The 288,358-nt window shown below is 37.6% G+C and overlaps 2 protein-coding genes across 3 annotated transcripts; one reads left to right on the top strand and one right to left on the bottom strand.

Moving 5' to 3' along the window:
* Positions 1 to 135,778: 135,778 nt before the first annotated feature.
* On the bottom strand, positions 135,779 to 234,119 carry STS (steroid sulfatase). 2 transcript variants are annotated; one of them, XM_063305067.1, is made up of 10 exons: positions 233,842 to 234,119; positions 192,626 to 192,806; positions 189,465 to 189,586; positions 186,960 to 187,082; positions 185,674 to 186,097; positions 181,778 to 181,914; positions 167,452 to 167,589; positions 160,722 to 160,881; positions 157,879 to 158,000; positions 135,779 to 136,591 (listed from the first exon to the last, which is right to left on the bottom strand). In XM_063305067.1, exons 2-10 carry the CDS (start codon positions 192,769 to 192,771, stop codon positions 136,239 to 136,241), a joined length of 1,725 nt encoding a protein of 574 aa, XP_063161137.1. In that variant the 5' UTR covers positions 192,772 to 192,806; positions 233,842 to 234,119; the 3' UTR covers positions 135,779 to 136,238. The 2 variants fall into 2 exon arrangements, with proteins under 2 accessions (XP_063161137.1, XP_063161138.1); XM_063305068.1 differs by having other exon boundaries at positions 192,609 to 192,806; positions 233,842 to 234,117.
* Positions 233,712 to 285,296, top strand: PUDP (pseudouridine 5'-phosphatase). Its single transcript, XM_063305069.1, has 4 exons — positions 233,712 to 233,872; positions 258,872 to 259,090; positions 264,437 to 264,666; positions 284,579 to 285,296. Exons 1-4 carry the CDS (start codon positions 233,794 to 233,796, stop codon positions 284,753 to 284,755), a joined length of 705 nt encoding a protein of 234 aa, XP_063161139.1. The 5' UTR covers positions 233,712 to 233,793; the 3' UTR covers positions 284,756 to 285,296.
* The last annotated feature ends 3,062 nt before the right edge of the window (positions 285,297 to 288,358 follow it).

The raw sequence follows: 288,358 nt of genomic DNA, 5'->3' as shown, positions 1-288,358 counted from the left end.
TAGAAACAAATATGGCTATTAAAACTGTGTCTGAAGAATAAGGATTGCAAACAGCTGCTACAGTTGCATCCCTGCTCAGTCCAAAGTATTTTTTTCCTGTACCACTCCACAACCTTAATGTTTATTTCATGAAGTACCAAAGTATGACTGCTCCTTAGAAATAATCTTGAGAACCATGGAGGGAGGTACTTGGTTCTGTTGAATATTCTAAATAACAAGGAGCAAGTACAAAGGTTTCAGGAGACATTAAAAAAAACCCTCAGGAGATGAAAAGTTAAAAAGAGTCACTAGGGAGGCAGGAGAAACAATTTGGGATAATACTGAAAAGACATATCCAACAGTTTATCATGCAAAAAAAAGTTACACAGCTGAAGCTATAGCCCTATGCATGTTTTCCTGAGGGGAGGGGAATTGAATATACTGACTGAGCTCACACATCACATTAAACTATGATTTATTCAACCATGGTTAGCTATTAGCCTTACTGGGTTACAGAACATGCTAAGCTATAAATCATGGTTTACAAACCACTTAGGTTCTGATCACATAGCTTGCTAAGTTATAAGTTACTTCTCTTAGTTTAGCCGCAGTATATTGCAGGAACAAGGCCCAGGGCTTTTATTTCTGAATAAAGTATAGACTGACACTTGATAAATACTCTCTTAGTTTAACATTCACCTTTTAACTCAGACTGGGACTTTTTGAAAAATATTCCTCTTCAGAGTTACATTTCAAAAATACATTGCAAATGTTTCATTTACAACAAGCAGATTCAATCTGATTGTTTAATTGTTATTGTCAGATTTCAGCTGTGAGTGGGAAATGAATTTGCTTAAACACTTTAAATATTATTAAAAAGTATGTGTCTGCTTGAAGCATATGCAGACACGCTTATGTAAAAAGAAGTAATGCTATGTTGATCTGGGGGAACAGCTCCTCTGCAATAGCTGAGCAATAGCTTTATTCAGACAAATTAAAATTTCACCCCAATGTGTGAATTCACCCCAATGTGTGCAAACTTTGGAGTTCTCCATAACTTTTCATCAGACGAGAGGTCAGGAAAGAAAACAGAGTATGGGGAAGTTGCAAGAAAATAAACAGAAAACAAAAGAGATATTTCACCAGAATTACTGTATCTACTGTAGACTGAATGAATTAAATAGTAGTAGAGGTGATCAATGGCTATTTATCTCTAGTATTCAGAGATGACAATAACTTTTCCAACTACCAAGAAGTGTGAGTGTCTATATATGTGTGTGGTGTTATAAAGTAAAATAAAATATAAAAGCCAGAAACAGTATAGGAGCACCTGCTGCTGGTTGGAGAATTGTTGAAGTTAAGTAAGTGTTGCTTTTGTTATGTCTCAGCGCTAGACCATTGGGAAGTCTCCATAAAAGCTGTTCAAAGTTGACTTAATGAAGAGGGAAACAAATATAATCAAAACACATTATTGACATTGGATTTCAAATGTGATAGACTCTTTATAAAGAGGCTAATATAACATGTCCTTTTTTAAAGCCCTATTTGTAACCTCTGAAACTATTGGGGATCTCTGGGAGTGACAATATACATGTGTAGGGGTGTCTGTGGGGAAAGTATAAAAAAAGTCAAGATGATTACCATGATCACATGATCAAAGTCCTCCTTCCTGGTGGACATCCCTCCTCATGCAATCTTCAGTTATTAAAGGTCTACTCCCAGGATATTTTGTTTGATGTAATTAAGGATTTCAAAGCAGAAGTAAATTAAACATTAGAAAACCTGGACTTCACTCATCCCAGAAAATGCAGTAAGTCTGTGTGTGTGTGTATGTGTGTGCAGCAAAAGACAGCTGCTTAGAAGTGACTAGACCCTTTCAATAATTCTTTAAAATTGCTTACAAGATGGGCGGTACAGAAATGTGAGAAATAAATTCTTGAAAATGCCTGTCTAGATTGAAATTGCAGGTAAAGGCAAAAGTGTCTCCCTGGAATACATAAAAGACTCAAAGGTTGTCATTCCTACTGTGGCAAAATACTGGCATATGAACTTTGATTATTAGAAGTGGTTGAACCTTTTTTCTATCTAGTTTGAAAGACTAAACATGAAGGATGAAACATGAAGGTGATTTCAACGTAGTCTGCGATTGTCTGATCATTTTCTATATATCTGGCAAGTCATGAAGCCAGTCTTAAAAGAATTACAGATTAGACACCTTGGCAGTTCCATCAAATCCTTTAGCAGAGGTACTTGTGATTCAAGCACTCCTTTTAACCAAAGATGCTTCAGGGTGCTTTGTTCATTTTGATGTAGTCAGCTCCCTTTTCTCCAGAGTTAAGGTCATTCCTTTCCATTCTGTTTCAGTTTCAGTTGGTAGTTTTTCAAAGAAAAGCATGCATACTCATAAGTATTTTCATATATTTTTATTCTAAATTATACAATTTTATATGCATGCTTTCCAAACATATGCATTTTTTGTGCACACGCTGTATATTTAATTTGTCAGATTTTACCCCTCTGCAATGTAACAGACTCTTGGCAGTTTAAAAATACAATATAAACCCAATACCAAAAGTCAAAATATAAAAATACCGAAAAAGACTAAAAGCCATAAAGTATGCAATGCCAAACAAAGGGCATCACAACCCAAATGCCCACTGGAAAAATTTGGTCTTCAACATCTTCTGGAGGTGGTCAAGGTATATCATATCAAGTAGGAGGCTATTTTAAAGGGCTGGTGCCACCACTGAAAAAGAATGCTTCTGAATGTCAGCCCCCTTGACTTCCCCAAAGTTGGGGATAATCAGCTGCTTCTCCCAACATGATCATAATGATTGGGCTGACTTCAGTAAGGAGATGTTGGTAGCCTGGCACCAAGCCATAAAAGGCTGACAGTCTTTTAAAGCTAATATGGAACTGATACATGGCTCACAATACAGGTTTCACATGCTTCTAGTGATAACTGCTTATGAGTCCTGGTGTTCTGATTAAGCAAGAACCACGCCGAGACGAGGAAGAAGTCTCTAGTGCTTTATTATTGCTATAGTAGACAGAAAATCCTACCAAACTGAAGAGGCGTGGGGAAACCCAGACAGATAAACCCCCAAAAGTCAAGGTGGGTCTGTTCTGTGTCTCATTGAATGACATCTCAAAATCTCTAAACTACGCATTCGTTTTTGCCCCTGGATAGCGGCCCCCTCCTGCTCACCATCAGAACTCATGACACCTGGGCTGTGCATTTTGCACTGACGGATGCTTTTTTTTAAAGGCACCTTCATGTAGAGTGCATTACAGTAGTCTAGATGGGTGCTGATGTAGGATGAATCACTGTTGCAAGGTCCTTTCTTCCTGGGAAAGGGTGCAATTGATGCACAAGCTGAAGCTAGACAAAGGCCTGCATGGCCACTGCCTTCATCTGCTGCTTTAGCAGGAGCCTTGAATCTAATAGGACCCACCCAAGTTGTGGACCTGCTTCTTCAGAGGAAGTGCCTCTCCATCCAGAGTAGTAATAGAAGAAAACTCTGATTTACAACAGATTCATCTTGTTAGGGTTCAGTTTCAACCTGTTTTCTTCCATCCAGACCCTCATAATACCCAGACACTCAGACAGGACTTTAGCAGCATCCAATGGCCTAGAGTCATGATGTTAAATTAAATTTATATATTAAATTGCAGTGGGGAGACAACTGACCCTTGTGGTAAGGGATCAATCACTAAGACAATCTCTCATCCCCTACCACCACTGACTAGAATTGTCTACTAAGGAAGGAGTGGATCCATGACAAAACAGTGGCCCCAAATCTGCAAAGCCCACAGATAGCCCAGGAAGATACCATGGTCAATAGTATCAAATGCTAATAAAGAGCCCAATGAGACCAGGACAGGACAATACCTCCATCTAAATCATGTCATACACCCGAGCAACCAAATCTATCTCAGTCCCATGTCACGGACTGAACCCTGATGGATACAGGTCCAGATAATCCATTTCCTTTAGTGTGCTCTGTCACTGGTCCTGAGACATTGACTCAGCAAACTTTGCTAAAAATTGAAGGTTGGATACCAGGCAGTACTTGTCTAACACAGGTAAATTCAGGGAGGGCCTTTTAAGGAGGGGATGCCCAACATCCCTTTCTCATCCCTGGCCCCCAGCAAAGGGTTAGTAACCTCTCGGACCCAGGGAACTACCCTCCCTGACTACTCAAAAAAGGCAGGAAAAGCAAGGATGAAGCTTACAGGTAGCTGAGGACACCCTAGAGAGCACCCTATCCACTTCTTTGGAGGTAACAGGCCAAAAAATATCCCAGATAAAACAGCCACACCCTGATCACCACACTGTTCTTTGCCCATATAGAGTCCAGACTGAGTTGAATTTAAGCAACTTTATGGTGAAATGTTGAGCTCATAGCAGCCAAATGGAATCTTTCAGATTTTCTATAATAAACTGTGGCACTGCCTTTTTCCTACAATATAAATATTTGTGTATAATTTCTAAGCTGCAAATTGTAGCCAGAATTTGGAAATACAGATTTTCCTCCTTTATGTGAATTCACTTTATGCAAATTTGCTGTTATGTGATTGATCATTTTTGTCCAAGAATTCACTTTATGTGTAAAAAAAAATGCTATTATGCGATTTGTGCCAAAGGTCTGGAAACATGTCAAGACTTCTTCTTGCCAAAACAGCTTGAACATTTTCCCACCAAAACCCCTTTCTCCCCTTACTCATGCATTTAGTACTGTGAACTGGTTCTAATCGTGCATCCTGTCTCCCAGTAATAGCTACTACTGTTCCTATGGCATTGCAATGGCCATCAACACCTTGTCCAAATCTCTTAACCAAAAGGACAATTATCTCTCTAACACTAGAAACAAAGTTGGACATATTACCTCATGCCAAAGCTGGTGAAGAATCCTAAGCCTTAAAATGTGCTTTTAACCTGGGAAATCCATTGTGTGCAACATAATGAAGAATGCTAATAGCATTTATAGTATTGTGATGTGTTTTGCCTCTTTGTAATCATACATATTAGAAATCCAGAAGTAGAAAGGATAGAGAAAATGCTTTAACTGTACATAGGGCATGAGACAGGGAAGAAAAATAATATCTGAGTAATGTAGCACTTAAGGACAAGGCTCTAAACATTTATGAGCACATTTTTCTATACATTTGGGTTAGAAAATTTGACACCATACTTCACAACTCCTTTTTTCTCACCTTAATTCAGCATCTCACCTTATGCAGATGTGCTTTATTCTAGGTTTCTGGGGAATGTAGCCCTAGCATGAAGTGAAGCAAAGCCTTTATGTGACTATCTGTTTCCATGTGGGTTCAGGAACTGCAAGTTGTGTATATTTCCATTGCAATCAAATTAATAATATCTTTGTCATTTTTACATTATAGTCATTTGGATTGCATTCTGGTACTCAGGCTGTCAAATCAACATCTCCTATGGAAAGTGGGAGAAGGGGCTCATCATGAATTATTTCTTATTTTTATGCTACTTCAAGAAAAAAAAATCCATGCCATTCCTTATAATTCTTCATACAAGAGAAATAATTGAGTAATTTGCGGCCATTCCTGAATGGAGTTTCTTTCTTTTTTCTTTTTGTAGGAATTGTTAGGTTAATAGTGATTTCTGCCTTTAGCTCAGAGAAAGGAGCCCTTTCGGTAGAATGATCCCACAATTTGGTAGCAATTCATGCAGTGACGGAAGTGTAACTGAAATAAAATAGTGAAAATATCTCATTGGAAAAAGGGTCAATAATAGTAAATCTTGGTGCTAGGACCATAAAAGAAGTAATGGCTTGAAGTCCTTGCTTTGAGTGAATTAACAAGTCAGATGAACATCGTGCAAGTTAGTAAATGAGTAAATAAATAATTAAATAGCAATGTTTCACAATTGACCTAAGTGCTTTGGGATGAAAAAATCCCTGTGAGAGGCCCATTTTTTTCAGTCTGTCTCTGCTAGAATCAAAACTCTGTCCTGGTTCTATTTTTGTGTAATCTTACCATCTGCTGTATCTTGCTTAAGAGATGACTTGAACCAGATTGGTGAAAACTGAACAAATATTTATTTACTAACAAAGATAGAGATACCACTGTCACTAAACAAATATGACAGCTCTAACAAGCTTTATCTCCAGGATAAGTATCCTTATTAGTTCTATAATAAGGATACTTATATAAGTGGCTGAGTTATTATTATTTATTATTACGTGTTTGATTTATATAGCCACCCATCTCACTTTTACATGACTCTGGGCAGCTTACAATAAAACAGATAAAAAACACAAAATATGAAACAAAAAAACCCAAACAAAAATAAAAAATGAACGGAGTAAGGACATCAACGGCTGGGGCCACAGTGTTAAACAGGCAGGCATACAGTCTCCAGTGTGTTTTCCATACACAGAGGTTCCCATCATGTTCACTCCCATTCCATTCTGTCTCTCTCATACATATTGTGTAAGTTTTAGATGGTCTCTGTCTCTTCACCTCTTAACTTCCTCACAGTGTTGTTTTGTGGGTGAAATTTCAGGAGGGAGTACCAGTGTATGGTCCCAGGTTCCTTGAGGAAAAGCAAGATATAAAACTACTAAGGAAATAAATTCCAATTCCAAGCCTATTTTAAAACAGTCTTGTTTTGGCTGTGGCAGAAACTTCAACAATTGATTTCCAAGGAGGTTTATTGGAGGTTTATCATAGAACAGCTATAAAGCCATTATAAAAGAATTCCAGCAACTGCTTTGTATCAAATGTGATTTCTATTTATATAGAGATTCTTTCACTTCTTTCTCTGACCCATATGATACAAACAGCTAGAAACCATTCGCCTCTGGATAGGAGAGAAAATTCCCACTAGATTCTTGTTTTGGTAACAGATAGTTGAAGTTGCAGGTTTTTTATTTTAGCTATGTGAAAACTGGCTCTTACCCAGCAGCTTTGCAGTCAGCATTTGAACTGTGCTATGTAAGATTGTTGTCTTTATTAAAATCTGTAGTAATAGCTTATTGAATAAGGCTCCAGAACATTTCAAGTATCTTATGGGTAACAGCATATAACAGAATTTATTTTTATTTTATTTTATTTACCTTTGCTGGTCAGTGACAGGAATGAAAGACTTGATTTGAATAATGTATCCCTTATTAGATAGAACTCCACGTCTGCTTATTGGAGATCTTGGAGAGGGATAACTTTTACAACTGATGAACCTTCTCTTTTTTTACAAGGGTGCCCCATCCACCAAAGAATAACAGATACAATGGGCTACAGCATAGAGTACTTCCCTTGAATACTCTAGGCCAGTGTTTCTCAACCCTTGACAACTTTAAGATGTGTGGACTTCAACTTCCAGAATTCCTCAGCCAATCTTAAAGTTACCAAGGGTCGAGAAACACTGCTCTAGGCTCTAGGCTGTCTACCAGTTTAGATAATTTTGAAGTTCTGTTAAAAAGAAGATACAAAATACTGAGATACTGAAATACTCAATTTATGAAATGCAACTTTCCCAAGAAAGTAACATGCAACTTGGCAGCCATCCTTTGTGCTCATTAGTAAGGTATGAGTGAGATATTCCCCCTTTAAAACAATAACATTCCAACTGCAGCAACCAGTCTGTCAAAAACTTTGTTCTTTATGGATATTGGAAACAAAACATAAGATTTTGCTTATTCAGATTTCTGGTGTAGTTGCACCTAGTGCAGGAATAGGCTATTAACAGACTGCATGAAGGCTCCGTTCCCATTTTTGCAGTTTCTGAGGATATTCCAGCCCCAACCCCATCAAGACTGACATTTAAATTTGGCAACAAGATACTAATTTTTGCAGAGCAATTATAGGCATAAGTAGTTATCACATATCCTGTTATGGATTCTGAATGCTTTCAAAAGGCCCTGCATTTCTGACAGGAACTACTTAGTCTAGGAATGTGAGAATACTGCCTAGGGAGTGAGTGATAAACATCAAATTCAAGCCCTATATTATTTCCAAAGTATTACTGAAATGAAGATATTCCTGATTAATTTAAAGTTGAAATTTATGACTTAGATCTAGACCAAATTGGATTCCACTCAATGACAAATGTCCCAATGACTTCAGTTGGAATGAGTTGCAACTGATGTAATATACATCCAGTTATATACCTTTATCTGCTATTCATATGACTATAACAGCAGACATGTAATTCTATCAAATATCAAACCATTCTAAAGTGAGCCCTTAAATTTATGCATTTTCAAAACAGTAGGTTTTCCCAGAGCTGTAGATGTTTAATAAAGGATAAATTATTTACTATTGCTTCATTGTGGTTTCAGGCCCATACTTTCAACATTATTTTTGATATGTTATTATAACATGGTATTGTTAACAGGATTACCTTGTTTATTTAAATAATTCCCCAAAAGTTAAGGAAAAGAAAAAACATCGAGGACGCATAAGAAGCCTAAGAAAGTGGAAACTTTTAATTTTATTCCCTTAAATATCTTGGGAAAATTTCAGCAAAAACATTTATTTGGTTCTTTGTCAGAGCCAACATGTGATGTGTCTTTTGGATTCACTTTTCTTTTAAATCAATGATTTGAAGGAGACATGAGCTTGTTGCTTATGAAGCCCGCAGCTGACATAGATCACCATCAATTTATTCCAGTTTACCAAGTTTATCTATTTATTTGGGCAGAAGTCTGACACACATCAATCAGGTTCTTTCTATCAGTTTTCTTCATGTACCGTAGTTGGGGACCCATAAGGCCTTACCTAGCTACACACTTAGGTTTAGTCTTTAAAACTTCCTTTCCATACTATATAAGGAAAAAATGGAACAGTGCTGCAAAATGTCCTGTTCAGCCATTAGGAACATTATTGTCACCACACTGGCATATTTATAGAAGGTATCAATCCAATAACAATCTGGAAAAGGTCCTACAGAGCAACTGTCTGCAACTCTTTAAAGAAGTCCCAAGCTTTTTAATTGTCTGTGCAAAATAAATGCCTGAAGAAAATTTCACTCCCTGGGATCATTTTGTTCCCTTAATTAAGGAATATTAATGCTATGTTGCTGAATTTTGCTTACTAGTGACAATAAGCTAGCCAAAATGACAAAATATGTGCTATGACATCATGACACAAGATATTTTCATTGCAACATCACTTTAGTACATAAGGGATGGAGCATGCAGCACAGCACATGTCTCACTGTTTGCTCCCTCCCTCCTTATCTTCATACACAGTTGCTCATGGACTTATGTGTAAACTGGGTGATGCTGGGTTGGGGGACTGGTGAAACATGAATTGTGAGGTCCCAGCACAAATCCTGTGACTTATGTACTTCTGTCCCTCTCTGGGAGGCAAAGATAAAACTTCAGGTTTGCACTGTCATAAGGTGTGTTTTGTCATTTTTTCATCATCAAGATAAGTATGTTTATACCTAGGAACTACATTTCCCAACAGACATGTTGCGACATGTATGTCTGGCATGGAAGAAAGAATGTTCTTGATAGTGAGAATAGAACATGAGCAAGGAGGAGAGAATATAGAAAATCAGACAGTGAAAGAGGAATTTCAGTCTGGGTCTGTAGAGGTCTCTGAGGGTTGGAATGAAAAGTCTTGAATAAATTGGAAACAGTGATATATGTGGAATTATTTGAAGAAAGGGTAGAGAGCCTAGTTCCGCATTTGCTCAGCTTATTGTGGAGCAGGCAGTTATAAAAGCCTGGCTAAAGTCTTGATTTGTCTATTTCTAGGCACATGGCTATATGAGGGCTTAACTTACCCCCCAGGATTAGTTGTAGAGTTTGATGTATGTTCGGCATGTGTTTTCAGTCCTAACTGCAGAAGCATACAACATGTTTATCTTCTGATTGCCTTATTGCTGAAAGACCCATCAAGAGGTAACAAGAAGATAAGATGAAAATTATCTGGGGACTTGTCCCTGTTAGAGGGTTAAACAAAACCATTTTCAGCTGTTAAAACAAATACCCTCTGGGCATAAACCATGAAAGGGTTCAGGTGGGTTGAAACATCCCCACGGTTGACATAATTTCAATCCCTTTCTACCTATGGTGAGCAGGACTTGTAAATCAGATTTTAGCCAGAATAGTTCCTTTTGGAACTATGGGCATTGTAGGAGTTGAAATCTCATATTAATGGAGGCAGAAGTTTGAGAAAGATGGTTGTACAGAGAAAAATACCTTATTATTATTCTGAGTTCAGTGTTAAACTTTTCCCTTCGGTAGGACCTGGCACTCTGTCCAGCTGCCAGGATCCCAGGATCCTGGCCAAACCCACAGCTGATGCCTGGTCTGCAGTACTAGCCCCTATTTTTTTCTGCCTTATCAGTCTGGGCAATAGCATACTGAGTGACCATTTTAATTTCTCATGGTACATTATATCTGACTTACTGTAGCTATGGGACAGTATAGGGGATTTTAAAAATGGCTAAGCCCAAATGCCTATACTGTCATTGCTTTATATCAGGGCCACCTAGCTGCAAGGTTTCCATTATAATAATTGAAGTTCCAAGAGGTCTTTCTTATTTTGCAAGACAAATGTTTCCTGAATTTCACAAATGTTTCCTGAAGATTAATAAAAGTTTCATCTAAAGTCCAAGCAAACTGAAGATAGTCTCTCAAGTTTGCTTAACAAAATGTTTTTGGCATAATTATTTATACCCTGGGCACTAAATCTGAAAGGCTAGAAAAAATGTATATATTATATATATATAATATTATATATTATAGAGACTTCTTCAGGACACTGAATTAAAACATCGTATTTCACAAGGTGGCTGGTAGAAAAAATTTACCCTAAACACTTTTACACATAGCTGAACACTTTTACACATAGCAGATTTGGTGGCATGTACCTTGTCCTTATTCTTTTTGTGGCAATAAGCTCTTTGGCTCCTGCAGGGAAAAACCTATTAGCCTAAATCTTACAGAGCAGATTCCTGTCTCAATTACATTTTCTGGCCAGATGTGTGAGTGGCTCAGGCATCTGGGGGAGCTGTGTATTTCTGACAAACACACATTGGGTTTGAGGGAAACAGTCAGAAAATACCTTCAGAATATCTGAAACCATTCCCAAGAATATCTAAAACCGTTCTCATCATAATGTTTAAAAGTTAGAAGGTAATTCATTTTTCTCCCATCTATTGGGGAGGCATCTTCCTTATCTTTTTATTACTGAGAAAATTAAGCATTTTATATTTTGATTAAATGTATTCATCCTTATTAATAGCATTCTTTTATGCAACAGTCCAATACAGATTAGCACAGTTTTCCCCAACTTGGACTGCCCTCCAGAGCAGTGTTTCTCAATCTTGGTGAGTTTAAGATGGGTGGACTTCAACTCCCAGAATTCCCCAGCCAGCTCAGAGAAAGTCCACCCACCTTAGACTCACCAAGGTTGAGAAACACTGCTCTAGAGTCTGTAGACCCTTCAGCACTGTAGACCCTTCAGACAAGATGCTCAGAGACTCTGCCCCAAAATCCTTCAATTCTTTAAATATCAAGCCAGCATGAACTTTGCTGAGGATTCCAGGAAGTGATTTCCACAATCTGGAGGATGCCAAATGTGGAGAAGGCTGCGATAGCACAATGAATTGAAATTAATTGTTGTGGAGGTGCATGATCTACAAGAACCAGATAATCTTATCTATACAGCTGAGGGCTAGGAAAGAATGGAGGTGTAACCTTGTGACTAAAGGTAAGATGATATGCTATCTTCTGACAAGCATCTTTGCAATTTGAAGTGCCAGAATGAGTCTGAGCAATAATGGGATAACCACCACACCTGCAATGCTTTAAGGAGGTGTAAGCAATTTTTTGGTGTCTAGAGTCATATTTTGTCTTTTTTTTTTTTAATCAGCAAAACCACATTATAAAATGAGCAGGCTCAGGGAGAAAAAAAAATAACCCTCCAATTCTCACTATCCAGGAAGTAGCTTTCTACCAGTTAAGCAATTTGCCTAAACTATTCTGCAGATTTTCAATGGAACACAGTGCCTGCAAATTTCAGAAGCTTTTTGTTCCCCTCTGTTTTAACGAGCAGAGCGAGTGAGGGCTGGTGAGACATGTAACTATAAGAAAGGCAGTTGAATAGGATTTGAGTTTGTGATTAGAAGATGTCCAGTGATGAAGGAAGACAACCAAACGGAGGACCAAGGATTGGAGCGAGTTATGATAATTTACCAGGACATACAGTTCACAGAAGCAAAGGACTATAAAAGAAGGTGACAGGGATTCACGAGGTGGAGGAAATAAGCCCCAAAGAAATCAGTATAGGTTTGGAAGGTGTGAGTCCAAACCACTATATAGAATGTATTGAGAAAACACGGAAGAGTGCTTGTGTTTGGGAATGGGAAGCCCCTCAGAATTCACTGAGAGGATAATTTGCTATTCAAAGCTACATTATAACTCACATCACTCTCTCTCACTTCACTGCTGCTCCTTTTCACCTACCTCTAATAGATACCCATAGATTATTAAAGGAACTTGAGTCACATCCATTCAGATGATTGTCTGTTGCCTAAAATACTTATACTGTCTGTGGAGGGAATATTTTTTCCTATAACAAAACAAGAATGATGTCATATACTCAGTGACATAATCATTTTGTCATTTTGATGTTATTGTGATGGAGACAGATGAAGATGGGTAAATATAGTTTTTAAAATGTCCCAGAGTCCTCAACAGTATGCCTACTTGTGTTAGGTATTGATTTTATAAGGCTATAGTGATGAACTTTTATCCATAATGATGATTACAATCCATGATTACAATCCATCAAGTCCCCTGATGGGAGGAGATGGGCGGGGACAAATTTAATAAATAAATAAATAAATAAATAAATAAATAAATAAATGTTGCTCAAATTCTGAAGTGAATTGACTTGATCCTCACATTTTTGATTTTACAAGTTGGAATATCGTTATCCAAAGGGTTTTGGATACCTTAGTTTTTAACTGAGCTATAAAATAATGCAAAATAAATTTTAAAAAACATATTTGAATGTTGAATATAGAATTTTATTCTACATTTAAAATTGAATTTGAGATGCAGAATTTGAAATTCTACATTTAAAAGTTCCATTTTTTGAAAAAAATAATAATTTTATTATTTTTTTCAGCTCTCACTAACCTAAGCTTAGTAATTCAACAAACAAAACTCAAATGCATCATAGAGGGTTGCCAAAGAATAGATAGGATGTCAAAGTCATTTCACTGAATTAATCCAAGCCACACCCCTTAAAAATGGTAAAGAATAAATCAATCCCTATTTGCAATTATCCAGTTGCAAGAAGACTTTATTTGCCATTGATAAACCATGACAAAATTAGTCCTGATTAATAGATTAATCCTGACTTCTTTAATTTGTCAAGACTATAACCCTTGGGGCTGAAGACTTTCAGTATTTGGGAGTAATCCTCATGCTGCAGCTGCAGGTGAGTGTCTGTCTAATAATCTATCCTTTCCCAAGTACCCTGAAAAATGGGTGATTATCACATGGGAGAAGACAGTACTTAATTGCTTCTCTTTACACAACAAAGGACTCTTATACCTTCTTCAGGTGTTGTAATGGACAGGACACTGGGACACATTATTTTAGATTATACCTCATCAGTCATTACAGAAAGTGGTGAAATGCAGACCAGGTATTATCTGTGGAGGATTTTTTCCATAATTTAGCCCTTAGAAAAAAAAAATATTTTTATTTACACACACACACATATACACACACACATAAAAAATAAGATTTTTTAAAATATATATTCATACAGAAAGTCAGTTTGGAGAGTTTCTAGACCCGCCTTAGGCACAAAGCCTGCTGGATGACCTTGGGCCAGTTACTCTCAGATGTAAGAAGGCAATGGCAAGCCACTTGCAAAATCTTGCCAAGAAAACTGCAGGGACAAGTCCAGGCAGTCACTAGGAGTCAAGACTGACTTGAAGGCACCAAAAAGAAAAAAAAAAAAGCTCATACAACATAGAGACTATAATGATTCTTCAAGTCCAGTACATTGCTTTATGGATTCTTATTGAATTATTATGGATTCTGAATGTGCAAGCCTCAACCTGCATATTCACAGGGATTACAGTTCCCAGCTACCATCCTGGAGAGTTCTACAAAGAAAATGAGACCATATACATTCATTGGCAGTTGCTTATTGACTATGAAAATCTGCTCTGCTGAATCACAATCCAAATATTGAAACATGAAAGTATTACATCTGTTCTCTGTTGTTGCTAAGGATTCCTGAAAGGCACTGGCTTGATGGAGCTTACTGGGTGAAGTATGAAGGGTGACAAAAAGTTAAATGAAATGTTACTTTGCTAAGGCTGCAGGCAAGTGAAGACATTGGGAGTTAAGATCTAAATCAGCAGGCATCTGATGTGAGATATAAAAGTCATAGGAAGAAGAAAAAATGAATTAATTGGCTTACTGCATAACCAGCTACAGTAGTGCATCAGTAATATAAACAGTCTTGTCACAGAGGAAAAGGGGTAAAGTGATCCCCTGAATGTAGAATTACTCTACTATTTGGAGCTTGAGCTTATAGTGTCAAAGGTAATTGACACTTGATGGTGCTATAGCTCTATGCACTCTTTAATCTACCCCTTCCTAAATTACCATATTTAGAAGCAAGTTAATAAATCTCCGACAAACAAATCTTCAGAGCTCAGGCCATTGCATCAACATTCTGGGCCTTTGACTGAATCAGCAGCAAAAGGATAAATATTTATGACAACAAGTGGTCCACATACTGAAGACTTGAATTTGAAGAAGGAGCTTTTTGATCCAGTTTTGTTAGAAGCTAGTCTTAAAGCATAAATTTCTGGAGGTTCAGGAAACAGAATCAAAGATTCATTGATATATGAGCTTATGCAGTTTAATTAAGCAAGGCTTTTTCAGTCTTCAGTATTGGCTTAAAATCAGAAACTATTTCAAAGGTATTTCACAAATGATGGATCAGCAGAGCAAAGCAATTCTACACGTGGTGGATCAGATTTTTAATTTTTATTTACCCTGCTATTAGATATAGTGATTAGACCTCAACACATGCAGGGACAATAGGATCAGGTCATATGTATGACAGTCTCCACAATCAGTAGATTGATGAATTGTCTAATCATGTTCATCTGCCATGATGAGTCAACGTGTGTCCAGCACCAAAAGGGAGGGGGACTACCAAGGAGTGTGAAAATATTCTGTTTGGGTTAAGGAGGGAAAGTCAAGGTCGTACTGGCAGACACATCAGTGCTTGGCATGGCTGACTGTTGGAGTTAGATGAGAAGAGGCGCAAGGGGGGAACAGGATGTTGGGCAAGTTATAATTAGGTAGTTAGGCAGGAAACTTCAATCGCAGCTTTTCTCTTGATCTGTATAGTATTCTCAATAAATCTGAATTCTGCATATTCCAATTGTGCATGAGTCAGGTCATGACTGGGACTCAAGGTGTCAGTTCTTATAAGTCTGTCCTTACGCAAATGTAAATGCCCTGTTTAGATTAAACACCTGAACTGAATTTAATTATTTTCCTTTTCCTGGTAGAAAAGTTCCAAAAATCTGCCATCTCAGAAAGTGGTGGGGACTGGGCAGGGATATCACTGGAGGAGCATTAGGTCTAAACTTCTTCAAGCATCTAGCAGCCATACACCCAAACCAGTTGATTTCCATTGTTTCCAGTGGTATTTTGGGAGCAGGAAGGAACAACAGCAAGAATATTGAAAATATATTTTAACAATTTTGGAAAGCCAGCAAAATATTGCTTATTCCTCCTTCCAAAAAGTTTTAGTGCAATTTCTATATTTTTGCTCCATTTTGGCAGTACTTTAGAACTCTACTCAATTTAATTGCAAGTACTGTGGGGCCTCCAGGTTGTGGGAAGCTCAGCATCTGACCTGGAGAGTTGTTGTGGGATTGGCAATCTATCTATCTATCTATCTATCTATCTATCTATCTATCTATCTATCTATCTATCTATCTATCTATCTATCTATCTATCTATCATCATAAATAGTTCTAGGATAGATACCTCCCCCATCAAGCTAAATGCTGTCCCTCCCCCCCAAACTTCTCATGATTCAGAGAAGCAGAGATATATAACAGTGTTGTTAAATTGATTGTCTACTTGAATATGAAGAAGGTTCACATTCATGATTAACTGCACTGCTTAAACTGAAATATTTTCTGAAATGTTTATTTTAAGAATTAAAATGGTAAGAGAACTTGTATAAATGGAAACCAAATAAAGCCCAAAGACAGTCCATTATAACTTTAGCACTTAATGCATTCTGTTGACCCAATAACAATATTTCGCATTAAGTCTCTTTTATAACAAAAAGATACTGTCTCCAAGAATTGCATTGATGTGCTAACACATAAATACATAAATTTCCAAATGAAAGGAGGCGATTATGATAGAAGACACATTGTTATAAATATACAGTGCCTCTAGAACTACTCTCTTTACAGTATTTCATTTTATTACAAACTAGGCACCTAGGTCCAGACATTGCAAAATTATATGGGCCACTAATTCTTAACACAACTTACTAACATACTCAGTATAATATTTTTGTATTTGATTAAGCACACATTGGCAGAATTCCAGGACCTCATCTAAAACCAGAGTGCAGCTTCTAAAAGATCAATGGTGTTTTGCTTATTATAATTTTTTTTGGATAAACATATTTATAAAAATAACAGTGCTGCATTGTAATATTTCTGGTTTGGCCATTAAGGAATGCAAATGATTATTGTGAGAACAGCTGCTAAGCACACATTCAGTTTTAAAAGTTTAATGCAAAATAGATTTTATTGTGAGGTATATATGTGTCCTGATGGCCTTTCAGTATAATGCATGTTTCTCTGAGTTGGTAGAATGCATAGAGACAGGGCATTCATAATCTCTAGATTAAAGATTGCAGCCTGCTTGAAATATCAAGAGCATATTTTGGGTAAAACTGAGTTTTTATGGCACTTGTGGCAAACTGACCAAAATGGGCCAAAGTTGACTAGAACTCCCTGTTACTTTATATTCACAGTATATTGACAAACTAATGACAACAGACCCAGCTACCACTCTTAGAAATGACAGTGAAGATATTAAAGTGGCTGATAGGTTCTGTCTTTTAGCATTGACTTTCAACAGTTAAGGAAACAGCAGTCAAGAACTATGGCTCAGGCTAACACTTGGTATGGTGGCAAGGAAGGCTTTGGAAAAGATATGCAGATGCCATGAGATATTTATATCTACACATATTAGAATCATGGAGACAATATTTTTCCCTGTTACACTCTATGGAAGTGTAAGCTAGACTTTGAAGAAGCAGGACAGAAAGAGTATTGATGCTTTTGAACTCTGGTGTTGGAGAAGAGTCCTGTCCTAACAGTCAGAAATCACGCTGAGACGAGGAGTAGGTCTCTAGTGTTTATTACTGCTACATTAACAGAATCCTAACAAACTGAAGAAGCGTGGGAAAAACCCAGACATATAAACCCCAAAGGGTAAGGCGGGTCTGATCTGTTTCTCTTTGAATGGCTGCTTAATTCCTCAGTACTATGTATGCGTTTTCCACCCTGGATCGAGGCCCCCTCCTGCTTGCCATCATTACTCATGACAAGTCCTGAGAATATCATGGATAGCCTACGAATAAATCCCTGAACAAATCAATCCAGATTTCTCACAAATTGTAATTTGACTAGACTCAAATTATTGTATTTTGGACACATTATGTGAAGACCTGTATCTCTTGAGAAGTCTTTAATGCTGGGAATGTGGAAGGAAAGAGAACAAGAAGAAACCATCAGCAAGGTAGATGGACGATGAGCACTTCACTGGAAGATTTGAAGGGTCAGGTTGAGGATAGATTGTCCAGGAGGAAGTATCTATGTGTTTGTTAAGAGTTGAGATTGACTTGTTGGTACATAATCAATAGATCTGATCTTGCAGAATTGTTCTCCCTCGTCTTCGTAGAACGGTATGCTGTCCACCGCACTCTCGGCCACCGCTGCTTTCATCTTCCTCGGTAGGGAAGGAGACTTCGCCGTCGACTTCCCCTGTCGTTCTTCACCCTTCGCCCTTGGGCACGCCGCTGCACGATGGCCCTCTTTACCGCATCGCAGGCACTGTCCCTTCGCATACCGCCTCTCCTTCTTCTCTTCCCAGGATCTTTGACCAGTTCTTCCCCCGGTGCCCAGCGGGTGACTAGGTTTCCCATCTCGCCCTGATTTCATGGTCCTCCTTTTGGCGAACACCTCATGTGCGTGTTCAGCCCTCCCCGCGAGCTGGATCCACTTGTACAAACTGTACAGGTCATCTCGTCCTAGGGACCATCGTAGCACTTCTGTGTTCAGGCCATCCTTGAACAGCTCAATGATGGTTGCTTGGGACCAGTCATCCACCTTCCCCACCAGCGCCTCCAGCGCATAATCAGCCACCGACCTCGATCCCTGCTTGAGTTCTTTCAGGGCACGCTTCGCCTGCTCCTTCGCTAAGGGATCCTCGAAATGCTGCTGTAGAGCCCAAAGGAACTTGTTGAATTTTTCCAGTTTGGGCGCTTCTGACTGGCACATCTGTACATACCAGTCTGCCGCCCTTCCTTTAAGTTTCGTGGCAATGGTGATAATTTTCGCTTTTTCCGAGCGAAAGAGCGACCCCCACTCCTCCATGTATGCCTTGGCATTTGTTAAGAAGAATGAGAGTTTTGTCAGGTCCCCATCGAATTTGACAGGGAAGTCCCTCATCCTGCCCGCCGATGGGCTGCGCCCCCCCACTGACGGTTCGGGGGGGGCGACCTCTCTTGCCTGCCGCCGTTCAGGGACTGGCAGCGACCTTACGGGCGGCGACGCTAATTCCACTTGGACAGCCTGGTCCCCTTCTCTTGGACGTACCAACCTTCTCCGCTCAGGGGACTGTCCATGGGACGAAGGGGTCGAATGCCGCTGGCTTGACCCCTCCCGTGTCTCCTTTAGCGAGCTCAGGTCCAGACTCATCTGTTTCAGGATTAGTTCCAACGAATCCATTTTTGACTCGGATACGGTCCGGAGTGGGAGAGTCCCCTTTGGGGGGCACTTGGACTACTGTAGGGGATAGCGGGTACCTCTGCTTCCATGACAGGCCCCCCACCACTGAGACGTCCCCCCGGGTTTCATCCCAGGTGACCAATTCGCCCGGTGTGGTTACGGTGGTCTCCGGCGCGGTCTTCATGCCCGCTGCTTCGCCCTCCGACCCAGAACTCGCCTCTTCTCGAATGGCTGAGAGCTCACCCAGCTGGGGAGGCCGGTCGGGGCGCATCACAGTCGAGTCCGGTTCCCCGTCACTCGACTCCTCACTTTCCAGTAGCAGGATGTCAGGTTCGGTCATCGCTAGCACTCTCCCTCACAGGGTCGGACAAACTTGTCTTCTCCTGGAAAGGGGCCAGCGGAATTTCGAGTTTTAAGATTCTCAGCTTTATGTAATGGTTGCCTAGTCCAAATACTCAGACTCACAAGAGGTTGCTAAATGAAATCTGATTTATTAGGAAACTTATGGCAAGTACAGAGAAAGCTGAGAATGACAGAAAGCGCGCGAAATACAAACTAAGACCCCTCGCTGCAAACGTAACCCCGCCCCTCTACCAGCTGATCCACCCGTCCCAGGTGCTGGCAACGGTCAGCTCTTCTAGCCTGGGAAAGCAACCTTGAACACATGAGATAACCCAAATACATTCCGAGCTGAGAGCCAAAAGATAAACATACTCCGAACAGGAATCGTCCTCCCTGCAAAGATGAAACACGCAACCAGCTAATGACATGTGAAACGTTACGATGTACTAAGCACATTGAAACGGCGAACATGACAAGAATGAAATTTAAGACTACATTGAAGGAAAGTGTTGGTTTAATTATGAATGAAAGAGTTAAAAACTATGAACTGGCATTTGTTTGTTTGTTTGTTTGTTTGTTGGATTTGGAGGCTGCCAAACTCCAAAATGTTGCTGGGCAGCTTACAATTAAAACAGAAAAACAACAAAAAAGAAGTGAAGTGTCTTATCAGCAATATCCCATATAAACAGGACTTTACAGCCACTCTACCAAAAGGCCTGGGAGAACAACTATATATTTAAAAAACTTCCAGAAAATCATTAGTGTGGGAGCCTAATGACGTAGGTTATCTAGGTTGTATGGGTTGGTATGCAGGATGGAATCGATAGGTCAATGTTAGTGACTGTTACTTTTCAGTGAATGGCAATAACATAAGAACCAGACATGAGTATTAGGGGGGGAAAGATTCTGAATGTATACAACCCACATGAAAAAAATAAAACCCTGTAAAGTGAAAATAAATGGAAAATGTATTAGACATGGAAATGCTGGTAGAAAGGTAACTAGTAGTATGTTTGTAATGTTTGTCAAAAGAAGTGAAAATGAAAATGGATCTGTATAAGATAATGCTTTTGCCCATGTTGTTATATTAAGTTCTAACTGGGTATGTTAGAGGAACATAAAAGTTAGTTGGATGTAGTAGGAATGCAGTAGTTAACAGTACATATAGAAAAACAAAACAAGATAGGATAAAAAATGAATGGGTAATGAATGAATGTGGATTGAATACAACAGTGAGCAACCTGTAATACAGAAGAATACTGAAGTGATTGATAGCAAATATGAATGAGGACTGAATTGTAAAATAAATATATGGAGGAGTGAATGAGTTGAAAAGAATGAGAAGTCTGAGATAGTTGTAATTAGAGTTTGTATGATCCTCAGAAGACAGAGAAGTTTTTTTACACATATTTTTGATGTGACTTTTTCTTTTTATCATTAACCCCCTTCCCATAGTTAAACATCACATCAGGAGTGACTCTTAAATTTGTAGCTATTATATATATGTTTTTTAAAAAATCTTTTTTAATATAATTAAAACTGTAAATGTAGTTTTAGTTCAGCATCTGCCCTTCTGGATTGGAAATGTTTCTGAGTGTGTATGGATTGCAACTACTATTCTAGTCATGTAGATTAGTCAGCATTTTGAAGATGCATCAATCAAAATCAAAATGTACACTAAAATGTGTATTAGAAATTAAACATGTATGAAAATTGTGTTTTAGGATGTAATGCCAAGTATGATGTGCAGGGGAAAACACGCAAATATGCAACTTCCTTGCAGGTATTTCCAGAACCTGGATGATAGAGAATGTGATACATTGTGATTATAAACAAAATAAGCATTTATTAACACATGCTGGACTTTAACAGAAATAACTAGTTGACAAGTTTGTTTGTTTGTTTTTTAATTTATATAGCTGCCCATATCACTTGCATGTTGCCATGAACATCCAGGGCATAAAGTGGGTCCTTCCCTGATATCTGTGATGGAAGAAAATGGTCAACCCACTGGAGGTGCTGCATTTGAATCAAAATTAAAGTTAGATTTCCACAAGTCAGTCTTACATGAAAAAATGATATGACTTGAATTTAGAGAAACAGCTCTTCTCATCCTGTTCCTCCCTAGACACTGTCAGTTTGATGAATCATGATTTTTGTGTCATGCCTGGTTATGTTAGCAGAATAGCAAGATGTCCATCTCTCTCTCTCTCTCTGTGTGTGTGTGTGTGTGTGTAGGCAGGATGGAGTATCTGTTACATGACTGCTCACTGAAGTTAAGCAGTAAGACCTCAAGCCCACAAAACATGTGTCATAAACTGAGGAGCCTGCTGGAATAAACAAATTTAGCTACTAAATCTTTTGAAGGAACAGAACAAAAGGTCAATGTAATGTTGTGGGAATGACAAGTGTTTTATTTTTATTTATAAACTTAACTAACAGGAGGTGTAAGGAACACTTTGTACACATTTTTCCCCCTTTCTCACTTTGAATCATTCCTGGGCTTAATCATATTGCTGGTACTGCTGCACAATGTGCATACTTGATAATGGGCTAAACACACACAGACACACACACACAACTTTAGAGAAGCCAGCTCTTCATTAAAATTTGCTTGCTTCAATGGAAAGTTATATTCTCAGCGTATACTTATTAGAATTAGTGATGACACCAAAACTTGGAATTAGTTTGTTAGCTGAATCCAGGAAGTTAATATGTTTTAGCTATACTGAAACCTAACTTCAAGCCAACTACGTTTAATAATTCTGCTTATAAAGTCATTTTTTTAAAAAAAAATCTGGCCAATATTCAGTTCAAATGTTTAAAAGCATTTGTATGCACATGTTTCATAAAGGAGTTGTTTTAATTTTCTTAGAAAGTAAGGGATTACTTTGTGGTAAACATGGACTTATTTTTTTTAACTATTTAACTAAAATCATGAATCAGTTCAGCTTCTGTAGTGGTAAAAAAGCTGGTCAGGTTTAAATTGATCATTTCAGTGGTGGCCCCATACTATGGCTCAACCTGTCTTCTGTGTTGCAGATAGATTCCACTTTGCTTGCTTTTCACAAAGCAGTCAAGCCTTGGTGTAAAGGGTGAACCTGGACTCTTACTGTAACATTATGACAGCTCAGCTATGCTCAGTCATTTTTTGTTTTTTCCTTACATGAGTTGGGATAGGTAACATTGCGGTTAGAAATATCCTGGTTCAGATAGGACAATGGCTTGGACTTAATATAACTCTGCGTAGGAAGATTACAAAATTTATATACTAATCCTGAGAATTAAGGGGATAAAAGACAAAGAAATCTACTTGTTGGTTAATCTTAAAATTAACTTCACTTGCCAATTTAATTTATATTTCCTCCAGACAAAGCTAGCTACTGTAATAATTCTTAAGAACAAGGAATCAAGATCAGGACAAAAAAGATACTAGGAACTGCACTTTGTCTCATTTTACCAGATTTTTTTTTAATTTGTATTTTTTAATGTAGCAATCAGATTTCAGCAGTACACAGGAGAAGTATAATGAAATATTCGCTTTCTTCCAAGTGCCCAATTTAAATGCAGTTTAGAGTTTAATTAAAGATTCATAAGTTAGGAAGCATATGCTAATTAAAAATATTTACAAACTGAATAAAATAACTTGAGCATGATTTTATGATAAAGGACAAAGTGTGTGCACATATGTGTGTGATTTTAGATGTAATTGCCCATGTAAGGGGTATGTGTCTTGTTCATACTGATGTTTTGCAGTTGTTGATTTCCTTGTCTTTGATTTCCTGCTTACTTTTGATATCAGCCGACTCCATTGCAAGAGAAGGGTGCCTTGTGAACAATGATCAAAGTGTAAATTTTATGCAAATGCAATGCGTCACCTTAATTACCATGCTAGCGCTTGTCAGCAGCCTTTTCCATGGTTTGGCTGATTAGCAAGCTATCACAAATAATTATTATTTCATCTGCAATTATAATTATGCTGCAAACTGGCTTGTTGCCAAGTCCCTGTATTGCAGCCTACCCTTCTCTTGGCTCCTCTAGAGTTATGTCACATTGCACATCATAAATTAGCACTCTGATTTCATTCCATCATTTTCCATAAATCCCTGAACTTTATTATCCTGTAAGGCAGGTACACTTTCTCACTGTCTAGAGATATGATTACTATATAAAAATGTTAAATATGGAAACACGAGGAGAACCATTTTGTTTTCTGCATTTCATTCCTACAGTTTACCAGAACACAGTTTTTCTTCTACTGCTGCAAGATGCTATTTGATTATTAAAATGTGCATATTCTTGCTTGAATTATAGACCACAGTGGCTATTGTTTGCAATACATTTGTAATGTAGCACTTGAATAGGATGAAAGGTTGAACATGGCTTTATCGAGAGCAAGATCAGACAATATGTTGATCTCGCATGATTTGGACTACATATCCCAGTCAAATGGCCAGTGGTCAGGGATTGTAGGAGTTATAATCCAATACATATGGAGACCACCAAATTGTTTCTTTAGAACCAGGCAGATGGTTTAAATCCCAATAAAAGCAATTCTCATGACTCTGCATATTGTTTATTGCATGCTTAAATATCAAGAGAATGCCTGTACACTTTATCCTGTTTTTTGTCCCTTTCCCCCCAAAATGCTTGAACTATATAAAAAGCTGGGTGAGAGAACTCCTTTGTATCTCAAGCCAATCTGATTTGGAATGCAGCTAGTCCAAGTTCTTCTCAAGTCCCAGAATGATCAATATGAATGGATTATAGGAGTTGTGGTCTAAAATGTTTGATAGGCTTAGGATGAAGTATTTCTGAATGGTGAATGTTGGCTTCCATAGATCTTTACTCTGTTCTAGTTTGTTTATTTATTTGATTTAAATCCCATTTTGAACAGGAGCTCAAGGAAGCATATGTGCTGCTCCCTTCTCCCATTTTTCCCTGCAACAATAACCCTGTGGCCTGAAAGAGAGTGCCTGGCTCAAAATCACCCAGGGAGCTTTTGAGGATGAAGGTGGACTAGAATCTGGGTCTCCATTTTCCTAGTTCAACACCTTACCCTTAACTACTGTACCACATTGGCACTGTTAGGTTGGGCTGTTCTTGTTCTTAGAAGTAGAAAAGGGGCCAATGGCCCACAGGATTGTTTGCTCCAACCTTTTCCTTCCTTACATTGTCAAAGTTAACAACTTTATGTCATATGCAACTTGGGAAATTCAATAGGATGCAATTGATTTCATTATGATGCTTAAAAATTTGATAGTAAAATGTCAGGCCTTTCATTAGAAATCTTGTAGCTAAATATATTTGTATGTCAATTAGCTAGATCAGCAAAGGCAAGTTGATTGTGCATAAATTAGGGCTTGCCAGCAGAACAGCAATCATTAAAATATAAGGCATCTGCAGAGAATGTTTGTCAATAGAAGAAACCATTAAAGGACTGCCTCAGTGGTTTAACGTTTTGAAGTAATAATGAACAGCACATTACAGGCTAGTAAATTTTGAAAACAGTATGCCAACCTCAGACATAAAAATATTGTTAATATCAGCAACTCTGAAATACTGCAGTGTAAAACAGATTTAAAAACTTAATTTAGAAGAAAGGATAAATGTAGATATAACATGAAAGCAAAAGTAGATGGTAACTGTAGCTTAATTCGTTTTTAAGTGATCTGTTCCTACAATAAAGATTAATAAAAGTACCAAAAAGGCTATAATATCTCAGTACCAATGGTCATTAGGTCTAAATGTTTTTTCTTATTGCTGCCAATTTTAGAAAGAATATTAGGATTCATGTGTTCCATTTTAAGAAAGCCAACCTATTCATTCTGAGAAATATTGAATCTGGTAAATCACCTTTCTAATAAATATAGTCTAGATAAATTTAAACATCTTTATGTACACAAAAAATTGCCACTAGAGACAGGTGGGATCAGCCTTTGATCAGTATATGCCAAATGTGCTACTAATTTACCTGCATTAATTATTAATTTCTTGTGTATTAATATCAGTATCATAGTAATTTGGTGCATCATCTTGAACCTTCTTGTTGGTTGACAAATGATTGCTTTAGATATGTAAAGAGAATATAGCTCATAAAGAAAACAACATCCACCTAGCAACTGGACGTGAGTCCAAATTCCTATAAGATGATCTATAATAGCCCTTGGTACTATTACTATTACTTATTAAATTTATATAGCCACCCATTTCACTCGCATGTGACTCTGGGTGGCATACAAAACACATGTAAAATCATAATCTTCTACCATTAAAAACAATTAAAAAATTAAAAGCTACATTTATTATTGGATGTAGGAGCAGAAAAAAAGAAGTTACTCATTTTGTAAATCCAGGGAGCTATGATAAAATGAAAATGTAAGTTACATTAGTTCATGAATATGGATGATTTCTCATTTTCATTCTACTTACTTTATAGACTCTTGGGCATAGAATAGAAACCAGAACCCAGCTGGCTGTTTCATGATTGAACCCAGCTGATAAATCCAAGGTAGGTTGTATCCACAATTTTAATTCCCATTGCCACTGAAGAGATCAAATGTCTGCTTTGGACCAAGAAATCTTACTAGATGGCAAGAAACAAATACTTTAAATGTGTAGCTGAGTGAACTGCATTGCTGGACAAAAATATTGACACAAAACTCAGTAGATAACTTAGGGATTGCACTTCAACCTTCAAGTTAAAACTGCTTGAGGAATGTGCTTTTGCAAAGAGGTACAAGACAGTGCTTCACTTTTGAGAATGACAGTGTCAAATATTAAAGATGTGCAGAAAAAAATGCTGATGATTAAATACTATAGGTAATTGTATCAGTAAAAACTGGAAGATATTTTTTATATGGAGTTTGTTCCTTGTACAGGTCTAGCTCACAGTCTGCATCAGACTAAAGGTAGACAGCAGTTGATATGTTGGAAGCCACAATTCAGTTCCTCAATCTTCTGGAAGGCTTCAGGAGGCCACTCAATAATCTGCTGAAATTACATGAGTACAGTTTTTCAGACTCTCTTTTCCCTTTCTTGGTTTTGCAGGAGTGGGAGGTTTTAGAGGAAAGGTATTCCCTTCCCACCTTGAAAACCTTTCTACACCCTGAAAATGGCTGAAATTTCCATTTTTCTGTCTGATTCAGCTGTTTGAGGGAGGATGAGGAAATAAAAGTAAGTCATTTTCCTACTCCTGTTACCCTGATTAAACCTACCACAAACTGACAAGACTAAAATGACAATTTGGGCATTTGGGGGAGATTCAGAATGGGAAAGGTAATAAGAAGTTCCCTGTTTCTATTTTGATCTTTAATTTTTTTAAGGGAGTTGCGGGAGATACTGCTTTGTTACCCAAACAGTGCTATCTCAGATGCTGGAATCTCCATGTAGGCTTTAGGCCACAAATTTTCCACTCTTGCACAAAACTGGAGTGTTTTTTTGTTTTGTTTTGGGCTTTCTATAAATTGTGAACCTATCTCAAGAAAGAAACCATCATTGTTTTTGTTTTCAAAACAAATCACAATTTGAGACTATAATTTGTTTTTATTTTATAAATCCTAACTTGTACCATCCATAGGTTTTAATAATGTCTAAAACTAGAACCCTTGCTTATTCATACTTAGTTTTATATTTAACCTATTCCTTCTGGGTATGGAGGGAGAAAATGAAAATAGGAACTGCCTAAACAATCCATGATTGCTTTATTTCTCAGCAAGAATATTTCTGGCAAGTTTCTGACTTGATCAATAAACTCTGATTGCAGCAAATCCTGGCTTAGTGTTAGGTGTCTTTTTCCATTCTGAATATTGTGAAAAATACATAACAAAACCCAAATACTGAAATAAGACTCAATTATTTTTCACTATGTAGTATAGTTAAATCTTATGCTATGTTGCCTAGGAAATCTAAGAGTTACAACACCAAATGGAGAGTACTAGGTTGGGGAGGGTGATGCAAAGGATTATATTTTAAAATAAAATTTATTCTATAGAAGTTCTGGTAACAAAAATTAATGGCAAGCCTAAAGCAGCTGAGAATGTAAATATTTTTGGCATACTTAATGCTGCTTGAGAAACTGCATAGTTTTCCTTCTAACTTGGCACTTGAGAACATTTTAATGGGAACATGTATTATAATAGTTTTATGAATGTTCAACATCTCAAGTTCTGCTGCCTTATTAGTACACAGAAATAACAATATATATGAATTGCAATAGTTCAGTATTTCTTACATAACACACGAGCTTCCTATCTCGCTACTCTTTCATTATTATTATTGCTAAACAAATGCAATTGTTTTTGTTAATAATAAAACCAGTAATAGCTTTGTTAAAGAAAAAGTTTTTTTTCTTTTATATAACACATGCTTTAATACTATGCTACTAATTTCGTCTGCATTTCTCAACAATTCTCATTCAGTTTGATAGAGATGGAATTGCTTTCCCCCAAGGAAAATAACATTTTAGAGGGATTGCAGAGTGGGTAGGAGGAGCAAAGGGAGTCCTGTTTTTAGGCAATTATCTCTCTGGCAATCTCCCTTTCAGTTAAATCCCAAGAGGAAATTCTTCCATGGGCCTTTTTCAGACTGAGAAACAGAAGGACTACAGAGCAATAGAAAGATGTGCCATGGTCAAAAGCAACATCGGACCAAGCTGATGCAGGACCACTATGTGACACAATTAATATAAGAATATTATATAAGAATAATAACCTTCTATCAACATTCCTACTGTCTGCACTGATAAAGTTGATTTTCATCCACAAGAGAAAGGGAAACGTTGCTAAATCTTTCAAAGATATTTTCTCCTAATAGGTCCTGAAATGGAAAATAATCACTCTAGTGTGACAGAGGTAGTAGATAGGAAAAGATTCAGAACCAGTTCTCCAGTCTGCCCTCCCTCCCCCTCCCAACTATTCAATCTTCCATCTATAGTACAACTAACTACATTATACTGTGCTCCTTTTAAGCGCTACATTATTTCCATGTAACAATGTAAGAGAGAGCCAGTTTGGTGTAGTGGTTTAAGGCATCAGGCTAGAAACCAGGAGACCATAAGTTCTAGTCCTGAGGCATGAAGCCAGCTGGGTGACCTTGGGCCAGTCACATTCTCTCTCAGCCCTAGGAATCAGGAAATGGCAAACCAGTTCAAAAATCTTGCCAAGAAAACTGCAGGGACTTCTCCAGGCAGTCACCAGGAGTCAACACTGATCTGAAGGCACAAAACAACAACATAACAGCAATGTAACTATGATAATATAATTACATATTATTTAGTTATATCTTCCAGATTTTTTAAAATGCAATTTAACTAGGTTAAATAAATGTTTGGAAACAAAACATATATTTGTTATCTCTCAAACTATCAGAAATAAATCAGTTGTAACCTCCTGAGGGCTTGCCCAAATGTGCCATTGTATGGCTAGTTTAATATTACATTAAACCTGAATAAGAATGGTTTTAACTTACAGTATTCTGCAAACCATGGTTAATAGATAGTGTAAATCAGAAAACTATAATTTATTTAATTAATAAACCATTATTAAGCAAATTGTAACTTGGCTTGGTATGTAGACCTGGCCTTCAACTTGTTAATGTCAACAGCAAAGACCATTGTACCACAGAATTTCCCAGTAATGTTTTCTCATGAAATTAAGGTGACATCAGTATCTAAAACAAGCATAGGAATTGCAGTGCATGACACCAGACAGATCTAAAGGATGCAAGAGGTAATAATAAGGAAAATGTGGGAGTGCGGTGAGTGTAGCTTTATGCCAGGTGAAGGTTGTGAGACATCTGCTGAGCTGTTTAATGTATCTATGCATAGATGTATGAAGAATGGTTTTGGTGATCGTAGAGGTGTATTGGTTGGGACATCTTTATGTGCAGATGATACTATGATGTGGCTAAGAACATTAACAATTTGCAGAGGATGTTTGGCAAATTATTTAATACAACAAGAACTTTAGAACTTTATGGGATACTTAAAAAGTGTGGGTTTTTTTATGGGGTACTTAAATATGCTAAACAACAAAAGGTAGGATCAAGAATGAATGAGTGACTGATGAATGTCAACTGAATATCACATTGAATAGCTGGTATCAAAGAAGTATACTGAGGTGATTTGGCCATAGAGAGAGAATGAAAGAGGTTTAAATTACAACTTATGAAAAAAACAAAGTGAATGTGTTGAAAGGAAAGGGATGACCAAAAAAGATATTGTGAGGGGGAACTTATACGATCCTCAGAAAGAATGAGGTGAGAAATTTAAAGAATAGAAGCCACTTATAAAGCATTGCATGGATGCGGTAGAAGCAAGGATGCTTTGCAAGGATAGAAAGATATGGAGAAGTATAATGGTATAAACTAGATTTACCTACATTTCCTTTCTTTTTCTTATCTCATACTTTTAAGGAGGCAGTGGTGTGTCTCCTCAATAGGCCTATGCTGGACATGACTATCCTGTATAATTTTCATTCCATTTCCAAACCTTAAGGAAAGTTATTGAAAAGGTGTTTGGGCTGTGATTATAAAGTGCCCTAGAGGAGACTTATTATTTCACTGACCCCTTTCATTGAGGTTTCAGTCCTGGGGATGCTTGCTGATGACATCTAGGAAGCTGGGATTGGAGTAGTGTGACTGTCTTGGTTTTCACTGATCGCTTGGTGGCTTTCAATACTATTGACCATGGTATCCTCCTTGCCTACCCGCTGGGATTAGGAGGGGGCATGGTGTTGCAGTGGCTTTCCTTTCTCTCTAGTCAGGTCTGTTTGGTGTTGAGAGGAGGGAAATGCAAATCTGAAGATGTAACACAAGTCTAAGACCTTCAGTACACTCTTACCCCTTCTATTTAAATCTACATGCCACTGGGTGAGATCATCAGTTAGTCTGGTGTCAGGTATCATCAGTATGTAGATGATATCTAACTGTACCTATTGACCTCTAAGTGACCACTTAATGCTATCAAAGTCTTGCCCAAAAGGCTGGAGGATACAGGAGCCTGGATAGGGAGGAACAGGTTCAAGTTCAGCCTGAACAGGACTGAGTGGCTATGGGTGTTTGGACCTTCATCCCCAGGGTTAGTGAAATTCCATCTTTAGCTCTGAATGAGTTTGTTATATCCCCTTTGGGACTGATGTGCAATTTGCATTTTTCTTGGACTTGCAGCTCCTGGTCAAGGAACAAGTGGCAGTTGTGACTAAGAAGGCTTTTGCACAAATCCAACTTGTGTACCAATTATGTTCCTATCTGGACCAAGAAGCCCTTCAGATAGTCACCTTACACATGGACTATTGCAATGTGCTCTACGTGGGACTGCTCTTGAAAACCACTCAGAAATTGCAATGGCATGGACAATTATGGGCATGTCATGTCATGCACTGCTTCAAGTTCACTTAAATTGAAGGGGAAAATTTCCCATTATCCAATTTATGAGTGGAGACCACATGATCTGCTTGAGCCAAATGTATTTGAATGGCTCTGGGGACAGAATATAAGGTTTTGCCCATTTAAGAAGGGTACAGACAATGTTTATATAGTTGTATAATAAATGCTGACCAGCAATGATGTCAAGTGCCAATCATCTTATTTTTGATAACATGGGTTAGATTTTCTGCTTATATTGAGATAATGAGATAAGCAGAATAATAAAACAGAGATCAGTACAAGTCAATTTTTGTGGTGATTACTTCCTAGTTCCCATTTAGAAATACAAGTGCTGATATCAGATACCTTGCAAGTCAGCATCTGCAAATGCCTAAGCAAGCTATTAAGGAGGCTTACTTGAGTTCAGGGGCCTTGGTATTTTGAAGACCTTGGTTCAAGTATTTGATTTACTCCTTCAATATTATCCATGTAGTTGCAAGAAGCTGAGCTTGACTTATGGGCATCTTTATTTACCTCTTAGCTAATTTCAGGAGAAAACAGATTTAGGGTTTTAAGAGTTCTAGAAACTGGATGAACCTTAAGTTCCAATAATAGGACTGGCGTTACACGTTAAGGGAAATTTAGCAGATGGCTATGGAAGTCTAAAAGAATACTGGTGTTTGGATATATACTAATTCTTAGAACCAATAAGGAGATTGGTCCCAAGGAAGCAAGTTGGAAGTAAAAAAAAAAGCTCTCCAAATACAATTGGAATATTATATGCTTGAAAGAATGATATTCCTTCATGAATATCCTAGTAGAAAGCAAACCATAGACTTATAAAACCACTTACTTTATAATGGACACAAGCCTTTAGGCCAAACATGCTTTAGTCCAAGCAGGCTTCAACATACAACAACTCAGCAGAGCTGAACAAAACCTGTAAGGAGATGCATCACAATATGAAGGAGTGCATATGAACACCCCTTTCCAAATTGGCTTTGACTGGAAGTTGCTCCCAGCTAACTCCACATGTCTATACAATGGAAAAAGCAGAGGAACAGTGTATGCACGTGCAGATGGTGACAGCTAACAGCAGCTTCTGAAGCAGCTACATGCATCTACCGAGAGAGAGAGAGAGAGAGAGAGGGAGAGGGAGAGGGAGGGGGAGGGAGGGAGAGAGAGGGAGAGAGATTGAGATTATATTTACCCAATTTACGTAAAAGGAATCTCCTTCTGTATGTCACAGCAGGTGGGAGTACCTAGCCAACCCTGGCTAATCTACAAAAATGTGTGTATGGTTGGATCTTTTAATATCTGAATAGGAGATTGCCAAAACATTCTAAAGCTCTAGACCAGGCTGGGGAAGTAAAACAACAATCAGGAAGAAGCTAAACTACATCTATAATGTTGCCAAGAAAACAACATGGATGTGACCCTGAAGTTACCAGCAGTAGAGCTTAAAGTGAGGTTTTACTTCTTTAAGAAAATTCACACAACCACTTTTATGCTTACATAAAAGTAACCAGTAACTGTATGATCTGTTCTTTCATTATAAGTTATTAATATTTTAAGAAGCTTGCCAGTTATGCATTGCGTCTTGTAAGAAGCTCCTTAGCTTGGGACTATAAAAATACAGGTCGCCTAGCATCCCACTGGCTATATAATATTACTTATGGGCATAATGGCAACTTTGTTGAGTCACACCAGTTGTGTTTTCTGGCTGAAGCTGCAACTGAGTAGCAAAAACTCCATTGAAAAGGATCTGTTTATATTTCACATTATACATTTTGCCTTTAATTAAATCTCTTATTTTTCCTTAGATTGGTATTCTAATTAGCAATGGAGGTTTCACAGAATTTGCAAAGCATGGCCACACCATAACATATTTCATAACTGTATTTTTAAAAATAATGTCATAAACATTGATATGAAAAAAATATAATGAAAGAACAAGGGAAGAAGGATAAAGCTGTGAACAATTTAAATCTCCGTTAAAAATGCTTTGTGATGAGCCATCTATGAACATCACCAAGGACAATGGCTATGTTAATTTATCTGTGCCAGAAAATGGAGTTATTTATGGCCTTGGGCTACTGGTTTATACTCCTGTTGTTGCTTTTGAGATTGCTTGAATGAGACAATTAAACAACTTCATAGTGCTGATAACAAGATGATTTACACTACTGAAGTATAGCCATCATGAAAAAAAAATGCTTCTGTTGTTTTGCTATGGAAGACATAAGAAATAATAAAAAGTGGGGAATACTGACATTTGGATTGAAACTGGCTTCCTTAGTTAAGAATAAAAATAAATCATAATAATGGGGCTGCCCTGGAAGAATATCCAGGAGCTGGGGCAGAATATGGGGGCCTGAGCAGTGATAGTTGTGTCTCAATATACTTGGGTGACCCTGCCGATTTGCTAGCTACATTGGTTACCAGTCAGTTTTTCAGTGCCGTGCAAGGTGCTAGTTTCCACTCTAAGGCCCTGTGGCTTTAAGGCTCTATGGCTCCAGTCCTTGTTATCTGGGGGACCATCTTCCCCTGTATTCATCTGCTAAACAGATCGAATAGGGTCAACTTCCTCTAGGCCCTGTTCCTATAGGACTGCACCTGACAGGGCCCTGGAGGTAGCCACCCTCGCTCTTTGGAACTACCCCACAGTGGGAATTCAGTCAGCCCTGTTCTTCCTAGGCTTCAAGAAAGCTTTGGAGAACCACCTGTCCCATCTTGCAGAAAAGGAAAGTGCTCTTTGCCTGGAAGCTGGGGTTGCTGGTCATGGTATTTGTATTTGTTGCTGGGTTTGTTTTGATATTTTCATTTTTATGCTTATATGGATATAGAGGTCTATTTATTTATTTATTTATATTTCCTATCCCACCTTTAGCAACAAACACCTGTTATACTGCATGCAAGAAATCATTCAACCTAGTTTTTAAACAAATCATTAAGCCCTGACCACATGAATCAATATTCATCAATCTCTCCATTACATGATAGAGAGCCAGCTGATAAATAGAACATGAACACATATCTATAACAGAAGACTGTAAATCTGGGGTTTCACTGGTTTTGCAATATTGAAGAATGATCTTTTTTGTTGCCCCCTGTTCTTAATAAATCCATAATGTTTCATTTAATGATACATTCCATGATTTTGCTATATAATTCAAAAGTATACACACAACTTTAAACTGATTTGATCTTTGTTACTCCATAGTAACAAATTTGAATATCAAATTAACAACAATAAGAAACCACTAAACAAATTTATCCAGACATACCCAATGATCCTGAATTGATTAGAGAGGCAGAGCCATACCAATGTGGGTTTTTCATTCTTTCTTTGCTTCATTACAGCCAAGAGGATATTTGGTTATAAAACCACATACATTTACCTCAGGGTTTATAAAGAATGGAGAGGGGCATTCTGGAAGTGATAACCTGAGGTGAGAAGAAAAATATCTTCAGGTGCAGCAATTCTACATTCCCTTAATCATTGTTTTTTTTTTTCCCTTCAGGGATCCCCACTTACTGTCCTAGTAGCAGCATGGCTAGGTCAGAAGCATTAAAGATTACAGGTTCTACTTCCTACCCCAGAAGGCCACTGGGACTACCTATCCTGACTTTGCTTCCTGCCCTGTTATAGCCACTACTTCTTTTCCAGGGACCTCCTAACCTCATATCTTCCCCCACCTAACTTCAGTCTGTGAGATAGCTAGGGATCCCATAACCTGTACAGGCAACCTTCATTCCTGCAGCATAAAGGCTTGAAAATAGAGGTTCAGCCCTTCCCTCCTTCTTTGGGAGACAATCTCACAAGAGATAAACAAAATCAAACATAAAAGAAACCTTAAAAGATATATATCGTCCCAAATTTGTAAAACTACATATAATGTTCTTGTCAGAACACAAGATGGTACTGGTCTGTTTTAATTAATGATTTCATGGCAAAAAAAAAAAAGCTTTCAGGTTAGATAACAGTTTCCAAGAAATCAATGTACTTGGTCTGCAATTACGTAGAATATCCTACTTAAACAGAAAAATTGGTATAAGCCAGAATAAGGCCTCTGAGATACATAGACAAAAGAAATTAAAACATCATGCAGAGTCAGATTAGAATAATCACCTATTCCACAGAGACAACAGTCCCAAAGCAAAGTACTCTGCATCTTTATTCAAGGACCTCCCCAGTTTCTTGGGGAATTCCAGCCATTCATCGGAACTGGTTTTCTAGTTCAGGCACAAAACATTATTGCTATATCCCAAGGGTGGCTGGGGCCTCTGCTTTTGCTTTACATGACAAAAGTTATGCTTCCCACTAAGTTGACTCTGCTTGACATGAAGTAATGTATATTCCCAATCTGATCCTGTCTAGTATGAAACCTGCCTTTTACAACAGTCCTCATTTTGATTCTAAATATTAAAGTAAGTGTAATAACTTAGGGGAAATATAGAACCAATGTTTCTGGTATGCAAAAATCAGTGTAATCATGAGATAGCTGCAGGGAGCTAGATTTTTTTTTTTAATAGCTCTTTACTACTATCCAGTGGCCATCCAGATTTTTGCAGTCCATATATAAAGACCAGGAAAACACAACTGATATAGAAGAGGATTGTTATAATTCTGTACAAAATTATGGATTCTATAAAGAAATGAAAATGAAAAATAAATCAGATATCTCCAGGAGAGAAACAGAGATGTCTTCTTTCCATTCAGATGAAATTATGAAAAGTTTTCTCTGTTAGGAATAGATAGAGATGAAAATATATAGCTTTACATTAGATGAGGATAAGATTGGGCTAGAAATGGCTTTCAGTTCCTTAAGATTTTCCCCTCTCTCTGCACCACAGTGGCAAACTTTACAATAAATGCTGGTAGGAAGGAGAATTCTTCATCTTTTTTTTCCCCCATCTAGAAGTCATTTAGGAATTATGCTCCTAGGAAAGAAAAATCAAGTCTGACAGTCAGCAGCTCAGGAAGAGCTTTTCTCTTTCACTGTATTTTTGTCCCTCTAGAAAAAAAGGAAAAAAAAATGATCTGATCTCTCAATCTAATTTTGCTATTATGGGTAAGGTAGAAAAACTGGAAGGCTCACCTGCTCTGACATTCATTATTCTTCCTGGTGCTTTCTTCTCTGTCTCTAGAGCAATCTGAGAAAGGCTAGAAATGGAGCTCAGAAAAAGAATAGCAAAGTTCAATCCTGCTTTCTCCACTTCATTACTTAACAAGTAGAAGAGACTTCTCCAAAGAGATAAGGTCAGGACATGATCTACGTATTATCCCATCTAAACAGCTAACAATTGGTTTAGGGGCTGATAAAGGTCTGTATCTCCAAACCAATCACAGGTGTAAGTATAGCAGTATGTAAAAATATTCTATATCAACTTTTGCTAACTTGATATATTAGGCCTGAAACACACAAAATTATCATGGAATTCTAGAAATTGTAGCCCCAGAGCATCTGCAGGATACCAGCTTATGGAAGCCTACCTTGCATGAAGACCAGAAATTAAAAACAAATGCAACTAGATTATTTTCATGCAGTGCTTTATAAATGAATGGAATTAAATATCAAATGCTGAGAGAAAACAGCTAACAATTAACAATTGTTTTAAATGATAAGGTGTTTATATAAAGAATGGATCACTATTCACAATTACAGCCCAAGATTTGAAAATTTTCTTTGCTGAGTCAGTCCACTGGCTCTTCTAGCATCTAACTGACTTCCCATGAGCCCTTAGAGCTAAAAGCCCATCCCTGAACAAGGCAATTTATCATAAGGTAGTTTATTAGTATGAATTAAAAATAATATATAGTAACTGAATATTTATTCAGACTCAACATTGGATTTATTCTTTACTTATGACTGAAATAATATTTTGGAATAAATTGCATGAATGAATGAGCCATCACAACAAACTATTAGAGAGTGACATTTCTTGTTATTGGAATAATCACAGAGATAATACTATAAAACTGATGTCTCACACAGTTATTTCTGATTAAAAATTGATGGATTGTCAGCCCCCTAGGTAGACCAGACCAGGACCTCAATTGCACATGAAAGCTAAAACTATTTTTATTGAGATTGGCTATAATAACAGATTATTGCAAGTCTAATTATGTTATACTTCCCCCTGCTATTTATAGTTCAGTGAATTAGGGAGGTGTCTGTCTGATCCACTTCCAAATATTATCTGTCTGTTGTGGGCTTAAAATATCTTTCGCCCCTTGTCTTAGCAACAGATCTTGCATATCTCTATCAAGGTCACCTTCCTTACTCGCTATATAACTTGAGTAAGTTGTATATGTCTTTCTATAACCAGAAGTTATGTATGCCATTCAATAACAATGCTGATCAGCAAACAACTTCATCTTGTTAGCAGATTGCTAGGAAAGCCTTTGGCCCAAGAGAGATCAGAAAAGTCACACACCAGGCATTTCTATAAAAATAATTTTTTTTACAGAAAACAAACATATTTAAAGGCTGTTTGCTGAGAGGAGAGATTTCTCTCAGCTGCATGTTCTCTGCAAGCCTATGCAGAAGGGAAACTGAAACTAAAACAAGTTCAGGCAAGTTCCTCCCTTAGGCAATGCAACCATTAACACGTGAAAAGGGGACAAAAAAATTCAACCTCTTCACCTGACCAAAATGATTAGTTACCATAGTAACCTTAATCTGTAGTAGAAAACATATTAACACTCCCCTTTTTATACTACAGAATAAGATGCAAACCAATTTTCTTTGACAACTCTGTATGTCTTTCCATTCACAATATTTGAACATTATTTCCCCTTTGGTTTAACAGAAAGCTACCATCCTTCTCCCTGTGTATTTCCAAACCTAGGTAATTTGTTACAGTTCCAAGGCCTTTTAACGTGAAATGGCTTTTCATGCAGGCTTCAAAATCAAGCCTTTGTTTTTCTGTTGATGTGAACAGCAGCAAATCATCAACATAAATGCACAGATACATACAGCCTTGTTTGTCTTTCTTCATATATACACATGGATCTGCTTTTCCTTTTTCAAAACCAAAATTCTGCAGTTTTTCATATAATTTTTGGTTCCAGGATCTAGCAGCTTGTTTTAACCCATAGACTGACTTCTGCAGTTCACAGACTAGATTCTCCCCTTTTTCATAGCTGCATGTATAATTTGTGGTCTAAATCACCATAGAGAAATGCACTTTGAATGTCATAGTAGTGAACTGACATTCCTTTGAGTGCAGCAATTTTTAACAGTAATCTAATTGATTCACCTTTAATAACTGGTGCAAAAGTCTTGTCAAGGTCTAACTCTTTCCTTTGAATGAACCCTTTTGCAACTAACCTTGCTTTATATTTTTGGATTTTGCCATCAGCATGCCATCAGTTTGAAAACCCACCTGCAACCTATACAGCATTCATTGGGAGGTAGATTTACCAGTTTCCATGTTTTATTTTCTTTCAAGGATGCTAACTCCTGTTGCATGGCAGAATGCCAATTTTGTGCAATCTCAGGTGATAAAGCATTCACTTGTTCTAAAGACTCAGGTTCTGTGAGTATGTGAAATGCCTTTACTGTTTCAGCCTGAAAATGTGATGGAGAAATGCCTTTATTACTTCTCTGAGATCTGAGAGGTAATACAGGGCTTAAATTTTGACTCCTATCACTTTCCTGAGAAGCATCTGTCTCATCAGACAGATCTTCAGTTTGCTTTTCTGGTTTTTAATGTCCCCATCAGGCAAAAGATCACCATCAGCAAGTCCTTGCTGTTCTCTTGTGGTGGTCAGATCAACTGGAGAGCTAGAATTTAATCTCCCCCAGTTTTGTTCAGCAAAAGAAGCACTTTTGCTAATTATCAATTTCTCTCCCATTATGAACCTGTAGCTCCTTTGGCTTTGTTCATAGTCAACAAAGATGGCTTTCTTTGTTGTGGGGCCTCCTTTCCTTCTCTGTTGTTTTTGAATATGAACCCATGAAGTGCTACCAAACACTCTAAGATGGTTTACCTTTGGTTTCACACCATAAAACAAATAGAATGGAGTGTCCTGAATCACAGAGTTATACAATCTGTTTTGTACATAAGAGGCAGTAGATATGGCCTCTCCCCAATACTTAAAAGATAAATGTGAATCTTTAAGCATGCATTCCATCGCATTTTGCAAGGTTCTGCCCTTTCTTTCAGCAACACCATTTTGCGGAGGGGTGTAAGGGTTAGAAAGAATTTGTTCTATCCGCTTTTCCACTAGGAACCTTTTGAATTTGTGAGAAAGGTACTGTCCTCCTCTATCACATTGGAGTGCAGATACAGGCCTAGCAAATTTTCCATTTGCCCATGTCACAAAACCTTTAAATTTCTCAAATGCCTCATCTTTGTGTTTTAAGATGTAGATAAATGTGTATCTTGAGAAATCATCAGTGATAATCATTGCATACCTTGCTTGTCCAAGACTTGGAGCAAAAGGACCAATAACGTCAGAGTGTACAATTTCCAAAAGTCTAGTTGTAACTCTGTCACTGTGCTTACTCACAGGAGCTTTTAGTGTTTTGCATTCTTTGCAAACTACACAGTCTAAGTATTTGTCACAGGGTTTTATCTTTAGGTCAGCACACAGCTGTGGCATTTGTGTTATATACTTGAAATTAGCATGACCAAATCTCCTGTGCATCAGGTGTACACATTGGTCATGATATGGTGTGTTGCCAACTGCAGCCTTGCAGCTTGGCTTCCTTGCATTTTGCACAATGTACAAGGACTCTTTTAACATGCCAGTAGCACACAATTTCCCATTTTTACGTATCTCACAACCATTTTTCTTAAATGTTATGATATGCCCTGTTGCAGCCAATTGTGCCACAGATAAAAGGTTTGATTGTAAATCTGGCACGTACAACACACCTTTTACAGTTTCTCCCAAGCAGGATAAATACAAGTCACCTTGTCCCATAATTTTGGTCACAGACCCATCAGCCAAAGATACACTTTGTCTTTCAGTTTTAGACAGTGACACAAAAGAGCTTTTACAATTACATAAATGACAATTGGCCCCAGAATCTAACACCCATACATCAGAATTACCCTTCTCAGCAACCTGTGCAATTTGGCTTGTCTGAAGAGCCTTCTTCTGTGTTGCCCTTGTGTTCTTCTTCTCTGTCTTTCTACTCTTGGGTCTTAAGGCACAGTCTTTCTGCAAATGTCCAGCTGAACCACAAGTGAAGCATCGCTGGCTGGCTAGCGCTGTGGCCTCAGCTTCCTTTCCCTTCTTTTCCCTTGTTTTCTGGTACTGCAGCTTTCCAGAAGAGATGGGAGGGGATCTTTCCTCTCTCTTCTCCCATTCAGCGAGTAAGCGCTGTGTAACATATGATGGGGTGAGGTCTGCTTCAGGCATATTCTCCAGGGTACAAATCAGCGTGTCCCACATTTCATTCAGTGAGGACAGGAGGATATAGGATTTTGTAAGAGGTGTAAATTCCATTCCTCTCTCCTGCAACTCAACAAACAGCTGCTGAATATAATGCAGGTGCTCAGGAAGGCTCTCTCCTTCTGCAAGGTAGGCTTTGTACAGTTTTTTTGTCAGGGTAACTTTACTCCCCGCTGTTGCCTTTATGTACAAGTCTCTCAAAGCGTCCCAAAGTTGCTTTGTAGACGGCATACCTCGCACATGGACTAGCTGATTGTCCTCAACTCCCAGGATAATGGTGGCTCTAGCCCACTTATCCTGTCTAAGCCATTCAGCACTGGGATTTTGCGGGGTTTGCTCACCAGTTGGCAGCCAAATGTTCTCTCTGTGAAGATACATCTCCATCTTCAGGGCCCAATTCAAATAGTTGGTCTCTGATAGGCACTCCAGAGGCATTGCTGAGGGCTGGGAGGTAGCCATGGCTTCTTCCTTCTTTTGCAAGTCTCCTCAGCTGGCTTCTTTGTCCTGTAGACCAGCAGTTGCTGGAAAATCTCCAGGCAGCTCCAAAGAAAATCTTCACAGGTCTTTGCTACCTGCCTTTAAATTGTGCATGAGGTGTGGAGCTGATCTCTCTATTCTCTCTGGGGTTTTACTGGGCTTCTTAGTGGGTTTATTGGGCTGCTTACTGGACCCATAACCTGTTAGCAGTTTGCTAGGAAAGCCTTTGGCCCAGGAGAGATCAGAAAAGTCACACACCAGGCACTTCTATAAAAATAACTTTATTTACAGAAAACAAACATATTTAAAGACTGTTTGCTGAGAGGAGAGATTTCTCTCAGCTGCATATTCTCTGCAAGCCTACACAGAAGGGAAACTGAAACTAAAACAAGTTCAGGCAAGTTCCTCCCTTAGGCAATGCAACCATTAACATGTGAAAAGGGAAAAAAATTCAACCTCTTCACCTGGCCAAAATGATTAGTTACCATAGTAACCTTAATCTGTAGTAGAAAACATATTAACACATCTGTCTAACTTTCATCAGATAGATTGAGATACATGATGCTAACTTATATCTACTAGCAACAGCAAATACACAAGGAAATGTCCCCTAGCCATGTTACCTGATGGGAAAGCAACTGATGACTAAGACAAGAATTATATGCTCAGTGTTTTTGGTCATAAGGAAAAACTTATTTCTTCCATGATTATTCTGAATGCACAGCTGCCATGCATCATGGCCAAACATATATTGGTATCAAGGACTTGGCATGGGATCAGCTGCTGTCCAAGTTCAGAATGTTGATTTTTCCAGTTACATGTCATTGGTGGCTATTGCACATAAATTGTTGTCATCAGTTGTTTAATAGCTTCTGACCCAATAGACATATTTCCTCAGGATTGTCTATCAATAGCTATTTCTTTGAGTCCTTATAAGTTTTTAGTCTATATCATCTGAGGTAGTATCTAGCCACCTTGTCTCCTGCTGCCTCTTTTTCAATTGCCTTCAATTTTTCCAAGAATCAGCATTTTTCCCAGTGAAATATTATGTATTCAAAATCTTTAAGCTTTAGCTTTACAAACAATGCTTCCAGTGAGCAACTTGGTTTTATTTCATCTAGTACTGAAAGATTTGTTCTTCATATGATATTCTCAACAAATATATCCACAACTGAAAATCATCTATTTTCCTTCTGCTTTTCTTATGGTCCATCTTTCACACCCATATGTTACAAATGGGAAAGCCATGGCCTTGATAAGATGTATCTTTGTTTTCAGTGTGAATGTTTTGTCTAGATCTGTCATAGACTTTTCCCCCAAAGAGCAAGACCTCTATTTAATGGATACAGTTACTGTCCTTGTGAATTTTAGAACCTAGGAAGATAAAGGGTGCTTCGAGTTTTCTTTTCTCTGCCAATTTGCATTATGTTGGCATCACTTGTTGACATATTCTTTTTTTTTAAACAAAAACATTGAGCAGCAGACAGGCTTTTGACCCATTTCTTTTACCTTCAGGAGCAGATTCTTTATGTTTTACTTACTTCCAGACATCAAAGTGGTATCATCAGCATATCTGAGGTAGTTGGTATTTCTCCCAGCAATTTTAAATCCTAGTCCAGTACCTCTCTTGTATATAATTTATATACAAAATATTTATATATTTTGTATATAAATTAAATAAATAATCATGCAACCCTGTCATGCCCATTTCCAAATTTTGAATCATTCAGTTGTTCAAACTGTTGCTTCTCCATCATCATACATCTTCAATAGGTAGATAAGGTGGCACAGGTCACCCATGTTTTTAAAGGCTTTCTACAGTTGGTTACAGTCTATACAGTCAACAGCTTTTGAATAATCAATAAAATAGAGTTCTTTTTAGAAGTCCTGTGCCTTTTCCATTATCCATCAGATGTTAGCAATGGGATCTTGGGCACCCCTGACTCTTGTCAGTTTCACTGACATCTGGTAGTTATCATTCCATGTATTGTTGATGCTTGAGTTGCAAAACCTTAAGCTTTATCTTATAAGCATATAAGTAAATGCAGTTGTTCAGTAGTTTGCACATTCTTTACACTGCCCTTTTTGGTACTGGAATATACTGTACATTTATCTTTTCCAGCCTGTTGGCCACTGCTGTGTTTTCCATACCAGCTTACAAACTGCACAAAGCACTTCAACTGCACAAGCTTGTATAATTTTAAATAGTTCTGCTGGTACATCACTAACTACTGAACCTTTGTAGATTTCTGGCTTTAGTTCAGTGATCAAACTTTCATACATATCAGTTTTGGTACTGATGCATGGAAACAACACTCTGAGAAATATTTGGTTATGATTAATCTCCAGATTCATTCCTAGTGCACTAAAGAACGTTTCCATGCCCCATGGCCTTGCATCACTGCACTTTAGATGGGCTGCATAAATCAAGTAACTCAAAGCTATACCCAGGCAAATATTTAGGATAACTGAAACAACTTGCCCTGATTCTCTTCACTTATATATAGTTGCTTGCAAGATAGTTCTTAAAAGCTCTTAAGTCATAGCCATGAGACTAGCTCTCCCATTCTACCCCCTATTCCACTAGGTCAAAGGCAGACAGGCTTTTATCAGGCTACAGTGAGGAGAGAGAGATGGGGAACAGCCATTTTTATCTGGCTCGCTGGAAGATCAGCTTATTAGATTCCTTCTCTCCCCAGAGCGTAGATAGTTTCTCATTATTTAAAGGACTGTATGAGGGAGCTGCAGTTCAGATCAGTGAGGCCCTTTGAAGTAACACCCTCCACTGTCATTTCTAATAGCAAGAAGAGGCTTCTGTAGAAACACACAGCATGCAGAAACAAGTCTCTTGCACAAACTACAAGCATTGGAAAAGACATGGCTAACGTAAGATGCGGCATCTTTGAAGGGATGTTCTGCTTAGACCAGAGTGAAACAAAGCCTCTTATTGAAGCTTAGTTGCCAGCCATTTTGTTTAAGAACTGTAATTCATTTAAGAATTAATACATGAGCTTCAGGATTTGGGGGGGAGAGGGTGTCTTTTTTTCTTAGTTTGTATATAACACTTCCTGGCTGAGAAGTGACAATCTTTATTTAAGTAACTTACATAAAGTAACTTAGGTTAGCTAAACATTTAAGTGACTTAAATAAACAAATACACAATTAGCATTCCAGTTATGCATATTTGCATCAGATTAAGCCTATAGCTGTATGAATACGCCATCCATATAAACTTTGACATGATTTGAATGTATATCCAAATGCTAGTCTAACTAAACCTCTGTGACTGGTGCATTGAGACAGAAAGCATGAATGCATGTACATTTGATTCTTCTTTCAGCAATCACATGCCAGCTAAAGATCTAAATGTGGAAGCTGTATCTAAAAAGATACAGCTTCCACATATAGAGCCATACAAATACTGCTTAATGTTCTCAACAGTACTATATTTTTTTCCCCATAGAATTCTAGTTTCTTTTCATTTGGATCTGAGGAAACGTTGATGTAATTTTGGTATATGCAAGGAATACGTGGTATCTGGAAGTCTGTCTTATGCATTTTTAATTTTTAGTATTCCATCAGGACAGCTTGCAAGTATACCTTACAACTGCTCATAAAACTCATCTCTTATTTTTCAAGATTAATATTAATGAAAGGTCAGTGGAAGACATTCTAGCCCCTACCACTAAGATGCATATATAGCCAATTATCTCTTGGGAAAAATACCAACTAGTTTTCAACCGTAAATAAAGTAATTCAGCAGAAAATAGTGCTTAGATAAAACAAATCTGAGGGATCTTTTTGGCCTTACTATATTAGATTAGACAGCTGCTATAGTAGTACAGTGTAAATATCCCTAATGTGACTTTATAGATAAACAAAGAAGTAAAATTGAATCAATGTTCTCCCAGTTTGCTTTTCACCACAAATGTTGTGAATCAGTGAAAGGAAGCCCACAGCACCTTTATCCTATCTTAAGGCTATTACAATTGTTTGCAGCCATTGTTTCTTCCTCCTTCCTTTCTTTCAGGTAAGTTTTCTCTATCTCATTCTATTTGGATTTTCTCTATCTCATTCTGTTTGGAATGATCACAGGTAATCCGGGTTCATGCATTAAACATGATGATCTCACAATGATACATCAATTCTCAGTTTTCAAAGCTATTTTTGTTACTAAATTAAAAAAGAATTCCATTTATAGCATGGGTTGGAAGTGTGTGGCTTGCCCAGTGTCATTCATTCCTGGCTAGGACAGCAGAAGTTGATGGAAGGTACAATTCTGCCAAATCTGAAGGGGCACAGGTGTCTTTAGGAAGGGCAAATAGGGAATGACAGCATTTTCAATTTTTGTGGATACCTCTTCACAAGCCTCTCCCACAACCCTGATTTATAATGAAATTTTCTTTTCTTCCATTAGTCATTTGTAACGTTCTAGCTTCTCAGGGATCATTTGAAAAAAATCAAATAATTTCACAGCCATCTCCCAAAGACTTTTGCAGAAAAGACATCCATTCCTCATTTTGACTTAGCATGAAGTAAAACTTTGTTCACAATTACAGTTGAGAAATGCAAACTATTTTCTGAAGTAATATTCAGATGATATTATTTCTTACTCAAATATTAGGTTTAAAGCATAAACTGTTTTAAAATTTTATTATCCTGTGGAATAGATAAGAATAGTCATATCTTGCTATGTCATCTGGCCTGGGGATCCCAGGGGACCAGTGACATTCTAAGTTGACTTCATCACTGTAGTTAACATTCTCTCTCTCCTGTGCATTTGGTTTTTTATATTTTAATAACGATTGTTTTATATTTTTAATAATGACTGTTTTTATATATTTATTGTTTTACCTAATTGTTGTATACTGCCCAGAGTCATTTTTTTGTGAAATGGGTGGCCTTATAAATCCAATGAATGAATGAATGAATCTAAGGATGAGTATGCAAATCATCTCACTTTCCTTACTCACTAATTGAAAAACTCCATTGTCTCTTAAGGAAATTTATTAACAATTGATTAAAAACATTAAAAGAATATTAATACTGCAGCCTAAGAACATGCATATTATTAGTTCCAAAACAGATAAATTTGTAGTTTTGACCAGTTTGGTGTAATCCTTAAAGTGCTAGATTAGATACTGGGAAACTGTGAGCTCTACTAGTCTCTTAGGCCTAAAGCCATCTGGGTGACTTTGAGCCAGTTATTCTCTCTCAGCCCAACCCACCTCACAGGTTGTTTTTGTGTGCACAATAGGAGGATGAAGCATTATGGATTCACTGCTTTGAGTTGTAAAAAATAAAGGCAAGGTATAAATCAGATCAAATCAAATCAATAAATCAAATTCTCTTCAATGTTTTTACACTGCTGATTAAAGGTCATAATCTTTTAGGATTCATTTGGTCCTAAATTCAGGAAAAAAATGTTCCTTTTTATCTACTAATAATTGGTAAACGTAGGAGTACCAAATGTAGCAAGGAAAAAGGTGTGGTTGCCAAAGAGAGTTTTTTTTTAAAGGTTTTTCCATCTTTGGCAATAGAAGATGATAAGATGATGGAGAAAAAGAGGGTTATTGTACTAACTCCATATTAGAAACATTCTACTATCCATGGGTGCAGGAAACAGCTCAGTGAAAATAAGCAGACAATCCCATTGTTGATGAAGATCAGGAAGGACTTCTTCATGGCCTCTGTGAAATGGGGTATTTCTCTGGTAGAGGGACATTTGGAGAGAGCAAAGAGAAAAGGGGAATTATACAGTACACAGCACATAATAGAAAGTTGGAAGACAACTGGTCTAAAAGTAGTAAAATTGTTAAAGCAACATACCTGGAATTTGCTATCAGATAGCTCAGCAGTGGTGCTATTAACATTCTAAAAATAAGTTCATCTGAGTTCCCAGAATGGAAGATGAAACAATATATTTCTATATAGTCTAGATTTAATAAGTTTAAGGACTGAATTAACTTTATATCAGCACCATAGGTGTTGATCAACTATATGGATCCCACCCTCTCTTTGTTAATTAGCCCTTTGTTATCTTTTTTGTTGTTTTGTTGTGTTTATTTAATTTATATAAATAAATAAATAAATAAATTGTTGTGTTTTGTTGTATTTATTTTATTTTAATTATAATAATATATCTAGGGTTTTTTCACTATGTAACCATAATTTATCTCCCCCCTTTCTTGATATTGTTGTTCTGGTATTTTACTATTAAAAACTTTTAAAAAGGAAGAAGAAGAGGGTAATATGGGAATAAGTCTTTGGAACCAAAATGCATGTTCTAGTTTGCTAAATGACTCAAATAGGATGGGCATTTAACAAATGAAGTAGTATGGTTGTCCTATTTTAAGTGGATTGAAAAGGATATAAATGCAGTAAAAGTGTGAGAATTCTGCACAATTCAGATAATCTTCTCATAGGTTTTTTAAGACAGTGGCATTTGGGGAATTCACTGGCATAATCAATCTTCCACCATCCCACTCAGCTGGAAGATCTTGAATACAGAATTATAACCTTCTTTTTTATAATATCCTACCTTGAGGGGGACAAAGTGAGAACATTTGGTTTTATGAAGTGATGAAACTTTTAAATTCACAACCATTTTTCTGCAGGCATTTTTTTTCTCTGCACTGAAATAGTTCAGTGCTTCTCTGCTCAACCATGTTTGACTTATGCAACATAAATTTTCAATTTAAAGAATATATTTTTCTAACCCACACTTTACAGAAAAAAAGGCCTAAAATTATTTTGCTCCCTGTCTATGCCTATGTCATTGAAAGGAAAACATACCCAACTGCCTGATTGCCAAACCTTCATGCTGGTAGCAGATAACCATTAACCCTAGCTTGTGCAATGACATCACTTGTGTGATGTTGTGTCATTCCATGAATCTCCCATGAATTCCATCACCTTCACAGCAGCAGCTGATACTGTCTTGAATATGCTCCTGTGGACTGCAGTTTTTCAAGCTCTGGTAGCTAATGTGACTCCATTTAGAGAATACTGTTATTGGAAAGGATAGAAAAGCTGTTACGTATACCTTGCTGAGTTCCCACTCAGTGAAAAAACATAGACTCAGAGCTGGAATTCTGAACAAAACACCCAGGAAATGAGAACTATAGGACAGAATAGTGAATCTAGAGTCAATCTAAGTTTCTTTTTGTATTATATTATATCAAAAGAGTAAAGCTGTTTAACTTAATTTCAACTGCTGCTTGGTAAGTAGAATGGCATGTATTTTGCCAATATCATTAGTATTAGAGCATTATTCAATAGTCACTGGTAAAACCCAACACTGGTTGTAAGAAGCAGTGACCTCCAGGAGATGTATACAGTACAATTGGCTTACAGACAATTATCTTCATGAATCCATATAACAGGTTAACTGTCAAGAGGCAGCCGCAACAGTCTCTTTAGCTGGTTATATAGTCAATAGCATCCTTCACTTTATGCCGAAGATGCTATTTTTATTTCAAACCATTCCAATATTTATAACTGATAACATTTTTAAATTATGGCAAAAAGATCTTTCGAAATTTATTTGGCAAGGAAAAAGACCAAGAATTAAATTCAAATTACTACAAGAGGATAAGGAAAGAGGCTTGGGTCTTCCCGATTTCAGGTTATATTATGAGGCATGTGGTCTATTATGGTTAAAAGAATGGATTACCCTACAAGATTATAAATTACTAAATTTAGAAGGACATGATTTAAAATTTGGATGGCACGGCTTCTTATGGTATAACAAATTGAAAGTAAATAAAACATTTAATAATCATTGTATTAGACGGTCCATTCTTAAAATTTGGGAAAAATATAAATCTATTTTAACATTGACAATATCACTATGGATTTCCCCACAAGAAGCTTTTGTAAGGCAAGAAACAATAGGAAACCATAAGTGACTAAAATATTCGGATTTAATAAAATTTGAAGGGACCAAATTTACAATGAAGACAAGAGAAGAGCTGGAAAATGAAGGATATTCATGTCAATGGTTTACATATATTCAGTTAAAAGAACAATTTACAATAGATGCCAAAAGTTACAAATTTACAAAAAAACTATCTTGGTGGGATGAACAAATATATGCTAATAATGACCACATGATCTCTTAAACATATAAAATGCTATTACAAATTAGAATATTAAATGTACAAATTAAGCAATGTATGAACAAATGGGAGAAAAATTTTGGATACAATATTGAATATGATATTTGGGAAAGAATGTGGACTAAGGGATTAAAATTTACATTAAATTATAATTTAAAAGAATTTTTTTATAAAATGATGTACCTGTGGTATATTACTCCTGAAAAATTATTGAAAATGTTTCAAAATACATCAAATGTCTGTTGGAAATGTAAAAAAGAAATTGGAACTTTATACCATATATGGTGGACCTGTAAAAAAGTGAAAAAAAAAATTGGTCATCTATACATAATATAATTTGTAAAATATTGGCAGTAAACATTGATAAATCACCAGAATTCTACTTATTGGGCTTTATTAACAAAGATTTGGAAAAAAAAAAAACTATGGAAAACTTCTACTGTATTTGATTACTTCAGCCCGAATTACTTATGCCGCAAAGTGGAAAGAAGAATTAATCCCATCTGTGGAAGAATGGATACTTAAATCCCTAAACTTGGCACAAATGGCAAAACTAATGGACCAACTAAACGATAAAAATATGGAAGACTTTCAAAAGGACTGGACCCCTTTTTTAAATATGTGAAATGGACTCTAAAAGTTAATATGAACGTATAGTATGTAAATAGCAAATTATTTTAATTATATAATCTCTTATTAGAATTAATGAAGGCAATTTAGAGAATTAAGAAAAAAAATAATACGCTAGGATATTAAGCTGTACCATCTAGAAAGCTGGAAACCCAAATCTATCTTTATTTATATATATATATATATCATTTTCTCTCTTTCCTTTTTCTCCTCCTCCCTTTTTTTTTCTTTTTTTCTCTCTCTTCTTCTCTTTTTTGTATTGTAAGATATTATTGTTTGTATGTAATTTTATGTTTATTTAAATAAATTAATAAAGATTCATTTTAAAAAAAAATAGCATCCTTCACATTAGAACCAGTAGAGTTCTCAACTGGCAGTTACTTGCTATACCACTGGAATTATTGCATGGCAATCATCTGTTTTCCCCAACCTCTATACACAAGACAGACTGGGAATGAAACTCCTAGAATGTCCATTTCTGTTGGTTATGGTTGCTGTAAAGTCTGGAAGAGTCGGGCTCAGAGAAGGCTGTGTTATGCCATTAATAACATCTTAATAACTCTGGTTGGGATACCATGTATTCAATGAACATCTATTGGATGGTATGGGTGGGTGGGGATGCCATCTTAGATATTTAAGTCTATGTGTGGCCTATATATGTGCTGTCTAATGTGTGACATTTACCCTCTAAATAAGCTAGAAATGTACATTGAGAATGCTTATAGAATGGGAAAGCTAGTTCTTCCATTGTCGTATCAGCCCATGTTCATTCATTGAATATATGGAGACCTAGTGACTCTTCAGAACGTTGCTTGTATCTATAATCCTTCCATAAAGTAGTCAGATAAAAAATGCAGTTGTGCCACTGGAGAGTATTATATAGTTGTCAAGCCCTTTACTCTGAATTTCAAGAAAAAATGGCCCATTTTGGGGCAATACAGGGCACAAAGAGTGATTTTATCTTTTAAGTCATATCATTTGCAGATGTTTCAGTCAAATGAGTGAGCAGCTCTTAAGTTAATTTCTTTCTATTTTTTTCCAAATATCAGATTCTAAACTTTATCTATGAATCATAGCAACAAATTCTGGCAGTTACCTTTGAAGAAAAGACTCTGATAACAGTATAAGTTCATAAAGTAACCCATAGGGCAAGAAGGGCTCCTTGCCAAAATATGCTAGTAACAATCTTCATGTGGCCCAATTGGCACTTGGTATTCCTGACAATGAGCTACTGAAAGAATTGAAGGGGCCTTAAGCTTTACTGAATTATTAATGAGGGCATCTGCCAATCCCACCAGATCAGATAGGGTGGTCACGCTCCAGGTCCCTCTATTAAAAAACGCCTCTATTAAATGCCTCTATTAAATGTTGTCATTTGACCCTATAGCCAACTGTGTACTTGGCATGGGAATGCTGTGGCACCTTAGTTGGTTTGTCATGATTTTAATTCTGTGTGTGTTTGGGGGGGGGGGTGTTTTACTTTAAATATGTTTATAGTGGTTGATTGTTGTTAGACACTCAGGATTATATTGTATAAAATAGGAAAAGGGAAGGAGGCAGGGAGGGCTCAGTATGTTTAATGGACCTGGAATACTGACTGAGTATTGTGTAGGAGATGGAATGGAATAACAGGGACACAAGGAAGGAACCTGCTGGAAAAGGGGTTGCTGGACAGGTAGAATTCTTGTTTTGTAGGAAAGCCTTTGGGTCTACTAAACTATGTCTATAGCTGTTATTTCACTGCATTTGAGGAATCAAAGATAAGGTTAAAGATCAAAGTGTACTAATTGACATTCCAGGCCATATGCAGGTCCCCAAAGCCTTTGGTAGGATCCCCAGACCCCACCCCACCCCCTTCAGAATATGCTGCCATGTTGTAAATGTAAATATGACCAAATGAGGAATGTATTAAGTGCATGAAGAAATCATATTATCTTTAATTATTTTAATTCAATTTTTAATCATGTAAACCTGAGCTTAAAACAAAGTTAAATTTAGTGGTGGTCTTCACCCAGACACATTTTTGAAAAAGTCCATGACATACACTACTCAAAGCCAAGACTGGTTCTGAGGATGAAGTAGTGTTCTCCTGTTATAGATGATAAATGTAACATTAAAAAAAAAAACTATTGATACTAAACATAATAATTATATACCACCATCAAATATGAAATTCCACAATAATCTACAAGAATAGTCTTTAGAGGAAGAGGTCCCTCTCTTTTCAAAGAAAGCTGGATATTTATGTGTGACTTTAGCCACTAAAATCTGGCCTTTGGATTGTTAGCCCTATTTATATATTCCACCCTTCAACCTTTTTATGAGAATACATTTCTGTATACATGAATAGCTTCCCACTGAAGAGGTCAGAGGGGATATTGTTATTTGCTACCAAGGTGTAGCTGAAAGACAGATGTAATTTGGAAACTGTGTTCTTTGGGTGTCCTGTTAAAAGGCTTTACGGTGACCTATTATATAATGTGGTTCTTTTGTTAGAATGCTGACAATCAAAACCGTTCAATTTATCTTACATCTTTGATAAAGGGTAAGGGGACCACAACTATCTTAGCATGGTCCTAGAACAGAAGGCAGTTTGGAAATAGAAAAGAGCTAAGAAATGACTTAATTCTTATAATAGGAAAAGAAATCTGTGTGAGGGAGGAACCCAGAAGCAATGGATAATTGTGACTGGGTGCTCCACCCTCACACATCATTAGGAATGAATGAAAGATGAGAAACAAAGGAGGGACAAGGGGCAAGAAGGAAACAGAGAACAATGATCCCACTCACAACTGAGGGACTAAGAAGCCATCATCAGGCGAACTGTCAACATGGAGAAAGGCCACCAAGAACACTAAGAGGAAGGGGTGGGACAAAGGAAAGGCGGGAAGCTTAAAGAGAGATGCAGGAGGAAGTAGAACCCATTTGTGGCTTTAGGAGAGTGAGATACAGATCTAATAAAGAACTACACATATCCATCGTGGCTTGTGTCATAGGTTACTGGATCTAGATCTTAAGATCAAAATCCTCACAGTCTGATTATTTCTCTGAGTTTTGCCAGCACTTTGGGTTGCTTTATTTTTCTCTTTAATAACTTCTTAGTCTGTGATATACAAACTAAGGATGTGCAAGGCTCCAGTAAGGTCCTTAAAAGAAGGCAGGGATGTAACATGCCCCCTGTCTGTGGATGCTCTCTGCAGGTACTATGTGAAAAGACATAGCTGCTTTAAAGATTTGCAGAGAGGTGCTATGTTTGGGTCACTGTGATCTGAAGCACTTTTTATTTGGAATTCAAAGCGGCTCTAATTGTGGCCATCACAAGAAATATTCAAAGAAAACCTTGCATAGCAACTTTCTTTGGGAAAGAAAGTGATATATGAGAAAAGAAAATATCAGGAGGAAAAAAGGCTTCTGAGAAATTTTAGGCAAAGTTACAGTCTGAGCTGGTTTCACCCACAGCATCATAATGTAGGCTGTTTGGTTTTGCTTTAGTATGATATATAAACCATTATTGTTTGCAAACCATGTTTTCTTGTTTGTGTGAACAAAGCCTATATATTTTACTGCAGAACCCATGGCTAAGCAAAAGATAGCTTAATGCATTGTGCAAATCCAGTCTCGTGAACTAGGGGAGGTAAGCATGTACAAAAGAAGAAATACGGAATTGTTCCTTTAATAGTTGTGTGGATGCATTTTCTTTTTATACCCAGGTATTAAAGATGGAGGTGTCTTGTCCTCTGGAATTGGCTACCTGACACAGTGTATCCTGAATGTTTTATGAATTCAAGGTTTCACCTTATTGCAATTCTTTTCAGTTGGATAATAGCTGTAGAGAAAAGACATGGCATTACCAAGGCAACAAAGCCTAGTAATAGTTGGAAATGATAGAGGCTACTCCTTCGTTTTGTTTCATTTGAAAGAGGCAACGCTACCAGCTGTGATGGATGACCTCCTAAAAGAGGTGTGAAAGATTTTGCCTGTGTGTGTGCACAAAGAGAAATAACAATATAATAAGGCCATGGAGGAATGCAAAGGGGAGTTCTTTTACTGGCCTGTTAAAAGACCTCCTATTCTTATTCTGAGCAGGTTGACTTAGTAGTAAAATTCATGTATTTCAGTGAAACATACTAACCAAGTCTTTGGTTTAAACACTAAGAAATAATACAAAGATGTCAGCCATTGCAAACAAAAGGCAACTTTAAGAAATTACTAATCTTCTAAAAATAAATCCAACACTTGAGAAACAGAATGGGCCAATAGTTTAATAAAGAGAAACTATTATGTAGTATTAATTTTTAAAATTGCATTTTAAAAATAGAGGAATCAAAGGTATCCGTAGGCGTCTTATAATGTTACTGTAGAAAGAGACAGGTAATTTAATAAATAGCATGCATTGAGATATTTAAGGAAGCATTTGCAGGGTTCATAGGCCAAAATATAACACTACAGCAGATAATAAATCAGAGGGGGGTGGAGAGGGAATCACCAATATCTTCACATCACCTTAAAGTCCAGTATAGGTTAAAAATCCCACATCGCCTTTCCTATTCTTTGGAAGGGAAAAGATGGCAAAGACAATGACTAATAGAAAAAGGATGGATTTCTCATCCTTCCTTTACATTATCTTCCATAAATTGAATATGGGGGATTATGGGAAGATATTTGGTTCAAGCTCTCATTCATTTGTTTTATATTTGTGCAAAGTGACACTTTTGAACAAAGTTAGAACAGATTCAAAGGAGGGTGACAAAGAAGATACAGGAGCATGAAACCATTTCCTATGAGAAAGGCTCAAGGAATTTGGATGTTAAGTCTGTAAAAAAGACTTTGGGAGACATCGTATCAGTGTTCAGATATATAAGGAGGAAGAAAAGAGAGTTAGGAACTATTTCCGTTGCCACAGGAGAAACGAGAGCCAGAAGTAGTGTGCATAGCTTAAAGTTACCTAGATTTTGTTTAACTATAAGGGGAAAATTTCTAATAGTAACATCTCTACAAGAGTGGAATACTGTTTATGCCTACAAAAGTTGTACGTTCTCCATCTCTGGAGGTTTTTAAGAAGAGACTGCCCTTTCTCAAGAATGGTTAAATTTCTTTCCCCTCACATCAAGATTGAACTAGAAAATTCATGTGGTCCTTTCCAAGTCCATAATTCTGTGATTATATGATTCCCTGAGAATCTAATGCATCTTTTCACATTCTTGCTGGCGAGCTTGCTAATAACATAACGGGGTAGGGAGAATTCCAGTTATCTTTGTATAGTGATTTTTCTCTGCAGTCTAAGAAAAGGGTAGACTCTTGAATTTCTGCCACTATTGCTGTTAAGGAAAAAAGTTGGAGAAAATAGAATGTAGGACCCAGCTGAACTGCTTCTGTATTGGTAAGGTAAAGCAAGAATTGTCTTCCATGAATTTTGAACAATTCAGAAAAAAAAAATATATTGTTGGAATGCCAGCTGTCCAATTTGGTTCATTTTATGTAAATCCGTATATGTTTTGACTCCAAACCTGGGAATCTGGCAACATCCCATATGCCTGGCTGGGCCATGAGTGAATAAGGACTAAGTATAAATTCCAAACTATTCACTAATTGTTAAAAGTCATCAAACCAATGTTTTTCAAAAGACTATTTAAAAGTAGTAAACTTTCATTTTATTTAAGGTAATCCTGAAGATGCAAAGAGAGGAATCAAAGTCTGATTAAATATATTGAGGAACGGATCTTCACATCCTATACAAAAAACAGACCAAGCCAGTAATAAGCAGGCATGATGGTAAACCTCTAGTCTTCTGTTTATATAAAAAAAAAGTGTTTTCAGCTTATTACCATTCAGCTCTTATTCAAGTGCTGAGCCCATGACTAGCTAGGAAGGTGATAATTACCTCCCCATGCAGGCAGAAGCTGATTTACGTATCTATCCAAGGGGAAACAAAATGGCTGTTAAGGTATAAGAGAAACACTCCTGTACTTAGAATCTACTGTGCATTTTTAAGGTGGCAAAATGAAAACAGAGACTGGTTCATAAGTAATTATTTTATATTTGTGCATTCTTACACCATAGCTATAAATATTGTGCTCTATGCAGGCTTGATATAGTGAAGCCCCCTTAATTGCATTACATTTCCAAATTTCTTGCTTGCTTTTGATATAACAAAAACGAAAATTCTCATTTTGGACTAGTTTGGCTCACATATTCTGTATTGCGTATATTTGAGTGGGATGGTGGGAAGAATACCTAACAACCAGAAGGAGAACAATCAAGGCAGTGGTTTCTTTATTCTCCTTGAGCTTCTCGTTATTATGACCATTACAATGAATCCTGAAAACTATAAGCTGAATCCTTTGGATTTGCTGTAGCCAATTTTACCTTTAAAATCAAAGCTGTCTTTACTTATCTCAAGTGAGCACTCTAATGGTCATTGAGACTTTCTCCTCAATACACATGCATAATCAGAAAGGGAAAAAAAGTAGATTGCCCTGTATATGTTATTCTGGGAATAAATCTTCAAATGCATGTTTGATGTACTCATTTTGCATAAATTTACTGTAATTTTTCTTATCAGCCAGATCTTGGAATGTCAGTGAAAATAATTTAATTGTTTGTAGCTTTACAATTATACAAAATCATGATATGTTTCAAAACAAAAATATCTGGATAGGGCAGACCATTTTAAATGGTTACACAATTCAGTGTTACAATTGGGCTTCTTTTTTTCCCCTTCCAATGGCATTTTTTTCAGCAAGATATGTGATGAAAAAAGAGAAGAATTGAACGTGCATGCAGATATAAAATTGTTAATAATGTAATAATAATGAGAAGTGTTGTGCACTGGCGTGCATGTGAATTGATAAATGCTTTTGCACTGAAATGGTAATGTGCTGTTATTAATTTCTGAAAGTGCTTAAGGAAAGGTTTGCTGCTATTAGATAAAAGGAATAAAATATAATAATGTGATCATATTTCTCCTGATCATAGAAAAAAATATTTAGAAATGTTTAATATGCTGCACATGTTTCTCTATGGAATAATAGGGAAGGAGATTTGTCACACTCTATAAATACTGAGGCTGAAGTTTAGTGATGTCAAATCTGCAAACAACTAATGCCTGAACATACATAATGAAGTTTTGTTAGCTAGCTTCCTATGCTGCTGCATTCTCAATATTTGAGGTATATTCTATTACATATATTATAAAGATAAACCTCATTTTTACTAGTTGGTTATCTATGCACAGATCAATCTATGTTGCAATACCTAAGGTTATAATGGAAGCCCTTCCATATCTTCTAGCCCAACAAATGAACAGTTTGAGACAATTCCACATTGGAAAAAGGGTACACCTAGTTATTGCCCAGGTTGTCACAAAAGATAGGGCACTCTAATCAGGCTGTTTGTGTGCCAAAATATTTTATTATTCAAAACATGGAATAAAGTCCTTCAAAGTACTTTCTCCACAGGGAAATCTAGAAAGTCTAATACAATGCTAAATGATTGAATGGTGAAATCCACAAATGAATCCTATGTTTTAAGTATCTTAACTGCTTCATTTTCATTTCATTTTAGACAGTCTCATCTTTGATATTATTAAAGAATATTAATTCTTCCCATTCAATCATCCTCCATGGGTAGAAGGTAACTGGCTGCAGAGGCGAGCCTGATTTATTGGCAAAAGTGTCCTCATTATCTAAAACAGAGCTGGCACAACCTGTTGCTCCCAGAGCAATTTTGTAATGTTTAATGTAACAAAAGCAGAAATACTAATAATATGGAGAGTATCCATATTAATAGACAGCACCGATTCTGTGCTGCAATAATCTGGTGCATAGAAAGGGAGAAAGTATATATATTCTTCTCTGTACGTAGAGCTTACATGCTTTTATAATAGTAATCAATCTGCCATATGCTTCAAACAACAGCTAAGGACTGAATGAATCATAGCCCAACGAAGATCGTAGTAGCCCAATGTTGGGCTACTAGATAGAAAGTAAAATGTTACCATTGCCCATAATTTGAATTACAGGTTTGGCCCAGGAATTAAACATTAATGGAAGTTATTACTGGATTAGTAATTGGAACTTTGTCATAACTTTAGGTTAGTTGAAATCTGCTTATTATGGCTTTGTGAAGATTCAATTCACAGATGTCATTCAAAGGCAGTTCAGTCAATTTGTCAGATCAGGTTTTAAATCTCCAAATTGATTCCAAGTATTTGGTGCTTCTCATGTTTCCAATAATGTAACAGATTTTTCCCCATATATGGACATAGCTCAGGAGATGTGGGGAGGGGTTGAATAATGAATATGGTCTCTGAAAGTGAAATGGCTAGCTGGCCAATGAGTTTCCTCACTTCCTTCTGCTTAACAGGGCCCTTTGGGGTGGATATATTTTTGCTTCTCTTTTTGCACTAGGTTTTCTCTTTCATTCCCAGCTACAACCTGTGAAGGAGAAAATGAGAAACCATTTATTGTCCTACTTTTTTCCAAAGCTGTGTATTATTAATATTGCTATTACTTAAATCCTCTGCTGCCCTTTCATTCCTTTTTACTTCTCCCATCTTTCTTCAATATTTTAGAAAAGCAAGAGGAAACGTCTTCCATGAATAGGTTTGAAATCATGCGTTTCAGATTAGATTATTGTTTCCCAGTCTTGACAGCTTCCACATGTGTGAACTTTCGCTCCCAGAACTCTTGCTGACAATTCTGGAAGTTTAAGTCCAAACATCTGAAGTTTCCAGGATATAGAATAGGCAGGATATTCTTTCATCCCAGAAGTGTGCATGCAGATGTTTATTTGTGTTTTGTTATTTGCAACTACTACAAGCATAGGATCAATTGCAGTAATGATGAGAAACATCTGGCAGCAACTTCAGAGTTTTTATGTTTAACGAGGGAGTAACTTGTTGATATGGCCCCTCCCAGACAGACAGCAGCACAAATAACACAAAGAAGTTTCTCCAACTACTGCAAATCACTCATTCCTGGGCAAGCAAGGGAGGTGAGGCAGGTAGAAGATTACTAAAGCACATAGAATGACAGAGGATATGGAAGATGCCAGCGTTAGATGACCAGCTCTTCAGTCTGTTGGAACATTGGAGCTAGTGGCTCCAGAGTACACCATCTGAAGAATCAGCGGAATGCTGGTTCCCTCCCTCCCTGTGTACTACATGCATCTGTAGTCAGTAGGGCCAAACACAATCCTGGACTTTGTCTCTGAGATTTAGATGCATAGCTTTCCTCACAAGGTATTACTGGAAGAATATTGACATTCAGGACACAGACCTTGGATACTTCTGTATGCAGAAGTGATGAAGACTCCTGTGTGAGCTCATATATGTTCTTAATCAACTGGTGGATGATTGGCTTTTGGGAAAGAAAAAAAAATAACTTTGGGTTTGTTTTTATGTTTTTTTTCAAGGACAGAGAATGGCACCAACATGGTCAAAAAGGTAAGAGATAGGTGGTTGGAGGAAAGACTACCAGCTAACCAGCCAATACCAGCAATATAAATCACCTCATCAAATTGCGTGGCAAAATGGTGGAGTACTTCCATTGGTTAGTGAAAAATAGCAACTCATTGTATAACAATGGTCATGTCACCCAGAGCAGAGCCACCACTGAGAGTTTAGAAAGATTTCCAGAAGCTATCTGCTTCAAGCTTTCCTCACCTGGTTTCAAATGTGAATTATTTTAAGATTAGAGCATAAACTTGTGTGAATGTGTTGCTGTGTTAATCCTTCGCTTTCCTTCAAAATGAGGGACAGGGCTGGGACCTGAGTGCTTTTAGGAAGCAAGCTCTGCTGCATATTTGGGAGGCAGAATCCCAAATGGTTTCCACCACTGTGTTTGCTGTCCTGCAACAATTCAGCTTGTTCTAAGCAGCAGTGGTTGAAAGAATGTGGGAAAACATCTACTCTGCTGCCTGCCAGCTACTGTCTGTCAAAACCTGCCTTATGTTCTAGCTGCCATTCATCTTGCCTGCCCCCCAAAGTTTGCCTATCTTCACCTGATGCTTGTCTGACCACTGTTCCATCTGACGTAGTTTCTCATCTTTGCACAATGGCAATTTCTCCCTCTGGAATAACCTCCCCCTCTCTGTCTGCTTGTTGTGCCATGCTTTCTTGCAGTGAACAAATAAATAAGTGCACGTTTCACTTCCTGCTCTTCTGTTGTCAGCCTCCTGGCTCTGCTAGCCCACTCAACCTACTCACTTGCATGGCTTCCTGCTGTATCCTGGTTAGTTTCTCAACTCTAAACAGATAGCAGTCTATATGCCAGCTTGCTCCTATCTTTCTAAGCTCATCAGCAAATCTAGTACTTATCTGCAATAAAGTTAGTGAGGATGAAGTCCTCTCAGAAAGGCAATCCTTCCAATCACTAGTATAGAGTATTACCAGCAAGCAACAATTATGGGAGCTTGCATCACACTGAGACATATCTCTGGGCTTCTTCTGTATCATTCCTATAATGTGGAATGTTTGCTAAGCTTAAAGTATACCAAATCTGCCAGTCAAGATATAAAGTCATCAGAGTGTGGGAGGCACAACTTATACCTTTAAAATCTTGCTTTATAAATCTTGGGACTAGCATTTTCCTAAGTAGTCATGCTAAGCTACTGCTCATATTAGCTCCTGATCTCTGGATGGCAACCCAGAATCTTTCATTCTAGCATTCTTGCCAGCCATGCTAAGCTGCCTGCCTACAGAAAGCACAGAGGTCCAGTGCCTCTATAAGATTTCTAAACATTTAAAAAATGAAGGAAAAAAAAGCTATGCTTCATTAATATATGCTGTCAGCAAGCTGCCATGCTAACACAACCTGACACCACACAGAAACTGGTGGTGTGTGAGGATTGTGCGGTCAGATATCTCAATAGCAAGAAATCTCACTGCAAGCCATTCAGGTCTCAGGAAAGAATTTCTTTATTAAGATGCAGTCCCTGTCCATTCAAAGACTCAAGTAAATCAAATTCCCTGGATCCCTCCTCTTTAGCTTATCCTATTTCCCAACTTTCATTTGAAATTGAAGATTGATAACTGCTTTCAGTTACAACTTCATTCCCAGCTGCATTCCTCAGGTTGGTGTCAGTTTTTAGTCAGAGCGATAGCCAAAACAATGGAGTCTCATCTCAGCCATGTTGGTTGGTGCTGTCTCTGTTCTCATCAGCAATCAATCCCTCCCCTCCTCCTGTACAATTCATGACAGAGGAGAAGAACCAGAAACATTTTATGGTTTCTGGGACAAGCCTCTGACATGATGAGAGGGCCCTTCTCAGAAGTATGCCAACCAGCTTTGCCAGCTTCTCTGGCACTTCACAAAACCCAATGATTAGAGAATGGCAAAGTACACCACCACACATGGGTAAGTCAGAAGTCATTGTTCCATGTCATGTCAAGCCTGCCAGCCCAGACTAGTTAGTGGAAAAGACTACTTGTGCATTAGTTGAATCTCAAATGTCCCATTTGAATCGGATCCAGACTGATTGACGTAAGCTTCTTCTTGAGGACTGAGCACACCAAGTGAATGTTTAAGAAGGCTGCCATGTCTGTATCCAAGCTGCTAAAGTGTAATCTTGTGAGGAAACTGCCATAAAGCTAATAAGCCTAGCTGGTAATGATGTATTTTTGTAGTAGAGTTGCTTTAAATGATAACTAAGACTTAGTGTTCTGTGATTTCCTGTAGACGTGAAATCCTTATATTTATTCAAAGTCTGACTCCCTGATTGACATATCCCAGTGTCTGAAATATCAGGATCCTTATTAGAGACAACTGATTTTTTTCCAAGTAATATCCATTGGATCAGAAACTTTCTAGTAAAAACGTACCTTTTAGCAAGAAAGGACAAGCATTTAGAGCATAGCTTCTGAAATTCTTCTGAACCCTTTTTCCTGAAGGAGATGTGAGAGACACTTGTCTTTTCTTATGTGTAATGAAATAACATGTTTCGTCTATCCATGGGTGTTTCTAGTCTCATGTTGTGTTGTGTGTACATGAGCAATGGAAGAGGCTGCATAGGTCCTGCTCTGGGTCTAGTGACCTGAAGAGATGAAAGAGAAAGGCTTAGGGTGGAACAATCAGTAAAAAATTGAGTCACCTCCAATGGCTTCTTTCAAAGGGGTATATTGGCATTTTTTCCCTCAGATTTTCCCCTCGTATTTGGTCTTTCTTTTGTTAGCTTCTTCCACCACACCAAATTTGATCCTGTTCTCTTTCATTTTTTGACAGTTAACCTGGTGACTGGAGAGACAGAGACCCAAGGATATTTAAATAATCTGTTTCTAGCATTCCAACAGTTGGAAAGAATAGAAAAAGAAGAGACTTAATGGCGTTATCCAATTCATGAAGTGAAAATATATAAAAAGTTAATAATTGTAAGACTGAAATAAAGATTCCTCCAAATAAATGTATTATTCATTGAGCAATTAGCTCTTGTCACGAAGAAATAAAGGAAAATAATCTATGATAATCCATGTCCTCAAATAATTTTATTATCTTTATGGATATAACACAGATTGCACACTTACAAAAGCATTGTTGAAAAGGCTCAGTATTGTTGCAAAACAAAGGTTTCAAATGGTTTTATCATGGCAGCTTTACTACTAAAAATATCTTGTGATTTCTCAGATAAGTTTTTTTTTCCTATTACTTTGTGATTAGCTGATACAAATGTTTAAAGCTGTGTAACAATAGCAGAATAAATTTTACTGAAAGTAGTTTAAGTGTAAAAGCACTACTTGTACAACTCAGATGTTATTCTGTCCATCTGAAACAAAATCATTATTAATTCAAATGTACACTTTCTTCCAATTCTCATAAGTATGTACTTTGATGTACCCATGTACTGTAGAAAATGATGCCCCATATTGATTCTGATGCTGCTCTCTTGGATCGTTGTCAGAATATGGTATAGCAAACCAACAAACTGTGACTATTTTCATTTGGAGCTATCCAGTAAACACACTATATTTATCCAAAAATAAGATATACCTGAATTGAAATGATCCTTCCAATAAAAGATGATATGATGGAACAGAGTTTATAAATACATATTAAAAATTTTCTAGCTGTGTAGCTTCCACATCAGGGAAAGGATGCCAACTCTCACTCAAACCAATATTGGACATCCCCCACCAACTCAAGTAAATAAGTTGATGTGATATGATGTGACATGTGAGTGTGTATGTATCCATGCCCTAGTCAGAGATCACACTACAAAAATTAATTATATAAATTTAAATTAATACTACACTAATAATTAAAATTACTTGGATGTAAAATAAGGTACAGAAGGGGCAAAATTAATTGACCTCTCATTTCTACATACCCACCCAAATCATTCTTTCACACACAAACTAGTCTTTCACACACACATAGGCAAAGGAGTGTGCACATGAACACACACAGAGAAAAATCCAGGTTGAGAAAATATAAATATGTGTATACTTGGTTTGTACTAAATCCCATTATGTTTGACAGTTTTTAGTCCTAGGTAAGTATGCAGAGACTGATGACAAGATGGGGGTGGATTTGTTTAGTTCACGTAAGCTGGAATGAAAAATGGAGAGGATATCCTTGAGGTATTGAGCTGGTTTTTCTTTATAGTTTAACTAGGAAATAAGTTGATAGATACTTTTGTGTTGAGTTGCAAACAGGAAAAAGATAGAAAATCGTATCAGGTTTAATGTCCTTACTGCCAGCTAAGTTTTCTTAGGACTTTAGTCTGGTTCAGTCATTGTAATACACCCTCTCCCTCTCTTCCTCTCTCCCTCCTTCCTTCCTTCCTTCCTTCCTTCCTTCCTTCCTTCCTACCTACCTACCTACCTACCTATATTCATAGGTACTATAACCCTATCTATTAAGACTCTGTGTGGATTGAGTGTCCTGATTTCCCAGAATCCTCTTTTAGTGAAAAGCCTCCATTGATAGCAGCCTCCATACTAGCAGGGCTAATACCATTCTTCCAGTGATGGCCACATCTTTTTCCCTCTTAGCTTTCTTTTCAGCTGCTTACCACCTCCTGCCCATTTACTCACTTTCAGGAGTATCTTCTTCCATTATTGTAATCTCAGCAAATATAAACATAACCTTTCCTCCAATTTGCAGGCATTTATTTTGTGGAAAAAGTATCTTCCTTTTGTATAGATTCAATAGTTTAATTCATCAGTAGTAATTATGTCCAGGTGCCCATTCTGAAGATAACTGTGAAGTCAAACTTCTAATTATTTCTCTGTTTGCTTATTTCCTTTTGCATGATTGGTTGCTCATGAACATAGAATTTGGGGACACAGTTCCAACATATCTTATTTTCTATATTAGTCCTTTTTTCTTGAAGAAAGTATTGTTTTGTAAGATGAGCAAATGTTGTTCAAAAGTCTCATATGCTGATCTGCTCATTCTGTTTCTCTGCCTTTTCTCTACAATCTGCACATTTTTTTTCTTTTTAAAATCATATCAGTGGTAAGTTTGCTCCAGATCACCTGTCCATCTACCTACAGCATGTGAACTCCTTTATACTATGTCTTAAGCTCCTAATGCTGGTAGCTGTAAACGATAAGCCACTGGATTTATCTGCTGTACCACAGTGAAAGGGCCCACAAACTTAGAGTCCAACTTCTGGAAGGCCTGGTAGAGGTCAAAAACTTGGTACAGAGCCACACTTTGTCTCCTACCGCAATCGCTGGCCCCTCTTGTCTGTGAGCATCTGCAGCTCTCTTGTAAGCACTCTTTGCCCTGTTCAACTGCTCCTTTAAGAACTCCTGTGCGGCTTGTTGCTCTTTAAGAAAATCAGCCGTGGCTGGAACAGTTCCCTGCTGGGAGAAGGTGGGCAACACCTGAGGGTTAACCCCATAGAGTGCTTGGAAAGGAGACATCTTGGTAGAGAATTGCACAGAGTTGTTATAAGTAAATTCTGCCATGGGGAGCAGGGCTGGCCAATTGTCTTGCCGATAAGTGGTGTAACACCTGAGATACTGTTGCAACCATTGGTTAATTTTCTCAGCTTGTCCATTACTAGCAGGATGATGTGATGATGATAGGTAGATCTGAACCCTAATGACTGGAAAAGGGCCCTCCAGAACCTGGAAGTGAACTGAGGGCCTCTGTCACTCACCAAGTGATTTACCATGCCTCTATACTGAAAAACATGGTCCATGAACAACTGCACTGTGGCTTGCGCAGATGGGAGGCCCTTGCAAGGAATAAAATGCACCATTTTAGTGAAAAGGTCCACCACCACTAGTATGGAAGTCAGCCCCTGGACCGGGGGTAAATCAGTGATGAAATCCATGGAAATTGTATCCCAAGGCCCACTGGGGGTGGATAGGGGTTGCAAGAGTCCTGTGGGCTTCCCTGGGAGAGGCTTGGCTCGTCTACAGATATGACAAGAAGCAACGTAACCCTTTATGTCTGCAGTCATCTTAGGCCACCAGTAGTCTCTCAGAGCTCTATGGAGAGTTTTGGAAACACCTCCGTGGCCTGCTGTTTGATGGTCATGGCAAAGTCTCAGTACTTCTTCCCTCAATGAGGGGGGAATGTATAATTGCCCACTATGCCAGAGAATTCCTGCTTCCACATTAAATGGGGATGTGGTGTCTTGCAGGCCCCTCTGGAGGTCCTCCATCCTGGCCCTGGCATACGGGCCCTGTTGTTGCTGAGCTCTGACTCTTGTGAATAGGTCGTCTGCTTGTCTGCCTGCTGCTAAAATCTCTGTTTGGTTCCCCCTCATAGACTGATCAAAGTTGTGAGGTTGTAACATGGTAGCCTGGACCTCCTGGTGAGTAGCAGGGGTTGCCTGAATGGATCAAGACAAGGCATCTGCCAAACATTTCTGCACCCCGGGAACATAAGAAATAACATTGAAACAGGAGAAAAACTGGCTCCATCTGATTTGGAGTGGGGTGAGGGATCTGGTGTTTTGTAGAAGTTGTAAATTCTTGTGATCAGCGCAAACTTTCACAGGAAAGGTTGCACCTTGTAGCCAGTGCCTCCAATCTTGAAATGCTGCTTTAATTGCCAGCAACTCCTTCTTAAAAACATCATAGTTTCTCTCTGCTGGTGAGAGTATGCATGAAAAAAAGGCACAAGGAAGCAATGTCTTCCCTGCTTTATCAGTATATTGCAATAAAACAGCAGCGATAGCAAAATCTGAAGCTTCTGAATGCATTATGAATTACTTCGTGGGATCAGGATACTTTAAAGGCAGCTGGGATGCAAAGAGTTGCTTAAATTCTTGGAAGGCTGCTTGCTCCCTCTCCAAAGGAATTTGGATCCTTTCTTCAAAAGCTGTGTGAGGGGTTTGGCCCTGTCACTAAATTTATTTATAAATTTTGTATAAAAATTGGCGAATCCTAGGAATTTTTGTACATCTTTCAGATTGCGGGGGGGTTGCCAAGAGAGAATTGCCTGGACCTTAGAAGGATCCATGGATATGCCTTCTGTTGATACCTTATAGCCCAGGAAATGTAATTCAGTTAAATCGAAGGCACACTTCTCTGGCTTGGCAAACAGCTTGTTCTCTCTCAGTCTTTGTAAGACATTACATACATGGGTTACATGAGTTGTAGCATCCTCAGAGAATATTAATATGTCATCTAGATAAATGACCAGATACTTATCTAGTAAATCAGAGAAAATTTGATTCATAAATCGGGAAAATATGGCTCCTGCATTAGACAAGCCAAAGGGCAAAACAAGGTACACAAAGTTCCCAAACCTGGTATTGAAGGCAGTCAGATATTCATGCCCCTCTTTCATCCGGATCAGACTGTATGCATTCCTGAGGTCCAACCTTGTAAAAATGCATGCTTTCTGTAAGCGATCCAGCAGATTAGCTACTAAGGGGAGTGGGTAATTTCCTTTGACCGTGACCTTATTGAGGGGGCTGAAATCATGCACCACTCTCATGGGTGACTCCTGGGCTGCCGGTGCCAATGGGTCAGGCTTCTTTGGTACGAAGAATGTAGGAGCAGATGCTAGGGAAGTAGATGGTCGGATGAAACCCTTTTGGAGATTAGAATCCAAGTAATCTTTTAAGGTGGCTAGTTCCTTGGGGGACATGGGATATTGTTTCCTTGCTGGAATCTTGGCTCCTGGTATCAACTCAATAGTGCAATCACAGTCCCTATGGGGGGATACTGCTGTGGCCTCTTGTTCGCTGAAAATGTCTGCGAAATCTGCATACTTGGCTGGCAACTGGACCCCCCCTGCTTCAGTGACTGCGTTGGTTGCTGGAGAGAGAAGAGCAGCTTGAATCTTGTGGTGCTGGCATTCTTTAGCTGGGAATGAGACTGCTCCCATAGTCCAGTCCAACAATGGGTTGTGGAGCTTCAACGAAGATGTGCCCAGGATTATAGGTACATTAAGTGATGCATTAAGTGATGCAGGAGTATGGCAGGGCTGTATACTCTCACCCTACCTATTCAACTTGTACGCAGGACACATCATGCAACATGCTGGGCTTGAGGAATCCAAGGCTGGAGTTAAAATCACTGGAAGAAACATTAACAATCTCAGATATGCAGATGATACCACTTTGATGGCTGAAAGCGAAGAGGAACTGAGGAGCCTTATGAGGAAGGTGAAAGAAGAAAGTGCAAAAGCTGACTTGCAGCTAAACCTCAAAAAAACCAAGATTATGGCAACCAGCTTGATTAATAACTGGCAAATAGAGGGAGAAAACGTAGGAGCAGTGAAAGACTTTGTATTTCTGGGTGCGAAGATTACTGCAGATGCTGACTGCAGTCAGGAAATCAAAAGATGCTTAATCCTTGGGAGAAGAGCAATGACCAATCTCGATAAAATAGTTAAGAGCAGAGACATCACACTGACAACAAAGGCCCACATAGTTAAAGCAATGGTGTTCCCCATAGTAACATATGGCTGTGTGAGCTGGACCATAAGGAAGGCTGAGCGAAGGAAGATAGATGTTTTTGAACTGTGGTGTTGGAGGAAAATTCTGAGAGTGCCTTGGACTGCAAGAAGATCAAACCAGTCCATCCTCCAGAAAATAAAGCCAGACTGCTCACTTGAGGGAATGATATTCAAGGCAAAACTGAAATACTGTCATGAGTAAGGATGGCGAGCAGGGGGCTCCCATCCAGACTGTTAAGCACATGCGTAGCACTGAGGAATTGGGCAGCCATTCAAAGAGACACAGATCAGGACCACCTTAACCTTTGGGGTTTATATGTCTGGGTTTTTCCCACGCTTCTTCAGTTTGTTAGGATTCCTGTTATGTACTAGCAATAAAGCATTAGAGACCAGTTCCTTGTCTCAGCGTGTTTCCTGGTTGTTAGGACGAATACTTTGGCCACATAATGAGAAGACAGGACACCCTGGAGAAGATGCTGATGCTAGGGAGAGTGGAGGGCAAAAGGAAGAGGGGCTGACCTAGGGCAAGTTGGATGGATGATATTCTAGAGGTGACGGACTCATCCCTGGGGGAGCTTGGGGTGTTGACGACTGACAGGAAGCTCTGGCATGGGCTGGTCCATGAAGTCATGAAGAGTTGGAAGCGACTAAACGAATAAACAAAAAAGTGATGCAGTAACATAAGGTTAGATCCACTCAGTGTGGTCTCCCATTATTAGTTGCAAAGGTTCTGTGAAACTTCAAATTGGTCCTGCCTTGAGGGGCTGGCCACAATGGTCTCAACTTCTATGGGACATGGAAATTCCATGGTCGGGATGTTCAGGTCTTGTACAATCTGTACATCAATAAAATTGGTGGAAGCTCCAGAATCCACGAGAGCCTCTAGCTTGACCTGGTGCTCTGGGTTTATCTGCATTATGACTGGTAAGTAGTAAAAGGGTTGCCTGGAATCCTCGGAATGAGCCCTTCTTAATTGGTTGATGGTCTCCCTGCTGAGCTCTGTGGAGGGAGACCGACGGAGTTTCCTGGTTGGAAGTAGAGGCGGAGGTGGCTCTTGGCTCTGCTGCTTACCCTGGGGCCCTTATGGAATTTGCTTGGCTTCTCGCTGGGCAAGCTCTCACCATATACCCCGGGACTCTGCAGTAGAAGCAGAGGGCTCTCTCTCTCCTCTGTCTCTTAGCCTCGGAAGTAAGCCTCCTGCTCACCCCGATCTGCATCAGCTCCTCTGGTCCTGAGTAGAGAGATGCTGCAGAGAGAGCTGGAAATCCTGGAAGAGCTCTGAAGCCCCTGCCTCTCCCCGGCTGCATCTGTCTGAGCTCTTCTAGCCTGGCATCTATGACCACAGACAGCTGATAAAAGTAGCTGGTGTTCCCTGGCACACCAATTCATTTTTTATTTCCTCATCTAGCCCCTGTTTGAATTGGTCTTTCAAAGCACTCTCATTCCAGTCCAGATCTCCTGTTAACAGCTTGAAATCAGCAATGTAAATTCCCACCCTCTTGTTGCCTTGCTTGAGCTTCCGAATTTCCTGGCTGTCAGTGACCTCTCTGATCGGGTTGTCAAAGTGTGCTCGGAACCCTGCCAGAAAATTCTGGTAGTCATTGAGAATTGGGTCATTGTTCTCCACCATGGGAATTACCCATTTGGCTGCTGGGCCCTTTAGCAGACTTAAAATAAGGTGACTCTGGTCCAGTTTGTTGGGAACTCTGCCAGTCTGCTGTTGAAAAACATTGTGCACTGTGTGAGAAAGGTTCTCAACTGTCCTGCTTCTCCTCGAAACTTCTCTGGTAGACTGCCCTGGGATCTCAAGACTAATGGCGGAGCTGCTGCTGCTGCTGCTGGCACCGGTTGTGGGTTAATCAAGCTGGTTGTTGTAACTGCTGTAGCATGGCAGCTTGTAATGTGTTGATCTGGAGATCTACTTGCTGCTGGTGTTGTTGCAATGCTGCTGCCAGTTGTTGGATGGCCTGCCGAATTTCCTGGTTTTCCGAAGACATTTTTCCAAATGTCTCTTCCCTTTTTTTTTGTTCCTCCCTCTTTCAATGGTAGTAGTGAGCTTGTTAGGATTGATGTCCGAACAGCCAGGAACCACGCTGAGACAAGGAATAGGTCTCTAGTACTTTATTACTGCTACATTAGACAGAAAATCCTAACAAATTGAAGAAGCGTGGGAAAACCCAGACAGATAAACCCCAAAAGTCAAGGCGGGTCTGTTCTGTGTCTCTTTGAATGGCTGCTTAACTCCTCACTACTACGCATGCGTTTTCCTCCCTGGATAGGGGCACCCTCCTGCTCATCATCAGTGCTCATGACAGAAATACAGTTCTATTACCAGAACTATAATTTCCCAAATCTCTTCATGTTGGCTGAAACTCTAAGATCTTCAGAGCTCCAACTTGGCTACTGTTATTACAGATCAGGGCATTTGCTTAATCTCCAAGGCTGTATATTTCCTCAACCAAATAGTTGTAGATTTCATCCAGTATGTGAAAAACTACTTGACATGTGAAGAATCCGGACAGTGTTTTATTTTTGTTTTTACAAAAGATATTAAGTTAAGAAATGTGCTTATGCTGCATGGTCAAGAAGTTCAAAACATCCAACCGATCTGCCTGTCAGCATGATGGAAATAAGGCCATTGGGAAGGTATAGATGTTTTGCAAAATCAACATGGAAATTGATTGGCCAAGGTACAGAATTTGGTCACCCTTAGGATGACAATGAAAAGGCTAATGAGATTTTAAGTGCTTATTAAATTGAATTATTCCCAACCACCTTGAACAGTATTTTCAGAAACGTTATTCATCTCATCAGACAATTAATTCATACTAGGGCATTGGAACATCAGAAAAATGTTGGAAACCTGGGACTAGTTCAGTCTCAGAATTACTAGCAAAAGTGTTTATATGGGTTTTTAAAAATAAATAAATAATAAAAAAATCCTATTATTTTCAGAAAGAAGACTTGAGTCATAATAGTGCTGTATTCATTAATATTAGGCATTATGAGATATATTATCTATTTAGATTTTAAAGTTATAGCTTGATTTTGCCTAGAACAACATTGTCCAAATAGTCACATTTTTATTATTTTTGATTCTTTTTCTCATTTCTTAATAGGCACATGAATGGACTCACAATCAAGGATCATGAGGTGCTATCATGGGCATCAGTAAATAAAACTACATATCACGTAGTCTAGCCATGTCATCAGAGGTATATGAAAGCAATAAAAGTGAGGATGTGAAAACAATTTGAATTTATGTGAGTATTTCTATGCATCTAGTACTGCAAACAGTTGAAAAAACTGTTTATTTTGTTTTTGCATTCCTACATTCAGAGAGACATATACTGGTGAATACTTTTAGCCAGCTTATTGCTCAATTGCTATAAAAAGAGATACAAATGAAATAGCATTTTATATTGCACGAAATTGATTGACAATATAATCCCAAACAATTCTGTTGGCTATTTGATATTTTTGTCATAGTTCCAGTGTATGAATTACAAGCTCCAAATGATTTATTATTATTTTAAGCCTACTCTTCTAGTCCCAGCTATTGTATCTGTAAAAATACTGAGACCTCCATTGTGTTAAGAAGAAACTGCTGTTTGCTTTGAATAAGATGCTGTTGTAAACATTGTATATTGATTGTGACTAGGACACTACTCTGGCCTGTTTTTCTGCTTGTTAGAAATGCCTGAGGAGGTATATTAACATCAAGGACCTTACTATTAGAGTACCAGATGTTTCTTCTCTACTGGGAACACTCCAGAAATAGCATCTCAGAGCCAACAAATGAGATGTGTTGCCTGAGGTACAGTACACACAATCTTTAGTTTACTTGATTGAATGTTCTTATTAAACTTGGTTTGATTTTTAAGAATAATCATGTCATATGTTCAGGACACCTTTCTGAAAAACAGTGATCTTTATTTTTTTTCTTAGTGTCTCCGACATAGTGTTATGCCAGATACATAACAATATTTGAACAAATACATTCATTTCTGCTTTGACTAAATATGTCTGAATTTATTTAACACTTTATTCTCTTTCCTTTTTTCTTTACTGGGTAATTGCATTTCAAAAATGTTAAGGAAAGTTATTTTGGGGTTTGCTTTGAAGTAACAAACACTTTAAAGTAAGCAAGTTCCAATTTAGGAGAAATATTTGAGATATATTTAACACTGAGATAAAGCTAGTGAAATCTCTATGAGAATAGTGTATCCCCTAAGGTGTTTCTGGAGTTTACATAACACAACATACAGAGCAAATAAGGGGGAATCTCATTTGGGAGAGAGAGAATTATACTCACTTGTGGTATCCAAGGACAAACACCATAACTGGCACTACGAATTCCCCATGTGTATTCCAAATCTTATCTAGAAGCTTATGAGGTACACTGGAGATGATTTAAAGAACATCCAGGCAATGCACAAAGGAAGACAGCAAAGGGAAGCCCTCATGTAATGATGGATATAGCCAGAAAAGCAAAACCAGGACCACTGAATCATATGGAGACTCTCCTCCATAGTGGTGGGTGTAGGCATGTGCATAATCTAAATTAAAATGTGTACTGTATTAAGTCAAACAGATCGTCCATGAAATGACTGTTAGTGAATCAGTGATCAGTTCACATAACTTCCTAAGTCATACAGTGCCTTCCTACGGTTTGGCTTGGCACAATGTTTCTGGCTTTGCTGACCAGTGTTTGGCAGTGACTTCTTGTCTTTATGTACACAGCTAAACTCATTTTCTAAGCCAGGATTTGGCAGAAATTCTACAGATGCTGCAAGACAAGAAAGAAGCCATACAAAACAGTTAATTGCCAATGTCGGTGTAAGGGTACAAGTGGCTTTTACACCAAGCATGGTTGAAACCTGTAGCTTTTTCTTCCTACCCTTCCAACAAATCAACAGATTCTTTGTGCAGTTCTTGGTGGCATTGAACCTGAATGCTTGGTGAATGTTTATACAACTGCCAAATCTGGGTTGAGAACCCCTGGCTCTCGTTTTATTTCTCATGCAATGTAGGAACCAGCCTTTGGGATTCATCTACTATGGGTTTATGGCTTAGTATCAGGGATATGAAAAAATGTCAAGTGTGAACAGCTAGCTGATTTAGTTGCTCCATGCCAGAAGCAAAACATGCTAGTTTTAGGTAAGCACAGAACCAGACAGAGCTGTTTTGTTCCAGGCAGAAGTGGTTTGAGGATGGCTGGGGGAAAAAGCCAAAGATAATGGCAGTTGAGGGAAAGGAAGAGGCTGGAAAGGTTGGGAAGTGGTTGGGCTGATGGAATATGTTACACTGGCAGCTGTGGAGGAGAGAAAGGGGGTGAGGCATAGCAACCTTGCCCTATTGTGCCATCCAGATTTTGTTTCATCCTAAATCTGGAACAACCAAAGCATTCTAGATTTCAGTTCTGCTGAACCATGGTTCTGGAATATGATGCTTCAGGCTCAGAACAAAACATTTAACCTACCTTGTGTATACAGTATCCATTATGTGATGTGTGAACTGGCTGCTATGGGTGGTCAACAAACCATGGTTTGAAAAGACATCTAATGTATGAAGGCAGCTATTGTTTCTCAAGCTAAAGTACCTTTCAAGGTTGTCCTGAGGCTAAATTGCCAATCAGAGCCTTAAATAAAGGATGTGATGCAAATAAAATGAATATGCAGAGGACCAGCCCCTGTTTCGTAATATAGGAAGTGAGGCATATAAGAAAGAGTATGAGTTTTGTGATATGAGGGATCTCAGACTGTAGCAATTGAATGTTCCATGGATAATGTCATTCTCAAGATGAATCATCAAATGGGCCAATATTTTACCTATTGTGTTGATTGTTCTTTGCAAATCTTGCTTGAAGTTGAAAAGGGAGGGTCATTTATTTCTTGCAGTGTTACATTGAAATGTGGCTTGCAACTGAAGTAAACAAGCAAGGAGACTGATAACCATATTACACTTTCTTTCCATGGTATCTATTTGTCACTCATCTGATATATCCATTTTCTTAACTTCTCATATGCGCCCCTGTGAAACTATTGTACTTATTAAATTGAAAGGATTAATGAGAGCTGAGATAAAATTACTCAGCAGCCTTAGGCTGATAGACTGTTTCCATTTTCAACGTATATCACGTAGCCATAAAAATACATTTATGCTGCCTTTCAGCAAACAGTCATTTAGTAATTTATTTTCTTGTTCTAGTCTACCTCCAAGTAACATTTGGGGTAAATTCTTTGCAGTTATCATTTATACATGAAGGTTGAACTGAAAAAGAGATCCAGTACAGATAAAGTGCTTAATCTCACCTAGCATTTATCATGGTTTATTCAGTTAGCTAAGATTATAACATACAGTGTAGTGAAATCATGATTTAGCATGCTGACCCAAAGCAAGTAAAAATGAAGATGTTTTCTTGCTTTGTTTTGTCTATGATAAAAATAAACCATAGCTTACAAATTTGCTTCTATCTATGACTTCACTATCTGATTTTGGTCTAGTCTTTATTTCTAGTTTAGGTCAGGAGTAGGGAATATTGATCTCCAGAAGTGAAACACTTACTACATCTGCTCAGCAAGATGAGTTGCTACAGCTTCATCCAGAGATTCTGATAGAACCCTTGGGCCATTCGGAGAAAATATCCCAGAACTCAATGCAAAGCTTTCATGCATACCTTTATTATCATATGGCTCCATACTAACCATGAAGCTTCCCCAGAATGCCTTGGTCCTGGCATGCATTTGGATTAGTCTTCTGGTCTAGGTATACGGATAATATCTTGCATGTGGGGGGATACTGAAATTTTAACACGTACAAACGTTACCTGGCATTTTAAAGACATATGGTCACCTTCACTGGTTAAGAGTAGACAGGAAATGGGAATCCTCTGGACAGCATCTTTCAGTCTGAAAAAAAGATGTAGCTATTTTAAAGAAGTGATGCACTTCTCCTTCCATATTTTCTGAAGCACTTTTCTGAATATTTTTCAGAATTCAGTCAATTCTACTTTCAGTCATTCTTTAGACCTTACCACTCAGTTCAGAAAAGATCTCAGTGAAGCTAATAACTGGATCACTCACTGTTTAAGCAGGGGAAACAACTTGTTTTGGGCTCAGGGCTGCACCTGTGTTTGTGTGATTTCAAAAATTAGAGCAGCCATTATTTCAGTTCCACTTAATTTTTTTACATAAAGAAGAGGAGAACTATTTGTCTCTCATTTCACGCTGCAAATCTTTTTCCATCCTTTCTTCCTTCCTTAGCTATCTATATGTTGATAAATAAATTATTTTCCTTCATTAATCAAATTTAGTTTTTAAAAAGTGTAGCATGGTATTTGCTTGCAGTAACCATTGCATTTTAGAATTATTTTTATGTCAGTTCTTGATGATTCAACAAAAAGGGATTTGAATGGAATTTTGCACCATACGAAGCTTCAAGGTAGTTCATCAGGTTCAGGTTTCAAACCTCTTCCATATTTAAGACTGTTACCACTTTTTAAACAATTTTTAGCCCTTATTTTGGCTTATTCTTAGAATTCAAAAAATACATGTTCAGAGGAATGTATAGCACAATATGTACTTAAAATGAGCATCATTTTCTGCAATATCATGAGCAATATATTCTACATATTCATTAAAATATTTTTTTGTTTATATTTTTTCTATCAGGTCCTATTAATGCAATTATAACCTTTGATTTAAAAAGAAGGGTGGATTTCTAAAAACTATTTCTAAAAAAACTAATAAATGTGACATTTTCAATGTAGTTTTTTAAATAAATGTGATTTTAAAAAAAACTTTTGTTGTTCTGAATCTATTCTAAATTATTGATTATCTTGGTTACATCCTTCAAGCAATATAACCTCAAATCACAATACAGATAATTCCATATATATGCAGCTGCTTAATGGTATATGAATTTGTTTGGCTTGTAGAAAGTTAATAGGTAATTAGTAGAACAGTAGGTAAATATATTCAGAACTAATTCCTACCAATGCTATAGAATTCATAATTCTAACAAAGCTCATGGTAGCAATCTTGTGCTTGATTTATTAATCATGTGGAACAGAAGATGTAGTAGAAAATCTGGTTTGATTATAATAATGAATTGGATATTTTTCTCTCCCCTTAGCTCTTAGATGTTGGTGGTTTATCTGCAATGGTATTATTACACATTTTCAAATGAAAAAGCTTGAAGCTGGTGAGAGTCACTGATTCTCAGCCAAACAGGGCCATTTAGTAAAGAAAGAACAGATAGCAGAATTCTTCAAGGGTGAGAGAAGAGTAGCCAAATGTCCATTAACTTGAAAAGGCTGAAAAGGCCAAGGATCTGCACTGATTTGCACTGATACACGTATAGGACAGGTTTCCCATGTACAGAACTTTTTTATATGTAGAGTAAGTTTGCACTGCTTGTACAGGTAGTCCTCATTGAATGACCACTAATTCAGTGACCATTCAAAGTCACGACAACACTGAACAAGGGGGATGTATGACCAGTTACTGTAGTCGTGGCTGTCACAGCATCCCCATGATCGCATAATCATGATTTGGGTACTGGCTCACAATTATGACATCACAGTGTCCCACAGTCATGTGACCACCATTTGCACCTTCACTGCCAGCTTCCAACAAGCAAAGTCAAAGGGGAATCCGGCAGGAGGTTGCAAATGGAGATCACACGACCGTGGGACACTGCAACTGGGCAGGATTTGCCTAACAATGGCAACTGGGACTGCAGCAACTACTGTTTTAAGTTGGCATGGTCATGTGACATCACGTTTTATGACCACATTGCTTAGCGATGGAGTTGCCAGTCCCAATTACCATTGTTAAGTGAGGACTACCTGTAGAGGAGGAAGGGCCACACTGATAAAATTAAAAATAATGATGGGCAGCAAACCTGTTGCACCAATGAGCTGTTCAGTGGCTAGCAGAGTGGCGGCAGTGCTAGAGTTGGCAGCAGCAGTGAGGCCTAGAGGCATTGGAGGTGCTTGGCAGCATGTCATTTGGAGCAACAGTGGCAGGAGCAAATGTATTGACTTAAAAAATAAAAAAAACACCAGTGGGCTGCAGAAGGCTGCTTGGCCAGCCTCATGCAGGCCACAGTCTGTAAGTTGTTCAGTCCTGATGTAGGGCTTCATAATTCTCTGAAGTAAAGCTATTTCTTGGGAATATAGAGAGCTGAGAAAGATTTTTGGAGCTGTACCTCTTATAGAAGCTCCACAGTAATAATAGGTAAAGTATTATTTGAATTAAGCTTAATTTATGGTGACTTCATGCACACATCCATGTAGTTTTCTTGGCAACAGTATAGAAGTCATTTCTCATTACCTTCATTTAGGATGCTTTTGTCTTCTCAAGCTAACCCATTGCTCCAGAATTTTCTGGTTTTCCATCCCAGTATTAATAAGGTCTTATTCTGCTTAGCTTTCCAAAATCAGCTGCCTTACATAAAATCATATACACTGTATTTGTCTGAGTGTGATTATAATTCCATGCATAGTTATTTGGAAATAAGCTCCATTAAACTCGGTGGTGGATTCTTCTGACTACATAGGATGAAGCTGTAAAATACATTGCTCATAAACAAATGTCCTTCACTCTACTGAAATGCAGCATTTAGCTTTTATAAAGTTAATCTTGTAAAAAAGTATTACTGCTGGAGTAAAGTAGAGAACCCCATGAGAAGAAAGAAAAGAAAATCCAGCTTCTGGTTAATTATTTTTCTCATCCTCTGCTAATTTATAATAGGCAAACAGTTTGAAAGCCTCATCAATATCACCTCAGTTAGGTACCAGAAAAAGAAAGGTTGTCTACTCCCTTGGTACTTTGTCAGATTACTTTGAAAAAAGTCCTAAAGACATATTTCCACTCCATGCCACTGGTTGTTATACCAGAATATCTCCATTGTTTTTGAAGAACCATTCCATCTTTTCAAATGTCATATGAATTGTGTCATGTATAAAGAGATCTTTATAACAGCTTTAGTGTTACTTGTTGTTATTATAAACCCAGAAACTCAGGACACACAAAAACAAAGTAGATTTAGAGCTTGTATTGTCCTCTTCCTTGCAAAAAGCTTTTCTTTTTCACACACATACTATGCCCATATATCTACCTGACTCCAATCCAGCTGACTAGGCTAGATTTGAGGTACAGAAGAAACAAGCCAGAAAGCTCATCACAGCAAGCAGCTCCCTGCAAGAGTCCCAAAGTACTACAGTTCCCATCTTCTGTTGTAACTTCTGATAAAGTCTACCCAGTTCCAGCTTGGTGTTCTTCTCATACCTCTGGTACTTTTCCATTTGAGGACTATTGTCTTATCCAGGTGATCTGGAAGCCATTTACTAGGCTGAGAATCACTTTGCATTTTGAGAACTATATCTTGCTGAATCTTGATTTTGTCTTCTGTATCCCATTAGCTGAGATCTCCCAGAACAAACCATCTGCCCCTGCAGCCTGCCTTGAGTGGATTCCATGCACTTTGAACTCCACAGGTGAACTCACATCCCCACACCAGCATATGACATGAATCTAAAGATCCAAAATATTAACTACAGAGTAATGCTCTGTAATAGATAAGTATGGGATATGGGGTATGGGGTATAGGATCTGGTAGCTGTCGTAAGAAGTTTAAGGATTTGGATTTGGATTTAGACTGAGATTGAGATTGAGATTGAGAGATTCCGATACCGATACCAATACTGATACCGATATAGATTGAGTGAGAAAGAACCACTGCAGTTGTTATCATCTACCCAAAGTAAGTTTCAATACTTAATAAATTTCATCATCCAAGTTAAATATTTCTCCCTCCCTCTCCCTCTCTCTCACACACACATGGAGATTTGATAACAGCAAAAGTTCTCCTGAAAAGAAAGAGAATTTACATGATAGTGTTCTTCTTATTCTCCTCTTACCTAGTTCTTCAAGTACTACTATGTTTACTCAGATAGAAATATTTTTTGTACTTTATAAGCACAGAGAAGCTCAGCCCCTCCTTTCTACCACATATGCAATATGTTGATGGTGGTCTATAAAGGTTGACAGAGATGTATCCACCAATCTTTTACATAATTCACATGCTTCTTTATGGGCCACCTCATCTGCATGACACATATTAGTATACACTAAATGAGGAATGCAACAACATGAATGGATTCAAATATCTCAATTCAGAAGAAGCTACTTGATGCTCATCATCGAAGAGGTCTCTGTCTCTAGTTCCTTTTTCAGATGTCTTTTACTTTTATGTACTTTTCCCTCTAAGTGATTGTTCTTTGTGTACAGCTGTTAAAGCTATTTTTAGATACAGGGAGAGATTGCCTGCAGCACTGAGTAAATGAATCTGTCACATTGAAAATCAGCAGTGGCAGACATATAATAGAGTGAATTCTAGGGCATTTTAAGGTTTGTCTTTACCAGTTCATTTTTGTGTGATTTGTGAAACCTAGTGTCAGAACCTGATACAATCTGCCGTTTAATGTCCCTTATAACTAATTGTCCTTACATTGTGTTTTACATCTTCATTTATTTTTATGAAATGTTAGCTTTCCTATGCCTAGAAATGGGCTAAGCTGTCAGGGGTGGTTTTGCTCACTTCTAACCTTTTTTCACTGTTAAATTCATTCTATTTCTTTTCTCTCTCTCTGTTTTAAGAATTCTGATGAAAAAGTGTGTGTGTGTGTGTGTGTGTGTATTTGTTCACAAAATAGATGCATGGTTAGACACAGCTTTTGTTACCTACTTTGAATGCAGAAAATTGGCAGATTTACATGTGTGGTCCAAGTTCATCAAATTGAGTGTATAGACTTTTGAAGTCTCCAGATTTCTTCATTAAGCAATATCTTCAAAACCAAACAGTGGACAAAGAAGTCTATAAACTAGGCCAGCTCTTTAGCTATGAGGTCATCAGTTTAAATTTGATATTAAGATGACGACTGGGGACTAAATGCAGACTTGGGCTTTGGATATAATCTGATATCTTATTTATTATTTTATTTTATTTTATTTATTAAAGAAATTTATAAGGCCACCTAACTCATACATGGTGACCCTGGGCAGCTTACAGAATTAAAAACCATAAAAACACAATACACACCCCGTGGTGGCAGCAAACATATTCATATTAGCCACTTGATTGGCTCTGAAACAACCTGCAGTCCCCAGGCCCACTGACCAAGCCCCATCTTCAGGGCCTTCCAGAAAAGGAGCAAGGAGTGAGCCAATATTATCTCCAGGGGAATGATGTTCCAAAGGGAGGGGGCTCCATGGAGAAGGCCCTTTTCCTTGGCCCCACTAGATGTATTTCCCTAACTGAAGGGACCTGCAACATACCCTGCCTCACCGCTTTGGTGGGCCAGGTGGATGTGACTGGGGAAAGGTGGTCCTGCAAATAATCTGCCCCCAAGCTATGTAGGGCTTTAAAGGTGATAACCAGCACCTTGAATTGGACCTGGATGCAAATCAGCAACCAGTGCAGCTCCTGCAAAAGAGGTGACACATGTAGAAATCTAGGCTTGTGCAAAACTATGCAGGCCACTGCATTTTGAACCAACTGAAGCTTCTGGATACTCTTCAAGGGCAGCCCCATGTAGAGCACATTACAATAGTCCAAACAGGAGGTGACTAGGGTGTGGGTGACTCTGATTACACCCAGTGATAGAGGAAAAGAAAATGGTTGTTTCCTTCAGTTCTAAAAACACAAAGACCCTTAGTCCACAATCTATCTTTGGTAACATAAATACACTGGAAAGATTTTATATCAATAAAACTAGAGAGAATTTTGTTGTTGTTGCTATCTAGCTATAAAGTCAACTAAGTCAAATTGTTTATTAGTATTTGTTTGGAAGGTATTGTATCCTCAAAATCTATAACACCTGTTCAGACTATGGAACTGCACTCATGATATATGCATTTAAAGTCAGTCCGTTGTTGATATAAAGGATCAAGCTGGGTCAATAAAACAAACTAAGACTAAGTGTAAAAGAAGTGGCTAGGCTTAGAACAGAAATACTGCTAACAGTCTTAGAACTGGGCTTATTCCATCAACAAACAATGTCAAACTAAAAACAAAGAATATCAATCAATTCATAGAGCATATGCTAGCAAAATAAAAGCCTAGGGTATTCCTATCCTGTGCTCATGCCAGTTTGATTCTGTGTTGGGTTTTTTAAAAATCATGTCTGAATTGAGACACTCTGGTAACAGTTTGCAAGGCCTGTACTCCATCATCCTCTGTGTGTATGTATTAAATTGAAATCATATATGAAGAATTAAAGCATCAAAATGTAAAATGTAAAGTTAAGGAAATTTGGCAGAAATAGATCTATAATCTATAATCTATTTATCAAGAGATCTTCCCAGGCTTTTTTCTTTTTTCTTAGTAAGTCCAAGTGTTTACCATTTTAACATGTTTCATGCATTCAGCTCTCAGGGAAATCTAGCTTCTTAAGAAAAAAGAAAAGAAAACTTACATTTAAAAACAAAACAAAATATATTTCTGCCACGTTTTGAACCAGAAAATTGTTGAGTATCTAACTAGCCTGCTATTTCCACAGATGTACAAAAGATAGATTTTTTTAAATTTTATTTTTATCCCGCCTTTATTATATTTTTTTATATAAATAACTCAAGGCGGTGAACATAGATAGATAGATAGATAGATAGATAGATAGATAGATAGATAGATAGATAGATACTGTGATCATCCACAATAAGCACTGACACAATTGAAGGAGTACTCTGTGTAGGAGCCAATGAATTGCTAAGGTTGGCCTGCAACTAACTGTAGATCTCTATCCCAAATGAACAGGAGCACTTGAGTTGTCATAATAGGAAAGAGTGTACTATGGAAGGAGAGCAGAGAGGTGCACCATAAGATCACTTTGAAGTTGGGTGGGGATTAGTAGAGAATGGAATTGTCTGTTTCTGCCCTCCAGAAACACTGTCCATTCTGGTGGCAGGGCAGGGGTATAAGTTTTTTATTGCTTTGAGCTGCTGAAATATCTAGCGGAAAGAAAATTTTGCTCTATGAATACTCAGAAATGCTTCTAAACCAATTATATTGATGGCATGGAATAGCTTCTCACTGGAAACAATGACCAAGGCTTGTACTAGTCAAAATGTTTAATCTCAATTTCTTGTTGGGAAATTGCCACTGGAATGTCACAGATGATCAATTGATTTTTATTTGGCAAAGGGCTATATTTGGAATATGGCTACATGAATACTGAATTTCTAATATTCCTGTTTTATGACAGTTATTTTGACTTTCAATAAAACTGTGATATTGTTCAGTATTGTAATGTGGATAATTTAATACTGCATTAGTTATTTACACATTAAATTCAGAGCACTGCAATGTCATTATAATAGGAGACAATTGACAGAGTGCTCCCATCGTAGAGTATAGATGGTTAGTCGTTTAGTTTCAGCTTTATTTTATCTTAAATTTAAGAAGGCATGAATTTATATTTCTATCACTGTAGTGTGAAGAATAACTAAATTTCTCTGAAACACTGAGCTGGGAAGTTTAGTTTTCTACCTCCAAGATTAATTTGTTGGAGTAGCAGTGGCATCATATCGAGGGATTATAGCAAGGAACAAACCAAGGATTACTTTCTTTAAAATGTACTACCAGCTGGAAATTCAGAGTGTAAAGCTGATTAAATAGCTCTGTATTCACACTGCTTAGCAACTAGATGGATTTTACTGTTATTTTACTGATAGTGAGAACTGTTTCAATACCTTTCAATTTATTCAGCTTTTCTAGTTTTGAATTAACTAACAGTTTCCAGCTTCATAACTCATTGGATTTAGTCTGCTTATTCAGATGCTCTGCTAATATAATATTGTAATCATGAAATATAAATGAAAAATAATGAAAACCTTGATGTACTTGAGAATGAGTTTTACATCTGGAAAAATAAGCAAAAGACTGGAACATGTCCTAACAAGCAGGTACCACGCCGAGATAAGGAATAGGTCTCTAGTGTTTTATTACTGCTACATTAGACAGAAAATCCTAACAAACTGAAGAAGCGTGAGAAAACTCATACAGATAAACCCCAAAAGTCAAGGCAGGTCTATTCTGTGTCTCTTTGAATGGCTGCTCAACTCCTCACTACTATGCATGCGTTTCCCCCCCTGGATAGGGGCCCCCTCCTGCTCACCATCAGTGCTCATGACATCACCCTCCCCTCCAGATTCACATTTCATTTCAGCCCCCTCCTCTCCAGAGTTTCCTCCTTCCTCCAAAGTCTCATGAGAGTCCATCTCCCCCTCCAAGCTCCCATGGGAACTGGGCAATGATGGAAATTCTTCAAAGGAAAACTCCTCCAAGGACAAATCACTGCTTCTCTCCAGTTCTGATAACACTTCTGGCCCAGGCGGCTGCTTCTGGAAAATAACTAGATAATTAGAAGATTCTTCCCCCCTCCCCCTTGGAAAATGCAAGCCCGAGGTGGAGGGCTGTGGCTCCCCCTTCTCCTCTCGCTCTGGCCTCAGAGCCTCTGGCAGGGGTGGAGGTTGCCAACTTACGAACTCCTCTGCTTGGGATTCCTCTGCTTGCTCAGCCAAGTGAGGAATCTCTGGTAGAGTGCAAGGCTTGGGTTTATGAGGGAAAAGCTGATGGAATCATTGAACCAGTGCTGGTATGTGCACATCTCTGGCATTTTCTCATGTGCGCTCTTCCTCAGTGTACCCTTTCCAGTGTATTGAATATTGGATGCCCCTTCGCCTCCTCCTAGAGTCCAGAATTTCCTTGACTTTGTATTCCTCCTCCCCATCCACAATTACTGGAGTGGGGGTGGCATTTGCGATCTTAAGGCACTTGGTGGAGGGTCTTTGGCTAGCAATGATCTGTGAAACACAGGATGGACTTTCATGGATACTGGCAGCTGTAAACGATAAGCCACTGGATTTATCTGCTGCACCAGAGTGAAAGGGCCCACAAACGTAGAGTCCAACTTCTTGGAAGGTCTGGTAGAAGTCAAAAACTTGGTAGAGAGCCACACTTTGTCTCCTACCACAATTACTGGCCCCTCTTGTCTGTGAGCATCTGCACCTCTCTTGTAAGCATTTTTTGCCCTGTTCAGCTGCTCCTTTAAGAACTCCTGTGCGGCTTGTTGCTCTTTAAGAAAATCAGCCACAGCTGGAACAGTTCCCTGATTGGAGGAGGTGGGCAATACCTGAGAGCTAACTGTCCTAACAGCCAGGAACCACACTGAGACAAGGAACAGGTCTCTAGTGTTTTATTGCTGCTACATAACAGGAAAATCCTAACAAACAGAAGAAGCATGGGAAAAACCCAGACATCTAAACCCCAAAGGTTAAGGCAGGCCCGATCTGTGTCTCTTGGAATGGCTACCTAATTGCTCAGTGCTACGCATGCGCTTTACAGCCTGCATGGGAGCCCCCTGCTCACCATCCTTACTCATGACACTAACCCTGTAGAGTGCTTGGAAAGGAAACATCTTGGTAGAGGACTGCACAGAGTTATTATAAGTAAATTTTGCCACGGGGAGCAGGGCTGGCCAATTGTCTTGCCGATAAGTGGTGTAACACCTGAGATACTGCTGTAACCATTGGTTAATTTTCTCAGCTTGCCCATTACTAGCAGGATGATGAGACGATGATAGGTGGATCTGGACCCCTAATGACTGGAAAAGCACCCTCCAGAACCTGGAAGTGAACTGAGGGCCTCTGTCACCACCAAGTGATTTATCATACCTCTATATATAAAAACATGGACTATAAAGAACTGCACTGTGGCTTGCGCAGATGGGAGGCCCTTGCAAGGAATAAAATGCGCCATTTTAGTGAAAAGGTCCACCACCACTAGTATGGAAGTCAGCCCTTGGACCGGGGGTAAATCTGTGATGAAATCCATGGAAATTGTATCCCAAGGCCCACTGGGGGTGGGAAGGGGTTGCAATAGTCCTGCAGGCTTCCCTGGGAGAGGCTTGGCTCATATACAGGTATGACAAGAAGCAGCATAACCCTTTATGTCTGCAGTCATCTTAGGCCACCAGTAGTCTCTCAGAGCTCTATGGAGAGTTCTGAAAACACCTCCGTGGCCTGCCATTTGATGGTCATGGCAAAGTCTCAGTACTTCTTCCCTCAATGAGGGGGGAATGTATAATTGCCCACTATGCCAGAGGATTCCTGCTTCCACATTGAATGGGTATGCGGTGTCTTGTAGACCCCTCTGAAGGTAATCCATCCTGGCCCTGGCATACGGGTCCTGTTACTGGTGACTTTTGACCCTTGCAAATAGGTCCTCTGCTTGTCTGCCTGCTGCTAAAATCTCTGTCTGGTTCCCCCTCATAGACTGCTGAAAGTTGTGAGGTTGTAATATAGTAGCCTGGACCTCCTGGTGAGTAGTGGGGGTTGCCTGAATGGATCAAGTCAAGGCATCTGCCAAACAGTTCTGTGCCCCGGGAACATAAGAAATAACAAAATTGAAACGGGAGAAAAACTGGCTCTATCTGATTTGGAGTGGGGTGAGGGATCTGGTGTTTTGTAGAAGCTGTAAATTCTTGTGATCAGTGCAAACCTTCACAGGAAAGCTCGCACCCTCTAGCCGATGCCTCCTTTATGCTGCTTTAATTGCCAGCAACTCCTTCTTAAAAACATCATAGTTTCTCTCTGCTGGCGAGAGCGTGCAAGAGAAAAAGGCACAAGGAAGCAATGTCTTCCCTACTTTGTCCGTATATTGCAATAAAACAGCAGCAATAGCAAAATCTGAAGCATCTGAATGCATTATGAATTGCTTCGTGGTATCAGGATGCTTTAAAAGTAGCTGGGATGCAAAAAGTTGCTTAAATTCTTGGAAGGCTGCTTGCTCCCTCTCCCCCCAAAGGAATTTGGATCCTTTCTTCAAAAGCTGTGTGAGGGGCCTGCCACTAAATTTATGTATAAATCTTCTATAGAAATTGGTGAATTCTAGGAATTTTTGTACCTCTTTCACATTGTGGGGCAATTGCCAAGAGAGAATTGCCTGGACCTTAGAAGGATCCATGGATATGCCTTCTGTTGATACCTTATAGCCCAGGAAATGTAATTCCATTAAATCAAAGGGATACTTCTCTAGCTTGGGAAACAGCTTGTTCTCTCTCAGTCTTTCTAAGACATTACGTACATGGGTTACATGAGTTGAAGCATCCTCAGAAAATATTAATTAGTCATCTAGGTAAATGACCAGATACTTATCTAGTAAATCAGAGAAAATTTAATTAATAAAATGGGAAAATATGGCTGCTGCATTCGCTAACCCAAAAGGGACCACAAGGTACTCAAATTTTCCATACCTGGTATCGAAGGCAGTGTCATGTTCACTGTTTCAATATGCACTGTACATAGTAACATTTCAGATGCCATGGTGCTGACGCGCGTTTCTGTTGGGAGGGAGCTGCTGTGAAACCTTGTGCCAAGCTCTGAATCTATGTTCATTTCAATGGAATGTGTTTGGGTTATGTGCTCTGCTCAAGGACTTTTCCCATGGACCCTCAGAAGCCATTAGGAGCACCTGGGATTGTGAGCCTGGGAAGATTCTATAGGGGGAGGGATCTCCTTTGTACCGAGGGTTTTTTAGTTTGCATTTGGCGTGCTTTTTCCATTCTCAGCTTTCTTTGTGAACCTGCATACTATTCTTTAATAAATCAGATATCTTTGTGATCCTGCTTATGAGTCTGATGGTGTTTAGAATAGGCAATCATTACATAAAGCTGAAAATCACCAAAGTTGTACCATTAGCTCCTACCAAGATTAGTTTCTTGTGAGGGAAAACAGTTAACAATGGCCGAATCCAAACTCACGACCGGGAGACTTGAGGAGCCGACTGGCTTGATGCCCGAATCAACGGTCAGGAGTGGAGAACTGAGCCTCACCCCAGAACTTTCAGGTTTATGGCAGGATTTGAGTTCCAGCCCTGAGGGAGAGGAATCTGAAGATGGGAGAGCGCCAGAGCAACTGGCACCCAGCGAATTGCCTGCAGAGTTGATCACCTGGGATGAAATGGGAGCACCCCAGCCAGGGACATCCCAGGCATCCTGGAAGTATCAGTTCCCGCTGACCCCAAATGTAGAATCTACCACGGTATCAGCAGGGAGACAGCCTAACGTTCCAGGGAGGGGGGGATCTCAACCCCCTGAAAAGCTAAGAGTAGCAGAGGCCAAATTAGAATCAATGGAGTACATGCTAAAAGCCCTGTCTCTGTCATGGAGGGGGGGGGGCAGCCGAGGCGCGAAAGAAATTCCAGCTCCACGCAATCATCCTCCATCTCCTCACCCGGACTGCCGGAGGAGCGGGGCAGGAGACAGTGCCGGGATGAATCTCCACCCTGCAGAGTTCGTCCATCAGTGTCCCCACCCCAAGGAGGGAGAACTACTGTAACCTGGGGCCCAACCACTCAAGCAGCCGCTAATTCAGCTCCAACAGGAGTGGGGGTGAAAGACTTTTCTGTCAAGTTTGATGGGAATCCAACTAAGTTGTCTTTCTTTCTCACTAATGCTAAAAGTTATATGAAGCAGTTTGGACCATACTTCCCTTCAGAAGAGGCTAAAATAACTGCCATTGCCACCAAGCTGAAGAGACAAGTGGCTGACTGGTATGTTCAATTAAGTGAGGTTGACTCCCCTGAGCTTGAGGATTTTGAGGAATTCATGTGGGCACTAAAGCTGCATTTTGAGGATCCCTAGCCAAGGCAAGGGCTAAAAAGGCACTGAAGGATCTTACCCAGGGCCAACTGTCTGCAGCTGATTATGCCCTGGAGTTTAAGGCTTTAGCTGGGAAAATCCCTGACTGGTCTCAGTCAACCTTAATAGAACGGTTTAAAGAGGGACTCAACAGGGATGTCCTGCAGTGGGCATTGTGTAGAGATGACCCAGAGACATTGTACAAATGGATCTGTCTGGCCGGCAAAGCTGAGCATGCCCAGCATACCTACATGCAAACCAAATGACCTGAAAAACGCCAGCCACCTGCCATGAAAAGCACCTGCGGGCAGGTGGAGGAGGATGGACGTGAGGATGCTATGGTGAGTGCTGACTGTCCCACTCTTGCAGTGAAAGTGAAATTGGACTCCTGCACAAAGACTACAGAGGTCTGGGCTTTAGTTGACTCTGGGTGTTCCAGGTGTCTGATTCACCCTGATCTGGTTGCTGCTTTGGACCTGCCTAGCTTTCCCCTCCAGCAGCCTTTGATCTTCACACAGTTGGATGGTTCAATGGCAGGGGGGGCGGCGGTGACCCATTTTACTGGAACTGTCACAATGAAAATGGGCAGTCACCTTGAGACTTTAAAAATTATAGTAGCACCTGTTGGCAACCCCTTAGTAATTCTGGGAATTCCCTGGTTGACCTATCGAAGCTGCCATATAAATTGGGAACATAGAACTCTGACTTTTAAGGATGGGTTTTACCAAGCCCCTACCGCAGAGACGGCTTCAAGTGCAGGTTTTGGAAGGGCTGCAATTGCCACTCGGTGCCCTAGTTTGGCACATTTAGAAGGCTTGCCCGATCGATACCAAGATTTTGCAGACATTTTTGGAGAAATGGAAGCAGATCAGCTACCCCCCCCATTGGAAAACTGATTGTGCCATAGGGTTGGTTCCTAACGCTCAATTGCCCAAGCCAAAAATTTATCCAATGACTCAGAAGGAGCTTGGGGCATTATGGGACTTCATTGACAAAAATCTGTCAAGGGGGTTTATTGAACCTGCAAATTCTCCAGTTGGGGCCCCTGTGCTATTCCGAGAAAAGAAAGATGGCACACTTAGACTCTGTACGGACTATCGGGGGTTAAATTCCATCTCAATCTGCAACAAATACCCTCTACCACTAATGAAAGACATGTTAGCCCATTTGTCAAAGGGCAAGATTTTCTCCAAGCTCGATCTTTGTGAAGCCTATTTTCGCATTCGCATATGAGCTGGAGATGAGTGGAAAACTGCTTTTAATTGTCCACTGGGGTCATTTCAGTACAAAGTCCTCCCTTTTGGGTTAGCAGGGGCGCCCAGAGTCTCCATGCAATTGATTAATGAAGTATTACATGATCATTTGTTTAAAGGGGTCCTGGTTTATTTGGACGATGTACTCATTTACACTGAATCTGAGGAGGAACATGAACGCCTTCTCAAACAAGTGTTAAGTAAGCTTAGAGATGCCAAGCTTTATGCCAAGCTTTCCAAATGTGAATTTCACAAAACCCAACTTGACTACCTAGGCTATAGGGTATCTGACAAGGGCATTGAGATGGACCCTGAAAAAATTCAGGTGATTTTAAGTTGGGAACGCCCCCGCACCCGGAGGCAATTACAAAGTTTCCTAGGGTTCAGTAATTATTATCGGCAGTTTATCCAGGGGTTTGCTGAGATTGCTTTGCCCCTTACTGACTTGCTACATACCAAGGATTTGGGAGAGACACGCAATGTAAAAAACCCTGGGGCAGTGCTGAATTGGAGGCCTGAATGCCAGGCAGCATTTGAAAAGTTAAAAACTCTCTTCACTGCTGAGCCTATTTTACAGCACCCCGATCCTGAATGCCCCTTTGTGGTCCAAGTTGATGCTTCTGACTCCTCAGTTGGGGCTATATTGTTACAGAGAGATTCTGAAAATCACTTGAAACCCTGCGCTTATTTGTCCAGAAAATTTTCTGAAACTGAGCGCCAGTGGCATGTTTGGGAAAAAAGAGGCTTTTGCGGTAAAAGCCGCTTTGGAAGCATGGCGTCACCTCCTGGAAGACGCTAAATTCCCTTTTGAGGTTTGGACGGATCACAGGAATTTGGAAGCCCTCCGCACCCCCCGGCATCTCAGTCCTAAACAAATTTGCTGGGCTCAATTTTTCAGTCGCTTTAACTTCCAGTTAAAATTTATTCCGGGAAAGAAAAACTTTCTGGCCGATGCTTTGTCACATTTACATCAGGACTCTGACCACGTGGCAGATATAGTTGGGACTGTTCTCACTGAACCACAACTGGGCTTGGTTGCCGTTACTCAGAGCCAGACCCGTGTGCAGGCAACCCCACCCCCAGCCCTGTCTGGGAAGCGGAAAATGCAAGTTCCTTGTCAGTTACTGAAGGACTTTCTCCAGGTGCTGAAATCTGACACTTGGTTGCTAGCTAATAGAGACAATGTTTCTTTTGAAAACGGTCTGGCATGGGTGGGACACCGCCTTTATGTGCCTGAAACTTTAAGGGCTGATGTTTTGCAGCATTCCCATGATGACAAACTTGCTGGACACTTTGGTTTTGTCAAAACCTTGTATTTGGTTCGCTGTCAATTTTGCTGGCCAACCTTAAGGTGTGATGTAAAAGACTATGTTGCTTCCTGTCCTGTTTGTGCCATGTTAAAGCGTAAAGGAGGTAAACCACAGGGGCTTCTGCAGCCAGTGGCCAGCCCATCCCATCCCTGGGATGAGATTTCTATGGATTTGATTGTGGACTTACCCCCCAGTAAGAAGAAAACTGTCATTTGGGTTGTAAAATATTTTTTTCTCCAAACAAGCCCATTTCATTCCATGTGTGTCCATCCCGTCAGCTTTGCAATTGGCCCGCCTATTTCTCATCCACATCTACTGTCTCCACGGTAGCCCCTCCCAATTGGTCAGCGACCGTGGGACACAGTTCACTTCCCAGTTTTGGAAATCATTCTTAAAATTGATTGGCACCAAACAGGCGCTGTCCACATCGTCGCATCCTGAGACTGACGGATCTATGGAGGTTTTGAACTCTGCCCTTGAACAATTCCTTAGAGCATACATAAATTACCATCAGGACAATTGGGTGGACTTGCTGCCTTTTGCTGAAGTGGCTTACAACAATGCTGTCCATCAAAGTACCGGGCAAACCCTTTTTCGTGTGGTTTCTGGTCACGACTTTGTTCCCATCCCTGAGCTGCCACAAATCCCTCCCCAGTCCTGTTCTGCCTCTGACTGGGCTGTTAAGCTGGCTGATTCCTGGCTGGTGATTCAACAGGCTTTGGCTGATGCCCAGGCTGCTTACAAGTTTCAAGCCAATAATGTCATGAGTGAGGATGACGAGCAGGGGGCTCCCATCCAGGCTGTAAAGCGCATGCATAGTACTGAGGAATTAGGTGGCCATTCAAAGAGACACAGATCGGGCCCACCTTAGTCTTTGGGGTTTATATGTCTGGGTTTTTCCCACGCTTCTTCAGTTTGTTAGGATTTTCTGTTATGTAGCAGTAATAAAACACTAGAGACGTATTCCTTGTCTCAGCATGGTTCCTGGCTGTTAGGACAGATAAACGTCATTCTTTGCAACACGATTTCAAAATTGGGGATCAGGTATATCTTTCTACCAAATTCATCAAGTCCCCACAGCCCTCAAAAAAGCTTGCTCCCAAGTTCATTGGTCCTTTCCCTATTGGTCTTATCAATCCAGTTACTGTTAAGTTGGACCTGCCTCACAATTTGAAACACTTGCACCCTGTCTTCCATTGCAGCCTGCTCAAGCCTGTCCACCACTCTTCCCGCTGGCATCCCCAACCTCCTCCTCTGCTACGATCATGATTGATGGCCAACAGCACTTTGAAGTCAAGGAGGTCATTGATTTTTGCATGCTTCGAGGCACCCTCCAGTACCTGATCCACTGGAAACACTTTCCTCATCCTGAATGGGTGCCTGCTCGCCACGTTAATGCTCCTAATTTAGTTAACCATTTCCACTTGGCTTACCCATTGAAACCTTCCGCTTAATGCTTTCTTTCTTTTGGGGGGCAGTATGTCATGTTCACTGTTTCAATGTGCACTGTACATCATAATATTTCACATGTCGTGGTGCAGACGTGCGTTCTATTGGGAGGGAGCTGCTGTGAAACCTTGTGCCAAGCTCTGTATCTATGTTCATTTAAATGGAATGTATTTGGGTTATGTGCTCTGCTCAAGGACTTTTCCCACGGACCATCAGAAGCCGTTAGGAGCACCTGGGATTGTGAGCCTGGGAAGATTCTACGGGGGGAGGGATCTCATTTGTACCGAGGGTTTTTTAGTTTGCATTTGGCGTGCTTTTTCCATTCTCAGCTTTCTTTGTGAACCCGCATACTATTCTTTAATAAATCAGATATCTTTGTGATCCTGCTTATGAGTCTGATGGTGTTTAGAATAGGCAATCATTACAGGCAGTCAGATATTCATGCCCCTCTTTCATCTGGATCAGATTGTTCCTGAGGTCAAACCTAGTAAAAATGTGTACTTCCTGTAAGCGATCCAGCAGATTAGCTATTAAGGGGAGTGGGTAATTTTCTTTGACCATGACCTTATTGAGGGATATGAAATCATGAACAACTCTCAAGGGTGCCTCCTGAGCTGCCGGTGCCAACGGGTCACGCTTCTTTGGTACGAAGAATGTAGGAGCAGATGCTGGGGAAGTAGATGGTCAGATGAAACCCTTTTGAAGATTAGAATCCAAGTAATCCTTTAAGGTGGCTAGTTCTTTGGGGGACATGGGATATTGTTTCCTTGCTGGAATCTTAGCTCCTGGTATCAACTCAATAGTGCAATCACAGTCCCTATGGGGGGGTAGTGCTGTAGCCTCTTGTTCACTGAAAATGTCTGCGAAATCTGCATACTTGGCTGGAAACTGGACCCCCCCTGCTTCGGTGACTGTGTTGGTTGCTGGAGAGAGAAGGGCGACTTGAATCTTGTGCTGGCATTCCTTAGCTAGGAAGGAGACTGCTCCCGTAGTCCAGTCCAACAATGGGTTGTGGAGCTTCAGCCAAGGTGTGCCCTGGACTACAGGCACATTAAGTGATGCAGTAACATAAAGTTAGATCCACTCAGTGTGGTCTCCCATTGTTAGTTGCACCGGTTCTGTGAACCTTCTAATCGGCCCTGCCTTGAGGGTCTGGCTGTGAATGGTCTCAACTTCTATGGGACATGGCAATTCCATGGTTGGGATATTCAGGTCTTGTACTTTCTGTACATCAATAAAATTGGTGAAAGCTCTGGAATCCATGAGAGCCTCTAACTTGACCTGGTGCTCTGGGTTTACGTGCGTTATGACTGGTAAGTAGAAAAAAGATTGCCTGGAATCCTCGGAATGAGCCCTTCTTAATTGATTGATGGTCTCCCTGCTGAGCTTTGTGGAGGGAGACTAACGGAGTTTCCCTGGTTGGAAGTAGAGGCGGAGGTGGTTCTTGGTTCTGCTGCTTGCCCTGGGGCTCTTACAGAATTTGCTTGGCTTCTCGCTGGTCAAGCTCTCACCATATGCCCCGGGACTCCGCAGTAGAAGCAGAGGGATCTCTCTCTCCTCTGTCTCTCAGCCTCGGAAGTAAGCCTCCTGCTTGCCCCAATCTGCATCGGCTCCTCTGGTCCTAAGTAGAGAGATGCTGCAGAGAGAGCTGGAAATCCTGGAAGTGCTCTGAAGCCCCTGCCTCTCCCTGGCTGCATCTGTCTGAGCTCTTCTATCCTGGTGTCTATGACCACAGACAGCTGATTTAAACCTTCTAGGGTAGCTGGTGTTTCCTGGTGCACTAATTCATTTTTAATTTCTTCATCCAGCCCCTGTTTGAATTGGTCTTTCAAGGCACTCTCATTCCAGTCCAGATCTCCTGCTAACAGTTTGAAATCAGCAATGTAGTTTCCCACTCTCTTGTTGCCTTGCTTGAGCTTCCGAATTTCCCAGCTGGCAGTGACCTCTCTGATTGGATCATCAAAGTGTGCTCGGAACCCTGCCAGAAAATTCTGGTAGTTATCGAGAATTGGGTCATTGTTCTCTACCATGGGAATAGTCCATTTGGCTGCTGGACCCTATAGCAGACTTAAAATAAAGGTGGCTCTGGTTCAGTCTGTTGGGAACTCTGCCGGTCTGCTGTCGAAAAACATTGTGCACTGTGTAAGAAAGGTTGTCAACTCTCCTGCTTCTCCTCAAAACTTCTCTGGTAAACTGCCCTGGGATCTTAAGACTACTGGCAGAGCTGCTGCTGCTGCTGCTGGCACCAGTTGTGAGATGATCAGAGCTGGTTGTTGTAACTGCTGTAGCATAGCCGCTTGTAATGTGTTGATCTGGAGATCCTCTTTGCTGCTGGTGTTGTTGCAAGGCTGCTGCCAGTTGAATGGCTTGCCAAATTTCCTGGTTTTCCGAAGACATTTCCCCCTCCCCATTTTTTTTTCTTTTCTTTCCTCCCTCTTTCAGTGGGAATAGGAGTTTGTTAGGACTGATGTCCTAACAAGCAGGAACCATGACGAGATTAGGAATAGGTCTCTAGTGTTTTATTACTGCTACATTAGTCAGAAAATCCTACCAAACTGAAGAAGCGTGAGAAAACCCATAGAGATAAACCCCAAAAGTCAAGGTGGGTCTGTTCTGTGTCTCTTTGAATGACAGCTCAAATTCTCTCTACTACGCATGCGTTTTCCCCCCAGATAGGGGCCCCCTCCTGCTCACTATCAGCGCTCATGACAGAACATAACATAAACTTCAGAAAAGCTTATCCAATATTCTTTAAACAAGTATTTAGGTTCAATTTGAAATCTACTTTTGAGTAAGAGGGTAGCCATATCTCCAGCGCCCTGTCATGCCATGTGAGCAACTAAGTCTGAAGCTCGATACTACTGCATACGACTGACATTTTCTGAAGGTAAACACCTTTGTGTAATTAATGAATCAGAGCAAAGCATTTTCTTTATTCTGGGCAAATAGTTCTCAGATAAGCCACTTTCAATATAGTAAAATACTAGATACCTAAAGCTAATACTCTTTTTAACTTCCTAGAGCTCTCAAGAACAAAATTAGATTGTGGTATTGTGGGAAATTAAATACATGGATATATCCAGCTGTCAAGAGCTATTCAGAAAGAAAAAAAAGTGGGCTAGGACCAGCAAATCATTCATGGAAATTAGCCACTGCTCACTGATTCAGTATCCAGTTTGACCAGGTTTCATAAATAAAAAAAATATCTGCATATTTTTCTGCCAGACAGAATAAAGCAGACATACATGCTCTCTTTTGTCCTTTCTCTAGTTAGAATGATAGATCTATTATGACAGTCCTTCCCTATAGATTAATGGGCCAGATGGATTGAAGAATTTCACTAGGTCACATTAGTTATAATACAAACATGTTATGCTTTGAATTAGAAGGTGGTCTGAATATATCAATGCCATTGTTTCCAAACATCCTCTTTGTACATTCCAAACATTCCCTTATGGGAATACAGATCAGCCTGATCTGTCTGTCTGTGTTCATCTGAAATCATTTTATAGCATCTTTCTTTTTAGAATGCCAGGGCAACATAAAAATGCAGTAATAAAATATATAATGAAACATTAAAATTGCTGCATGAATTACAAAAATAGATGGTGTGAAAATTAATGTATAAATAATCAGTTTGAAGAAGGACTCAGATAAAGTGAAAGATTTAGGCAGACTGCCCTAACTAGACTCCTTGATTCATATGGAAATGCCAGTTTCTTTTAAAAAGTAATAGTGGCATTCAAGTCCTTTTTTTTTAGTTGTAGTCATATTTGATTTCAATAGTATACACTATTGCTGAGATGGGAGGCTATAGAAATCAAATAAACAAACAAACAAACACATTATTTGTTACAGTTTAGAAATGGGTAAATCTGAATCTTCTTCAGTGAATACTGATACTATTCAATTAATTAGGGACAGAGGCTATATTCAGGTGAGATGTTTAACAGGGAATACCCAATTTCTTATACATTCAACTGTCCTTATCTGAAACTTAAAGTTTATCTTTTTAGCTCAGTTGGTAGGAAGGTTCTGATTTGTGTCTCTAAAGGGGTTTGGATTATCTCATGAATGAACTGAAGCAGTCATGGGTGGGTTATATGGGTCTCAAATAATATTGTGTCTTCTATTATCTTTATAAAATTAATTCAACAAAATGGTCTTGTTCATACCTACTGGACATCTGGAGACCATTTTCAAAGAATTGTTTATCAGTCCCATTATGTTTGAAGTGTAACATCAATGAAGGGACACATATTTAAAAGGAGTTGTCCTGTTATTACCATGTTTGGTCTGATTTTTTTTTAAAAAAAATTTATCCCGCCTTTATTGTTTTTTATAAATAACTCAAGGGGGCAAACATACTGGGACTTCCGGTGGGACATGGCAGACTGAACAGCTGTCTGTGAGCTCTGTGAACAGAACTGACAGTGGAGGCATTTTTGGGGGCTTGGGCAGGCTTTTTCCCTGAAGCCCAAGAGTGCTTTCATGATAAATAAAATGCTGCTTTCCTGCTCTCCAAAATGCTGTCTTGCAGCCAGAGAATCACAAACATTTGTGATGATCCGGTAAGAGATGATGGATGGCGGGGACACCACCAATTCCACTCTGTGCTGTAGCCTTAAAGGGACATTAGGTTGAACAACCCCTTTAGATCAAGCCGCCCCATTTCTAAATCACTCAATTTAAATATTTTTTTAAGTTTATGTACCCCAAGAGAGACTTTCTACAGTAAGAAGAAGTGGACTCTCTTGGTGCTTATAGTTATTTCTGGATTAAATTTTTAAAATCTTTTTAAGTTTTGGCTTGTTTTCCCATTTTCAGATTAAGGAGATTATATTTATTAATTTTAGATTAATAAATACTTGCATCCCTGTTATTATTTTTGTACTGAATTTGGATTTAATATTTTCCTACACATTGAATTTGCTGTTTTGAATCTCCAGCCTTCTGTTCACTTTCCCTGAGAGCTGCTTGTTCTTTTTAAATATATATATATATTGCTTTAATATACAAAAATGAAAACGGGAAAAGAGGGAAAAAGAGGGGAAAAAAACAAAACCAAACACAAAGCAGAAGAAAAGGAAACAACCGAAACACATTATATTATATATAATAGGTGAACTTTTTCAATTGGATTTATGGTTTTGATTAGTCTGTACTTTTGGGATCCCTATAGTTTTTGAAGACTGGGACAATTCCTCCAGCCACCTGGCCATTCATCCATTTTCAGCATTTCTCAGAGATAATACAGGAAGGTTCAGCAAGAGCAGTGTTTCTCAACCTCATCAACTTTAAGACATGTGGACTTCAACTCCCAGAATTCCTCAAGCTAGCATGCATTGAAAAAGGTAAAAATGAAGGTTGTCCTTGGAAATCACTGGGTAACCTAAATCAGGAAAAGGTAACCAATTTGCCCTCTGATTGAGGTATGTTTCTGGTAGGCATGGCAGCCATTTTGCTTTGAAAACTTGCAAGTAAACCCACTGGGTAAATGACTACTACTTCAGTTTAATGAATTAGATAAGCTGGGAAAAAATGTAAGTGTGGTTTAAAGTATACTTCTCATTATTATTGCTTATTGTATGTATCTTCACTTGGTATATACTCTAGTGTACCAAGTTTAGCTTGTCATGTGCAAAGGAGCAGGCACATCTGTATATCCCTGACAATCCATGCCCAAACCAAGTGTACTATCATGCCATGGACCAGTTTACTCCCATAATCATGCTATGTCTCAGTTTTATATTAACATTCCCTTGAACAATTAAATCTCCTATTCCCTTGAAATTACAGTACCATAATTAGTTTGGTATTTTTATACTTAATTGAAAATTAAACATGGTATCATAAGGATAAATGCTGGAGCTGAAGGATAGCAAAGATCTCTTGGCTGAAATTTGTATGATCTAATCATTAAAGTCTCTTTGGGGGGGGGAAATCATCAACTGCAACTTACAGTCCATTGCACACATTAGGAATGGCTAGTTATTAATCTTATAACCTTTTCCAATTAACAGAGTAAACTCTGAAATGAATACAAATTGAATATGTCCTAGGAAAAAATAAATCTAGCTTCTTTAAAATGCAGTTTCATGTTTGGCAAAAATTATTGCACGGATCCATTCAGAAAATACCAACTAGCCTGGATGTCTAGAAGGACCAGGATTTAAATCTTTAGTTACTTTATGCTAAAGACATTTTGGTCTAACATGATATTTTAGCCAATATCCTTCTAAAGTATGCTCTATGGCTTATTATTAGGTGTGAATCGGAGTTTTATAATGTGTTTGACCAATCTGATTAATAAAACATAGCTTAGTGCAGGGGTAAGCACCACTGGCATCTGCATGACCCATTTTTTCAGTAGACCTTATTATTATATTTTTTGTACAACCTTTTAATTGAATTATAGCAATAACTTGGAAATGACTTGCTGCAAATCCACATCCTCCATTATAATCTTCTTTCCCCAGAATGCCTATAGATCCCACACAGATCTCAAAGGCATATATGTCTGTGATGATAGCCATTTTGGGTCCACTTAATCAAGTAAAATAGGGAAACCAAAGCTAGGTGGGAATAGACAGTAACATGACAATATAGAGAAGTGGCAGGGAACATTCTCAACAGGTCTATTTCTGGCAATTCCCATGATGTGGTCTCAAATTTCAAAATCTGCCCTCATCCCAAAAGTTTGCATTCCCCTGATTTACTATGATATGCAATCCCTGTGCATTGAACTATAGCAGAAACTATATATGCCCTTTCTATCACAGGATGTGGTGATCCCATACTAGGGATTCTGCATGAAATACCAGTTTATTTTCCAATCAGAAATGTGGGCAATGAAGCATGTTTTGGAATGTATGTATATTATTTTTCTTGGTGCAGGGCACATTTATGGTTGACTGAAGATAGTAGTTTTGCAATTGATAAATACTTTGGCTGATGCCCTTGTTACATGCAAAATATTATGTCATCCCTAATTGATTAAAGAAAATTATTGTCCATTTGGGAAAGAAGGTCACAGCTGATTCATCAGTGCATGGCTTTGGAAAACACAAGCTATCAGTATAAGTCAGGCACAGGCAGTAGTTTAAATATAATTATCTGCTTTATATACTTTCAGCTATAAAGGCTTATAATGAAAATGACATGGTCAGAAGACAGTCATACTAAACATGAAGTACAAGACTTTCTGAAGTAGTTTCTTACTCGCTAACCTCTTTCTTCACTGAAGGCCAAGCAGATTTTGCAGAGCAGGTACATTTCTTTTAAACATAAGTCCAAAAAGCAGTGAGAAGCATAGAACGGAAGGGAACTTGGGTAATCATCTCCTGTGACACCCTACCCAAAGAATCTACTGTTGCAGTGTCCCTGACAGATGGCCATCCAGTCTCTGCTCAGACACAAAGGAGATTCTACCAACTCCCAAGACATTACTGAAAAGCAATTCCCTTGGGAAGTATTTTCTTGATGGCCAAATGAAATCCACTACTTTTAAATTATTCTCATTATTTCTTGTCTTGTCTTATGAAACGACTGAATAATTCTGCCTATCAAGTTTTAGTAATGGCTACTAAATCTTTTTCCCCTTCCTGCATTAAGACATCCTATACTTCCTGTTTATTCCCTATCCTTTGTTCACTTGTGTAAAGACACTAAATCCTTGGGTCTGTATGATGACATATTCCTTATGTATTTATATACTGTACATAGCCTTCCCAGGCATGTTGCATTCAGCATCATAATATAATATGTTCCCACTCTGTTCTCCCTCCTACACAGGAATCCACTGGATCAGGTCTGAAAGGTGCTTTCCAGATACATGGTACTCTCCAAATCCTCCTTGCAGATTTCATGATATGCAGCATATCTATTGCCAGGAATCCCTAATCCCAGAAATGCATCCTATTACTGAAGCATCCAAACCCTCTTCTTTGTCACTCTGGGAATAGACTAAGTTTCACTGATCTATTGAACCAAAACTAGAAAACAAACACGTGGCTCTTTAAAGCTCACAGAAAAAATAACCGAATACCATTGGTTGTCACTTATAACTCACCACATAAAACAGTCAATGCATAATAATACTCTGATGTTTTTTGATTATAGTTTTTAACATTTGGATTTTATGATTGTTTTTACTGTAAGCCACCTAGAGTCACTTTATTGTGAGATGGGCAGCTATATATATGTGAGAAATAAATAAATAAAATTATTAATAAGCTACTGCCCAAAATGACGCTGCACTTTCTTGGGCTCTGGGCAGGAAACCCATGTTTGCATGCAGACGTTCGACCAACTTGAAGTAGATTCTTACAAGCAACAAGAACAACAGAACAATTATTTTAGTATGGGAACAAGCCCCTGCAACAAACCCAGATATTACTTTGCCTCCACATCTATACCAACAGCACCATCACAGGCCCAACACCTACATGCGCAAGATTAGAGGCACCTTCATATGTTCTTCCTCTAATGTGATATTGATAGGTGCCATTACCTGCCAGTAATATTCCTCTGGATTCTACTGTACTTTGCATAAAAGAATTAATGGATATAAATTTGACATCAAGTTGCAGAACAGGCAGTGGTATCAGAGCACTTCAACTTCCGAGAAAGTTGAAGTCTCCATGGCAGATCTCAGAGAGACTGTTTTGGAAAAGTGGAGCTTTAACAGCTCCGTTGAGTGAGATATTGTTGAACTCAAAACTGTTCATGCAAACCCAAAAGGTTTCAACAAACAGACTAGGTTTTTAACACTATATATTAATGCCTTCAAGTTAGTTTGACTCCTAATGAACATTTTCTTGACACCATTTTCAGAAGTGGTTTGCCCCTGCCTTCTTCCTAGGGTGAGACAGAGTAATGGACCAGAGTCAACCAGCTGGTTTCATGCTTAAGGCAGGACTAGAACTCATAGTCTTCTGAGTTCTAGTTTATATCCCAGCACCTTTAACCAGTACACCAAACTGGCTCTTGTTTAACACATTACAATTTTAATTGATATTTGTAACCTGCCTCTCATGTAATCTGTATCTGCCTACACGCCCCCCCCACACCTCACACCAATTTAAATCCTACATCTGTCTAGGCAATCTATGCATCTGATGAAGTAAGCTGTTTATGCCTTTTAATAAAATGTGTTTGTGAGAATCGCTGTACTCAGATCCCAAATATTGTAGCCTCACACATTTCCATGTAGAAAAAGGAAGCTCTTTATCTGAAGATTGAAGTAAGCATTCCAAGAGAAAGCTGCAACTGTTAAAATTGGCGTGCAAATCCTAATTAAGACATTCCCTTCTCAGTGAGCTCATGTTCCCCTCTGACTCCTGACTCAAGCTGTTACGATGACCTTGGCTCCCAGCACTTCGGCTCCTGTTGGGATTCCTCGCTCCTTCCATCTAGCACAAACATTCTTGATATGCATCGAGGCTTCAAGGGTTGATGGGCATTGACAGGAACCAGTAATCAAATGCACTGAATTTGTTTGATTGTATGATCCTGACAGTGTTAGTCAGAAAAGGTGCTACCAGACTCCTTTTGATGTTTTGCCATGATAAACTAACAAAGCTTTCTTCCTACAATGTCTGAAGCTCACATGGTATCTCCACATAGGAGTCTTCCTCCAACTGGTAAATTACAGATCTGTTGGACTTCAAGTCCAAACACAGCTAAGAATTCTGGGAGCTGAAAGCAATACATCTACAAGGCCACCATAAAAGTTATTCAAAGATGACAAGAACTTCTCAAACTCTCATAAAATGATTTATGAGAGTTAGTGTATTTCAATGCATTTCTCCCAGAAATACATTTCTCCCTTATGTAATGTTCTTATGAGGAAATATGCACTTTTTAAAAAGATATTTAAATGAACATATGGCTATTATTACATCATCATCATCTTTCAAAAGCATGAGATCTAAGGCTGTTTCCAGTTCCTTTATCATAAGGAATGGATAATGTATGCACGTAACTATCTATCTACCTATCCATCCATCCCCATTCTCAACTTATTGCACAATAATTGCAAGATGAGTGGACAGAACTCAGCATTCATGACAGATGATACTTGTAGTGTGTTTCTGTTCCTACCCAAGAATAAGCTGGGAAATATTTGCAAGAATGCAAATTTATAACGATCCTTGAATTAAAATTCAAATGACTGGTCATCCTTCAACTGATAAGAGACATGAAAAAATTTGACAGAACAAACTAAGGAGCTCCTATTGCAGGAACTGACAGGAAAAGAATTCTTCATAGGAAAGAGAATCAAATAAAGGAACAAATGTACACCAAAATTATATAAACTCCAAAATTCAATAATGGAACAAACCTAGAAAATATTTTGTATCCCTGGAGTTCAGAAAAAGCTTTCCATCCTTACAGGAGGTATGGTCTCTCAGTCTTCATTTGTAGAAAAAGAAACTCTGTGGAATCAGAGACTGGATAGTAAATAAGAACAGAGGGAATGTAGCTGAGTTAAAATAGTTGAGACTTAGTACATGAGAAATCAAAACAACTCTCTGTTTACTCAACCCATTAGCTTGTGGTGTGTGTTGTCCTCCAAAAGCAAAGATCAGAGTTATGACAAAACAACTTCCAAGACTTATCAAGTCCCCAGATAATCATGCCTCCTGTTATAAGGGATAAATAATACTTGCAAAAAATAGCTACTACTATATTAACCTCACCTTTAAAGATTTAGGAAGGAAAATTAATGTCCACAGGGGAAACAAAGAGAAGGCAAATTATGACACACATATCAACACTGTGTCTGCAGATGGCTGGCCAGTGGCCCTGTTTCAGGTGGCTGGGGCCCTCCTGGGTAAGAGGGGGATAGGTAAGGTCTTTCAGGGACACTGTGAGGACTATTCTAGGCACCTGTCAGATTAAAAAAAAAAAACTTTATCTGTTGCTTGACTTGGTTTGGAGTTGGACTCTGGCTGGGCAGATCCAGTGGAAGTGACTGATAGCTTGGTTATCTGGAAGAGTTTGAGCTGGTCAATCCTAAGGAAGTGGACAGAGTCCTTATCGCTGTGAGCTCTGCCACCTGTAGTCTGGACCTATGCCCCTCCTGGCTGGTTAAGGCCTCCTGGGAGGTGTCATGTGATTCAGTCCAAGTGGTGGTAAATGCCTTCTTGAGGGAGTGGGTGGTTCCGCTGGCCTTGAAAGAGGCAGTGGTTTACCCCCTCCTCATGAGGCCATCCTTGGACCCTATGGTTTTGGATAACTTCCATTCAGTCTCTAACCTTTTCTTTTTAGGGAAGGTTGTTGAGAGGGTGGTGAGCTCCTGGCTACAGAGGGCCTTGGATAAAGTGGATTATCTAGACCCTTTTCAGTTAGGATTCAGGCTGGGCTATAGTACTGAAAGAGCATTGGTTGCACTTGTGGATGACCTTTGGAGGGTTCAGAATGGGGGTGGTGTGTCCATCCTGATCCTTCTGGATCTCTCAGTGGCTTTTGATACTATCGACCATGGCATCTTGCTGGACCATCTATGGGGACTGGGAGTGGGGGGCACTGTCTTGCATTGGTTCTCCTCCTCTCTCATTGGCTGTTACTAGTCAGTGCTAGTGGAGGACAAGTGTTCCAGCCCTAGGGCCCTACTATGTGGGGTGCCTCAAGGCTCAGGTCTCTTTACCCTCCTATTTAACATCTATATAAAGCCACTGGGAGAGGTCATCCACCAGCATGGGGTTTGGGATCATAAGTATGCTGATGATATCCAATTATACGTTTCTACCCCATGTGGAGAAGGTGATGCTATCTAGGTGCTGGCTAAGTGCCTGGAGCCTGTAAGGGTCTGGATGGGGAGAAACCAGCTGTGACTTAACCCTAGCAAGATGGAGTGGTTGTGGGTTTTTGGCCTCTGGAGTCAGGAGAGTTGACAGCTTTGAGTCTGGATGGAGAAACACTCCCCTCCACAGATATGGTGTGCTATTTAGAGGTCCTCTTGGCTCATGTGGCAAGACCAGGTGGCAGCTGTGGCCAGGAGGGCCTTTGCAAAAATCCATCTTGTGTGCCAGTTGTGCTCATTCATGGACCAGGAACCCTTGCTCACAGTCACCTATGCCTTAGTCACCTCCTGTTTGGATTACTGCAATGTACTCTACATGGAGTTTGGATTACTGCAATGTACTCTACATGAAGACCATCTGAAAGCTGCATCTGGTCCAGAATGCAGCAGAACATAAAGTTTTGGGTGCCCCATGGTTCACCTGAGTAACACCACTGCTGTGTGAGCTGCACTGGCTTCCAGTTATTTTCCAGGTACAATTCAAGATGCTGGTTACCACCTTTAAAGCCTTACATGGTACAGGGCCAGGTTATTTGCAGGACTGCCTCTCTCTTAGGATATCTGCCTGTGCAATTAGGTTAGATAGGATGTGCACACTCCAGGTCCCCTCCCTTAAATGTTGTTAACTGTTGGGACCTCAGAGGCACACCTATTCAGTGCCTACCCTTAGCCCTTTGGAACAGCCTTCCACCTGAGACCCAAGCGATCCCTACCCTTTTAGCCTTCTGAAGGACTGTGAAGACCTGAATCTTCCCCCAAGCATTGGGCTAGGATAGGGATGAGCTGTGAGGATGATTTGTCTAGCATCTGGGGGGAAGGGTACTTTTGTTTTTAACTGTTTTTTATGGATTGCTGTGAGCTGCCTAGAGTCATCATATGAGATAGGTGGTGATATAAGTCCTGTAAAATAAATAAATAAAACTTATGACCTTTCATGACACATCATGGCTTCATTGCATAATAATGCCATTTGCACAATGACATGATACATGTATCATTACTTTGAAGTCATTGTTGCTTGCTATGGATGCTGGGTACTCACATAAGCTTCTCATCTATTCTTCTAGTATCATGGAAAAATTTTAGAAAAAGACAAATACTGCAAGTGAAACTGGTTAAGATTTCATTTCTGTATCCGTGGTTTGAGTTATAGATGATGGATTGCTGGCATGAGATAGGTTGTGCCTTACAAAGACTATCAAAAATATGTTCAGCCAGGAATGGTGTCTTTAATCAGGAAGGCTATAAATTGAATCCTGTGTGGGTTTGAGATAAATATCCTGAAATAAGGACTTCATATAAGAACCTCTGCATTATGGAAGAAAATAGCAATGTTGATGTAATAGGGTCTTTTAAATCACTCAGGTATCAGGAAGAAAACTGGCTCAAAGTTCATGGCCTTCATGGTCTATACACTGATGCTTCAAGTACAGGAAATAAATAAGATAAGCCTGAACTCTAAATACAGGAAAGCAAATTTGATTTTATAAGTATAATACAAATATGGTGAAATGATCCCCATATAGCAAGTGAAGGATAGAATTTATATAAAATTTTTATATATAAAATTCATAGACAAAGACAGCAGCTGAAATAATTTTGACTGAATTTGTTCAAAAGGAACAGAAACAACAGAAATGGGATAGGAGTTGCACTCTGTGTTAAACATATCCATTCATGCTCAAAAATTCAGTAAGTGAACTTGGCCATATTATAGGGAATATCTGGTTAGTGGACAGAAAGTAAAACCGTATTTTTTACTTCCATCGAACCAAGAAGGTATTCAGGAAGATGCCTTCTATAAGCCAACTGCAAATATTTTAAAATGTCATAATTAAAGTCATAATTATGGGAATTTTAATTACCCCAATATCTATTGGCAGACAAACTCTGCTAAGCCCTGCCCTTCCAGAAAATGCTTGACTTATCTTGCTGATTACTTTCTGAAGGTAGAGGAATCAACTATTCTTGGTATGTTACTATTCAACAGGGAAAACCTAAATGAAGAAGAAACAGGAACATGGGGGAAAGTTGATCATGTAGTATTGAAATTCTTGATTTGCCATAAGTATTAAAACTGTTATTAAATAATTATTAAAAACTATGGTTCACCAGCAGGTACTGTTCTCTAGAGATATGATAATTACATTACTGATAATGGCAATGATTTTCTCTATTTCTTAGAAGAGCCTAGTGAGCTCTAGTAAATGAGAATGTAATAGATTCACTATTTACATTATTATTTAAAAGGGCATTTTTGAGATCAAGTAAACAAATCAAATAAAACAAGGATGCTTTATTTTTTTAAAAAAATACTGTATCTGGGGGAACTTTATGGACATGGAAATCTCTGGAAGGTATGCAGCTAGTATGATGTCCTTGGGATAGGACAATTGTTGGCTTGCCCATCAAGAAAAGTATGCAAAACAATGTTGTTTGGGATGTTATGTGTCTCCTGAAAGATAAAACTAGTTTCACAGTGTACGATGAAAGATGAGGTGGACCTTCATAGAGGCTGGCAGTTGCGAACAAAAAGCTACTGGGTTTACCTGTCTCACAACAGTGAACGGGCCCACGAACTTATTGTCTGGAAAGATTGATGTCAGGCCCATCCCAAGAACATCAGAGAATCAATCCAGCCAAACTTCAGGTCTTTATTTGCTTACACTATAAAGACAGAATCTTGCCAGACTAAAGCAACTCTACCCAATCTACTGTAAGGGGAAATAATCTAGGAAGGCTCTAGGGTGGGGCTATCTCTTAGTTTTCTTACATTCCATTTCTGGACTGTGTCTCCTTTTATCTTGTTCTCCTCCTTGGGATGTGCTCCCTCCTTCCTGAGAACCAGCAGCATTACTTGAAATCCACCACACATTGTAACAACAAATCCATCTTTCCCAAAGTTTCATTATATTGTTTTAATTGTCCATTTGTGTTCATTTTGGTGTTTGGATTTTTAGGGGAGATGTATAGATTAAGATTACACTAAAGGGAGGTGTGATGGCAAAAAAATTAGGAACCCCTGCTATAAGTGAACTGGAAATACATTAGCTTAGCTGCTAAAAAACAGGGAAAATGTCAAATCACAGGACCATGAAATATCCTGGAAGGGGGTAATATATTGTTGGGAAATACTCATATTAGAGACATATAAAATTGTTTCATATTATTACAATATATACTTTTATCATTATACTATTGTCTGTTTAGTTCAGTACTGACTATAGTTTTCTGATAATAGCCATCAAGCATTTCAAGGAAATATCTTCAACAGTCTTTCCTGAAAATGCCAGGAATCACTTCTGGGAACTTTTGCCCACAACATATGTGCTCTATCATTGAACTCAGTGCCCTTTGCCAGCCAAAGGTGATACTCATTTAATAATCCAGTTAATCCACTTTTCCTCATATATTTATGAATAGCAACTGCTTGTCAGATAAATTTTGCAGCAACTCTATCATTCCTAGATGTACAACTTGAATATTCATACCAACAAGAAAAAAGTGCTGTTGTTCTCAAGAAAAGAAACACACAATCAAGAATGATCATGCTAAAAAGAAGAAAAAACTCATCTTTAAAAGGTGCAAAAACCTGTTTTTATAAAAGAATAGAAGAATGTGACAAAGAAATTCCAACCTGAAATCTCTCCAGATGGATAGCAGCAGTAATACAATGACATTGTTCTTAGCTTTTTAACCACCCCTGAGTGTCTTTTGATCTCTACAACTCTGTATTTTAGTTGTCCAAATCAATTGAAAAGTCTTTGCCAGTACAGTTGTAAATCTTACTTCCCAATATTAATCACTTTTGCTTGCTTGATTGATGATATCGTGTGGTAAAACTGCTTCTGATCTATACTAGCCAGTACTGTAGGCATCTGAGTGTCCAATATCTGAATATTTTGGAGCACATATATCAGAGATCAAGCTGGCTCTCTCAGAGATGTAGTTAAGTACTGCAGGGAGTTTCTTCTAAATGTAAAATAGGGAGACAATCATTCTTTCCCTTCTAAAATCATCTAAACTTGCAGAAAGGCAATGTCAAGATGGCTGGAAGTAAATACAAGATGGGCTGTGTATATTTCCTGAATTGAAATTATTATTCAGAGGCATTGAAAAGACTTGCTGTGAAGCAGGTCTTCCACTATTGTTGGGGAAACTTTAATGAAGTCTAAATATCTGGGTCTTCAGTAGCCTGTAACTGTTGCAAGAGTTTAGCTCCATAATGTTTGTATGCTCTTCCTTCCAGATTACAGGTAGTCCTCACTTAATGACCACAATTGGGATTGGAATTTTGGTTGCTAAGAGAAGCAGTCATTAAGCAAATCCAACCTGATTTTACAACCTTTTTTGCTGTGCTTGTTAAGCAAATTAGCATGGGCCTTAAGCAAACCATGTGCTGGTTAAGTGAATCATGTGGTTCCCCATTGATTTTGCTTGCCAGAAGCCAGCTGGGAAGGTAAAAAATGGCATCACCACAGGACGCAGTGACACTCATAAATGCAAACTGGTTGCCAAGTGCCCAAATCATGATCATGTGACCGTGGGGATGCTGTAATGGTCATAAGTGTGAGGACCAGTCATAAGTTGTTTTTTTCAGCACCATCGTAAGTCTGACTGTCACTAAACGAATGGTTGTTAAGTGATGACTACCTGTATGAGGTGCATTCAGTGACAAAGTTGAGTGTTGTTTTCCCTGTTAAAACCCAATATTTTCAGTTCTTGACCTTTATAATAAATAGCTCAAGATTATACTCTACCAAGAAGCATTGCAACAATACATAATTAGTCACCATTATTTCCACCACGGGGGGTGGGGGGGGGAGAAAGAGAGAGAGACAGAAGCACTGTTCCAGGAAAAAAAAAATTAATACAGAAATAATGAAATAATGAAGGTGTTTGTTTTGTACATAAATAAATCCCACATTTCTAGAATACCAGGAAAAATTATGCTATGCCTACCACCTATCCTTTTGTTAGAAAAACCTGCTTTGAGAAACATTAATTCTGCAACTTTCCTGTTCTATCAAACTGACAGAGACAAAGAGAACCCTTCATTTCAACCATGCAAAGTCAGATCAATCATCTTCAACTTTTTCATGGTTCTTTAAGAATTTGAATCCTGCCGACATATGCACAAAAGCTACAGTATTTCTAGGGCATTCTTACAGAGAACTCCGTGTTTTTGACATGCTGAGCACAAAGTTGAGAGAATAAATCCTCTTCAAATACTTGCTGAATCTTTGCAATCCATATGCACTTAAAGACATTGAACGATTTATTGATGGCTACATCAATGTTGATGGTTTCCAGCAACAGTTCCAAACATATAAGAAAAAGCTGCTTGAAAAAGCTGTGTAGAAGAAAGATGGATAAAAGAAATAATAAACAGTGGTCTGACTGAAGACTTCTACAGTGCAAGATTGTTTAAATGACAAAGGGCTACAATGCTACTTCATTATTACAGTTGTAGGACATGACACCCTTTCCGTTGCACCTCACTAAGATTTTTGTAAGCGGTTTAGAACCATAGGCTGCTTTCAGATGAAAACTTTCTTCTGGTTTCAGGAGTAACTTCATTTGGTAATAGAAAGGGTGTCTGCAAGGGAGGTTAAAAAAAAAATCAAGATGGCAGCTACAACCACACAATTGAAGCTCTACCCTTTTAACATATGTGACACATGTGCAATGCACATAAAAAGCAGTGAGGCCTATTACAGTGATGTAATAATCATCTTGACATCTTTGACACCCTGTTTGGACACCCCTGAGTAAGAATATCCCCATGCTGGAGAGACAACTGTGGACACCCTTGACTGGTTTCACATATAATGTCCAGATATAATTGTTTAATTAGGTTTCCTTGAATGAGCCATAATTCTCTGGGTTTACGATAACCCAGAAGCTGAACCACAATGACTTGGTTTTCACAACGCATATATCAAAACGGAGAAATTTACATCATGGCTTAGTGTAATATGTGCCTATTAGCTAAAACTTCCAATGGTATAAGACCCTCCTTGCATATCAGAATGGAGATTTATAGGATGAAAAGTGTTCTTTCCTCCTTGTTCCACAGGATGGGCAAACTGTTAACATTTCTGCCTAAACTGCTAAAACTGCCTTCCATTCTAGCCCAGCCCTATTATGGGATGATTCTACTTTATCAGAGTGGGCTACAGTTGAAAATCATAGTAATTACCTAAATAAAATACCCAAGATTGTGTCAGTGGAATAGGAAAAGCTTCAGAGGATCTCTAGAAGGGATTGTTATAGGTCCTCTTGTAGCTATTGACTTAATTTGTGAGCCACTGATGAAGATGTCTGGGAGCAGTATGAATGGGGGTGGGGAAAACCTAACAGAAAGAGCAAAAAGTGCCCCAGCCACTTTTATGTGTGTCCCTGTTCACTGCTTTCATAAGCCCCGCCCATATTGACATGCAACTCTCAACAAATTACTTCTGTGGAAATTAGACCCCTAAGTGTGTGTGTGTGTTTGTGTGTGTGTGTGTGTGATGTCCACTTCCCCCCCCAGACTACAAAGAAGTGATAATGTTGTTTAATATTTGCCAATAGACTAACAATCTTTAAGGAAATAATTTTTTTTTTCATCCCATTCAAAAAGCAGTTAATCTAATTCATTTTTGGAAACCACTGGACTGAGACACCATCTCTACGTCATTCCTTCTCTTTCTGAGATGGTGGGAAATTTAGCTTATTTTCAGATGTGGCTTTTACTTATCAGTTGTTAGTGATAATCTCTAATAATAGAAAGTGAATGTGATGAAGTTTCATCTCCTGTTAAAAATGAAGGAGATGAAACTATATATATGCATGGCAGCATACATACATCTGTACTGCTGATCTCAGGGCATTAGTTTAAGAGTCTGACACATTTATTACAATTAACTTCAGTTAGGAACAACAAATGTAAATGAATGTTGAAATACAGTCAACTTATCCATGCCTTATATCTCTCACCATTAGAAATGATTTTAATTCAAGGCAATTAGCAGAACTTGTAGATAGTGAATTATCTTTGGGAAACAATCAGTGACACTGGGTAAGCTTCATGGTTTGACAATTGTTAAATAAGTTAATACACTGCTGAACTTTCAAATGAATCCTGACATGTACATGTTACTTTTGTTAAGATAAGTAATAATGCATCAGAAATAATGCAGCTTCACCATCTTTGTCCCCATGTTCTTCACTGCTACATCCGTAAAAAACAACTGCAGATCTGTTCCTCAAGGTAGACTGAAACTCATTCCAGAACATCCTGAAAGTTGAAGTAACAATTTTGTCCTGTTTCGATTCAGTTGCTGTTTATTTTTCACACTGAGCCCAATGCACGATGTCTCTAGAGAAGTCCTATCCTGAGCTCCCAAGACAAAACAATTGTTTCAGCATTAAGAGCACACTGATGAGAATTAGCTCCAAAGTTGTCAATGATCTCTGCAATTTCTCAGGGCAATTCCACACTGGAAGCTAAGCTGCTTCTTTCTTATACTGCTCCCAGCTGCTTCTTGCCCAGCTTCAGAAATTCCAGTCTGGACAGCAGTAGTTTGGCAACAGGGCTGGGTTGGTGCTCAGTCTGGAGTATGATCACTGCAAGACTTGATTTGTCATTCTCCTGCTTCCTGTCCTTCCCATCTGAGCAAGGAAGGCAAGCCTCACTGGCTGGCTCCTCTGTGGACCAATCTACCAATGTCTGTCTTTTTCTTTTACAGATTATTGCTCTCTCATTAGTTTCCATGCCTTTCCTTTCATTCTCCTTGCACACCCCTTTCCCACGTTATCTCCACTGGTATTAAAGCAGACCCTTTCTTTTTCCCCTTATTCCAGCATTAGGCTCTGATGATCAAAGCAATTGAGAAGCTGCTGGTCCTTTGGTTCCTGTAAGTCCATGGAAATTTTGTAACAAGGAAGAACTGATAGTTCAGCTTCATAGGAACAAAGCAGCAACATTTCTGTATTACAACTTAAACATGTTTTTTTTAAAAAAAAAATTGGGGGGAGAGAAGCTTTGCAGTAGGAGATGAGAAAGCAACAGAGCATGCTTCACCCAACCTCGGCACAAACCAAAGGGTGCCCACTGGCATATGTAATGGTTAAATGGGACATACATTGAGGATAGTTCATTGACTTCATGGGCCATTGTTGGATCAACTGCAAGATGATGATGATGATGATGATGATGATGATGATGATGATGATGAAGATGAAGATGACGATGATGATGATGATGATGGTTTAAATGCAGGAAACATACCAGTCCAGTAGATCAGAATCAAAGGGCTGTCAGGGCAGCAACCAGCTGCTGGAGGACACATACCAGGCACTATAGAAAATCAACGATGGGCCTGCTGCTAGAATGGAATGAAACATTGGACACCATCCACTGAGAGGCTTAAGTTGGCTTAGGTCAGAAAAATGCATTTTGAATGTAAGTGGGAAAACATGGGCACAGAGTACATTTGTAACACTTAGCAGACAGTGAGTATCTCTACTGGCAGTGGTCCAAACAGAGAGTATGGATCTGCCCATAAAGATCTTAAGTAGCATCTTACTATCTTCTATTATGAAAATAACACAGCCAATGAAAATTTATGAAATGTGATCTTTGTCACCAGCACTCTTCTACTTCACTTATACATGTATTAAATATGACTTAAAATAGATTACATTTTGAGATAATGAACAGTATTATATAAATACAGTAGAATTTCATTGACGTTTTATATATTAATATATTATGCATAAAGGGGAGAAGAAGTGAAGAAAATCCTATAATTAGACAATTGACATTCCATTCCAATATAAAAAAAAAGATGTTGAAAGCATATAAGTAATCAATGAAATTATACCCAGCTTTTTATTCCTGTATAGTAGTATTTGAAACTATTTGTGTATAAATATACAAAACATCCAAAATCAGCAGAGGGGAACATCAGTATGGGATGAATGAGTAGTGGGGAATACAGACCATTCTGAGGGCTTATTTTTGGCCCCACAAATCATGGTAAACATATGTTCTTAGCTAATGTGGCTTGAAATATATGTACTGTATGTATGCATGTATGTATGTTGTTTGTTTGTTTTTGTTTCTTTTCTTTTGTTTTTGTCCCTGATAATTTTTTTTGGATTTATGAAATTTGCTCTGGACATGACTTGATCTTTTATTTACACTTTCCATATTTACATATGGAAAATTTTGGACTACTGATAGAATTTCTTAAATGGATAGTTATGATTATTGTTATGATTATTGTTACAGAAATCCATAGGTACACACTTATTAAGGGAACCCTAGTTTATAGGGTTTATAGTGAAGCTTATAGTGGATGATATATTGGAAATCAATCAGTAAAGAGAAATTCCATAATATCCTCAGTGTCACACTGATTTGATGAAGCTTCTGAGAACTCTTTCTGGAATAAAAAATACCTATTACTAGAATCAAGTTAATATCCTTTCCAATTCAACTGATAACTTTTATTTAGAAAAATTGTACCGTGCCCACTTCCTAAACAGCTCTGGGTGGTATATAATAACATCCATAAAAAAGCAGCACTAAAACCTAACAGGTATAAATCACAAATGCTGAACCAGTAGCATTAAAAAAGCTTTGGAAGATAAGTATGTTTTGATCCCCCTCTAACTGTAACATGGAGGAGGTTCACCAAAGTGACAATTTATTCTCTAGTATGGGTCCTACTGAACAAAATTAAACATTAGATCTCTGATAGAACCCTCAAGCAATGGCTATCAGGAGCATGAGAGACCAGGATCATTTTCAAAGAGTCAAACAGAAATCCCACAATAACTCTGTCTTAGAGTGTTTAGAAATAGCCACTGCCTTCATACATTAGTGCCCAGAATCTATGGGCTGCAAAGCCTTTAATGTTAATGATGTTGTCAGGACTGTTGTACATCATGTTTGACCACACTCTGTATTCCAAACAAAAGCAAGTTGCTTTGGATCAAATCTTTGGCTTATTCAAGTGAAACAGAATCCCCCAAAGCAACCACTTTTGAATCAGGAAATTTCACATTCAGTGTTTTGAGTTATACAAAAATGTTCACTTTGCTTACACTCTTTGTTATACAGCAGGGTAAGGAGCAAGCTCAGAAAGGAGCTATCAGGATGGTAAGGGATCAGGAAACCAAGTCCTATGAGGAACACTTAATGGAAACATATATGCCTAGCTTGCTGAAGAGATGACAGAGGGGAGATAAGATAGCATCTTCAAATATTGGAGGGATTTCCAAATAAAAGAGTTACTTTCTATTGCCCCAAAGGACAGTACCAGAACCAGTGGATTAAAACTATAAGGAACTTAGTTCAAGCCATATGTCAAGAATTTTCTTCCTGAATTTACAAGCTGTCAGCCAGTGCTACTGTAATGATTGCCTATCCTGATATACTCAGACTCACAAGCAGGTACTTAATGATATCTGATTTATTAAAAGAATAGTATGCAAATACAGAGAAAGCTGAGAATGAATAAAAGCACGCCAAATACAAACTAAAAACCCTCGGCTTGAAACGTAATCCCTCCCCTCGCCCAACTGCAGCAGCCACCCCCCTCCCAGGTGCTGGTAACCGTTTTCCACTGATCCTGGGAAAGCAACCTTGAACAGATGAGATAGCCCAAACACATTCCAAACCAGCAGCCAACAGATAACAACTCCCTGAAGTGGAATCCTCCTCCCTCCTGAGATTACACACGTATCAGGGAAATGACATGCGAAACATTACGATGTACCAGGAACATTGAAATGGTGAACATGACAGCTACAGACTGCCACATGAAGGCTGGGGGCCTTCAAACAGAAGATAGATGATCATTTCTTAGAGACGCTGTAGTGGAACCTGCAATGACCAGGGATTTGAATAAGGTAACCTCTAAAGTCACTTCTAACCTTTGATCTAAATAAAGAAGTGGAGGAATTTGTGATTCTTATCTCACGGAACTGATTTTCTACAGATAGTCAGTTGGTGTGTTTCATTTCTCTCCAATACATGGTTTCTCTTCAACACTAAATGGAAAGGCAGAAGAGAAGGAAAGAACTGGAAGATTCTACAAATAAATGAAAAACCTAATCACCAGCCATAGGGGTTTTTAGTTTTTTGTGTTTGTTTGTTTTAGTTTTCTATAGTTAATGGTAAGTTTGTCCAGTGGTGCAAGAGCCTGTAAAGATCAACTCATACTTAGTTGGGAAGTAGAAAGGATGGTGGCCATATTGCATAAGGAAGGACAGAAACTGTTTTGGGGTGCCACTATTTAATTCTCTAACATTTAGCTGAAAAGTAGCCCGTGTGTCCAAATTCTACATGGTATTTATAGATTTTAAGGCAGCATTTGATTCAGTCCCAAGAAGATGACTTGGGAGCAGTTGGCTGCCTCGGTGGTTGATCAGCATCTTTTCCAATTAATCTAAATTAGAGGCAAATATAACTGATAACAAGACTTGGAGAAGTTAGAATGAAATGTGCAAATAATGAAGAATTGTAAATAAAGAGATGATAGGAATTGAGAAGAGATGCATCTTTACTACCCTCCCCCTTATTTTCTGGTTTGTTTTTTAACATAATCAACTTCATTTTCTACATATAAACATGTATCTTACCCTGTTTAGCCTTTAGTCTAACAGTTCTCATTTGCTTCCCTCTCTCTTTTCTTTATTTAGATCTTTGGTCATTCCACAACCCTCAACTGAAAGCGTCTTTTTCTCTTTGCAATATTGATGTAAAAGTTGAGGCTTTTATCTATTCAGTGTAGTCAAATATGTTTTATTTTTGTGGAACAATGATTTATTTGGATGCTGGCAAACATTCATCATAGCAGGTTCCTAACAGTGTGTATATACAAGAGTCTTTTCATTTTTTAATGCTACCTTTTCCCTCTCTTGTGTGATTTGTTTAGATGAGTCAGTGTTCTCTTTTGTAGTTCTCATTTTGCAGGTATATATTTTATAAAAGGGAGAAGGGTTGACCACCACTGCTACTTGCTAGGTTATATTAATTCATTCAGTCATTCATTGTGGCACTTTTAACATTTCAATTGTTGTCATTCTTTGTTTCAAAAATTCAGTTTCCTAAAAATAATGTTATACTGTATGGAGTGAACTCCAGCCTAAATCAGTGATCTATTATTAGTAGTGTGTGTGTGTGTCTATGTGCATGTGTGTGCATATAAAATATAACTTGCTGTAGCCCTGAGTAGCAGTAGGATAACTGAATAGCAATTGTGGACAAATATAGTAGATGCATGTAATACATGCTCAATACTATATGCAACTGATCAGAAAGAGGTTTATTTATTGATTTATATTTCAAATTTCTATCACTGCCCATCTCTCCTGAAAAGGGGACTCTGGGCGGGTTACAGTCAGAATTAAAACACATAAAGTACAATATAAATAACTCTATAAAAATAAAATAGATATAAAATATAAAATATAAAATCCAGCAGCGTAGATCTTGTTTGTTGGGGAGAGATCTATAATAGCCACCCCAAATATGAACTAGTGCCCTTCCCACCCCAGGCAAGGCAGCAGAACCATATACATTTATATTAGTTATTTAGTGCATTTGGTATATTATATTTCTTCAAGATAAATAAATAAATGAGATTTCCAACTATCTCAGCCCTAGGAAGAAGGCAATGGCAAACCACTTCTGGAAAATCTTGCCAAGAAAATTTCAGGGACTTGTCCAGGCAGGCATCAAGAGTCAATACTGACTTAAAGGCACACACACACAAAAGTCATTAGTCAGAAGTTAGCCCCACTTAACTCTAGTAAGACTGGTTAGCGGTTTGAATCCGTGTGATGGGGTGAGTTCCCATTGGTAGTCCCAGCTCCTGCCAACCTAGCAGTTCGAAAACATGCAAATGTGAGTAGATTAATAGGTACCGCTTCAGCGGGCAGGTAATGCTGGCCACATGACCACGGAAGTGTCTATGGACAAACGCCGGCTCTTCAGCTTTGAAACGGAGATGAGCACCGCCCCCTAGAGTCGAACACGATTGGACTTAATGTCAAGGGAAACCTTTACCTTTACTATGCAAGTTGTTATAAATCAAATGTTTGTGTCTCTTCATGCATGCAAATTTGTGTGGTATGGATTTGGAGAGGATTTTGATTATAGAGTTTCCAAAATAGCAAGGATATATTCATAAATCACCTAACCAAAGAAAAATAAAGGCTATAGTAAAGTATAGTGGCAAAGAATAAGAATCATAGCATTGGAATATATTTAACCAAAAAGCTTATATGTAAAAACATTTATCAGCCCCAATCAACCCTTGCAGGTTATGGACCATAATCTATACGCTGATCCAGCGCATGGTAAGTAGATGTTTCTTAGCTTTCCAGTTTTATGGCTGAGGGCAAGTGGTTGGCCCAAAGTCCTGCAGCCATCTTAAATGTGTAAGGGAAGACTAAATTTTGGGTTTTCCAACCCCTAATCCGGCACTTTAACCACTATACCACACTGGTTCTCATTCATAAGTATGTGCATGGAGAGGAAAAGAAAGAGTTGGGGTGGGGCGATACATTATGTAACAACAATGTATAATGTTTGCAAATCAAATATCACATCTTCATTTAAAAACCAAAAAGGTACAAGTAATCAGAGCAAATCTGATTGAGACCAACAATAGCCAAGGAAGAGATCCCATTCTCTTGACATTTAATTCAAACTCCATTTGCCCTATAGTTGTATGTTTTGTCCAACAGTTAGCAAGAAATGGCATTAATCATGTATGCTATCTTGTATAAATACTGAAGACATCACAATCACAGGGTGGGTTTGCCAGGTGATCCTAAAGCTGCTGCAATTTATTTGTAGTCAAGTGAACATAATTTATGAGTAAAATAATACACATAAATAGTTTAACTCACAACAGATTATTGCTATTTTAGAAAAATGCATGGCAAGGATTTTAAAAGCTCAATGCATAATGTCCCTTCTCTTATAAATAGATATAAATGTTGTTCATAATTAACAAAAGTGCTTTTGATCCTTAGTTCCTCTCATCATGGAAGAAGGGGCAGTTCTAAGCTTATTCAGGAAGTGGCATGTCATGGTGTCTTCTCCTGCCTGTCATTTTTTACCCTCTTTTTTCACAAGGTAGTTGGGCTGTACTAGATAAACAGCTGGGCTAGCTGAGTCACCTAAGCAAGTATTGTAGGAGGAGAGCTGGGTAGGTCTGTGATTGCAAAACATCAGAAGCACCCTGGTAGCACCTTTTCTGGATAACACTTTTTATTAAAAGGCATAAGCTGATGAAGTGATCATAAACAAGTATGTAACCATGTCTGTCTCCTTCCTTGACCTTGAAGGAAATCACAGTTCCTCCAGCTAAGAGCACTTTTACACAATCATCACTTTTACTCTCCAAATCCTCAGAAGCAGTTTGAAGGCAGTAATTGTTGTCAGTTCACCTTGAAATACTAAGAACAAGGAAAGGAAATTTCTGCTCCATTCTGAGTTGCTGCCACAAGAAAAATCCTATCATCCTCACTCTGTACAAATGAATGATAATAAAAGGAGAAGGAAATAATCTGGTGCTGAAAATCACTGACTGTCCCAGCCTGGGCTGACAAATTCCTGGTCAATTTCACCTTTTCTGGTTCTGCCTGGACTACTGTGGAGAAGTTTGTCTTCTTCTTAGTGGCCTGAAGGAAAGGATTACAGATGATACCCAACTTCCCTCCAATGGGGTAATATGGATGGATGGATGGATGGATGGATGGATGGATGGATGGCAGGCAGGCCGGCTGGCAGGCAGGCAGGCAGGCAGGCAGGCAGGCAGGCAGGCAGGCTTCACTGCACTGCCCTGCACAGCAGAGATGGAGATAAATCAGGTCAATCTCCAATCCTGCCAAGGTTCTGAAACTTCTTTCAATCAGGAACAGGACATGGAAATGTCTTCCCAAATTTCAAATAATTCTGAATTACCCAGCTGACCTTCACTGACCTGCATGATATTACAGGAATATTTTTAAAAGGAACTAAGAGTAAAAGTTTGTTTAAGGGAATGTTTCATAGCATCATCACCACAAAAGTGTTACAAGGTGGTATGTGATCACAAAATGACCACAGAAATAAGTTTTTACCTTAAGTGACAATGACAAAGGCAGTTAGTTTCTTCATTTTTAATTTCAGCTGTCTTATGAAGGTAACTGGGAAATTTCTGAGCTAGGTTATCTGGGAGGAGTTTGAACTGGAAGTGGTCCTTGGGATTATTAGCTCCTTGGGACATGTACCCCTCTTGGCTGGTAAAGGCCTTTTAGCTTTTACTGGCCCCTCTTGGCTGGTAAAGGAGGTGGAACATGGTTGGGTCCAGGTCGTGATTAATACCTCACTGTAGGAGGGAGTGGTGCTGCTTGTCCTGAAGGAGGTGGTATGTCCCCTTCTCAAGAGGTCATCTCATGATCTAACTGTTTAGGATGACTTTTTGTCATGAGTAATGATGGCGAGCAGGAGGGGGCCTCGATCCACAGTGGAAAACGCATACGTAGTACTGAGGAATTAAGCAGCCATTCAAAGAGACACAGATCAGACCCGCCTTACCCTTTGAGGTTTATATGTCTGGGTTTTTCCCACCCTTCTTCAGTTTGTTAGGATTCTGTTAATGTAGCAGTAATACACATTAGAGACCTACTCCTCGTCTCAGCGTGATTTCTGACTGTTAGGACATCAATCCTAACAAACTCCTACTCCCATTGAAAGAGGGAGGAACAAAGAAAATAAAGGAGAGACATTTGGAAAATGTCTTCGGAAAACCAGGAAATTCGGCAAGCCATCCAACAATTGGCAGCAGCCCTGCAACAACACCAACAACAAGTAGATCTCCAGATCAACACATTACAAGCTGCCATGCTACAGCAGTTACAACAACCAGCTCCGATTAACCCACAACCAGTGCCAGCAGCAGCAGCAGCAGGTCCGCCAGTAGTCTTGAGATCCCAGGGCAGTCTACCAGAGAAGTTTGGAGGAGAAGCAGGACAGTCGAGAACCTTTCTCACACAGTGCACAATGTTTTTCGACAGCAGACCGGCAGAGTTTCCAACAGACAGAACCAGAGTCACCTTCATTCTAAGTCTGCTAAAGGGCCCAGCAGCCAAATGGGCTATTCCCATGGTGGAGAACAATGACCCAGTTCTCAACGACTACCAGAATTTTCTGGCAGGGTTCCGAGCACACTTTGACGACCCGATCAGAGAGGTCACTGCCAGCCAGGAAATTCGGAAACTCAAGCAAGGCAACAAGAGAGTGGGAATCTACATTGCTGATTTCAAGCTGTTAGCAGGAGATCTGGACTGGAATGAGAGTGCCTTGAAAGACCAATTCAAACAGGGGCTGGATGAAGAAATTAAGAATGAATTAGTGTGCCAGGGAACACCAGCTAACCTAGAAGCCTTATATCAGTTGTCTGTGGTCATAGACGCCAGACTCGAAGAGCTTAGACAGATGCAGCCAGGGAGAGGCAGGGGCCTCAGGATGCTCCCAGGATTTCCAGCCCTCTCCACAGCATTTCCTTACTCAGGACCAGAGGAGCCAATGCAGATCGGGGCAAGCAGGAGGCTTACTTCTGAGGCTGAGAGACAGAGAAAGAGAGAGATAGCCCTCTGTTTCTACTGTGGGGTCCAGGGGCACATGGTGAGAGCTTGCCCAGTGAGAAGCCAAGCAAATTCCGTAAGAGCCCCAGGGCAAGCAGCTGAAACAAGAGCCACCTCCGCCTCTACTTCCAACCAGGGAAACTCCATCAGTCTCCCTCCACAGAGCTCAGCAGGGAGACCATCAATCAATTAAAAAGGGCTCATTCCAAGGATTCCAGGCACTCCTTTTACTACTTACCAGTAATAATGCATGTAAAACCAGAGCACCAGGTCAAGCTAGAGGCCCTCGTGGATTCTGGAGCTTCAACCAATTTTATTGATCTACAGACCGTACAAGACTTCAACATCCTCACCATAGAATTGCCATGTCCCATAGAAGTGGAGACCATTGACAGACAGCCCCTCAAGGCAGGGCCGATTAGAAGGTTCACAGAACCGGTGCAACTAACAATGGGAGACCACACTGAGTGGATCCAACTTCATGTTACGGCATCACTTAATGTGCCTGTAGTCCTGGGCACACCTTGGCTGAAGCTCCACAACCCATTGTTGGACTGGACTACGGGAGCAATCTCCTTCCCAGCTAAGGAATGCCAGCACCACAAGATTCAAGCCACTCTCCTCTCTTCAGCAACCAATGCAGTCACGGAAGCAGGGGGGGTCCAGTTGCCAGCCAAGTATGCAGATTCCGCAGACGTTTTCAGCGAACAAGAGGCCACACCATTACCCCCCCATAGGGACTGTGATTGCACCATTGAGTTGATACCAGGAGCCAGGATTCCAGCAAGGAAACAATATCCCATGTCTCCCAAAGAACTAGCCACCTTAAAGGATTACTTGGATTCTAATCTCCAAAAGGGGTTCATCTGACCATCTGCTTCCCCAGCGTCTGCTCCTACTTTCTTCGTACCAAAGAAGCCTGACCCGTTGGCACCTGCAAACCAGGAGACACCCATGAGAGTGGTCCACGATTTCAGTTTTTTAAATAAACTCACCAAAAAAGAAACTTATCCACTGCCCCTAATATCTGATCTTCCGGATCACTTACAGAAAGCATGCATTTTTACCAGGTTGGACCTCAGGAATGCGTGCAATCTGATCCGGATGAAAGAGGGGCACAAATATCTGACTGCTTTTGACACCAGGTTTGGTAAATTTGAGTACCTTGTTTTGCCCTTTGGCTTGTCTAATGCAGGAGCCATATTTTCCCAATCTATGAATCAATTTTTCTCTGATTTACTAGATAAGTATCTGGTCATTTATCTGGATGACATATTAATATTCTCTGAGGATGCTACAACTCATGTAACCCATGTACATAATGTCTTACAAAGACTGAGAGAGAACAAGCTGTTTGCCAAGCCAGAGAAGTGTGCCTTTGATTTAACTGAATTACATTTCCTGGGCTATAAGGTATCAACAGAAGGCATATCCATGGATCCTTCTAAGGTCCAGGCAATTCTCTCTTGGCAACCCCCCCCCCCCCAAATGTTAAAGATATACAAAGGTTCCTAGGGTTCTGCAATATCTACAGGCGGTTCATAAAAAACTTTAGTGACAGGGCTAGACCCCTCACACAGCTTTTGAAGAAAGGATCAAAATTCATTTGGGGGGAGAGAGAGCAAGCAGCCTTCCGAGAATTCAAGCAACTCTTTACATCCCAGCCGCTGTTAAAACACCCTGATCCCACGAAGCAATTCATAATGCATTCAGATGCTTCCGATATTGCCACTGGGGTGGTGTTATTGCAATATACAAACAAAACCGAGAATACATTACTTCCTTGTGCCTTTTTCTCCCACATGCTCTCACCAGCAGAGAGAAACTATGATGTTTTTAACAAGGAGTTGCTGGCAATTAAAGCAGCATTCCAAGAGTGGAGGCACTGGCTAGAAGGTGCAGCCTTTCCTGTGAGATGTTTTCACCGATCACAAGAATTTACAGGTTCTACAAAACACCAGATCCCTCACCCCACGCCAAATCAGATGGAGCCAGTTTTTCTCCCGTTTCAATTTTGTTATTTCTTATGTGCCCGGGGCGCAAAACTGCTTGGCAGATGCCCTGTCTCAATCCTTTCAGACAACCCCCACCACTCACCAGGAGGTACAGGCTACTATATTACAAGCTCACAACTTTGATCAGTCTATGAGGGGGAACCAAACAGAGATTTTAGCAGCAGGTAGACAAGCAGAGGACCTATTTACAAGAGTCAGAGCTCAGCAGCAACAGGACGCGTATGCCAGGGCCAGGATGGATGACCTCCAGAGGGGCCCGCAAGACACTGACCTGGAGAGCAGCACTGATTCGTCCTTGGAGGAGTTTTCCTTTGAAGACTTTCCATCGTTGCCCAGTTCCCATGGGAGCTTAGAAGCAGACATGGGCTCTTATCAAACGTCTGGAAGGGAGGGGGCTGAAATGGAATGTGAATCTGGAGGGGAGGGTGATGTCATGAGTAATGATGGCAAGCAGGAGGGGGCCTCAATCCAGGGTGGAAAACGCATGCGTAGTACTGAGGAATTAAGCAGCCATTCAAAGAAACACAGATCAGACCCGCCTTAGCCTTTGGGGTTTATATGTCTGGGTTTTTCCCACCCTTCTTCAGTTTGTTAGGATTCTGTTAATGTAGCAGTAATAAACATTAGAGACCTACTCCACGTCTCAGCATGATTTCTGACTGTTAGGACACTTTTGTCCAGTTTGTTGAGAAGAAAATAGATGCTCAGCTTCAGAAATCCCTGGATGAAGTGGATTATCTGGACTCTTTCCAGTCAGGGCTCAGGCTGGATTACAACATTGTGAAGCATTGGTTGCATTTGTGGATGAATCTGGAGGGTTCAGGGTGGGGGTGGTGCATCCTTGCTCTCCTGTACCTCTTGGTGGCTTTCAATATCATTGACCACAGTATTCTTCAAGACTGGCTTCAGGGATTGGAATGGGGCCCCTTATTTTGAAATAGTTCTTCCTCTATGGCCAGTTCTAGTTGGTGTTGATGGGGGAGAAAGGTTGAACCTCACTCCCCTCTAATGTGGAGACCCTCATGTCTTGGGTCTCTCTCCATTCCTCTTTAACATCTACATGCAAGGGAGGTTCTCTGACAGCATGGGGTGTGGTTTCATCAGTATGCAGTATACATTTGCATACCTGGCTGGCCAGGTGATGCTGTTCAGGTATTGACCCAACGCCTGGAAGCTATAAAAAACCAACTCTGACTTAACCTTGGCAAGATGGAATGGCTTTGGGTTTTTGGTCTCCTTGTATCTGGTGTGGAGATCTTTGCCTCTTCTCATGGTTGAACAGAGTTTGTGTGCAATTTGGGGGTCCTCATGGACTTGCAGCTCCTGCTCAAGGAGCAGATGGCAGCTAGGGTTGGGGAACTTTGAACAGGTTCAGCTTGTTCACCCATTCCGAATTGAGCCCATTCCTTAACTGGGAGGCATTGCTCACAATCACTCAAACCATTGTCACTTCCCAGATGTATTTCTGCAGTGTGCTCTACTGTATACAGAACTTCCCTTGAAAACCATTCAAAGGTTTCAGCTGGTTCAGAATGCAATGGGGCATGCAGTTCTGGGCACTCCATGGCTTGCCATATTACAGTGCTGCTGTGTGTGCTGCAGTGGCTTCCAATTTCTTTCTGGATGCAATTCAAAGTGCTGGTTGAAGCCCTTAGAGCCCTGAATGGCGTAGGTCCAAGCTATTTGTGTATTGTGATATCTCTATCATCTCTCTATCCTATCCTATCCTATCCTATCCCTCTATCTGACAGACAGACAGACAGACAGACAGATAGATAGGATAGAAATAGAGAAATGATAGACAGAGAAATGATAGAGAGAGAGAGAGAGGGAGAGATGGAGATGATAGAGATAAGGATAAAATTTTCCCAGCCTTGACTCTTTATTGTATTTCTATGACAGTTCAAAATATTGAGAAACTATGATCCATTTTCATAAGAGAAAATATTTTGTCAAGGCAGACCAGTAACAATTCCATTACACCCCTAACCTTCCAATTACTTGATAGCCAGAACCATAAATCTTTGTTTCTGTGATAAGTATAACAAATTTAAATAGACAGCTAACAAGCAAAATGCCAGGATGAATGGATGGATGGCATCTATCGGAAGAAAAAAAAGTGTGACAGGTCTTCTTCCATAACTCCTGTTTGTAATTAATGTTAACAGCTAATATAAATTTTAGAAGATCTTAATTTACTACTGGCCAAACTCTATGCTGTTTAAAATAACTTATCTTAGTGCCCCAATTAAAATGTTGGCATACAGAATGATGAGAATGACCTTAAAAACAAATTGCTTGACCTACATAATTGAAGGCCTTTTTCAAAATTCTGTCAATAATATATTCCATAATTATTTCAGGAGCATGAAAGTTATTATAATTTCTTAGAACTGTAAGCTACAATTCACAGTAAATTTACTTTAGATCAGTGCTATTTACACCAATGTCACTATTTTAGACTGTGTGGATTGTAAATGGAGTTTTTTGGTTCTACTCTGTCATTATTTGCCTACTTCTTAAAGGGCAGCCTTTAGCTCACTTTCTCCATCTACATGAAGTGGAGGATGGCAAAAGAATTCTATTGGTAAAGATAAAAGCCACCTAGGGCAGTGCACACAGACACATAATCAGAGGAACTTAAAAACCTATAAAAAGTTTCTTTAATTTTGTGATTGGTATAGCAAGGATGGAGACAACATCAGTCAATTAAAAAACAGAATTCAAACAAAGATTTATTGTTCCCTGGTATGTTCCAATGCTAGTTTATTTAAAACGCAAAGAGAGGAAATTGAATATAATCTTCTTGCACACTCCCATCCTTATAGTTGTTTAAGTTTGGGGAAAACACTTTTGTCATTGTCATGAATTTCCAGAAAAGGCAGAATGCCATCTTGCTTCTGGGGATGCCAACTCATGACAGTTTCTCATTGGAAGATAATCAGAGAGGTTACGTTGTTCCACTGCATAAATCTCATTGCTTCTAAAAGGAACAGCATGCATTTTTAGCAATCATTTGAATGAAGATGGCTGGAACACCAAGATGGTCCTTCAGCCAAGTAATATGTTTCTTAAAAGCATGATGAATGATGAGGCGACAATACTTTTCATACATGGTGGATGGAGAGGTTCTAGGCCTGATTTCCTATTCCTAACAATCTCTCTAGAGCTTAAAGCTTACACAGACAAGGACTTAATCAAATGTTGCCAATCTATTATCTATGATTGACTCTTGCAAAGTCACTGTCAAATGGCAATAGTTGCTGTGTTAGTTTTCTTAACCTCTATTACAATACTTTAAAAAGTTCTGAAAATAGTGAGACTACTAAATACTTACTGTATGTATAGAAAATAGCTTTGCAATGTTTTTTTATTATCATGAAACCAAAGCAATTATTTGTATAGTAAAGGTAAAGGTTAATAAATATTTTCTAGAATGCTCAAAGATGGATTTAATATATATATATATATTTTCCTACTAAACCCTGTTAAATATATCCTTACAGGACAAGTAATTACTTGATTGTAAAGTGGTGGATACCAACTCACTGATCTTCTGCTTGTATTCATTTTAATACTATAACATTTTGGTTTATGATGAAAGGGTAGAAAAGTCTAAATTATTTTAGAACAAATTATATAAATCAAACAACAGGTACTGTGCATTGAACTGTCTAAATGTGCTGTATTAGAAATATTTTATAATGCCTTCTAAATCCATAAATAACTAAACCTCATGGGCTTTTTAAATAATAATGCAAGCAGGACTTAGATTATTTATGAACATTATTTAGCTATGTATACCTTCTCAGCTCTTAAAGTTTAGCAAAAATCATTATCAAGGCAAAAGAGAAAGATATGCAGAATATTTAGAGAAAACCCCAGAATTTGCAGAAGCAAATCATAAATGATGAGGGAACCAAAAACAGCCCATGAAATCTGAGCATGCTCAAGGGCTACCACATGACACCAAAGTGGATAGGGGGGGCCTTTTATTTTGTGCACCTGAATGGGGGCACCCCATGGCTATATTCTTCTGATTGCATTGCATGAATAATTTGCTTTTCCATGCTCTTTTAAAAACAAGCTAATGTCACTTTCTTCTCAGCTTTGTTAGCTCACTGGGAAATTCTTGCTCTCCAAATTAGGAGAATAGAAAGCCACAGACTATATCCAGACGAACGAGCACTTTTATAACATGCTGAGCCCATCAGTCTATCTTAACAAGGAGCAAATGCCTTTTGCACCCAATGGTAATCATGCAGAACCTTGTTCTGATACTTTGTTGATGGAATGTTTTAGGGAGGGTGGATAGAAAAAGCTGGCAGCAGAATGGTTAAAGTCACATCTGCTGCTAATTATTTATGATAGGGCAGCCTGGAAAAACTCCTCTACCCCTTTACACCTAAACTGGAAGTCCCTTTCCAAAAGTGATAGGTAAACCAGACATTAGATCAACTACAGCCCATCTGGCAGAGCATTTTCCTGCCTGCCATTGATCCAGATTGGAGGGTTCCTCCCATTCTGTTCCTCCCAATTCTGGCAGTGCTCATATAAGGAAGTTATGGAGACCAGGGGTTTTCATGGCTGAAATCTACAGCATGAAGTTGTACAGCTGCTGTAGAGACTTTGAAACAACAAAGTAAACTAAATAAATAAATTTGTTTAAATAAACCACCAATACAAGAATGCCTTATTCATATGCCACACACTCAAGCACACAGAGAAGTGGAAACTTTTTTTAAAATCTTCATGTTCTATTAAGTTATCTATTTTCCAACAGGGAATAATATAAAGGTGAAGAAATTCCATAATTTGCCTCATTGCTGTCTTCAACAAGTGGCAGCAAGGTTTTCAAAGCAGAACGAACTTTTTCAAGGAAATGCTTTTTGTTTATTCTTGTTAGACATAAAGGTAACAAGCCATGGTACAGAAGACCACAAAGCAGTTTTAAATGTCTACTGCATCTATTCACTACTAACAGCAGGAAAGCACTTACAATTCTAGGAAGAAGAGTAAACAAACATCTTGGCCAAATATATTCAGTATACCCTATGATTGAATAAAGCAAGGAAAGGAAGCTGAATGACCACCCTATGTTACATCGGCAATATAAAGTCTACCATCTCTGTTATAGGCAACTGCTTTATAATATCAAAACTTTGTGATATCAAATGTCTTTGTGTGAATTCTTTTTATAGCACAAACTGTATGGTATGCATAGAGTAACAACAGAAAAAAGAACAACAGAAGAGAGGTATACTTAAAAGTACACTAAAAAAGAGAAAAGGAAAAGAAAATTTGTTGGACTTTTGAGAAGAAAAATGGCCCCTGTGTTTGATGTCTAGCATTAGATGCAACACTTTTACATTATTCCTGGGCACATGCAGATCTCTTCTCTGGCCATTTTCCACTTTGGATTATGCTCTAAAGACAGCATAAATCCTAAGCTTCATAAAGAAAGAAAAATCCAGCACATATAGAGACCCCATAAAGGAGGCTGATATAAATACTGAATATGGGACAATATGGGGATAACCAAGGGATCTTCTTTTGCCTGGAACATGAAACTTTCAGTGCCACCATCAAATCTTCTACAATGGTTTTGGTGCTCCTGTCCTGTCCTGTCCTGTCCTGTCCTGTCCTGTCCTGTCCTGTCCTGTCCTGTCCTGTCCTGTCCTTGAACACTGACTTGCAGGAATAAGATTGTCAACTCTTGCAACATCTTGTGATCTTCGATCAAGATCTCATGTGAGAACACAGGAATCTTACAAGATGTTATGATCTCATAAGATTTTCCCCACTTTTAAAAATTTCATACTGTTTAATTTAGGATGCTCTGCAAATATCATTTGGATGTCAAGGCTGATATAGTATCTACAATAACATATATTGTTGACTTTTCTCCTAAGTTCATTTTTCATCTTCTGAATCCTGACCAGCCTCCTTTTCACAGAGACTTGTTTAAGTGATTTATAAGGTCTTTACCATTTTTCTCCAATCTTTTCTATTTACCTGTATATTGGCTCAAACCAGCTCAGCAATTGGTGTTCGTCTTTCAAGATAGGCCAAGTCAGAAACAGACACCATAAGGGCTATTAGAACTCTATTGTTGTAGGGGCATAATAACAGAATCTTGAAAGCTGGACACATTTTCCATCTTCCCCCTCTTATATTAAAGAGAATAAAGGTGAGGCTACTTTCTTTTTCACCTTCTCTTTGTTCCCAGAGTTAAGTTGATGTTTACTTAACCATTCTTGCATTTCTTCTACAAGATTAGCTCCGTACTTCTTTACAATCAGAAAACTATTTGCTCTTCCTGGGAATGCTCACACAATCAGAGGCTTCCCTGTTGCCATAGGTAATCCAACATATTCCAATGTATAAGATATTGACATTCTTCAATTTTAATAAATGTTCACTGATATACATAGTCTTATTTAATATTTTATATTTTTTCATACTTTGTTATATTATACTTTATCAATGATATAGATATAGTTCTGTAAATTACATGAATCCTTTTTTAAATTCAGACTAAGCGTACTAAGATTGCATGAAAGTACTCTAAGAATTTAATATGAAAGACTACAAATATGACCCACATTTTTAAATGTTCTACATTTGACAGGTAATCAGTCTGCAAATAATTAGGTTTTTGGGGATAATGTACAAGCTAATACTTAATACTTTAGCATGTCTTATGCTATAGCATGAAGAGCTTCAATATTGTAATATTGTTAAATTAATTAGCAATAATACTATGAGCCACTTGGCCAATAAATCAACTGATCTAATAGAATACATTAATCATAATCCTATATTGATACTTCACCTACTTTTTCAAACTATGAAAACAACAGAAGAGAGTCACTTTAGTCAGAATGCAAGTGAAGTGCTTGGGTGAGGAATACTGGTGAAGTGGCAGCTATAATTTCTTTACATTCAGTACTTGAGTTTGGAGCATTCTGTCCTTCATTTTGGATAGCAAATTATCTTGCCCAAGTACTTGTAAATCTTTAAAACATTACTGGACAAGGAAGAAGTTAGTGAAAATAATATAGTAGGAACAACAATTTTCATCAGTTTAAGGACCATGCAAAACTTTCTGTAGCATATGAAGAGCCATCTCTTCTGAGTGGGGATAGGAACTATTTTCTGAGTATACTTTAGATGGGTTAAAGAGTGTGGATGCCATAGACCTATCGGTCACCCATTTATCATTTTATCATTTGAACCGCACCTAAATGTCCAACAAAATGAAAAACAGTTAAATTTAGCTTTGGGATCTAGGGGAAATGGAACAGGTCTGAAGGGCTAGGCCTGAACTTTTTGCACCTCTGTAATGTAGCATGGATTTGATGGGATTGGACTCTAGGTAGCTACATTTTTATATTACGTCTAATAACTGATGATAATATTATCCATTATGGTGGACTCATCATTAAAGATGCATTTGTTAAATCTATCAGTCAGATGATATCAGTGAAGGGAATGAATATGTGGTGAAAAATGGATCTTCTCTTTGAATAGCAATGCTGATGTAGAACACTTTGTGGTAAACCTGTCCATTGGATAATGAAACCTGTGAAGCAGAACTTCCAAATGTGCTTTGAAGGAAAGCATTCAGGACTCTTCCACCTATGTAGGGGACCTCTTCTTGTAGCTTCATCTTAACAAGGTAGACATGTGAACCTTGGAGTTCACATTCACATCAGTGTGAAGGGTCCTTAGGCGATTCCATCTGCACAAGGTCCATTCCTGCTAATATTTAGAGGAGGCTAAAATATCAAAACTTTGGAGCATGGTTTTATTCTCATCGATTAATATAAAAAGTCTCTGGCTTTCTAAATGTCATTAGACTACATCTCTCTTCCTATTCACTGCCTGTGCTGGCTGAGCTCACATGCATTTCGAGAACTACAGTTTCCCCAGTCCCCCAATTAATACATAATGGATTGGTAATTTGAACTCTGTAGTATGCATCCAGAAATTATATTACAGTACACTAAAAGAGGCAGGAAGAGTTTGCAGCATATGCTTAAACAAAAGTAACTGTATCTATGAACTCCATTTAGCATTCAAATGATATACAGGGTTGCTGTCATGTTCTCATTCCAATGTCTCATTAACATTGTAACGTTTCACATGTCTTTTTCTGTTCCGTGTTTTTCACCCGGGGTTTTTCCATTCCTTCGCCCTCCATTGTTTTGAGGGCTTGGAATGCATGTTTGGGTTTGCGCTCCTGTTCAAGGTTACTTTCCCAGGCGCGTCTAACGGATTCTAGCACCTGGGAGGGAGAGCGTCCTGCCGGGCGATGGGGCGGGACTTGTGTACAAGCAAGGCTTTTAAGTTTGTATTTGGCGCGCTTTTGCTCATTCTCAGCTTTCTCTGTATTTGCATACTATTCCCTTTAATAAATCAGTTATCTTTAAGCCCGAGCTTGTGAGACTGAGTATTTGGGATTAGGCAATCATTACATAAAGCTGAGAATCATTTTATCCATTTTCCGCTAGCCCCATCCAATCCTTGGATAAGAGGGAACGCTAGCGATGACAGAACCTCAACTTCGCGCAAGTGAGGGAAGCGAAGAGGAGCGGGAGGCGGCCAAAAGCCGGCCAGCGCTAACATCGAGAGCGCAAAGAGCAGCACGTCGGGAGTTGCGAGATATCCAATTGGACGAGCTGCTGATATCCATGCAGGAGAGTCTCAGGAGTGAACATAGAACCGTTATGGAAAGAGCACCGGGGAGGGGGTCTCCGCAATTGTCCTGGGAGCACGAAGTCCCCTTGTCACCGAGGGTGGTGGTAACCACCCCCCCCCCCCCGGAGGAACAGGTCACTCCGGCCCGTATGAGGGCATTGGAAGATAAAATGGATTTAATAGTGACGATCCTCAAGGATCTACCCAGAGAGGCAGAGCCCACCCCGGAGGATTGGGAGGAAGAGCCGTCACAGTACCCCAGGCACAGTACCATGTCGACCCGGGGGAGAAGCAAGACTCGATCAGCCCGTCAAGGGGGGGAGCGAGAGGCAAGACCTCCTAGGGATCGACCACCCATGGGGGCTCGGCGTACGCTGACATTCGCGGCACCGCCACAGCCAGCTGAGCCGGCAAGAACCTTCCCACCATTTGGAGTGAAGTTCGACGGAGATCCCACAACGCTCTCCTTCTTTATTACTAATGCCAAGCATTATATAGAAGATTGGGGTCGGAACTTTCGGTCGGAACATGGCAAGATCAATTTCATCGCCAACAAGCTGAGAGGAAGGGCAGCGGATTGGTATGTGCAACTATGCCAAGCTGAGGCAACTGAGTTAGAGGACTTCGATGACTTTTTGTGGGCACTTAAAGAGCATTTCGAAGACCCCCTAGCTCAAGAAACGGCCAAAAATGACCTGCGGAAACTCTACCAAGGGTCCCTCTCAGTCGCCAAATATGCGTTGGAATTTAAAGCTTTGGCAGGAAAAGTGGAAGACTGGTCTGAGCCCACAATCATCGAATTGTTCAAGCAGGGGCTAGAACCCGAAATCCTTCGATGGGCACTAGGCAGAGATGATCCCAAAACGTTATATGGGTGGATTCAGTTGGCGGGAAGCGCAGAAAATGCCCTACAAACCTATGCCCATACCAAAGAGCTTAGACAAACACGTCTTGCTAGAGGAGCGCGCACATCTGGGTTTGCCAGCCGCCCCAAACCGAAAACCTGGGAAGAGGAGAGGGAGCGACGGTTCTCCAAGGGTCAGTGCCTCAGATGTGGGAAAGAAGGGCATCGAGCCACGTCGTGCCCGAGACGCCGTCCGGAGGAACGACAGACGAAACCCACGGTAAAGTCGCCTGCTCTTGCTCCACCGCGAAAACTGAAGGCAGCCCTCGCGGAACTGGACCCCCCAGACCTACCCTTCGGAGAAGAGGAGGAAGAGTTGCAATTCGAGCAGCCGGCGGGAAAAGCCTACCACCTGCCCTGAAGGGCGCCCTAGGGCAGGTGGAAGAAACCGGGCGTAACCATGATTCGGTGAGTGGAAACTTCCCCACACTGACTGTTAAAGTTAAACTGAGCTCAAAAACCAAAACGGTGGACGTGTGGGCCATGCTAGACTCGGGTTGCTCCCGTTCCCTAATGCACCCTGATGTCGTAGCGGCTCTGGAACTGCCCACGTTCCCTTTGCCAAGACCCATGATTTTCACCCAATTGGATGGAACTATGGCGGGAGGGAAAGCAGTCAATCTTTCCACGGGACTGGTCGCCTTGCATATGGGCTCCCATCGGGAAAAGCTGCCATTTGTGGTAGCTCCAGTGGGGGGTCCTCTGGTAATCTTGGGGATGCCTTGGTTTGTACAACAAAACCCTTTTATCAACTGGCTGCATAGAACTGTGACGTTTGCAGATGGATTTTACAAAGTACCCGAAAAGGACCTATTGGAAGACCTGGAGGGTGGAGGGGTAGCGTATACTACTGTGCAAACGCTTCAACCTCTTGAGGGACTACCCAATCAGTATCAGGATTTTGCTGAAGTATTTGGGGAAAAGGAAGCAGATCGCTTGCCACCCCACCGAAAAACGGACTGTGCCATTGAGTTTTTACCAAATGTAAAATTGCCTCACCCAAAAATATACCCCATGTCTCCCAAAGAGCTTACCACGCTAAGGGAGTTCATTGACAAAAACCTGGCTAGGGGTTTCATTGAGCCGGCAAATTCCCCGGTAGGAGCTCCTGTCCTATTCCGGCCAAAAAAGGATGGGTCATTAAGGCTTTGTACCGATTTCCGCGGGCTCAATGCGGTCTCAATATTAAATAAATATCCTTTGCCCCTGATCAAAGATATGTTATCACATCTGGCCAGAGGCAAAATTTTCTCAAAACTGGATTTGAGAGAAGCTTACTTTCGCATTCGCATAAGGAAAGGGGATGAGTGGAAAACAGCGTTTAACTGTCCTCTTGGGGCTTTCCAATATAAAGTCTTACCATTCGGTTTGTCTGGGGCACCTGGAGTTTTTATGCAACTAATCAATGAGGTCTTGCATGACCACCTATTTAAGGGGGTACTGGTATATTTGGATGATGTATTGATTTATACTGAAACCATGTCAGAACATATCCACTTGGTGCGTCAGGTACTGGCTAAGTTGAAAAAAGCAGAGTTGTACGCAAAATTGTCAAAATGTGCATTTCATCAGTCGCAGATTGATTACCTAGGCTACCGAATTTCAGCGCAGGGCATTGAAATGGACCCTGCAAAAGTAGAAGCTATTGTGGCATGGGAGCCTCCCCGTACCAGGAGACAATTACAAAGTTTCCTTGGATTCTCTAATTTCTATCGGGCATTCGCCCAAAATTTTGCAGAACTCGCCCTCCCCCTTACTGAACTGTTAAAAACTAAAGGACAGGGGGATACGCGACGTTCAAAGAACCCAGGCGCGCTCCTTAAATGGACCCCTGCCTGTCAGCAAGCGTTCGAAGCGCTCAAACAAATCTTTACCACAGAACCAATTTTACAGCATCCAAACCCCTCTAAACCCTTCGTTGTACAAGTCGACGCTTCTGATTTTTCCATAGGAGCAATTCTGTTACAAGCTGACCAATCTGGCGCTTTAAAACCCTGTGCCTACCTCTCTCGCAAATTCACTGAAATAGAGAGAAGATGGCACGTTTGGGAGAAAGAGGCTTTTGCTGTAAAAACAGCTTTAGAAACATGGCGACACCTATTGGAAGGCACTTCAAACCCTTTTGAAGTCTGGACTGACCATAAAAACCTGGAAGCTCTAAGCACCAGTCGAAAACTCAGTCCCAAACAGCTCCGCTGGGCTGAGTTTTTCAGCCGCTTCGACTTCACCCTTAAATTTATACCAGGCAAGAAAAACTTTTTAGCTGATGCACTCTCGCGCAGACCCCAAGATGCTGGCCCAGGGCCAACGGTCCAAGGTACCGTCTGGACCGACAAACAATTAAGTTTGGCAGCAGTGACTCGCAGCCAGACCCGAGCGCAATCAACTCAGCCTCCAGCCGCGCTGCCTTCCAGCCGCTCGCCGCACTTGTCAATTCCTTCCGATTTGCAACAACAGTTGCTTTCTCACCTAAAAACAGATACTTGGTTTCAAACCAATAAACACATTTTAACTTGCACCGATGATTTTGCCTGGCGCAACGATCGTCTCTATGTCCCCGAGGCAATGCGAAAAACCATACTCCAGCGCTGCCACGATGACAAGCTAGCTGGACACTTTGGCTACGTAAAAACTTTGCACCTCGTTCGCCGCCAATTCTGGTGGCCAACTTTACTCAAAGACTTGAAAGAGTATGTCACTGCGTGCCCTGTATGTGCGGCGATAAAGCGCAAACCAGGCAAACCCCAGGGTCTCCTTCAACCTGTTGCCACTCCATCTGTCCCTTGGCAGGACATCTCCATGGACTTTATCGTTGATCTACCCCCTAGTCAACGCAAAACTGTCATTTGGGTCGTCAAAGACTTTTTTTCCAAACAAGCCCACTTTATCCCATGCGCTTCTATCCCCACCGCCCAACAGCTGGCACGCCTCTTCCTCATCCACGTGTACCGCCTCCACGGTATCCCCGCCCGTTTGGTGAGTGACAGAGGCACACAATTTACGTCACAATTTTGGCGGGCATTTTTAAAACTTTTAGGTACAAAACAGTCGCTTTCCACCGCCTGGCATCCGGAAACGGACGGATCTACGGAGGCGGTTAATTCTACATTGGAACAATACCTCAGAGCTTTTGTTAACTACCAACAAGACAACTGGGTCGATTTACTCCCATTTGCTGAGGTCGCTTACAACAATTCCGTTCATCAAACCACTGGTCAAGTTCCCTTTAAAACAGTTTTTGGACGTGACTTTGTTCCTATTCCTGAACTTCCTCATCCTCAACCGCTACCAGCCACCCTTACTGACTGGGCAAACTCTCTCAAAGACTCATGGTCTAATATTCTACTGGCTCTCCACCATGCCCAGGCTACCTATAAACGCCATGCTGATGCCAAGCGTTCCCCAGAACCATCCTTTATGGTCGGTGATAAAGTCTACTTATCGACTAAGTTTATCAAGTCCCCACAACCCTCTAAGAAACTTGGCCCTAAATTTGTCGGACCTTTTCCAATTGTTGCTCAGCTCAACCCTGTTACGTTTAAACTTGATTTGCCTCACAACCTTAAACGTTTACATCCTGTTTTCCATTGTAGTTTACTCAAACCCTGCCTGTCGTCGGACCGTTGGCATCCACAACCCATTCCTCCTCCTCCCCTCATGATTGACAACCAGCAACACTTCGAGGTGGCATCCATCCTCGACTCCAGACGCCTGCACTCCGCTTTACAGTACCTCGTCCGCTGGAAACATTTCCCTCATCCTGAATGGGTTGCTGCTCCTGACGTCCATTCCCCTCGTCTCGTAACCCAATTCCACTCTGCCTATCCTGACAAACCGGCTCCGTAATTTCTTTTGGGGGGGCAATATGTCATGTTCTCATTCCAATGTCTCGTTAACATTGTAACGTTTCACATGTCTTTTTCTGTTCCGTGTTTTTCACCCGGGGTTTTTCCATTCCTTCGCCCTCCATTGTTTTGAGGGCTTGGAATGCATGTTTGGGTTTGCGCTCCTGTTCAAGGTTACTTTCCCAGGCGCGTCTAACGGATTCTAGCACCTGGGAGGGAGAGCGTCCTGCCGGGCGATGGGGCGGGACTTGTGTACAAGCAAGGCTTTTAAGTTTGTATTTGGCGCGCTTTTGCTCATTCTCAGCTTTCTCTGTATTTGCATACTATTCCCTTTAATAAATCAGTTATCTTTAAGCCCGAGCTTGTGAGACTGAGTATTTGGGATTAGGCAATCATTACAGTTGCACCTAGTGGACCCCCAGTGGGTGTACTGGATAGAGTAATAGGCGAGACCAGGACAAAATCTAAATCTGATGACACCTTAATTACTTTTAAATTTAATCTAAATTAAGGAAAGTTAATATTAATTAATTTATTAAATTGATATGCCACCTGACTCCCAGCAGCATATAAATTTATATTTATTGTATATATAATATATAAATATTGTAATATGATTCTCATAATATAATTCCCATCTACTCATTTTATTTAATTACTTACCCTTTCTTACATATTAAAATTGCAATTTAATGCTCTCCAAAATTTTTGGGGCCCACATGTAGCCTTCAGACCTTAGGTTGGGCACTATCGAAGTACAGTTTCAGATTTATGACCCAGTTAAATTATAGTGCACAGAAAGACTCTGAGTGCTTTCAAAATGAAGTTTTGCATTCCTTTCAGAGAATGGAGATGGGAAGAAATTGCCATGCTTTCTACTTCTTTTGAAAGAAATGCATTCATGTTCAGGTTAAAAGAAGCTTAAGTTGGAGACATTTATATGTTTACTTTGTTTTAATAATGGGCCTACATGAGCCACCATATTCTCCCACAATGCTACATTGGAAAATGTCATAATGCATTATCATTGTCATAATCCATATGCATTGTGGGGTACAGGAGGCAGCCTGAATGCATTAAAGAAAAAGACTGCCCTCCTGTTTCCAGAAATGTCTATTTTACTCAGAAAAATTACATCTTTTGTAGATGTTAGCAAAACTGTAGTCTCACCATCATCCCCTTCTCCTGGGGCTGCAAGAATGAGTGAACCCTCTAACACAATTCTAGTAACCCCTACATTGTTACTGAGCACAACTGCTATAAGTATTAAGGAAATACAATTGCCACATGCCCTTATCAAAAATTGACATTATTTTCCTACTCTTTTGTTTATTCCTAAAGCACGTGAAGAATTGCTCACTGGTAATGTCAGGCTTCAGACAAAGTTTTGTTTTCTTATGACTCATGGTTGCAGTTACACAGCTGGAGTAAGGAAGAACAGCAAGGCTGAAGCCAGGGCTTCCACAGGATATGTCCCAGTGAAAACTGGTTGGGAACAGCAAGTATTGACTTGGTGTGGTGGTCCACTGCATGGCGAACAGCTTGAAGGATTTCATGGAAGTGGCTCTCAGTTTCTGGTGTCAGTGGATTGTTTTCTTCTGGGTCCTTGGAGAGATCAAAAAGTAGTGGTGGATCATGGTATGTGACAAACTGTCCATGACAAAAGCACACATGATAATCGTAGCAGCCATTAGATTCTTTGGGACTGAAATTTGGAGTGAAGTAAAATACCTTCCAAACAGAGTTACCTATAAATACGGAGGGGGAAAAAGGATGAAGATATGTTGTGAAGATGTTCCGTAACTGTTGAGAATCAAATTCAAAGCACACTTATCTCTCAAGAGTACATACTCACTGTTTCTTTACAACAGTCTAGGTGTGATATATTTAAAATTCTTCATTCAAAAGACAAATTCCAGATATTTAAAATATAATTTAGGAACACATTAGTATTGTTAAACCTTAGCTTTCTCAAGGATGTGATTCAACATTATAAAACACCTAACTAAAAAGGAATTACCAGTCGACATCACCATAGCACATGTGCTAATGTTCCCTCTAGTCCTAAGGCACAATTAGAACTCTCAGTCTCCTGGTTTCTAGCCTGGTGCCTTAACTATTACAGCAAACTGGCTCTCATCTTGGTAACACAATCTGATATATTTATTTCTACTGAACAACTCTTTTTCTATGAATAATGATCCCCCTGTGTTTAATAGAACCTTGACCATAAACGAAGCCTTTTTTTTTTACACACATCTATAGCTGCTTTTATTGATTGGCATTATATTAGATTTACTATAATTAATTGTGTATATTTATGTAACAGTTTGACAAATCTAGGTAAAATACTTTATTATCATTATGCAAACCATTATCTTCATCTTCGTATATCATCTTCATATAACAACATATTGTTTGTTGTTTCTGCTCCATGAGTTCTTCAGAATCACTAGATAGTCTTATTAATTGTAAAATTAAATATTAAAGGAATTAAAATGAGCCTTGATGCATTGCACTTCTCAATTTGATCACAAAGGATATTATCCCACTGGTAATTACCCCAGCAGCAGAATTAAAATAGTAAATATTATGTAAGAAATTTCTTCATGAAATAAGTTTTCTTCATAACATAGTCTGAAAACTCCACATGAAAAGCTTTTTTCTGCATCTAATGATGCCAAAACATCTGTTTCATTTTTTTATTGGCATACAACGCAAATATATCTACAAAAAGTCTTATATTATTGAAGGGTTGACACCTTTTTTAAAAAGCAGACTATGCTGGATAAATTATTGAAAGCAAGACCTTCTGTAGCCTTCACGTCAAAGTGGCATTACAATCAGCGTCAGCATTTTGACAAAGATATGAGACAGTAACTCACACAGTCCATAAGGACTTTTCCTGCTCTCAGAATAATATAAGTCAAATAAGGTGGCAACACCTTTTCAAAATATTTCTTGTGTACTTCTAACAAAATAGGAGCCAAGCTCTCCTTAGAATTTTTATATCACTCTACATCTGGCTCAGGGTCTGCCAGGTGTCATTGTTTCAATAGTATCAAATATGTATTTTAAAATTAAAGGTGTAGATAAATCCTTTGAATGGACAACTGAAATTTTGGGGGATTTATTCTATTTAAAAAGGCATTGATCTGTTCAGTGGTATATCTGTGTTCACCAAATATTAAAACTCCATAAATTCGGAATTAGTGTCATTATAGTTCCTATGAATTATCTCAAAGACTTTCCTAGAGTAGATATTATCTTTCTAATGTTTCATTCAAGAATCCAGTGATTTACCAGATTTTCTTCCCTGTTCTCAATAATTTTGTTTAATACACTTGAATCAATATTTAGTAATCAAAGCATGTAATTGATCAAGCTCCAATTTAAGCAACCTGAAAGTGTAATATACATCCAGAATATGATTTCTGATGTCCTTTTACCTTCTTTGCTAACTTTAGACAATGTCATTCCCCTTTTTCACCCCAGAGACACAGGCTGTGATCTTTCCTCCTATACATCTTTCAGATGGATCCCAGACATTTTCCATGTTAGTAAATTCTCTATTTATTTTGGGGAAAAAACATACATATATCTTTCCTTCATAGTTCAACAAACTGAGGATTTTCTGAGGGTTTTTTTTTTTTAATGAAATATTAAAATAGCATCTTCCACCAACTGGATTTTTTCCCTCCAGGACCAATGACATTAACAATGGTGCACAATCAGAAATTGAAACTGAACCAATGTTACTTTTATCTAAGTTAAACACAGATTGGGATATTAAAAACATAATCTTCTAGAACGTGTTTCATATTGGATAGTGTGAAAAGTATACTTTTGTTTATTTGGATTTAACTCTTTCTATATGTCTAATACAATAAATTCCTAAATATTTACATGAAGATCAATCTGACTTTGGCAATAACTTCTCCCCTTAATATCTTGCTCCAATCCAACAAAAGACGCAAAATAAAATTAGAATCCCCAGCTAATATTATTTTGTATACCTGTGAACCAAAATATGCATACATGCAACAAAAATATGCAACAAAAAGAGAGAGAGAGAGAGAGAGAGAGAGACTCGCCCCACCAAACCATATTAACATTACAGTATAACAAATACAAAATACAAAATATAAAATGCAAAACAACCAAAAGGGGTCTCCACTCAACTGGCCCCGAATGCTTGGAGCAAAAGCCAGGTCTTAACAGCTTTCCTAAAGGTGAGCAGAGTTGGGGCTTGTTGTATATCAGGAAGGAAATTGTTCCAGAGAACAGGAGCAACCCCAGAAAAGGCACACTTCTTAGGTCCTATAAGGTGATAAGATTTAAAATAAGGAACTTCCCTGTGGGAGCATGTGGGAGGGCAGATGTTCTTGGGAGAAGGCAGCTCCATAAGTAACCTGATCCTATGCTAAGTAGGACTTTAAAGGTGATAACCAGCACCTTGAATCACATCCAGAAACCTAATGGAAGTCAGTGCAGCTTGGGGAGTAACAGTGTTACATGGGCATAATGAGATGTGCCCATAACTACCCACAGCACTGCATTCTGGATCAACTGCAGCTTCTGGATGGTCCTCAGTGGCAGCCCCATATAATAATCTAAAATTAAGAGCTGTTGAAAACATTTCTCCATAACACAAACAACAAAAAACAATAGCAGCAGCAACAATACTAATAGTAATAGTAATATTTCTTCTGCACGCTTGACCCTAAATCTTTTAATCCACATATAATGCAACCAAAGCTCTTTTATCTTTTTTAAAAAATCATTATAATTTTCCCCCGTATTTCTACTTTATCTGCATCTTCAATTAATTCTCATAGCAATATCAGAAACTCAGATGAATATGAGGAGTTAAAATCTTTCTCTGCACATCTCCCATTTGACTGGGATTTCAGGCAAAGTCCCCACCTGATGAGGAACAGTACCTAAATTCTTTCTTAAAGCCACACTGCCCAGTTCCTCCACAGCTTTTTCAGAAACTGAAGCTCAGGGTGGTAGGGTGGCTTTTCAGAAGTTGGCTGATGCATGAGGGAAGAAGAAGGCTGATGCTTCTTTTATGAGGTATATTATCCTCTCAAAATTGGCATGAATAATATAATTAGTACCTGATTACCAGACCTCTTTACTAACAGTCCAAAGTACTATTTTCACATCTCCTAGAAGGAGGGGAAGACATATCACAGAAGATCACATTTTTACTGGAAGTCTTGGTAGCTCTACTCTACCCCTTTTCTCTACCCCTTTAATGAAACACATTCTGTTACACATGATAAAAGATTTGGAAAGCTGTTTAGTAAAAGGCAAACAATTGGTTTTAGAACTTTTTAAATTGGGTGCCTTAACATACAATGATTTTTGAAGTCTTGTAGCTGAACTTGCTACAGAATAAGGAACAAGACACAACTTCTTATACCAGTGAAGATATAGAGGATCTCTGAAACTAAAATCCCTGGTCTGACAGTGAAGCACATTTTGAAGTTCTAAGGGACCATTAACTTTAATTAGAGTTATCAGTATTTAAAGGCCTTGTGTGCTGCTATACCAGAAAGGCCATTGCCAACATTCTTTATTGTTTTACCATTCTGAAAGAGTTTCCCAGGCTGTTGAGCACAACAATTAGCTGTATGAAAAGCTAAGTGTGCTGTATATAAAAGGTTTGCTAGAAAAATAGCAGGGTCAGGTAACAAAGTTGATGCTGTGGTGAAGGGAAAACCTGGGAGCCACTGGATGTTAAACTTTCTTGGCCTCTATATAATTGGCCTCTATAAATCTCTAGCTGGCAGTGTTGGAAATCATATTGTTCACTAACATCCCAAGGGCAACATCTCAAGTCTGACTAGTATCTTATCAATAACTGAACTGTATAATTTAATCCATAAAGTCATATACCACCCAGCCCTGGGTTATTTTAGAAACTAACTCCTCCAAATTGTTTCTCCTCAATTTGTGTAATTATTAGTGGAGGGGATGCTTAGGGTCCTAGCCCCATGAGAAGAAGGAGAACATGGACCCAAAGGCAGAACGTGGACCCCAGTGCAGAACATGGACCCAACATTTAGAACACTCTAAATGCACTTGGCCCCTTTGCTTCTGCTTTTAACAAGGCAGTTAAAACAGTCTTTTTAGTGGTGCTATTGAGATGCCATTCTTGTTTAGGAGCCATTGCTCACCATTTTCTCCTGAATGCACAAATAAATTCTATCAAAGAACCACATGAGGTATCAGATTGCACTTATGGATCCATCCAGTAAAGAAAGCAAGGTGGGATATCCAAGCTATCTTCCAATTAGATGGTTTAAAATTCCATTATATCCCACTTCTCTATTACTTTCCTTCCCATCCTGATTTGGTCTGCTCTTTTTTTAAAGAGTCAAGTTATCCAGCACCTCCCCACCAAACCGCTCTAGAAAGAAATCAATTTGGAGATGCTGAGGAACCCTTTACTGTAGCATACCTCATGTACTGTATTTTCTAAACTGTTTTAACAACTATACAGCTGAATATTAAGAAAGATATTGAGATAGCATTGGAAGGTACTGGCTTATCATATGGGTGGTGAAAACTGCTTTTGTGATTATTCCTACCTTTGATATTGAATTAGAAACTGTCTCCACAAGCCATATTACGATATGGAAAAGTTCTTTATTCAATACAAGCAGTCAGAACCAATTTAAAGAGCAGACTAAGCAGTTTCATGCGCAAACACATTTTAAAACATGCCAGATTCCCAAACACTCCTCCTCCACCCCTCCCTAACAGCTTACTTCTCAACCTTTACACTGCCAGCCTGTGATGTTCCCAGATGGATGGCCTTGGAGCCTGGTTCCTCTCTTCTCCCAGTCTAACACCTGTGTGCCATTCTTATCTCTAATAGCTCCACTACTGTCTGGTAAACACTCTAGCTAATACTACCACCTCATGCTGACTAGTTACTACAAATCCCATCTATCTAATACAGAATGGCAGGATGGCATCCTGGCAGCTTTCTTGAACTTCTGAACTTTTTCCTCCTTAAGACTTCATTCTCAGAATTTAGACAATTATGAAGAAGATGTTTTTAAGGACAGTAAAAAGAAAAATGTGGAGTCTCTAATATTTTATCTGGGAACAACACGCTGAGATTAATAGGAATAGGTTTGAGAGGGGAAAAACAGGATTTGGTAGCTTGGTTGTGTCACAATTCTTCATTGTGTTATTGCAAGCTACTGCAGCAAAGCTTGACAACAGCACAGAACCATAATAGCTGCATTTCTAATCATTGCAGAAAAGCAAAATGCATTAGTGGAATGACCAATATAATATGCTGTCAGACACAAAGAGGTGTCAGAGTTGTAATCTGTAAATTTGATGAACTGTTATAAGGCTGGTCATTAAAGTGGAGACTGCTCTCTGTAGATATCCCAACTGGTATATAATCTCATTGTTTAAGAAGATCATTGTAAGGATTGAATTAATCTTCCAGCAATTAATAATCCTTTTGTTCTGGTAAATTCCTGTAAGAGTGAAGCTTCATTAGATACTGGAACAGTTAAATGCCATTCGTTAATGAAATCTGCAGCCATCAAGGAAGAGTAAGGTCATTTTAATAGTCTTTGCAATACGCTGTTCTGCAATACAATTTTTTTTTTGAAAAAGACAAAAGATGCCCAAATATATTCAGTAATGGCCCTAAAGGCAGCCATGGGGTCAAAGTCCAGTCCTTGCTGTCCAAGAGCCACCAAATGACCCCTTCCTACAGAGTGGCTGTTCTATTAAAAAGTGTTGTGCTGGCAGGTAGAAGTGGTGATTTATATGCAGGTGGACAATGAGGAAGCAGTCTCTGGCTTTTCCAGCTATTAGTGCCTAGTGGGAAGGGGCACTGGGGTGGATAGCAACTTGTAGGTTAGCAAGTAGAGGTTAGCTGACAGCAAAGAAGATAAGGACACTGAATGGACATTTCTATGAGTTTCCTGAACAATTGTATGATGTCTCTTCTGTCAGTACAAAACAAATCGGGGTTTGATTGTTCCCAGTCAAACTCAAGGACATAATGAAGTTGCAAAGGGCAGCAATCCAACAGCTATATCAATAATCCAACAAACAGTTGCTCATATTATGCTTGAAGTAACAGGCGTGTAAGATCAGCCAGGCCTTATTGGCTTCCTGGATGAACTAGCTGACTTGCGATGATCAGCTGTAGAACATCTAACCAGTACTACATTATGAACAACTAAATAAATCAGCACTACATCTTCCAAGCTTTCTCTGAGACAAGGTTTGTGTGTGTGTGTGTGTTTGTGTGTGAGTGTGTATGTGTGTATTATGCCACTTTCCTAGGATAGATGGAGGATCACCAGCCATCAGATGAGGCCAGGATGTGTCAAGATGTAAATCATTCTTTTTCAGGGCTTAACAAATACCATGCTTCTGATAACATTGAGTAGAATCAATAAGCTATTGCCTGACTGTTTTTCATGCCTGTCAAGAGAAACACTCTTCTGCAGAAAATAGAGTAGAAGTGTACATCAGTTGATTAACAGACATTTTTCTTAGACTCTAGTTAATAGTGTGACAATATCTGCCTAAATTAGAAGTACGCTTCTCCCCTTTGACAGTTATGTAATTTCACACTTAACAAATAAAACTCTCAAAGTGTGCCATACCAAGTATCTTCCTGACTACTCTACAATGGCCTTTAAAATGACAAATTAAAATACATAATGAGGGATGGAGCTCAGCTCCCGTGCTGTGTAGATTGATTCTTCTAGCTCTTTGGACAAAGAACAAAATGCTGGAGGACCAGCCCAGAGGCTTACATGATTCATTGCTGCCTCTAGCTTCTGTTGTTGCTAAAGTGCAGAGACAGAGAGAGAGAACACTCATCCAGGATGAGGAACACTTTTAATTGGTAGAATCGTTTTCTAAGTAGTGAACAAACATGTTGTCAGGCTCTGCCTGCTACCCAGTAAAAACACAGACGCTAGTGTAGGCTTAGGTTCTGGTTTTATTTGAGTAACAGTATGCGTGCCCTTTAAGAAAGCTGAGAGTGAGGGCAGCGTGCCAGAATGGGATTTAAATAGCCCGCGCCGGTCAGCGCTCCACCCCTTCTTACTTCAGGTGCGCCCCGAGCCCCGTCGGTTCCGTTGCCGGTAGGTGAGGGGTCGTGGAGCCCCTCCTGGGCTCCGGGCGTTTCCTTGATTGCTTCCCTGGCCGGTGATGGTTCATTGCCGGGTGATCAGGTTCGTAATCTCTTTGACAGCTCGGGCGCGCCTCGTGGTCTGGTCTTGTCAATTACCTTCTTTGCAACATTGTATCTCTCTCTTCCGTGCCTCCGGCTAGAGTTGATACTTTGTTGCCAGCACCTGTTGCTCTCTTTTGTTAGCTAGTTGCCTTTTCCCTTAATCCGCCCGGGACCCATTTCCCTGCATTGTCATGCGAGCCATTGCGATGTCACAAGCATCGCAACAGTGATCATGACACATGTCCATGAGAGTGTAACAAAATACTGTGGCAGTCATTTATCTCAAATTAGCCTAGGGATATATTAGAATTTCAGAAACAGTAAACTTATGTTTGCATAAAAATCACATTGTGCGCATGAAAATCCATGTCAGTGACAAAATCAACAGACAAAAAGCACTTGCAAGTGAAGCAGGCCATAGTGCCACCACATAAATCTGTGCCAATAATTTACAGCTCTACGGTTAAAAAGAAGAAACATGGCCTTTATAGACTCACTGAATCCAGGCACTTGGAGGGAAAAGCAAATACTCATATGCATATAGGTACTTTTTTACTTCTTTCATGGTAAGGAATTAAACTAGTTGCTCTTTAGTTATTCTGTGCACTCTATGCCAGAAATCTGAAATGTTTTACATGGACATTAAAAGAGTCAGTATGCTATAGTGCATGGTTTCTCAACCAGGCTTCCATGGAACCCTTGGTTTACACAAGAGGTCACTAAGGGTTCTCTGGAGATCATGATTTATTTAAAAAAAATATTTCAAATTTGGGCAACTTCACATTAAAGAGGTAAGTTTCATTATTTTTAGTTTAAGAACACTGTTAATGCCTACACAGACATACACATGAAACAAATATAATCATTTTGTAACTTCTGGCCTATATTTGAGCCTGACTGTGCAGGGGTTCCCTGAGGCCTGAAAAATATTTCAAGGGTTTCTCCAGGGTCAAAAGGTTGAGAAAGTCTGGTATAGTGGTTAAGGTTTGGACTATGATCAGGAAGACCATGTTCAAGCTTATCCTCAGCCATGGGAGTATTTCATGGACTACTTATTATGGGAATAAACTTAGTCCTGTACCCTTCACTGCTAAGACAAAACGCATAATATTGATGGAATAAAACTGAAAGTTTGAAAATAAACCAAATTAATTAAATTAAAAGAGTCTGGTAGCCACAGCCTTTGAGTCACAAGCCACACCACTGCAGTAGTCTTATAATATCAGATTGATCATATGAAAACTTGCTTGTCTTGAATCAGATGCTTGGTCTACCCAGACCAGAATGGGGATTTTTTTACAAACAAAATGCATTTTCATGATTTACAATCACTGGCAATATTGTCTGCGGATGATGAAAACTGGTGTCAGTACATCTGCTGATCCACAGATTGCCAGTGCCCCCTCAAATGCAAATTCCTTATGATATATATTTTTTTCCACTGTCCTTTCTGCAGTTTTTTTCTCTGCCTTCCCTATTCCCTGTGCTCAAAATATATAATGAATAAAAAAAAACAATGTAATGTACAATACATAAAACCATAAAATCGGAACAAAGTATTATTCTCTTGGTTAGTCTACTTGCACTCTTACAATGCATTTCCTAGCATTCAGTCTTGATGAATAAGGGTTTCTAATAAAGCTCAAGTTATTATATTTCATTTGCTTTTATGGTGGAAGATAAAGTAGTGGTGCTTGCATTGTATTGACAAGAGTTTTCATTTCATTTTAATCTCATAAATGCTTGAAAGAAACTTCCTTCTATCTCCATGAATTCCTTCAGCAGTTTTAGAAGAAAAAAAGAACCTACTCAGGCAATACAGTATATTGGCTAAAAGCTAGTCATTAATGCATATCAAATCCTATACATGTCTGTTCAGAATTCTCACTAAGAAAAAGCTAAGTGGCTTTAGGACTGCTGTTTCTATATATTCTGAGAGTGCATACAGGGGAGCAGTGAAATTTTGACCAAAATATGCACTTTCACATAAAGATATCAACTATAGACATGTAGTAAAAATTCTTGGAAATGTCTCAACTTTAATTATATTCCTTTGAAATAAATACATTTGAGTTCAGATTAATGTAAAGTCCCAGAACATAACATGCTTATGAGTTTGTCTAATGAGAGATAGATACTCATACACACCTACACCTACACATACACGCACATACAGTACACATAATTTCTAGATTCCTCACTGGCAGGACAACGTTGTCCCTGATCAGGTCAAAGCCTCCTTACACAGTACCATAACCATTACCAGAAACTGTTCCTGGGGGCTGCAGGAGATCTTTTGGAACTGTGCAGACATGTCATGGAGGGCTATAATATGTGAAGATGGTTGGTTAAAACTGAATGACTTATTTTTCCTGAGTAGATACATGAAATATGATATTACAACAGTTTTGAGGCACTTTTTTCTTGTTTGCTTTAAAAATACAGTGCAAAGCAATCTTAACTTTCTAATCAATCTTTTAATGCAGAAAGTGCTGAGCCTCTGTGGAATTCAAACTCCTGCCACTTAGAATTTAGGTAGTGACTTAAAAAAAACAAAACATTACAATTTATACAGCCACTGCAATTGTTGTTGTTGAGAGCTGGCATAATTTTCCCATTATGTGAGTGTGTCAGAGGTATAGAAAAGTTCTGGATTCTACCAATGCATTACCTATCAAGCACACCAAGGGAGGGGTCTCCATACCATCACCCTTTTTGCATCTCCAAAAATTGGAATTGCAACACATGTAAGTCAAGCATTATAGAAGTTTCTGCAGGAACCAAATGGGAGTACTTGGTTTTGGAACATCCTCTCTTTCTGCTCTTAGACTGGGAGATCCCCAGAATCCTGGGACCTCTGGGATTCTTTCCAGAAAACACTGAATTTCAGCCTAAATAATACAATACTAAAATATGTATTTTATACACATACTTATATCTCCCATTATACATTCCTAGTTTCATACAAACAACAATCTACATAACACCAATTCATTCATACAGTAATTAAAACTACATCTTTACTTCCCTGCATGCATTCATCAATTTCACTCCACAAAATCAGGCCACCTTTATTCAGATGTAGTATATTATTCACTTTTCTCTTAGTTTTGCAGGCATATATTCATTCATTCATTCATTCATTCATTCATTCATTCATTCATGTTCTTTACCATTTACTCTTCTTACTTTCCAAGACATAATCTTCCATATAGCATTGTTTCAAGAGCAGGCAGTAGCTGTGGACAGAAAGGCCTTTGCACAACTCCCATCTTTTGTGCCAATTGTACCTTTTCTCAATTGGGAGTCCTTGTTCACAGTCACTCATGTCTCCCAGTTGGATTTCTGCAATGTATCATATGTGGGTATACCTTTAAGAGCACCCAGCTGAAACTTGATACACCCATATGACATCACTATTTCATGGGCTAGGTCCTAGTAGACTTCCAAAGGAAATTCAAGGTGCTGTTTATTACTTATAAAGCCCTACATGGCACAGAGCTGGGTTATCTGTGGGACTGCCTATCTCCTGTACTTCTGCCTGTCCCATGAGCTCACAGAAGGTAAGCATATTCTAGGTTCCTTCTTTGAAGCAGTGTCATCTAACAGGACTTGGGATATGTGCCTTCTTGCTCCAGCCTATTATCCTCTTGTAGACTCATTAAGACCTGTTTTTTTTTTCTCATGCTTTGGACTAAGATGGTAGATAAGCCCATTCTGTTGTGAGAATGAACATTTGCTATACCCAGTGTCAGCACCTGATCATTCAAGCATTCACACATACACAGTCAAGAGGCTAGATGTCTTTAAACTGTTTTAATGAAATGTAATGAACGGTACAGAAGGCAAGCTGCGAGTAAAGATTTCCCACTCAAACCTAATTTAAAACTACATCCCCTTAGTTAGTCCCCTTTCCCATGAAGCATGTCACTCCCCCTCCCATCCAGATGGTATTCCTGGCATATCTCAACCCCGCGTCCTTGATGTGCTCCATAGCCATAATAAACCACTTTACACTCCAACTTCACACCCCCTCCCATCTGGCAACATGAGAGAATGAAATGATGGGAGATGCCCTGATAAGGGTTTATGTGAAACCTTTGATCGGGGGATCTGACACCCAGCCTCAGCTATGTGTTGACTGTGTTTTGTTATATTGGTTTTGTATTGTATTACAATACAAAGATAGAGAAGGTATAGGCTAGGCTAAAAGAAGTAGGTGCACCTGCATCACATTAAGCATTCCTTGGTAAGAATAAAGACAGTATGGTTCATTTTGGAGACATTCTGCCACCAGTACACCAAATCCTAGTTTTACCCTAAGTATCTTTAAACTATTCTACATGGCTAGGATCTCTAATCTAGAGAAGCCAACACACTGTTGCCTGAATCCCACCAACTAGGAGGTACTGTACTGACCCACACTCAGAAAATACATACACATGTTATTTAATTGTTAATTATTTTCCTATACTTGCTGCTTTCTAAATGGTGTCCAATGAAGATGTGTGGCTGAATTACTTGAGAACGGGATATTGAATTCTACAGCCCTTTTTTAACAAATGTATTTTACAACGTGACAGCAAATGCTGGTTTTTAAATAAAAGTGAATTAGCCTCTTTAAAACATCTGTGTTGATATATTATAATTCAGAGCTATCAACATTTTGCTCTCCTTACAGACATTCCGAATTTAGTTCAGGATGGCTTTAATTCAAACAGATGCTAGAAGCAGTTTTTACATATGAAGAAAGAAGAAAAACACTTCCCAGCTGTGCTAAACTTTTAATCACAAAAAATATGCTGTTTTAATCTGGAATGGATTCAGAGCTAAACTTAAAATCAGCAACAGATGAATTTAAAAACATCACTGCTGAATAGGTTCTTAGCAGAGGTGGGAAATATTATCTTCCATAAAATCTGCTTCATTCTACTCTTCCTGTACTAAAGATCTTTATCCTTGGATTACATGTTCAGTTGTGCTGTTTGTTTTCCTTACTATTGCACAGGAATAGTAAGACGTTATGGGCCATCCCAAAAGCATCCTACTGATAATTCAAACAGCATCCAGGAGTTCCATTCTTGGCCACCTTGTTTAGAAAGGGCAAGGTAGGGACACTGTGGCACCTTTTGTTGCTATGCTACAATTCCAAGCAGCTACAACTAGTATGAACAAAGTGAAATAAACTTAATTCAGCCACTTTTCTGGAATATCCACAATATCAGTTTTCATGAACTCCGTATTACCTGGACACACAAGATATGCCCAAATAATTAAGCGTATATATGAGTGCCACCATCTAGCCCATTATTATGGCAAAGGTGGGACTACTTTGGGTGGTGGAAGGTGGAGTACACCATCATAAATGAAACATTATTCATTATTATTCATTATTCACTATTCACATTATTCATTATTCAAATGAAACATTTATAAACACTGCTCATTTCCTGCATTTCCAGAAAGAACACAGTCAGCTAACAACTGGATATGTCCCAACATAAGATAACACTGCAAAAGTTACACCCATTCCTATAAGGTTTATCTGCCATAAAATTAAAAATTCCAAGAGATTTGCTGCTGTGCAAGGGCAAGTCTCTTGGTTGGAATAATTTTTCTGCATTCTTACCTTCACCTATTAACTTTCCACTGGCCTCAGTGCATACTTTGTTTGCTATTCTCCCTTTGTATGTATACTGTATGAAATCATTTCATTTCACGTTATCCCCAATTTCTCATTGCTACTGTGCCATAAGAGGTTAGGTTATAAATGCAAATTGATTCAGGGGATAGGCAGGGGGAAAGAAGTCCTTTTCCTGAAAATAAATTAATAAAAACCAAAACAGAAGAAAATCTGCTTCAGCTATATTGTATAGTAACGTAAGCATAACAAATACAGTTGACATTTTACATATGAACGTATCATAGCATTCATTTACCAGATTACAGTAAGCGCAACTCATACACTTAGATAAATTATATATGTGTAATGCCACTTTTTAAAATGAAAATCAAGTGAGCTTCCTCCTTCTTTTTTTAAAACAGAAAATCAAGCAGTTGATAACAAGTTACGGAAGGTGCAGTTCTAAGCAATTCCCACATGAAGGAGAAATGGGAAATCTCTAAAGATGCCAGCATGGATACATGGAATTATCTCTAAAATGCCAAAGGAAAAAAAAAAGGCCATGCAAAGGAAATTGAATAAGAGAAACAACCTAAGAATAAAGATAGTCTTGAAAAACTGATGGAATTTTCTTAGAAAGGCCACAGCTCAGAATTAGCTGAGGCTTCCAAAAGATACCAGAACAGCAATTGGGGGAGGGAGGGGAGATATGGTAGCAATATTCAAACACCTGAAGAATTGTCACATAGTAGAGGGAGTGGATTTATTCTCTATTGTCCCATAGGCAAGACCAGAACCAATGGGCTAAAGCTACTAGTTTTGCACTTTTTAAGTTTTCTTTTTTCTTGCAGTATTCTTTGTTTCATTCTTTGTAGTTTTTATGTACGTGTTGAAAAAAAATTAATAAAGAAAAACATTTAGGTAAAAAAAAACCTACAAGGAAAGTTTCAGACTAGACATCAGGAGGAACTTCCTGATGGTCAGTCACTAGCACATGCTTTTGCATGATTTGATGAGGTCTAGAGGTCTTCAAACAGAAGCTGGATGGTCATTTACCAGAGATACTATATTAGATCCTATACTAAGCAGGGGATTCTACTAGACGATTTCTGAGTTTTTTTAAGCAGTGGGCCTTGTATTCAGACTATTGATAATGATACAGCAAGCAGAAATATTACTAAACGTAATTTCAGCATCATTATAGAAAGGAAGTATCAGTACCAGCAGCATCCTTGTTTCCGAGAATTCCTTTAGAATGAGACTTGGGTCTCATTCCTATAATGGGCTGCAATCTAGTACTTGCCATGGGAGTCAAACATCCCAAGACCAGATCTGACAATTACCAAAACAAAAAACAGGAAGAAACTGTCACTGTCCTCTAAAAGACAGTAGCTTCTATCCTATTACATAGAGAGGTCAGACAGAGTGCAAGAATTGAACACTGATTGCAGTCTTTGGAATTCTTTCATAATACTTTCTTGGTTTTCCTACAGTAAATCAGAAGTTCCTATCTACTTGTGTGCATGTTGATCTCTTCCAATCCAGCTGTTTGGAAATGTGTCTGTCCTGCCCAAAGAAAGGGCAAAGTTAACCAGAGATAGAAAAGAACATTTTGTGCAGGGATAATTAGAGGGGAACTGACAGGTAACATTTTGATAAATCTATACTTTGATGGATTATCTCAAAATGGCAGCCATTCTGGGAATCAGCAAGTCACCAACAGGTAGCCTTTCCGTAAGATACCCCCCAATATGTCCCAAAATTGCGAATGTGTCCAGGAGCCCTAAAGCTCAGATTCATTACATGACAAAGATGAAATAGGTAGGGGGAATATAGCTATATGGCCTAGAGGCTAAATTCTTTATAATGTGCTTACGCCTGATACTTAAATTATTCCCTTGTCCTCTCAAGAAGCTATTTTGTGACCAGTGCTACGTTATCTGTAAATGTAGATGTAACCAGTCACATAGGCTGTGCATATGATAACAAATTATTCAAGATGGCAAACCCTGAGCATCCTATGATAAATACTAAAATTTCAAATTAGATAAATAGTTGGTGAAATAACAAATAGATTTTAGTGTAAGCAGGAATACATAAAGTGATGCACATAGGACAAAAGTCGCAACTTCTTAGGAAGATAACAGAAATGTGAACTGATGGTGACACTGAGAAACGATAAGAATAATCTAAATAAAAATCTAAATAGCTCAATAAAAACGAACTTACTGTGTAGTGCTGGACAAAAAAAATAGTCAGAATTCATGACAATATTTTGTATATAAATTTATGGTGTGACCATATTTGGCTGTACTATTTCAAAAAACTATCATATATTTGTGGAGAAGAAAAAAATAGCTGTTAAAATAATCAAGAGCTGTTGTAGCAATTTCTCTGTTAAAAGACTAATATTTTAATTTAGTTCATTTTAGGAAAATAAAACAACAACAACAACAGTAAAGTTGGGTGGACGGAATCACAATCTCAGTTTATATAACAGGAATCATATAGAGTAAGTAGAAACATTTTTATTCTTCATAAGATGCAGGGTCATCAATGAAACAAAATAAAGCAATAATTCACAAAAAATCATATTAAACTGATAGTACTTGGCCAAAGATCAGTAATAACATAAATAGGTTTGCAAGGGTGTCATACAAATTCTTGGGGGACTGAATTCCCCCTTTTCAAATATTAGGTTTTAGGATAAATGGAAAGCTAATCATTGGACAAACGATGGATTAAAGTTGTCACCTTTGTGCTTTTCCAGAATCTTGTAGTCTGAACATTGCTGAAAACAAGAGGTAGAACTCAATTAGAGGTGAGCAACTTCTGTATTACAAGACCTACATTTTATCAGAGATAATCTGGGAGCCAGATGCCACTGGTGGATGGGATAGAAACAAGGGTTGGTCAAAAATGAGCAGCACAATCCATGTTCTCTCTTTTTTACACCTTTTTATTTTTTTCTTCCAAGCTGCAGAGTTCCTAATCTCAACAAACTCCTGATACATCAGGCCTTTTTTTAATAATAGGATTTTATTGATGTAAATGTAATGCACATACCTTTTACCCATTTTGAGCAATGTTTGCTAATTATACTATGTAGAAGGAGGAGAAAAAGTTTATTCAAAAAAGTCAATTTTGATATGTTGCATATCAATAATGAATGCATCTGATATGTCATATTTAAAATACTAGGGCCATTTGGTCCTAAATATAGTTACTTGAAAGCAGCAGAATTATAGGAAAGAGATTTCAAAGGAAGCTCACAATTCAGAAAATCCAGATAGTCTTGGTGGGTTGAAACTACTGCTGCCAGTCAATGACTAAGGGAAAAGTACAACAGCAAATACTTGTTCATGGATAAGAATAGCAACTTGGCCTATCTGACAAGAGTGAACAGATGAAACTCTTTGCTTTGCTTAACTGAATTCTCCATAAAGATTGAGCAAAATCTGAGTTGCAGGAAGAAGTATTGCAGGGATTTTTGGATATGTGTTCTCTTGACTTGGGACCTCATTCCACAGCCTTCACGGTTGAGCAGATAAAGCTGATGATGGGTGGTTAAGATAAAGCAAGAATTCTACTGGAATGCTCTGTCTTGCTGTCCTTCAACCTTCCTGAGCTGGTGAATCTTTGGACAGACATTGGAGTCCCAGTTGTTTGTTTTAACACGGAAACAATGCTAATCCTGTGAAGACTGACTGGGAACTTTACAGTCTCTATCTATTTGGAGAACAGGTTAAACTAAGATAATGTAGGTCAGTGGAATTCTATGTTTCAGAATACCAGGAGAAATATTACATCCTTTTGGCAGTATTGTAATATGCTCCATGTCAGGCTGTAGATAAACAGTAGTTGGAGCACCTGGGCAGAATACTCCTGCCAGACTATTAACCAGTGCTAGTTACTGGGAACATTTTCCTTCTTATAACAGCTTCACAGGCTGTTGGTAGAGTTTAGTCACAATTCAAAGTACAGGTTTGTTAGATGAGCACACAGTATGTGACTAGATTATATGAAAGACCGTATGATTTGCTGGTTTATAAGAGCCTCTGGAGAGAAAGTTGTCTTTGTCCTATGGCTAGTCAAGGCATATTTGGCAAGAACATGAGAAAGGTCTTCAAAGGCACTTCTCCCAGGCAAATTCCATGTTTTGTCTCTGCCCTGTTAGGTAAGGATATTTTTCTTCTAAATTGACTTGCAGCTGAAGTGGATTTTAATCTTTTAAGCATTTTCATAGCTCAGTTATTGATTATTTTTAAACTTTTTTTCTCTTTTTATTGCCTCTGTCTCTGAGTTATTCTTTGTGTCTCCACTAATTTTGTTATTTTATCAGAAGTTTCTTGGTAGATGCTGGAACACCACTTTTAGTAGAATATTCCAAATGATATAAATATATAGTATTTGATTAGGTATAAAATCAAAGTGAGGTTTACTTTAATGTTCATCTGTTTAGGTCTAAATCAGACTTTTGCAATCACTGCCTTCTAAACATCAATGCCAGTAATTCCCCAGCAACCATTAAATGTGTGTCTGCTAATAAAACAAAACAACTGAACAAAAAAAGAACAGCAGCTGAATATCTCATACCTTCTCCATTGTGGCTAATAGAACGTTTCTGTTCACTGATGAACCATATCATAATGCAGAGTTATTTGGAGCAGAGATGATCAAACAAAGAACAAATTAATGTAAGGACCTGGCTCAATTTTTAGAAAAAATGAGGACTCAGCACAATTTCCGTTTTGATAGCAGCTGTACGTTTAGTGTCATATCAAAGCAATTATCACTTCGAGCTGTTAAGTGATTTATATCCAATATCTTTGCAGAGATGCCTTGCTTGCAAATAGCCCTGATTAAGAAAATAATAATTTACCAATGGCATTTTACATCTTCAGATGGGTATATTATAGAAGAATGAGAAAAAAAAAAAAACCTGGAAAGGCAGATGACAACAGAACTGTCACTGAGACACTGCCTGAAATGCCCATACCATGCCGATAACATCACCCACATATCAGAAGGAAGGAGCTAAATAAGTACTTAGACATTTTCTTTATGCACTGTAATGTGCAAGAGAGAGATAAGCTACATAAGGAACCTTTGGGTACTTTGAGAATATTCTTTATGAATGTTCTTCTATTGTGCCAAGACCGAAAAGGTATTTATGAAGATCAGGACTGGTCAAGAGACCAGTCAATCAAGCTGTCCCTGGAGGCAAGCCACATGAAAGAGACAAGAACAATGTTTGACTCCTTGCCTAGGCTTCTGAACAAAATAGCATAAAAAGATCAAGGATAGGATCTGGCCAACAAATACTAGCTGCACAATGTAAAAAAAAAAAAAAAAGCCCAATGGGCAACCACAGAAAAATACATTCAACTTTTTGTATGAGAACAGGCCATAGAAAGTCTGCAGCAGTGTTGTTGACCCCCACTTGCAAAAGACTGCAAGATGCCTAAGAAAGATAACTTCGCCACTATGGCTAACTAAAGAAAGAACATTATGTTCTTCCAATAAATGTATCACTAAATTCAACAGGATACATGAAAAACACTGTAATTCAATTCAATTCAATTTCAAACAACTCTAATTTTACATACGTGTGTTGCAGGGTATGCACTTTCTTCCCATGGACCAATCAAGGAGGGTTCATATGTATTGACTATGTGTGTATCTGTCTGCCCTCATATGTGTGTATGTGTTTGCCCCAACTCCTTCTCCCACATGGTTTTCATAAAAAGGAGAGGAGGAGGAGGAGGAAAAAGGGATGCCATATATATTATAAACAAAAAAGAATGCAAGAGATAAACAGTAAGTGATGGCCCAGTCATTGATTCATAGAATTTAAAGGTTGGAAGGGATGTGGAACAATCCTGTTCAATTCACTTCCCAGCAAAGGAATCCCTGACTTCTCAGTCTTCTTCAAGTTGAACATACCCAAAGTCCCCAACCAATGCCTCCCAGACTTTTTATCATCCTAGTTATATCCCTTTGGAAACACCTCAGTTTGTCAGTATCCATTGGTCATTCCTGAGGAAATGCATGCTTTCTCAGCATGAAAATGATAGCTCATTTTGTGGAACCTGTGACCCTCCAGGTATTGTTCAACTGAAGCCTCATGCAGCACAGCTAATGATGAAGGATACCAGTTCCTTCATAAGCCTTCATTAAGGTCTGCTTAGAGGGCCTTTAGATGTAATGCTTACTGACAATCCTCTCTACTGTACATTTATATTTATTTATTTATTTATTTATTTATTTATTTATCAATCATATTTTTATTACCGCCCATCTCCCCCACACATTACAGCATCCACCTGTGTAGTTCTCTGGACACAAGCTACTTTCTATTTTGTTAGTTTCTAGTTGACAGCCAAAAACAACTTTGTTTCCTGACTGTTAAGTGTTGTTATTACATATGTTGTCTTCTGCATTTATTGTTTTAATTGTTTTTTTACTATTTGCATAACTCTTACTATAGCCTCTTTCTTTTATGGCTACTGCTTTGCTGTTTAATTTTCAACTTACCATACCACCATGCTTTTTTTAAAAAAGGAAATTATAGGTAAATACTTTGCTACTCTTACTTATTTATTGGAAACCTCTAGAGTAAAAGGTGGCATGTTATATCTCATTGAAAATGCAGATGTTCATCCAAAACCATTGTGCAGTCTTGTAGACAATGTTCTGTATGTTTATGTGTGTGTGTGTATAGATAGAGATGATACATGTATAGGTATAGGTATAGGTATAGGTATAGGTATAGATATGGTTTCTAGTGTTTTAGAAGTTTCTTCTTGTATCTCACAGTTTCTTCTTCCCCATCTTGGATACCTCCAGTCCTTTTGGACTATAACCATTCAATAATTCCTTATAATCGACCGTGATCAATGAATTGATAGGAGTTACAGTCCCAAACATGTAGATATTCCGATGTTAAAAAATGTTCCTTAAGCATCATGTGTGCTTTAAGAGATCTAGTGGACAGGACAACAATGCTGCAATTTTTAGTTTCCTTGCACACTTCAATAAATGGCAGCAAAATCAAGGTGATGGGTAGAGTTATCATTCTTATGTAAGAGTAGAAGCAGCATTAAAATGATGAAAATACAATTGATCAGAATAGAGCTTACTTTGTAATAAAGCTGTAAATTATTGCCCATTTTCTGGGACAGCGATAAAGGTTAATCAGCAGCTTTTCCTTCATTGTATGTGTCATTGTATAGTTAAATGTATCCCATTTAACTATCTGCCTGTAGTTGAGAATGTCTTCCACACTGTGATCAGTGAGAATGATGCATGGCCAAGTCTTCATGGATACTAGGCAATGCAGCAAAATGAAATGATAGAACAATACAGCAATAAGATAAATTTATTTCATCAAATAACAATGAGAAGGAGCCGTACTTCAACTCTGAAATGCCAATTCCAATTAATGCTATTTGTAGGTGATTTGATCTTCAGTGTTAATGTTTCACATAGTCAACAATAACTAAGAAAAGTGGCCTACTCTGTCATCATCTTGAAAAATCATGATTATTGATGGAATTGGACTAGCAGAACACTGGCTGAAGAGAGAAAAGCTTGTTTTACTGATTAGGAAAAAAAAATAAGGAAAGTTTACTAATTGTTAGAAAAGTTTTAATTCTTTAATTTTTATTCATTCATTCATTCATATATTTAAACTAGAAAGTTTTTGTGTCTGCCAATTTGTAAAATCAGCTGGTTCCTTTCCATTTGATTTTTCTATTGCACATAGTGCTCTCATTGAAAAAAAATGCCATATCATACAGTAAAACAAAACAAACATTCAAGAGCAGAAAACACTTGGACAGCTACAAGATAGCAACAGGAGATATGGAGTATCTGGTGGTTGTCCATATATTTGCATTTGGGAACATATATCTAATAATATGAGGGACTAAAGTTTTAACATGTATTCTAATTCCAAAAGTTTTAGTACTGTGATAACATAAACCTTTGCTGTCTTGCATCAGACTGTATAATATTGAATGGTTTCTTTGCTTTTTCCTCCTCCCAAGTTAAAGAGTTACATACTTCAAACAATTATCTGTGACCAGAGTCCAAAGCTCTTTCCCCAATTATTTCAAACTGCAATAAAAATTACATAAAATATTTAAATTTGAACAGGCAATTTTACTTACTGTTTCTTGGATGCCACCGAACTGCATTTAAATATGCATTACAGTAATGGAAGAGAAATTCATGCTCAGATTGGAGTGCACTGCCTTGGAGCAAGGGCATTAGATCATGTCCATCAATAATTCTGAAAAAGACAATATATCAGAAGCAGTAGAAACCCTACATAGTGTCCCTGAGGAAAAAAAAAGTGACTTATGCATTTCCATTTGTTGATAAATGCAACACTAGCACCATATATAACTATCAGGAATTTCATTCCATATATTACATGGCCACCCAACCTCTCCCCCCTCCCCTCCCCTTCCCCTCTCCCTCCCTCCATTTGACATTGCTGGACAATTCTACTAATTCTGCAGCTCTTTTTTTTAGACACGGCCATCACCCCAACAAATACATGGATCAATTAATTTAAGCCCACAAACAAATCACAACAAAGTTGATTATGAACTTACATTTTACGTAATAGATCTCAAATTTTAAGAGATCTCTAAAAGCTTCTAAGTCCAAATAGTTTTCCTTCTTTTCCACCTTACTTCCTGACTTCGTATGCTAAATGAAATCTGGTAAATATATATGGTAAATATGGTAAATTAATGTACTGTAGTTTTACCTTCCCTGCTATAACTAAATAAGAAAATACATGTCAGTTCACTGACAGACTCCTCGCTTTGACCACATTATTGCCAGTGGAGCTGCAGGGTAATATCACTTAATAATATCACATTTTATCCCTATCTTTGTGTAATCAATTTGTTTCTGTCTTTGCCTCCAGCTCCAGCTCCAGCTCCATGACTCTAAACTGTAGTCCATGTAATCACCAGGAGTTTAAACCAAAGGAGATTTTTACCTTTTAAAACTGCCCTGAAATTATGATGATGATTACAATCTACCAGGACCTGCAAGAGGCTGGGATGTAAGCCAGTATGCTGGGAGGAAGTTCTAGATATGCCAACAAATGCTACTTTGTGGGGAGACACAGTCCTTTCTAATAACTTATCTATCCTACAAACAATGGCTAAAGCAGCCAAGGACTGATTGGAATGGCAATCAGATTACTAAGAGAGATAAGTAGAGCAATAAGATTCTGAGAGAAATAGGTGGTTGTAAAGAATGATAGGCGTGATCAAGTGAGAGTAGTTTTCAGACGTGACACATGACACGCAACAGGGAAGAATTAAACAGTCTCAATTACTTCCAGTGTTCCTGTCCCAAGCTGCTGAGTTTGATACTGACTTAAAAGATATACATATTTGTATGTAGCATTGGTCTTGTCTTTAGGAAGAGTGAAGCAGCCACCACAGGCAATAATGTCAGTAAGCAACATCAGTAAACCTACTCCAGTGTTGCAGGGGTAAGACCCTTTCTTGCAAATACCAAAGCAAGTGTACTGTATGATGAAGAATTAATGTCATCACCAGTGCTGAAGTAAGATTGAGGTACTTGTCTATAGAATTAAGGATGGAATTAAGGAGTCATTTGTTGAGATGGGCGGTGCAGTAACGTGATAAATAAATAAATAAAATCCATCCTTTTCTTTTTCTCAGACAGTAAAATGGCTTGGGCAGGCCCTGAGTGAGTTCCATGAAATATTGTGCAATATGCAGTTTCAGCCTTCAGGGATCCATAACAGGATTAAAATACAGAGGCTGTATTTCCAGCATTAAGTTCAGTGTAAGCAAAGGGAATTAAAATCATAGAATCAAATACTGGAAGGGCCACTTGGGTCACTGAGTCCAATCCCTTGCTTAGAACAGTAATCTAAATTAATACATCCCTGACAATGGCTGTCTAGCTTTACTTGAACACATCCAGTGAGGGGAAACCTGCCATCTCTCTGGGTAATTGGTTCCACTGTTGAACTGCTGTTATTGTCAGGACGTTTTTGCTAACATTCAATTGGAATTTGTCTTCCATAACTCAGGCACAAACTATTGTTTGCCTTATGGAGAAAGTTTGTGTGTGTGTATATGTGTGTGTGTGTGTCTGTGTGTATGTATGTATGTTAAGAAACATGCCCTCTTATATAGACAGAGATCATTATTCAGATGATTATTTATCATCTGAAAATGCTTAGCGTCATCTTATTTTTTCTGCCAAAACTCTGTATCACACTTCATTCTGCTGCTAGGGTGGCCTCTACTAATGAATTGTTTAATTGCTGCCCTGATGACACCGAAATCTTAATTCAAAGTTATTCCTTCATGCATTAAGAAAACCTTTTCAAATTGCTACATTTCCATGAAATCTGCACACATTAAACTGAAGGGACAATGAAAGAACAAAAAGTTACTATTTGTAACTTTCACATCCTTTCCCCCTTCTGCCCTCTCTTTTTCTGCAACTACAAGGAATCCACAGTTACAACTGGAATAATAATTTGACTGCAATACAGTACAAATATTAATGTGGAAACTAAAATGGGTATGTGCTACACTTTTTAGTGGTCAATGTGCAGACAGTTCTTTTACATGACAGCTGAACCAATTCATGAATAAAAAATATTCATTTTTTATATATGTTTGTTTCTTTCATGGGACTTGTCAGCTTCTGTGAGGAGTCAGAAATAAGAGACAGGAGACTCATTTAGGGTCACATGGGATAAAATGTGGGTTGTGGTACTTTGTCAGTGGGAAGGCTGTTCAGAATTATGGAGAAGTCTGAGAAACAGTATACAAGCCACTTGGGAGCAACTGTAATTTAGTCATTACTTGAAGAACTGATATAATAAATAGCACTCATTATATTACACCATAAATAATATTGACTACACTTATGATTCCTCCATGGCTAGAGTCATGTGTTTTTAAGTTACTTCTTCTATGACAAAGGAAATTATGTTCCATACTGGTCATTGGGCAGTGATGCTCCAGCAAGTTTAATTATGGTGGGGAATATATCCATATTACTTGTTGGCTCATCAATATGTTTTCCAGGTTCGAGAAGACCAGGCCAGTAGAGAAGGCCAGGCACTCGAATCCCTCCTTCCCAATTTGTAGACTTTCCACCTGAAAGGAAAAGACCCATTTAACTTCAAGTTATTATTCATTTGAGTGGAACACAACAGTCATTTACTGCAGAATTTAAATGAGTAGATTAATTGAGTACCTTAACCATTAAATAAATTAAAGTACAGATTAATTACAATTGCATGTTGATTGGGCAGATTTTTTAAAAAATAAAGACAAAAAATTTAAATGAAGACAAACATTGGTTTTAATATAAGTACTGTTTAAAAATAATCAAGACCTGTGCTAAAAGAAACATTTCCCCCTCTTTCTCTCTCATAAGAAGGAATGTCTAATCTTGAAAAGAAAAAAAGAAAATGTAATTCTTATTGGAAAAATAACCAAGTGCAAAATGTGAAAGTTGTTTATAACCATCACCAGTGTTTTGAGAATAAATAAAGAAATTAGTCCTTCCCCCTAGCACTCAAATACTTTTCAAAAGAGAACTCAGTAATTATCGACATGAGGTTTGTCCATGATTACTTAGTCACAGTTTATTCCAGAATAAAGTACTGGCATCAAACATAGGGAGTGGCCACTTATGTCACTTATAAACTGATGCAGCTGAAGTCAGAATCAAACTGATGGACTTTGAGGCTGATTCAAAGCCTCAAAGCAGTTCTTAAATCCAAGACACTGAATTCTTTATTTCAAAGATACTATCAAATCCATTTCATGTGCCTAAACATGATTTAACTCACATCTCAACAGCAGTTTCTCCTTTTATGTCATTAACAGCCAGATGTGGCTGATCCTATCACCAAATTCTAGGGAGCAGCAATGAGAACTGCATGCTCTTAAATTAGCCTACTACTGTCACTTCAAAGCCAGTGTTAACAAAAGTCATCAAAGAACAAAAGTCCATTCCTTCCTATACCTGAAATAGGAAGAGTACACTTTTGGTTTTGCCTTGGGCAACAAGATGATGAAGATATTAATAATAATAACAATAACAACAATAATCATAATATGCCTCCTGACTCCCAACGACTGGGGCAGTTGTCTTAGCCCAGGCCTTCAGCCAATATCTCAGAGTTCATAGAGAATGTTGTCTTTACTGTCAATATCTTCTGAGGTGTGAATATAGCAAATATTCACTTTTAAACAACAAGCATTATAACAGTGTCATACAGTACATATCTCAAATTTATATTATCTTGAGTAGAAAACATTTTAATAGTTTGGGATTTGTTAGTCTGAAAAATCCCAATCATACATACAAGGAAATGTTAGAAACATCTATTATTTCTAGAAATGAAAGGATTGTATTCCTTTTTATGAAAGTGATGGCTTTTGTTGTTTCTTCATTCAGTCACTTCTGACTCTTCGTGACTTCATAGACCAGCCCACGCCAGAGCTTCCTGTTGGTTGTCGCCACCCCCAGCTCCCCCAAGGATGAGTCTGTCACCTCTAGAATATCATCCATCCATCTTGCCTTTGGTTGGCCCCTCATCCTTTTGCCTTCCACTTCCCTAGCATCAGCATCTTCTCCAGGGTGTCCTGTATTCTCATTATGTGGCCAAAGTACTTCAGTTGAAAGTGATGGTAATAACAAAAATTATCAAGAAAATATAATAGATACTACATGTCTATTAGCATAATAGACATTACATTTAGAATCAGTGTGGTAATAGCCTGTTTCTTTGCTGACTGGATGTGAGGTTGGCATGAGATGAATGTGTTGTGGGCTGCATGAAACAGCTGTAGTGCCAGGTCTTTTTTTGTTTCTTTTGATTTCACTGTCAATATTCAGTATTATTGTGGCTATAAGAGGAGATTAAAATTATTTCATAAATAGATATATTCAGTTTGAAATGAATCTGGCATGTGTGTTTATTTTTGTGAAAGGGAAATAACCCAACCCAAGGTCCTTGGCTGTATGTGGTCCTTGGAGGTTTTTTTACATTCACATAATCTGTTAGTTTAGTCTGAAGGCCAGGTGTGGTCCTTGGCCTGAAAATATATATATATATATATATATATATATATGGATGGATGGATGGATGGATGGATCAATCACTGGATTATAGATTGCAAGGGCTGCTCTATAATTTTACCCACACATTAATCTGAAATCACTGCTGCAGTGAACTCATATTATTTTGATACTGCTAAGCATCTAGGTTTGAGAAAGAGCAACTGGCTCAAAGTCACCCTGCTGGCTTTGTGCCTAAGCCAGGACTAGACCTCATGGTCTCCTGGTTTCTAGCCTGTTGCCTTCACTACTAGACCAAATTGGCTCTCTAAGCCAGCCACTAAGTCTCTGAAATTCTTATATCTTATTATCTGACTATATCATAATATAAACAACCAAGTACCAATTGTGAAGATATGATGATAGCTTTTAAACTAGACTAGTGAAATTACTGTTAAGTAGATTTCAGCTTTTCAGATTAGGAGGTTAATTGGATGGATTCATAATCACATGTTCACATGCAGAAGATACATTCTGGAAAGAGCCCTCATCACAAATGCTACCATGATTGAAAATTGCACTCTAATTTCTGTTTATATAAACTGATAATCATTGGCTGAAGCTTCAGTCTCTGTAGATATAGAAATATAATATTTCATTTTTATTTGTGTTTCTTTTCTGTAGCTTGAACAGAACACATTTGATGTTGAGTACTTGCCTCCCTATTCTACTTTTCAGTCTGAAGATACTGTGAAAAGAAAAGAAAAGAAAAGAAAAGAAAAGAATAATAAGCTTCTGCTTTATAGAGACAGGAACAGACTTCCTTCTCCATGATTAGGATCTGTTTTAAGACTACAGACATTTTGTAGCTTGAAGCAAAGCAGCAAATGACTTCTCACCTCCACTTCAAATCCTTTTGGCACTGGAAGCAGAAAGGAGCACTATTGTCACCTCTGTGATGGTAAAATATTTTTCCATAATCATGGAAATTTATTATTATAAACATTATTAAAAACAATACCAGACTGATGCAATTTTGTATATGTAAAAATCTTGTTGTTTGATAGAAATTTCAAGTTAACTCACTGTATATCCAACTTTTTGGTAGCATCTATTAAAGTAAGGGTGTAACGTGTAAGTAGAAAGGTAACTATTACTGTTCTGGTATATTTAATTACAGTTTATACTGGCCTAGAAACCGAAGACTGTGAGTACTAAGGCTCCCTTGGATAGGAAAGCCAGCTGGGTGACTTTGGGCCAGTCACTCTCTCTCAGCCCAATCTACCTCATGGGGGTGTTGTTGGGGGGAAAATAGAGGAGGAAGGAGTATTAGGTATGTTTACTAGATAGATAGATAGATAGATAGATAGATAGATAGATAGATAGATAGATAGATACTAATACTAATAATACTGCTTGATGTAATTAGGCTTAAGGTACTTTATAATTTGCTTTGTTTTACATTTGGGCCAGTTGACTATAACATTTCAATAATAAGACATTAAATAACTCACACTTTGCACTCCATTTCATCAGGGTTTAATCCTTTTTATTAGCTCTTTAAAATGAATGGTTAGGGTTGCTATATATAATAAAGTCCAGCACTTCTGCACCCTCTCTACCTCATATACTTGGTGACTTACTATTTATTTAGAGCAAAGTCACCGTTGGATGCAAGTACTGTAAGTAACCGAGTGTAAAACACACAACGTTTGCCTTATATTGTGATAAACATAACCCCAAGTTCTCCCACTGCTTATGCCCTATTTATCCTTCACTCACACAGGAAAACCATGAGAGTTGCTACCATAATATTCCAAATTCTATAATATTGTTTCTGTAGGACTGAGGGATACCTTAATATAGAAAGAAAACAGCTCAATGTGTTTCTTCTTTATACACCTAGCTCAGATCATATGTGATGGCATAAACAACAGGGACAGGACCCATAGTCACAGAAACCATACATCCTTTATTATAAAGGACAGTCCTTTATTTCAGAAAGCTGTCCTTTAGATTTGTTTTATTTAATTATTTAGTTTCTTGGTTTTGCTCTTGAATTTTCCTTTGTAAAGAAAAGTTATAAACAATTATTTTTTTATCCTTATGAACCTCTTTCAGATTTGCCCCTTTTTCAGGTTTGTCCTTTCCTTTGCCAAGAAAATATGGCCACTGTATGCATGGCCCAAGATCTTACTGAAATATAAGTTCTAATTTTCCTTTCCATTAATGTAAAATGGGTAGGCTTTTTTTTTTTAATGCCAGGGGTATATTTCTCCAGGGATAATTGATTTTGGGCCATATGCCAGTTGTGTAACAGGATGAAAACAGTGATGGCTGAAGCCAGAATGAAAAGTGGATGGGTTCACCAACTCTGGCATATAGTCATAGAGCAATAGCATCTGTGATCCAAACAAATGGCCTCTTTTCTGCCCTATTTCTTCTTTTGTTTATTTTTAAACTAAATAAAAAAGTTTTCCCCTTTTCACTTTTAATAAGGTAGAATTACACATTTGGTCACTAGTTTAATTCCACCCCCCACCCTTAAATTAAATCTTCACATACTCCATAAGGAGGCAATCGGAATTTTAATATGACTGTCTTCTTGTCTCTTGAGCCCAGGAAGCTCATTAAACAAATTAGAAACTTAATTTCAGAAGCTGATATTGCTCTTCTTTCTCTGATATGAAAACTTAAGCCTTACAGTAATTTGTGAATTAGAAAGTGTGAGATGTTATATTTAAAAATGTTAAATGTGAAGATAGAAATTATACAACTGTCATCTTAAAAGAGGTAGGGGGAAGCACTTGATCATTACAGACAGCAAAACTTTGGAGCATTTTTGAAACGGAGAAGAGCAGAGAAGAAAAGAGTTAATTGTCCCAAGCAAATTCTTTTTTCTTTTCCTGAAGATAAGAAGCTGCCTTGATACTAACAAGGCAGATACTAACTGTAAACAAATAGCAAGGCAATTAGTGAATTTGCCTTGCTATTTGTTTACAGCAGTGTCTTCCAGCTCACCACTCACCAGACCTACTGGGATTATACTGTAACTCCCTGAATGTATAAGCAAAAAGGCTTTCAGCTATGCTAGTTGGCTCTTTTAACTGTAATCACATCACATCTGGAGGATGCTAAATTGGGTGAAGCTGGTCCATGCTGAATGGGAACAGCTTTTCTTGGTTTCAAATGGGTTTTCCAATCCCTGCCTAGAGATGCTGGGAATGGAGGTAACATGTTGGAACAGGAAAGTAAAAAAGTATCCAGGGGTATGGTTTTCACTTTGCAGGTGTCAGCAAGGCAACTATAACATGTTATGGGACCCCTTCTGAATGTTTTGATTAGGTCATCTTCTGTGAGACTTTTAATGGATTCATAAACCTTCTAAGATAAAATGAGGAAGCTTTAGACCTTCTATCTGAAATGAAGGTTTCTTGTTACAGTAACTTTATTACTGGATCTTATTAACATTCATTTCTGGCTACTATTTAGGACTGAGAATTCCACTGTCCTTCACTTCTGTTTATTTCAACTTACCCAGCTTTATGTGATTGTTAAATCTGAACCAAGATAGTTTTCTATTGCTGGGATTTTCTGCAGTTAACTTGTTTTAATTTTTTAATATTCTATCTACATGTGGATTGCATCAGTAGGCAAGTGGTCTTATCCCTGGATAGAGTTCTATATAACATAGAAAACACATTGCTACTTATGGTTTCAAACATGATACAGCATATAGATAAATAACATGATGTGTGCTTAAAGGGTAATAAAGTCAGCAAATGTAATGAGTGTTGCTATGCAGACATAAGCTGAATTTAAGTTTTAGAAATGCTAGATAAAATTTGGTGTCAAATTTGGTGTAGTGGTTAAGGTTAAGACTAGAAACCAGGAGACTGTGAGTTCTAGTCCCACCTTAGACACAAAGCCAGCTGGGTGACCTTGGGTCAGTCACTCTCTCTCAGCCCTAGGAAGAACGAAACGACTTCCAAAAACCTTGTCAAGAAATCTGCAGGGACTTATCCAAGCAGTTGCCAGGAGTCAAAAAGTGACCTGAAAGCATGTGCATGCGCGCGCACACACACACACACGAGATGTCATGAACAACATGATAGAAAATTATTGTATAAACCTATGCATTAGGAGTTTTAAAACTGCTGCATACGTGCAAGGAAAATCTAAGGCATTCTGCTGTGTGGGGCAAAGGACATGAGCCACAAAGGAACAAGAAACAAAAATGGGCTGCATGCAGTGAAGGGAGGTGTCAAAAAAAGAAAATGGTGAATGTGGTGGCGTGATGCAAGCCCCACCTCTTTTGTGCATGTGTGTGACGTGAATTCATGTACAAAAGTGCTTGTATCACAACACCAAATGTGATACATTGTTATTTTTAGTCCGTCCCCAACCTATGGACACCACTAGTTGCATATCAGAGGTAATGACATGTTTCATCACATCACTGCTTCTTGCTGTTCCCCATCATCTGTCTAATGACAGGCCTGGCCCTGCTGATATGACTAAAATGTTCCAACAAAAGAACTGAATTAATAGCTGTCTCCTAAATCTATATTCACTTTTTAAAAATGTAGGTTACTCCAACTATAAGGACAATTGTACAGAATTTGTGAAACACAATAGTAAAAGCTGGCTCCTACCCTTAAATATTCCATTATAACCACCATGAACTTCTCCATTGTCTGATATTTCTTCGACATGTGCTCCTTGATCTGACGTGAAGTATACAAGAGTCCGCCTACTTAAGTTCCATTGATCTAATACATGAAGAATCTGTCCTATAAAGTATGTGATGAAAAGAATAATAATGTTTTCATTCAAAATTTTGAAAAGGAAGGTTACATTTAAAGTATCACCATATATAAGCAGATACTCTATAGAAAGATTCCTATGAGACTTTCAGGCAAAATAAGGCCTCAGCATGCAGCTGGTTTGACTAACCTGGGATTTTTTTCTGAAACATAAAATAGAATTTATTTATCATAAGAAAAATGATTCTGAATTGAAGCCATCTCTTAGGATGCATGGATTTTTAATAAATCAGTGTCACTGAAAAAGCCACAGTAAGGCCAGAAGAAGAAAAGCAGTAATTGAAACAAGTTTAACTCGCAGAGCCACATCCTGCATGTGGACACTGCAATAAGGAAAGGAACTGCCATTTCCTCAATTCAAATCTCCCTTAGCCAAAGTAAGCAGATCCAGTTTTCTACCTTAGGAAAAATAGGTATTATCAACAGAAACTAAACTTATTTAGCATTGCTATTGCCTTTGCTGTTTGGTACCTGGGGCTTGAAAGTTCCCTTCCCCTATTATCATCCAGTCAACATGGTACAGTTCACTGGGAAAGTCCTACTTATGGTTCCACTGGTGGGTTCAACTCACACTATGGTGGTTGGGAATAGACAGCACACCAAGGATGGAACTCTGTCTTACGGGAAACATGGCCTGCTCCCACACTGCCTTGTTTTAAAGGACAACTGAAGACATGCCTTACCTAGAAGCAATATAAATGTCTAGTTAACAGCAACATCTTGCCTTTTAGACTATGTTTTAAAAATGAAGTTTTTAAAGTTTTATTTTGGTCTGTTTAAAAATTGTCATTTAGAATCAGTGACTTCCATTGGCACTGTTTTATTGACAATTGTTGTTTGCTCACCTGGGGGGGGGGGTTCTTTCTGGAAACTAATGAGTATAACACACATCATTTACGTGATGTTATGCCTCTGGACCCCTGATGGAGCGATATTCTCAAGCACAGCTCCAGTGGGGCTGCTGAGTCAATGAAGGAATGAAAGGTGTAGATTCCAGTATTAGCACTAGACATGCTAATCCCCCATCCCCACCCTGTAGGTGCTATGCTGACATCAAGTTACTTCAAGAAATACTTTATGCAAACATTTTCACATTCCTAATACAAGTGTGATCTAATCAATAGGACAACGTGGCAATTATTTGAGGGCTAAATATACTGTATGCTTTTGCTTGTCTTTGGGTGGTGAAGTAAAGAAATACAGATATTCAGTTGGCCATTCAGCAGTTTAATGTGAAACAGATAATTCTGTTATATTAAACACCTATTTAACAGGTGGAATAAAACATGCTACAGTATTATTTTTTAGTCCAGTGAGTGGTAAATGGAAAATATGGAGAAAGAAAATAAAGCAGCTTTACAAGTAATATCAGGCCATTAACTGATAGATAATATTGGCAATAATCAGGCACCCTGCCTGGAATTCTCTGAAGAATGAGACACATCAACAGGGCCTGCCAATCCCTAAAAAATCACCATTACAGGATTATATGACGTAGAGTTTTCTCAGAGGCAGAGCTGCAGAGGCAAATGTGCTTAAATAGTTTTGTTATGAGACCTACCAAATAGCACTCTACAGGGCAGAACAACAAACTTTGCCAAAGTGAAAGCCTGGCAACATTTCAGAACAGTTATGTGTACAGTATAAGAAGCTGGCACAGAGCTGTTTTTAAAATCCTCATGATTCAAGTGTCTGGGAGCTAAACTTGAGACTGGCTTGGCAATCATGGTCCTGGATATATTGTCTGATAAATCTTTTAGTGCTGTCAAAGCCTAAAGGAGGAATGTATGTGAGGAGAAACTCAAATAACTGAGCTTCTCCATCATGTTTTTAGCCAACTTAATTTAAATGCTCTAAAACAATCAGTGAGGTAAGACCTGCTGGGAAAACAATAATGTAAAATATGACTTTGATTTCTAAGTAGGAAAGCAGTGATAATTGCCAAAGGGCTGTGTGAAGACAAAAAACAGAGGCCGGCTGTCTTTACTTGAAAGCAAACATTGTTACCCCAATGCACCACAACACTGGAGGACGAAAGAATGCTTGAGTGACGTCTGATCTATTCTAGATCTCATAATTTTACCAAATGTAGTAAAAGTTATGTTTCGTAATAAACAAAGATTTTCCTTTTTTCTCCCAGAAAAAAATAACAAAAGTCAAAACAGCATGGTTTTTTAAGATGCAGTCATGAATTTGACACCTAACTACATGTAGAACTGCTCACTGAGTTGCTTTTTGGAAACAGATGTTACAAGAAGCATATGGACCATGCAACTCTGTAAGTCAGTGTAAGTGTTATAATAAGTGAAGATAAATGTAGAAGCAAGAATGTGTGTGCTTATTCTAAGATCAATTAACATTGCACTTAAAATGATTCTAGACAGACAGTGAAGGAACTCTTGTCCATGCATAGCCACCTGTGAGTTATAAATAGCCACTACTTTTATTACATTTTGCTATGGCTATGGTTTTCTCTCCCCATCCTGGAGCAATCCAAACAGCCTTGGATAGCCACTCACTCCAGCAATTAGTTGAAGTTGAGGGTCCATCTTTAAGATCTATTTACTCTAAAATAGGTATCCACAAAACCAGGAGACTTTTATAAAGAGTTGTATAGGTCCTCCAACAATTGGTCTTCTACTCATGACACTGACTTGGTTAAGAAGCCAGATAACCTACCAAACTTAATTCTGAGAGTGTGAGTTCCAATTTAGCCAGATATCTACCAGCCATACCTACAGTATTACAGAATAACGTTAGTGGGCTTGGGGGAAAAGATAGAAGAAATATAAAAGCAATAACATAGTAATGTTGCCAACTATGGGAACACATAGTATGTAAGAAACCTTGGCTTTAGTTCATTGCAGCTTGCTGAATCCAGAGGTGTCAACAGGATCCAAAGATTTCATCAAAATGATAAAAGCAATGTCATGCCATTGCAACACAAGCTCTGTACTTTTATATAGCTGTGTGAAATGAAACAATGTACATTCAAAAGGGGTGGAGATTGCACCCCTACACTATTTTCATTGCCTGCCCCTAATCTCCCCCGTGACACTTCTGGCCGTGGGCAATCATAGAAGTGGTAAGTGACAGAACATGCATTGTGCCATCATAATACAAATTGTGCCTCATATGTACTTGTGTGGAACATCAGAATGCAAATATGAAAGAATGGAGCTTGCATGATGGCGACATGATGCATATTTCATCATTTTGGCTAGATGGATATACCTCTGACGTTAGTTTGAGCTTTTGGAAGAAAACTAACATATTAATACAATTAAATAGACACTTCCCATTAGGGTTGTTTTTATTTTTGTTTTGTTTTTCCTTAATGGGAATGAAGGAAACATATAGCAGAAAACAACCACAAGTAGTAGCACCCTCTGACACCTACAACAATGAGCTATGCTGAAAAATACTACCAAGAGAAATTCAAAATAAAAGTCAAGCACCTAGAGAATAGAAGAAAAACAGAAAAACCTTTGTTGAGAGGAAGAACATTTCTGAGAAACTGGAAGGCAAATTTCAGCCATTAGATAAGGCATACTTAACCTAAAACTAAATGAAGGTCTGAATGAAGTGGATACATATATATGAAAAAAATCACTTGCAAAATGACCTTGACCTTAAAACACCTAAGCTTTGCTATTCATCTATTAAGCACAACCCTAGCAGCAGCTAGAACATGAAGGTGCAAGTGTCTTGTGTTTATACTTAACACAAATTAAGCATATTCTGTGGATCTTATAACTGACCAGGTTTTAATTTACTTATACTAGTTTTCCATGAATCAGTTTTTGTTCTCTAAGGGTAGTTCTGTAATAACTTACTTATATGAGATTGGCCTCAATCTAACCTTACACAGGTAATTGCATAGAGTAACTCTTAGTGGGTCTCTCAGAGCAGCTTCAGAGAACTTAGAACTGGCTCTACCTGTGTATTGCTTTCTGTGATTTTTTTTTTCCTGTGTAAGGCAGGTTAGTCCTGTAACTTGTGCATACACTTTTTGGTGGCCACATTTCAAAAATGTGAGGCAGGGACAGGGAGAAGAGAAGGGAAGAGAAGAGAATGAATTCTAGTTCCTGATAAAAATTAAACTGCATATAAAATAAGGTACCCTCACACAGAGACCACTCTTATGGAAATGCACAAGTACAAAAGCAAAGACATATTCACATATTTCCTTTCTGCAGAAAGAAAGGTGGAGGATAACTGACTTAAGAAAAGGGAGAGCTGCATTGCAAAAGGAATGAAAGAGAAAGGGAAAACAATACTTAATGGAAATGTGGTGAGTGAACAGGTAACCATACAAGGAAGGAAAGAAGATAGAGAAACCCTATTAGATGTTACAAGGATTAAATTAAACATTACATTAAAATTAAAATTATTAAAATTTCCTGTTCTAGTAGCCCCTCCCTTGAGGCTAATCTTCAAAGGCTCCATGTTTTTCAGCAACAAGTTTGCATTTCCTGTCCATGTCTGGTTTTTTTTTTTTAAAAAAACACCTCTTATTTTGTGTTTTTTGACAAAGGCAAAATTACCCATTCAATTCAGGTAATTATTTGGAGAAAATTACTATAGCAACACTTCCTTAGATAAATAGACTGGAATGCATATATACTTTCAATGAGAGCAGCACTGAGATTTGTGGAAATAAAAAGGCATGTTAGTTTCTAAATATTGATGACACTCACTCCAAACAAGGTAAAGAGAAAAGGCAAGCTTCCCCACTCTTTTTTTTTTAATTGTCTTCCTGTGCTCTTAATACTTTGTCTCAAGTGGTACTCCGTAGTTACAGTCAGCATCACAATCTGGCTCATATTACCTTCATCATTTGTTTTGTAAAAACCACCAATTGTCTTCACTCTTTAATACTAAACAAAAAACATTCCCAAGAAGGTCTGGTTAGTTTGTTTATTTTAATTCCAATTTATTCAAAAGCACATTCATCAGAAAATAATCTTTCAAAATAACTGTCCCCTTTATCTGTTTTAAACTTTCTTACATCCACTCCTTGTTAAGCTTTTTGCCAAAAGTATTTAAATCTTTAAAACCTTTTTTTCCCCCTCTGTTATCCAGAAAGAATGATAACTCACCAAGTGGCATTTTTATCCTGCCACTCAGAAAATCTCTCTTTAGCAGTAACTTACAGTAGTTACATCCAAAAGTGTTTAAGAAATGAGGCTCACGCAAACCTTATTTTCAAATAGGGTGCATTATGGCTGTGAGCTTGGCTGAAATCCCTTGACTTCCAGCTGCTCAGCTAATGATCCAACCACAAAAACCTCCATTCCTGCAGTCTACTCATGAGAAGCAGCTGTCTGGCATGGAGATGGGTGATCCCATGATCTCTCCTCTTTCCAGAGAGATTGTGCCAGCCAGAATTAAACTGTCTGGCTGCTGATATCCACTGCAATGCTGTCCCTGCTCCTTCAGGGACATCTAGTTCACCATGGATCCTCACTGGAAGCTCTGCCATTAAGGTTTTATGGATGTGAAGGCCTGAAGCATCTTCATTCTTGGTTAGGGCAGACTCAAACTTCCCTACCAACCTTTTCAGAAAGGCATAGCCAAGTCTGCTTTAGCCCGGCTTAGCCAAGGAGAAAGAAGGCAGGAGCTGCAGCTGCTGACATTACCTAGTGTCATCTTCATGGGCATGGTTGGAGAGAGCAGAGAACATTTGAATCCCAATTCTGGTGGTACAGTCACCTTAAATTTCCTTGCAACCCTCTGGGGTTGTGATACAAAGTTTGAGAAGACTTAAGTGGTTTATCTTAAGTGCTAATGGATTTTATTGTCTTGGTAATGGTGATACTTCCAACAGTTAGTAGATAAGAATCTAGAGAGGCAGCAAACCACCACCACCTCTCTCTCTGTATGTGTGTATGTCTCAGTGTATCTCTCTCTCTGTGTGTCTGTGTCCTTACTGGGTTCTTTCCTCTTTATTTCACAAAACTATGTTTCTCCAGGAAGGAAGGAGACAAATAGAGATAAGTGCCTAATAAGGATACTAACGCATGGTTGTAATTCACTTATTCATGTACCTGCAGGAGTCACTTCACAAGATCCAGTTGTTTCATATTGCTTTTAGCTAACCTCCACGCTACATTTTCTGGTGGTTTATTCTGCAATAATCTTCCTTGTGTTTTAAATAAATGAAAGTTAACTTGACTGAAATATTTGACTGGCTGCTTGTTGGTGCATGGACATACATACATTTACACAGGTGTATAGTAAAGGTAAGAGGCATTCATCCTTCTGACTAATTTAGAAATGTAACTTCTATAGATCTGGGGGATCTGGAAGTGAAGAATGACAATGCTAATGATTCACACTAGCAACATTTGAATGAGACAACAATTAGAATAGTATTAAGACTAGGAAACAACAATTAGAATAGTATTAAGACTAGGAATTAGGCCAAGTACTAAAATATTAAAAAGTTGGAGTTGTGGGGGGCATTTCTTTTTCTGGAATGTTTTGATTTTTACTTTGCTGCTCAGAATTTCTTATATAGATGGGCAGACATATAAATGAAGAACAGTTAAAAAAAACTAGTATGCTCTTCCTGCATAAGGGAAAAAAACCTGCCAGTTCTCTTCAAACACTTGGGCCATCAAGTTCAGAAGTGAAAAATGTTTACTGATACTAATGAGAATATGATGGGACCTATTGGGTTTGAGTTACAGGATGGTACATTTATTGAACATTAGGAGAAACATCTTAACATTTCTGACAATGGAAGTGACTACCTATATAAGTAATGGGCTTTCTGTTCCTGGAGGCCTTCAAGCAGAGGCTGATCGGCCATCTATGTAGGCAGCTCTATCTCTTTATTTCAGTTGGTTAAGGAAGCCTATAAGGTAACTTTATTTCTTCTTTGAAAAGTCTTGGGGCACCTTATGTTGGAAGTTTTGGCAAATCCAGCATGCCTCATTAACATGTAAATTAAGTTGCCCAAAATGCAACTCTGAGGAAGCTGTTTGTTGTCACTCCCACTTCCTGTTTCTCTCTTTCCCCCTTCTCCACCCAGGGGGAGGCAGCGTGGATGCTGCTCTCTTCATCAGGGCCATGTGCTTGGGCCTTGATGAGGGATTCTGCCCCTTTCTTTCACACACCTCTTGGCAGCTGTAGGGCTGGCAGTTTAGGGCAAAGTATGTAATTAGAAAGGAAGAACAAAGGAACTTCATCTTTTCCCACCAAGATGGATGTAACAGAAGCAACAAAGAATAAAGTCAGTAAGCTTCTTTTTATTTCTTAACCTAATGTGTCTAAGCATGTGATTCTTTATGTTTGGGAGGGCTGAATGTGTAAGAGCAATAACCTGTGTTTCTCTGGCATGCTCATTGAAGCTATCTAAGATAGCTAATTTTCTTTTTCTGTGCCAGCTTCTAAGCTGTGTTAAGCTCTGCTCCATTTCAGTGGTTCTAGCAGGCCGCTGAATTTGGCTTCACCTTAAATGATATCTTTTCCACAGAAATAACTAGGAACTAGAGGCTTATTCATTTGATATATTAAACTGTAGTCTACAAAAGCTTATACTACAATGAATAAGACAAGTCCCTTTAGGATCCTTTGTTATGCTCATAGAAGCTTAAAGAATTTATGTGCTCTTTTTGTGAACTTTTCTCTTCTGTATTTTTTTCTTTATTAAGAAGGACAAGAATATAGATTCCTTTGCATAAATAGCCAATGCATCTGTTTGTCAGCTAAAACAGACACACCAGAGCAGAAACATGGAGGCATTGCTATAGAATTCAAAAGTATCATGGGGATTTTAGAAAGTGACTAAAGAAAGGTTTTGCCCAGAAAACCTGATAAAAGCACAGGACAGTCCATCAAGGAATTTTATCAGACTTGAACAAAACAAAACATTAAGTGGCAAGGAAGAGGATGTTTGCTTGTTTAACACAGAAGGACATCAGCATCTCTACATACATTCTAATCATTAAAAAGTAGTAAAAGGTAAAGGTTTCCCTTGACATTAAGTCCAGTCATGTCTGACTCTAGGGGGCGGTGCTCATCTCCGTTTCAAAGCCGAAGAGCCGGCGTTTGTCCGTAGACACTTCCGTGGTCATGTGGCTGGCATGACTGAACGGAACGCCGTTACCTGCCTGCCGAAGCGGTACCTATTAATCTACTCACATTTGCATGTTTTCGAACTGCTAGGTTGGCAGGAGCTGGGACTTGCAACGGGAGCTCACCCCGTCACGTGGATTTGAACCGCCAACCTTCCGATTGGCAAGCTCAGCAGCTCAGCAGTTTAACCCGCAGCGCCACCGCGTCCCTCTCATTAAAAAGTAGAGATGTGCAAATCCTCCCCAATTTGAAACATTCAGTCTGAAATTACTGAAACTGAGAATATTCTGAAACCTGTGTTTTGAGAGTTATGTCCTAACTTCAGAATAAAGCATGTATCTTCTGAGTACTAGACAAAATGGGCATGTTTTAAAAGGCTTGTTTTCAGTATTCCAAAACTCCTGAATTCTGTAAGTGGTTTGTTGGTTTGTCAGTATTCTTTAAAGAAAAACAAATCTTTTCATCAAAGCCAATAAAGCAGGACAGACAAGTCCTTACCTCTACTGGCTGAGACATGGGGAGACACATGGGAGAAAGCAGCAGCTGCAGAGGTGATTTTCAGCTGCTTGGTTGCTTGCCAAATAACTGTACTTAAGAAACAACCACCACCACCAAAAACCTGTGCTGAAGGAAAATTAGACTTCAGGAGCACTGCTTTGTATGTGCTGCCATATGCTGTTTTGTGTTGTCTTGGCACTAAGTAATTGCAAAGGTCTGTGCAATGTTATTGTATGCGCTGTACGCATACTTGTATTGATGTTGAGTTTTCAGGCTGCATGCTAAATAAAGACTATGCTGCTTTGATTGGATAGAATGTTATTGGATTGTTACAAAATGCATAGGTGTACACTGTTCTTATTCACTAATAAAACAGAAAACTGACAAGCCAATAGAAAACAATAACTGTTCTTGCTCTTTTGGTCCATGGATTGTACTGAAATGAATCAAGTTGCTCTTTGCTGGACTTCTGTTGCCATTTATGTTGATGAGCTGGGAGAAAAGTGTGCTTAAGTGATTTCCTATGAGAATTTAAACCATATTTTCATTTAAAAAGTAACCATTTTTTTTCCTGTAGGACAAGTGGTAGGTACCAGACAGCATGGAGGAACACCCCACCTACACTTGTGGCAAAGGACTTGTTCCCTGATGTTCCCTGTAGTAGAAAATTAAAAATGTTCTGTTCTATTCAGAAAAAAACCTTTTGCGACATTGCGAATTTTGTTTTGGGAGAACGTAGTCTAAAATGGTTTGTTTACCAAAGTTTGAAATAAAACTCCTTTTCTATTTTGTGCTCATGCCTACAACATATCTAGGTTTCCGACATGGCTAAGTAAACACATAATGTTGATTCCCTGTTAAACGTACACAGCTTTTAGAGTGACATTTACCTCTTTTCATTCTCTGATAAACACTTTGCTAATTCAATGGGATAGGATTTCAGCACAGATGGATGTAAGGCATGGGAACTCCACACATATCCATACTGTGCTGCAATTTCAGTGGCACATCAGTGTAAAGTACATGAAGTTAAGGCTGTTTCTCACTTCCCAGAAGATGGATAACTGCTCTGGCTGCACCTCATAATTAACGGGATCTATTAAGATTCAGTGAGAAGTCAGTGACTGAAAAATCTGGAGCTTGATGTGTATTGTCCATTAATGCCAAATAACTTACCATCAGTTTAGCGGCAATAGCTTGGCTACTTAAAGGAGAGTCTCTTACGTTCTTTCATCATCTTTGTCTTTTTCTGGATTCTATCACCATCAAAAATTAGACTGTTGGTTATTAGTTGTAGGAAACCAAATATTACTTTCATTTAATTGTCAGGCAATATCTTTTTTTTTTATTTTCTAAAATTTTTATTGTCTGAGTCAAGCTCCAGGCCTTTCTTTGGGATCATCAATTTTACTGACTGCTGTCCTATTGAATTTTGTTTTATTAAAAATAAAAATAAAACAAGATTCCCTAAGGCAGCAGTCAATGACAGAGGTTTAAAAATTTCATGGTTTTAAATTTTTGTACAGGTTTGTTAACTTTAGTCACTTTAGCTGTCAATCACTTAAAAAGCACATAAGTGTTCTAAGTAAATAAACAGACATTTTGTTTTCCTGGATTTGTCACTTCCATTTATGATATTTAAGAGAAATACTCATATCTCCCAGCTTTCCATTTTTTGCACAGATCAATAAATAGGCACATTAACTCCAATTGGCCTATTATAAAGTTTGGGGCATTGATGTTAATTATATATTAATTTATAGTTAATTCTTCTTATTTAACATATTAATGAATTCTTAGATTGTGAGTAATTTTTTGTTTGTTAATATTTTTGTTTTGCATTATTTGCTATGCACCAGCCAGAGTTACAGTATATGATTGGGTTAGTACATAAACATGTAAAACAAACAAACAAATGATGTTGTTTATTCCTTTTGTTTATCTCATGGAATTTAAGTGCAAGCTTATATATGTTCTAGTCAGAAGAATATCCCACTGAATTCAGTGGATCTTTCTTCTTGGAAAGCATGTATAAGATTTCAGCCAAAGAAGATGCAAACATTATGGATGCTATTCTATGATGCACAATATGTTCAGGATACAGCCAGAGAAATAACATTTTCAAAGTCATAAATATGAAGCAAGTGAAATTCCTAAAAAGCAATGCAATTAAATTTTTTAAAAAATCCCAGCATGGTAAAACAGCTATTCTCAAGCTACCTTTTAATAATTATATAAAAGTCAGACTGGGGTCTTAGTTTTAAAACTGTTCCACCAAAAAAATTATGAATACCCTAGCATTGGCAAGAGGAATATTTATCATAGATTTGATTTGTTAAAATCATTCAAAGCTATGTATTGTTCATTCCATCATTCACTGGCTGTTTTCAATAGCATCAAAGCCCACGTATGCCTTTTCAGTTGAGAAATGATGATAATGCAAACCACAAAATACTTTCTTGTTTTTTGAATAATGTAACATTTTGTTTGAGTCATCTGAAAATAATTTTCATTGTAAGTCTTTTGGTGATTTATTCAATTTACTTCTATTTTTTCACTCAAATCACAGGAGAAAAAAATTAAAAAATCAGCAAACCTAAATGTTTGGCTATGGCTTTACTACACAAAAATATCAGATTAGATTCTGTACACTTGTATAAACATTTAGGTATTAAAAAGAATGCCATGAATTGGTACAGACCTATTAATGACTAACTTTGGGGGTCTCGGTTAAGTGTGACTAAGGTTAAATTTAGCCCTCCATATTAATGTGGGGTACATACTGTATATCTATTTATTTTAAGTAGTATTATTTAATATTAGTGTATTTTGCATGTTCTGGCAATCTATCCAGAAATTAAAAGCCCCACAATGCTTTTGAATGTCATATAAATATGGTAAACAACAGTATATTCTGCTGTAGTATTCACAATTCATAATTAGGTAATAAAATAAAGAATCAAAGGAAATTAATGATAATGCCTGAAGATAACCTTCTAGGAATATGTACTTGAGACTAATTAATTAATATTGGGGGGGAGGGCATTGCAGTCTGTGTTTTTCCCTACCTGTCTGTTTAGAAATAAAAGTATAAAGATTCAAAGTCAAAGGACAGGGAAAAAAAGTCATCTTATTGAACTGATAATAGAAATATAGATGTTGTATTACAGTCTGAAATTCCCCTGTTCTTTTCCATTAGATGAAAAACTTTGGAATGTGCAGGATGGAAAGTTTTTAAAGGTACATAGGAAGCTATTTGGACTTGGGCTGGCACACAGTTCACATGTTCAAGTAGGAAGACAATATCATTCAATCAGCTAAAGGTGGGGCATGGTCAAGGTTCTGCCCCAGTAGAAGTTGTGCTAAAAATGGTAATGTAGCTATCCAGTTCATGTTCTGGTGCCTCATGCTAATAAACTTTGTCCCATTTTATACCAAAATGCAATCTTATTTCATAGATAACATAGGTGTTACGTTGTTTATTATGTTGTCTCTTTGCATAGGCTTCTTGGCTGAAAGAATCATTTCTGCAAGTCAGCAAGGTGAGCTTGTCAGGAATTTCATGAATTGTCACAAGACTGACAATGATTTTCCATTTCTAAAACACATACTATAGAATATTTTTGAAGATTAAGCTAGTTCCTATGAAGATGGTTATATTTCTTAAATAATCTCTCTTGCCTTGAGCCTGTTGCTCTTGAAATTCATAAGCGAAATTTCAGTGCTAAATTTGTACAAGGAAACTGAATGAAATTGAACTTTCTGTGTCTGCAAACAAAGCATTCCCTTTCAATTATAAATCATGCTTCTGCTGCAGAGGTGAAAATCAGTTTTCAATAGTTTAATGCATATATTATTTACTGAACATAATTTTGTACTTTATAGAAATCAGAAATATATTGGAAGTTAATATGCAGAAGGAATGAAAGGGGAATATTATCTTATGGCACTATGGCATTTCAGCTTGATTGTTTCAAGTGCAAACTTGTTTTCACAGATGATTACCTCTAGAAATGAAGAGTCATTCCAATATTCCCTCCAATAATGTGCTATTCTGCAAAACCTGATAAATTAGCACACTTTAAGAGGATGCACTTTGTGAGGCTCTCTGTGCAATGCAATTTCTTTCTCAGTTTTATTTGCCTTAAACTATTAATAATTGCCATTAATTAATGGGAACAATCAAAAATAAAGTATAACACACCTAATTCCCATTAGGTTATATTGTTATCAGAAGTTGGCAGTGAATTTAAATGCTGAAGATACAAGCAAATGTGATGAATTTTTACCATGGTTGTTCTTAGGTTCACACATATACACAAATACTGTCTTTCTGTTATTAGCTGAGTATCTGACACTGACAAAATTAATTCAGGTTCTGGACTAATCCCATTGCCCTAGGGTTTTGTGTTTTTTTTAAAGCAGGTAGAGAGTTAACTAGGGCTCTCTCAATCCTATGGAGGGATTTAGGGGATGCCCCCATTTATGATCTGACAGGATCCTAAGACAAGCCACAGAATGGCTGGGAGCTGTTTCTTTTAACTCCATCTGAGGTCCAGTACAAAAGAAATACATGGGGAAAGGAATCCTGGTTTAAATTTAAGCCTTATAAACATTGTTTATACTTACAGCTTAGAACATTTCTTTGTGCCACCACAGAATAACCAGCTCAAATTCCATAAATATCATCTAACTTCCTTGTCCCCCTCTCCCTATATTAAAATAGATCCAACAGTTTTCCCTTTCTGTCACTTGGTTATACATTAATATGATGTTAGTCCAGCCAATTTCAAAAGTGTTCAATGATTCTATTCATATCTGCTCATATCCCATGATCACAGCAGATCTTGAAGAAGAAAAACTTGTTCCATATTCACTCAAATCCTTTTTTTTTCCTTCTTTGTATGCATAAGTTGCCACATGAAATGCACTAGAGTGTTTCTTACACATTCTTCCTATCACCCCCAGATTCAACCATGTATGTCTTATTCAAGGCTATGAATCCTATAGCACCACTTCCCAAAACAGAAAAGAGGGAAATGCCCTTGAGCTATGCTATGTATTTCCCTGATACTATACTGACACAAGATTGTGTGAGGAGGAGTGGAAAATCATTTTGTCAAGGGTTTTTTTTTGGCAGAGTCATGATATAAATTTTTAAGATGCATGGCCTACCCTGATGACCTCTTCCTCCTTATGGTTATGTTTAACTGTATCCTTAGTCCAAATGTTGTTTTTTTTTCTGTTACCATAATATAAATCCTTATCATCTTCTAAAACAGTTTTACCAAATAATTCATTTTGACAGTTCAGAAAAGGAAGAAACAAACTTGCTTTTAACAATCATTTTCCAATTATCTAAGATTGCACCAAAGATTAACTTTTCAGCAAAAACTACAGAGAGAAACATTCTAATCTCATCTGACTTACTCCTGAAAGAATGATTTGGGACAATAACCTTTATGTTCATGTGTCAAAGTAAATTCTGTACAAGGTATTTACAAGGCTCAAGTTCTAAAATGTCATAATTTCTGGAGAGGTAACACTTTTGAGTGGTACACAACCTGCATACCTACACTCCTGTCCATTTCTTCCACAGCATCCCCATATAAGCCATGTTTGCTCTTTCCTCTAAAAGCTGGTGATGCATAAAGGGCTGTATGGACTTGAGGGTATGACAGGAACAGAAGAAATGGTTTATCAATATTGCTGAAATAGAAAATAAAAATCAGAAGGAATGCATAATACATTACCACTTTCATACAAATTCTTTCTTGGTCACATGATTTCTTCAGTAATAATTCCTTCAAATATTTTGTAAGTATCTTCCATGTTTTCACCCAATCTAACATTCAGGAATTATAGCAGACAAAGTCTTTGAGGTTGCCAGGTTGAGACAAATCTTGGTAACCAACCAAATGGAAGTCAGGATGGCAATTTAGGTAAGTTTGGGCTCAGTTCTTAGAATGGTATGTCCATTTAGTTCTTTGCAATAATGCAGGGAAGCTGTACCTAAAAAACCTATCATCCAACATTTTCCAGTGAAATTTAATGTGAAAAGGATGCATTAGGACACTTTTATTTTCACACTGAAGGCCAGTATCTGATTCTTACCCTATAATAGTGTAATAATAAAGAGTATAATGGATTAATAAGCTACTACAATAATAATTCTTTGTGTTTTAAAATAGTATGCACCAGTATATTCACCTTTCCTGTATATATCATCTAGGAAAGTTTCTGTCACTTTAGTTCTCCCGGAAGCTGTGTCTGGCAATGGAAATGCTTAATTCTGTCAAGTACCAGATAGTAGTGAATCAAAGATAGATCTTGATTCCAGCCTAAAATTGAACACAGCAATTCCATTGCTATGTAGCTGAACAAAATAACTAAGGCAGATTGATTTAAAAGAGTACCACAGGGGAAATGTATATTTCTTGCAAGGGTATTTGATGGGAACATAGGACTACAGTGATAAATATAGAACAGGTAGAAGTCACCACTTCTATTACAAATGCCTATTTTCAGGAGATGACAGTCCCTGGGGCAATAGCAAGGATTCCATTGCAACACAAGAGTTCTCAGTCCAAGAACAGATATCTAATAAAAAGTTCATACACACGGGCATAATGTCATTTGAGGGTTTGCTTTTTAAGTCCACCAACCCTGATTGACAGCAAGCTCTAGACAAAGAATCTCACCTATTAATATCCTTAAGAGTATAAAATCACAGATGACTATTTTTCTTTCATCAAATTCTCTTATAGATTTGGGGGAGGATTGGAAAATGACTGACTCCTGTGACCTTGAAAATGGAATGGCAGATCAGCTTCTAAGAGGGAGGAAGATTTGACAATAACAGTTAAGGTCCTGTTTTATTAACTGAAGCATTCCTCTGAAAATTTACTACCATTCCATTCTATATAATTTATCCAAGACAGACTTTCCTTTCTCAACACAGTTCAGATGTGTTCACTGAAAGAGCAATAAAGCAAACTTTGTGTTTGCATAAAGCAGATATTTATACTGTATATCAGTCTTGTAAGCCTCTTTGGAATATTAGAATTGATTACATGGCATTGCCATTACATGGCAATGAAACATACACATCCTTCTCTTTGATGATGGTCAACTACTTACTTTATTCCTCTAAAATCCTTCTTTGTATTTAAAAGGTATTTAAATACAAAGGCTATGACTCACTTTAAGCTAAATTATAAGTATCTTACTTAAGAGAAATGAAAAATCTCTAATAAGTCATAATTCAGAATGAGGAATGTTCTTTCTTCTAATGCTTGGGGCCCCAAAAGCAGAGCCCTTTAGGACCCGTTGCCTTAAGTCTTAGTCACTTAAAATAAATGTACCTTTACAGGTACAGACAGTCGATCAATCCTAATATTCCAAAGAGGCTTACAAGACTGACATACATAAGGCAGCCAAATATGCAAGATCCCTGTAAGATCTCTTCCTTCTTTTCTGTGCCTTTGTCTTTTCTTTTGCCTCTGAACTGCATTAGCAACTTCCTTCAAATGAAGAAGTGTGAACATGCTGCTACTTCTTGCTGTTCTTTAGTGCTTACTGACATTTTTAAAAATTGACTATGAACAGTAGCCATACACATCATGATTCCAGAATCCTTCATATAAAGCAGAAAGCTTTAGGACGGAGTCCTAAAGTAAAATTGAAGCCCCCAGAGGACACAATGGTTCAGGACTCTGAGGACACAGAAGGCTTTGAACTAGAGAGCCTTATGCCTGGAGCAGAAATTACATCTCCCAGACAAAGCCTTCCTTCAGCATCGGACCAGCACACTTATTCCCAAGATGTCTACAATCTATGGAGTCAATGTGGTAATGCAAGAAGCCAGCTGGGCATAAAATCTTAGGCACAAGGATGGAACAACAATAAGAGTACAAGGAAGAGGAAAAATGGCTCAGTAGCTCATTCTGATTATCGCAATCACAACTCTGACATGTACAGTAGCTTGTGACAAAGAGACCCATGGAACTGGCAGTGGAACTCTTATTATGTAAGTAGGAGAGGAGCTATTGCTGATATGCGATAAAGTGTAGGTACAAATGACTCTTTATAATTTGATATATCATATTAAAATGCTAAGATATGGATAATTTTTTAAATGACTATACACAAAGAACAAGGTAAATTTTATTTCTCATTTAAAATAAGAACTTGGCTGTCATTTAAAGGTGCACATATATAATTGTATGTTTCAGATTGCTATGCAAAATCATTGCTTCATACCTTCAAATATTCCCTTTCCTGAATCCTGAGCTGTAAGATCCTGGCTTCATTGTCTCTTATATCAAAAAACATTAGATGATGGCAAATATTTTTGCCTGAGACCGTGGAGATTTGCTATTAGTCAGTATTTGGTTTCATGGCTTAGTAAATTGATCTGATACAATACAGTTTGTCTGTGTCCTTCAGAACTTTCTTAACAATGATTCAACAAGGAAAAATACTCTCCATATGTTGCATTCTGTTAGCACTTGGCAAACTTTGTTTTGGAGGTGCTAGTTAGTAAAAGATAAGTCTCTGGTATGATTCCATATATGGATGGTTGATTCTATTTTGCCTGATTCTAACAGGTTATGTGGTTATCTTGTCTAAGAAGACTCAGAGTGGGACCTTAAAAGAAGGGCTGAACCTGAAGTTTATCCTGTTTTATTCAGAGTTGGGTTGAAAAACAGAGCAGGAATCCAGGAAACGAACTTAGCACAGCAACTCCAGCAGCTCCATGGGGTTCTGAGCAGAATTTGCCCCATCAGTCATGGAAAGTTAACTTAAAGCTACTAAAGGCTACATGTTACACCTAGCTTCTACCTCTGTCATCAAGGAAACCCACCCAGTTATACAGGCATTTAAGTCTATAGACTTGGTGTAATGGCATAAACTACAAAATGAAACACCAACAATCTAAGTAAAATAACAATGTGGTTATAGATGTGATAACAGAATGAGTTCTTAGAAATTCATGGCATAGAGGTTTCAAGTATGCATGTCTCTATATGGTCTGGCGTCTATGGTTTTATTCTTCTTTCTCAACCTGGCTTTTCCTCAAAGATTTCCACTTCACATTGATGCTGAATATTGGCCAAACTTTGCAAAACATTGTGAATGTATTTTATTGACCAATGATTTTTAGGTGCAGTTTACAAACTCTCTTCCTGAAATTGTACTCGCGTTTTGCATAAATATTTGTAACGTTTATTCATATCTATCAAGAATTGAAGCTATATCGGAACAGGACCTTAAATCGTTCTAAGTTCTAGATCCAAAGCATCATCATCATCATGTATCAAAAACAAGAGCAGAACTTCTAAATCCCAGTTCTAAAAATGAGTATGTTTTCATTTTTCCACAGATGCCAAGTTCATCCTCTATGTCACCAGTATCTCTGAAAGTAAGTTATTAGAGTAAGATCGCAATGACTTAAGCTGTACCTACCTTCTTATAAAATATTTGGCATCTTCTGTAAATTTCTGAGTTAGGTTTTCATAAGTCCATGGTTGCTGGATAATACTGTAATTCCTCATCAAGAAGCAGTTTAGATGCCGAAAGTTGTTAAAGAAGAAGAGCACGATTGCCACTAATGCAACAACGAATACAAAAAAGTAGCCTACCACTCTGTGTGGAATTCTGAGAAGGCCAATATACTGCATAACTTCCAAAGTTATTAGAGCTATTCCCGTGATCTGAAGGACTGAGGGAATATACATTTTAATTCCTTTGATAAAGACACTTCCATGCCCCGGTCTGCAGTCTCTAATATTGTTCACAGGAATTCCATAGAAATGATCAAATCCGTGATTTAAGGGATGGTGGCAGAAATCATGACTGCTGTTACAATTTATACCAAGATGCCATTTGCCTAGATAAAAAGAAGTACATACATTCAGGTGATATTTTAGCCTTCACGAAACACTGTAGAAATACATACACCGATTTACATTTTAATATGTGCAGGATTCGTATTTCCAAAATCTATACAGGGACATTAAAAAAACGTGAAAAAATCAGCAGTTTCCTACTTTTTGCAATACATTGTATTCAAAAACAAGTATATCAGGAGAAAGTGCTCATCCATATTATAAACTGTACATAAATGAATTATTTTGCACAATTTGTAAAGAAAAATATTTCAAACAGAGGAGGGAGAAGGATGCAGAAGTTTTAAAGTCTAGAAAAAGATGGGACCTGAGCAAAAATAAATATATGACAAATGTACCCAGTTGTATTCCATTACCTAAACAAACAAATGAATAAAAAGGAGAAATTCAACCCTTAATATTAAACCTTGACAAGTGAACCATATGAATAATCTTGAAATAGTCAACTAAAGAGTCTTATCTAAGAATATAAGAATCCTTTTCACTTGATTTCCAAATTATTTTTCATTGTACTTTTTCTGAAAAAATGTGCATCCAAATAGAAGCACTATACACATCTATTTGGATGCACATTTTGGGCATGTGTGAATAAGCATTCTCTTTGTAAAATTAGGAAGTTCTGTCTAGCTTGATTATGAATCTGGAGTTGCTTTTTTCTCAATTTTTCTGATGATAAGCAAATCTTACTTAATAGTAACTAATAGAGTGCTGGGTGTGTGTATGTATGTTACCAATATTCTAATGTTAATTTGCAAACCACTTTGAAAACCAATTTAAAGAGGAAAACACATATCTAAAACCACAAACACAATGAAAAGCTGCACCTACATTGATCACTCTTACCTATAAGACCTGTAGAATAACCTTCCTGCTGAAGAAGCTTTGCAAATGTTATTTCTTCAGCAGGCAGTCCTCCTGAAGAGGCTGCAAATAAGAAGACTCCAACTCGATTCAGACTAGCCATTCCTAATAAAATTAAAAATTTGAATATAAAGTAAGTCATATTTCATTAACAGGATTTATATGTAAATGAAGCAACAGTGTACTGTAAGAACATTTTGTTAGATTATTTATGAAAAATAGGTGGCATATTGATTTGTCTGTAATAGTTGAGCCTGGCCACTTTTGTTAAGTTGAGAGCAAAAAGAGGTTCATCCATATTCAAGTATTCTTGTAAAGAATGAATGAGCATCTTTTTATGACTGAGAACCAGATTCTGTCTTCCATAGCATCATGAGCTCTATTTGAAAAAGAGGATATGGGCAGGAAGAAGGTCATTAAAGACTTATAGGACCAGACAATAGGCTATCCTATATACTTTTGCCATCATTATATCATCATCATCATCATCATCATCAAGTTTTTGAAAAAGCAAACACGTGTGTCTCCTTTTGTTATCAGTGGGACATCTGAAAAGAAGAAAAATAGCTAGCAAGGTAGAAAAAACCTGCAAAGCATGGATTTTAGAATACTTTCAACCCATTCACTGAATATTTCTAAGTACAGTAACATTTTCTCTGGGAAAATGTATGTGTGTGTGTTTGTACTGTATATATAGTGATTGGCCTATGGGCCCTGACCTTTAATACATCCTGCATATATACTATTCTAAATGCCTTCATTGGTTGGTTAGTTTTTGTTCTAATTCTCAGCATTTCTCATTATATCAAAGCCTCATGTGGGGAAGGTTGCCTTCCCCTGTACAAATGGGAATGTTGTATGGAAGCGACTGTGTTATGAATCAGGTTTAAGTGCTGGTGTTGCTGATTGAAATCTTTTTGTCTGTCTCTGAGAACCACCAGATTAGTGGACCAATACAATAAGGCATCTTAAGTGGTGGCCGTACATTTGGGGACCTCTTTGTCACCGAGATGTGACAGGCTAGTCTTGCCAGCCCTTCAGAAAAGCCCTGGAGATGCATTTGTTCTCACTAGTTTTCTGTTAAGGTTCTTGTGGGTACTCCTTGATTAATATTGTTTTTGCATTTCTGTCTTGGGTTGCTTGTGTTATTCAGTATATACATTATGCTCCTACTCAAGTGAGTAGTCAAGATTGCTAAGTCCTGTCGTTTTATAACTTGTATTAATCAATTGTTTATGATAAACTATAAGATAAGGCTTTAGATTTAATGGATGTTTAGCTCTGTTCATCTAGGGATTCAGTGAAAAATACAAAATGGCCAGGGGTGGGAGGGGTTGACTTTGGAGTCCTTGGTGCTCTCTGAGCCTTGTTGTTTTCTTGCAGATGTTTCATTGCCAGACTAGGCAACATCTTCAGCGTGAACCATCTTCAATTTGCACTGAAAATATTGCCTAGTTTCCTAGTCTGGCAATGAAACGTCTGCAAGAAAACAACAAGGCTCAGAGAGCACCAAGGACTCCACAGTTCAACCCTGAGCTACAAATATTTGCTTCAGGGTTGACTTTTGCATGCAACTGCAGATACAATGAAATCATCATTATCTGAAAGAAAAGAGATGTGACTTTACCTAACCAGATATTTCTTTTCTTGCTCTATCTCATAGGACAGAGCAAAACATTCAAAAGAGGTGTTTTGTAAAGAGCATTAGTGCAAATATAGCACTTGTCTCTGAAGTGTTTGGAAGGAAAGAGAAGAAGAGGGCAACCAGCAGCAAGGTGGATGGATTCAGTGACTGTCGAGATGAATGCACCGTTGTGTCATGTTCACCATTACACGTTGGGAGACCTGAAATAACAGGTTAGGGATAGATTGTCATGGAGAAAATCTTTCTATGTCAGTGTTTCTCAACCTTGGCCACTTTAAGATGTGTGGACAGCATATTCTAGCTGGGGAATTCTGGGAATTGAAATGCCTTAACAGCGGCCAAGGTTGAGAAACACTGATCTTTGTGGTTGTTAGGAGTTGAAAATGACTTGAGGGCACATCCCTATAATCAATCCCTGTAGGGTTAAAACAGTCCTGCCCTTTGCCCAGCTCTTTCTGAATGAGGTCCTGCAAAAGTATTGCATTTCCTAGTGGAAGTATTACATGTATATTCATACAGTGACAAAGACAAATGTTGAGTCTTGCAAACAACTTGGCTGCTTTAACACATCAAAAAGAAAAAAGAAAAGAAAAGAAAAAAGTGCCTGTTTCACACTAACACTCCCTGTGATCCACCTCTTTCAGATGCAGAGCACAGCACCGCTCCCATGTAGTAATTATTCACTGGAGCCAGCAATTCCACTAAATAAGTGATGAATATAATAAACACTGTATTTCCTTTGGGGAGGCCACATTCACACAGGAACTGTAAATTAAAACAATACAGTACAATCTTTATTTTTATCTTTAAAAGTAAATACATAAACAACATTATTTATTTACCTGATCTGACAGGGTATCGGCCCGTCAAGAAAGCTGCCCTGCTTGGTGTGCATAATGGGGAAGCTGCTATATGTTGAGTCAGTTTTACACCTCCTTTAGCTAAATTGTCAATATTGGGAGTTCTGGAAGGAAAACAACAACAACAACTTCTGTATTGACAGTACAAAAAGCTGGAATGCAGGCTACTTAAAGAACATCCCAAGATTAATGTTGTTTCTTTCTCTAACTCTGCTATTACCCTATCAAATACAAACTGGAGAGAGAAATACATATATGCAGAGAGCTTAATAGAGCATGCATGAAGTATTTTTCCCTTACATTATTTATGGGAATGACATTACACATCAAAGCAGTTTATTTATTTATTTCAAAATGGTCAAGCACATTGATAACAAATGGATCATATTTCCAGCCTTATTCATGAAAGCATTCTCTTTTAATATTTAACCAAAATGAAGTGTGGATAGAAAGGCATGCAAATGCAACAGCAATGTATAGCAAAGTTAAATGAATATATATATATATTTAAAAAGCTAGTAATAGTCTAGTTATTCTAACATGCACGCCGTGTGTGATTTTTTAAAAAATAAGAGTAAAAAGTCAGTCCTTTCTGGAGCAGAGCCATGTGATTTTATCTTTTCTAATCTTGCATTCTTTAAAGTCTTTAGTTCCTTTATAGACAAACCATTATTCAGCAAAGAAAAAAAGCAATTTGTCAACTTAATCAAATGCTAAATAAAACATTGCAAAGCAAGGAATGACAATATAACATCTGTTAGTGCAAAATTCGTTCAAAACAGTCATACAGCCCAAAAGGTAACTATATTACATTGTAGCATTAATTTTTCATGAGAAAAATCATTTTTAAATGAATTATTTGAGATCAAAGATATATAGGCTGGATAAGTTGTATCAGAATTAGGCATTACCTGATATAAAATGCATAGCCTAAGGTTGCCTATGAAGTTTTTAAATTTAGCCTAGCATGGAAACCTTAGAGATATTTTAATTAGCAAATTAAAACTCTGTGAATTTATATTAAAGCCCAGTAGGTTAATGGGTGTGCTTATAGGTGTGCATCTTTGTATATGTGTATATTATCATCATCATCATCATCATCATCCAGGTTAGATTATATGGAGATGACTTTGAAAACCGGAAAAGCAGAATATGTTAAAAATACAGCTGGAAGACTCTGTTGTTGGGACTGACTGAATCCATGAAACATTTTTCCTGGGACATTGTTTTTAATAAATTAGGTTTCAAATCATCCTTGTAAATATAGTGATCTCTACGTGTTGGATTTCAATTATCATAATTCTCGACCAGTATGATGAGAAGGAAATTATGAGAGTTGAAATCCAAGACCATCTAAGAATACTGCATTTGAAAAGAGTTCTGAATCACAGATCCCAATTCAGAGAGCATTCAAGTAGGGGATATTTAATAAACAAACAAACAAACATATTGTGTCACATATGATTACTAACTTTTGATTTCTACACAGGAAGCCAACTTTTAGTTTCTACATTTATAAAAATAGCTATCCATATTTTTCTTCTTAATCAATAGCCAAAACATATGTGTTATTCACTGCATACCGAGTGCTTCTATACAATCACAGAAGATGGCTTAAGGTGCAATGCATATGTTCCCCTAAGAAATATGCATGTCACATATTTCAAAAGTTGTTTTTAAACTCTGGTTATCTCTACTCCTGAAGAATCAGACCTTCTAAGTAGTTATCTAGATCTTTGTTATCTCATCATAATATAGTTTACTTAACAGTTTCCCTTCAAGCAGTTTTGAGGGTTACAGTCATGTCTGTCCAACCAATACTGTACTAACTGTTCTTTTTGTCTTTAGTTATGTGAATCACATTTATTTATGGATGAGGAACTGACTTCTGAGATTTATTTTATAAATTGGCTTAGTTTAGCTTTGCTGAATTTATTATAAATATAATCCCTGTTGCTTGAAAATGTCACCATAAGACCCACCGAAAAGATCATCTCTCTCTCTCTCTCTCTTGCAAGGATCTCAGAAATACTATAATGAAGTTAACAGATTCCTTTTTCCATTTCTACCACTATGAATTTATTTCTAATACATTTAATATATCTCTAATACATTTCATATATAGTTCACAAACCAAATTCTAATAAATTTGGTTTGTGATAGGTAGGTAGGTAGGTAGGTAGGTAGGTAGAAGTAGATCCTCTGGCAAGGATCTCAAAACTGTTTTCAGCTTTGAGGGACGGAGAATGTGTTAATTGGTAAGCCCAACATCTGTCAATGGGCTTGGTGGATTTACCTGTCTGCTGTGTCAGTGCATCAAGTTGGATGAGGAATGAGGCCAACAGGAATCTGGCCAAATTGTTAATAATACACAGCAGTTCAGAGTTAGGTCATGTAAGGGTAGTTGGTTTAGAATGGACTTTTTTTAGTTGTTCAGTTTCCTCCCCACTTCGAGATTTTTTTTTTAAGTTTCCATAAATTTCTATGTGAATGTTTCCTAATATACAAATTTGGGTATGTAGTTTTGTATAGGATGATTTTTTAAAATGTGATTTTTCTTAAAATAAATAAGTTGTTTATATTATTTTCAGGAAAATGTGTTTTCTGATGTCCCTTGAAATTTTTACAAATTTTAATCAAATTCAGCACAATGTTTGAAGAATAATTATGTTTTAATTTCCATATTTATTCGAAGTTGTGATTTTAGATAAATATTACATGTGAATATGTAGGGTTCCTTCTGTATTTCTAGGTTATAAACCTTTGGGAAAATTAGAATTATTATATCCAGCAGCTGTCAGTGTTTGAAATGCATGGCCATTATTGCTTTTGCTACTTATTGTATATAACAAAGTATGTGTATGTGTGTGCGTGTGGGTGCATATGTATGAATGTACAGTGTGTGTGTCTATGTGTCTATCTGTCTGTCTGTCTATCAAATATTAAAAGAAAAAAAGAAAAAGCAACTACACTTTGGTTATGCTACTGTGATTTTTGACTTTGCACAGTTTTAAGCATAGCAATTTCATTATGCAGTAGAGATATTTGTGGGCATGTGTGTGCATCAAAGAAAATAACCAGAGTGTTATAGATTATAAATTTAAATAAACAATACAGATAAATAACCAAGAATGATAGAAAACCTTAGAGTTGTATTTCCATAGCATCCCAAGTCTCCAATGCCAAGGTCATCAACCATGAACAAGATGATGTTGGGCTTTGAAAGTCTTTCTTCTAAAGCACTGCTGGTTGGCCACAGATAAAGCATCAAACTGAGAAGGATCATCATTCTTCTGTTTTAAGGAGGAATTGCTTCAGTGACACCTGTTTCATAAAGGAATGTTACTTTGTTGATGAGTATAATAAATTGGCTTAGCAGACAGAGTGAGAACAAAGCCAAAAAAAAAATAGTGAGCTTTGTGGATTTAGCATGTTATATATAGAGATAAAACTAAATGTTAATAAATAATAAAAGCACACCTTTCATATAATTGTTTACATTCAGAGAATATGTACCACAATTTCATTCTCAGATAAAGCACAGATACAAAGAATCAAGTGAATTGCAGTCTAAAAGAAATCTGTATTAAGATTCATGCCATCTGGTGTGAACATTTCCATCTGGTGAAGGTATTGAGAGATGAAGGTAGGGAACTTGATATTTATAAATAACAATTTATTGACTAGCTCTGTAGACTGTGAACAGATGAACCTTATTCCAGATCTTTCTATATATACATATACATATACATCACTATCAACCGGAAATCTAGAGACTATATATGATGACATTTCAGTGGTTTCAGTTATAATACAAACATAACCTTGCTTAAATTCTTAATGCATGCTCTGCCAAACATTATGAAGCCATTTAATTTTCTTCAATCCACTCTAAAGTTTTGTAAGGGAATTATTTCACCCTGCTCTTTGTTCAAACTGTGTTGAGTACAGCTGGGCAATTCCATTCACTGTGATGTGGAATAACCCTATAATAGTATGATGCTGTGATTGATGCAGCCTCATCATAAGAAAAAGGCATCATGAACTTGCTGAAAAATACACTCTTCCACAAGGCCAGTCCTCAGTAGGATGTGATGACCTTGGATACTCCATAATGATGCCACAAAACACAAAATGAAACTGCATTTTGAAATGCGCTTTTATTCTCTGCAGGTACTTACAAACATGAATTTAGATTTTCAATTTTTCCTATATCCGCTTCTGGGAGATTTTCTTGCCAAGAAAACTGCAGGAACTAGTCCATGCAATCCCCAGGAGTCAACACTGATTCAACAGCAACCCCCTCCCGCTCAAAAGATTCCTATCTAGAATTGTGAAATGAGGCTAGTTACCCGTGCACAGCTTACTTCCATGAAGTGCTCACACCTGTATGTACACTGATATAGAAGAAAAGTTTAAAACATGTATTTGTTTATCTTTCAGTAATTTGGGGGGGGGGAGTTCAAAGTGCTGGTATTAGCCTTTTAAAACTAATATAATTTGGGGGCCATTTATCTAAAGGATGTATTTGATCCTGTGCATGCATTAAGAATTGCAATACCATAGAGATCCTATTCACATGGCCTAGCTTATCACCTACTGTGTTTTTCAAGGAATGATTCCCTGTTTAGAACTGCAGTGTAGTGTCTCTTTTCAAGTCAATAATACATTTTGGTTCTTTGCCTTGAGAGAGATGCCCTAATGCAAAAAACCCCTTTTCTTCAAACTTCTATCAGTATACATTGTCTGACATTTTACTGTTATCCAGCTCTGCTGCTTTCCTTTCAATAACAAATAAAAATTGTTATTATTTGCTGTGGGATAACATTTAGACTAAATTCTTAATGAAAAACAACACAAATCAATGAGATAATCAATCAAAATGGCTAAATTAACTAACTTGAAATTAATGGAAATTATAACAACCTTAATCCCTACTGAAGGTAACTCATGAATTCTAGAGACCATTTGCTGAGATAGTATATAAATGTATTAATTAATTACAGTATATTTAATAACATATTGCTCATTTTCTGATGTATGAAATATGTCATTTGAATAATCTCTTATAATGTCATGCTTCTTTTGGAATTTTTCAAGAAGCATGCATATCACCAGCAAGACCTATCACATAGCTTAGAGCTTCTGGTTGGTGGACCTTCAGAAATAGGATTCCCTTCTGAATGAATTGTACTTGTTGGCTACAGTTCAGACTTTCAAAATTAAAATGAGAACCTTCTATTTCCTATTAAATGAGGATAGAAATAAGTGTTAATGATTCAAAACTGCTTCCAAACGCTAGGAGCCACAAATCTGGTTTGTCGAATGTATATGCTAACATATTACTGGGTGCGATGCATAGAAATGTGTTAGAAATAGGAATATCCATAAGGCAGGGTAGAAGAAGACAAGATGACAGCTGTGATGGTGCAATTGAAGCTCTACCTGTTTTATAAAAGTGTTGCATATAAAAAACGTGTGGAGCTTCAATCACACCACCCAAGATCAGGAGAGAAGTAGCAGCAGATGTTGAGAGAACAAAACAAGAGAGGGATCCCTGGCACCCTCTATATGGGTATATGAGACTCATACTTGTCAATTAAAATCTAGGAAGAGTTTCATGGCAAGCACAAACACTCTTGAGGGCACACAAGAGCAAAACCGAATTGGAAGATGGAGGAGATAAATCACTGGCCAAGGAATAGTCCCAGAGAAGAATATGGCTGAGGGATTCAACCTCCCTTACATTATTTGGAGGATTCTGAATAGGTTGAGGGTTGGAGTGCCTAAGTATAAAACTAATATGCTCAAGTGGGGATTGCTGATGGATAACAACATGTTGTGTGAATGTGGAGCAATACAGAATTCAACCCACATTCTGACCTGCCGATTATTACCAATAGTATGCACTGAAAATGACTTGTTTTTGGCCAATGACAAAGCTAAGGTGGTGGTGTCATATTGGCAGCTTAAGGTTTGATCTGGATATGAAAGAAGGAGAAGGAGAAATCTTGACTTCTTTTTTTACCATACCCTGCAGACACCACTGGCTGGAAATCAAACAATACAAAACATTCACCACCTAAACACTACATAAAGAAAAAAGATTTTTAATTGCCAATTTATAAATACATCATATTTATTTCCTAAAAAATGATTTTTTAAATAGTTTCTATCTTTCCATTTCCCTCAGATATTTAACAATACATTGACACTTCTTAAGTACTTGAAGTCGTGCATGCATACTTTTTCAGAGTGTAAGCCCAGTTTTCTCACCTATTACTTTCCTGTCATCACTTGATCATTCCAGAAGCACGTAACAGATGCAGCCCAGTTTGTTCTGTTGAACCTTCCCATTTATTTTTATCCTCAACACACTGTGGTAGTTGCCACATTTTATTTTGTTAGTTTCATTCAACATACTATGGAAATGTTCTAGAAAACATTTTAAAATGTCCATACTCCCCATCTGCACATAAAAAGTGTGCAGATGGGGAGTATGGACATTTTTGTTACTAACAAAATAATTAGCAGGCACATGTAAACAAACATTGTCTCAAGGAATTATCACTATCAAAAGCAAGTATAAAATAGATCAGCTATTCAGAGTAAATATTTCATGATCTACATTTGCCTAAAGGTAAAGGTTTCCCTTGACGTAAAGTCCAGTCGAATCCGACTCTAGGGGGCGGTGCTCATCTCCGTTTCTAAGCCTTGGAGCCGGCGTTGTCATAGACACTTCCGGGTCATGTGGCCAGCATGACGACTCGGAACGCCGTTACCTTCCCGCCGAAGCGGTACCTATTGATCTACTCACATTTGCATGTTTTCGAACTGCTAGGTGAGCAGGAGCTGGGACGAGCAACGGGAGCTCACCCCGCCGTGCGGTTTCGAACCGCCGACCTTCCGATCGACAGCTCAGCGGTTTAACCCGCAGCGCCACCGCGTCCCATTTGCCTACACTGTACCTAAATCTCCAAGTAAGAGCTTGTAGAAGTTTTACAATTACCTTTTAGAGGGATTGCCAGCAATCGTATTTCTCCAAAGAGGTTGAATGGTATATTTTTTAACAGCCACCTTCACTGCTTGCTTTCCTGCTGTTGTTAACTCCAAGTGTGTTAACTCCAAAATTAAATACTTGCAGGTGTGGTGGCGTACTTCATCTGTACGGCATTCTGGTTTTTTTTGTTTTTTTTAATCTCTGCTGAGAATTCATAATGATATGCTGTATAAAATAAATTGAGAATGTACCTTTGTCCACTTCACAGGAATATACAAATATGTAAGAGTATATAAATTCATTCAATCATGTCCAATTCTCAGAAACTGCCTGGACAAGTCCCTGCAGTTGTCTTGGCAAGGTTTTTCAGTCATGGTTTGCCATTGCCTCCTTCCTAGGATTGAGAGAGAGGGACTGGCCCAAGGTCACCCAGCTGGTTTTGTGCCTAAGGTGAGACTAGAACTCACAGTTTCCCAGTTTCTAGCCTGATGCCTTAACTACTACACCAAACTGATTCTCGCACATCCTGTAGGTATATACACACAGGTATATACAGATTTAGGTGTGTATATGTATATATATGTGTCTATATGTATGGATGTGTGTGAACATATATGGATGTGTGTATATGTATGACATATATATACAGTGAATGAGCTATTTAAACTGATTTAAAACACTGTCCATTCATTCAAAACAAGCAATGCTGTTAAGAATGTTGTAGGCCATGAGAAGAGAATTATCCCTGTTTTTATATATATTTGAAAATAATGATGAAATATTACAGAACTGTATAAATAATTCTAAAGAACAAATATCTTTATCATGGCAAAATATGTCAATGGTTACAGCTGGAAGACTGGTGAACATTGAAACCAGCCTGTTTTATATATTTTTAGTCTGGCACATGAAAAATTAGAAAATGTTCTAATAGTCCCTGCATGGTAAACTGATACATATATAGACCTTTCATCTTTAAAAAAGTTATTATGCATGAGAAATAATTTTAACAATCCAACCTTCCAACCTGGATCTAAATAATTATATATAGCTGAAGTGATTTCTTTTCTAACAAGAACCCTATCAGCAAAGGATAACAAACTTTTCTACCTGATGAATTTTAATTATTGAATTCAGTCTCCCTATGCCTGTTAGTTATATGACTGATTTAGCTATACATTTTATTATCCAAATCCTTGCCTGGATTCCTATAATAGGCCCACAGCAGAATTTCTCTTTAAAGTCGGAATACAAAATAGGAAAGATAGCCAGCACCCATAGGACTAACAGCTCTGGAGAATTTAGGATACTTCCTTCCTAAAACTAATTGAGCCAGGCTTGGGAGGGTCAAGGGTTACAGGTAGTCCTCACTTAATGAGCACAATATGGACCAGAAAACTTGGTCCCTATTAACTTAACAACTCAACAGGATGTTAAGCAGTGTGGTTGTTAGGTGAGTCACCACATGACCAGACCCAATTTCATGACCATTTTTATTAGGGTCGTTAAACAAATCCAACTTCCCTAATGGACGTTTTTTGCCGGAAACTGGCCAAAAAGGTCGCAAATCGTGATCATGTGACCACGGGATGCTGCAACTGGTTATAAATGTGAGCTGGTTTCCAAGTGCTCAAATTGCGACCATGTGACTGCGGGGGTGGTACAATGTTTTGCAACAGTCGTAAGTGTGAGTACAGGTCGTAAAGGACTTTTTCTGAAGCTGCCATAACTTTGGACCCTTGTTAAATAAGCAATCATTAAGTGAGGACTATCTGTATAAAAACTTTGATTAATTGAAAATTAAATTAGTATTCTGTGTTTATTTATTCTTTTCCTGAATTGGTTCCAGGAGTTCAATGCAGCATATATATCACCCTGTTCTCCAATTTTTCTTCACAACAACAACCCCGTGAGGTAGCTTGGGTTGTAGAAGAATGACTGGTACAATATTAACTAAAGAAATTGATCTGAGGATTGATCTAAAACTGGATTTCCATGGTTAGTCTAACACCTTAATGAACTCTCCACAAAAGCTAAGTAATTAAAGTTAATTTAATTAATTTTAATTAAATAATTGCACTAGTTAATACAATTAATGAAATAAAAATATATGTTACATACTCTGCTTTTCTGCTTTTTAATATTTTTCACTTTATTAATTGAAAAGAGAGGGGGGGAAACAAAATATATGAGGACTACACACACACACACACACACACACACACACACAAGGTTTCATAAAATAGTTTCAATAAAGTATGACCTTATTTTATTATAAACATCCATACATAACCTACACCTGTAATCAACTTTTTCATAAATCACAAATAACATCTGGTCTTCAAACCACTGAGTAATTGGGGTCATAAATTTATCTAACGTGGAAGAACAAGTCTCAGCAATAGAATGGCACAGAGAATCTATTTCCCTTGTCTATGTAATAGATACGTAGTTTTTTTTAAAAATATATGGATGTCCAAGTAATAAATCCTTCTCAAAGTCAAAATAATATATATAATTACTTCTTTCCAGAACGTAACTTGAGGACTTTGCAAAAATGTGTTTTAATGAAGCCTCATCCTCACTGCATTTTCAGCTAAATAATGATTTACTAGTTTATTTTCTCAACAAATGGAATGGAGTCCACTCAGTCCAAAATATTATTTTTTGTTGCATATGCCACAGTCTAATATCAAATAAAATTTTGATATAAGCATATGAAACCAGGAGACTGAGAGTTCTAGTCCCTCCTTAGGCATGAAAGCTGGCTGGGTGACCTTGGGCCAGTCACTCTCCCTCAGCCCAGCCCACCTCACAGGGTTGTTGTTGTGGGTAAAATAGGAGGAGGGAGTATAAGCTATATTCGCCGCCTTGAGTTATTTATAAAAATAATAAAGGCAGGATAAAAATAAAAATAAATAAATCACGACATTTTCCCCTTGTTTAAACATTCAGTCCTTAAAATGTACATGTTGATTTACTGATAACAAGTATTCATAAAGTCTAATTTCGACCTTTTTTTCCTCATAAGATTTAGTGATCACTTCTAATAATTTAGGTGTCCCTGAAGTTGCATTTATTTCTGACATTCCTATCTGCCTTTTTATTGTTTAGGATAAAATAATTTCTTTTGTTACATTCAAAATTATTATTTGGTGGCAACTTTAGGACTTCCAGGAACTGGCTGCAGCCTGGGACATCAGATTATGCAGCCATTCTAGGACTACACAGTTTCTTGTTATCCTAAACAATAAAAAGGCAGATAGGAATGTCAGAAATAAATGCATTGTTGAATCAAGCAGGGTTATTATGGAAGTAAATAGGCAACAGTGTATTTGAATCAGTTATGCATACAGTACGATAACCCAAATAGGTATTATTTCTGTTATTCTGATTTCCTGAAAAAGTTAACAAGTTAAATTATTGACTATAGCTATATAAAAGTTAAGTCAAAGCAATAGTAATTATTTGTTAGAAGAATTCTACAACAAGGATAATTATATTTAGCTGCAATATATTAATAGAAATCTATTTCTGATTTCTGACTGATACTTCATTAATATGGTCACAAGTAGCATATTTTGGTGGCATACCACTTTAAAGCAAAACATAAGCTAAATTCTCTTGGCAGAAATAAAATCATTGCTATGGTGTGAACAGCAAACACAAAACAGAAAATGTGGTTTGTTTTGAGCTCAAAATTCTGAACTCCAGAAAATCCATAGCAATGTTTTGGAATGGCATGGAAAGTCAAAACTTTTCATGATCAATATATGCATGATATTGAAGGAAAATCAGATCACATTTAACTTGAATTTAAAAACAGACAAACTGAAAAAAACAATTGTGGCAGTACAAGAACATACTGTGCAAACAAACATCAAAATCAAAACAATATATTTCAAGTGATAGCAAATGCTGAGTGTGCATGATCAAAAATGAAACTTTGATCCATGTTACAGTAGCTGTAGTAAAACTGCCCAAATTGAGTATAAGCAACACCACAATAAAGTTGCAAAAAATGTGCACTGGAATTTATGTACAAAGTTTGTCTTTTTTTTTTTTTAACAAAAAGTACTAGCACACTTGAAAGAGTCTTAGAAAATGAGGAGGTCAAGGTCTTGTGGGATTTTAAAATACAGACCAAGAGACATTTGAAACACAACATACACACATTACTATTATTGAAAAGAAAAAAGTGTGGTTCGGCAATATCAGGATACATAGTTGAGTTGATGAAACACAAACTCAAAAAGTAGCAAAATAATGGGATTTCCACACTGAAGTTGAAAAACTTTGGAAGAAAAAGTCAACTGTCATACCAATAGTAACTAGACCTCTTGAAGCAACATGAAAGGGATTCATCAAATATTTGGAAGTTTTAAATTTACCAGACTTGAAGCTACTAACTTCACAAAAAATCCACCTTGCTTGGAACTTCCTACCTGCTTTGGTGATATCTCTATGATTCTTATGCTCTTGGTTAGAACCTGAATCATCTGAAAAATCCACTCTAAAGACTGTGATATTCAATGGATGAAATAATAATAATAATAATAAATGTATGTAACTCAGCAGATATTCAGTATAAATTTAAATATAGTTTAAAAAATTAAAAGGCTGTCTAGTATTATCTGTTTGCCAAACATACTCATTTGTACTCATAATTCCTGGCTAATATTTTTTTGTCATGTCATGCATTGCAAAAGGAAGCAATTTAGCAGGTTATTGAGGGATTGTAATTCATCAACAGCATTTACAAATCAGCATGTTTTGACATTCTTGAGATCAGCATGTTTTGACATTCTTGAGAGTATTGGGAAAATAAAGTATTATATGTTTCTGTATAAGGAGGACTTGCTAGCTTTCTCAACTCTCCCAGTTCTACAAGGACATAATTGTTCCGTATTTGGGATCTTCTTATATCTTGCCTCCATAATAGCAGAGGGAAAGCATTTAGTTGCATCAAAGCCTTTTGAGACTTCTAGGTACAGCTCAGATATACTGTTGGCCCTAATCCCAGAGATCAATAAATTAGGCACCTTATCTAGATTGCATTCCCACTCAGTTTTCAGAATTCATTGCTTCAACACAACACAACCCTTTTTATACTCCAAAAGGTGCCTAAACTATAGGTTAGCTGGAGAAAATCCTAGAAGTGTTAATTTCAGCATGAATGAGTTCTTTCATGTAGGCTGGAAACCACAGTCAAAAGTTGAGAGGACCAGCTGCACAGAAAAATAGGACAGCTTTAGCCAGTTTTTAAGAAGAACTCTTCATGAAAAAGCCTCTAATTTCACCATGCAAGGTTGCCTGAGGCACATATTGCAGGATCTGAAGTGCTGATCTTAAATATTTAGCCTGAATGCCTTCTAGTGGCCTCAAGTCAAGAAAGGACCTGAACTTCATAAAACATATTCACTAAAAGGGGGCTGGTTGTAACTATCACCTTTAGATCTTAGGAATTTAAAGCTGTAAACTGCATTTCCCTGGGCAGTTTGAGCAAATAATATTGTATGTGCCTTTCTGCTACCAAAAAAAAAAAAATGGAATGCCACTAAAATGTGTCTTAGGTCATCTAGTAAAATCCATAATTTTACATTTTTATAATTAATATCCCACTTCTTTGCTATGTAAGATCCTCAGGGCTCTTCCAAATCCAGCAGGGGCCCTGGAAAAAAATGACTGCTTCATCCAGATACAATAAGATACTAACAAAACTTCCTTTGATCTTAGGAGGGTGAAAATTGAAAGCATTTAAATGGTTAGTCAAATTATTAAATGTAACAGTTATATAGTACATACCCAGAATAACTCACTTTTGGGTATTGACAGCAGTTATTTAATATACCTGAAGGCTGCATCTAACTTTAGTGATGTATTTTCATATAAAGTTTATATTAAAAATAGCAGGCAGTCAATTATAAAGCTTCCTCTTTTCCCACAGCTTACTGCCATGAATAGAACTGTATGCTGCTTTAAAAATCAATAAAAGGTATATGCATTAAACTAATGGAACAGGTAGAATATATCTCTGTTGCGTGTTGTAAGACCAAACACTATCTATAATGGAATGTCCCTTCTTAAAACCTGTCTGTTCCTCTACTAGAATATTTTCCTCTTCACCTCAGTCACTCCTATTTCCATATATACCCCTAGGATAGAATTTGCTCATTATATTGAGTAGGCCTCTACTTAGCAGGGCCATCCTTCTTTTGTGTTTTTAAAGATGGCAACAATGATTCTAAGCTCCCAACCTTTAGGGTTATTTATCAATAAAAGAGTGCAGCCAAGACAGGGTCCTACCATTCTACAGTTTTTGTGGCAGGATTAAATTATCTCCCCTTCCTTGTGTGTGTGTGCGTGCATGCCTTTGAATCAGTGCTGACTGTAACCACACAGAGAAGTCCCTGCAGTTTTCTTGGCATGGTTTTTCAGAAGTGGTTTGCCATTGCCTCCTTCCTAGAGCTGAGAGAAAATAACTGGCCCAAGGTCACCCAGCCTTTGTGCCTAAGGCAGGATTAGAAGTCATGGTCTCTCAGTTTCTAGCCCGGAAGGCCTTCCTTAAGCTGAGTTGGCCCCTTAAATTCTCAACATCTACTGTTGTTACTGGGGCCAATCCAAGAGAACTTTGTTAAACAGTTGGGACATAGGTTGTCCTGTGATTGTACCTGTATATACAATTCTTCATAAACTATGCAGACTTGATGGTTAGCTACCCATATAAGACCAGGAATTTTTAGAATGTTCTACTCTAGTGTTCAAAAACATGCAGAATTTTAATTTCTTACTCCTTGAATCAAGTTTATTTCATAGTGGCTTACTTTTCGTACTTCAGTAATTTCTTTTGATTGGAAAGCTCCTGTAATCACATGAGATTCTCGTTAATTTTATGCATTTTATAATATGCAGTAAGTGCTTTTTTAGCTCTTAACACAATCTAAGTTAAATCATGGCTCTAACTAGTGGTGGGAAGTTATATCAATCATTATTCATATCTGATTATAATTTTTGTAATTACTACACTAACATATCATAGTTGTCAAGGATTAAACTAATGGATTCTGCAGTATAAGGCAGGAACACATTCACTGGAATGTGTTCTCTGAAGCTGCTTGCTCCTTTGTCCCTTCCCTAATTGAAAGGCCATTTAGCATGACAAGTTCTTCTATGATTGGAAGCCTGGAGCTGATAATGCATTGGATGTCTAATACAGAGACATTAAAGACATAACAAACTTGGGAAATTGTAGTTTATGAATTGGGAAATAATTTTAGTAACCTCATAGCAGAGCAGATTATCCATGCCAAAGATGAAATAATGTTCCTTTTAGAGCCAGCCTAGTAGGTGAATTCCTTCTGGATGGTCATTTAACATTGAGAAGTTAAACACACTGACTGTCTGGATTAGGCAGAAATGCACAGAGTTTGATTGCATATACTTTGACCATGTGATCTGTCTCAGAGGCAGGAGGACAGCTCTGAAATCTGGCATATAGTGAGTCATCATCAGGTCTTATTCAAGTATTAAAATCTCTAGCCATCACTATAAATGAACAGGAGATCTAATAAATAGGTCTCCAAATCATCATGAACTGTGAAGATTGTCCCACTGGAGGAGTGTATAAATCACACAGGATATAATAGATAAAATAGAGAGCAACCATCATGCATATTGCTTCAAGATAGAAGAGCTAATAAACCTCACAATCAATGTGGTAGAAACAGACCACAGTCACTCTACCTTCCCTCCTCAGTTTCAGCTTCAAGACTGAGCTGAAACCATGTACCATGATCTCATTGCTAGATAAGGTTTCCTGGATCCATAATATATCACCATGAGATACAAAGTTGAGAAAGGAGTCTTCCCTGCATCTGGAATGCCATTCTGCAACATTCCAGTTCAAGAGGGAAATCTTACACTCCTCTTTTTCTCCTCAGTTGGTGATTGTATTCTTGCCAGGTAGTTTCTTCATGCTGCATTCTGCAGTGGGTAATTCAGATCCAAGGCCAGATGAAAAGAACCATTGTAGTATATTAATATATTCTGATGCTGCTAACTCCATTAAGTCCTCTGTGGTAGAATTAAGGGTTAGCTGCTATTGCAATTCTATCCAGGCTTCCTTTAATGCATTCAGTTCTGAAATGAAAGCATATTCTTTCTCTTCTGGGATACAACTTTTATCTAGCTTCAAAAAGTTCTTATATTTCTAGGCCTATGCTCTTCTCCTGATAATGATCTAGAAGATCCACTCCACACTACAATTAAGCGTAGCCCTAGTATACCAAATGGGTTGCCAGACCAATTGCACGATTCTCTTCAGGGGCTCTTCTGTTTGCCATTTGCTTTTACTTTGAAAGTCAACTTAGTTTCATCTGTTTTCATCTCTCTATTAGCCTCATCTGTTAAGCCTATACGCAGTGCAAATTCTCCCCTTCTGAGAAAGTTTGTACCATCAATGCCTGCTGCCCATTACTGGAGCTCCTAATGAAGTGCTAAGCATATCATTATCTCTTTCTTTATCATCCTAAGTTACACAATTCTGACTTCTCTTTTTATAGGCTGGGGGCCTTAATTTATTCTCTCACTGAGCCAGAGTTATATATTTTTCATCTGCCATCATTTGTTTGACTCTTCACAATTTATGGGAATTAATGTTTTCAGAGGTAACAGCAGTTGTTGCAAATGAGCTCTTTAGTACTTCCAACATATGCATGATTTCTTTTGGCTCAGGTAGAGCAAAGGTTTATAAAAGGTGGATCAGGTTTTATTTTTTCCCTTTTTCAGGTTCTTTCATTTTTTGTTTCCTCCAGCTGCCTGTCCCTTTCTTACTTTTCTAAGCAATCATGCTTAGTTAGGTTTCACCTTGAGCCTGGCTGAGCACAGTCCCTTATTGGGAAGCAATATTAGTAATCGGGGCTCTTTTCCAAGCACCATCTTCTCTCTTTGGCCCAGATGGAGGTCTGTCTTTTAGCAGAAGGAGAGTGTCAACGTCTTTTTAAAAAGATACAATAGGAGTTTGCAACTTAAAAAAAAACCCTTTATTTTTGTAATAATTGCAGGTAGAAAGGGACATTTAAATATTAAATTCTTTTATGTCAAGGACAGCTGGTTGTGCCATACCTTCCCTGCCAGGTCACTTTGGTAAATCTGACTTTGAAGGAGCTGGGTGAGAGAAGGTATAATTACTTGCCTGCTATGCCATCTGGCCCCATTCACCTCATTTGTGGTCATTTCTATCATTATTCTCTTATGCCAGAATTGTTCTACTTGCAGAAGTATGAACACCTTACTCAGTTAATAGGGGTGCCATTATTATCCTAAGGCCTCTGGCATTACTTACTCTGCACTCTGTCTCATCTCTATAGTTTCTATATTTTCAGCTTCTTCTCCTTGGACTGTTTACTCACCTCATACATTGATACTTCCTCCTTCATGAGACTTTCTTGTGATCCAATCACACACTTTCTCAAAGAGGAACTTGAATTCATCTATCTTATTTTTAGCTGCCAGTAGCTTATTGTCAATGGAAACAACTGCTTGTGCAGTTAATAAACAGTTTTGGGTCATTAGGTCCAATTCAGTATCAATATGGGGGCAAGGGGTTTCAATTTGCACATCTTCCCCATCCCCTAATTCACTTCACTTTCCTAATCACACCACAAAATTATTAAGGAAAGTCATTGTGCATGTAGATTGCATGCCAGGCTACAGACTTGGACAGCAATGCACATTTCCACAAGCAGGTATGGTTCTGATGTACAAAATTGGCATGATTTTGTATGCATGTATGCATGATTTCTTTTGGCTCAGTACAGCAAGGATTCATAAAGAGTGGATCAGGGTTGTTGTTTTTTTCTCCTTTCATCTTGGGTTCTTTTATTCCTTCACTCATGAAGGAAGAAGTATCAATGTATGATGTGAGTAAACAACATCTTTCCTTCTTTTTAATTAAAATGCCCCTCTCTCTGCTGCAAAAAGAAAAATAAGATGCAAAGTTCAAAAGTTATGAACTGAAGCTAGGGAAAGCACAGGATTAATATTGTTTAATTCCAGGCACTGAATAAAGTTGGGAACTTTCAAGAAGCCAGGAAGCCTAGGTGATGGAAGCAGAGGAAACATCTATTTTAAGAGTAACAAATAGCCAACAAACAAGTAACAAGTGTAATGAAGAAGTTGTGATAGAATTTTTATTTTGTCTCACTGTATGGTGCTAAGTCTAATTTTATGTATTTTCCCTATTTTTCAAGGTTGGGAATTGTTTTTATTCATACTTCCAAAAAATCCACTTTCCTCTGTGAAATCATCTTATAATGTCCTTCTTTTCTTATACAGCAAACAAGCAGCATGGAGGGGTATGCCTAGAGCAGTGTTTTTCAAACTTGGCAACTTTAAGATGTGCGGACTTCAACTCCCAGAATTCTCTGGCCAGCAAGAGAATTTTCACACTTGCAAAGTTTGAAAAACACTAGCCTACAGCATTATATATATACAGTATATTTTATAAATGGCTGGTCATCACCTGACCAGCACTGTAATTTATCTTTTACAACAATGAACATTTGGATTTTTTAAAAAAGAGGGTTATATTGAGTTATATTTTATCTTTCCTTCTTTTTAATTAAAAAAAAAATATTTTATATATGTCTTGTGACATTAGTCTATCTCTGAAGTAGGAATGGAAGGAAATGTTAATCCTATAGTCACATGTCTGTATGTTATATGGCCAAGTGTTGGTAGTACAGAAATTATTTCAACTTTTGTTGAAATAGGTGGCAAAAGTTATGATAGTCCTGTCCCTCTCTCATGCTATATGGTGGGTGGATGGATACCAGATGAGGTACTCTATGGAGATAGATGGTGGCAATAGAAACTGCAAAGTGATTGCCCCAAACAAGGAGGTGGGGCCAGAGTATGAAAACCCAGGATAGAGGCAGGGAAGTATGAGAACTTCAGCCTTACAACGTATGTGTTCAACCATTTGCTGCAGAGGTGTAAGAGGAACAGGAATGCAATTGACTTGTCTTGTTATGCTGTGTCAGGACTTCTATTTTAGATTGTTTTGCATCTTTAACATTCTTCTGTGAGTCTCAGCTCTACTTTTCTGATTGCTTTGATCTTACTCTAATTATCCTTCTTAAGTTCTTGAGGCTCACATTTCATTTCATTTCACTTCATTTATTTTCTATCCTGCCTTATTATTTTTATAAATAACTCAAGGTGGTGAACATACCTAATACTCCTTCCTCCTCCTAGTTTCCCCACAACAACAACCCTGTGAGATATCTTATGCGAATGTGTCACCTTATCTCAAGCAATATAACAGGTTTACAGTGAACAAACAGAAAAAATAAACCCAACCTCCCTGTGAGAAAAGCACAATTGCTGAATTCACTTATGATGACCCAATTTTGTCTCTATTCAGATGTCATCATTTCGGATCATCTGCATATACCATCTTACCTGCTTCTGAACAATTCTTGTTCCTCTCATTTTTACCAAGAACTTCAATCTACTTAGTGCCTCCTTAAGGATAACTAAATCATAGAAAGGCTTCCTAAAAGTGCTGTGCTAACCATAACTGTCAGAAAGTCACTCTTCCATTGCTGTTGGAGATCATGTTTGGCTTTCTACCAGACATGTCCTCCATATTAAGAACATGGAGATCATGTTTGGCTTTCTACCAGACATGTCCTGACCATTTTAAGAAGCTGGATGACAAGTTTATTTGCTATTTACTGTAAATAGCACAGTCCATCCAATTTTACTTCATGATCCTTGCATAATTCTGCTCCACCGTCTCCCATCACGTTGGGGTAGAAGAAAGAATTAAAGGAGAAGCATATTTTGGACTCTCAGAGCAGGCAGCGTAGATTGGAATATTTGATTCATGGGAATAACTACTTGGACATGAATATTTTGGGAAGTTAGCAGATGATATTCATGTACCACATCTCCTTTGATAGTCAATTTGCAATACACTCACAAGTCCAAGGCCCTTTACTGGCCACATAATCAGGTTTAGGCATATTCCAGCAGTTCTGAGTCTGGGAGGGAGGGGGCTTCTTTGAGATGAGGGAGAGAGCACTATAATGACTTTACCATCCATAGATGAAAATAGGGGTTCAAGAATAGGCCAAGTCACTGAAGAGGGAGAATAGATGGAAGAGAGTCAGTAGGAAGAAAAGGTAGATAGGTCTAAAATGGGGAAGACCTTATCAGCTCTATCCAATGAAGAAATGGAAATGGGAGAAAAGGGCACAATGTCTTCCGGCCCTCATGACCAAAAGGAGAGAGAACAAGAAGCACTGACATTTATAGATTTAGAAAGGGAGGCAAAGAATAAAATAGAGAAAGAAGTAATGTAGAGAGGCAGAAACCAGGTTACATTACATAAATATAAATTGAATATTTTCCAATGCAATCCAATATCTAATGGATAGTAAAGTATATATTAATTGCACAACTTCAGTAATATCTTTTATTCATAGATATCTTTTTTTTAAAATGTACCTTTTTAAAATAATAGTAATAATAATAATAAAAACAAGCACAGAGTACTGCTGATGTACTACTTAGAAAAATGAATATCTGTATATGCTGTATCTTTGTTAGAGTAAATAAAGATTTTTTAAATAAAAAACTGAATAAAGTATCTGTTAAGCTGGAAGTATGGAAGGATAAAGTTTATAGTTTAAACTTTGGACCACATACTGTACATGCTTTAACCTCTTTGCACAGATCCAGAGAATCAACTTATGTTTAAGGCTTCAAGTTTGTCTACAATAAGCAATTTAATCAAGTTGATTCATGTCTAAAAATGTCCCACTAATTCCAGATAAGTGTTGAATATGGGCTTAAGTGTCTAGAGAACTGAGATTTGTTGACAAGCCGTAGCATGCATTATAATAGAGAAACTTATAACAACAATATTCTAGTATGGGAATAACAATGTATTTTTAAGTTACTCTGATTGTATGCTATCTTAGGTGATGTCCATGCTCCAAGTAGCACCGGACCTAAGTTTAACCACCTTTTGAATATTCTGAGTTGCCTCAGATTAATGCTGGCATGTGAGAAACTGAAAACATGCCTGATTGATCTACCTAGCTCTGTTAAGAATGCCACACCTGGAGAAATAAAAAAAAAATGAGAATAATCCAGAGATTTTAAAAAGTCAACATATTTTTTGCAGAATTTCTGAAGAATTATTTGGATGCCAGGATAGACAGTTGTTCACAAAAAAAACAGTGTGTTATAAGTGTAACATTCTCAGTTTAAAGAACCTCTTAAAATGAATGTACCACAGACTCTGATTTTATATTCAATTACAATGTTTAAACCAAGTTTGGAAATTTGCTGTTTATATAGAAATAGCACTCTTAATTCTTAACACTAATATATTTTAGTGCAGACCCATAGAGGTCTTCAACTCTAGTGGGTCTAGCATTGAGTTGAGTTGGATTAAATCATCTCTAAGATACCTTTCAACTCTATGGCTCTGTAATAATTCTATCGCACAAAACCATACAGAAATGTACACATTCAATGCAGTTTCAGTTTTACTGTTCAAATACGTGAATCTGAATATATTTTGGCTGTTTTGTTGCTGGCTTTGTCCAATAATTATAAAAGATTAAATAAAGCTGGATAATGTTTTATATTGTAGCTATATACATAGAATATTCAGAATTCCTCAATTTGTATATATCTGTTCCTTTTTGTCACTCATTAGTTGTTAATCTGTTTTATTATAGCCATTAATGGACAGCGTCTTAATATATTTAGTTACCTTTCATTAACTTCTCTCAGCAGGCTTCTGTTCAATAAACGTTATTAAAAAAATATTTCCAAGTCAAAGCCACTCAGTAAGATAATTTTCTAAATGTTTACTTCCTGTTTTGAATATTTGTTATGTCAAAGTACAGTTCTAACAATATTCTGTAATATATTTTCTCAAAGAGCTTATTTTAGAACTTCAAGTTTGCTGCAGAGATTATGTTAGCAAGAGTACTGCCACTTCATAGAAAAGCAATCTCCAAGTAAAAATTACAGATTTCTTGAACAGATTCTTTTTGAGTTTGCAATGATTTAAATGTTGAGAAAGAAATCAGAACTTCACAGCAGGGAAATGCTATTCTTAGGAATCCCGCTGGTTTTTCCTCTAGATTTCAGCAGCTATCATACTCAGTTCTCAAAGGCTTTTATGCCTTTTCCAGCATATACTGTATGATATAATAGTTCCAGTACTTTTATATAGATTTGAATCTTGTCCACTTACTATGTCCTTGCTTTACAGTAATGTGCTTGAATATGAAACTATAGTATTGCACTGTTAGAACATTTAAAAATGTGGGATAGACCTGATCAATACTCCTTCATTATATAGATTTTATGAAAAAAGAAGGGGTATGAATAATTGTGTATAGCTTTAGAAATTTCATATATCTTCCAGCTATGCGGGCATATTATTATTTCTAAGAGTGTAAGCCATACCATCATGATATACAATAAAACTTACCCTAAAGCCAGTAACATATGGCAACTGTAGCTAAAAATTAGCAGCAGGTCAAGCTTCAATTATTAGTCCCGTTTCTCTCTTTTAAAAAAACTGCTGAAATTAGGTAAGTAGAAGGAAAGAGAGAAAGCAGACGTTTGGTACATCTTTAGAAAAGAATTTTCCTACTCTAAAAAGATTCTCCTTCTCCACAATCCACTTCACTTCAGATAGGAGGGAGATTATTAAAATGGTTCTGCCATAACTTGTTTTATGGTTACAGAAAGCTTATTTTATATCTGATGATTGTAAAACTTGATCTTAAGTTACATTATCCCTTTTGGTTTGAGAAATGTTTTATAGCACTAGGAGGGCAGCTTTAATGCAAATGGGTAGGTATTTCCCAAATTCAAGTTACCTATTGTTTTATTCTGTTACCACCCTGAGTCTACTTCCAGATCCACTGACCCTTGTATTTGTTGCTTTGAAACTTATACATTCCATTGAATTCAGACATTCAGTACTTACTCCTTTGCTTTCTTCACTCTGGAACTCAGCCCTACCAGATTTGCTGAGGCACACGTTGTTAGACTTGTAGCAGGATTCATTTGGCTCTCAACTTTTTGTGATTTGGCCTACTAATTTTGCTTCCTTATTTTGATACCTAGCTCATCTTTTGATAGCCAGAATTCTCTACTTTGTCCTCCTAATTTCCTTACTTTTTACTTTAATAAAATGTTATGGTCTAAGAAAGTCCAGGTTTTGGTTTTTTCTTTGGCTGGGGGTGATGGGGACAACCTTTGTTTGTTTGTTTGTTTTTTAACCAGATTGTTTTAAGTTTTAAATTCCAATAGTGGCTAATTTCCATAAGGTCTCTTACCCATTTCCCCCAGGAATCTTGTAGATATATCATACATTGACTGATACAAAATTAAAAATATAAGGATGCTGAGGCAATCCTGCATGGGATTAATAAAAAATGGGAGTCAAAAGTAGCTTATTCTCTCTCTGACTTTCTGAGAACTAGCTAGCTAGAAAAATAAATACTATTTTAGAGGGGAATATCTGTAGCTCAGGGTTGAACTGTGGAGTATTGGTGCTCTCTGAGCTTGGTTGTTTGCTTGCAGACGTTTCGTTGCCTGACTAGGCAACATCTTCAGTGCTAGAAGAGAGTGGGATTTACTTTGTTTATATACTGTAGCTTGCCCTGACAGTGTACATGGGGGTGTTGTTCTCTCCTTGGTAGTTCCTTGATTAGGCTGTTGTTTACTGCTTGATTGTTTGTCTGAGTTGGTAATTCCTTGATTAGGATATTGTTTACTGCTTGATTGTTCGTGTGGTGTTAATCCAGGTGTTAAACTTTGCTTATCTGGGTATTGATTGCTGGAAAGAAGGTGTTCTGGTCTTTTTTTGTTTTTAGCTTTTTATTGTCTCTTTTGAATGGTATGTAAATGTTGTTTACCTCTACGTGTCTGTTGATGGCTGATGTGTTTGAGTGCCAAGCTTCCAGGAATTCCCTAGCATTTTGGGGTTTACCCTGGTCTAGGATGGTCATAGGTTCCCAGTTGAAATTATGGTTGAGTCTGTCCATGTGTTGTGAGATTAAGACGTTTTCATCATGTCTTCTGACTGCTAGTTGGTGTTTGTGGATGAGTTTTGCTCATCTTCTCCCTGTCTGTCCTACATAGTGGCTCTTACAGTCCTTACACTGTATGTTGTAGATGACTCCTGTTTTTTCTTCTTGGGGTGCTGGGTCTTTTGGTTTACTTAAGATGTTTTGGAGGGTTTTAGTTGGTCTGTGTGCTACGGTGATGCCATGTGGTTGTAATAGTCTGTTGGTAGTTTCTGACACATGATTACTTCAACAGCTCAAAGGGAAGTGCTCCCTCCTGATTCATCTGAGTTTTTTTGCACATAAAAAGTATTTATAAAATATCTGTGACAAGATGAAGCTTGTATCACATGAAAGTTGTCCAGAAATGAGTTTTCTTTATTTTGAAGTAGCTATCGGCTTTTGTTTTGGATACAGTGCATACAGTTTAAGTAAAATACTACATTTTCATATTTTTTGTCTTTACATTCATACACATACCTTTGTGTCAGATTTGGAAGCACAAGACATAAATCAACATTTCCATTAATCAGAACTCATTACCAAATTATTACAATTAATAGCTGAAAACAAAGTTAAAGCCAGTATAGATATAAATATAGATGATATATAGATATACATAGATATACATAGATATATAGGTATATAGATATGTTTCTTTTCTCTCAAGACCCCTTCCCACTTTTAAAAATTATGGAGGACCCCAAAAGAGATTTGTATGAGTTATATTTATAGATGTTTATTGTCATGAGTACTTATGGTGAGCAGGAGGGGGCCCCTATCCAGGGGGGAAAACACATGCGTAGTAGTGAGGAGTTGAGCAGCCATTCAGAGAGACACAGATCAGATCCGCCTTGACTTTTGAGGTTTATCTGTCTGAGTTTTTCCCACGCTTCTTCAGTTTGTTAGGATTTTCTGTCTAATGTAGCAGTAAATAAACACTAGAGACCTATTCCTTGTCTCAGCGTGGTTCCTGACTGTTAGGACATTTACCGCATTAAAAATTAAAATTGATGCATTTGCTGCTGCTACTGTTTCTCATGATTGTTTGATGGGATTTTAATATCGTATTGTTTTTCAACATAGGCTTTAAATAATTTTGATTTTGTGGACCCCTGAGAGAGTCTTGGGGGATCCCCAGGGATCCTAGAACCATACTTTAAGAAACACTGATATAGATGATATAGATATGGGGCTTATATATTCACCATCGCCTTAATGGTTCTGGGCAGTTTAGAAAATGAGTGAAAGCAACCACAAAAACGTATTAACAACAAGAAATATAAAAGACTAAAATCATTGACATCTTTCAGTATTAGCACAATGTCCTTGAAATAATAAGTATTCTTGGTAAACCTCTTTACTGCAGCATTCAGGGTATGCAGTTATTTTGGTAAATACTATTTTTTGAGACAACATAATAGAAAATATACTAGAATAGTCTTACCTGGAAGCTGCTAAATCATGGATGATGAAGAAGAAGAAGATGATGATGATGACGACAACAATTTGTCTGTCTACAGGAGATACTGCATTTGGTATATCAGGAAAAGTTGTTTAAAAACATTCTGGCTAGAAACAGCAACAACCTGAAGAATCCAAGAGTGTTCCCAAAATGCAGGCCTACTCCTTAAAAGAGAATGTAAAATCCATCCCAAAGATAGATGAATCCCTAAACCAGTTCTTCCCACCCACATTTTCATCTGAATAAAGCTTTAATGGACTTCATTCCTCATCCAGCTGACTTCAGGTATCTGTTCAGAAATGTTTACTGATACACCTGAATTAATTGAAGGGTAATCAGTTGTCAGCTTACTGTGTTATGAGCAGGAATATGTATATGTTAAATGGGAATAGAAAACACTGTGATATTCCATATAGAGATTGTCAGAAGATAAGAAGTAGAAAAATAATAGAATGGAATCTTCCTATCCAGTGGGGATGGATCTTTTGAAATGCAGAGTTTCTGTTTCTGTTTTGGGCAGGGAATTCAAGGAAAGGTAAGTGGTTTCACAAGATGATTCAGAAAAATCATTTCTCAAATGCTGTAAGAATGATGGTTGGAATCAGAAAATATTCGGAATGTATACTAACCAAAGCTAACAATTGTTAAGTGATATGTTATTTACAGGAAAAAAGTCTTATCAAAATGTTTGGCAGTTCAGTGAAAAGAACATTTGAACATAAATTGAAATAAAATGTATATTTAAGCATATAATACACCAACACTCAGTTCAGGGTTATTCCAGATAAGCAAGTAGGAAACTAAAAACTTTCAATAATAAATCCAAAAAATTAAACCAAAATCATTGGCCCAACACAAGGGGCTGCACTTGGAGCTGACTTTACTTCAGAGTAGGAAAGCTATTTGATGAGGTAGCACATTTCTATAAGTCTTTTCTCATGGTGAGATCACTTGCTGATCACCATGGTTGGTTGGTTGGTAGCTGCAGCAGGGAGGAAACAGAAAAAACGGTCTGCCCTAAGATGATTTATCTATCTCACAAATTATCAGCAGTTGCTTTATCTACATATAAAAATCCATCCTGGGCTGAGCAGGAAATGTGATGGCTGTCCTTATGGAGTGATTTGGCCACATATACTCATGATCTTAATCATCTTAATTGTTGGATGACTGTGACCTGCTGTACATGGGACTCCCTTGAAGGAGAAAATGTACTTGCCCACTGCTGGCAAACCAGCACAATAACATTGATATTGTAGGAGACACAGTGGCTACCAGTTGGCTCCCAAGTGCAAATTAAAGTCCTGGGTATTACATGTAAAACCCTTTTGGCACAGGTATATCCTGCCCACTTCCTTTGTTGTGACTGAGTGGGTAGGCAGAGAAACCAAATAGCTTAAAAAACCCGTTTTTCTTTTTACTGTTGTTGTCAGAATCCATGATCAAAGAACTGGTAGATTGTTCTTTGCTAGTCTGTGAGTCAACACGTGTCAAGCACCAGAAGGGAGGGGGAGATTTAATAAGAGTGGAAAGGATAGTGTTTGGTCTAATGGTGGAATTCAAGGTTGTTTCAACTGGAGACGTTTGGAAGTGGAATGCCAGACTGCTGGTGCAAAGGAGGAAGGAACGTGGAGGGGGTCTGGCTTGCCTGTTCGCTTTTAATTAGGTAGTTTGAGTGGGAATCTTTAGTCGTGGCTTTTTTCTTACTCTGTACACATCTTCAATAAATCTGAAATCTGCATTTTAAATGAATGCATGAGTCAGGCCATTATTGAGACAATAGTGTCAGATTCTTACAGTTATTGTTTATTTTGTTTTCCCTTTTTTCCCTTTAATATGTACAAACAATAAGTAACAATACAGTGGAGACCTTAAGTATTAAGCTTAAAACAGAAACCTTTACTGTGTAACAAATAGTTTGATGCATTTCACAGTTGTTTATTAATGCCATATTTAGCTTATGATGCAAAATTTAAATAATTCTATGCTTATCAACATTGATATTTTAGATATCAAAGTTAATATTGATATAAGCTTCTTTTTCTCTACCTCTGAAGGTTTGTTTGTTGTTTATTCGTTTAGTCGCTTCCGACTCTTCGTGACTTCATGGACCAGCCCACGCCAGAGCTTCCTGTCGGTTGTCAACACCCCCAGCTCCCCCAGGGACGAGTCCGTCACCTCTAGAATATCATCCATCCATCTTGCCCTTGGTCGGCCCCTCTTCCTTTTGCCTTCCACTCTCCCTAGCATCAGCATCTTCTCCAGGGTGTCCTGTCTTCTCATTATGTGGCCAAAGTATTTCAGTTTTGCCTTTAATATCATTCCCTCAAGTGAGCAGTCTGGCTTTATTTCCTGGAGGATGGACTGGTTTGATCTTCCTGCAGTCCAAGGCACTCTCAGAATTTTCCTCCAACACCACAGTTCAAAAGCATTGATCTTCCTTCGCTCAGCCTTCCTTATGGTCCAGCTCTCGCAGCCATACGTTACTACAGGGAACACCATTGCTTTAACTATGCGGACCTTTGTTGTCAGTTCTGAAGGTTTAAATTAACTAGTTTAACTAATTTAATTTAATTCAAGTCAATATTGTATAAATTCCACTGTACTCAAAAAACATAATGTACTATTTATGTTTATAATACAGTAAGATAAATTACAGAAAGAGAGAGAGAGAGAGAGAATGGGCAAGCCGAGAACTTCCCCTTTAAAAAATAAAGTAGGTGTTTAGACTCAGTAACAGTCCCATCATGTATAATCTCCATCCTACCTAAGATTAGGATGTTTCCCTTCCTGATGACATTTCAGAAAGCATAAAGACTGTATCTTTTCCAACAAGCCTTTAAGATAGAAGATACAACTTATGATTGTCTGGCTAGATGATTTTTTGTATTTACATGTTTACTTTTTTTGTTCTGAGATGTACATTGCCAAGAATTTTGGCAGTAGGTGGCTGTAAATTCATGTATGCGTACATATTTACATGCATACATTCATGAAATAGTTAATTAAAAAAATAAGAAGTCATCATTTTATGCCAGTAGTTTTAAGAATGGGTAATTAGTCCTGATAATTCTTAAGTTTGTTTCTCTCTTGCCCTAAGGGAAATGGCTTTGATTGAAGAATAAAAAAGAAAGCTCTTGCTTCCATTGAAATTACACGCTCACAAACACACATATCTCCTGACCACAGGATTTTAATGACATGAATGGGACAGCAGAGCTTTGCTTTATAGAACTCACTTTCTCTCATTACTGCATTTTCACAGGGCTGGGCTCCATTTACTCTCAGGAAGAATTTATGAAAAATGCTTATATAGCAATTCCATTTAAGCACTTAAAAGCAATAGCAGTGATGGGGAATTTGAGCAGAACTGAGGCAGGCTTGGTTTGTTTTCTAATAGTTTGGGTCTTCCTTGGATGTATTAGCCAAAAGTATTTGCATTACCCCACTAGCTGATTTTGTTATGGTGATTTTGTCTCGGAAGTTGATGTTTAGGTATTGGGCAGATTTCCATAATGAGTGTTGTATTGGTCTGTCTCCCTTTATCCCTTTATCTCACATATTCTGAATTCCTATTTAAGACCTGAGCACAGAAAACCAATTTATTGGGAAGCTGTTGCATAGTCCTATGTTTCATGACATAGTAACAGAAAATAATCAACTCACTCTCTCTCCCCATCCCCTTTTCTTTAAACAGGTTCTATTCATTGAACAATAACTTGAGAAACATAAATTCAGATAAAGTAGGAGTGGGGGGGGGGTTCCTAGTTCCTATTAACGAACTTCTTGAGAACACTATTACTTTGTTTTTTCATGACTGAACACGAGGTAATATTGCAAAAAAAGGTGAGAGTGGTAAGACACCTCAGACCTACTAAGGAGCAGACAGGATGTACAAACTGTTTGTGTAAAGGGGAACCGAAACAGACCTGTTGGTTACTGAAATGGGGTGGAATTCTGGTTTAGCCACAGTTTGTTCCACTGGTTTTACATAGTAATTGAAAATAATAAGAGTTCACTCCTTTTAGAACTGGTATTGGTGGAGTAAAATATGTCCTTGACAGTCAGAATAAATCTGCATGCTGTGTTCTCATAAAGTTTCATGATTAGATCTAATAGACACCAATTGATGGAGGTCTCATTCATTTTGTCCCATATTTTATTTTTGGGAATCAAGTCAAAAGCTGTTTTCAAATCAATGAAGGTAACATATAATATTTCCCATAGATGAGAAGTGTATTCTCAACTAAATGCTGGAGAAATAACAGTGATCTAAAGTTGAACTGCCTTCTCTAAAGCCAGCCAATTCCTCTGACAGAATGCTATCTTGTATAATCCAGTGGGCCGATTTAATACAGAAATGTCTGGCATATAACTTATTTACGAGACTCATCAAATTAATTGGATGTTAATTTGATGCATTATTTTTATCATCTTTTTAAAGTAACAGAACAGTGATGGAATTGTACCAGTTGCTTGGGATCTGAAGCCTGTGTCTGAATTTGTGTTATATTAGGGCCTAACAATCAATAATGTCTAGCAGTAAATCATTCCCAAGTGAAATATGTTAAATTTTAAATATTCTAATATTTCATTATATATTTTACTCAGTAAACTACCCTATATTAGGGGTTGAGCCGTGAGGATGGTATAAATCCTGTAAATCAATCAATCAATCCTAAACACTAGAGTGACAGAGATGTGAAGGTCTGAAAGCAGGGACAGGGCTGAGTGGGAAATGGGGAAAAAAACCCAACATTTTTCTTCAATGGCTTGGAACAGATTGTGAAATAATTCCTAATATTTCAAAATACCAGTATCATAATTAAAATGCAAAACAAATCAGTCTATTGGAAATGCTCATAGCAAATAAGTAAATAAATAAATAAAGTATGCAAACACATATAAAGAATATAAAATATATTTAAATCTTCTGTTTCAGAAATCCAAGAAAACAATAAATACTTTCTGAAGAAGTAGAAAGCAAAGATATTGATGGTTCTTCAGATTCAGAAATGGAGTCCGATTATGATGTGTTTTATGTGTTAATAGACACTGGCACGGAGATTAAGTTTTCCCTTTTCTTTTCTCACCTTTTCCCTTAAAAACAAAAGCTTTCTATTGTTGTTTATTCATTTAGTCGCTTCCGACTCTTCGTAACTTCATGGACCAGCCCACGCCAGAGCTTCCTGTCGGTCGTCAACACCCCCAGCTCCCCCAGGGATGAGTCTGTCACCTCTAGAATATCATCCATCCACCTTGCCCTTGGTCTGCCCCTCTTCCTTTTGCCCTCCACTCTCCCTAGCATCAGCATCTTCTCCAGGGTGCCCTGTCTTCCCATTACATGGCCAAAGTATTTCAGTTTTGCCTTTAATATCATTCCCTCAAGTGAGCAGTCTGGCTTTATTTCCTGGAGGATAGACTGGTTTGATCTTCTTGCAGTCCAAGGCACTCCCAGAATTTTCCTCCAACACCACAGTTCAAAAGCATCAATCTTCCTTCTCTCAGCCTTCCTTATGGTCCAGCTCTCGCAGCCATATGTTACTATGGGGAACACCATTGCTTTAACTATGCGGACCTTTGTTGTCAGTGTGATGTCTCTGCTCTTAACTATTTTATCGAGATTTGTCATTGCTCTTCTCCCAAGGATTAAGCGTCTTCTGATTTCCTGACTGCAGTCAGCATCTGCAGTAATCTTCGCACCTAGAAATACAAAGTCTTTCACTGCCTCTACGTTTTCTCCCTCTATTTGCCAGTTATCAATCAAGCTGGTTGCCATAATCTTGGTTTTTTTGAGGTTTAGCTGCAAGCCAGCTTTTGCACTTTCTTCTTTCACCTTCATCATAAGGCTCCTCAGTTCCTCTTCGCTTTCAGCCATCAAAGTGGTATCATCTGCATATCTGAGATTGTTAATGTTGCTTCCAGCGATTTTAATTCCAGCCTTGGATTCCTCAAGCCCAGCTTGTTTCATGATGTGTTCTGCGTACAGGTTGCATAGGTAGGGTGAGAGTATACAGCCCTGCTGTACTCCTTTCCCAATCTTAAACAAGTCCGTTGTTCGGTGGTCTGTTCTTACTGTTGCTACTTGGTCATTACACAGATTCTTCAGGAGGCATACAAGATGACTTGGTATCCCCATACCACTAAGAACTTGCCACAATTTGGTATGGTCCGCACAGTCAAAGGCTTTAGAATAGTCAATAAAACAGAAATAGATGTTTTTTTCTGAAACTCCCTGGCTTTTTCCATTATCCAGCAGATATTGGTAATTTGGTCCCTAGTTCCTCTGCCTTTTCTAAACCCAGCTTGTACATCTGGCAATTCTTGCTCCATGAATTGCTGAAGTCTACCTTGCAGGATCTTGAGCATTACCTTACTGGCATGTGAAATGAGTGCCACTGTTCGATAGTTTGAACATTCTTTAGTGTTTCCCTTTTTTGGTATGGGGATATAAGTTGATTTTTTCCAGTCTGATGGCCATTCTTGTGTTTTCCAAATTTGCTGGCATATAGCATGCATTACCTTGACAGCATCATCTTGCAAGATTTTGAACAGTTCAGCTGGGATGCCGTCATCTCCTGCTGCCTTGTTATTAGCAATGCTTCTTAAGGCCCATTCAACCTCACTCTTCAGGATGTCTGGCTCTAGCTCACTGACCACACTGTCAAAGCTATCCCCGATATTGTTATCCTTCCTATACAGGTCTTCTGTATATTCTTGCCCCCTCTTCTTGATCTCTTCTTCTTTTGTTAGGTCCTTGCCATCTTTGTTTTTGATCATACCCATTTTGGCCTGGAATTTATCTCCAATGTTTCTAATTTTCTGGAAGAGGTCTCGTGTCCTTCCTATTCTATTGTCTTCTTCCACTTCCACGCATTGCTTGTTTAAAAATAATTCCTTATCTCTTCTGGCTAACCTCTGGAATTTTGCATTTAATTGGACATATCTCCCCCTATCACTGTTGCCTTTTGCTTTCCTTCTTTCTTGGGCTACTTCTAATGTCTCAGCAGACAGCCATTTTGCCTTCTTGGTTTTCTCTTTCTTTGGGATGTATTTTGTTGCCGCCTCCTGAACAATGTTGCGAACTTCTGTCCATAGTTCTTCCGGGACCCTATCTACTAAGTCCAGTCCCTTAAATCGATTCTTCACCTCCACTGCATATTCCTTAGGAATATTAGTGAGCTTGTATCTAGCTGATCTGTGGGTCTTCCCTAATCTCTTTAGTCTGATCATAAATTGTGCAAGAAGAAGTTCATGATCGGAACTACAGTCAGCTCCAGGTCTTGTTTTTACCGACTGTATAGATGTCCGCCACCTTTGGCTGCAAAGGATGTAGGCAATCTGATTTCGGTGTTGTTCATCTGGTAAAGTCCATGTATAAATCCATCTCTTAAGTTGTTGGAAGAGAGTGTTTGTTACGCAGAGTGAGTTGTCTTGGGAAAATTCTATCAGCCTATGTCCTGCTTTGTTTTGTTCTCCCAGGCCATGCTTATCTGTAATTCCAGGTGTCATTTGACTGCCCACCTTAGCATTCCAATCTCCTGTTATGAAAATAACATCTCTTTTAGGCGTGTTGTCCAGTAGGTGCTGCAGATCCTCATAGAACTGCTGTACTTCAGCTTCTTTAGCATCTGTGTTTGGGGCGTATATTTGGATCACTGTGATGTTAGATGGCTTGCCCTGAATTCGAATTGAGATCATTCTATCGTTTTTTGGATTGTATCTATGCACTGCTTTAGCCACTTTACTCTTAATTATGAAGGTTACTCCATTTCTTCTGTGTTCCTCTTGTCCACAGTAGTAGATCTGGTGGTCATTTGATGTGAAGTGGCCCATTCCGGTCCATTTCAGTTCATTGATGCCCAAAATGTCTATCTTTAATCTTGACATCTCACCAATAACCACATCCAATTTGCCCTGGCTCATAGATCTTACATTCCAGGTTCCAATGGTGTGTTGATCCTTAGAACATCGGATTCGCCGTTCACCACCAGCACTGTCGGCCGCTAGCTGTCCTTTCGGCTTTGAGCTAGCTGCGTTATCACGGCTGGGGCTAGTTGAACTCATCCTCTGTTCCTCCCCAGTAGCATTTTAACCATCTTCTGACCTGGGGGTCTCATCTTCCGATGGTATACCGACATATATCTGGTTGTACTGATCCATTTAGTTTTCACGGCAAGAATACTAATGTGGGTTGCCATTACCTTCCCCAGGTATCACATTTAGTCTGACCTCTCTGTCATGACCTTCCCGTCTTGGGTGGCCCTTCACGGTTTAGCTCATGGCATCAAAATCTGGTCATACTGTACTTAATATTTTTTTAAATAGTAATACAATAATTTTATATCCATAGAGTCCATATATTTCATTTTTTAAACAAAATTTCCATTCCCTGCCATTCCCTTCCAAAGATTTTTTCCCACAAATACTTCAAAATTTCAAGAAATTTTACATCTCTTGTTGACATGAATTGATGCAGTCTGAAAGGGATGCAAATAACAGCTGTAACCCTGTCAGCATTTAGAACTGAGGTAGACATTTGGTTACAATGAATAGAGAGGTATATCATTCTGCACGTCCACAGACTAAATGATATTGCTCCGTTTTTACTGATGCTGCTGCTGCTTATGACAGATCAGCAGCGATCTTGATGACTTCTAAATAAAACTGCAGTTTTTACTTTTCCTGGCACCCAGCTCTTACACCTTAAGCTAGTGTATGAGAAATACAATTTGATGTGTGAATCTTCCTTTGGCTTGTGAATACTGTACAATACTTGGGGGTGGGGTGGGGGAATCCATTTTGATTAGTCATATAGCTTTTAAAAGCAAAAAGAATGCCTCTCAGAAAAAATCTGGTAATTCCTGTCTTGGCTTGGAATTTCCTTTCTGTGAAGCTATTTTTCTAGTTTCTAAGCTGTTTGCAAGGTATGACATAATTGTCGTTAATACTGGATACCAGTTTCAGGGTGGCACTTCCTAGTTACTTAGAGCATGCATTAATATTAATATTTCAGATATAGCTACTGTATTTAAGGCATCTTCAGAAAATTATATTAACCTAATTTATTTCTGTTCCAGACATGGGCCTTATGCTTTGGTTAAAGCAACAAAAATATCTATTATGGCAAGTGGCTGAAGAAAGGTAGGAAGGTTTGTTTTTAAACAAGGTTTGTTTTTACAGCTCCTGATAAAGGTTGCTTTAAATGGCACGTTTAATATTTATGACAAATATTACTCTAACGGTGCTCGATTGTTCTCTGTTTTAGATAGCTACATCATATTGATGATTGTCTCATGTCTCATGCCTCAACAGATACTTTTTTTATTTCATATTAAGTGCTTGGTTAACTATGATCACTTTAACAAGGAGTCATATTTCATTAATAATTTTAATTACCATACTGAGCCATAAAAAAGTAGCAGGTACTATTAGTTATAGTGACAATTCGTAGAAATGGGAGTATAAAATTTAGAGAATGTCTATTGTGATGGGTTCCATTCTACCCACAAATATTCATTTATATATTTCTTTCCAGTCCAAGAAACTTGGGAGGGTCCCCTCTGAGATGTTTGCCCTGCCCCCAATCCTTATGTGGTATATTTCCTTGAGACAAAAACAGAACATTGGAATGGCAAAACGGGATGGGCTTAAACTTATGTAATATTATGTAATATTCCATATTCGTGAAAAAGACAATAAAAAAAAAGTTTTAAAGTGTTTTTAAGATCCATTTGCTGGTCCTTGCTGGGAAGGTGCAGGAGGGGGAGGTGGGGAGGTACGGCAGTGGTTGGGTCCGGAGAGGCTGGTGCAGGGGTGGCACTGGGTGGAGATGTTGCAGGAAGTCTGAGGTCAGTGGCGGGCTGAAGGCGGTGGCGAGCTGGGACGAAAGGATAGGAACAGAGGGGGCAGGCAGGAGAAGCACAGGAGGGCTGAAGGTGGTGGCGAGGTGGGGCAGAAGAACAGGAACAGAGTAGTCTAGTGAACTGTTGTCCCCGACAACCAATTCTTCTCTGGTGCACCCTTTTATTTTATTTTCTTCCCACCATCTTTGTCATGAGTAAGGATGGCGAGCAGGGGGCTCCCACCCAGACTGCCAAGCGCATGCGTAGCACTGAGGAACTGTTCAGCCATTCAAAGAGACACAGATCGGGACCGCCTTAACCTTTGGGGTTTATATGGCTGGGTTTTCCCACGCTTCCTCAGTTTTTTAGGATTCTTGTTAAGTACTAGTAATAAATATTAGAGACCAAGTCATTGTCTCAGTGTGTTTCCTGGTAATCGGGACAATCTTGGCCTGAAAGCCAATCAGTTTCTTTTGCATGCTGGGCGTGCTTTTCCAACCATCTTCCACTGCACTGATTGGCAGCAGCGTCTCTTCCTCTTGCTCACCATCAATCAGCTGTTCCTGTGGTTCCCACTCTTGGTTTCCCGCTGGATTGAGAACTACTGCCAAGTCAGCCTCATTTTCAATTTCAATTTCAATTTTTTCCTCTGTTTTTCCCAATAACAGCTCCAACGTTTTTAAAAAACGGGACAAAATTGACATTTATATTAAAACAATGGGACAGTCGGGAAATGTTAAAAAAACAGGACTGTCCCATTCAAAATGATACACTTGGTCAGCCTATTATGTGGGCTCAGCTGCTGCTTATAAGACCATTGCCTAGTCTGCAGCTCTTCCTCCTGTCTCCCACATACCATTACAGGTACCTTGGTGGATGGTACAAAACACTTCAGAGAGATGTAATATGGCCACAATGGCCAGGGCCCTATGGGTAATATTATATATTGGTTTTAGTAATTATTTTATTGTTTTGTATATGTTAAGCCATCCAGAGTCCCTGGACAACCTAGAAATTGTATGTATGTCCTGATGGTGGCCATTGTCAGGACAGCCACACTTCGAATAAAACACGAACTCACTTAGAGGGTCTAAGGATTTCCGGCTTTATTGAAACGGAATGCATGCAGAGAGAAAGATGGGAATGAGGGTGTGGTAGCAGGGTGCCCTGTTTATACTTTAGTAGCAGACCTTGCTCTTCTCCACCCCCCATTGTCCCCAAGCCGGGTCCGGATGGTGCTTAGCGCCGGTATCACTCTCTGATGGGTTTTCCGGGCTATCTCCGATGTCTTCTCTTTGTTTCTTTGCCTCCGTCCGGTGCAGGTGCGTCCCCCCGGGGTAATAGGTAGGAGTTCCCCTGATCCGTTGATGGTTCCATGTCCTGTTTGAGTTGCTCTCCTATTATCTGTTGATGGGTTTTGGATTATGTGTGCTTAAGGGATTATGTGTGTGGTTGATGGGACAATGGTTGACCCTTCCTCTTTTCCTGATGTGCATGTTCCCCGTTGTGATGCACTTATGCCTTGCAATGGGGAACATGACAGCCATTCATAAAATCAATAAATACTATTTATGTCCACTACACAGGTCTGAACACTGACTGAAAGGAATCAAGACAATCTGCTTCATCCTTGCAGCTGTTGTCTAACAACCTTAACCGGCATATTCCTTAAAAGGGATGAGCTGAAGTTGAGTAATAGAGTTGGATCAGTGTTCACTTCAGGTATACATTGCTTCCTTCAAGGAAGAACCATTCCCTTTGTCAAAAAAGGCATTAACCACATCCAAAATCCTGCAGAGCAGCCTCACTCCTAGCTGCCTGAAGGACCAGGTAGGTCATAGATCCAGGCAGTGGCCAAATTCATGATGCCTTAGTTTCTCAGAACCCATAAGCTTAAAATAATTCCAGATGACTTTGCAAGATAGTGATTGAGGTACTAAGTTAGATTCTGCTAATGCAGAGTCCAAATATGAGCAAATTTGAAAAATAAAATAGCAAAATGTTTTGCAGACTTGTCAGAGGCCTAGAGGAAGCTCTTCTTCCCAGTTCTTTCCCAAAGGATTAAAAATATCTGAAACAGTACCCCTAGACAGCATTCCATTGATGAAATAAAGGTAGGAAAATAATTATGTTTTGCTGCCCTCATTATTGTAGCATGGGCCTGAACATGGACTTATCCCTATATTAGCATTTTATTAATATTTTTTTCTTCCACCACAGGATAATTGCTTCAAGTCCTCATTGAAACCTGGTATCTGTGGTAAGAGAGAAGTGCAATGTCTTCATCACCTCCCTATTTCAGAGTTGGATAAAGTCTGTGGTGGAATAGTGTACCATATCATTGAGAAACTTCACAAGCACCTCCTAGAATCTGGGCAGTGCCATAAGCTTCCTGTGGTGAGCCATCCCTTGTGGAGGGCAGTAGAGATAATTAGCCACAGGCTCATCAGAAAGTTATAGGAGCATACCAAAGGGCTATCCATTTCCTTCCCCTTCAGATCATCATCTGTACCCTCCAAAGTGAAATCTGGATGTCTTCTGTTCCAGTTGCACTTGTTCCTCAAGTGGGAGGCTCTGCTTACTGTCATTCATGCCTTAAACTTTTTCCCACCTGGAGTACTACAATGATGCTACCTTGAAAACATTCAGAAGCTTCAACTGATCCAGAATGCAGCGGAACACACAATTTTGTGTGCTCCAAATTCACCTATATGACACCACTAATGCATCAGCTGTATTGGCTTCCAGTATGCTTCCATATATAATTCAAGGAGCTGGTTAAATCTGGAAAGCTCTGCATGGCACTGTGTGCTATGACTGATCCACATTTTTAAAATAACCCTAGGAAGAGAGGATGCTTAGACAAGCTAGCTCTTCCTATTGATTCTCATGAGCTGTGCAACAACAAACTTCCCACTCTAATTCCAGTTAATTATTTCCCACTTTTGTCTTAACTAGACTCCCAATACCTGCTAAACACTTAACAATGTAGCTAATCCTCACTAATGTGTAAACTTCCCTTGCTAACTAAGCAACTAAGGAGGTGGGGTGGGTGGGGGAGAGAGAGAGTTTGAAGGGCTAGAAACAGTATGAAAGCAATGCAGTGAAAGCAATGAAAGCAACCCTCTTGTGAGTTGATTCCATGGAATTCCTTCCTCGCTACTCCCCAGGCTCACTGTGGTTGATTGGGGTAGGATCTCTCAAACGCTGTAAATATTGGGACTTTATTAACAAACTTTTATTAATTGTAACCATCCTGGTGTCTTCCTTCATGTTCACTTTCTTCGGTATCCAACCCAAAACTGTTAAAGCCAGCAACATACAGGGCCAGATTACTGGCAAGACTGTCCATCTCCAAGGGTTCCTGTCTATTTCAGTGATCCGACAGGGTGGGCATGCTATTAAATGTATCACGGTCCCATCTATTAAATGTATCACTTTGTTGGTTCAAAGAGGCATTCCTTCTCAGTCTTCCTTTTTTGGGGAGGGGTTCTTTTTTTGGGGAGGGAGGTAGATCCAGTGAGGGAAACTGCTGATCAGGGAGGACAGTACACAAGAAGGAACTTAGGTTGTCCCTGTAGCCCAACTTCAGTTACAGGGACTTACATCAGCCACATGCAAGGCAGAGCTCTAGATCTTTTGATGAGAAACAAAAATAATAACTCATCTATCCTTATTCTCCCTAATTTACTTTGGCTCATAACTGTTTGAGTAGGTGAGAACCAAATACCCCTAAGCTCTGCCTGATCAGGGGAAAAAAAGAAATAGATATACTATTTGGTTTAATAACTGGCAGCCATAATGCAGGGACAATTTTTCAGTTCTCCCACAAGCTATTTTCTCCTCTTTTTTAGTTCAGTTGAATCTCTTAGGCCATCATTTATCAGATATAATTTGAGATCTGCGTAAGAAGCAGACTTATGCAGTAAGTGCCCTCGGGCCTTTTCTAATATTCAGCTTTCTTCTGCTGCAACGGTGAGGTTCCCTATTTGCACAAAATGTTGCTATTACAGTGGAAGAAACCAGGGCCTGCAAGAGTGAAAAGTACCCACTGATGTCATTGATCAGTAGAGTCTGACACATAATCAGTTTCCTGAACCCACATCCACGTCTAGTAATGCCCTTGTAGAAGTGAGGAATAACTATCAGAAATTAAAACTGAGGGGAGCATAGACACTGTTGACATCCCCTTGGCACTTTGGACTAAATATTTTGAAACACTGTGCAGGCTCTTTCAAGCTGCAGGGACCATCTTTGTTAAAGGGGGAGCAAAGGAAAAATGTGTCTTCTAGCCTGACAGCATCTAGGAGCTTTTCTTGGGAAAGCAGTATTTCTGATGTTTTTCTCTCAAACAGCAGCATTTTCTTCCATCCTAAACTTTTAGTGGGATTTTCAGGGTGTTACTATGGTTTTCAGGGTCCTATGTTACAATGGTTAGATTGTTAAATCAATAAGAAAATCATTATGAAGAAAAAAAAATCAGACAGGAAGCCTACGTAATTGTTCTGAAAATACTAATAGTCCATTAAACAATGGCTTATTTAAATATGATTTCTTAAACAACCATAATTGGCTAGGTTTGTACAATAGGCAAGCCAAAACTTATGGCTTAGTGGGTTATATGAACCAGGTCATTGTATCTTTCTGAACAATAAGCAGAATATCAGGGACATCCATGGGAGGCTGGGGCAAGGGGGTCATTGATAAAAGCATTGTGTTGGCTGTGCAATGCATGCCTCACACCTATATGAGTTGAGATAGCACACACACACACATATGAAAGATATGAAGCTTGAGGTGTGATGCTGCTGTAGTGCTTTGTAATGAAAGTAACCTGATCCTGGGGACACTGCTGCATAATTTAGTTTTAGTTAAGGCCTAATCTGTAATTGCCAGTATCTAAGTAAATGAATATAGCTGTGTCCTGAAAATATTTTACATGGCGTTATTTGCAAATGTTCCTTATGACTATTGCTGATATGTAAAATCATCATGATAAGATTCAGAGCAAGACATTTCAAACAACAGGGGTCACATAAAAGCCTGTAATGTCTATGTGCAAATTGTGACAGTGGTTCTGCACTATGCTGACTACATATTCCCTTTTAAAAGTCCCTTAAAATATAACCAAGCTTTGATTTTATAATCTGTGAAAATACTATAGGACTACTTATATTTTCTTTATTTTATGAAGTTTTTAAAACAGGTTTTACCTTTGCTGCCAAATGTTCATGAACTTAAGTCTGAATTGTTTACCATGAGATAATCAAGAAAGAGACAGAGATGCAAGGAATTACTATGCAGCCTACATACATCAAAGTCACTTAGGAAGTCTGCAATCTTGTAACCCTTAAGTACACATGACAACTCTGCAATGTTTTGCATGGTATGTTTTGCAGAGGTTGTCACTGAGAAGTGTTTGGAAAAGGTACATAGCGCAAAATGTATTTCTGTTGAAGATGTTACATTGGCATTGCAGTTGATGAACTTCTAGGCCCAGTTTAAGCTGGTAACTTGACCTTTAAATTACAGTGATCCAGTATCTTGCCATGACATAGCTGTCAAGGATGACCTTGTATAGTCTTCATCAAAATAAAGTTGATATATATCCAGAACCATCTCTTATTGCGATGAAACAGCTTTGTGGAAAATGTTAAGAAATTCCTTGGACCATGTAATTCAGACTGTTAGACCGCATTTATATATCTTGCTAAGTTATGTCTAGGTCATGTATTTAAGTACGGTTTTCAGAATAAAGTGCATACAACATATTAAACTAAAAACCATGTTTTTCAAATTATAATTGGCTTGATCATACCACATCCCAAACCAGACTGTTATGTGTGAATAGGGGAATCCATGGGAGGGGGGGGGGGTAAAAAAAAATCAAAATGATAGTCATACCCATGCAATCAATCTCATGCATTTTACTTGCAACATTAAAAAAAGGACAAGGTTTTGATTGCGCAATTATGGCTGCTATCTTGACTTGCCTGCAGAACCCCCTTTCTGTGAACTAGTCTTAGGACCTTTAGAATATTGATTAAAAGTTCATCCTGTATTTGTGAATTTAGAAATGTTGCAGTACATTTATTTCTGTATCCAGTTTCTTGGGAACAAAGTTACACATATTACTAAATATGCATATAAGCCAAGTGTTCTTCGTCTTGTTACTTTGTTCCTCATCACTTTTCAAGATTCTTTATTTTGTTTCAGTGAGTGACTATAATACACAGACAAATATTCTTCTATTTTGTTATAGACTTTAGTTATAAACAGGATATTCTTATTTTAAAAATTGGTAAGAACTTTATCCAATGCATCTTTGAGTTCCCTAGAACTAAAGGAATTCCTTCCAAGGAAACAACCTTAAGATTAGTGTGTACTAATTGTTATTTTTAAAACAAACAAAATAAAATACTTTGAAAGCATATTTGTAATCTGCAAATAGAAAACAAAATAGAAAAAAAAACTCAGATGTAATTTACCACTAAAGAGTAATCACAGGATTTTATTTCTGTAAGTGAAGCCCACAAATCTGACCAGACAACAGGTCTCATTAGTATTAACTTATCAGATACTATGCTATTTTTCTCCATATACAGAATATTACCATGACTTTGTGCAAACAGGTCATGCCTCATCGTATGAAAGACAAGTTTCTGGATCATACCACATTATCCATTTATATTCATTATTACATTGAAAATGAAATGACTTAATCAATATTATTTGGAGTTACAAAAATAGAAATTTATGTTTTCTAGCTAATCTCCAGGTCTAGGGATTATTTGAGACTAGATTCTTTCAGTTAAGTGAAACCTATTTTAATATAGCCACATGTTAGGAAAAATAATAAGCACTAAAAAGACTTGGATGTCTTTATCAGTCTGGACTTGGATCTCATTTATCTTTTTTGTCCAGTTCCCAAATCAATACAATGATTGTCAAGAAATTACAAGAATATGCTTTTAATATATCTTTCTTACAGAGCAGTAGTGGGCAGTCATCCGGTTTGCAGAATCTGACAAGAGAAGCTGGGCACAAAAAGATTGGTGCAAAACAAAGTTCTGACCCTCAGAATTCAGTAACAGTCATACAAATAGCTAGCATCTCTTTATTGAACATGAAAGAGCTAGAACTAATTTTTCTTTGGTTTCAGGTGTCAAGGTGAAACATTAAATGTGACCCCGATTCTCTGGATCAAAGGCAGTATCTCAAAAGGTATAATTATTACATAGCAAATATTCTATGAACAGTTGGTAGTCTGGTGACGACATTTGTTTAATGCCCTATTCAAGAATGGATAACAGTGGAACAATGCAGAACGGAATCATGTTCAGTACAATTATATAATGCAAAGTACTTTTAAAAGGACTCTGTCTCTCTCAATTGCAGATTTCTATTTTCTGCCTTCAATTTGTTACCCCTGAAGTATTGGTAGTAAAACTAGCTCTTTCCAACACAACTGCTGTTGAATTGAACTATGAACAACAGCTTCTAGCTTATTTAGTTAAATGGTATTCAGACATTAAATATTGATTTACATTTGTGGTTATTCTTTGTGCAGTGGCTATGGACATTATATATTGGTAGAAGGATGAGACATAAAAGAACAAACAAATAACTACAAGTTAATGTAACAACTGAATGCTTAGTTGGAAATAAATCCTACTAAAATTAAAGTATCTTTCAATGTAAGCTTGATTCCTATGGACTTCAAGAACATAACTATGTAACTTTCTGGCAACAATATAAGTGGCCTGGCACTGGCTTGTTTCTATTACCCAACTTTCCAAGAAAGCAGGTTTTTTTCCCCTGCTCCAGTTCTAAAGTGTTTTCCAGTTTCTTCCAGCACAAGTCACACAATACATTCTATCTGAAATGCATCATACTGAAAAAAGGTTAGAAGCAGGGGCCTACTTGGCTCCCACTAACCAGCTGAGGCTACTGTGGGCATGTTCCCTGGCCTCTGATTCACAAGGTCATCCACTTTTTAGCAGCAGAAGAGTCAAGGCTCCCCTGTTGTTCCAAAAGCCATCTCTCCTACTTCTCTTGTCAACCAATGATTAACAGGAAAAACAGGAAAAGAAGAAGGGAAGAGGAGTGGGAAGGAGTGGAAGCAAGGTGTTATAGTGAGGATTTTTGCTCCCTGTTCTTGTGGCATCAAAAAGACCCTCTTTCTCTCATGGAGTCTCAGCTTTCCTTGCTTCCTTTTCCCTAGGCAAGGTGATATGGAATGAAAGTGGCCCTTCAGCCATATCCCCCCAGTCAAGTAGTGGCATCTCCATAGTACCAGCTGCTTACCTCCTGCAACTTCGGCACCACAGTGCTGAAGCCCCACTGGAAACTGTATCATAGTGGTGGTAGTGGGGAGAAGCCATCATTCCCCCTCATTTCAAGCCATGACAACTTGTGCTCTCCCCTGCTGCTGCATGCTATGGCCCCACCATGATAAAGACAGAGGAGACACGCTTCCCCTCCTTTGCTCCCTCATTTTGCCTGCCAAGGTAGAGGAAGCAGAGAACAGCTGCTTTGGTGCCAGTCCTCCAATCCCACCAAGTCATCGCTCCAATGATCTCCTGCTGCCTCTGACCGGAACCATAGGGATCCTTCACTCACCCTGTTCCTCTGCTCCAGCCAGTTCTTATGTGGATGGAGCCTCAATTCTGCTTCCTTGCTATGGCAGAAGACAGGATGGACATGGGCCCAGACTTAAGGTGGCATACTTTTCTATTAAGAGCCAGCTTGGTATAGTGGTTACTCCCTATAAACTGGGAGACCACAAGTTCTAGTCCCACCTTAGGCACAAAGCCCGCTGGTTGACCTTGGGCCAGTCACTCTCTCTCAGTCCTAGGAAGCAGGCTAACCATTTCCAAAAAACCTTGCCAAGAAAACTGCAGGGATTAGTCCAGGTAGTCAGCAGCCGTAAAAAACTGACTCAAAAGCACAAAATTCACTTTTCTACTGGCTGGGCACTGGATAACAGCTATTTAGTGCTGCCATATAGAACAATCCCTTTCCTTACAAATATTTAACTAGCTTGACTTAGATCAGTGGAAAAGACAGCATGTAGTAAGGCTGATAAACCTGTTCTGAATAGCCACATATGACTTCCTTGTTACTACTATATTTTAAAATCCTTTCAAATAAAATACGTGTTGGTCCCCAGGCTATGGAATACTTAAATGCACCATCATACCGGTTTATTACATCCAAAATCTCAAATCTTAACTGCCACTGCTTATAAGCAATACCATAAAGCCGTTGGGATCAAAGCGAAGAGTTCTTCGGAGTTTCGATGTTCATAGGAGGACGAGGCTTTAACGCTACTTATTTTGTTTCCCATCCAAGGCCAAACCTATCTGAATGCCTTTTTCTGTCCATTGGTTGTGTGTGGGTAACATCCTGCGGCGTTTTGGTTCACGTGGTACAATTCCTGTAGGTCATTCATGCTCGTATCTTTTGAATGACGCAACTCTCCCTTCTCACTTGTATAGCCTCCAGGACTCTCCAGCAATGGCTTCCCACGCTCAAGCTACAACAGCTACCCCTCCCACTTTCAATGGTAAGAGCAGCATACTAATACCCACGCACGCAAGCGAAGCGGTCCGCCTCAGCCCTCCTCCTGACTTAATAGCTGAAAGAGAGCACAAGCGGTGCGCATGTACAGCGAAAACCGCCGTTCTTCTTGCGCCCTTGCTCCCCGAGCGCACCTGCCCTTCGCTCACCCCTGACAGAATGTTAATCTTCGAGCGCCCGGAGGGAGTTTTGACAGCCGCCAATCCTCCTCGGCGCTGAAGCCCCGCCCCTCTTGCTCTCGTGGCGCGCATGGGCAAGAAGGGCGCCTTGCCTAAACTCTGCTCTTGGCGGAGATCGCAGTTGCAACGCAATGGCTACGTCGTCGTGCCTCCTGCCGCCGGTGCAGCCTGTCACTCACCTGATCTTTGACATGGATGGTCTGCTTCTGGGTGCGTAATTTACGCCCGCTGCTCTTGTTTCTGCCAGCTGGGCAGTCCGGTTCATGGCGAGAAAAGGCCGGATTAGGTCTTTTCCTGTTGATGCAGGGCTGGAACCGAATGCCGCTGTTGCTTCGCAGTTACGTGCCGGGCACAGTGTGCTAAAGGCGGTGATGTAGCCTGTGGCTTCTCTGCCCCTCGTTTGCTATTAACAGGTTCCGAAAACTCCCAACTGCAAATAGACACACACACAAACGCACGCACGCACGCGTGCTGCTGCTCTAAAAGAAGAAAAGCGAAAGCAAATAGGCAGGGTATGACTGCTTTGTAGATTGCTTCTCGCTCCAATTAATTTATTTACTGGTTGCGCAACGTAGCACGACGATAAGAGTTCCTCTTTTTACCATCACGTGCACGCTTCAGATGGTCTACAATATACTGCATGCACAGGGAACTATATAGAAAAAGAAACAAAGCTGCAACCCTTAGAGATAAAGGGAACGGGCCTTGCAATAATTTTAACTGCCTGATCATTTAACAAAACGGACTGTAACTACAGTTACTTGTCCAGGATTGTACTGAATTTTGATCATGAACTTGATACTTGTTTCTCAAACTTAGCGACCTTAAGATTTGGACTTCAACTCCCAGAATTCCCCAGGTAGCATAGCTGGCTGGGGAATTCTGGGAGTTGAAGTCCACACATCTTAAAGTTGCTGAGGTTGAGAAACACTGATATAGGCAAAGTGGAGGGATTGTTTAGTAGCATCCATGGACATGATTTTGTCATTCTTTGAAGCCAGATCCTAACCATGTTTATTCAGAAACAAGTTCTACAGAAAATACTTATTCCTAAGTAAAGGGCAAAGGGCAGGAGCCTTCATTTAGTCAAGAATAAATACCATGAATGACAAGATGCCTCTTAATGCAGGGTACTATCTCTAGAAAGTTCATGTATACAACATTACTTTAGCTCATAAATATAATTACTGATGAGGGATGTGTGCAATTTAGACTTGAACAGGCATAAAAGTAATCCTATTATGAGGTCTATATAAGCAAGAATTGGAGAATTAACTAGGCTGCCTGCTTGTAATTACACTATTTAAAGTTGTACCTTTTGAATCTTTTTAGTTAATGACTTTTCATACGGAGTGTTCCACATTACAAATTGCAATGTGAAAGTATAATATGTTGCAACTTGAAAAATCAAGGTGCAGTCTGCAAAATATCGTGCAGCACTGAACTCAAATTAGGTATCACATTAAAAAGTGCATATGGGGTGACAAATGTTAACATGGTACAGATTTATCTACTTAAAGTAGTTTACTTGTCCATACAAGGTTGAATGGTATGCAGTACACCCACAGGGATTTGATTTTATAATTATAGATAAAGAGATAACATTGTATTAACTTTATTTATTTATTTAGTCAGTCAGTCAGTCATCTGTCTGTCTATTTATTTATTTATTGGAACTGTAAGTGCAGTAAGCAGTCTTTGAGATCCTGGTTAAATAAGGCACTTATTTACATTACTGGGCCTCAAATCAAATCCTTTGTTACAGACCAGCTTCTTGTAATTGGATGTGGACGTTAATTATATAGTAATATTTTCACAGATATCATTTACATATGCTGCAATTTATAGTTTTCAGACATGCTTTAAAATACTCTTACCTTTTTCTAATACTGCTAATATACCTTTAAAATATTGCATCTGAAGTTAGTTAGTCTGTGTCCTTTGCATAAGTGAATTTTGTACTTTTGTATGTACTTCAGTATCTATAGTTGTGTTCAACTTAGTTTGCAGAAAGTGCCCTTTGTTGAGCCCATATTAAAGACAATGTCACACTAATTTTCTCTTACACTTTTTTTTGTTAATACAAGATCTGAACAATTCATTATTAACTTCAATCACTCTCCCCTTTTGCTATATACAGCAGCTACTATGTTTTTCTTGCTTACTAGATTTCTGAAAATGCATTGTTAGCAGCGAACAGGTAGACTGTAATTATGTAACTGGTAGGCTCCTTCATAGTAATTATAAAATCTGTTTTGAAAGCGTTAAATTTGTAAAAACTGCTACTGAAAGTTCTGTGATGATTTATCTATATCTTTATTGTGATTGTGATTTAAACAAAGGCCTGGTTAAGCACTATTAAGGTTTGGTTGCAAATATATGTTTTTAAAAATAAGGAAGAATTGCTTCAGGAAATTCCAAATGCATCTTTTGTAGATATGTGGTTTAAACAAGTGACTCAGAAGATAAGTCAGATTGGCATTGATCCTATTTATTCTCCAGAGGTATATCATCAGCGTTTCATTGTATCAAACCAAGATTATGGGATAACTCAGTACAGGAATTAATGGCTAAAGCCAAAGTATCATGTTCAACTGTAACTTTTGGTATTAGATATATTTTTCAACTTCCTAAATATTTGTATAGCTTATACTTAAGTAAATACAGAATAGCTTTCTCAAAAGCCAGATTAAATGTATTGCCATCAAATATGCTATGTGGTAGATTTCAAAAAAAATCCCATCTCTCAAAGATTTTTGTAATGATACTGATCCTGAAACAGTGGATCATATTTTATTGCATTGTGAATTTTATACGAATCTTTGGCAGGAAGTTATCTGGCCTATTTTAAAATCTAAACCAGGAAAGGATACTTCCGAGTATGTAAAAATTTTACTTGCAGATGAAAATCCCGAGATCACAGTGGCAGCAGCCAGATTTTTAATTATGGTGATAAAAACAAGGACTTCAGTAACAAATCAGTGAGTTGGGCTTTTAAGTGTATCATTTAATATTTATCAAATATTTTATCTGTTAAACTATTTTATCTAACGTTAGGTCTGGATTATATTTGTAATTTGTTTTCAGGCCTTTTGGCTGTAAAAAAAAATGGTTTGATTAGATTTGATTGTTATTTTTATTTTATTTTATTCTTCCATGGACTTTTTAAACTGTTATGGTGATGCATAGCTTGTAAGCTGGTGAGTCAGTTGATTATGTTGGGTATAAATTCAATAAATAAATAAACAAATGGCAATATTCTTTTCTCCTTCCCAAAATGGATCTACTTTTAATGAAATTTACACCCATGTAAGTCCATACAACATTGTAAATTGTTGTCAAATCATTATTCTGCTCATTCATGATTTTGTAAAATATAGTTAAAGAATGAACTTTTATTAATTTTTCTGATATATGCTTATGATATTTTTTAAAAATAAATTTATGATAGTTTTACTTGTTTATATGGAGTTTTTGCATAAACCTTATTTCTTTGACAAATATTTTATAATGCTGTGTTAAATATAGTTGATCTCTGCTTTATATGGTTATGAATAAGGACATTATTCCTTCACATATAGTTTTGAACTAGTTTCATATATAATTTTGAACTAATGCTTCCTTATCTATTCCATTTAATAAAATATGTTTCAGATTGAAAAAATGTACAAGTATACATTAAAGTTTTCATCAAAGCATTCCAGTGTACAGGTAGTCCTTGCTTAGTGACAATTCGTTCAGTGACTGTTCAAAGTTACAACAGTGCTGAAAAAATAATTTTACAGCCTATTTACAACCATTTATGATGTTCACAGTGTCCCTTAGTCATGTGATTGCCATTACAGTCAATACGCTTTGTCCTGTGCCTGAACTGTGTTTTTTTTGTCCTTTTCTCCCTTGCAGAGCAAAGAGATTGGAGAGAGGGATTGCAAGAAAGTAAGGTATTTGCTCTTCTACACATTGCAGGCATGCTACAGAAACAGCTTACACTAGTCCCTTTCTCTCCAATCTCTCTGCTCAGTGGTGGGGGGAGAAAAAAAACCAAGTGATTTCTATAGGCAATCTCTCCTTTGCCTGAGTAAGCTGTTTGTGTGGCATCCCCAGGGCTGGAAGTGATCACGTTGCTTTCAATATGTAGAAGAGCAAACAGCTTACTCTCTTGAAATCTCTTTCTCTTTGCTCTGTGAGGGAGGTAGAACAAAAAATAAGTGATTTCTGTTGGCAGTCTCTCCTTTGCTTGACCCTTTCCTGCAGCTGCCGCAATTGCCTTGCTCATGATCTGTAGAAGAGCAAAGAGCTTACTGTCTTGAAATCTCTTTCTCTCCAATCTCCTCTCTGGGTGCGGGGAGAAGCGATTTCTGTAGGCAATCCCTCCTTTGCCTGACCCTTCCCCCTCTTACAGAGTGGAGAGATTGGAGAGGAAGGGATTTCAAGAGAGTAAGCTGTTTACATAGTGTGCCTGCAGTTCCCAGCGTCAGGCTGCTAGCACAATCACATTGCTTTTGATGCTTATAAAATAGTAAGCAGGCACTTGAGCATTCCAAAGAGTGGGGGAGCGGTTAGGAGCCAAACAATAGCTGAACCTGTAAAACTGAGTAGTCTTGTCTCTTTCCAGATGGAAAGCAGAGTTGCAGTCATATGATTTTCCATTTAGTGACTGCTTTGCTTAGCAGCAGAGTTGCTGGTCCCAGTTAGGGTTGTTAAGGAAGAACTACATTTACCTCTATAAATATATTTAAAAGATGTATGCTTCAACTACTTTTCCAACAAAGAGACAGGTTGGTTTTGTTAACATGAATTTAAGATAGAATATGTTTCTGCCTTTGACAGTAAGGAAGTTCCAATTTTGAATAGAAATAGGGGTAAAGATATGACTGTGAGCGTCTATTCACTTTTTGTTCATGTCCAAATGTATTTATTTTGGCTTTTTCTAAGTTGCTTGCAAATGTTGGAGTATGTCAGAGGACTAGAAGTGATTTTGATATGCTGGATTCACTAACTGTTGTGCCTCTGTTCAACATCTCTTTCTGAGCTGCTGTGACATTCGAGTTTCCTGAAAGGGGTATTTGTCAGGAGCCATAATTCCAACCTGTTTAGAGCAGTTCACAATTTTATTTGAGCGGAGAGTATATTGGTGTGTATGTGCAAGAAAAATAATTTGGGTTTTAACAAAGTATGGTGTGTTCTGGATTCTGCTGGACTTGTAAAACATTTTTGTTTTAAACTGTTATGGTATCAGAACAGTCCAAGAGACCTTACCTTGATGCAAGATCATCCAAAATGAGTTTTATTTAATAGACTAGTAGATTTAGGATGCAGAGAACCAGATTTCCATCTAGGCATCCCCATGAAATAAGAAACAACTATATCCATAGCAGTGTGGACAAAGCAATTAATGTTAGTTTCATATAATTTTCATAACCATGAATGAGATATTTATCAGTCATTTATGACTAAATGGGCACACCCCACTTCCTTCATTTGGTTCAGTAAATCAAGGTTTCACTGGATAAGATTGTATATTCAGATTAGTTGAGATGTTTCTGAATTATGAAATAACTGTTATTTTCTGATCTTGACTTGTCATTTGTTGGCTAGAACAATCTAGGTTTGAATGTTTCTTGGAAGAAGCACTTCCATCCTAAATCAAATAGATCTACTTCTTTACTAAATGTAGATTATAAGCTTTTCACAGCAATTCTTGCTAAGAGAATAAGCAGATTTTTAACAAGTGATACTTCCTGATCAGATCAGATTTCTTCCAAAGAGGTATATGAGAAATTATTAGATGCATGCTGAATGTTATTGATAAGACAAATTAAAAAAATTAAAAATAGCCATGATATTATCTTTATTGATATAGAAAAAGCCTTTGACAGTTTGGAATAGGCTTCTGTGTCTACCATTTTGAAAAAAGATGGGTTGCTGTCCAAAGTTTCTTGTGTGGCTTTAGCTTATTTATAAAGAACAAAAAGTCAAAATAATAGCAAATGGCTGTTTATCACAGTAATATACTATATTGAAGGGCGACAAATAAAGGTTGTTTTCCTCTCCTTTATTTTTGTTGGCACTAGAGCCACTAGCAAATATGTCAGGAAAACAAAACTGCTGTAATCTGGTTAGTGATACAAGGATGTAAACTGAAATTACTTGCTGACAACATTGTACTTAAATTATGCAATCTAAAGATTTTTTAATATAATTAAAGGAATATACAGTATACAGGAATATGATCTTGTGCCAGGCTATCAGATTAATTAAAACAAAAACAAAAACAAAAACAAATAGTTATGTGGAATTTGACATAATAAGCTAAACAACATTTATATATAGGGTTTAATTTATAAGCTATTGGTGAAATATGACTCAGATACATAACAGATCAAAGATTGCATGATTAAATGAATATAGAAATGTAACACTGTTAATAGAGATGCAACAATGGGAATTTAATTGGAAGAAAAAAATACTTTTATCCTGAATATTATAGAATCGTTACAAGATTTTGGACTTCTGGTGGGGACATGGCGGACTGAGCAGCTGTGCCCACAGGCTTAGTGGGAGGAACTGACAATGTGGCAATTTTTTTCGGGCTCAGGCAGGTTTTCCTGAAGCCCTGGAGTGTTCTCCGGACAGAGGAAAACACCTGGAATCACCCTATCTGCCCTCCAGATGGTTGCTTGCAGTCAGAGAATTGCAAACAGCGTTTCGCGTTCAACTGGTAAGAGCTAGCTGGGAGGCTGGGACCCCATCATTTTCCAAGCTGCACTGTAGCCTTAAAGGGACACTAAGACTGGCCACCCCATTTCTAAATCATATGTATGTATGTATGTATGTATGTATGTATGTTTAAGCATGCGTACTCTAAGAAAGGCTTTCTACAGCAAGGAGAAGCGGGCTCTCTTTCTGCTTATCGTTATTTTTGGGATTACTTTTCAAAAAAATTCTTTTTTAATGGTTTCTGGTATGGGAGCAATGGCGTCGGGTTGAACTCTACTGAAGCTCCGCAGATAAAGTTCTCATTGCGGCTTGATACGATGAGCTGGAAGGTTTTTTCCAGATCAAAAGCAGCTCCTGGTGAAAGGAGCTGTTAGTGTGAAAGCGAAAGTGTTTTCCGGACAGCAGACAAGCAAGAAAAACAACAGACGTCACTTCTTTGGGAAGCAGAGATTCAGCTGGGAAGCACCTTCTTTTCGGTTAGCAGAAGCTGCAATTGAATGTCTTGTTAAAATGCAATACTGTCATGAGCACTGATGGTGAGCAGGAGGGGGCCTCTATCCAGGGGGGAAAACACATGCGTAGTAGCAAGGAATTGAGCAGTCATTCAAAGAGACACAGGACAGACACGCCTTGACTTTTGCGGTTTATCTGTATGGGTTTTCTCATGCTTCTTCAGTTTGTTAGGATTTTCTGTCTAGTGTAGCAGTAATAAAACACTAGAGACTTATTCATTGTCTCAGCGTGCTTCCTGACTGTTAGGACAAATACCCTCGACCACCCCACCTCCTTGACTATTTTACAACTTAATAGAAGAAAGAAGAAGAGACTAAATGTAGCTGTAGAGACTCAGGGAGCCTGGTGAGTCGTTTTCTTTCGAAACAGGTGGATGAATTGTGGAGAGATTAAAAGGAGAAAATAAGGACTACAGGAACAGAGTGCAAATTAATTATTAATATATAGTAGCCATTTTCTTGCAAGTATATAGTGGACTTGGTGGATAAAAGTTGTATAGCAAGTTTCTTCTTATAACGTGGTGGATATAACCTTTAAAATACTGTGTATATTATATGAACACTATAACATTGAATACCAGGAGGCAAAACAGAAGAGAATCAGGAATAGGAGAAAATAACGGACTTTGAGCAATGTTTGAAGAGTTTTCTGGAAAGACTTCACAAACAATCTTGCAAAATGTAAATATAATGTTGGAAAAACGTTTTAAAGATTTTGAGAAATGATTGGAAAAAAAAATTAGATAAAATAAATGAGAAAATAGATGGGAAAATAAAAAAAGGTGACTGAAAGAGTGGAAGGATTGGAAGTAGAGAAAGACAATGAACTAGACAGAATAGCTCTTTTAGAACTAAGAGATAAGGAATTTGGTCTGACGTTTAGGGGTATACCAGAAGGAACAGAAGATGAGATAGAGGAAACAATAGTCCGAACACTAGCAAATTTACTAAATTGGGAAGAAGATAAGATGGAAGAGGAGATTGAGAAGATGTTTTGTATAAATTCAAAATATGCACAGACAGATAATAAACCTAGAGACATATTGATTGAATTTTCAAGGAGAAAAACTAAAGAGATGATATAGCATGCACACTTGGACAACAGAATTAGAATTAAAGGAAAGGATACTAATGTGCTCAAAGAAATACCAATAAGAATTTTGAGAAAAAGGAATATGTAGGTTTAAGGGAGATGTTGAAAAGAAACAACATACCATTTTGCTGGGAGAAATTAGAGGGGGTAAGCTTTACCTTTCAGGAAAGGAGGTTTAAGCTGAACTCAGTGCATAAGGTTAAAGAATTTCTAGAAACATATAAAAAGGATTTAGATCATATTAAGACAAATATCAGAGAAACAAGCAGAGAAGAGCTAGCCACAACTTCTAAAGAATACGAAGAATTACTGGCGTGATGGGTATGAGTTATATAACTTGGAATATTAATGGGGCAAATAGTCCCCAAAAAAGGGGAAAAAAATCTTTCACCATCTTAAAAGTTTAAATAATGATGTTATTTGCCTCCAAGAAACACATATTTAAAAAAAAGATGTAAAGTATCTAGTTAATAGAAAATCGGGAAATTTGTAACAGCAAATGATAAGAAAATAAATAGTATAGTATTATCTGTTAAATCTTACTTAAAACCACGTTTACTATTTTCTGACTATCAAGGGCGATTTTTAGGAATCGAAATTGAGTATCAAGATATGAAAATAATTGTAGTGGGAGTATATGTACCCCATAAAGATAGAAAGGCTTTTTATGAGAATATAATGGAAGAATTATTAAAATACTCTTATACCAGTTGGATATTAATGGGTGACTGGAATGGGGTAACGATACCGGCATTAGACAGAAAATCAGATAAACAAAGATAAGCAGGGAAAGTTACCAAAATTGTTTTTTGAATTAATGGAAAATTTAGCTTTGATAGACACATGGAGACACAAAAACTGTGTAATGAAAGATTATACTTTTTCTTCTGATAGATTCAAATCCTTTTCAGAATCAATATGGTTTGGGTATCTAAAAATTTAGCAAATATAATAGTAAAAGCTGAAATTTTACCAAAAACATTTTCAGACCATAACCCAGTGAAAGTTATACCTAAGAGGATCTCTAAATGTACAAAATGGATATTGGATGAGAGTATCTTAAAAAAAAGAGGGAGTAATAGAGGAATGTAAAAAGAAAAGAATTTTTTGATATAAATTTGAACAATGAAGTGGACATTAGAACAGTTTGGGATGCTAGTAAGGCAGTAATGAGGGGGCATTTTATATCTTTGAACTATAAAATAATACCATCAAATCAAAATAAAGGAAAGAGAATTACAAGAAAATTCATCAGACAAAAATTTAATATATCAAATTAAATTGTTACAACAACTTGAGCTTACGACAATAAAAGATATGGAAACAAAATTACGTTATGTAAAACAAAGAAATTTTGAATTTGCTTATAGACCAAGTAGATGGTTGGCTTACAAATTAAGAAAAGAGAGAGAGAAAAAAAATGATTACTAGAATAAGAGACAGTGGGGAAGATGTGGTAGATAATAAAGGAATTAAAAAAACATTTTTCACCTTCTTCTCAAAGTTATATCAAAACCAGGAAATTTCAGAAGAAAAAATCGATAAGTATCTTAATCAAAATCTTTCCAAATTAACACAAAGTCAACAATTTAGTATTAACGGTCCTATTACTAACCACAAAATTATAGATGCTGTAAAAAAACTTAAAATAGGAAAAACACCGGGCCCTGATGGTATATCTACGAGCTACTATAAATTATTTTTGGAACAAATTTTAACTCCACTTAAAAATTCAATGAACTTGATTCTGATGGGGTCTAAGATACCTGAGTTATGGTCTGAAGCCAATATTACTCTTATCCCAAAAGGAGAACAAGATCCCACTTTAACTAAAAATTATAGGCCTATTTCGTTGCTTAATAATGATTATAAATTTTTTATGGCAATATTAGCTGAAAGTTAAAAATAGTCCTCCAAGAAATTATAGATAAAGATCAAAATGGCTTTCTACCAAAAAGACAAATAAAAGATAACACAAGAACAGCGATAGATTGGAGTTTGCACATCATAATGAAAGCCAAATAGCCTTAATATTTTTGGACACGGAAAAGGCCTTTGATAATTTAAATTGGAGATTTATGATTAAGGTATTGGAGAAAATGGAGTCTGGAAAAGACTTTATGATGGGGATCAAAGCAATTTATTCATCACAAAAAGCTAGAATAATAATTAACGAAGAAATAACAGATAATTGTGAAATAGAAAAAGGAACGAGACAGGGATGTCCATTGTCACCTTTATTATTCATTTTTGTTTTGGAAGTTCTTATTAGAGAGATAAGATTTGATAAACGAATAGAAGGGATAAAAGGGTTAAAAAATAAGTATTTAAATTGAAAGCATTTGCAGACGACTTGGTATTTACTTTATAAAACCCATTAGATTCGATAGACTATTTACTGGAAAAAAAAACAAATTTGGAGAGGTAGCAGGATTTAAAATCAATAACCAAAAAACTAAAATATTGAGTAAAAATAGGACTCAAAAACACAAATTTTAAAAGAAAAAACTATTTTTACAATAGAAAAGAAAATTAGATACTTGGGTATAATACTTTCAGCTAATAACAATGCATTATTCCACAATAACTATGAGAAAATGTGGTCTGAGATTAAATTAGATTTAGAGAGGTGGAATATGTTACAATTATCTCTCCTAGGAAGAATATCTGCAATTAAAATGAATGTATTACCAAAGATGTTATTTCTGTTTCAACCAATTCCAATTTTCATAAATGAAAAAACCTTTAAGTTATGGCAAAAAGACATCTCAAAATTTATATGGCATGGGAAAAAACCAAGAATTAAATTTAAACTATTTCAAGATGCCAAAGAGAAAGGAGGTTTGGGATTACCTGATCTTAAGTTATATCTTCAAGCTTGTTCTTTTCTATGGATTAAAGACTGGTTAACATTGGAAGATCAAAAACTTTTACAGTTAGAAGGACATGAAATTAAATTTGGCTGGCATGCTTATATCTGGTACGAAAAAGTAAAATTGAATAAAGAATTTAACAATCACATTATTAGAAAATCGTTACTTAAGACCTGGGACAAATACAAAAGAAGATTACTTCCAAACATACCAAATTGGATATTGCCATTGGAAGCCTTATCAAGAAGAGAAAATTTAGGGGACCAGATTAAATGGTTAAGATATAAAGATCTATTAAAATTCGATCAAGGTAGTCTGCCTATTCTAAAATCTCAGGAAGAATTGTAAAATGAAGGCCACACGTGTAATTGGTTTACTTATTTTCCATTAAACGAACGATTTAAGTTAGATAAAAAGAACTATAAATTTTAAAAAGAATCAGAATTTGAAAAACAATTATATTTAAATAATGATCATATTATCACAAAAATGTAAAAAATCTTATTACAAACAAATCAAGAAAATGAACAAGTTAAAACGTGCATGATTAATTGGGCAAGAAATATTGGTTATGACATTCCATTAGAAAAATGGGAAAAATGTGGACTAAAGATTTAAAGTTTTCATTATGTCATAATTTAAAGGAATTTTTTTATAAAATGATGTTCAGGTGGTACTTGACACCACAAAAGTTAGTAAAAATGTACAGTAATACCTCAAATACATGTTGGAAATGTCAGCAAATGGAAGGAACGTTCTATCATATGTGGTGGACTTGTAGCAAAGCTAAAAAATTGTGGGCATAGATCCATGAAATGTTTCAGAAATTTTTAAGAAAAAGATTGGAAAAAAAACAGATTTTTTTTTATTAGGTCTCTTTGATGGTGATCAACAAGAGAAATATGGTAATTTGATGCTTTACATGATCACAGCAGCCAGATTAGTATATGCGCAGTATTGGAAAAGGGAAATTATTCCAACAATGGAAGAATGGATAATAAAACTCATCGAATTAGCACAAATGGCAAAATTAACATGTCTAATGAAAGATAATAATATTTTGAAATTTAAGGAAACGTGGCAACCAATTCTAGATTACCTGTATTCAATTGTTGAAAACGAAGTAACAATATTGGGTTTCTTACTGTAAAGTAGCGAATATTTAGAAATAAATAGTAAAATAAGAGTTCAAAATTATCGGAAGTTACATTAGGGGTTTTAATATATATCTTTAGCTAGTTTTGTCGGAAACCTTTTACTTATATGATTTTGTATATATTGATACACCTTTTTTCTTTTTGAGAAAGGTTAAAATCATAAGCTGTGTCACTAATATAGTACATTATAGCAAGATGTGTAGAAATGTATGTTGATTTTTTCCTTATTTTGTTTTGTTGAAAAATCTTTTTGTATGTATGTCTTGTAGAATTTTTTTGTGAAAAATGTTAATGAATAAAATTATGTTTTTTAAAAAAATATTTTTTAACTTTTGGAATTCATTTTCCTTCCAAATAACAAGGAAGATTGAGAGGAAACAATTGTCTTCCTGTTATTATTTTGATATTAAATTTGAAGATATTAGTATTTTCCTACTTGTTGAATTGGCTGATTTAAACATTCAGCTTTCTGTTTCTACTTTCACTTGGGAACTGTCTGCTTATCTCACTTTCACTTTGTGTAAACATACTTAGGAACTTTTCAGTATTTTTGACTTTTGCTGGTTAAGCTTCTAGGGGGTGCCATAATCAACTGTGTGAGACCTGGAGGATTTTAAACAGATTTTTTTCTGACTTCCATCAAGATTTTAAATAGATCTTTTCTGACTCCTATCAAGTTTTTATACAAGACATTCAGGACATTGTGGAAGACATGAGCTCTAGAATGTCATCTGGTTGGAGATGTAGTGGATGAAATTGAGGAATTCAACAGTGGTAGAAATGTTTCTTCTAAGAATGTGATTGGAATTTCTGTTGAGATACTGGATGAAGTTTGGATAGTAGAGTTGGAGAAATTTAACAGAGAGAGGGATCTGCAAGCAATAAGTAAAATTGACTTTGGTGAAATCCCATGAAGAAAAAGGGGTCATTATGTATGGGAGGTTTTCTGAAGAGAAGTTGGAATTTTTGAGGGGGGAAGTTGGGCTGTTCATTTTTCATGAGAAAAGCTCTGTGCACATTGTGGGGATATGTAAATGCTTTGGTTTATTTTGAAGTGGGATAAGGGTTAAAGAATGTTCATCTGGATTGGGTTTTTTTCTTGAATTATACTTTATCCTATGGATTTGTGCCACATCCTGATTTTTTTTTCCTTCTATCTTTAGAGTTTGTACTTCAATTTTATATATATAAAAATAGATTCCTAGTGTTGACTTAATTTGTTAAAGCCTATAATTCTAATTAGTGATTTATACTGTTTTAATCAGGTACTTTTAATTTGACTCTTGTTGGCAACTTTTAGACTCTCCTTTAATAAGTGATATAACATCTGTCATTACTTTATAAGTTAAATAAGAACATATTTGAAAAACTGTAATATCAATGACTTTTTAGATTTGAGGTTTAGTTACTTGTATTTTACTCTTTTATCCTTTCTATAAGAGTTCCATGCTTCATGTCTGTGTGTGTCTGTGTGTGTGTGTAAAATGGCCTATTTAGATTTTACCCTGAACCTAAAAAAAGCTGCTGCTTCAAAGAGCCAATTCTTAAAGATTGAAGGCACAACTATTTTCAGACTCATGCTTGAAAAAACACATGTTGCTTTAACAAATAGCAGTGAGCTCAGAGAGGCAGAAGTACTTTTTAAACAAAATGCACACACGTTAAATTCTATTAGTTTGTATTTGAAAGGCTATCTTATTGGGTTGTAAGTAACATTTACCTTGAGTGTGCAAAACAACAGTCTATGCTTCTGTGTCAAAACTTTATAGCTTTGGAGCAGCTGACCTACGTTATTCAGGAAAGCAGAGAAAAATACTTTTGGCTGCTCACTGGTTTACTATTATGATTCGGCTAAGCAAGAAGGAATAGCAATGCTTTCTTATAGATTATTTTGAAGAAATTCTTGAACTGTTATAAAAATGTCATGTTTTCTGAACTCTGCTGGCAAAGAAAAATGCTCAGTTGATTAATACAGGCAGGCATCACTGATAGAATAGAAGGTGTATGGTAAAAAGCAATTCCTGTTCCTAATGTTTAAAAAGTACACAATGTCAAAGGAAGGACACACTGGAAAATAGCTGAAATAGATTCATAGGCAAAGCTATGATATAGCTGTTTTTTTAATGATACATAATTGATGTTTCTTAAGGTTTAAAATAGAGTCCAATTCTTAATGATGTACAAGGCATAATACTGATTTATTAAAATATGCAGCTTCAGAGATCATTGGGAGTGTGTTTCATAAAAAAAGTTAACAATCAAGTGAAATTATAAGGCTATTCAACTGGCTGAAATGAAGTTTATTGATCAGTTAAGCTCTCTAATACATTTTTCTCTGAAGACTATTGAATGATACTATGTAATAATTTGGGTCTTTATGGCCACCTAAATATAATCCATAGTGCCTTGATCCCTGAAATGCACATCACTTAAATGAAATTTACCAGTGGGATGGGGAAGATTTTCTTTACTAAAACTATAGTGGTAATATAAAATACTTGTACTCTTAAATATTTTGTTTTCTATTGTTGAGTGCTAAAGGTTTAATAATAATAATAATAATAATAATAATAATAATCTATTAAGGATCTGCTACAACATTGACAACAAAATAGCTAGAGAATAGCAAAAAAATATATATATATATATTTTAGATATTTTGCAAAAGAATGATTTTTCCCTTGAGAGAGAGAGTGTCTTGCATATTGCTTAGATATTCTTTTATACTAAGGATAAACCGTAACTATTAAAACTGCAGAATTGGTATCATTCAGAGCTCATGTTGGAAGTGAAAATCTTCTGATCAAGTGATTTTATTAATGGAGTGCATTATAATTATTTGTAGTTCAGTTTCCACTTTTTTTTAAGCAACTTTCTTTAACCGTAATACATTCCTGTGCCGCATAGTTTTGAGAAAAGCAAAAGTCCGATCACACTGAGTTGGCTATTTAGGAATGAATTCCTAAATAGCCAACTCAATGTGATTGGACTTTTGCTGTTCTGAAAACTGATACATACCTGATAGTTGTCCACACCTATAGTAATACTTAAGACTTAAAAATTGATGCCTGATACCTTTCCATGGCTATAGTAATACTAAACTTGCCGAGTGGGCAAGAAAATCAGTGTTGGCAATAGGTGATATTGTGTGAAGTCTCTTTTTATGCCTAAGGCAGAGATAGATTGAAGGTACAACTGTGCTGAGCAGTAACTTCCTGAAAGCCTTATCATTTGACTGTTCTTCTTCAGCATGCTGTGAGTCATATGACAGCAACATGCGAGGGGCAACAGGTTGTTTAGGAAGTAGACTAGGAGCAGAACCTGCCTTCACAGGTTGGTTTTTCCAGCTGGATGTGTAGCAATACACTACTCACTGGGAGAAAAAATGCTCTGTAACTGCCATTTACTGCACGTAGATTAAATGGAGTTTCATGTAGGCAGATATCTGATAATAAAACCCTGTTTATTAAAGAAGTAAGCAAAGCAAATAAAGATTAAAAAATAGAGGTCATTTAAAACTGATTCCTGATTCATGCATTAAGCCAAATTAATAATTTGGAGTAGCAGTTCTGGGGGGGTTGGGGTGTAAATCTGTGCTGCTTCGGCCTAGTTTTTTTTCCTACACTGCAGGAGAGTATAGTGCTTGACATGCCATTCAAAGGCCAGGTAGACTTCAGTATGGAAAAATAGTGCACTCTGATATACAGAGTGGAGATTACATTTAATAGAATTTGCAGAAGACATTGTATCTTGATGCAGTTACAGTGAATTGAAACTGTAACACATTGTTTCCATTATGTATAAAACAATTTTCATGTAATGTGGACGAATGTAGTAAAAGGAGTCCCCCTCCTTGGGGGGAGATGGGCAGTAATAGAAATTTGAATGATAAAAATAAATAAAATTTGGAACAAGTTTGGTGTAGGGAGACTGAGTTCGAGTGCTGCCTTAGGCATGAAAGCCAGCTGGGTGACTATGGGCCAGTCATTCTATCTCAGCCCAACTCACCTCACAGGGTTGTTGTGGGGAAAATAGGAGGTGGGAACATTGTGTAAGCTGCTGAAAGCTGTACAAATAAAGGTGGGATATACTGTAGATCTAATAATAATAAAAAATTGTAATGCAAAACCAGATATATGTTGTAGAAAGTAATGGGGTTGGTGGGTGTCCAGTTACACTGTTTAGTGGTATAAAAAGCTTGTATTAACTTCAAACATTCAAAATATATTGGGCTGTGATTCCCATCACTGATATAGCTGTGCTGGCTGGGGATGATCAGAGTTGTTATACAAGGTCTTTGGGAAATAGCAGAGTAGGGAATTTAGGTTAAACTCATACAGTAAATACTCATAGCTAAATGTAGATTTTACTCCTAAGTGACCTTTGCAGGTCCATTTCACAATATTTACATTTCTTTATGCTGGATAGCCAACTGAACAATCTAGCATATCTATCCTTTATGTATGTAACTATTGTGGCTGGCTTTTATACATTGTAAGAAGCATTTACTTGAGTGTTCCTTGCGGTACAAAAGAAAACTTGGTATGAAATTTGTTGTGGAATAAAGATATACTGCAGAAATTAAATCACAACAAAATAGTAGGTTGGGTCCTGTTTATTTTCACAAAGTAAATGGGAAAAGGGCCCGCCTTTTCAACAGCACTTTGTAAATAGTAAAGAAACCTAGAACCTTTGGTCTGGTCAGCAAAGTCAAACAGACTTTCAGTTCCATTAGTTTTGGGGATAGGTTTTTTTTTTTTCTATTTTCTTTTTGTTAAGTTCATGACCAAAAATACCACCACCACCACCACCACCGTCATCATCATCATCTGTAACTGAGCAACCCATTTTTAAGGACCAACTGAAGTAGCACAAAAGAGTACAGGCTCTATCAGGCAAGATGCGGTGATGGAGAAAAAATCAGCAACATTCAGTGTGTTGGTTAGGTGTTTATTTTTTTGCTGTATAATTTATAACCATACACACATAACAGTATATATTTATTCTGTCTGCCAGACTCAGTATTCCATGTCTATAAGTGGCTCCCCAGTCCTGTTCTTATGTTTTCCTTTCAAGAGTTCGTGTTTTTAGGATTATTTGCTGATTGATTTATTATAGATTTGTTTCTGATAGGGTTGTTTTCTCCCTATTCATTGCCTTTTGACATGCTTATATTCCTCTCTGATATGTTTTATTTATAGTTGTAGTGATAGAAATTGTCCTGGAAAAATATTTAAGATCTACAAAAAAAAAAAAAAATGTAAGAAGAATTAGGCAGGAGTTAGTTGTATCCTGTCACCTTTGTTATTTCACACACACACACACACACACACACACTCACACATTCTGTTGTGACTAGGTTAAATAACTTTGCACATCATTCAGCAAAGCTGGATGATAAACATATTGCATTATTTGGTGGGCAGTAATACTGCACTGTTAACACACACACATACCAGTAGGTTTTGTGTACTCTGGTTGTGTATTGTAAGGAAGTAGCACTGAAATTGAATTATTCTAGTAGTTATTTTATACGTGTCAAAATCCTAGAGTCTGTGCCTGGCAATTAAATGAACACCCAAATGAACAAGTTAAAAACTTTAAATATTTGGGAGGGGAGTTTAAATTTCATACTGGCAAGCGTAAGGCCCATTGGGATTATCTTATTCGAAGTGTCCAAAAATCAGAAATAATCCTGCAATCTTTTTATTACTCCAGTGGGGCATTATTTACACCAGCAGTATTTTCAAGCAAAAATTCACACAAACGTATTTGCTACCCATTTAGGCCCTTATAGCTCTTTTACCGACTTAGAGTACAATCTAAATTTCTAAGGCTATTTTTGATGTCTGTGCTTAATGTGTACACATCAGAGTGTATCTAATGTGATCCTTTGTCATGAAACTGATCTGATTAGAGTGGAAGCCAGCATATGGTTGTGTATATTATGATTATGATTATTGTAATTATGATTTAATATAGCCGTCTACTCCAGTTTTGGTTGAAACTACAGGTTTTTCCAGTGGGCCCATGTGCTTTCATCTCAGAGGTTGCAGAGTTATGTTCAATAGGCATTACTGATGATGGATTATAAATGGGTGGTGTCAAACCTTAAACAGTGCGATATGGATGTAAAAGGCAATTAGATTTGTCAACTTTACCTAGAAAGGTTTTTTTTTTCTTTTAGTATTTTTAAGGTGATTTTAGACGAGCAATCTACTTCAATTATATAAGGAAACGAGTAACCCTTGCTCATTTTATGCACTTCCATTAAAACCATCCTTGAAGAAAAGTTTAAGAAAATCCCTTACTCTTAAAGACTGTCCTTGTGATGGGATAGTTGAAAATACAATCTATGTATTGTTACATTATCCATTCTATAAAGATACATGGCTACATTTTATATGATCATTAATTAAATTTCTGGGCCATCTGGATCTATTTTATATATAGTTGCTATTAGCCAACCAATATAATTTAGTTTCTTTCAGCATGTCCAAATATTGCTTTATTGTTAAACTCGTGATAATTTATATTGATTATTTAGTTATTGCTCTTTAATTTTGTCATTTTTTTTTAATGTTTTAAATTATGTTTTAAGTGGATTTCTGATCACTGATCATAACAAAAGATGGACTCATGGACTAATGGACTATTTCAGATTTACAAGAAACTATAACTTTAAAGTGAAATGTTTGATTGGTTTAATCCTAAACAGTTGGGAAGAGACAAATTCTGCCATTTCATCTAAGAATTCAGCTAGCTATGAAGAAGCAAAGAATTCTTGCTATGGGAACTGCTGTGTAGCAATTGTTTAAAAAATAAGTTAAATTTTGAGATGGTGCTAGGAAAAAAGTAATACTGCTCTGTAACTATATGCTTTAATCATGTATGCAGTATTGTTTATTAATTACAGTGCTTGTATTTGCTGAAGTACTTTAAAACTGGTTTGATAGATTAGACTACTTTTTTCTCTAAGATGATATAATGTAAGATTTTGTGGATATGTTCTGAGGATTTCTTATAAACTGGATACCCTTAAAAACTAGTGTTGAAAATAAAAAGGACTACTTAAGCTACATAGAAGCCTAGCTGTGGTAAGTAAAATAATGCCAAATGCTTTTCCTTTTGTTCATTTTTAAAAAAAAAAATATTCAGAACCTTCTTGAAAGAGATTACTTCTTAGGAATTAGACGTGTGCAAGAATCTTTGGTGGAAGAGTTGAAATTTGAATTGTAAAGTGGCTGGAGATACATTTGGAAGAATTTATTTATGTGGACTTCTGTTGATTCTGTTGGAAGCAAATGTGGGCATTCTGTTCCGACACTTCACATAAGCATAAGCCCACTAACATTTGTCTTCTCTGAATAAAAATAAACTAAACTATAAAGAGAAAATTTGCACTACTTACAAGGTGGTTATGTTAAAAAGATAGTTACACTGAATAAATTTACATGTAAAAGTAATCTGAATAATTCTCATTTTTTAAAAAATTGGTTCTTGAACAATTAATATCAACAGCTATATAATTAGGTGTATCAACTTAAAGCTGTCACAAATATAAATGTATCGGTGTTATTTTAAAAAAACACAATAACATATACAAAACTACTAATCTATATGTTGCTGAAGCTATTATAAGTTAATAGACGAAGAGGGAACTCTGAAATGTGTGGCTTGTTTATGTCTTTCAATCTTCGTGTCATAGATGATTCTAAAGAAACGCAGATGGTAAAAACACCAATTTGTGAAAAATATATATTACTTGAAGTTATCCAATGCTGCGACAATTGGGGTTGTAAGGAATGTCACCATAGAGTGGTATAGAATAATAAAATTCACAGATATTTCACCCAAGCAACTTTCATGTTGTCTTCACCAGGTGAATGTTTTAAGAGTTTTCCTTATTTTTACAGTCCTAATATAAAATCATTTATATTTAATAACTTACAACATAAATCGAGCAATATTTTCTTTCTAATGAAATAGCCAAATGAAAATTTTTTAAAAGCTTGATGCAGATATTATCCTTGGGGAATCAATATATTTGAATGCATTTTTATGAGATGATAGCTACTATATAGAATGATCTAGTATGGCTTCTTATACTAATCATAAACCATAAATCATGCATTAATTGAAACTGTATATCCTGTGAATATACATGATTTGGCCTACTCTTAAACTTGCAATTAGGTAGAATTGCAGTTGTCCCTAGATATTGTAAAATGGATGATTTAGAAACATCTCTTGCATTTTTCAAATTATTATTTATTTAAAACTTTTATGTTGATTTCTTGTCCAGTCCTGGGCTTAATTCAAAGCTCAGTTTTTAATTTTTAAAGCCCTAAATATTTTTTCCTACCCTTAAGATTTATAGAGGTATGCTTGGGGCATCCTTTTCAAATGGTACAGGAATGGTCTTTTTTCATGGTGATACCTTGTTTATGGAATTGTTTTCCTCAAAGCCTTGCTTCAAATGCACATTAATATTTATTTAGTACCAAATGAAACAATAGAAATATAATTCTAACTTTTTTTTGGCTCTGCTGATTATTTTTATTTAGTTTTGTTAGTCTAATTGGTTTTTATTTTGTTTAGTTTATTTTGTTCTCAGTTTTAGTACACTGACTGTTATCTAGGGACTCTTCTTGGTTCCTAAAAATTTAAATTATATAGTTTTCAATCAAATATTTATTATTAAATATCTGAAGACCATTTTATCAAATAGTATGAAATACTATCAATAAGTATTAAGTGTCATTATACCTGCATCTCGGATCAAAACAAAATGTAGTTTTTATCATTTTTATTATATCGGCTGCTAACTTAGATCTGACTAGACTTCTTTAAAGGACAACTTTTTTTTCCTATGGATCAGTGATCCAGGAAAAGGTCCCACAGACAGAAGGAATGAGAAATTATTTCCACTCATCTTTGCAACTCCAAAGAGCTTCCCTAACCTTCTAGATTTGGTTTCAAGAGAAAGTGGAGAAATCAGAGAAAATTAGAATGAGGATCCAAGCCATGAACTTCATTTTCCATATGTTGGAATATCACTGAGGAACATAGGAAGGGATAGAGTTTGCCCTTCTACTCTGGTTAAGTAGATTGGTGATTTTTTTAGGCAGAAACAATGTTTTCTTAGCACCTAAGAAATAGCCCAGAATTCAGAATTAGGTATTAAAATAACTGTGCTACTAATTGTGCTTTTTTTTTTTTTCATCCTCAAGCTATCAATCTTGGTACCTTTCAGAGCCAAGACACCTGACTTTGTGCTGACTGAGAAAAAATTAATGATGCTTTTGTGTGCTTTTCAGGTTTCTGTGATTACAGTGGAAAGGTACTTAACTCTTTGATATTGTGAGCATCTTACAAATTATGGAGTGTCCTGTCAATTTACGAATACAAATGAACTGATTGTAAGATTATCTTAGGATCTTATAATCACTGAATCTAAAATTTAGATCAACAATTTACTATCATCCAAGAAAACCCAGTGTAGAAGTTATGTAACCCAAAGATTTTTTAATATATCTGTTAAACAGACAAGAACAGAATTGGCCCTCCAGTAGGGAGAGCTCTCAATCCATCAGTTCCAAATGAGGGAAAGAAATTCAGTGCAGAAGACCTATGTAAGCAGATGCATTAGGATATGCTCTGTTAAGTATGACAGGTCTGTCTTATGCTTCATATTTTGTCTATAAAAGAAAAATCCAGTAGTTATTTTGGGTGATTGTAATGAAATTATGTGCACTTAAAAGAAGGTACTTTAAAGATAAATTGATAGGGAATACCTAGTTTTGGGGTCTGGTCCTTGCATTTCAACATACCCTAGCAAACACATTGTTTGGAAGAAACAACAGCAACAACAACAAAACAGGGTTTCATAAAAGTCTACTTCTTATACCATACAGAATACAACACAATTTTACAGATTTCTTTCTAGAGGTATACAAGAAATCAATCATAAATTTATTTTACTCATTATATTGTTATCCACCCAAGTAGATTTGGTGGTTGAGAAAGAGAGGGCAAGATATAGAATGCACTGGCATCTGTTTTCAACCAGATAAGTTCATATATACAAATGTATAATTGTATAAAATCTACATTAGGCTAAATTCTGTCAAAAACAAGGTATGTTAGGGATAGTGTGTGTAGGTATTTGCATACATTCCTAAGGGAAAATAAAATGTCATTGAAAGACATCTGCATCTGTAGGATGATTGAGGATTTGCTGAGAAAGTAGATGGAGCAACTACCTATGACACTGACAAAATATACATTTTCAGTTTTGTTCCATCTGTTCCTCTGTACAATCATGCACCTCTGATTAAGTATGGCAATAGTAGACTGAAAGCTGCTTTTACTCCTTAAGAACTTCAAACCTTATATTATCCATAATAAAAGAACTGAAAATAGGTTATTTGGGAAAATAACCAACCATTTGAGGATCTACTAAATTAATACAGTTACTCTGTCTTTGAATAAGGGTAAAACTCCTTCACCTTTTTGAAATTTAACAACCTTCTATAAAAGCTCATGTTGGCTGGTGGTTTCTTGCTATAGTTTTGTTATGCTTATTTCCCAAGGAAGTTCAAGCCTCCTTCAGTAGCAGCTGTCCCAATTCAAAAAATGGAGTCTCATGTTTTTGATCTCAGTTACCACTGCCTCCTATAAATGCATACAAATATCATTTTAAGCACTTCAAGAGAATGGGGATTTTTGTCCCTCTATATTTTAAAACAACAAATTCAAGAAAATGGTTGATCCTTAGCCTTAAGCTTTATAGGCATGAAAGTGGCTTAAAGAAAACTTATTTGCTCTTAAATTCCTTGATTATAGGTTGTAGTATTTTAATACTAATATGGTTAGATGAAAATCTAGTGGTGCTACTAGCAATATAAGGAAAACAGTAGTATCTTTTGAAGCACTTCTAATGATCTGTTCAAAGGTTTGAAAAAATAAATTACTTTCTAGTATAACTAATGTAATGTCATCCCTGAGGTACTAGATTTCCTTCTTAATTTGTCATCAGCGTTCCAAATTAAGTATTCTTGTCTAATTAAGATTTTTTTTATTTTAACTCATATAGTTATATTTTGGCAAGAAGTTATTATAATTGCACATTGCAGCCTATAACACTTTTTTTTTTAAAATATAGGCTTATAAGGCAGACATCTACCTAAGAATGTTTCTCAGATGATGGATCCAATCTAGTAGATAGAGTGGTGAAAAGGGGTTACATTTTTTTCCTTGTTGAAAATGACAGACAAAAATGTTTGATAGACCTTTGATTTTGCTTCCCTTTAGATCCTCCTTTGGGTGTTGACATTTTCCCCTAACCTTAAATGCCATCCTCCCTGAAAACCCTGGACTGAAACCAATTTTGCTATCACAAATATTACTCTGACTTGTTACTTCATTCTTCATTTTAATACATGCCACTACCTGTCTCTTTAAATGCACTGTGGAAATGATTGGAAGTCCAGTGTGCATAACTCACATGATGTAATGGATAGAATTCACAGTAGTATCTCTCAAGTACTGTAGTGGCTGGAAGTCCTAGGGTGATAGATAATGTGAAGTCAGTGTAAATCATTCATGAGTGAGTGACCAGCTTGACAGTAACCCAGGTTAGTGAGCACCTGATGGTCAGTCAGCAGGTGGGTCTGAACATGGCCCAATTGAATTGGTTTCTGAGGAAGAGCATTTACCTGTATGTGGGCATGAGCAAGCTGTTGCAAACTGTTTGAAGCATGAGGTAATAAGGTAAAAGGAGCCAGTTTGGTGTAGTGGTTAAGGTGCTGGCCTAGAAACCAGGAGACTGAGTTCTAGGCCTCCCTTAGACATGACAGCCAGCTGGGTGACTTTGAGCCAGTTGCTCTCTTTCAGCCCAACCCACCTTACAGGGTTGTTGATGTGGAGAAAATAGGAGGCAGAAGTATTAGGTATATTTGCCACCTTGAGTTGTGTGTGTTTGTGGGTTTGTGTGAGATAAAATCATCATCATCATCTAGCCTTCATACCTTTAACACCATCAAACAACATCATCTGCCTATCCCAGGTCTTTGGGAAGGACTCAATAGGTGGGTAAAAATGCCAAAACTAGTCTGAACATCTGGCTGACTATGCGACCAACAACAATAATATGTTAGCCCTCAAGATAATCCATTAAATTTGGAGGGGGAGGGGAGTTTGAGGAAAACAACTTGCTCCACTAAGTCAGCATTTGTCCAGTGAGATGTCAGAATGTAAAATGCCTTGAACCACATTCACGTACAAAAGGTGTATTACAAGGCATCTGTTGGCAAATCTGAGTACAGCTGAGAAATGGCTGCTTCCAACAGGAGTACAGGTGGTCCTCATTTAACAGCCACTCATTCAGCGACCATTTGAACTTATGATGACACTGAATGAGTTGTAGTTATGACCGGTTCTCATACTTACATACTTATCACAGCAATTTGTGACCTTCCTTGCTGGTTTTGGACAGACAAAGTCAATGGAGAATCCAGCGGAAAGTCAGAAGTCATGGTCCTGTGAGGTCCTCACTTAATCACCTGCACAGTCCTTGCTTAATCACAGCAGCCATAACTGCTGTTGCACAGTCACATGGTTTTTCAACTTATGACTGCGTTGCTGAATGATGGAATTTCCAGTTCCAATTAGTGCCATTACATGTAGTCCATTTGTTTGTGTTCTGATTGGTTATTTAGTACTGAATACTTTGCCCTGTGCTATTGGTAAGAATGAAATATTGTTTAGTTACAATTTCTACTTTTTTTGTTTGTTAATCTAGCTGATGACAGGTTGAAAACATTTTAATTCAGCTTTTATTTCTTCCACAGATACTGAACATCTTTATACTGTTGTGTTCCAAGAAATCTGCAGTCGCTTTGGAAAAACTTATACCTGGGATGTGAAATCCTTAGCAATGGGTAAAAAAGCATTGGAAGGAGCAGAAATCATTCGAGATGCCCTCGACCTTCCAATAACCAAAGAAGAGCTGTTGCATGAAAGTAAAATTATGCAAGAAAAATTGTTTCCTACAGCTACGTTGATGCCAGGTATTTTGTCTCTTCAGATGTGTGCCCATCAAATTCCATCCTTACAGTTTCAGTTCTAATAGCTATTATTTTCTTGTGCCTGGTTGACTTAGCACTGCTTTGGAGCTTTAAGAAATACTGATATATTCCAGTAATATCTTTCAATAATAGGAAATAACTCACAATAGATAAGTAAGCCATTCTCCCTGTAATCTCCTGTGCTACTGTTCTATGCTAACTGCAGTTTCAAAAATCCGGCCAGAAGCATCGAGGGCTTGATCTGAACTGCATGACTGCAGATGGTCTGAGGCAACATCTTCCTTCCATCAGCAGGTCAAAGTGTTTTTGTTCAAAAACGGTATCCCAGTGTTCCGAGAGGAGAGAGAAAAACCCTTCTGCCATATTATGTAGTATCTGCGTGAGAGGTGATAGTGATGGTCAACTTTTCAGCATGCACTTCTGCAGACATAAGAAGGGTTTGCATCATTTCTCTTCTCCTCAAGCCCAGCACCAACTGAAAGAGATGTTCACATGAACGCACCTTTTGTCAGCTTTTATGCTAGACAGCGGAGAAAATTAAGAGTATCATGTCTGTCCCAAAGCTTCTGCCTTTTTACAGTGCAGTTGCTCATAAGCTAGCAGAAATACTGCTGGAAAGAGGAAAGAGGCCATGAGATCTGCAGTAAAACTGTCAGCCCTTTTTTTTTTTTTTGGCGACTGCTTCTTAACTCCTAGTCTCTAAACTAAAAGGCATAATGATCACTCTTCGGACTTAACATTGGCAGCAAAACCTTATTTTATAGCGCTTGTTAAATGTGATTAATTTACCAATAAGTGCACTAATATTTTTCTGAAAACAACTTTCTTGTACACTGACAATGACAGTGCTTTTTATCACTTTACTGTAGTTCTAGTAATTCATATATGTATGTATATAATATGTTTATTTATTTGAACATAGGATAAATATGTATGATCTATCTAATACTGTGTAACCTTTTAAAAAAAAGAAAGGAAGCAACTGGTTGAATATGTATGATCTACATATTCCTCTTGATTATGTATCATCAGTATACCATTTTAAAACAATAAGAGATGTTAATTTAATATTTTATTTTGGTCTAAATTCTTAGGACTTATTGCAACACTAATATAGTTTCTAATAAACCGCATCGACATTAGAAAATAATTCAGAGCTTGTTATACTTTCTCCTTATTTTGTCCTTTTCAGTCACTTGCATAAGTATTTTTTTATTTCCATCAAAATTATTCTGCATTTTTCTGCTTTTTGAAACCCTAACTATTTCTTGCTCTTTGATTGTATCCTGTGCAATCCTTATCATTCCGTACACATAATTTGTCTTGTTCTTGATTTTTGTTGGAATTTATTTTATTACCTGCAACTTTTTCCTTGCCCTTAGCCTTTTTCACTTCATCATTCCACCAAGCATCCTTTTTCATATTTATGATTTATGTAGTTTAATATACTTTAGTTGCACTCTGTAATATAATTATTTTTCCACTATTCTAAGCGGCTTCTATATCCATTTTTCTTTTGTTCAATTTTCAAATATTCTGTTGGGAATTTATTTTCTTACACTTCTTTATACCCCAGTTCTTTCTTTCTATAGTACTAGGTATGTTCGCCATCTTGAGTTATTTCTAAAAATAATATAGGTAGGAAAAATAAAACTAAAAAAAAATAACACTATCAAATTGTAATCTACCAATATTCATAATCTCTCATTATCCTTATACCTTCCATAATTCTGTTTTTCAATCATAAGCAAATTAATCATGTTTTTCTTTTCTTTAATTCATTCCATTTCCTTATGTGTGTATGAATAGATTGCGGGAAAATAAATAAATAAATATTTGCAGCAAACCAAACTTCTAAGCAGAAGAGACCAATTTCATAATTGCTGGGTCTCAAAATGGTCCACTTACTTTTTCTGTACTCTCTTGTTTTCTTTTACCCATTAATTCATGCTACCTATCCTAATATTTCCTCTCCCCTCCCCATCAATCATAAAGGTAAAGGTAAAGGTTTCCCTTGACGTAAAATCCAGTCGTGTCCGACTCTAGGGGGTGGTGCTCATCTCCGTTTCAAAGCCTTGGAGCCGGCGTTGTCCATAGGACACTTCCGGGTCATGTGGCCAGCATGACTCACGGAACGCCGTTACCTTCCCGCCGAAGCGGTACCAATTAATCTACTCACATTTGCATGTTTTCGAACTGCTTGGTGTGCAGAAGCTGGGACGAGCAACGGGAGCTCACCCCGCCGCGCGGTTTCGAACCGCCGACCTTCCAATCGACATGTTTATGTTTTATTAATTCATTATATTTCTTTAATGCTTTATATGTAACACTGTACATCAAAGTACTCAAGTGAATGATTTGATTTGATTATATGGTCAAATACGGACGATTTCACTAAGTGCCTTACCTTGAGTGGACATGTGTTTGTGGAGCACCCGAAGTAGAAGACATTGCACATGTCCTATTTAACAGCCAACTATATGCCCCAGCAAGGGGCTGTTACCTTCAGATACTAATTGACAGAACCACATACTGGGATCATAACAAAAGACCTTGTTACTTCCTCCAGGGCACAAATACGCATGTGGTCAATAGAACTGTTAAGTTTAGGGCTGTCCAACTGAGAACGCAATTTATAGAACGCATTGGGGTGGCATGTAAAGGTGACGAATTCATTTAAACTCACATTGTTTCTGTATTTTATCACTTGTTCTATCACATCCTGCATTTTTATCTTACAATTTTATCTCTATTTTATCTTACTGTATTTATCATATTTTATCTCAACATAGTATATTCTAGTTAATTTTACTGTTTTTAGCTCTTTCATGGTATCACATTTTATGTTTTATAGTGGCTGATGCTCAACTTTCTGATATGGTCATTTGACTAATCAATAAAGTTATTCAGTTCAAGTGAATGCATTTAATGATTGATCAATGATCAGTTTAATAGAATTTTGTTTTTTATGAAATATGAAACACATGTATAGTTATACTGAATTTTCCTGGTTTTGAATAGAAAGAGCCTAAACAGTATAAGAGGGTATGAATTTTGAGGTCAGGAATTCTAAACATAATTATTTGAAGGCCATATAAATAATTTGATTTTCTTTTTCTCCCTCTCTACAAATCATGAGTCACTAGGATATCAGAAGTGCTACCTCTCCAAGAACAGCAATTTGGCAGATTTGGAAACTATTTAATATTTATTTATTTATCTCATTTACATGTATGCTGTACTAATCAAGCAAGTGCTTTTAATTGGTCTGGTTGATAATTGTGAACCTTTTTTCCAAGTTCTAAACACTGTCTTTAAGTTTAACAAGGATCTGTACATGAATCATCAAGCAGAAATCCCTTAATTTTAATTTCCTATTTCCAGTTTGAATTCATGTATAGATGTCTCTGTGCAAAAGACATGTAAGCAGCATAATTAAAGACTTGGATTATGCTCAGATAATATACAGGGTTGGTTCAGTTGCAAATGTATAAAGCTCTACTTGCTAGAGCAACCTATTAAAATACTGTAATACAAATTAATTAGAACTTTTGAGATTGATCAATCACTTTATTTCCATCAGTTTTACAGAAAACAAAGATACTTGAAAATATCTGTTTTTGGACTTTGCCTAAGAGAAAAGTCTCTTTCAAAAATTAAAATGGGGGTATGTGAGCAATAAAGTATTTAAATGGAGAACAATGTGCAGACTACATTGTTTTTCATTAAGAAACCTGAAGCTTTCTGTGGCAATTCATTTTCCCCTTGTCACCTAGGTTTGCATCTTGGTATATAAAGCTGAAACGTGTTTTTTAAACTAGTTTTACACAATAAAAAAATACAGATTCTCAAAATACCAATATTTTGTATTATTATTATTATTATTATTATTATTATTATTATTATTATTATTATTATATTTCTCTGCTGCCCATCTCGTACGTGACGACTCTGGGTGGCTTACAAAGAATAAAAATAAGTACAAAAGCATATAAATACAAGTATAAATATCAGATATAAAATACAAAATTCAAAATGGGAATTTGTACTTTTGTAAATATATTTCTTGAAACAAAAGTAACTGTTCCCAGGATAATTACTAATTACAACAAGCCCAATAATTAGAGAAATAGTTCAATATGTTTTAATAAATGAATAGTCATGCTTATCAAAACAGTTAACTGTCATTCTACAGGAACCGTACAAAGTATATCTCAGTCTCTTATTTTTATTTATGATTTAATGGCAAGTGATTGAGGCCTCTAAACTAGAGCAAAATGTAATTTGAGAATTTCTGTACTTGTGCCTTATAATTTGTATGTGCTCCTTTTTCCCATGTTTTCAGTTTTCTCTAGGCATCCTGGGGAGAGATTGATAAGTTTTTTTTATCGTGTTCCCAGAATATCTTGAGAGTAACAAGTGCAACCTCCCAAATAAATGTGTATGTTTATTATTTCAATAAAGCAGACCAAATAATATCTATATGCACATTCAAATAATTAGAATGAGATTAATACAACCACCCTCTGGACTTTGGGGCCTGAGATTTATTACTGCCCTCATCTAAGGCAGAAATGCTTTTCCATATTCATATGGTTAAATAGCATGGGAACAGGAACTCTTTCTATTTTTTTTTTTTTTTTGGTCCCTTTGAGTCAATGTTGACTCTTGGCAACTGCCTGGGCATGTTTTTCAGAAATGGTTTGCCATTCCCTGCTTCCTAGGGCTGGCCCAAGGTCACCCAACTGGCTTCGTGCCTAAGGTGGGTCTAGAACTCAGTTTCCCGGTTTCTAGCCTGATGCCTTAATCACTATACCACCCTGGCTTTCTATGCATATTATAATACATATGTAGAGTGTGACCCAGTGGATCTTATCTTATACATGGAGAACCCTTACCCGTGGTATTTAATGTAGTGGAAAGTATCTCCATAGAGGGGGAGATGGCCATACACCCATCGTGGTGACAGTCAGTCAGTGGATCTTCATAACTTCTATTTGTTGTTTGTGTGTACGTGGTTGTATGTTTGTGTATGTTGGGGAACAGTAACTTTTCTGTGATTAATTATTAAAGTATTATTTTGGGTTTTTCTACCTGAATATTTTGTTTTATTAGATACTTTAAGTATATGTGCATGCTGAGCATGTCATATAGGCAAAAACAACAAAGCCTATTTTTGAATTTACCAATAAAAAGCAAGGTAGGGCAGGAAAAGGAATAGGAAATGGGTAAGAAAAAAGTGCACACATGTTTGTGTGGGGAATCTACAGCTTCTCTGTTTTCCTCAGTCAGGTGTATTTAAAGTATTTGTGTATCTTTCTTACACAGGAGTTGAAAAACTAATCCACCATCTACATAAACATAACATTCCCATAGCTGTTGCTACTAGTTCATCTCGAGTGACATTTGAAATGAAAACAAGTCGACACAAAGACTTCTTTGGTTTATTTCATCATATTGTCTTGGGAGATGACCCTGAAGTAAAGGATGGCAAACCACAGCCTGACGTGTTTTTAGCTTGTGCAAAAAGGTTTGACCCTCCTCCATGCCCAGAAAAGGTAAGCGTAATCACACAATAGAATAATGTCCAATACACCAAGCTATTATCTTTTGATCTTTTATTGTTTAATGTGAAAAGATTTAGATTTCTGATGGTACTGTTAATGATATTTAATATATAATGATTTATAATGAAAACTGATTTGCCACTGTTTAAAGCAACATTTTAACTGGACATGGAAAGTAAGCAATGTGATTAGGATAGGAGACCACCACGAAATTCCAGGTCTCCCCTCAGGAGTCTTTTCCAACACCAACATTCAAAAGTGGCAATGCTCTGTCTCCTGCTTCCTCAGAGTCTACGTGTGCTTGTGCATTTGCCTGTATCCTTCTCTCTCGTTCTATCAGAAGCAGCAAAAATAAAATAGGATGGTGATAGAGTTCTCAGGATTTCCAGGTTGGTTCTGTTATTAAGGAATGCTACAGCAGCCTACTCCCATTCAAAGGGAATTGGGACAAAAGTGTGCAAGCCCTGTTTATTGTGGACTATCCTGCACATGTAGAGAGTGTCCACTGATTTAGGAGAAGGGGAGAAACCGCCCATTGCTTCGACTCAGCAGGAGTAAAGATTCCATATATTTACATATGTATATGCATATGTATATCTGTATGTGTAATATACTATATATGTGTGTGCATGTATGTCTGTGTCTTTGTGAAGTGTATGTGTGGGTGTGTGTGATGTGTATGTGTGTGTGTGTGTGATGTGTATGTGTGTGTGTGTGTGTCTATTTCTGTGATCTGCGTCTGTGTCTGTCTGTATATATGGAATCCATGGAGAAAGGGAGTGACCTTCCCACTTCCAAACTAATTGTTTTGTGGGGGAAAAAACATCACCATATTCCTTTTAAGGAAATACCCTTTTATTTGGGGTCCAGATTTTGTTTGTAAAAGGAAGAGGATATGCTTGTTCATGTCTTGATAATAAATCAGGCAGCTAGTAAGTGGGACAAAGTAATAAATTAGGTTTTGTAGCCCTCTTCCATTCCATGTAATACTGATGTGAAAATACTCACTCATTGCTAAAAAGTATTACATTATTAAGTAACTGGGGAATAAGCCACTGTTTTAGGGAGCTCATTATAGATTTTTTCAAAAATCTTTCATGATAATCTCTTTGCTGAATCATATATCTTTTGTTGCATTCAAGAGTTTGCTTTTGGTGTTACCACTGAATACAATAGTAGGATAGCTATGTTTAATTTACCAAATTTCTTTCAGAAAATCCTATTACAAATAGTTTTTAAGGAATGATTCTAGGACCAAACAAAATCTGAAAAGTAAATCTATTTATTGTTGTAAGCCACCCAGAGTCACTTGCTGAGATGAGCGCCTATAGAAATCAATCAATCAATCAATCAAATAAATAAAAATAAAATAAAATAAAATAAAATAAAATAAAATAAAATAAAATAATAAAATGTAAAAGCAGGTAAGGCATGTAGGAGAAAACAAACTTAGTGCATCTGTCATTCAAAACAGATATATCTCCAATATTTCTGCAGCTATATACATACTGAATATTTTCTTAATTTCATGGATACTCAATTTAAGTGCCTATATTGTTTTGGTCTTCTGAATCCCCCAGACTTTAACAGTTTCTTTTTTAAAAATAGGGGCCCTTTTCAATATCATTTTTTGGAAATGTTGGTATACATTCAGTAAATGAATTCTGTGAAAGTAATGAGGCAAGCTCCTTTTGATCATATTGATTTCAAATCTATGGATTTCAAATGTGGTTAATTTTTTTTGTTTGATCATTTTACTGTTTTATGGTTTTATGGTTATGTTTTATAATTATTGGTTTTATTGCTGTTGTGAGTAGCCCAGTGTTGTTTAAGATGGGTGGCCATACAAATAAATGTATGTATGTATGTTATTATTCTATCCTAGAAATATGCCTTAATATGAGAGATTCTTCTTAAAAAAAATCTTGAAAAAATATGCACATCATTAACTGTTCCTTGATTATTCTTCCTCAGAATAGTCTTATTTAAAGATGTTATCATTGTTGTTATTATTTCAATTAGAAACAGAAAGTTCTCTGAAAGACAAATTTTCAGCTTCTAGAGCAATAAATGTGTTAAAAAGATATTCAGTTGAGTACAGGTAGTCCTCGACTTACAACGGCAATTGGGACTGGAATTTCCATCACTAAGTCATGCAGTCGTATAGGGCAACTGCATCGCTTAGCAACAGCGATCCTTGCAGTCCTGGTTGCTGTCATTACCTGAATCCCAAGGTCGTTAGGCGAGGCAACTTCCTGCCAGCTTCCCACAACCAAAGTCAGTGGGGAACCCAGCAGGAAGTTGCAAGTCCCAGGCCTGCAAGCAGGTAAGGGGCTGCTGTGAGGTGGGAAGGTGAGTAAGGGGGAGATGGGAGAGGGTTGGAGAGGGTGTGCGAGAGGTGCAGCACAGTGCAGGGAGGGTGTGTGAGGGTGAGAGGAGGTGCATGAAAGACACTGGGCAAATCGGGGAGGTTGCACAGGGGTGCATGAAGGTTCAAAGGGGTACGTGAGGGGCACTACACTGGTTGGGGAGGGTGCAAAGGGGTGCATGAGAGGCACGGTGCAGGTCAGCAAAGGTGTGACCACCATTCATTCAGTGCCATCATAACTTGGAACAGTCACTGACCGACTGAATGTGTCCTAACAGCCAGGAAACACGCTGAGACAAGGAACTGGTCTCTAATGTTTATTGCTAGTACATAACAGGAATCCTAACAAACTGAAGAAGCGTGGGAAAAACCCAGACATATAAACCCCAAAGGTTAAGGCGGTCCCGATCTGTGTCTCTTTGAATGTCTGACCAATTCCTCAGTGCTACTCATGCACTTAACAGTCTGGATGGGAGCCCCCTGCTCGCCATCCTTACTCATGACAGAATGGCTGTAGGTCAAGGACTACCTGTATGTTTCAAAAATTGCTTTTTATCTTGACAAGTTAATTAATCTCAATAGTAAATCTGAATGAATAAAGAGAGCATAAAATTTGAATAGCTGACAAAACAACTATCCCTTCCTTTTGGTTGTCCTTGTAGATGTATCAAGAACTTGCAGAATTACTTGCAGAGATTTTGCCTGACTTGCATTTTTAGTGCAAAATTTACATTATCCTAATTGGCAAAATCTCTGTAAACTACTAATACTTTATTTCTCGAAAGCTAGCTTGCACATATATGATACAGGTGTCCAAATGCTAATCTTCCATTGACATTATAAGTTTCTTTCAAGCTCAGTTGTGTTATGAACTCTAAAAATGAAAACCACCAACCTTTCAGAAGTTGACATTGCCTTCTCTAAAGGATTTGTTATGTCACTTGTGTACATCTATATTGGAAGGATTTGTAATGCACTTTAAGGGCAGCAGAAAAGTGTATGGACAGGCTTTACAAGGATGGACAGATGTGGCACCAGTATCATGAAGTTTGCTGCTCTTCCAATTTCTGAAAACATTTGTTAAACTACAGTATATTAATAGATTAATCAGTTCCACAAAGAGCTCAAAGTTTCAAACAAGGTTATATAAGAATAAGAAATCTGTTTGGGTACTATAGTGGCTGGCCTGTATATTTAAATCAGGTAGATTAATTGGTGGGAAACAATTGAATCAGGGAGATGGCCAAGCAAAATCTTTTTTAGAAATATATTTCCCATTACGAAGAGATTCCTAGACTTTGTCTAAAGCTTAATAGTATATTGTATAATATAATAGGTTTCAATCTTTTTTGTATTTTTTTAAATTTTAGTCACTATTTACTGTATATAAACATATCCCAATTTTAAATAATCAAATTTATTCTATAATTAATTCATTTTTAGATTTGAATATTTCTAAAATTATTATATTTTTATCATTCTTTCTCACTAAACTCAGAGCATATCATTAGAATTATTTCCTTTTCAGTAAGTTAAGAGCTGGGTAGTAAGAATCCAGGTAGAGTTGGTGAATAACCTCTCTTCAGAAATAAGACACAAAAATATGCAGCATTAAGTGGAAGATACAACATACTGATAGTGAACTATTCAGGAAATGTATTAGTTGATACAATGCATTGGTTGCTGTTAGGCTGATGTGTTTAAAGCAAATTTAGACAAACTTATGCTTTATCAGTGATTATTAGCTATGACAGTTACTGTAAATTATATTCTCTGTTTAAAAGGCATAGACATTGTAGACAATATATATATCCTATGCCATTTATATTATTTTTAATCATTCAGTTTTGTTTGAATATTCTTCTGGCACCATGTGACTTCCTGGATTTGTAATTTTTTGGTGAGCTATGAAATCTGCTGTATATAATTGCTCCTTGTTTCTTATTTTAAAAAATGAAGAAAACATTTTAAAAAACCTGAATTAGAATCAAAACACAGTGTAATGTGCTTGATTGATGCTGAAAAACTTTGTTGTATTCCTTTTTTTTTTCCTACCATTTTTTACTTTTGCCCCTCTAAACAAATAAGAGATTCAAAGATTTAAACTCTGGTGTAAAACTAAAATACCTTTGAAACTTAAGCAGTGTTACTTCAAAATGCTAAGAAATAACTCTTATCCAGTGGAGACTTGAGAAGATGTATAGAAAAGCATAGGTTTTTGCAGTAGAAACACACAAAAGTGTGTAATTATAGGAGACTGTTCTTCTAGTTGATCTTGGACAACATAAATTAGTTTACTGTTACTCATTATTTCATATATTCTGTATTAGCTTTTTGTAGAAGAAAGTCCATTTGGATTTAAAAGCCAACAAAGGTAATAACTGTGGTCACAGGCCATACAGTATAATCTGATTTTTTTATATTAGATACATGTAAATTAGGCAATGAGTCTATGTCAGCTCATTCCTTCAGAAAGACTAATAGTATATTTATTTATTTATTTATTTATTTATTTATTTATTATTATTCAAATTTATATCACCGCCCATCTCCCCCAATATATATGATATAAATTGTATCATAACACCTCATTAAGAAAAGGCTATTCAGTCCAGCTGAGGATTCTTTAGCTACATAATAGTTGACATCTCAGTGTCCTAAATTGCTGTAATATATCTGGGGGAGGGGACGGAGTGGGGGGAATTAAGACGGAGAACCAGCAGTACATGAAAATAACTTCTTTTATATCTTTATGGATGTCTTGAACCAAATGGGTTCAAGATAATATATTTAAGCTAGAACAGAAGCAGAACAAAGATCCAAATATGGTGCTTTACTTCTTGTAATATAAACAGAAGGTAAGACCAGCTGAAAATGAAGATATGAAGGTTCTTTAAGAAGTCCATGAACATAGTTTATGAGAGATCGTAATATTCTGGCTTGGTTTTGTACAATTTTTGGATACTTACATGAAATGGATTTTCTATAAGAGGAGACTTGGGATAGAAGCAGAAGTATCCTATATAAATGCCAAAAAAAAAAAGTAGTTACATCAGCTATTTTTTAAAAAAATGTTACATTATTTTTAATGTGCCTAAAATAGGACACATACATTTTATGTGTCATATTATTTAACTCAAAGGTCCAGTTATATGCAACAAAATACATATTGAGTTACTGTCAGTGGAAAAACAAAGCTTAAATGGAAAAATAATCTAAATAAAATGAAGGTGGTATTCAATTATTGTGGGTTTTCAACAATAAATTATATCATTACACATATCCTGAAACCACGATATGTATACATCATTTAGGTAATAATGTACTTCCTCTAATATTAGGGTGGCAGCATAGAATGTGACAGATAAATAAAACAAATATATAAACGTCATGCTAGCTATGTGGTTACCATCAACAGGCATATTGGTGCTGTTTTGTATTGTCTGTACTATTTGTATAAAAGAGGATTTTAAATACGTTGTTTTTGTTTTTTGTTTTCCAGGTAGCTGGGTTTAGGAAGCCAGATAGATTAAAATTAGTCTAATTATTCCACTATAATAGTGGGAAAAGGCTATCTTCAAGCTCATTTTTTTTAAGTTGACTTCATTTTCTGCCTATAATGAAGTCAGCACAATTTATGGTTTAAGTGCTACTTTTAAAATTGCTTGATCTAATTTGAAAGCAGAAGTTGTTTACAGTGGCATTCTGCAGCCACATCAGAAAAAGAAAGGGTTTCTGTTCATTTCTACAGTTTCTTCCTTCTCAACTGGTAATTTTAAGAAACAGTTTTATTTCTGCTGCTTGACTGTTTGCCACAATAGGAAGATACCATCTTACACATATAAGAACCTGTACTTGTTTTTCAGACTTACTCTAAGATATTCAAAGATATTATAATAGAATGGGAGTTAATCATAATTTGAATAAGTCCATTAAAATCATTGGGATTGTTTGTATGTAATTGTATGAGAGTCAGTTCGGTATAAGGCACCAGGCTAGAAAACAGGAGATCATGAGTTCTAGTCCCACCTGTATTAGAAGGTTGTTTGATGGTGTTTGCCATATCAGCAAGGGACAGTAGAACCCTGATCTTGTATAGAATATAAAATATAAGCATATTAATAGCTTCCAATTCCTGAAAAATATCAGCTTGAAAGTATCAAACACATGCTTTTGCTTTGCAAAATTCCTTTTAGGTAATTTGAATTCTGTAAATATTCTGTATGTGATGATAGATAATATGCATACTCAGCAATAGCATCAATTGAAGTGATAATCCTGCATCAAAGTATGTGGAAAATAGATTCTGGTTATTGGAAGTTCTAATTACTGAACCAAAGGATTACAGTGACTTACTAAGTGCCCTTTTCCTTTTAAGCTCTTTGCCTTTTTCTCTGTATAATGACTCTGAAATCAAATGTAATTTTGAGTTTATGGAGCAATGTAAAATATATTAAGAAATGTCAAAAATAACACTGCACAACATCTTTCCAGCCATAGCTGTACTTAGCCTTTGTGTAAAATGCCATAGGCCTCATACCTAAAGTGAAGCCAGCACAAAAATCATTCAAATTTAATTAAGAACTGTTAGAATTGTTCCTATTTGTATCATTAATAACATTTTCCTTTTGTCATATTAAACATTACAATTAACTCTTAATTTTGAGAACGTACTAGGAGCTGGGTTCATGGGATTTACAGACCACACCTCATCCTGTGCCTCAGATGGTACAGTCTTAATCCAAACTTTTTAGACAAAATTCCTGTGAAATCATCCTGATAAAGGATCTCATTCTATTACATTTTAAAAGAGAACATTCTCCTTTTTCTTCTCCTCCTTCAATGCTGCTTGATCTTCCAAAGGGAAAAAAAAATCACTTGTGTGTGTATTTTGGAAACATTTCAAGGGACTGTCCTTATAGACAGGCTTTTCATATATCTGGAAATCAAGGCCTGCTGTATTCCACATTTCAGTATTTACAAATATCAGATAAGGAAATCAATTCCATAGGGAGACTAAAGCTAACTTTATTGAGATTGACTATTATGACAGAATCTTGCAAGTCTGATTGTGTTCCTCCTCCTCCTCCTCCTCCTCCTCCCCCCCTCATGAGTCATGGAGATGTCTGAACTGCTTCTGAATGTTACCTGGTGCTTCAGCCCTTTTCTCCTAGGCAACCACTTCTGCATATCTCCATCACTAAGAAGACAGTAATTACACCCTAATTTCTTAGATCCCTTTATACCTTTCCCCTTCCTGAATTTGCATCTTTGAATATTTTGCATCATTTATCAATAATTTTGCATATATAATTTTCTGTCTAGCCTTATTCATCTGCCTTTATACCCTTTGAAAACCACCTCAAGTTTGGCCGGGAACTATAGAGAAGAAGAATATTAGAAATTAAAATATAAGTCTTCATTGGGTTCACACAGCTGGCATAGTATTTCGTTGGGTCCCACCTAAAAACCTTCTATTTGCTTTTTCTCTGAATGATTTATTCCTGATATCCTATTTATTCCTGTTTCTTGGGCAGCATGTTTTTGAAGGCTTTAAAAAATTAACATGGTGACTGAGGAGAGAGACATAAAAGGGATGCATACAGTTATGTGTATTATGGGAAAGGTGGATAGAAAACACTAAACTCTGGAATTATCCAATGAAGTATGGAGATTTCATACACATGATAAGGTATCTGTTCCACTATCAAATTTGCTAATAGAGATAATTAACAACCAGGACTGCTTTAAAATGGGGAAAAAAATGCAGGAACAAACAACTGGTCATTAGTCATGCTAGCTACATATATATCAGAGGCAGTGGGCATGCTTCTAAATACCAGTTGCCAACAAGTGTGTTGTTGTGAGCAGAAGTATGCTGTTATAATCTGCTTCTGAGTTTCTAGGACCCACTGGGGGAAACTGAATGCTGGTTTTAGAATCTGTCAGATTGGTATATACAACCCACATTCCCTTAAGCTCTCAGAACAGAGTATGGATGTTACATTATGTCATGTCCTGTTGTACAGGCATTTACATTACATCACTCTCCTTTCTTTCTGTGTGTGTGTGGCAGGGAGGGATTCTCTATTTTTTATAGTACTTATCCTGAGGTTGAATGATGGAGGACTTGAATCCCATAGAATAACATCTGGTGCCCTACATCTGACGAGTCCTAAAAGGATGAAATAAGTCACATAATTCTTGCTTCTTGATGGTCAATGTAACAGCCTTTAGAATTTATTTTGTGAATCCCCATGTAGTAAAAATATAAGACTAGAATGAGGAAATGCAAAATGGATTTATAAAAATGGGATATAAATAAAAAAGGCAGAGTTTAGCAATACACATTCTACAGCTATATAAAAGAAAAGGCATAAATAATACTAAGGATTCATATAAGGATTCTGGAGCATGAAAAACACAGTGTCTGGTCCTATTCCCTATTCCCATATCACTCTTGCAAACTGAACATTTCTCCCCAGCAGGTTCTCATTCCAAAATAAGATCAATTACACTCGGCAAGTTGCCTTTTATGACAGCTTGCATGCTTCATAACAATCTTAAAAACAATCTGAAAAAACTAATCAGAATAATAGTATAGCAGTTTTTTAGAATCTTTAACACACAGTGTTAACGCTAAATTTGTAGTGTGGTTGCGCCCCCCCCCCCAAGCATACAATCCCCTTTTAAGGCCATCCTAAAAGAATTGGGCTACATTTGCTTGTAAATATCATCATCTCATTATTCAAAGCCTCATAGCCCCAGTCCTACTCTTCCTGAAGGAATCACATTTCTTTATTGGAATGTATCCTATAAATCAATAGAGGAATAGTACTTTTTAAAATTCCCTTTTCTCACTCAGTTTCTAATTCTCTTCTGAAGTGTTACGAGGACGGCTATGGTTTTGCTTTCTTTCTCTCAAATAATAATCAGTTTTTTTTTTTTCTGTAAATGTTTCTATGTCTGGGCTTCTGACTTTCTCTCAGTAACCAGTTTTGTCCACACCTGTACTGCAAAACCATTTTGCTTTCATGAATTTTTTTCAATTCAAATGAAATATGTGTGCCTGCAGTTTAGAAATTGTTACATTTTATGTAAATATTGTCATATTTATGCAGAAAGTATCTAAGACAGTTCATTGTTTCATTGCAAGAGCATGGCCATTATAATTCTGCAGAAATAGAACTTAACTAAGACATAATGTATTTCTGATAGATTGGAGTTGGTGTAGGCAGTAGTTATGACAGATTCCCTTGTCTTAGAAAAATACAATATTTAATCTTCTTTTACTTAAAGGTATGTGAATGCAAAATCACCAGTCTCAGGCATAATGTTTCCAAGAATATGTTTGGATCCCATAGAAGCCCCATTTCTTTACTGGAAACTCTGCCCACTTGGTCAGGGAAAAAAAGAGAAAGTTAAGATAGAGTAATAGCAAGCATCTTACAGTTAGAGGAAGTAACAGGATAATATCATAAATTTCCCTTGTGTAATTTTCCAGATAACTACAGTTATGCCCCTCCCATTATCTAATGGAAGGATTCTAACAGCAGCTAGGACAAAATGGGCAACAAGACCAACAGGGGAAGATAAAGCCCACTAAATTTCATAAAAATTGATGGAGTTGTATTCATATATTTTATAATCTGCATTACCATAAATATCCATAATACAGTATTTATGCACAAAGGGCACAAATATTTTTGTGTATTTAACCATAATGGGATTAAACTTTCATACTATTTTATGAGGGAATGAATTATGCTAAATGTTACAGAAATTTGTGTGGAGGTTTTGGCAGCACATACAGCATGTACTTGTTGTAATTGTATCTGAAATTCCTGGTAAACTGCTGGTGCAATTTGATTGAATTCCCCACCTTCCCCCAGATCCCTCTAAATATTATCTAGGACACACACAAACATATTAGTGGGACTAAGAATAGGTATGAGAGGGACGCGGTGGCGCTGCGGGTTAAACCGCTGAGCTGTCGATCGGAAGGTCGGCGGTTCGAAACCACGCGGCGGGGTGAGCTCCCGTTGTTAATCCCAGCTCCTGCACACCAAGCAGTTCGAAAACATGCAAATGTGAGTATATTAATTGGTACCGCTTCGGCGGGAAGGTAACGGCGTTCCGAGTCGTCATGCTGGCCACATGACCCAGAAGTGTCCTATGGACAACGCCGGCTCCAAGGCTTAGAAACGGAGATGAGCACCGCCCCCTAGAGTCGGACTCGACTGGACTTTACGTCAAGGGAAACCTTTACCTTTACCTTAAGAATAGGTATAGGATGCGGGTTGCAGGGGACTCTGCTTCCAAGGACAAAAGAAAGAAGATAGGGAATACAATATATTATCTGTAATTACTTACACATATTAAAACGATATAAGCTAATAACAGAAAATAATTCATTAAAAGGATAAGTGAATAAGGGAGGAGAACTAACAAAAACAGCAGTCCAAATAGTTGGATTTTCCAGCCTGATAAACTGTTGATATATTGGGATTGTAGCTCCCAGGATTCTCACCCAGCATGACTATACATTGGGAAGAGGGCATTATTTTATTAGAATATTTGAAGAAACATTTAATTTTATAATAACCCATTTCCTCCTGTAATACTGAATCTTGTGTGATTTTTCAATCTGAATCTTGGGCAGAGAGAGTGTTCAGTTGACGTTCCCCTTGGGAAACCAAAATAAGCAGGTTTTTTGTACCTTTAAAAACATAATTCTTCAGATAGTTTACACAGCAGGAACACAAAACTGCAAATGTTATAGCTCTTTAAAATTCATTTATTCGTTAATACTTCAGTAGGGCTGCTGTTAACTGGGTCACTCAGATATATTTTTCCCTTATATTCTAGACATCCTGTACATCAAAAAGAGAAAATAAAAATACTTGAACAATCCAAAAGCTTCATCATGAGACATGCTTCTAATTCACATTTTGTGTCTTTATAAAATATGACTATTTCTAAAGCACAAGCTATTTTTAGTATAAGTTGTGGTGTGATCAACAATTATAACATTAAATTAACCTAATGAAGTTTGTTTGTCAAATAAGAACAACTGCTAATTTTACCAACCCAAAATGGAATGTTTATCAAATGTAGTTGAGTCAAAGCAATTTCTGGTTGTTTGGGGGAATCCAGCATAGTGCAGTGGTTAAGGTGTTGACTTGGAAGACTTAAATTTGCTTTCACCTATAAACTCTGAGTTATTGAAGACTTCTCTCTCCTTCTCAGCCCAACCAAGCTGACAAGATGTTAAAGGGATGAAATTAGGGAGACCCTTGTATAAGCTGTCTTGAATTCTTTGAAAAGATAGGCTAAACATTAATTAAAAGATAAGTATCTTTTTCCCCCCAAAATACTAACAAGTACATTTTTATGTGTATACCATTAAGGCTGCTTTTTATAGATCTCATGAAAGATTGTTTAATAACGGTGGTTTGTCAGAGAATGTACACATACCATGTAGTCTTACAAACACAAACTTTTTTCTCACTCTCATTCTGTCACATTTACACATTTAGATATACTTCTGTGTAGTGCTCAGGTGGGAAGTATAAGCATTATTAACTAGATAGCAAGTGGCATGATAAACAGAGATTACTGTAGTCATAGAACAGAGAGTGGCTGAGTCTCTGAGCATTGACCAATCTTGTACAGATCCCAAGGAGGTTGCTTAGTTGAAAACCGTGCATATTAGTTTATTAGGTTGATTATCATGTTGTATTTTCTAGGTATGGCATCTTCCTGACAAGATATTCCCAGGTAGTGATAAATTAAGTACATTTGTATTAATGCATGAGATTTACAACTTGCTCATCTATTTAATCCATGAACTGCATGGCAGCTTATCAGCGCAAGGCACTATGTCAGATGCTTTCTTAATAACCAGCTTAATGCTAATTTAATTCCTTGTGCAATGTTAAAATTCATAAAGGATTACTTTTATGATAAAACTAACAAAATTTGACTTACCTTTCGGGCAGGGATGAAAGCAGATTAAAAACAGTAAGGTCATCAAGACTGAAAACCTGTGACTGAATATTTATGTTTGCTTGCTCATTATTTCAAATTTAAAAAAATAAAAAAGTCTTCAAATTTTATTGGATCCATTTCAACAATTTCAAGCAGTCCTTAAAGTAAATTTTTACAGTGGAATATTTTAAGATGTGTTCATTCAAAATATGGATCTGGATCAGACCTGACTCAGCCATTCTTTTCCTTACCTGCACATGGCTTTAATGCGTTAATTGCAAAACATTTTCAAAGTTACAGAGGTTTATTAGGTGGTTATGCTCCTATTAAAAGCCTAATAAAATATCTATATACATGCTCAGTGTACATGGGCTATTAATGTGTCTTCAGTATAAAAAAATTCTGAGCAGAACATTTTCACTTTCTCGGTAATCTCATTCTCAAATTATTTAATGCTTTCTAGACCATTGCTTATTTGCTTAGCAAAAACTTGGCTAACTATCAAACCATGTTATTATTTCTAATTATATCAGCAGCATAATGGTGTATAAAGTAGACTGAAGAATGGACTAAAGAGACAAAATGTGTGTAGTTTTTGCCCCATTTATGATCTGGGGCAGTATTAATAATTTGTGTTGAAAAATCATTTACTGCTTTCTACAGTATTGGCTAAACAAATAAACTTGTTTTCTGTAGATATGGATTGCACAGTTATTGTAATAGGCTGTGTAGCAGAATTATCTTAGTCCTACACATCATCCCTGGCATTCCATTTTTAAGAACCTTTTGCAATTGATGAGACAGTGAGATTTTTATCATGATAGTAAGGTAAGGTTAGGACTAATTTAGTACTACTAGCAGAGTATTCTATTCCTGAAGAAGTAATGATGAACTTAAATAGTTTGCATGCCTTTTTGTTTGTTAGACCAGAGTGCCATTTTTTTTGGTGGAGACACATTTGGAATTTTGAAAAAATATGGTAGCTGATATAAGGGACCTGTTTGATACAGGCTACCAAATCTAGCTGCAAATTCTAGATAATTAGCTTGCAGCCCAAATCTAGTAGCTTTCTAGTAACAAATAGTTTTCTTGTGGACATGCCTTCTTTGTATTAGAAGGCAATTAGCCCAGGTTGTTCTCTTCCTTTCTAATGGAAATTTAATGTAGCCCCAAATCAATCTTGCAAATAAAGTCAAAACCTAAAGCTGATAAAAGTTATCTATTGTTTTAATTTAAATAATCTTTTAAAAGATCAACTGGAGGCAGGGAACATGGTGGACACGGAAAAAAATCCACATTGCCCCCTTTAGCAATGTTTATTGTTTTCTGTATAAGTATGTATTGTTTTCTGTATAGACATATATTGTGTACATAAATACAAAATAAGGAGACATAAATAGAAAAACACAACTTGGAATTATATATCTAATACAATATTGTTTGATATAGACAGGAAGAAGTTTTGCTGGACTTCATGGACATTTAGTTGTCACATGTTGAAGGATTAGTGGAACACCTATTACTGCAATTGAGGAGTGATAAATACAGTTATAAAGTAAAGAACAAAATACCTACCATGTATAACAAGGATCGTAGATTTTTTTCAACATGACAGTACAATGGTTTCTGTCTTCTGTGCTTCCTTCAACTGTATGCATATTTCTGACTATGATACAGTTACATCACCTGAAGATCCATTCCAGTAATCACTGGATATACAATATGGGGCCTTTCAGATATGCTCTAATCCCTTACTGTTACTGGTGCCTGCTGAGACTGATAAGAGCTGTAGTACAGTGCTTCCACAGGACACAGGCCCATGCCTTTATTTTCTGTTTTGGTTTAATAACCGCAAAAGGTTTACTTCTTGATATAATAAGGCCTATACATTTTTCCCTCTTAATTAAGTGCTTTATTGTAATTTATGTATGTTTTTCCTTTTTTTTTTTTGCTGATTTTGTATGTTTGTATATTTTTCCCTTTTTTGTTGCTGATACTTGAACTCAATAATTAAATATCTTAAAAATGTCATGGGGTTATATCATTTCACCAGTAGCCATTAAATATTTTGGTCTTTTTGTGTCCTCAAGAGGAAGTGATATTTCTCATGTCAAGTGAAGCACAAGATTGGAAGTGAGAACATCAATTTAATTTACGTAATATTACAGTTCAAATGTTCTCAAAATAAATGTGCAGGGAGAAGGGACAACAGAGAGTGTTAGCAACTTTTAACTTGTAGTTTTGGTATAAATTTGCAATCCTTTATAGATGTTTTAGGGACACGGTGGCGCTGTGGGTTAAACCGCTGAGCTGCCGATCGGAAGGTCGGCGGTTCGAAACCGCGCGGTGGGGTGAGCTCCCGTTGGTCGTCCCAGCTCCTGCTCACCTAGCAGTTCGAAAACATGCAAATGTGAGTAGATCAATAGGTACTGCTCTGGCAGGAAGGTAACGGCGTTCCGAGTCGTCATGCTGGCCACATGACCCGGAAGTGTCTATGACAACGCCGGCTCCAAGGCTTAGAAACGGAGATGAGCACCGCCCCCTAGAGTCGGACACGACTGGACTTTACGTCGAGGGAAACCTTTACCTTTACCTATAGATGTTTTAGAAATGATGAAACATATTAATGAAATGTTTGGATAACAAACACTATTCACTACAGTGATGGTCATTCAGATATAGAGTTCTGACATAATGTTGCAGTGAATGGGATTATTAATTGCAGAGGTCTCTGAATTCGAGTGTTGAATTTATAAGGTTCAGTCTAAAATACTAATGAAACAACATTTAAACTAGTGTTTGACCATTTTGTAGGTTTTGTAATAAATTTTCTTGTATTTGCATATACTGGTTTGTGTGTTCCTAGGAATGCATTAAAATACAGAGTCCCTAGAAACAAGCTCGTTTCCTGGTGACTAGAGACCTGTCCGTATCATTCTTTTGGTACTGGTTTAGAATTTATTTGTCACTGCCCTCTACTGGGAGTTTTTTCTTTTAACTTCCATGTCTAACCAATGGCCATGCATTTCCTGATGGACTCCTATCCATAGTCTAATTTGGTACAACCCCTGCTTAGATTTTTGGAATCAGCCAATTCAGCTAGGTAATGCCATCTACTGTAGGCAGAGCTGCATCACTTAACTAGTTATTTTAGTTTGAGTTGGCTGTTGATGTCAACATTGGTGTATAAACTTTCAAAAAGAAAACATTCATGTTAAACAGTGATTCTTGTAGAGGTACGGAGAAATCTAGAAGGCACAAATATTTGTGAGCATGTTTGTCTTTTTGAGAGACAAAATATCTGTCCCACTTGTTCTCGTAAACTGCTGCAGAACTCATGTATCTTTGGATTTACTACATTAATTGGTAGGGCAAAGGAGCCATCACTCACCACATCTAAGTTGAATTTCATTTCATTTTGGTAGTAACCGCTGCTGCACACTCATTATTTGATTCAGACACTGCTAGGGTGTTGACAATAGGGGTCAGCCAACACTTAGCAGTACATTTATTTGTCGTAACATTAAAGCCACTATAATTATGGGTCTTTTTCTTACATTCTGTATTAGTTGTTTTAATTGCTTCCAGTTTCAAAGGAGTTATTAAGTCTTACACTATGCATGTTGCATTTGCCTTTTAAACAATAAGTTTAAGGATAGCATGGAAGTCACTGCACAATTATTTGCATGGTGCAGTGAAGAAATATATAAAGGCCATTTTTTCTGGTCACTCATTCTATTTTCTACATGCAACAGGAAATAAAAACTATGGATATATACTTCAAAATAACTAAGCTGTTCACAAAATCAACAGCAAAAAAAGCATTTCTAAATCTGGCAGCAGCTCAAAACATAACTACTGTTTAATTTTTATTCTTTAGCAATAACAGTAATGAGATATTATGATAATGCTTGGTGCTTATTAATCAAATTGTACCATACCTAAAATGCATATTTTGAATTAAGATGTTATTTCTATATGTCGTATTGCAAAAACTGTTCTCCAGGGACCAGATGTAGCTGATAAACATCCCTTTTATAAGCAGATGGGACTACATATTATGGTCCATTTTCAGTAAAGGAGGAGGTGTAAGTAGGTAAAATAAATGCCTGATGGCTTTCTTTCACCCTTTAAAACTACTGTTGTAGCTCACAAGCTGATGGAAGTTATGGAGTTTTCTTGTACTACATTAATACTTAGCACTGAATCATTCAAAATTTTAGAAAAATATTTCTAGCATCAGTTGTAATTTTTTTTCTACTATTCAATTTGATTAAAATTAATTGGAAATGAACATGCAGAAAGAAATTGAGAAAAATAATATATTTTAGAGTTTTATATTGACCAGAGGTCAACAGCAAAATCTTTATTAGGATTTATTAGGAATAAAGGAAGAATTTATCTATATTGTACTAATCCTCATTGTTCTTCTTACATGCCTTCTCTGTAAAACCTGAGGATGAAGAGAAAAGCATGTTCTCTAGGAAGAGAATGGAAATTGGCTGGAACAGTGCTGAGTTTGCTTGGAGCAGATTACTTGAACTAGGTTCCTGAGGGAAGGCTGATCAGGTGTGATATGCTATCATTAATTCCTGAATGAAAGGCAAGATAAAACTCAACACTTAACAAATAAATGAATTAGCATAACATCAGGGAAACTAAGACTATTCTAGAAGGTCAAGAGGTATTTGCCAAATATAAAATACTGCATGGGGCCCATCTTTCTGGATATACAAAATTACCATAAACTCCTGTTGTCCTGTCATAAACATCTCTTTCATCATAAAATCCAGTTGTATTGATATTGCTAGTTATTTCTTTTTTTCTATTTCCAGAATTGGATTAGGTTTTTTTTTTTTAAAACAGTGTTTTTTTTTCCTTCTTAGGGCTTATCCACATGAACACTATCTTGATGGAAAGTAATAGGAATTTAGGTTTCAACTAATCCTTGTCTCACCATCTTAATCAGCAGATTGCAAGTATGTGCCCTACAGAGGAACACCAGCTATATGATTGCAGGCTTCTGATAAGTGCCTCTTATAATGGTGAACATTTGTTTCTACTTTAGCTGTGTGTGGGTGTGAGAAATCTTCATTGGTACGGATTTATTATGTCACAATGGATACACTTTAAGGACTTCAGGGAAAACATTTCTTATCGTTAGAAAAGAGTGTTGTAAGGAAAATGTCATGATTCTGAACTCCAGTGCAGATCTAAAATACTAAAAATATTGAGGAATATTGACTGTAGATGTTTCTGATCATGTGGAAAAGCTGTGGACTTTTCTTCAGACCTGCTACATAAAAGTTATGAATAGGACCAGTAGTGACAGAGATTAAGAGTGGAACCACTTTTCTTTCACATCTGTGCTTCAAATGACAGGAGGAAATGAGGCTTATGATCTGAATACCTTCAGAACCATCTTCTCAAAAGTGCATTTGCACATCCAGGAAATCAGGAGGTGGCGAAGGCTTGTAATTCCATCTGCAGGTCCTATACATGAGTCTTCACAATGGTGCAGAAAAGCCAGCCCTCAAACATCTGGGCCACCTTTCTCCTGTTAGGTTTTCTCAGGGCAGGAAATACATGGCTCATTGAGATACCAGTTGGGGGACATTGAAATCTGGCATGCCCTCAGTAGATGGCACTGGGGTTGTTTTTGAGACTATGCATATTGTTTTAATGTTTTGATGATTATTTACCACTCAACGTCTGATGGAAAGGAGTGATACAGAAATTCAAATAAATAGAGTAGGGTAGGGTAGGGTATGTCTTCAAACACATATTTGGGAAACTCTACATGAGATAGTTGACCAACTCATTTATTTTTCAGGAAATCAGAGAAAGAGAAGGAAAAAAAAAAGCACTGAAAATTCAACTGTATGTAAATGATCTCTGTTAAAATAGAGAAGTATATATATTATGTTAAAAATCTCTGACTTTTAATGTAATTGCTTCATATTTTCATTTTATAAATGTGGGGCACACTGTTTTACTCTGTTACATTTTTATAGTATTAGTACTTGAGACTAGCAGGCTGCAGACAAAGTATAAAAATCTTTATATAACAACTGGAAGAGAACAAAGACAATGCAAATATTTTATGAACAAAATGAATTCGATTAATTTAAAAATGCAGACTTATATTTATTGCTTAATAAATAATTTATTGTTTAATATAAGAAAAGAATGGCTTAAATAAAATATTTGTTTCAAAATTTGCCATGCTAGCAATACATAAATAAAAATACCTAAGTAGTTCAGCAAGCGTGCTTGGCTTTTAATGACAACTCTTATTTCAATAACATCGGTATTTTTACATTGACATCGATGGCAAAACAGTATACTAAACTGTGATATATAATTTTGTATGTGTATGAATTCCTATTGCCCTGTGAGGCTTCAAATTGTTGCGTGTATATGATTTATCATGTTTTACTAATAACTAATAACAGTGACACTGGAAGATCTACTTTCTGCTTTTGATCATATTAGGTTTCCTCTTCCTTTTATGCAGTATAAAGAGTGATTTTTTAAAAAAACTTTCAGAGGGCAGTGGTCTCACATCTTGATACTGATTCCAGCCCCTAAGCACTGACCGGATGCCCAGTCATTGGGTTCTTGGGGTGGGGTGGGGTTGACTGTACTACTAAATGCAGGTTGGCCTGAAAAAGGGCTTTGCCAATCTAATACCTTAAAAAGCTAGGTCTTCCCATGGTGTTAGAGAAACCTGTGTTGCATGATTTATCTGAATCGTTGTTAGCTTCAGGTACTGAATATTGTGTTTTATTTCTGTTTCTCTCTGGGATTTTGAATATTTTTTTGTTTACCTGTTTTTAACCTGATAGCCACTCAGAGTCTCAATATGTGAGTTGTGCAGCTCTGTAAGTTGATTAAATAAATGAATAAATAAAATTCAGATACTTTTCCCCTATATTTTTTTTCCTGCTTCCTGCTCCATGTTACAATTACTGTGTATGAATACTACACTGATAATAATGCTCATAATATTTTGAGTCTTAGACAATAAGAATCACTTTAGTGGCCAATATAGTTGAAAGTGGCAGTGCACTAAGATGCTAGAAAGGTTGTAAAAATACAGGAACTTGGAACTTTGCATATTTATCATTCCATAAATCTGATAAATAAATTGGGTTTATACTAATACTAATACTAGTGATAGAAAGCATATGGTCTTAAGGTATGGCAAGTGATTTCATTTCCACATATGCCTGCATCTGTCAAAGCCATTGAATGATGTTGTTCACAGAAAAATCATATAAATATGTTTTTCACACCATTACACTAATACACTAATAAAGCATCATATGCTTAGGCTTTAAAATTGAGCATGTTCACAGCAGTGTGAATTCAGAAGAGTAAAAGTCAAGTATATGTTTAAAAATAAGTTCTTCCACAAAGTTATTTCCCAAGTGTCTCAAGAAGGCATCAAGTTTAAGGTAAATCATTTTCATTTATTGGAAAGAATAATCATGACAGAATAAATCTCTGTTTAATTTGCTTCTTTTATTTCCTAATTCTCAGTGCCTTGTATTTGAAGATGCTCCCAATGGAGTGAAGGCATCACTGAATGCTGGGATGCAAGTGATCATGATTCCAGACGAAAACTTGAACAAAGATCTTACAAAAGAAGCGACTATAGTACTGGGATCCATGAGTGATTTCAAGCCAGAATTGTTTGGCTTACCACCCTTTGATTGAACAATGTTTTATTTTTTTAATCTTTTAAATTTAATAAGCTTTTTAAAAAAACATAGTCTTTTTTTTTGGTACTGTTATAGTACTGTGTTTCATTTTTTACATTTCAGCTTAATTAAGAATTAAAATCTTTTGCCAGAAATGTGTTTGAAACCTAGGATGTTGTTAGATTACTACTTCTTTAAAACAAATGCCATTTCTTCATAAATTTTAGAGTCCAGATTATATTATTTCAATCAGTAGTCCTCCTGAATTTTCTCATTACTTCTTCCTTCATTTTTATTTTCAGAAAAATTCTGAAAATATTCAGTGTTTTATGGCTGGAAATCACCAGCACCCCTCATCCAGAACTATATTAGAATCACTTTGGATGGACTTTAATACAAGATTCCGCTACCAATGATAAATTTATCTTTGGATTTAGTGCAAGCTTTTTTGACCATCTAAACAGGAATCCTTTAGGTCTGTCTTCAACATCTTTTACATTTTTGTAGTTGTCTGTGTTTAGTTAAACACATAGATTAAAACGTTGCACAAATTGCAATTTTTTGTATAAACCTCAATAATCTGGATTATTCATGCTAAAGAAGCAGGCAGCCTATCATCTCAGAGCCACAAGCTCTTTTTTATAACCCTCAGACACTTTTTTGTGGCCGAGTGTCACCTTCAATCACACCAAGTAATAGTGGCACAATTGTCAAAAATATGCAGCATAATGTTTTAGTATTTGATTGTGAGAAGTATATGAAAACTAGTGTGTGCACTCTAAAGTAGGCATAACAGGGTTAAAGAAAAAAACAACACATAACCCTGGCTGTAACTTTTATTCTCCTAACATTGCATAAACCTGGCACCCTTCAAATGAAAGTTTGGAAAGGTTTCCAACAGTGTGCTAAGTCATAAATCACAATTTACAACTAACATTGCTTTTTTTGTTGTTGTTTACTCAAGCTGAAAACCAAGCAAACCATGTCATGGCTTAGTGCAATGTGTGAACCCAGTCATGGTCTTGCAAAGTTTGTTTTAGTGGCGAAATTGTAAATGTATCAGGAATGGTTTAATTGGGATTCCTGTACTAAAAAGGTGGGAAGTTCTATAACATTTCAATAGGGGTGATTTCAAGCAGCACAATCAAATGTGTATCTTGCTATTGCCTTTTTTATGAGTAGTATTTTGCTGTTAGACTCTTCTGTTTTCATTTTCCCAAGCTTTTGCCCTTTTGTCTTCCTTTCCATTGCCAATTGTAAACACTTCTTCCAGGTTTGGTAGAACCTTTGCACTTGAAATCTGCTAAGTATCACAAACAATTCTTCTTCTCTTTCTTCTTCAAACTTACCTTCCTGCTTGATTAACCCCATCTGATGAAGTCATGACTGATTCAGCTTACTGTATACAGTTTCCTTTTCTGCATTATTCTACGTTTTCAGTATGTCCACAATACACCTAATAACAATACCTGTAGTTCTGACTATGAAAATAGAAGTCTATTTACTTCTAACAAGACACACTGCTGAATTCTGGAGCAAGGGAGAAAAAATAACAATACATTTTACAGGTTGAAATTATGTACATATGTTGCCTTTTTTGTGTGTGGTACTATTTACAGAATTTACAGATGATTGTTTTGAATGATAATGTGTATCACATGGTACCTTTTTCAAGATTCATCAAGTCGTATTCATGTATTTGCAGATTTATCTAAAAGAATGGTAGGCTATAAATACAAGTATGGCTGTATGTTTTAAATGAAAGCTGCATTTTTGGAATATTAAAATATTTAATTAAATATGTAATTTACCTCCAAGTCCTGAAACCTCACTCCTTAGTGTACCAAAGCTTCTGTGTCTTTTTTAATCAATTGCTCATTGTTCTCTCTTCCTAGAATAACATGTCCAACATGGCAATGAGCATATACAGCTCAGATTTGTAGCCAGGCTAATCTAGTGTACCTGTTAGACCAAACTGAGTCTTTATAACTAGTGATAGTTGATCAAAAGCTGGTATTAATTCTGTAATCATTTGTACTTCCTAAGTGTTGTTGATGCCAACCACTTTCTTACGATTCTCACAAAACTAGTTTGTGTGATTCCAGTGTTTTCTTTTGAATTGCCCTTCAACAGATGACACAATTGAATATTGAATTAATTAATTAATTAATTGATATTTCAAACTTAGTCACTACTCATCTCACTCAAAGAGAAATAAATATTGAATTATTCTCTACAACTGAATAACTATGCATTCATGTAACTTCCTGCATCTTAACAAATCCCAGGATTATTGACATTTTTTTGCAACATACAGACTGCTAGAGATACTATTTTCTAATTGTACCTTTTCCTCATGATGCCAGAAGGGAAGAGAAATCTGCTCATAGCCATACTAAAGAAAACATATCTCAAGGACTCCATAATGGAGGGTCTAATCATGCAGGTCTGCTTTTCTCTCCCTGTCTGACTGACTCCCTCCCTCCCTCCATCTCTCTCCCTCTCCATAGATACATACACACACTGTATGTGTGTGTGTGTGTGTGTAAGTGGTTTTCTATTGCCTCCTTCCACTCAGTGAGAGGCAGTGACTGTCCCAAAGTCACCCAGCTGGTTTCATGTCTAAGGCTAGAACTCATGGTATCCTGGCCTAGCACCTTAACCACTACACTCTGACTCTGTCTCTTGTCTGGTGCGCTCGCTCGCTCTCTCTCTCTCTGGGGGAGACTTGTTTAAATCTATTCGTTGTTAAAATATTTTAAGGATTACCATTTAGATAGTATTTTTAGGATAGTTTTGTTAAGAAAAATATGATAGAACACATATCAATGAGTTATAAGTCAAATTTTAGTGACAACCAAAGATTCTACATATGAAAGATTGGTGATACAGTACAGAAAAGACAAGGTACTGTATATTAAATAAAGTAGACAAAACTTCAGATGTGCTTAAGAACTACTGGCTGACTTATATAGTCCAATAAAATAAGATTAATGTACTGTATATATGTATCTGTTTGCTATTAATGTACAGCAGTGCTCATTATTTCAATCTTAATCTCTAAGAAGGACAATTCTTCACAATCTTACAAACCAGCAAAAGGCATTCATATGCATTCCCATTAAATAATAGGCAGCAGTTGCTACTCCCTGCAATTGGCAATGAATGAATTTTTCAAGTCTGGATTTGAACACTTCAAGTATGTTTTGCAAAGGATGGATGGATGGAAGTTCAGCTATTTGTTTTGCATTTCACAAAAATTAAATCACACTTTCTTCCAATGGCTTATGTTACAATGACTGGAGAAAACTTTTAAGTATGAGATAGCTGTCTTGGGAATCTCTTTCCACCATAACTGTGCAGTAATGTCTAGTGGGATGCTAATAAATGATAATTATTTTTTTCAAAGTATAGTTACTACAAGTGGGTGGTGAATTAAAAAAAGCCAAAGCAACCACAGTCAGAAGCTTATCCCAAAAGAATGTTAATAGAATGTTAAAAATCTTCAGAAAATACATTTGTTAAATATTAGATTACTTTTACAAATTAATGATGTTAGTGTATATTCTAAATAGAACATGAAATGGAAAATTTATTATTTTGTCCCAAGCTCAGAAGG

This window comes from Candoia aspera, chromosome 5, assembly GCF_035149785.1.
Source record: "Candoia aspera isolate rCanAsp1 chromosome 5, rCanAsp1.hap2, whole genome shotgun sequence".
NCBI classification, from domain to species: Eukaryota; Metazoa; Chordata; class Lepidosauria; order Squamata; family Boidae; genus Candoia; species Candoia aspera.
The sequence above is the reverse complement of the archived record's forward strand: the minus strand, read 5'-3'. Positions and strand labels throughout refer to the sequence as shown.

What these genes read in the sequence shown, in the direction of transcription:
- STS (XM_063305067.1), bottom strand. Translation starts at nt 192,771, where the DNA reads ATGATGATCCTTCTCAGTTTGATGCTTTATCTGTGGCCAACCAGCAGT. An exon ending in CCGATACCCTGTCAGATCAG is followed by an intron (nt 187,083 to 189,464) that starts GTAAATAAATAA and finishes TAATTTTATTAG; the next exon opens with GAATGGCTAGTCTGAATCGA. An exon ending in AGAAATGGACAGGAGTGTAG is followed by an intron (nt 167,590 to 181,777) that starts GTATGCAGGTTG and finishes CATACTTTATAG; the next exon opens with GACAGATTCTTCATGTATTA.
- PUDP (XM_063305069.1), top strand. Translation starts at nt 233,794, where the DNA reads ATGGCTACGTCGTCGTGCCTCCTGCCGCCGGTGCAGCCTGTCACTCAC. An exon ending in TACAGCTACGTTGATGCCAG is followed by an intron (nt 259,091 to 264,436) that starts GTATTTTGTCTC and finishes TTTCTTACACAG; the next exon opens with GAGTTGAAAAACTAATCCAC. An exon ending in CTCCTCCATGCCCAGAAAAG is followed by an intron (nt 264,667 to 284,578) that starts GTAAGCGTAATC and finishes CCTAATTCTCAG; the next exon opens with TGCCTTGTATTTGAAGATGC.